This window comes from Hemicordylus capensis, chromosome 4, assembly GCF_027244095.1.
Source record: "Hemicordylus capensis ecotype Gifberg chromosome 4, rHemCap1.1.pri, whole genome shotgun sequence".
Classification (NCBI taxonomy): Eukaryota; Metazoa; Chordata; class Lepidosauria; order Squamata; family Cordylidae; genus Hemicordylus; species Hemicordylus capensis.
Window position 1 is genome coordinate 53170912 of NC_069660.1, and position 229228 is coordinate 53400139.

At 45.2% G+C, this 229228-nt stretch overlaps 1 protein-coding gene across 7 annotated transcripts; it reads left to right on the forward strand.

Moving 5' to 3' along the window:
- Positions 1-1733: 1733 nt before the first annotated feature.
- SYT2 (synaptotagmin 2) lies at positions 1734-223100 on the forward strand. Of its 7 annotated transcripts, none has more exons than XM_053247071.1 (11): positions 1734-1850; positions 95526-95562; positions 150512-150579; positions 188860-189075; positions 192187-192350; positions 200728-200850; positions 205950-206117; positions 207907-208074; positions 211241-211358; positions 212302-212435; positions 213962-223100. In XM_053247071.1, the coding sequence occupies exons 4-11, from the start codon at positions 188883-188885 to the stop codon at positions 214166-214168; spliced, it is 1275 nt and encodes a 424-aa protein (XP_053103046.1). In that variant the 5' UTR covers positions 1734-1850; positions 95526-95562; positions 150512-150579; positions 188860-188882; the 3' UTR covers positions 214169-223100. The 7 variants fall into 7 exon arrangements, with proteins under 7 accessions (XP_053103046.1, XP_053103053.1, XP_053103047.1 ...); XM_053247078.1 differs by having other exon boundaries at positions 1737-1850; positions 200737-200850; XM_053247075.1 differs by lacking the exon at positions 1734-1850 and adding an exon at positions 84256-84366.
- The last annotated feature ends 6128 nt before the right edge of the window (positions 223101-229228 follow it).

The following is a 229228-nucleotide window of genomic DNA, read 5'->3' on the forward strand; positions in this document are numbered from 1 at the left end:
CACCCATTGTTGCCGGCAGCATGCGCATGACGTATGTGGCACGCCCGTGTGACGTATGTGGCGTGCGCACACTGGCGGCAACAACGGGCACATGCACACCGTGCTGGGCGCATGTGTAGCGCCAGCTTCTACTTACTTTAGAGCTTTGCAGCCAATGATGGGGGCAGGGGCGGCAGGGAGGAACCCTGCCGCCCCAAAACATTTGTTTAAAGATAAGCGCCGGAGGGGGAAGAGTGGAGGGGGAAGAGCGGCAGGAGGGGTAAGTACTACCCCCCGCCCTTAAAGTGACACTCCCCCCCACTGCCGGACTGGCCAAATTCCAGACTGGTCCGGAGGTCTTTTCCATGACTCCGGACCGGTCCGGTCACACCACTATTGATGGGGGAGGGCATACACATGGACACACACAGAGAATGACGGGTGATCTCATAAGCCTACTAGAAAGTAGGCTAGAAAAGCAGGCACATGGGGAGAGATGGCATTTGGCACCCTGCCTGAGGTTCACTGAAGTCTTGGGCCCAGCAAGACAGACTGAGCAATGAACTGAATCAGTACTATAAAGCAACTTCATATGTTTATATAGCTGAAGCAGAGCTAGTAGTAGCCCAAAGGAATCGGCCCACTATTCAGAATGGCTGGGTTTCATCATCACATTTTCAAAAGTGAAAAGGGGTTGGCTCATAGCAGTTACAGGAAAGAGGGGGGCAGCTTAGGTTCCTGTATGCCAGTGGAATGGCAGCCCTCCCCCCTGTCCGTCCTTTTATCTCCACCAGTCCCATGTGGATGACTTGTCCCTGGAATGGCAACAGTTATGAACCACTGCCCTAGGCAGCGTGGAGGGACCCATCATGTCCCACCAAATGATATCAAGAGCTCAGGACAGTGCAGAGGGAGATTTGCTGCTGGTGCTTGGGAGAGGAAGGTTATGGATTCATTGTCTGGTCTCAGAACACAAGATTTACTAAGAGACAGCTTGACTCTATTATGCCAAGAAGTGCAGGGTTCAGCCCATGTACAATATGATGGACTGTTTCAATGTGAAGCATGATAGGCCTATTAATAATCACAGTCTCCCAGTCTGACCTTGAACGGAGCCTGGGCAGAATCCTTGTTAAGTTTCCTTCCCCAGTATTTACAGGAGGCAGCACACAGAAAGAAGTCTCTATTTGCTATGGCTCTCTCTGTAGTCTGAGCTGCATTGCGAGCCCCCTGGCGTATCTGTGCAGGATCACTAAAAATCCTGTTTCCCCTTCTCAGGGCATTGATGTCTTTGACTCTTGCTGTGGAGCAGTCAAAATCTCTCTCTCTCTCTCTCTCTCTCTCTCTCTCTCTCTCTCTCTCTCTCTCTCTCTCTCTCTCTCACACACACACACACACACACACACACACTTTCCCCTCCAAGAACGCACCCTGCAACCCGCTGCCACTGCAGCGGACTTAGCAGCCTTTTCCTCCACGGATGAGGCAGGTTTCCCCCTGCTCGCTTGTCTCCTTGCCTGACTCAGACTGCAAACCTCAGCAAGTCTGTCTGCGGGCACATGGAAAGGAGTTGGGATAAAGGGGAGGGGCCAAAGCCACCCTATGGGGTTGGATAATGAACTGCACCAGAGAGAGGAGGGAGGGCGGAAAGAAAGCGCCCCCTTCTCAATTAATGCAGAAGCTTTATTCTATTGAGCAACATCCCAGCCAATGAGCTTGGAGCTCCGCAGAACACAGCGACGTACGGGAGCCCTGGAGGGGCGGGTGGGGAAGAGCAACTGCAGCATTTGGAGGAACTGACCTGCCAGCCTGAAGTCTCCAGCCAGCCCTCCTTGGATAGCGTGTGCGCGGGTCACTGCATCAGCGAGCTAGTAAGTTGCATGTCCCTTCTTGTTCTTTTCTTGCATCTCTTTCTCAATTGTACTTTTGGGGGTGGCTCAGCATCCATCCAAGCCTTCCCTTTTTCTCTCTCTCCTCCGCTTCTCCGCTTGTGCCTTTCCAAAGTAGTAGCGGGGCTTTGGGACAAAATGGAAGGGGAGAGGGCGAAAGGAAACAACAATAGTCAAAGGAACTCGCGCCTCGCTTTAAGCCCCCTGCAGCAAATGCATTTATTCCAGAGGCTAGAATAGGGGTCAGGGTCACCAACCTGTACCGAGAACTCGGGTTTCTTTCTGCGGCGAAGCGGAGAATTCGCTGTCCGAGGTGCTGACCGGACGGTCAACTAGGGCTTGTTTTGCCAGGAGTGCTGAATGGACAGCTCCTTAGGCGTGGAGGTTCTTGGAGTGAGGCACACGGAGAAGATAGTTCCTCGGTGCTTGATGTACTCGGGGAAGCAGAGAGAGAAAACTGGACAGTTCACTTCTGATTGGTGCAGAAAATAAGACAGCGGTTTGTATTGAAGAACGCGAATATGTGTGGAAAAAGAGGCTCCATCTGGACTTGTTATAGTCCTGACAGCAAAGAGTCCCAAGCTCCCTACCTGGTGTGCCACTTGAAGCAAAATATGTGACTGATGTGTACCCCCACCCAAGGTTATAGTCCAGACAGTTACAGGAGAAGGGGGTCAGGCAAGTGGACATGCCAGGGTGTACACACACACACACACACACACACACACACACACACACACACTTATTTTCAGAGCCATGCAAATGCTGCAGATTGGATATAAAGCACACAATGGGTCTCTGCTCACCTCATCTGCAGCACTTCAGCCTCAGAGCCCGCTGCTAGTGCATTCAGATACTGGTGCAATGTGTCCCTGCTGAATGCAAAGCTGAGTTCTCTGGAGAGAGTGCTCCATTAACTTTCCTGATGTGGAACTGCAGGTTTCATTGATCCAAAATCTAAATTTCAAACCCAACAAAACTGAGGCTTAACCAGAAACTACCTTTGCAGTGGGTTGGATCATAGCGATTCCTTTTAAGAATACCTATTTGGATATTGTGCCTTTGCATTTCAGATTTGTGCTTTTCTGCAAGAGTTGAGGCAGGGAATCACAAACTCCCTGTTATTGCACTCAGAAGGAATGCTGACTCAGCCATCTGTGCCACGGCCTCAGCAGGGCATGATGGTTCTCAAAAGGGAAAACTAGGCTGTATTGGGCACAGAACAATCCACTGCACCAAAACCCAGATGCGTCAGTGTTCAAATATAACTGATCCTATGGAGTCTGAGAAAAAAGGAACTAAGGAGGGAAAGGTAGAATGGATGAGAAAGTCCCTGCATGTGTGTGACATCATCTTAGTCAAGTAATGTAAGATTGCTGTTTCATCTAAGTGGAATTTGCTGCAAGTTACCTCCTCAGATAAGCATTGCTTCTATTGTTGTCTTAAGTAGATGCAACTCATTGTTACACAGGAAAGTTTGTGGGTTTGCACAGGAAAGTGTATGGGCTGCCCTTTTGAATTTATCCATGTGATCGTGTATACAATGCCTGGCTATGTAAGGAAAGGTTCATGTGAACTAGGCAGTACACATACAGTAGTAAGCCAGCAGCTATCTCCATAATCACAGCTGCTGGGAAAGGTGCAGTTGTGGAGCTGGCTGCCAACTCACTGTGTGTACCACCCAGTTTACACTGAACCTCTGTATCTTTCATTTGTGCTCTCAGTTCATGGAAGCCTTGGCTAAGACTTGAGGCACACTGCAAGATGAGAACTCTGGGGGATGAGTCTGCTGATTCTTTGCTGGCCAGCTGACACAGAGCAAGTCACTTACTTCCCAAGCCCCCAGTCTATTATACCTCTGGAGCACTTACAAGATGAGATGGGAGATAACAATTTCTCAGCTCCTGAGTCATTAGCTCCGTCTCTTCCTGATAAGGCCGAGCACACCTTTCTTGCTGCAGTCTCCTTTTGGAACACACATACAGGCTCAGACAACTGACTGTCATTTCCTCCAGACCTAGATGGCCTGAGATTACTTGGGTGTCAGGCTGCTGTGCACTCTGAGCGTACGGATCTGGACAGCAGCAGGTTCTGACCAGGGCTCTTGGGTAACTTTGCTAATGTTGCCATTGGCTCAGTGTGTGTCTGCCTCTATTTGCTGCACATTGCACTGCTGTCTGTAATGGGGATGCAATGAATCTGGATACTGTGATAGTCAGGGACTCTTTGTAAAGTGTCCAGGGACTGGTGGCACACACGCACACACAAAGCCCTACACTCCTCTCAATAAAGTAGGAAAGCAGGGGCTTTATAGGGCTGTCTCTTGGAAGCTTTAGTGCAGCTTCGTTCCTGAGATCTTGCCTAGATAGAAATAATTTCAGTGAAGAATATCTTTCACTTTTGAAGTGTGCTGTCCATGACTGTTTAATCAGTGGTGAATATACAGAGCATGAAAATGTCATTGTGAAGCATCCCTAAGTTGTTTATGAGAGAAAGTTCTGCTGCTGACCCTGTGTGGTAGGGGAACAGGGGTGGAGGAGTGAGATATGGGCCTGCATGTCCTAATGCTCAGTGCCAATTTTATTTACAGTGTTGTAGCTGTATGAATCTGTACAGAGCAATGAACCCTGTGATCTGGGTACATTGTAGGTGGTACAATGAATACTTGATGTGGCATATGTTTGTTTGTGTACATATGTGTATAGAGGGAGGAGCTCTAGGTCTTCAGAATGGCTTGTCTATATTTATGCTGGTCTCAGTAAATGCACTTGGGAGGCTGTGGAAACTGTGCTGGGAATACAGTCTAGTGTGAACATGAGTGCAGTAATGCACCCAGGGCTTTCTGTGTCCTGTTGTGATTGTAGGTTTTCATGTATATGGGAAGGCCCAATGCTGAGGGTGTGTATATGTGCTCTGAAGGACTCAGGGTAGGTCTGAGAGTGGAAATCATGGAAGGATCCCAGTACTGGAGAAGAACGGATGCAAAAACATGCAATGGGGAAATGACAGCATCACCCTAGTGGAGTGTGTGATTGCTACCTAGGGGAGCTTCCAGAAAGACTCTAATTTCTCCTAGAAGATGCTATGGTATCACAGTCCAAATAGAATGGTCCTAGTATGTGATTGTTGGAACTTCTTTCTTCAGTGGCCTCAGCTGGCCTTTTCAACCCTGGTGTTCCTACCACAGCAGGGGAGCAGGAAAGTGTTCTAGGCTTCTCCGCAGCTTGAATCTGCTGTCCATGGTTGTTGCAATCAGACTGAATAAACAAATGTTTACAAAAGGCTATGCCTAGCTTGTCCTTTTAATTTAAATGGGACTACTTTGTGTGCTTTTCCTCATCATGTCAGCCATTGGAGGGATTGGCTGACATAAGCCAGCCAATAGGTGCATCCTGTTGGTAGCAAACTAACATGTGGCAGTGCAGCTGGATCACTTTGGAATCTCACTTTGAAATATGGCTATTACTATTTCAATTGCAAACAGGGGAAATCAAACATGGGAGTCAAGGGTCATTTCCCAAAGGCTGCTTAACAGTGCGGTTTCTGGGAGACTGAATGCCAAGTGCTTCTTCCAATTAGCTTATGCCACTTCCTTGCATGAGATGAGACTGAATCCAATGATGCCTCCCAGGGAAAAGCTAATATCTGGCTGTCTGGAGTGCATGGTGGTGTTATGTCACTGGAGAGAGGAGAATGGATCCTATGAGGAATGAGAAAAATCCTCCTTTCTTATGAGACAAGGCATTGCTGCAATATACTTGCTTGGAATATGTCTGAATTTCCTTGTAATTAAAAGCAGCATGTGATATCACATCAGGATAAGGGAGATCTCACAGAGCTAGCCCACACACTGAGCAGGTTCATTGCAAGAACTGGGATGAGCACATTGGAAAGGGGGAAGGAGAGCTTGGCTAGGGGGTTTTGTTGTTGTTGTTTTGCCACACCCATGAAGAGGTCACAGAAAGTTGAGCACTTACAGAAAGATGAACACACTTACACCCATCACTTTCAAAGCTCCTTTAATTCTCCGTTAGACTTGCTCATGGAGCCAGATCTGAATGTTGCAGGAGGAGCACAACTCGGACCCTTGCTCTAGATAATGCACCTACAAGCCTGGAGTCTTGAGCTTCCCATTCAACCACTTGAGAGGAAATGGGGATGAAAATTGATTCTGTGTGAGAGAAGGGCTGATTCACACATGGCAACATTTGGATCTGCCTTCAAACCATGACAAAGGCAATCCCATTGGTCTCAACCAGATGAGACAATTAATCAATTAATCAAGTGGCAGGACCAACCTATCTAAGGTGATGGGTTAAGGAGTTTGGGGATGAAGCTTCAAGTGACCTTTTCCAAATTTAATAATGCAAACAGAAGCATCTAATTCTCTCGCAGCTCATGACAAACACTTGCCATTTGCTTATGGTTTAGTTTCTCCATATTGGCAGGAATGGCATGAGAAACAACACAAAATAGAAGAGCACAGGAATAGGCTATGGAGCAGGCATGGCAGCAAACAGACAGCTCCTTGCTCTTATATGTTGCATTTTAAACCTGGTTGCAATCTCTGCCCAAAGGATCTGGGAACCTGAAAGGACAGATCTATTGATAACTAACTATCAGCTGGGCTAGTTAAACGTATTTAGCTGGGCTAGTTAAACATATTTAGAAATGGTATATCTCTAAATACTGAGTACTGGGGACAAACCACAAGGGAGGACTATTATGCCCTGCTTGCAAGTATCTCAGAGGCATCTGGCTGGCCAGCATTGGAAACAGGATGCTAGACTAGAGAAACCCTTCTTCTGAACCAACAGGGCTCTTGTCATGGGCTTCTGAACCTGTGTACCTGACAGATTTCTTCTGCGGCTTGTTTTGATGCAAGGGGATGTCTATATAGCATGGTGCATCGTGTCACTTTGTGTGATGACCGAGCACCTCCTGCATTATCCTGCCCTTGCTCAGCTGGACATTGGATTAGATTGTATGAACCAGTTCGAATCTCCCAAATCTAGAAGCCATTTTCCCTCACACTCCACAAAAATCATTTCCCCACTGGCCAAAAGTTCCTAATAGCATCCATGGTGGCTACACATCTGTGCCCAGTTATTGCAGGCACTTCCTAAGGGCAACAGTGAGCTCACATAGTGGTCTGAGTGGGTTCAAAGAGGGCAGTCTCATATTGCCTGTTAAGTGGTGTCTTATTAGACACAGATAACTCTTTTGCTTCCAAAGCAAGGGATCTTTCCCGGCAATGTGTGTCTCTGCTGCAGGTTTTTGTCTTGCACGAGAAATGGTTCATATGGCAGGGGGTACGCTGCCATCTGCTGCATCATGGCTCACCAGCCTACAGCCTTTGCTGCAATTGCTGCAGTCTTTGTACTGCAATAAGAACTAGTAGGGGTTTTCTGTTTCTGGTTTGTTTTTTTTGAATTACTGTATGTAATGTATTCTAGCTAGGTGTATGCATGTACTGTTCAGCCCCGAACCGGTTTGACCAGTTCAACTGCAAATGGCCTCCACGCATCTGCTTAGGCCAGAACCAGGCTGCTGCATGGGTGGGTTGCTGGAGGGGGTGCCCTGCGCTTGAGCTGTGCCGGGGGGGTGGGTTGAGGAGTGGCAGCACTGGCTGCCAGGCCAGTAAGATCCTTAATCTACTTGTGTAGGTGCCCTCTCGGTTGCCATTTCAAATACCTTTCAAGGATTCCCCCCCCTTGCTTGTAAAGGAGAATCCTCACCAGATCCCCCTTTACAGACTTAGCCCCTTGAACTGCCAGAGCAGTTCAGTCAAGCAGACTGGACTAGCTGGTCGGTTCAACCGAACCGGTTCACGGACCAGTGGTTTGGTTTGAATTCAGTCCAAATCTGAACCGAACCACAAATTCAGCTTGTGCACACCCCTAATTCTAACTTCAAATGAAAAAGCACTTGTTTTTTTACAGTTGGAAAAGATTAAAGTAGAGAAAGTCACTCACTCCAAGGTCACACAGCAAAGAACTAGGACAGCTAGGGAGGTGAGCTCTTATTGCCTTCATTTTCTAACGACAATTAAGAACAAGAACAGTTCTCCTTCAGATCCTTTTGTTTTATACCCACTTAAGTGGCCTTCATGGATGATGTTCAAAGTACCTTGGAAGGGTCACTCAGGAGCATGGTCCCCACATAGGGCAACCATGTCTTCATTGTGTTGTATCCTTCTCTCTGACCTCAAACGCTGCTCTTGTTACTCCAGTTTGCTGACTGAAGATCACATATTATGAACATGTTTTAAAAATCATTCCATCCATCCTTTCCTTTGTAGACAGTCACCTAGTCTGCCTGTATTGAGACCAGCAATGTCCCCAGGTTTAGTAGGGGGAAGTTGAGGTGTAGAAGATTGGATGTGTGCCTTAGGAATGCTCAGTCCAGAAGATGTGTGCATCTGTGATGGAGCAGAGTGGGTTGCTCTGAAGCAGCTACATCAATATCCTGTGAAAGGCAAGGGGAGCAGGAAGTCCACCCTCCAGCTATGTTATCTATGCAAATATTATAGGTTGTGTTATGATGGGTGAACCCCCTTCAGCTTGATTTGGAATAGGCTCAATAATTTCACTTTTCTCCAAGAACTCTTGGAAAGATTGTTTCCAAGAGTTCTCTTGCCATTGGTAATGTTGGCACATATACATTGATGATGCCATGCACACATGTGCCTGATTGTATTGTCCCCTAGGAATTGCAGTTCCAGCACTGTTGGAACAGCTTTAATTGCTAGGAAATTGTTCCTAATGTCTAGCCTGAACCTGCTTCTCTGTATTTTCAGCCCATTGGCTGACATTGTACATAGTCTAATGGAGTCCTAAGGCTCTGCACAGGTCTGTAGTGAAACCTCAAGGTAAGCCCTGGTGCTTTAAAAACCTGGTGGTGCAGAAGCATCATTACTGTATTCATACCCATAGGCATGAATGAGGATAAATGCAGTAAAGTTGCTTCCACAGCCACCAGGTTTCAAAAGCTTTGGGGCTTATCTTGCCACTTCACTGCAGCCCCACACAGAACCTTAGGATTCTGTTAGACTATGTGTCATGTTAACCAGTGCATTGTTACAGAGAAGCAGATTTAGGCTAGACATTAGGAACAATTTCCTAGCTGTAAAAGTGGTGCATCATGTTAGCTATTGGTTCTAGTCCTGCCCTCAGAAGCATCAGAGAACAAACCCACTGCTTCTTCTATGTGGCAGCCCTTCAGATATCTGAAGATGGCTATAATATCCTCCTTTAGTCTTTCTTCCCCAGGCTAAACATGCCCAGATCTTTTCATTGTTCCTCATAGGTCTTGGTTTCCAAAGGAGATTTTCAAACCAAGGTTGGACAGCCATCTGTTAAGAAGGCTGTAGTAGTTCCCTGCACTGAGCAGTGAGTTGACTCTCACTCAATTCTATGGCTCTAGCCACTTGGATATTTTATGAACCCCTTCCCAAAATAAACTTGCCTAGGAACAAAAGAGGATTTTAAACCGGGATGGGGACAGCCACATATTGGCAAGTACAATCACATGGAGTTCAACACACCTGGATGGGGACAGCCACATGTTGACCCCTGCTAACTGAGCAAAGAGACCCCTTTTAAAAGTGATTCTCTCATATTTAGCGGGGGGGGGGTAGCAACTGGCCCTATCCAGCCCCAGCACAGCATCCCTCCAGTGGCTGTTGCTAGTATCTGCCTTATGTTTCTTTTTAGATTGTGCGTCCTTTGGGGACGCCAACTTATATATGTATTATTTATTTTTCTGTGTAAAGCACTTTGAAAACTTTGGTTGAAGAGCAGTATATAAATATTTGTAGCAGCAGTAGCAGCAGTAGCAGCAGCAGCAACAGCAAGAAACATTCAAAATAATTAATCTAAATAGATATTCACCAAACAAAAGGCTGCTGTTGGGTGATGCGATCATGTGGTCTGCAGCAATCAATTAGGGTTTGATTTAACTCATTGTGTGTTTGTGCTTAAGAATAATCTCTCCCTGACCAGGATCCCTGTCGAAGTGTCTGACCATATTGAATGTGTGTACCTAAGTTTGGGGACCAGGGGTAGACTTCTCTTGGTGTACCGATCGCCCCGCTGCCCCATGGAGTCCCTAACTGAGCTGACAGACTTGGTCTCGGGTTTGGCATTGGAGTCTCCCAGGCTTGTGGTGCTGGGGGACTTCAATGTTCACTTTGGGACCGATTTGTCCGGGGCGGCTCAGGAGTTCATAGCGGTCATGACGACTATGGGCCTATCCCAAAGGGTCTTGGGACCAACACATATTGCAGGTCACATGCTTGATCTGGTCTTTCACTCTGATCAGGGTGGTGTTCCGTGGGTGGAGACTCCTGTGATTTCCCCATTGTCATGGATAGATCGCCATCTGGTTAAGGTTGGACTCATAGCCACACCCCACCTTCGCAGGGGTGAGAAGCCCATTAGAATGGTCCACCCGAGAAGGATCCAATAGGGTTCCAAGAAGCCTTGGAGGGATTTAGTGTTGGCTCTGCCCATGATCCTGTTGATGCCCTGGTGGAGAACTGGAACAGCAAGCTCACCAGGGCAGTAGATATGATCACACCTAAGCGTCCTCACCGACCCGCTTCAAAATTGGCCCCTTGGTATACAGAAGAACTACGAGGGCTGAAGCGGTGAGGTAGACGACTGGACCGCAAGTGGAGGAAGACTCAACTCGAATCTGACAGATTACAGCATAGAGCACATTTGAAGATCTATGCTCTGGCAATACGGGCAGCAAAGAAGCAATTCTTTTCAGCCCGTATTGCGTCTGTAAGTTCACATCCAGTGGAGTTGTTCAGGGTTGTGAGAGGGTTAGTGAGTGCCCCTCTTCCCTCAAATCAGAATTTGGAACCATCTATTACCCGCTGTGACATGTTCAATGAATTTGTGTGTGAATAAGATCTCTCGTATTTGGGTCGACTTGGACTTAGATCCCACAATTACTGCAGTGTCTGAATTGGAGGTGTCCAGCAACTCCTTTTATGTGGTTAGGCTGGATCAGTTTCAGTCTGTGACTCATGAGGATGTGGACAAGCTGCTTGGAGCAATGCAGCCTACCACCTGTTCTCTTGACCCTTGCCTGACGTGGCTAATACTCTCTGGCAGGGAGGTTGTTGTAGAAGGCCTGGTAGAGATCATAAATGCTTCTCTGAGGGAGGGCAGGATGCTTTCTTGTCTTAAGCAGGCAATTATTAGACCATTTCTGAAGAAGCCTGGCCTGGATTCCTCAGGGTTGAGCAACTACAGGCCTGTCTCCAACCTTCCGTGGCTGGGCAAGGTAATTGAGAGGGTGGTGGCCTCTCAACTCTCTCTCTCTTAGGGAAGAGAGCTGGTCTTAGGGAAGAGAGCTGATCTTGTGGTAGCAAGCATGACCTGTCCCCTTAGGCTAAGCAGGGTCTGCCCTGGTTGCATATGAATGGGAGACTAGAAGTGTGAGCACTGTCAGATATTCCCCTCAGGGGATGCAGCCGCTCTGGGAAGAGCATCTAGGTTCCAAGTTCCTTCCCTTGCATCTCCAAGATAGGGCTGAGAGAGATTCCTGCCTGCAACCTTGGAGAAGCCGCTGCCAGTCTGTGTAAACAATACTGAGCGAGATGGACCTATGGTCTGACTCAGCATATGGCAGCTTCCTATGTTCCTAACTCCAGGTAGTCTTGGATGAAACTGATTACCTAGACCCGTTTCAGACCGGCTTTTGGGTGGGCTATGGGGTGGAGATTGCCTTGGTCGGCCTGATGGATGATCTCCAATTGGGAATTGACAGAGGGAGTGTGACTCTGTTGGTCCTTCTGGACCTCTCGGCGGCTTTCGATACTATTGACCATAGTACCCTTCTGGAGCGTCTGAGGGGGTTGGGGGTGCCTCCACTCTTACCTCTCAGGCAGATTCCAGATGGTGTCCCTGAAGGACGGAGTTACTTATTGTGTGGGATCGGAACTCAGGAGATGATTTTGATCTGCCTGTTCTGGATGGGGCCACACTTCCCCAGAAGGAACAGGTACACAGTCTGGGGGTGCTTCTGGACACAAAACTCTCCCTGGTGTCCCAGGTTGAGGCAGTGGACAGAAGTGCCTTTTATCACCTTTGGCTGATACACCAGCTGCGTCCATTTCTTGAGACAAATGACCTCAGAACAGTAGTACATCTGCTGGTCACCTCCAGACTTGACTAGTGCAATGCGCTCTATGTGGGGCTGCCTTTGTATGTAGTCTGGAAACTGCAGTTAGTCCAGAATGCGGCAGCCAGGTTGGTCTCTGGGTCATCTCAGAGAGATCATATTGTTCCTATCTTAAAAGATCTACACTAGCTGCCAATAAGTTTCTGGGCAAAGTACAAGGTTTTGGTTATAACTTATAAAGCCCTAAACAGCTTGGGCCCTGGGTATTGAAGAGAACGTCTTCTTTACTATGAACCATACCACCCATTGAGATCATCTGGAGAGGTGCGTCTGCAGTTGCCTCGTCTGGTGGCTACTCAGGGTCGGGCCTTCTCCATTGCTGCCCTGAGGCTTTGGAACACACTTCCTGCTGAAATAAGACCCTTCTTATCTCTTACAACTTTTAAAGGGCAGTCAAGATACATTTGTTCACCCAGGCTTTTAATTAAATGTTGTTTTAATTGTGTTTTAATAGTTTTAACATTTTAAATGTTAATTGTTGAAATGTGTTAATCTTTTTATTGCTTGGTTTTATTTTCTTGTAAACTGCCCAGAGAACTTGTGTTTTGGGCAGTATAAAAATGTGTTAAAATAACATTAATAACAATAATAATGGATTTTCTACATATGCGCTTATGAAGTTGCTTGCTTTGTAGCTCACATGCTTCCACAGCAATCAGCAACTTCCGAGTGCTGCATCACAGAAAAAGGGTCTAGCATTAAATAACTTTTGTACACACATCTGCAAAACAGTATGGCCAGCCTGGCCATGCTGATTACATATGTACAGAATCTTGTTTTACTTTCCAAGTCAGCAAAGATCTTTTTGTAGAACGGGTGTTTGATTATGCTTGATTTATAATATAGCTGGGCAGTACAAACCGAACAAAGTCATATTCTGAACCTGTTAATTATGAACTTGGCCACTCTCTAGTTTTTACCAATATCACAGGCTCTATTATGACAACCCACCATGCCCCAATCCATCAGTTTCTCAGAAATGTGATGGCTGTACACATCACTGCTGTACACATCACTGTGACGCTGGTGGCACAAGTAGTATCTCAAACCACAATGTTGTCCTGGCATGAGTCCTCCAAGCTGCTATACAACACTGGCATGCACAACCATACCTCCTGACCTCTGTCATTGCTACCAATTCATTTACTCTGCTCCCAAGAAGAACAATGAATGATGCATGAGAAAATCAGGCCAAAGAACAGAAGAGCCAAGAAATCATGGCTATATGAGAAAATGTGATGCTATAGGTAGCCTCTTCTGCCATCAGAGCTGATGGAAACAATCTCAGTTTTCCCCATTGCTAAGTAATTTTGAGCATGACCCAACCAAAGTTCAGTACTTTTAAATCATTTGGTTTTTCAATGTATCATTTATTCAAGCCTGCGCTTTAGTCCCCCACTGGAATCAGTTACCTGGCTGGACTTTGTCACTTATTGCAATAACAGAGTCACAAACTGCATCTGCTTCAGCTTTTGTTTTCAAGAAATCAAGTAAAACTTAGCTGAAGAAAAGCAGCATGGAAACATGAGCACAGTGCATTCTCTAATGTACAGTGCAAAGATCAGAAAACTAATAAACAAGCAAGCAAAGATTTCCAAGTTAGGACAATGAGTGAGCATCACTATAGGCTAGAGACCATCCCAATAACCCATACCTGAGCCTTAGCTCGTGAGACTGAATTTACAGCCACCTAATGGTGCAGTGGGGAAAATGACTTGATTAGCAAGCCAGAGGTTGCCGGTTTGAATCCCCACTGGTATGTTTCCCAGACTATGGGAAACACCTATACCAGGCAGCAGCAATATAGGAAGATGCTGAAAGGCATCATCTCATACTGCATGGGGGGAGGCAATGGTAAAGCCCTCCTGACATCTTCCAAAGACAACCACAGGGCTCTGTGGTTGCCAGGAGTCAACACCGACTCGATGGCACACTTTACCTTTACCTTACAGCTGGGAGTGAAGGTGAAACAGTTTTTTGCTGTTTCCTAGTACAACCAACAAGTTTCATCCTTAACACCAAATCTTTTCTTGGTATATGCCTGAAGCCCAGATCCCATATGCCCTAAACTTGGCTATTGTGGACCACTCCACCATTTCCCATTTCAACATATTTGATACATGTTCCTACATTATACAAAGAAGTTTCCCCATAAAGAGACTTCAACACATTATTAAAGAACATTAAGATTTTCAGATCAAATTCTAGACTGATCAGGCTTTAAGGCAAAACTATCGTGGCAGACCTATTCATAATAATCAAGCAGCAAACCATAAGCATACAAAATGATCCTCCTGTGTTGGGAACATCTCTCTAGTGTTGGAAACTAGAGTTCCCAACTGTGTTGGGAACTTCTCCCTAACCCTGCTAACTTGGCAAAGAGGCAGCTTTTAACGTGGTGATTCTCTTTATTTAGCAGGGTGAGAGTAACTGGCCCTATCCATCCCCAGCACAGTACCTCCAGTGACTGTTGCTGTTGTATGTCTTATGTTTCTTTTTAGAATGTGAGCCCTTTGGGGACAGGGAGCCATCTTATTTGTTATTTCTCTGTGTAAACTGCCCTGAGCCATTTTTGGAAGGGCGGTATAGAAATCGAATAAATAATAATAAAATAATAGTCACAGTATGTTTTCCTTACGGTCCTCTGCTGAATTTTCAGCTAAGGTGAAATCTGAACCAGGGATTTCTGGCTCACAGCTTACATCTTTTGCTGTTATGTTACACATGCTCTCAAAATGTCACTTGATTATTAGGTCCTAATAATTGAGCTATCACAGATACTAACTGCCATGTCTCAGATGCAGTGGCTAATTTCTCTTCATGGCTTCTTTCATTTATAATGGGATTTTGATAACATCAAGTATCCTAAAATATTGGACAAACGGAACTTATCATAATTACCAGTTTATTAATCAAATCTTGGAGGATAATTTAGATCTCGCTCAACTTAAATCACCCGTGTTGCTGTCCTCAGCCGTCAAAGCATCCACTCCAGAAGACATTGTTTCCCACAATGCTTTGGAGCACACACATCCATTCCCTTTCAATTAACCTACCAGTTGTTTTTGCATGCTAAGGTCCAGCTGGCATGGATCCAGTTTTCTTGAACTGCAAGCCAATTCGGCAGTTCCTCTAATCATTCTATCATGACTCAGCATTATAGACCCAATGCCTCAGCAAGTGGAAAGAGCAAGAGGTGGCCAGATCAACTTTCTGTATATGCATGATGTTCTGGGAGGTTTTTTTTAACAGTCATTACTGTTCTTTTTCTCCCTAACTTACATTGGTCCAAGTATCATTTTCAAGCCCTTTTAAATGTATCAGGGTTTGGGAGGGGTGCAGATGGCTGGCCACCATTGGCTTCAGGTACATGTTAGTCTCAGTATAAAGTAGCAAGAAAATCACAGGAGCTATTCTGACAATCAGTGGAAAGCAGGCTAAGGGTGCTTAGCCCACTTTCCACCACTCGTGAGATTCACCGGACTCGCAGCCGAGCCTGGTTGAGTCAAAGTGGGTCACCCGCTTTTGTAGCCCTCCCCTAAGCCCAGGTTAGTGGAGTAAGCGGTCCGCTAACCCGGGCTTCCTGATTGTGAGTAGACCTCCAGAGGGGAGGCAAAAAGCTGCCTCCCAGCTCCGGGGGTCTCTCCAGTATGCCCTGAGCACTCATGCAGGGCATACTGGAGCTGCCGGGGGCCGTGCAGCCCCCCAACTCCCCAGCCCCCGCTGGCTCCGTCACAGAGCCAGCATTCATGTGGGTGGCCAAACCAGCCATCCAGGGCTCCTGCCCTGATCGTCTGCGGGAAGAGCGGGCTTAGCCCACTCTCCCCACTGAGCTTCACAAACCTGAGCTTCACAAGGTCTTCAAATTATGACCTTTATTGTTGTTTTGTTACTAATTGGGAATATGTACTTTATTGGTACAATTTTTGGTTTTGTGTGGGCAGCAACAACAATCGTGTGGGCGGCAAAACAGAAGCTTACTTGATGGTTATTCTGTTCCAACTGGAAAAAGCATGCTTGAATTTTCTAGGCCTTACCTTTTAATGGAAGGCAGCAGTCTGATAGGGAGAAGGGAAATCAAACCTTTGAAACTGGGTGGATCTATTTCAGACATAGCTATGCCATGTCAGGCTTGTAGTAGCCAATCAGAGAACCTGATGTGAGGTTGTAGTCTTTGTTCTTCATGCAAAGGAAGGGAAATTTGAACTAGGCACTCTTAAGTGTTGCACGCTTAATTAGACAATTAATTAGACCGAGGAAAGATACAGGGATGCTTCACACACCTCACAATTCCTCTAAAGCACGGATTCTCAACGTTGGGTCTCCAGATGTTATTGGACTTCAACTCCCATAATCCCCAGACCCAGTGGCCTTTGGTTGGGGATTATGGAAGTTGATGTCCAATAACATCTGGGGAACCCAACGTCGAGAATCCCGGCTCTAAAGCACTCACAGGTCATTCAAATTTGCATTAGGATCACTTAACTAACAGGATAGGTGGGAAACAGAAGCTTCTGTTTCCAAAGGGAATTAAACACACATACAACACACACACACACACACACACACACACACACACACACACACCTGTACCAGAAAGCACATAGCTTGAAAATGGGGTTTAGGGAGCTTAAGGAAGCATGATGCTGGTCAGTATCCAGTCCAGTATAGGCCATTTCCATCACAACATTCTAAGTTTGAACTCTGCAAATTAGGGCCATATTTTGGTACTCTGTCAGTTGCTCCTCTATGCATGGTGAGGACAGGGGTGTAGCTATTACTGAGTGAATGGGTTCAAAGAAATGCCCCCCCCAGCTTCACGCCTCCCTATTTTCTTCATTATCTCCCTCAATCCAGGGGGCTGCTGGGGAGAGGAGCAAACACAGGCTTCCTCTTTCTTCATTATCTCCCTCAATCCAGGGGGCTGCTGGGGAGAGGAGCAAACACAGGCTTCCTCAGCCCTAGCTACACCGCTGTTTGAGGAGGAGGGACTGGAAACATGAGTATGCCTTTTCTCCCTGTCCACAGAGGGGCATAACTTGCTGAATGAGGCCTGTGCACAAGCAATTCAACACATGTCGATTCAGCTCATATGGCTGATTTCCTAAACAAAATCTGGCAATGGACAAATGTTCCAAGATGAAATCTAGAAACCAGCTTGAGCCATATTGGTTGTACATGAATAAGCTTCATTCAAAAACAAATGGATGGCAGTGCCAGAGATGGGACAGTCATGCCAAGTGGAAGTAAGGTGTGCTCTCACTACTGTGCCCCACTGTCTAAATGGGAGCAATTAGTATCAGCCCTATTCAGACATTGTGTTGTGCACATGTTGTACCTGTGTCTGTACATTCAAATATATGTTTCTGTGAATGACTGTACCTGTGTTCATGTTAAAAGCGAGTCTGCGTACAGGTCCTTCAAATGCAGGCTACAGATGGGAAATGTATTGCTCTACCCGTGTTCAACATGATGTGTGAATAATTGTATCTGTGTACAGATTTGTATCTGTACACATTGTACACTCATCTACAGTGCTCAGCATTCTGTCTGGATAGGATCCAGTCCATGATTGTCCCAAAGCAGCTTTGGGACTGAATGGCTTGAAGATGACAATGTGGACTTTACTATTTCTCAGCCGTCTCTAAAAGACAGTTTACGATTGCGTACCTCAGCTGGCTTCTTGCAAGGCTAGTGTGCACAATCCTTAAACTAAGACTCAAAGGACAGTCTCAAAGGAAATTGGGTTATGGGACGGTGTTAAGTATGCACTACCTATTTTATATTTGCAAATTCCTGTTACTTGCTCTCTCTTGAGTTCTGTGTATCTGTCTGCTTGGGTCTCTTGTAGAGTGTAGGCATCAACCTTTTATCTAAATCCAGCCTTGTAGCCAGGGTGCTTTCCAGATTACACTCTGCAAAGAGGTCACAGCGGATCTCTGAAGGGTGCTTCCACACTTCCTGTGTTGTGACGCCGCAGTCCCTATGCATGGTGCCGTCACAGTTCCGATGCCTTGTTTTGAATTAATCACTGCAATACAGTGCTATGATGTCGTGTATCCGGTGTGAAAAGGTTGCTCTTTTTTTGGTTGTAAGTTTCCACAAGACTGCTCCCCCTGCTGGTTTTAAATTTCATATGTGATTTGCATGAACGGAAGCATTTTGCTGCTTTTGAGAAGCTAACCTGGAAAGTGCCCAGGTGACCCTGAAAACACTGGGTTACATTCTGGTCTTCTTATTTACATGCGTCCCTGAAAGCTGTGCTGCACCATCTCATACTGCATGGGGGGAGGCAATGGTAGCAAAAAAGTGGTTCTTTCTGCAGCTGATGAGTCAGAAAGAGCAAATGAAGAGCTCTTGTATTTAAATCATTCTTGAAGTGTGCAATCTGACGTTGCTCAGTCTGATATTGCAGCCTTTTGCTGCAATGAATGCTGCAGTACTGAGCCTGCCAGATTAAATACTCACTGTTTTTCTATGCTGTTGAGTGTTATGCTGCAACAAACAGTTAAATCTGTCTGCTCCCATCTCCTTAGCTGAGAGCTACAAGGGAGCAGTTCAAAGATGACGGCTCTTTGCACAAATAGTTTGAAGATGCTTATCAGAACGACACAGTCAAGGAATGAGCCCTCCTGGAATTGAGAGAACTGTGAGCTAAGCTACAAGGACTGGAGAGAGCTCAAACTATGGATATGAGCTTACCCAGCAGATGAGGATGAACTTTTCTTTTCACTTTTTAAACTAATCGCATTATTATTATCTTGCTTTATTGGTGTCAACTTCCCCAATAATTGCAAGATAATAATTGCAAGATAATAAAGCAAGATAATAATTGTCCAAAGTAAGGACAATGTTAGTAAGAGAATGCCTTGATTTCAACTGCCTCCTCAGAGAGAGTGATCCAGTGTCCGATAAGAACCTCCAGTTCACCCATTGAGTGTATCCAGTGTTTACTATTAATTAATAGTGGCTGACTTCCAGTGCAGCGTTACATCTCTTTGATGTTGTGCTGTGGGGCTGCTGCACCCTTCAAAGGCATTCAAGACAATCGGGAAATCTGCAGACACACCACCTGCACAACTCTGATGCTGCCTTTGAAGGGCACAGCAGCCCCACACAGAGTGACAGAGACTTAACACTGCACTGGATGCTGGCCAATATTTATGCACCATTTTTCAACAATAAAAAGTTCACAAAGCTGTTTATATATGGTTCCCTATGAAACAGAAGAGAGATGCCAGCAACAGCCACTGGGAAGGATGCTGTTCTGGCTGACTAGGGACAGTTGTTCTCCTCCTGCTCAATAAAAGAGCCACCATTACTCCAGGTCTTATTGGGGTTTTGCCATGGACATTGTCTCAGTTCTATGTGTGGGGCATGCTTATATATCTTTGAATGTGTCAGTGCACTGGCCTGGGGGTGGAGTCACTGTGTTTGTTTGTCTCCTCCTTCACTTGCTGTCCTGAATTCAAACGGAGAGGTTCTCTCTCTCTCCTCTCTCTCTCTCTCTCTCTCTGCATAAGAGATGGTTAGCTTGTTTATTGTTTTCTTCACCTATGTTTTAGTTAAAAATAAATATCAAACTCTTGTTTCTCAAGTGAAGTTGCTTCCTGTACAATTAGTTATAGAGGATAAGTAATTTCACTGCAAAATTGGGTTATGGGCCCAGTTGTGAAGCAGTATGTTGTGAGATAATAAAAAGTTTGTAGGCAAGAAAGCTGGACCAGATTACTACTTTTGCATCTTTGGGGAGACATCCAACTGTTGAACTGCTCAATGAAACAAATTACAGAAAATGGTCCTTCAGAATAAAGATGTTGCTGATACACTTGGACTATCTTATGTTCTGGAAGAACAAAGAACAGAGAATGAAGAGAAACAGCAAGAATGGGGTACTGCGAACAAGCAAGGCATGGGATACATATCTCTGACTGTAACTGATCAGTTAATCTATCATATAGAAGACAAAAATATAGCAAAAGAGATGTAGGGAAGATTAAAGGAAGTCTTTCAACAAAGAACCATGAATAGTCAAGTTTCTCTTACGCTGCAGTTGTGTAACAAAAGATTCAAAGAGTTTGCAACAGCACATTTACTCATTTTGGGAAATACTGAGAGAGTTGGAACTGTGAGAGATAAATATGCCAGAACCAGCAAAAATTGGACCTTGCCTAAAGATTACAAGAATATTTTCATTTTTCTGCAAATTAAAGAAAATGTGACTTTGAGTTTTGTGCAGGAACATTTGCAAGATTTTAATTTGAAAAAGCAAACAGAAAGGGAGGAATTAGTTAAAAATCAAACCTATAAATAGCAATAGCAATAACATTGATATACCGCTCTATAGCCAGAGCTCTCTAAGCGGTTTACAATGATTTTAGCATATTGCCCCCAACATTCTGGGTACTCATTTTACCGACCTCGGAAGGATGGAAGGCTGAGTCAACCTTGAGCCCCTGGTCAGGATCGAACTTGTAACCTTCTGGTTACAGGGCGGCAGTTTTACCACTGCGCCACCAGGGGCTCATTGCTTATGGTAGGCAATGTTTAATATGTGTAAGCACCTTGCATTTAAGGAATGCTTGTCTTAGTAAAGAGTAAGGGAATTATTTTCAACAGAGAAAAGGAAATAAGACTAAATTCCAGAAAAATGGACTTTCTAACAAACAAACTTGCCTATGCAAAAGTGAAAGCAATGAAAATAATGCAGAGAAAGAACAAAAACTGTGCATTGCAAAAGAAATTTCGGCTACAAAACGTTTTGTTGTTTCAGACCTCCATTTTGTGGTGATCTCTGAGTCAGTCTCCATTTTGTGTTTGACATCTCTTTGAATTTCCCACCCTTCCAGCCTTCTGATCAGTGACCTAAATCATGGGCTGACCTGCTGACAATTCCCTCCTTGTTCCCCATTGGCTCTTTTGCTTCTTCCCACTCTTTACTGACCCCACACTGGCCAGGGTAAGGGTTGCTAACCTATGTGGTGCTGGGTTCTGCTGTTTCTGTGGTGTTCTGAGTGTAGATTCTCTGGTAGCATATGAGAGTGGATTCTTGTTTTTCACTGAAAATCTCATATGCTACCAGAGAATCTACAATGAACACCTCAGAAACAACGAAACCCAGTACCCCACAGGCTTGTGGGTATGGAAGTGGTTGGCACCCTATGTGCACTACACAACCCCTCGCTCTGGGCAACCCCAGTGCCCCCCAAGTGGAATTATGGGGCTGCTGAAACCTCCATTATTCCCCATGGGAGAAATCTTAAAGACACGTAAACTTCAACAAATCACAAAAGATCAGCCCTTTGCCCAGTTCCTTTGAAATAACTCTGGAAGTTTCCTTGCCCCCATTGGGCACTACCACCCACCACACACTGCTCTGGGTCATCCCTTTCCCTTTGATTTGAAGCGATACATTTGCTGGAATCCCCATTATTCCCTATGGGGAAATTCTTAAAGATGTGTAAACTTTTAAAAAATTCACCAAAAAAAAATCAGCCTTTTGCCTAATTCCTTTGAAACTTGGGTAGTAGCTTCCACCCATTGGACACTACCACCACCACCCACTCTTTTTGCCCTGGGACCCTTTTTAAAAATCCAAATCTATTCAGAATCGGATTCGGAAAATTTGGCTACAAAACAAAACAGAGCTGATTCGGATTCAGAAAATTTAGGTACAAAACAAAATGGGGATGTTTCGATTCGGATACAAATCAAAACAAGAAAATTCCAAAATGCACACCCCTACATTAAAGTCTTATATAACTTGCTAATGGGCAGCAAATTTTTGAAGAAGGAAAAGGGACACTTCATCTGAAGTGTAATCTTGGTGCAAATAGAGTGAATCAAGTGTGTATTCCAAGGCATACTATGTTCCAAGTTTGCAAAACAGTTTAATGAGTGTAAAAACAGCCACAAGGCATGGATGTAGAGTTCTTTTCATAAGGGATCATTGCTTTATTTTCAAAGGAGGAAAACTTCTGATGAAAGACATGTTGAAAAATGTTCAACTATATGAAACAGATTGCTAAAGAGAGCAAGATAATGCACATAAAGATTGCATTGAGTTTATGGCATCGCTGATTTGGGCATCCAAGCAAGGAATGCATTTCAAAATTAGTAAAAGAACAATTGGCAAGAAACCTACAAGTTAAACCATGCAAATCTGAAGTCAAATGCATTGAATGTGCTAAAGCAAAAGCAACAAGGGGCACATATTCATCAACCACAGAAAGGCAATCCAGTGAGGTTTTGGATTTGATTCACAGTGATATTTGTGGGCCCTTTCCAGTAAAGACACCAGGAAAGAATCTGATAGAGGATAAGTAATTTCTCTGGAACAGATCTGTTGCCTGTTATCAAATATAAGTGAAGTGAAGTGAAAAGTGAAGTGAAGTGAAGAGAAGGGAAGTGAAGGAGAGGCACCACTTTAAAAGCTGCCTCTGTCCAGTTAGCAGTTATAGTTCAAATTATAGGCCACAATCCAACACAGAATTAAGCACACTTGAGGCTGCTGGCTTCAATGGGCTAAATTATTTTATTCAAGTATTTTTAATTGTACTTAATAGATTTGTTTCCCCCACTGTATAACACATAGGTGGTCTCAAGGCAGTTCACAAGGTTTAAAAATTAAAGCCCTGAACCTTTATAAGAAAACCATAAAAGCTAAGCAACAATACAACACAGCAAGAGAGAACAGCAGATAATCCCAACCCCCAGCCTCATTAAGCAACCAAGCAGCTGCATTCTGAGCTGACTGCAGCTTCCAAACAGTCTTCTAAGGCAGCCCCATGGGCAACGCCTCGCAGTTGTCAAATGTGGAGGTAAATGGAGCAAGGGTAGCCATGGTCCGGCCAGTCTCAGCTGGCGAGAGGAGCTCTGGGTTACGGATGCCTCTTGGGCATCTGCAGAGATGGAACTGTGAGCACTTCCAGACTGTGAGCCTGATTCCTTAGAGGGAATACAGGCTGAACACAAGCCACTAATTAACAGCACCTTCATCATATCAGGGTCGAGCCTCAGGTTTTTGGCAGTCCGTTACTGAACTCCAAAACCAATTCAGCACCTTCACTGCCTAACCTGTATCAGCTGTAAAGGAGAGATAAAGCTGGGTGTCATCAGCATACTAATGACATACAACTCCAGATCCCTGGATAACTGTACTTAGCAGCTTCGTATAGATGTTAAAAAACATGGGAGACAAAATGGAACCCTATGGCACACTATAGAATAAATGCTATGGGACCATGTAATATTCTTCAGCACCCAATTCAGGAATCAGCCCTCTAGATAGGAAAGGAACTACCCAAATATTGTGCCACAATCCTCTATCCAGAAAGCCTTTCCAGAAGTATACCATGGTCAACAAACACCATTAAGAGCTCCAGAATCAGTAGGGCTGTTGCACTTCTCTCTTCTTTTTTTAATATATGGAGCAATCAAGGCAGTTGCTTATGCCAAAACCAGGCCTGCGGCCACACTGAAATGAGGATTCTATGAGAATGAGATTTTCAACGAAACACCATGAATCCACTCTAATTTGCTATCATAGAATCCACACTCAGAATACCTCTGAAACAAGAGAACCCTGTACCCCATGGGTTAGAAACCCATGGGGGTGGTTGGCACCCTATGTGCACTACACTACCACTCGCTCTGGGCCACCCCAGCACCCCCCAAGTGCAGTTATGGGGCTGCTGAAAGCTCCATGTATACCCTATGAGGAAAAACCTTAAAGACGCGTAAAACTTTAACAATTCCCCAAAAATCAGCCCTCTGCCCAAATCCTTTGAAAAAATTCAGGTAGCTTCCTTGACCCTACCTGGCACTACCACCAACCCCACACTGCTCTAGGCCACCCCTTTACCCCCCGCGTGAAGCTATACATTTGCTGACACCTCAATGCTTCTCTGTGGGGAAAAACCTTAAAGACGCGTAAACGTCAACAATTCCCCAAAAATCAGCCCTCTGCCCAATCACTCTGAAATTGGGGTGGTAGCCTCCACACATTAGGCACTACCACCCCACCCCACTCTTTTTGCCCAGATCCCACGCTATGCCTCCGAACTGCCCCAAAGACACTAAAACTTCAAAAATTCCCCAAAAATCAGCCCTTTGCCCAATTCCCCTGAAATTTGGGTGGTAGCCTCCATCCATTAGGCACTACCACCCCACCCCACTATTTTGCCCCTTGGACCTGAAATTCAATCTGACATCACATCAGACCTTTTTGCATTCAAATAAATGGAGGCAAAAAGGCGGGAAATTCAAAGAGACGTCATCCCGAATCACCCAAATTTTTCGGGCATGAATCAGGGGTGATTTGGCTCAGCCCTGAAAAATATCGGGGGACATCGGGGGTGATTCAGTTCAGACCCGAATCACCCGAAATTGCTCGTTTCGGGCACAGATCGATCTATGCCTGAAATTTTTTGCGCATCCCTACAGACAAGCAGTTTCATGCAAGAATATATAGAATTGCCCAGCAAGCAGCACCTGCTTGAGAAGCTTGCCTATGCTTGACTTTGGAATGTGGTCAGTATATAGTTGAAGGAACTCTTCTGGTGGACCTACTAACCAAGGCTATAAGGCATTTAAAGGTCTCTCTTTCAGCTTCTTTTCTCCATTAATGATGAGCCATTGAGTGGGTACAGACTTTCCATAAAGTCCTGTAGGAATTTCATAAAGCACAGTATGAGCACAAGAAAAGAATTTCCCACATCCACATAATGCAATGGCCTTTTATGCAGATTTAAAACAAAAAATCTAATCATGCCATGTGAACATGACCCCAAAACACATGTGCAAAAACATGCATTTTGGAGGGAAGTGAGAGTTGATTCTTGCGTACCACTCAGCACTGCAACATCTTGATGTCTCGTAGCTATCAGTGAATTGATCTTTGCAGGCCTTAATTTGCAGACAAGATAGCTAAGACACAGAACAGTTTAAAAAACAATTTAGAAGTGGGAGCCAGAAACAACCGACACTTATGAATCCCATTTGAGGAAATGTTTTCATCCCACAAATTGATTGCTAGAACCAAAAGCTCAAGGTGTGCAGAAACTAGGAATAAAAGTCTTTCAGAGATAGTGAGACAGCACAAAAACCTTTCCTTGGCTACAGCCCAAAATAGTGTATAGGGTGGGTTATCTTAGAAAACAGATGAATGCCCTTGCTGAGACTCTGCTTGTTCTGCAATAAGAGAGGTTTCTCAGTTCCATGAAACACTGGCATTTAGGATTAGAGGCTGGTAGTGGTTCTCGTTACCTTGTCTAGGTCTGTGTGGTCCAAGACAAAACTCATAGCTTTATTTTCTTTAAAGGATGCATGTCCAAATAGTAGCAGTGTTTTGTGCACTTAAAAATACTGCGGCCCTTTTTTAAAAAAAAAAGTTGGAAAAGACCGTATCCCCATCAGGAGAACAGGAAGTTCTCTTGCTTTGTGAGAAAGCAATTGGCTACTGGTCAGGTGCGTCTGTAAGACATCTCTTCATAGGATCTAGTGATTGACTTATTTCAGGGGCTGTCATTTGAATTAAAAATGGTTGCATTACGTGCCGCATTAAGTACCACAAGGGGTGTGTGTGTGTGTGTGTGTGTGTGTGTGTGTGTGTGTGTGTGTGTGAAGAGTAAGAGAAAAATATTATCTTGGGTCCCATTCATATGTTAGCAGAGCCATGTGGAAGTTACTAACCTAGGCCTGGCTCCAGGTTTCAAGCAGCCCGCAGCAAATTGCCCTCCAAAGCCCGCTTAGGCCCCCGAGAGAGTGGCTTCCTCATCACCACATGAAGCCTCTGGGCACAGAGATGGTCTCAGGAATCAGCAGTGGGTTAACTCCTGGTGTTATGGGATTGGGGCTGCTTTAGCTCAGAGGCAGAACATCTGCTTTGCATGCAGGAGGTCCCAGGTTCATTCCCTGACATCTCCAGGTAGGCTTGGGAGAGACTCCTGCCTGAAATCCTCAGAACTGGGAATCTGACTACACTATTGCAGAAGAGAGTTATATTAATTGTGCTGTGGCGAGTAGCAGTGGAGTCTGTGGGAAATGACAGCGAAATGGCTACATTGATTTGATCAGCCTCTGGTGGGTTCTAGAGGAGCCTGGACTCTCATTTTACTTTTCCCATTGGTATCAGATGCTCTGCACATAATTTTATATCTTCTTTTGAAAGAAATGTCCTTATGGACATATAACCAGAGTACCTGCACATATGTAGGAGGTATCAGCAGACTCAGGGTGACCCACTGATACACCGGTATTGAAGAAAAAAAACCTAAGAGGACTCAAAAACCCTACTCCTATGTAAGTCAATGGGACAGAATATCCATGGGTTCAGACTGTAGTTAACAAACAGATGGGCATTGCTCATGGAACTCAGTGGTGAGGAATTTGCAAGTGCATAAATTGCACAAATGGAGTTTCACAATAGTGCAGTCATTATATATAATGGGCATGCTGTTGCACAATTCTGTGTAGTTTTTGTGCTTGCGCAACAGTGCTTTTGTGCAATTGAACTCACATTACGTTCCATCATGTGCATAAGATTACACAGTCAAGCTAGAGAGAAGAAAGTGGGAGGCTCCAATGCACGTTCTCTCTCCAGGGCCCTCAGACTCTTAAAAAGGCTCAGAGCAGTAACCTTTCCCAGCAGCAGGCTCCCCACAGAGCTGAGAAGAAGCAGAGCGCAGGCTGCCCCCTGCAACGGCAGAATCCACAGCCCCTTGCTCTCTCCACACTCTTCTGCTGCGCAGTTTGTCATTCAGTCAGCAGGAGAGCTTCCCACTGCACTGGAGAGAAGGCAGAGAGAGAGAGAGAGTGAAGGGTGTGTGTGTGTGTGTAGGGAGTGGATCATGATTCAGCGATGCGGCATCTCCCGGGGAAATTAGCAACTGAGCTGCCTCTAATTAGAACGGTGCTTGGCACACTCACTGGACTGGATCAGGCATGCTGCTCCATGTCTTGCCTCTCCCTGCGAATGAAGGGGGGGGATGCCTCATCTACACAATGCCGCCGCATGAATGCAAATGGACAAGCCCGTGGCTTGGGTATGGTAATGGGCTCATAAGGCAGGAGCTGCGCTTGGCAGGATGGGTGAGGGGGTGGGGCGGGGGGGTGACTGACAGCTTCCCTCTTTAGCCTGCAAATGTCATCATCCTGACTCGGAGAATGTTTTGCCCAAAACTTTAGCCCATGTGGGTTGGGGAATGCATGCATTGATTGGATACAGGGGGGCACATTTTGCTATTACTTTATTTTGTTATTAATTTGGTTTATGTCTATCCTGCCTTTTCTCCAAGGAGCTCAGAGCTGCATCCTTGGTTCTTTTGTTTTATTTTCAGCAAGATCCCTGTGAAATAGGCTCGACTGAGAGAGCAAGAATGAGTGAGAAAGCCATGGGAGAAACTAGTCCCAGGCCACATAGTGAGTTTCCTGGCTGGTTGGAGATCTGATTCCCACTGTCACCACTCACTTCCTTCCTCTCCCGCCACCAACCAGTGATTTTGATTTATTACTGTGGTAGTTATTCATGTCCAGTATTGGACTTTAGCTGTAATACGATCCATCTACAAACCAGAGTAGGAATGCATAAGTAGAAAGATCTCCACAGCCTTTAGTGAAGATGTGAGTGACGGAGAAGCCAGGGAGCCCCTTCTTATCACAGAGTTGTCGGGTGGACCCCCACTTGAATCTTTCCTTAGATGGCATCTGTTTCATTCAATAAGCCATGGAGACATACTGGATTGTGGATGCGGCTTTGGCCCCTACCACATGTACCACCTTAAGTGGAGCAGTGGGGAAATGCTTGACTAACAAGCAGAAGGTTGTCAGTTCGAATCCCCACTGGTATGTTTCCCAGCCTATGGGAAGCACCTATATCAGGCAGCAGTGATACAGGAAGATGCTGAAAGGCATCGTCTCATACTGCACAGGAGGAGGCAATGGTAAACCCCTCCTGTATTCTGTCAAAGAAAACCAAAGGGCTCTGTGGGCGCCAGGAGTCAAAATTGACTCAATGGCACATTTTACCTTTACATGTTCATCGCACACTACCACAAGGCTCTATCAGGAATGTTTAGTAGCGACAGGGAGGCAAACCATGCAGCTGGAAGCTCATGAATGGTTCATTGCATTGAGAAGCCACCATGTGGAGGCAGTCCTCAACAGCCACCACATGGCAGCCATATTCTGATATGCAGCTCACATTTCTTTCATCGCTCTGTAAGGTACCAGGTATCTCAGAGGAAGAATTCTAGCAGCAGGATCCAGGAGTTTTATTCTCTGTGCTACTATGGTAACTTCCCAAAGGAGAGGAGAGCTGGTCTTGTGGTAGCAAGCATTACTTGTCCCCTTAGCTAAGCAGGGTCCACCCTGGTTGCATATGAAAGGGAGGCTAGAAGTGTGAGTACTGCAAGATATTTCCCTCAGGGGATGGAGCCGCTCTGGAAAGAGCAGGAGGTTCCAAGTTCCCTCCCTGGCATCTCCAAGAGAGGGCTGAGAGAGATTCCTGCCTGCAACCTTGGAGAAGCCACTGCCAGTCTGTAAAGACAATACTGAGCTACATTGGTCTACAATGGCCTGACTCTGTATGTGGCAGCTTCCTATGTTCCTATGAGCTGGTGTGTTTTTTTGTTCTACATTGCCACCACTGCAGATGGCCAGTGAGTGGTACTGCAGCTGCTAAACTTGGCAGGTGTTGGGAGACACAAGCTAATTGGATCATCCCACCTGGTTCTTAGTGTCACACTGGTGTTTCTGTATCTTCCCAATGGCTGTTGCAAAAGCACACACATGCACAAATGCTGAACTTGCATGAGGGAGTTGCATGATTGTGCAACTATTCTTTTCATTAGCTGTGTGAGCACTCAACTCCCTCTCACAAGTCCAGTGTTTGCACAAGTGTGTGCTTTCACAACAGCCATTAGGAAGATGCTGCTGCTCTCGCTTTGTGTTAAATGTGCACAGGAGGTGGCGCGGTATGTCAGCCACTAATTCTAGGCTAGCTTTTCTGTTGAGCAACGTATGGCTCAGGGGCAGGCTGCGCTCTGTTCCTATGTACTTGCCTGCCACCTGCACACAACTCAACCTGCCTGCTCCCCAGCTCACTTCTAAATCATCAGACAGTGACACTGTAAACTGAGCCACTTGATCGAAGCTAGATTAGAGGCGTGTTCTTGGCATGGGAGAATATGATAAGGAGTTTTCACACCACTAGTTGGAAACTGGGCAGTTTGGACTGAGCCTCTTAAGCCAAGAGAAGTTCATAGCCGCATAGCTAGTCATTAGCAAAACAAACAGATGGATGATGTCCAGGCTTCATCTCTGGACTCAAGTAGCATCCCAGAAGTCAGCACTCTTATAATCCATCCCGCTTTTCTCTGCAAGTCTTTTCAAAGGTCATTAGAGGACAAGACTACTATTCCACAGATGGATGGAAAGAATGCCTTTGCCACTTGGGACCCTCACTGTATGGTAACCAGATGAACTGATAACAAGGAATGATCTTTTCCTGCTTTCTAGTTAAATTAGAAATGACTCTTTATGAAGGGTCTATGAAATTTTCAGAACATTGCAATAGACTTAATAAAAAATTTAAAGCAAAGAGATTTAGTGAAAGGGGGAGAAGAGAGAACAGTGGAAAGTCCATTTGCTGATTGCTTTGAAAATGCTTGAAAATGCTGCTTGGGTCACAATGGAAAAGAAAATCTCCGCTTGACAATACGTCCCAACCGCCTTAGAAAGAATAATTTCAACAGCATAATCATAGATGTTTTAAAGACTATCTTTCAAGCTCATTGGTACTTTTATTGCCCTCACGGCAAGCCATTGCAGTGGGTAGAAAACAGCTTTGGAACGGTCTAAATCTCGGTATTCTATTTTACACAGGAGGGAAGTGGTGATTTGAAATAGCCGAGCATCTAATCAAGTGCTGCAACAACAAAAGTCATCTTGTTGAGAAGCATCAACAATGGAGACGTTGCAGAAACCCCGTCTCTCCATCACACATGCAAGGCCTCAGCTGGCTAGGGGTTTGCCTTTAGGGCCCATAGCAACAACAGTGTGTACAAAGAACGGGTGTGCATAGTAGTGTAGCAATGTTGGTGGCAATCCGTGTCCCCATTATTTTGGCAGGCTACCTGCTGCCTCCCTGCTGCCTCTGCGGGCTTCCGCAGCCCCACTAACTACTGCAGTCACCGTGGTTGGCAAAGAGAAGCAAGCTGGCCACGGCACAGTGTAATGATGTCAGTGCCTGGTTGTCCCTGGAAGAACAGGTGCTGGGTGGTGACATCATTTTACCATGCCATGACCAGCAAAGGAAGGAAGCTGACTGCAGTGACTGTGGCGCTTAGCAGGGCAGCAGAGACTAGTGGTGGGAGAGTGGATGGGGAGGGGGGGCAGGTGGCAAATGGTGGGGAAGGAAGGGGGCTGTGGCAGAGGCAGTTAATGGTAGAGCCTGTGGCAGCTGCTCCTAGCAACACCCTTCTCTGGCAAGACCCCCAGTGGCCTATGCTCTTAGTATACAGCTGCTCAGTGGAAGATTCGCCCCTGGGTGTGCCTCGAGGCCTTATGCTGTGAACCATGCGTTGCATGTGATCTCCATTTCATTCATTCATTCATTTTCTATTTTATTTATTTATTCACCATGTGGTGAATGTGGCCAGTTTTTGTCACTGCCATCCCACTTTGCAGGGGTGTCCCAAATAGGCTGCGCTTGTATACACAGTAGCTGGCATCCAGACTGACAACGCACTTGCACAGTGGACAAAGCTGTACAAGTGCACAAAGATCACATAGCTGTACCATTCATGGGGATGGTTGGAATTCTGCCCTTGCACAAGAGCTCCCTGCAAAACACATGAGGCGTGCCGCAGGCTGCATATCTTGTGTGGGCACAAGCATGTTTGCACTTGTCTAGTGCAAGTTCGTCTGAATGCAAGTTTCCACTTGATCTTTGCACTGGTGCAACGCTGGTCCGAATGCTAGTTTCCAACTGAATGCAGCACATTTGCAAAAGTAACAGCCTTTCATGAAGCGCATTTGCAGAAGCCATTCATTTGCATGGATTCCAGGCAGTGATTGTGCACAGGGTGAATGCACACAGCATGAGGTTAATTTTCACATGATCAGGAGGTCTTATTGCAGCCACAAGGAGGTCTTATTCGTCGTATTTCATTGCTGTTTTAATGTTCTTAATTGTAAGTTTATTTTACTGTTTATTGTTTTATTTTGTGACTCACCCAGAGAACAATTGTTATGGGTTGGCCATACAGATAAAGTTGTTATTAAAACGATGTTTATTGGGAGTAAGTCTAGACTGAGGGATATTATCAAACAAAGAGAAGACAGGAAACACATGCATGGAGAGCTAGACACTTTTTATTGTTAAATTAAGAATCTGAATAATCTCTTGTACGGCTCCCATTTTATAGAACCACATTTTAATTTTATTTTGTTATTATGGAGCTGTAAGAATGAAATAAAAAACTAATAAAAGTGAAATGAGGCTGCTACTTCAAGAGATGTCCTTTTTAACATAAGCACCGCCATGGACCCTTGAGCAGGAGACCAGTCTGGAAGAGATCTGGTCTTGTGGTAGCAAGCATGAACTGTCCCCTTTGTAAGCAGGGTCTACCCTGATTTGCATTTGAATGGGAGACTACATGTGAGCACTGCAAGATAATCCCCTCAGGCCACTCTGGGAAGAGCAGAAGGTCCCAAGATCCCTCCCTGGCATCTCCAAGATAAGGCTCAGAGAGACTTCTGCTTGTAACCTGGGAGAAGCCAATGCTAGTCTGTGTAGATACAATACTGAGCTAGATGGACCAATGGTCTGACTCATTATAAGGCAGCTTCCTCTGTTCCTATGTCCTAGAGGAATGGCCCCGGGCTGTTATTGCTAAAGAGGTATTTCTCCTATAATGCCTGAGCTGGCTGGAAGCATACAGTCTGGAATTGGAATTGCCCAGCCAGCAAGGGCTGTGAGGATGCATACTTAAATTTGATGGGAGTGAGGTGCCCTTGAACAGAATGCCTCCTGCTTACTGTGGGGAACACATGCACCTCTGAACCATGGAGGAAGCTGGAGAAATTCCTGGGGGAAAGCTGAGCAGCTGGCCATAGTTACGATGATGGATGACTGTGCAACAAATATTCAGGTCTTATCTGCTCTATCAATCAGAGCCCATTGTTGGGCACAATTACAGTGATGGTGATGCCTGCCCAGTGCTACTGCTGAAAAAGGGACTTCTCAGACTGCACTGTTTCAGTGTTCTTTCCAGACCATTTGGATCCATTAAGGAACTACTTATCAAAAGCAAAGTCAAATAATTTACCCATTGGCAGACTAAGCATGTGGCTTCAAAATCTTGGAAGAAAAAGAAAGGTCCTATGTAAAACTCTGCAAAGGCAGTTCCCCCTCAATAAAAAAGGAGGCCGGGAGTTATTTACATGTCCTCAGCCCTCCTGTGGATGCATCTTTCTGCTGATTGTATGTAGGGATGCAACCCTTATGTAGGCATGGAGCTCAATGGCAGGAAATTCCTGCACGATGCAGAGTGGTGCATAATGAAGGGGATGGGGTGAATGCCACAGATGACTTGATAATAGAGATGGGGAGGACCCTTTGCTAGGGCATTTCAGCCTACAACATTATAATGCTGTCAAAATAATCCAAGTTAAATTGGGAAGGAGGACAGCCCTGACATTCTGGCTGACATCAGAGCAAGGCTACACCAGTGCAGCAAGAGAGCAGCCTAGCAGAGATTCCCCACTAACTGTACCTGTGCAGCAGGGAAGCAGCCATTTTTGACACCCTCCCCTTCCCCAGGAGGCTCTCTGTGCTACCCAAAACCATGTTCCCGAGGGCTGCACAACCCTCAGGGACATATTTTCAGGTATCACAGAAGGCTTCCTGGGGAAGGGGAAGGTGTTGAAATTGTCACTTCCCAGCTGCACAGGTGCAGTTAGTGGGAAACCTCTGTTAGGCTGCTCTCTCTCTGCACTGGTGCGTCTTTGCTTTGTATGTCAGCCAGCCACTGCTTCAGGAATGCTACACACGAGGCTTAAACTTCTTTAAAGTACACAGGAGGAAATCTGGTGATTACATCTTTAATCATATTGGACAGATAAATAGCTATGGTAAGAGTTCGGGTTTGAAACAATGGCCTCAATTTGTAAAGTGACTCAGGCCCTGATCAAGGGCTTTAGCCCCTCCATTTGTGTCATTTAAACAGATTGGGGGAAAGGAGGGTTGTCTTAAAAATGCTGCTGTTACTTTGCAGTAGTTGTCAGGGGTGGCCAAAGGTACTGAAGTACCTGAGGTGAGGGACCAGATGCAGCCTTGCCCCATATCCTTGGTGGGGACCAGCCCCCTTTCAAAACCAACCCTTAAAAGCTTTGAAAGTGCATGGGGGGGGCAAGGAGGAGGGAAGGTTGCTACCAGCCTGCCCTTCTTTCTGGGTGCTGCTTGCAAGCTTTTCAAGGAGCGCAAGGCACTCCTTGCAGAGGCGTAACTATAGGGGGGGCAGGGGGGGCACGTGCCCCGGGCGCCATCTTTTCTGGTCACATGGGGGGCGCTGCCATGACCAAATTTTTTAATTTTTTTAAAAATTTTTTTGTTAATACAAATGTTTCCTGCTCAGTGCAGCAGCGCTGCAGCAGTCAAGGGAGCGCGTCGGTGCCCCCTTCCCCACGAGTGGTCCCTTCCGCGCCGCCTGCGCCCCCCCATTGCTTTGCTGGCGCCTGGCGGCCAGTCAGTGGCCTGGCTTGGCGGCGGCGGCGGGCGCTTGTGAGGAAAAACCTAAGTATAATGTAGTATGTTGGGGGGGCAGGGGGGCGCAATTTCAGTGCTTGCCCCGGGCGCCGTTTTCCCTAGTTATGCCTCTGACTCCTTGCAACGTCTGAGAGGGTCAGATTGGTCCCAAAGAGCAGCTCCGGTGGCGGCGTCTGAGGGTGTCCTGCTGCCCTACCCCAGTAATTTGCTGCCTGAGGCAACTGCCTCACCTTGGCTCATGAAAGAGACGCCCCTGGTATTTGTACCACTCTTGCCAGTTCTGTAGTATGTTGCTGTACTGGAAACAAATGTGGCATGTAGACAGCAGTTAAGGTGAACCCTGCTAGATCAGAGCAAAGATCTTTCTAGTCCAGCATCCTGTTTCCAACAGTGGCCAACCAGATGCCTCCAAGAAGACCACAAGCAAGGCCATGAAGACAACACTATTAGCCCTCTTCTCCAATCCTAGTGTATGGTATTCAGAAATATACGGTAGCAAACAGCTGCTCCAGGGGGGATTTTTGGTGAGAAAACAGGGCAGAGGGAAGTGCTAATTAATTAATGCATTAAAAATATTTATATCCCACCCCTCCAGCATACAAAGGGTATTTACATTAAAACAATAGAAAATGATAAAACACATTTAAAAGACAATCCAGCAATAAAGCACAATAAGACACACTAAAAGACTGCAAGATAAAATAGTGAAAAGATAAACTAAACTAAAACAGCAGTCCGGACTAAAACTGATTAAAGCAAGAACTACAGCAGGTTTTTAAAAGCTTCTTTTAAAAAGAGGGGTTTTAAGTTATTTTAAAAACTAAGCTGGTTTCACACAATCACAAGGATCCTGGTTTTATTTATTTGTTTGTTTATTACATTTGTACACCGCCCCAAACTTTCGTCTCTGGGCGGTTAACAAAAGTATAAAACAAGTTAAAATATATACAAAAACTTAAAACAATTTAACAATTTTAAAACCATGAATTAAAACTTTAAAATTTAAAGAACAGAAAAAGCTTGGGTGAAGAGGTGGGTTTTCAAATGCTTTCTAAAAGTTATCAGAGATGGGGAGGATCGTATCTCAGTAGGGAGCGCATTCCACAGTCTTGAGGCAGCAACCGAGAAAGCCCGTCCCCGTGTGGCCACCAGCCAAGCTGGCGGCAACTGGAGACGGATCTCTCCAGACGACCTCAATGGGCGGTGGGGATCATAATGAAGAAGATGTTCTCTTAGATACCCAGGGCCTAAGCCATTTAGGGCTTGGTTAAAAGGCCCATGGAGCTGATTGTGACAACCCAGAATTTCAGGGAAATCCTGGTCAAGCCGCCTCAGTTAACCAGCATTTAAGCAGGATTCAGTTAACTTTTTAACCAGAATCTCAACCCATAGTCAAAGAGGGAGACTGGTGAAGCCCCTCTGGGTGGGTATTCCAAAAGCAGCGGGCACTACTGAAAAAGCCCTATTCCTGGTCCCCACCAACCAAATCTGTGTCAATGGCATGACCAAGAGAAGGGCTCCATTCGATCATCTGAGGGCCCTGATTAACCCCTATTCCCATGCACCATGGTCCCAATACATATCATACACACACACACACCCTCCACAGCTGCATTGGGGCGGGGGGGGGGAGTGTTCACTTTTAAGGCAGTCTCTTAATGACATGCTTAGCGCAACATCTTATTTTGGTCCTCAGAAGCAGCAATAGAGGATATAGCTGTATTTACCAACCTGAAATTGCATCCCTTGAATCTGTCTTCTCTTGGTATCAGTTTAGATGACAGAGGACTCTTTGCAAGTCATAACTTAGGAGAATATCACTCTTGCAACCTTTCTCAGTGCTGTCATTTGCAAAAGCACAGTTCACACAGAGCACTAGGCAAACAGCCCAAGGTGGCAGAAGAACCTTGTAACAGTTTAACACACGCACACGCGCGCAGGGGCGTATCTATGGTAGGGCAGGCAGGGCACGTGCCCCGGGCGCCACTTGAAGGGGGGGCGCCATTTTCTAAAATTTAAAAAATCAAAAAAATGGCCACCAAAAACAAAATGGCACATGCTCAAATGGACTCTGTGAGGCCCTAGGCCAGGCCAGGCCTCACAGAGGCCATTTGAGCATGCACAGTGACCATTTTGTTTTGAGCAGCCATTTATTTTATTTTTAAAATATATATATTTTAAAAAATGGCCATGACACATGCTCAAATGGTCCCTGTGAAGCCCTAGAGGCCAGCGCGGGAAGGGGGAACCTTTGCAGACCCCTCCACAGCCTTTAGAAAACCTCCTGAAGGGGCTACAGGTTAAAAAATAATAATATAATATAAGTCACTGTACACATATTTAGTTTGGAACTATGTACAGATAATCAGGGCTTGTGAATACTGAGCTGAAGCTTATGAGCTAGGATTGTATTCATTTGCTCTTACTTTGCTTCTTGTGATAAGTGAGTTAAATGTGATGTCTTAATAACATGGCTATTAATGATGAGTTTGTCTTTGAATCAGTGTGAAATCCTTAGTATTAAGACCCACTGGGAGTTTCTTGCTCTCTTTCTCTCATTTCAACTGTCTTTATGAAATACTAGAATATATTCCAAGCAGTGACACAGTTTACTCTGAATATCCTTTAATTATTTTCAGAGTATCTTGGAAAAGTCAAATTCTCCATTTATTTTTAAAACTTATGTAATTGTGATGCTACAATGCATAGTAGAGAATTAGACAGGCACTTCTGTTTAGTTTTCCAAGTACACCTCCACATAGAATTTGGGTATTTCATGAGCCCCAGCATATTGACATTTGTAGTTTTCCAGCATTTTTTGGTCTGGCTACGTCCACTGCTAAATAGTTTTTGAAATATTAAAAGATTAACGAGCTTGATTTGTATTTTTGAGCTGATATTATGGTAAAGTTATCTGAAAGATGGGTGTCAGATGTTTGGACGGGGCGCAATTTCCGTGCTTGCCCTAGGCGCTATTTTCCCTAGATACGCCTCTGCACACACGGCAGCACGCCCAGCCCACATAGGCAAAGTTATTGCAATGACTATTTTTTATTTCCGAACATCTGTTACCTAAGCCCAGCTTTTCAAGGTTTGGAAATAGATTTCCTACAAGAGAATATCCCACTCTGGGTAGTCCCTTGGGGAAAAAACCTAATAATGTGCAGCTCCACACTAGCAACATATGCAAAAATGAAACCAGAGAGCAACTCCACACCAACCAAAGGAATACCCCACTGTGCACAGGCAGGCACTCCAGAGTGCCCCTTTCCCCTCCCTTCTGTAAACTTTCATAGGAACACAGGTGCATAGGAAGCTGCTTTATACCGAATCAGGCCATTGGTCCATCTAGTTCAGTACTGACTACACTGACTGGCAGCAGCTCTCTAAAGTTTAAATCAGGAGTCTTTCTCGGTCCTACGGGGAATATAGGGAAATATATTACATGCAGTGACCCATCCAAATACCAACCAGGGCAGACCCTGCTTAGCAAAGGGGACAGTTCATATCCACTACTGCAAGACTTGGTCTCCTCCTCTCCTACTTAAAGGGCCATACGTCAAAGGTCATACCATTATGAATAAGATTATTTTAAGCATTCCATTAAAGCCAGGGTTGATTTGATTTTAAACAAATGGATTTAAATCACTATTTAATTTATAATTTAAATCACTTCACAGAAAGGCTTGATTTTAATGATTTAAATCACTAGTCAGGAAAATCATCATTTTCTAGTAAAAGTACATTCTTGTTGTCTAATATAACCTTAATGCATATTCAGAGATAGATGTGGGTTTCTTTTTAGAAAATAGGTACACACTATAATAGGTACACACTTGTCATAATGCTTTTTAATTCGGGCAACTGGACCTTGCATTTCTTTGTTGCACTGTTTGCATTTCACGCACATGCCTGTCTTACCTACAAAAACGTCATTAAAAGGTTCCCAAATGGGGTCTCTTTCACGGCCTGCAGCCATGTTAGGTGTTTCCCTTCTACTTGGAGGATACACTCCAAAATCATTTCCTCAGGATTGCATGACTAATTTGTTCACTTTTGTTTTCCCTTTCTATTCCCCACCCCCATCTCTTGCATTTATAATAATTTATAACTCCTCCTCACTCAGGTCTACTCCATCATCCCAAATCCTCAATTAATTTGTTGACCGTCTTTGCCACTGCACTTTGGGGGCGGCAGGGAAGGGCTTGACTGTCTGTGTGTGCTGCATGTACACCACCTGCAGAACAGGATTGATCAGGACTATTATCTTTTATCCTCATATACTGCTCTTAACATGTTCATATAATATAATGAGGTTATGATTATTATGCATGATGATATCTTTGACCTCGGTTCTTTTTTTAATGAATTAAAAAAATGAAATCAAATTTAAATTAAAAAATCAATTCAATTCTTTAAAAATCAGATTTAAATTTTAAAAATTAGACCTTAATTTTTTTTTAAATCCATTTTTCTCAACCCTGATTAAAACACAATGACAATGACAGTTCCAATGCAAAAGGACTTGGCACTCTGTGGCATTTAAGCATTTGAGTTTGGCAACTGAAAGGGTTCCTCTGTTGGAAATTGTGGTTTGCAGCATTTGTGTACAAAGCTAAGTCCCATTTCCCTAGACCCTGAAGGAACTAATGGAATTATCATTTGCCTGTTGCATAGCAGTAATCAAGGATCTTTTCTTTATTATTATAAACAGCCTTCTGGCGTTCTTATCACGGAGTCTGATGAATGCTATAAGTTGCGTGTATTATATTAGCCATTGCAAAACATGGCCATATATAAAAAGTTGTAAAAACCAAAACAAGTTCTGAGGAACTCTGAAATGATCTCTCCAAACTGGATGAATGGGCAATAAAATGCCAAATGTGATTCAAGATAAATAACTACAAAGTGGATATTGGGGCAAACCAACCCCCCCCCCCCCGCGCCCCCCAAATTTCACATATACACTGATGGGTTCTGATGTCAATAACTAATCAGGAAGCAGATCTTGCAGTTGAGGTGGATAGCTGAATGAAAACAATGATCCAATGTGTGGCAGCTGTAAAAAAAAAAAGGCAAATTCCATGCTCAGGGTCATTAGGAAAGGGATTGAAAATAAAGCTGCTAATATTATAAAGCCCTTATAAAAATCTATGGTGCAGCCACATTCAGAATATTGTGTGCAGTTCTGGTTGCTGCATCTCAAAAAGGATACTGTGGAGCTAGAAAAGGTGAGGAAGAAGGCAATAACTCAGGGGACTGGAGCATCTTCCTTATGAGGAAAAATAAGAGTCTGGGGCTTTTTAGTTTACCAAAAAAAATTGACTATGAATGATATGATTGAGGGTTATTATAACTTTATTCATGGTGTGAAGAGAGTGGATAAAGAGATGGTTTCCTCCCTTTCTCACAACACTAGAACTGGCAAGCCTGATTTGCAAGAGGCTTAGGCTGCACAAAAGGAAGTACTTCTTCACAAAGCACATAATTAATCTGTGGAATTCACTGGCTCATGGAATTCATAGAGAAGAAATCTATTTATGGCTGCTGGTCTTGAAGGCTATATGCTACCTCTGTGCAGGAGAGCATTGGAAGGAGAGGAGGCAGGGCTGGCCTGCCCTACCCGTTAAGTGAGCTTTCACAGTGAGTGGAGGCAACAGTGGTGGTGGGGTGGGTGGGTGAGCAAGCGGGGGATGTTTCCCATCACCCACCCTCCTCAGCACCACTGCAAAGAGACTAGTAGAGGTGGTGGAGAGAAGGGCAGGCACGTGCTCCCCATCACCCATCCACCCTCTTGCCTGTCTCCTCCATAGCGTTCAGCCATGGCAGAGGCCGTGGCCAGAAGGGCAGGCAATGGGGCCAGAGGGTGGCACCCAGGTGGGCTTTGCATGTGTGCCCCTGAGCCTTGGGCCAGCCGTGGGAGGAAGCATGCCCTCATCTCCAGCTTGTGGGCTTCCTGGAGTCTTTTGATTGGTCACTGTGGAAAACAGGATGCTGGACACCATGGGCTTGGATAAACCAGCAAGGTTATTGTTATCTTCTTATGATGCTAGTTAACAAAATTATTCAGTTGAAGGAAATTGGTAGCTGAGCCAAGACGTCTGTCAGCTGTCTGTCTGCTAACACTCAGCCCCCAGGATAACAGTCATATAGTTATTCTGATCATATGACTGCATACAATTGTGCATAGGCTGGTAACAGTACTATGTAAGATACTGAACCAGGGCACCAGTGCCAGATTTAAGCACAAACTATGTAAGTTACAGCTTAGGGCCTCACATTATGAGGGGCCTCTGAATTAAAAAAGAAAAAGACTCAATTTCACGTGTTCAAATTGGTTGAAAAATAAAGCAGAAAGGGTAAAAAGACTCTAAAACAGACATTATCATTCTGATAAGACAAAATATATATACTTACATGGCTAGGTAAAGGTAAAGTGTGCCATCAAGTCGATTTCGACTCCTGGCGCCCACAGAGCCCTGTGGTTGTCTTTGGTAGAATACAGGAGGAGTTCACCATTGCCTCCTCCCACACAGTATGAGATGATGCCTTTCAGCACCTTCCTATATCGCTGCTGCCTGATATAGTACCAGTGGGGATTTGAACCAGCACTTCTGCTTGTTAGTCAAGCATTTTTCCCCTGCACTATTAGGTGGCTGCACTTATATGGCTACACAGTTCATTATCATATTAAGTTGATAAATCTATGTAGAAATAACCATAAGTTATATTGAAATTTTGTTATACCAGGGCCTAGTTTTTAGAAAGCGTGATACTGGATCAGACCTTTGAACCAGATTCCGTTTTATTCTGGGATCCTGAGATCAGTTTTGGCTTGTTCTCCATTTTCCCACATGATTTTCTTACAGGATCCCGTGATGCTATGGGGCCCTTTAAGCTTGACATAAGTTTAGGGCCTGAGCATGTCATAATCCAGTGCTGCAGGCCACATGGTACTCCCTGTATTTAATACTGAAATTCTCTGGAAATCTGGCTGGGGTGGCCATAATTTTATTTATGCATTTAATGGTCTTTCTAAGCCACTTTCCCTCCTGAAGTCTGCAAAGCATCAAGCAAACAGAATTAACATTAGGATGAAAATAAAAATCAGTACACATCATGAAGATAATCCAACTAAAACCATAATGGAGTAGCAAAATTAAGAACTGCAAAGCCTCACCACACCCCAAAAGCAGCAGTCATATCATACCAGAAGCAACAACCACTGGGAGAAAACCTATTGCAATCTAGAGACCTGACCAAATGGACAGGTGCTGGAAAGTCTGCAAAGGGGGGGCAAATGGGTGTGTTGGGGAGGGCAGTTCCAAAGCCTAGGTGCTGCTTCCAAAAGGGCCTAGTCCCACATCGGTACCAACCACACATTCAGCGGTAGAAGAGGGGCCATGGAATAATTCTTCCACTTCTGATCTCAGTGGACAGGCAGGCTTGTGTGGCAGCAGATGGCCCTTCATACACTTGTCATCTGTTGACAAGTGGAAGCCGCCATAAATGTGTGCCTGATGAGGAAACTGTCACTTCTTATTCCACAGAAGTTTCTATATATAAAACATATTTCGGTAGTTACATCTTATAGTGACAGGTATTGCTAGTTGCAGAGGAGCTGCGCTTTGTCAAGCCGAGCTCATTTACGCCTTCACTTTTGTTTCTTGTTGCCATAATAATATCACCCTGGAAAGAGAATATGGATGTGTGGCAGGAAAAGTCTAAAGGCCACAACCAGTTGCATTTCAGCCTTTCTCTAACAGCTTTCTTGGTCCACATTCAAAAAGAATGGTCCAATATCCAGGGCACACATAAATAATGAATAAAAGAACATGGAGGAGATATTTGCTGTGTGGGAGAAAGCCAAAATGCTGCCCACAAAATGGCATGGCATTCCTGTACACAAAAACTTAGGAACATAAGAAGAGCCTTGCTGGATCAAGTCCAAGGCCTATCTAGTCCAGCATCCTCCTTCTCACCGTGGTCCACCAGATGCCTCTGGGAAGCTCACAGGCAAGAGCTGAGGGCATGCCCTCTCTTCTGCTGTTGCTCCCTTGAAACTAGTATTCAGAAGCATCCTGCCTCTGAACCTGGAGGTAGCCTATAGCCATCAAGACTAGTAGCCAGTAATAGATTTGTCCTCCACAAATTTTTCTAAGCTCTTTTTAAAGTTGGTGGCCATCACCACCAACTAATAAAGTTGGTGGCCATCACCACATCCCATGTCAGAAAAAGTTAAAGGCCACACCCAACTGTAGAGTTGGAGTTTGGCTTGCTTGTGTTTACTGCTTTTGAAGGCTGCTTGATGATCTCTATACTAAAAATGCGTCCCTAAAGTCCTTCAGTGGTACATCCTAAAGTACAGATGCATATACTCAGACATGAAACTACAAGTCACAAAATAGTATTAGAAGGGGTGTTGTGTTGGGCATCACCTTCCATATATCACAGGCAGTATCAAAGCTGATTGATAAGGAGTGATGACATTCATGCTTCCACATTCTCTGAATCCCTGATGGATCAATTCCAAGGCCTATCAGATCCAGCATCCTGATTCACACAGTGGCCCACCAGATGCTTCTGGAAAGCCCACAAGCAAGAGCTGTCATCATACCCTCTCTTTTGCTGTTGCTCACCTGCAACTGGTATTTAGAGGCATTGTGCCTCTGAGGCTGGAGGTGGCCTATAGCCACCAGACTAGTAGCCATAGACCTATCCTATCTATGCAGGGTCATGCTTTCAGGGGTTGTCCTCGACTGCAGGCTAGAATGGCATCAATGATTGCTGGCTGCAGTTCCCGCCAATGCTTGAAATTCAAGTTTACTTTTCTGAAATATGCAGAACAGGTAATGTGGTGAAGGGCAGGTTCTTGGAGTGTCAACTTTCAAACACAGTTTGGAAGCAGTTTTCATTTGCTATTAAAAAAAATCAGCCACAGTATCGGACTTCCTCTTCCACCTTGGGCATCATTATTAACAGCACTCATTTCCAAGAATGGGCTGCTGTGGCTGTTGTGTTTGGAAACAGCTTAAGAGTTTTGCAGGGTCCCAGCAGACACCATATGCCTCCTTTCCAACACGGCAGGAAATCCTTCCCTAAAGTCCTTTGCTATATGATATCCCATCATGGTTTCTGGGGCCATTAGGACTCTAGAAATATTAAAGCTTTCCATTCAGGGCTGTTGTTGCTATTAGGTCTATTATACAGGAAGACACATGTCATGCTTCTCCTTTTCACTGCATTTGATATTCCAGCTTCTCAGAGCACCATCAAATAAGTGCTGTTCTACTCTATCCACCAATATCTTGCCCTTGTCCTATACCAACAGTCTACTTTGCATGGGGTGGCCAGGGGCCTCCCCAGAAATCTCTAGGATAGGCAACTGGTGGAGTGACTCCAATGTTCTAGGCATATTGTTGGAGAGCGGGCAGGTAGGTCAGCAGGGGCCTGCTGCTGCTGAAAGTGGTGAGGTCATCCAAGGGTGATGTTTGGGGGACAGAGGAGCCATGACATCCATCGAATACAAGGTCAGCTGGGGCAGCACTGCAGAGTAGTGCTGAAGAAGAAGGATGATGATGAGATGAGCCAAGCCCTTTCCTAATCGTCATCAGAGGTGGTGACTGTAAGGCAGCCCTGAAGCTGGTGAGAATGGGTGGTAGTGCAAACAGCATCAATGGGGGAAACAATAGGGGGGGTGCTGCTTGTACTAGCACCCATTCTTACCAGTGTGAGAACTGACTTCTGACTCCCCATCAGTCCTGGGGCACAACATAACATTTCCGTAATGCTGCAGATAATGTTAGCCCATGGATGCATAGGCTCACCCACATTGTGACTGAGATCACTCCTCTGGCATCAGGGCTGTGGAGGGAACTAAGCGCTCTTATCTCTGAAAAGGAGGCATGTGCTTCTTCCTATACATGACTCAGTTGTGTCACATACAGAAGTGGATCACTTCTGGCACAATACTGAGCCAATGAGAAAGACACTGCACCCATGCTGGGGCTGGTGCCCGATAGGGGGGGAAATAGTTCCTCCTCCTCCTCCTCCTCCTCCTCCTCCTCCTGCTACTATTATTATTTATATACTGCTTTGGAACAAAAGTTCTCAAAGCATTTTACATAGAAAATACATGTTTTTCATGCTGTGCTGGGACATGCAAGCCTGGCCCCTTAAGCCTCTGATCAGTGTATCTCAGGCTTGGGCCATAAAATGGATGGGTTTGGTGGGTTTTTTGTGCAGATTCACAGTCTTCTGTAGGAAACCTCCACTGGATTTTGTGATAGTTGGTTCTCTGTACAATCCTTGCCACTGCCAGTTTCGTCCCATTACAAATGGTGCACAGCCTGTAGCTTTTTCACACTGCCATTGTCTGAACCTATTAATGCTCATGGCAGCACCCCATTTGCAGATTAAAGGGATAAGAAATGTGCTTTTGAAGTTCTACCAACATAAACCACTCATGCCACCAGCTGGATGCCTTGATGCAATTATTTCCTTGTAAACCTATCACAGCCCATCTGTTGATTCAGATGCCACCGAGACTGGAGGGTCCAGGGGAAAAAACCTGAACAGCAAACTAGAACCATCGGCAACCAAGAACCGAACCAATTGGCCACAGCATTTGAAAAAAATGTGTCTCTCCTTTTCCAAACCAGCATCACTTCCAGATAAGTGGAAAGGCATCGTATATAAAAGAATACACCAAAGACCTTGAGGCTCTGTTCTTTAACAGCAAGCAGCACTATGCTTTCCAATAATAGCACCAGCACAGGAACCAGGCATGGCACTCGTATCCCACCCCTCTTCCAAGGAGGTCTGCACAGCAGAATAGGGAAATGGATCGCCGTGACCTGCTCAAGGTCATTCAGACTAGAGCTTCACAGCTAAAGAGAGGTTGGGACCAAGATCCCCCACATTTAAGCCAACATTCTAATCATTGTATCCTTCATCACTGACTCACTACTGTAATGCTTCAAAGAGTTGAACACTTCTAAACTGCCATGGGCCCAACTGAAAAGTGATGCCGGCATATGTGAAAAAATTACCCATGCAGTGTTCCATACAACTAGTCTCTCATTTCAGAGGCACTCATAAGCATCTTTAGCATACCAGTGCAACGTGTGCCTGAGCAAGGATTCTTTGACTTGCACAGGTGTGGTGGCCCAATTTGAATTAGAGACCGGCCATATGGAAGACTACATGAGCAGTTGTTTTTTGTATTTTGTATTTGTTTTTTTTAACATCCCAGCATCATATTTAAATAGGGCCTTAGTAACTGTTCCTGAGAATTCTAGGTTATAATAATATTTAGCATCTATATAGCACACAGAGATTCACAAACATTGTATGTTTGCCATTTTTATAACAAATATGGAAGATAGGCCAGTGTTATTACCCCCATATTGCAGATGAACTACAGGAGCCGAGAGAGATGAGGCTTGCCAAAGACCTCCTAGTGAGTTCATGCAAGCAATGAAACTTGAAACAGGCTCTTCCTAACTCGCAGCTCAGCCAAAGTGCTACACTGTTCTCAGGCTGCAATCCACCAAATGAAGTGCATTTTGGCTGAATGTTGACTAACCCTGACCCTGACCCTAACTGGTCACATAAGTCATATAGCGATTTACATCCGCCACTCTGATTACTAGAATGAACAAACTTTCCAAAGGAGGACAATGCAGTCTATTGAGTTTGGGCTTTGGAAGCCACTTTCCTGAAGAGCAGATGATCCAACTATCCCAACAGAGCAAGAAAATCAAAGAGAAAATCTGTTGAGAAAAAGCATGTGATGTAGCCTTTCGTGGGGAAGGATGACTTTGGAATATGATACAGCCAGGAGATTGAACAATTTAATGTTCCTCCATGTCAAACATTTCGTGCTGCAGAAAGTTAAAAGTGGGAAGAGTTTGAGCCTAGCTATCTCCTCCATGCCCTAGTTCTCTATCAGTCAGGAGCTGTAATATTTTTGATTGCTTGTTTGTTAGTTAGTTACATGCTAAGGCTACAACATTGTGAACAGGGCGTGCCAGATGTATGGAAGGGAAAGGAGTTTCAGCCAAAGTAAACACCACCATCAATCTCTTTGGATGGAAAGAAGGTTGCACCAATACAAGTGAGAAGAAGGAAATTTACAGTTATGGGCTCACCCACCCCGAGTGAAATAGCTGTGAGATCCCAGTACTTGGGGATCTGCATCCATGTGGCTCTGAATCTGCCCTTTTTCAGTGCTTTCTAGAAGTTAAGCCATCTGGATAAATGAAGAGAAAAGCAACCGCAATGCCAGTACTCTCGCTAGCAGGACCGAGTGCGCTTTGTTGCAAGGGCTTGCTTCCGTTCTTAACAGGCAGGATCATTAACATTATATGATGTACAAGGCAGATTGTACAAAATTGCGTTTTCTGCCCCCTGTGTCATGTACTCTGTACAAGTAAGGCTAAGCAGAAGACGTTTAATCAACACAACAGGAATTATTCATTCAAAGTGCCAAAGGATAGTTCCTAGTGTCAATCCAGCCACAGGAAACCTGTGCTTGTAGTGCCATTCTTTCTACATAAAAGGTAGGATTGCCAGATCTGAATGTTAAGAGGTTGGACAGCGAGATAAAATGGATCTATGGTGCTTGATATAAGGGGCATCCATCATGAAGGTGTGGTACCCTGGAATAAAAGGAGAAACATTTAAATAAGGTATAACCTTTCAAATAAGGCAGCCCTTAGTTAAAGCAGCCTTTGAGCTTATCTCCTTTTATTCATCTCAGAAGCAGCCCAATGGGACTACAGTTAGGAATATAGGAAATAGGAACATAGGAAACTGCCTTATACCAAGTCAGACCATTAGTCCATCTAGCTCAGTATTGTCTACACCAGTGATTCTCAAACTTGGGTCCTCAGGTGTTATTGGACTTCAACTCCCATAATCCCCAACCAAAGGCCACTGAGGCTGGGGATTATGGGAGCTGAAGTGCAATAACACCTGAGGACCCAAGTTTGAGAATCCCTGGTCTACACTGACTGGCAGCGGCTTCTCCAAGGTGTCTTTCCCAGTTCTACCTGGAGATGCCAGCGACTGAACCTGGGACCTTCTGTGTGCAAAGCAGATGCTCTACCACTGAGCCCCACCCCAGGAGAATCAGTGGCTGACAAGATGAGGAAAATTACTCAAAGTTGTCTCATTGAAATTAAGAAGACAAGTTAGGCAATGCATTTTAATTTCAATGGGTCTACTTTGAGTAATTTTCCAGCCAGTGAAGGATGGAAGGCTGAGTCAACCTTGAGCCCCTGGTCAGGATTGAACTTGTAATCTTCTGGTTACAGGGCAGCAGTTTTACCACTGCGCCACCAGGGGCTCTTTTTTTTTTTTTTTTTTTTTTTTTTTGAGCAAAGCAGCACAGGACAGACAGCATTGCAGAAAATCAGTCAATCATGTTCTGCAGGACCTTGGACAGCTCCGAAACTGTCAACTTGCTCCAACAATGGTCAGAGCCAGGCCAAACTCATGAATGTGTTTGCACACACACAACCCTGCCTATAGGGCCAAATCTATACAATACAATGGATATTTATATACCACTTTTCAACAAAAGTTCCCAAGGCAGTTTACATAGAAATTAATTAATTAATTAAACAAAAAACAAATAAGTAATAAAGATAGATGGATCCCTGACCCCAAAAGGCTCACAGTCTAAAAAAGAAACATAAGACAGACACTAGCAACAGTCACTGGGGGGATGCTATGCTGGGGATGGTTAGGACCAGTTGCTCTCCCCCTGCTAAATAAAGAGAATCGCCACTTTTGAAAAGTGCCTCTTTGCTCAGTTAGCAGGGGACTAAGATTACAGTGAAAACATTGCAGACTACGCTCCCAGACAATCCACACTGCGCCAAGCAGCGCAGATCTCTGGAGGCCAGGACAATGAATCCTGGCTTCCACGAATCCCACAATGCACTGCACACTGAGTGTGGTGCATCAGGAATTCCCCCATCAGACAGGTGCTCTAAGCACTTGTCTCTGTGTCTCCTCTGGCCACATGCAGCCTAAGAAGACACATAATCCCAGCAGCCAGATTAAGGGGGTGCTCGTCCCCTTTAAGAGCCAGACTTAAAAGTAAGGGTTGGCTCCTGGTGCTACACATAGATCTCAGCACTCCACATGAGCAGCCTAGTCCAGGCTAGGCTGCTTGTGTGAACAACTTCAGTGTGTTGCAGTAAATAAACAAACTGCTGCTAATGTAATAGTTAAGTACATAATAATGTAGACTTTCAGAATGAGAGCCGTGGAACTGTCTGTCTCTCATCACTACACATACAGAGCATCTTCCCAGGGACATATTCTGCTAGCTTTATCTGGCTGCCACTCAGATGTGGAATCTATCAGATGAAACCTGATGTCAGGGTCAGAGCCTGTATGCCTGCTAAGTGGTACATTTGACAGTCATACATTGCTGTGCCTTAGAAGTCAGTCTGCACATTTATGACATTTGCGTTATTGATATCTCTGCTCTGAATATTTCATGGCAAGTGAGAGTTCATTCATTAGTGATTATTAAATATTCAGTTTTGGCAGTATGATAATTAATGGATAAAAATACGAGTAGATTTTTAATGTAGTTAAATGTAATGCTTGTAATGTTAACAGAGAAAATAAATTTTTTGTTGTTGTTGTTGTTGTCATTGTTGTTCACATCTTCTGTGATTGAAGTTCTAATCTAGCAGGAGAAGCATGTGTATCTCAGTATTTCATTTAAACCCAAATTTGATTTGCTCTGCATTTTTAGAACACCATCTTAACTCTGTTGTTTTACTGTAGCAGGGTCTATTTCCAATTTCCTATTTCACTAGGACGTCTCCTTCTATCGGTTACTGCCAGCCTTTAAACAAATGAAGCTGCCTGATATGATCCTTGCCCATGTGTTCATGTGGGTGGAAATAAAAGCATGGAGGGGGGATTAGGGAGGCACTCATTGGCTCCAAACCATGTGCGCAAGTCACCTGTTGGCCGGAACCAACAGTACATGTGATTCCTGTGTACAGTACATGTGATTCCTACCCTCAAGTAATGGAGAGTATGGATTGTTCGAGTTCAAGGTTTATTACAATCTATGACCAGCACAACAAGGAAATAGAATAGAACATATAACACAGTTTAAGATAAAAACATAATACCACTTATATCATAATACCCTAGGGTATATTACTGAAACCACCAAAAGCCTCCCAATCTTAAGGAGGGAATTAATTACTAAAACTCAAAAATTTATAAATAAGACAGAATGAATACACAATTGAAATAAAAACATAAATAACCATTAAAAAGATAACAGGTCAACAGTCTCAAAACCCACCAACTATACTATAACTAAAAAGCGATGGGGCAACAGTGGATTTAATCATTAGACGCCAACGCAGTCTTTGAGCTGCCGCACAGAAGCCTGCCACTTTCTGAGTAATGGCAGGAATACTCTCCTCAGGCAGGAAGGCCACTTGTTGGCGAGGCGAACTTCCTGGGGAAGTATGGATTGTGTGTACAGGGAGTTGATGCACATTGTATACAAATGGGATGCTTAAGCCTCTGGAGATCAAGTCTAAGGTCAGCAGCACAACCCCTCTGCCCCCTTGCAATTCATTTCTGCTTAAATGAATAGCAGTATAGGACTACTGAGTAAGGCTCTGCGCTCGTTGTCTATTCTGACTGGCAGCAGCTCTTTCCAATCTCGGGCAGAGGGCCTTCCCAGCCCTGCTGCCTTCCTGCACCTAATGCCTGGGCTCTCCTTCTTCTCAGCTATGGCCAGTCCCCTCTTCAGTGTTCATGCAGTGAAATGGTGGTGAAACTCCTCCCCCAGCTCCCAAACTCCGACTGTATTAAGAGTGAAAAATACCATGCCTTGAGAGGCATTCTACCATTTTTCAGGATATGGTTCCCACAAATAGGGTCCTTTTACAGCATCACCTTTATCACATAACTCCTTATGAGTCATCAGTACCTCAGTAATATTTTCATATGAGCATGGATCCACAAATGTAGGCTTAGCCTACTAGTGAGCCATTACCTGGGGTCAATCACTACCAATCCCTTATCTTCCCTCAGATCCTTTTCTGGCACACAGGCCAAGGGCCGCGGAGAGAAGCAGGTCTTCTGTACTTGGCACTGGGATATGGAGATGATAAGAAACAGGGGGAGCCCTTTCTTACTCTTTGGAAAGCATTTCTGCTGATTCTTACCTTCTCAGAAATGGCAGTGGAAATGAGACATCTGATGAGGAGTTCTTTGTGGTGTTGGTTGTCCTGCTCACCAGAGGGCTGGGGGGACTTGCCACTGGTGAGCTGGCAAGTGGATTTGTAGACACCTGTATATGAGTTAGCTTTCAGAGCAACTGCATTAGGGAAGGTGGCTGCACCATTGTGAGTGTTTAGACCATAGATAATTTCATTTCAGTTGTCTCTCTAAAACAGGAGTTCTCAAACTTTGGTCCCCAGATGTTGTTGGGCTACAACTCCCATCATCCCTTCATTGTGGCTGGGGATAATGGGATCTGTAGTCCAACAATATCTGGCAACCCAAGTTGGGAATTCCTGCCCTAAAACATACTCTAGACAAGAGCTCCAGGTGTTTGGCACACATTCCTGGATCAAGGAGCTGTCAGGGAAGCAGCGCTTCAAGACAGGATTGAAATGCAAGAGGCAAAGACGCCGTCACCTTGAGAATGGTGTAAGGAAGCAGCAGAAAAAATCATGTTCTGTCAGCCAAAACAAGGCTGCTGGAACACAGCTGAAGAAAACAATGGTTTATGTCCACCTGTAGATCAAATGCAAATATATGCCCAGGTGAATCCATTCACATTTGCAAACTAAGGTCTGAACTGAACATGATTTCCAAAAATAATTGATGACATTCACATATTATCCGTTTTTGCATCTATCATGTGTATTTCTAAAAAAAACTGCCAAACTGAAATGAGAAGAACTTTGAATTTGAAATCCCAGCGTCTCTTCAGCTCAACTTTTTTATTTAATATCAGACTTCATCTCTATTCAGGAACCAATGAGCCTGACATTTGTCAGAAGCTCTAAGGAGATTCACAGTGTCAGAGAACGTCTGGTGCCAAGACAGCTCTGTGTCTGATTTCTGGATGAAGGAGGAAGGAGTTGGTTGCAGAGTAGTTGAATTGCTGATCCAGCCGTCTTATCAGGGAGAGTTTTTGCATGTTTTTAAATTAGGGCTGTCACCTGAATAAATAGATCACATACATTTTTATCAATTAATCATTTAAATATACATATATTTACATATGGTTACAAACAAATTTTTCATGGAAAAAAGAAGCAGTTTCTTTGGTTGACATCCAGAGCAAGGAAGCACTGATCCAGTGAGAGGAGCAGATTAACTAATGGCCCCTGGTGCACCAAGGAAGGGGCAATATTGATGACCTCCCCTTCCCTTTGTTGCCACCTGAAAATATGTCCCCAAGGGCTGCACAACCTTCAGGAACATATTACTGGGTGGCACAGAGGGCTTCCTGGAGAAGGGGAAGTTGTCAAAAATTGTTCCTTCCCTGATGCACCAACGCAATTAGTCTGCTCTTCCTGCTGCATCAGCACTTCCTTGCTATGGATGTCGGACTTTGTTTTTTGATGGTGCATATATATGTTGCAGCAAGCACTTTCAGGAAGAGGCATACTCTCCTATGTGAGAGGCATAAGGGAATGCCTCTTCCAAGATGGTGCCTGCCATCTGCAGTTTTTATAAGCATTAACATTTTTTTAAAAGTGCTGCCTGATTACTGGGGTGCCTTTTATGCTGTAAAAAACTGTGTTCCGTCTAACAGATCAATCAATTCAAGGTTGCAGCCCCGTTTTTAATGCAGTACTAGTTAGTGCCATAGTTACTCCCATATGAACTTTTGCAGCAACAAGGTCAATTCTGTGTCCTCCATATACATTTCCTAGCTCCAAACTTAGGGCCTTGTATATTACTAGCCCTTGCACGCTTCCCCTGCAAACAGCAGCCATAGGGAGCCCAATCCAGATCAGGACTGTGATGAAGAAAAGATTAAATATTGTATCTGCTCATGCTGTGGTCTCAATCTGGGTCAGACCACCAGTGGTGGCTCGACGACTGTGCACCTGAGGCAGGGCACCAAATGCTCCCCCCCCCACACACACATCTTCCTCTCCTCTCCCCCCCTTTAAAAAAAAATAGAGGAGCAGGAGGGCATTTTACTGCCTTGATGGTGACCCAATGATCTTCTGCCTGAGACTACTGCCTTGCCTCATAGAAGAGCCACCTCTACAGACTTCCATGGCTGCTATTAAGGAAAAACAAACACGCTTGCAAAGGTCAGCAACATTCTTTTAACTTATTGAGCCTGCTCTCACAACCGGAGGTTCTTGGGTACAAGAGGGTGAACCCAGGAATCTGTGGTCATCTGGGGCACCGGGAGAGTCTGCCCAACCCAACAGCTTCAAACCTGAATAGCCCAGATCTGCTAGGTTAAAAGTGTGGTAGGATGAAAATGGAGCCTGCCCTGCCTTTTGTTTTGGTTGTCTGTGCTGCCACACTATTTTAAACTGTTCCCGGACAGCCAGTGGCCTTTAAAAAAAAAATCATATCCTGTGGCTTGTGGGACCAGGCAGAGTGGAGCTGCTGCAGGACTGAGAGCTGTCTTTCCACTGCATTGTGGGATAGCTGGAGGCCCCAGCTCCTGATTTCAGCAATGGGGATCACCATTGCCCTGTTTGTATGGGTGTGTGAGCTGCAGAGCCAAAAGGAGGCTTTGGTTGTCTGGGAGGGATGACTTAGGAGTAGGGGCGTAGCTAGGGAAGAGGGGGCCCTGGTTCACCCCTCTCTTTGGCAGCCGCTTAAAGTGAGGGAGATAGTGAAGAAAATAGGGAGGGGTGGAGCTTGGGGTCCCTCAGAAGCTGGCGGCCCTGGGTTCTTTGAACCCATTCGCTCAGTTATAGCAACACCCCTGGGTAGGAGCATCCTACCAGGTAGGAGCATCCTTCCAGACCACCCCCATATGTTCATGAGAGGAGGCTCAGTGTGTAATTTAGCCCCTAGCAAATGAGAAAAAGTTTTCCTGTAACCTAATTGGGTGTTAGTCAGGGCCGGATTATGGCTTTGGGGAGCCTGGGGCATTTCAGACAGGGGAGCCCTTGCAGTCTTGTCCACACGACCACATCACAGTTTGATTATAAAAATCATATTGATTGAAATGTGTTTTCAGGCATCTTCCCAGTCCTACCTAGAGATGCTAGGGATTGAACCTGGGACCTTCTGCATACAAACCTTCTTCCACTGAGCTATGGCTCCATCCAGAGTGACTGCTCTAAAGCTGCCCAGTATGTTCATCAAGATATGTAATCCCAGGCAGGGCTCCCAGATGAGGGATCAGCATTCCCACCTGGACACTACAGAACGCCATTGCGAAGGAAGTAATGGGGTTGGGGATGCCCATAGCTGCCCGCTTGGTGTTTTTGGTTTTTTTAAAATCTGGTTACATTTTCAGGTTCTCTCCCATTCCATTCTTCACTTATTTCAGCTGTGCCTCATCTTCCTTCAAGTATCTTCTAATGCTGCCGTAGGCTTGTTGCTATCCACCCCCTTGTGCCAGTTGCATGCCTAGAGCAGGATTTCTGAAACTTCAGTCCTACTTAGAAGACAGCTTGATCTCAGGGCACTTTAACATATAAAACTGATCTCACATTGGCCCAGATCAAAATGTTCTCACTGCCAATCTCATGCTAAGTGTGCAGAAGGTTAGCTTAGCCCTTGCTCCCTGAAATATCTGGACAGTAAAAAAAAAAAAAATGCTTTCCCCCTCTCATTTCACAGCTAGGGAAGCAGAAAACACCCCCATCAAAGAAGAAATAGCAGTAGTCTTGTCTAAATTAGGAACATAGGAAGCTGCCTTATATCGAGTTAGACCATTGGCCCATCTAGCTCAGTCTTGTCTACACAGACTGGCAGTGGCTTCTCCAAGGCAAGAGCCTCTGTCGATCCTATCTAGAGATGCCAGGGAGGGAACTCAGAACCTTCTTGCTCTTCCCATCCCCTAGGGGGAATATCTTGTGGTGCTCACATGTAGTCTCCCATTCAAATGGCATGCAAGCCTGGATGGACCTTGTTTAGCAAAGAGGACAATTCATGCTTGCTACCACAAGACCACCTCTCCTCCCTTTTTGCTGGTCTCAAAATTCCTTTTGCTGCTCTCAGAATTCCTCATTGGGTTCTTTCAACTAGGAACCTCCAGATCTGTGTTTGTAGTAGGGTGTGCCCAGGCAAGAAGAAAGACAGCAATACCAGTGGTTGGAAGTGAGAACAGGCCACTATTTGTTGCAGCTTCACAGAGATCAGGGACAGTTTAGGGCAAGGATCTTCACAGAGATCAGGGACAGCTTAGGGCAAAACCCCATCTGGTGGGGTTTAGTTTGACCGCTCCGTCTGCCCTCTGCAGGGGTGGTAGACTGATTAGGATGGTCCGCCCCCGAGGCTTATGGATCCGCTTGGATTCCAGATGGCCCTCGGGGAGTTTCCAGTGTCCAGAGCTGGTGACCCTGTCAAGGCCCTGGTTGATCTCTGGAATGGAGAGACGGCCCGGGCTGTTGACACGGTTGCTCCTAAATGCCCTCTCTGGCTTGGTAGAGCCCAATCTGCTCCTTGGTTTTCCTCGGAGCTTAGGGCGATGAAGCAACTCGGGCGACGGGTGGAATGACGCTGGAGGAAAAGTCGTCACGAATCCAACCGAACACGGGCTAGAGCCCATTTTAGGGACTACTCCGTGGCAGTGAGGGCAGCGAAGAAATGTTTTTTCTCCGTCTCCATTGCATCTGCTCAGTGCAGACAAACAGAGCTGTTTCGTGTGGCAAAAACATTGCTCCACACATCCCCCCAGGTAATGGGGGAGGAATCATCTACAGCCCATTGTGATCCATTTGCTTGCCACTTTGCAGATAAAATCGCTCGCATCCGTTATGACCTGGACTCTAGAGTTTTGGCAGTTCTGGCAAATGTTCCTCTGGTACCATCTGGTCCTGTTGTGTTGGATTATTTTCAGTTGGTGCAGCCTGAGGATGTGGACAAGATCCTGGGCAGTGTGTGAGCGACATCATGCGCTCTTGACCCTTGCCCTTCATGGCTAATAAAAGCTGCTAGGGAGGGTACACGCAGATGGTTGGAGGTGATCATTAATGCTTCATTAAGGGAGGGCAGGATGCCATCGTGCCTCAAGGAGGCGGTGGTAAGACCACTACTAAAAAAGCCCTCCCTTGATCCCTCCAATCTGGACAACTATAGACATGTATCTAACTTTCCATTTGGGGGCAAGGTGATAGAGCGTGTGGACCCTTTTCAATCTGACTTCTGCCCTGGATATAGGACTGAGACTGCCTTGGTCGCTCTAGTGGATGACCTACGCCGGGAACTAGACAGGGGGAGTGTGTCCCTGTTGGTTCTGCTGGACATCTCGGTGGCATTAGATACCATCGACCATGGTATCCTTCTGTGCCGCCCCTCGAGTATGGGAATCAGAGGTGGAATGGTTCTGGTCCTTTCTTAGGGGGAGGGTCCAGAAGGTGGTGCTGGGGAACTACTGCTCGGCCCTGTGGCCATTGGCCTATTGGGTCCCACAGGGTTTGGTCTTGTCCCCCATGCTGTTTAACATCTACATGAAACCGTGGGGAGAGGTCATCCGGGAACTTGGCCTGAGTTGTCAGCAATATGCAGATGACACTCAGCTCTATCTCTCCTTGTCACCTGATCCTAGGGAGGCAGTGGATGTCCTGAATTGGGGGCTGGAGGCCGTGATGTGTTAGATGTGGGCTAATAAACTGAAATTGAATCTGGACAAGACAGAAGTACTGTTGGTCAGTAGGAGAGCCAATCGGGATGAGGAGATTTTACCAGTTCTGGATGGGGTTGCACTCCCCTTGAAGGAGCAAGTACGCAGCTTGGGGGTACTACTGGACCCAGCTCTGCTTTTGGAAGCTCAGGTGGAGGCGGTGGCCAGGGGTGCCTTTGCATGGCTTCAGCTAGTGCACCAACTGCGTCCCTTTCTCGAGAAGGCAAATCTGTAATGTGCTCTATGTGGGGCTGCCCTTGAAGAATATCCGGAAACTGCAGCTAGTGCAAAACGCAGCAGCTAGGATTTTATCTGGAGCTGCCCGGTGAGAGCACATCACACCCATTTTGAAAGAGTTGCACTGGCTGCCAGTTCATTTCCGGGTCCAATTCAAGGTGCTGGTTTTGACCTTTAAAGCCCTTAACAGTTTGGGCCCAGGGTACTTGAGGGACCGCCTGCTCCCAAGGGTTGCTGCCTGCTTGAAAAAGTCATCTGAGGGGGCTGTGCTCCGGGTGCCGACAATGAGGGAGGCTCGGCTGTTGTGCACTCAGGACAAGGCCTTCTCTGTTGCTGCCCCCAGACTTTGGAATGCTCTCCCAGTGGCCATTCGCTCCTCGGACTCCATCACAGTTTTTAGAAAGCTTGTTAAATCTTGGCTTTTTATCCAGGCCTTTACATGATTGTTTTATTGCTTGGGAGCAGGCGGTCCCTCAAGTACCCTGGGCCCAAACTGTTAAGGGCTTTAAAGGTCAAAACCAGCACCTTGAATTGGACCTGGAAATGAACTGGCAGCCAGTGCAACTCTTTCAAAATGGGTGTGATGTGCTCTCACCGGGCAGCTCCAGATAAAACCCTAGCTGCTGCGTTTTGCACTAGCTGCAGTTTCCGGATATTCTTCAAGGGCAGCCCCACGTAGAGCACATTACAGATTTGCCTTCTCGAGAAAGGGACACAGCTTCTATGTGTTTTATTCACGTATAGTTTTTATGTCTGTATTTTATCAATTTTAAATTAGATTGGTTTTGTATTTTTAGCTTAATATTTTTATTGTCATTTTTATTGTATGTTTTTTAACTTTTGTAAACTGCCTTGGGATTGTTTTTAATGAAAGGCGGTATATCAATGTAACAATTAATAAAAATAAAAAATAAATGATCAATATGTCAATAATCCTTGGAAACCAAAGATAAGACAGAGAGAGAGAGACAGAGAGAGAGAGAGGATCTATGAAAAGTGGTTGACAGAGCATTGCTCTTAGATATACCTAACAAAAATCTTGCTTCCTTGCTTTAGTACTGGCAAAGGTTTGAATGATGGTTCAAAGAAGATTCCTTGCATCAGTTCACTCTCAATGCATAGCAGTACTCATGCTTTTAGCTACTCATCACCAGATCATGGTTTATTCTTTATAAGAGTTAATTTGCTGAATGAACACTCTCCTGAGCAGTTTGTGACCATTAAACAGAGGTACATTTTCAGAGAAATCAATACATTAGGAAAAACATCTTCAATTTCCTGCTCATAAAAAAGCTTAGCCTGTGATGATGGTGTATGGCAACATCTTCCTTTTGCAAAATGTACAAACCAAATCCTTTATTGAGGGTATACTTCTTTGTCTAGATCCTTTGGATAGTGTTCCAGTAATTTGGTAGCCTCTTCCTTTAATTCTTTGCCTGTCACTGTGCAAGGATTTATCACAACTTTGAAATGATTGTAAATATCTGTGTATGCAGCAATTCTATCATTAAGTGCCATTTTAACACAAGTAAGTCTCCACGTGGAATCTCTCTATTCCAGACAATATAGTTCCTTCTGACTCACAATCCACAATTCTTTCTTTCTTTCTTTCTTTCTTTCTTTCTTCCTTCCTTCCTTCCTTCCTTCCTTCCTTCCTTTCTTTCTTTCGCAAGTTGCTTTCTGCTCTGAGGTACCACAACTTGCTTGTGTTTTCCTCTCAAAGTTATTAAAACTTTCAGTCTACAAAGCAGACTAGGGATTCTAACAGTTCTACAACAACCTTGTGATCAATGGTTGTGGACTGCAGTGATTTATTTAAGGTATTAAATCTTGAAAGAATGGTGTTCCAGAGATGAGAGAGCAATGCTGTTTTCAGCAAATCTATTGTTTGAGATGATTCAGCCTCATGTCTTCTAGTAGCTGCAGTTCATCCTCAGCTATCTCATCAAATGTTTCCTGAATGTTTTTGTATCCTTTGAATAAGGCTGCAGTTGCATCTGCATGAGCACACCATCTTGTTGCTGAGAGAGACTTTACTGTGAGCCTTTTCCCCTTTGGATATTTCATTAACACAGACCAGCAATGGGTAGATGCCAGAAAAAATTGGGAAACATTTGCCAGGAAACCAAATAAGCTTCCAGCTTCTACCAAGCAATCAGCAGCATTTGATCCAACAATGTTCGAGGAATGTGCTGTGCATGTCATGAACACAGCTAGTGGGTTACGTTCTTTCACTCTTGCTTGCATCGTATTTTCCAGCCCTGTTGCTTGCATTGTCATAAGTCTGACTATGGCAATCCATAATATTAATGTTTTCTGACTTCCAATACTCTAGTAAGTCATGTGTGAGGTCTGCAGCTTTATTACTTTCAATCTGTAGAAATGTAGGAAGGTGCTCAATGGGTATGCTATTCGACACATATCACACAGTGACACTGAGCTGATCAACATGAGCAAAATCTGGTGTTGCATCAACTGAAACAGAAATACTTGGAATGTGAAATTTCCCTGACAATTTGATTATTTACCTCCTTTGCTATGTGTTCAATGAATTCTTTGACAATGGTTGAAGATAGATAACTGAGCAAAGAGGCACCTTTTAAAGTGGCGATTCTCTTTATTGAGCAGGGTAAGAGCAACTGGTCCTATCCATCCCCAGCACAGCATCCCTCCAGTAGCTGTTGATGGCGTCTATCTTATGAGATTGTGAGCCCTTTGGGGACAGGGAGTCTAGATTGACTGACAGATAGATAGATAGATAGATAGATAGATAGATAGATAGATAGATAGATAGATAGATAGATTTGGAAACTTTCGATGAAAAGTGGTATATAAATATCCGTCATTTGCAAGCATCCAGCCAGGCTCCAAGCCCCATGTAAGCTCACAAGAAATGGCCATGTGTTGGCAACAGTTGGGATACGAGGAGTGGGAAGTGATCGTGTGCTAGCCACAATCTGGGTAGGACAGTGGCAGCCAGCCCACATCATGTACCCAGCCCTGTATCAAGGGTGGTGGAAAAGCATGTCCCACCCCATCCTACTCAGATTGCGGCTAGCACATGCTCACTTCCCCCTCCTCCTACCTACCACACACGAACATTTCTCAGGAGCATCCATGGAGCTTGGAGCCTGACTGACACTCCTCTTACCCAACTTTTGGTCATGAGAACTAGCCCATTGTGTGACTATTAGCCACGATATATGCTTCTATTATGGAAGCACTTTGTGGGTGACTAATTAGCTGGATCTTTTATCAGTCATTCAGAAATAAATGTGTGCAACTCACCAGGATGAGAGGCATTTCTTGTTCAGCTTCCGTATATGAACATATGAAACTGCTTTCATTTTGAGTCCATTTTGCCCAGTACTGTGACGTTCTGCATGTGCTCCACAGCTAACCTATGGCCCCTTTGAAACAGACAATGATACTCAGATAATCTTCTATCACCAGCTCCAGGCAACTCTTAGCTTGAGGCAAGGATCAGGAGAGATCGGGATATGTCCATGTTTTCTTGGAATAATGTACTATGAAGACTCAGTTCCTGTTACAGGTCTCAGTAGAAGAAAAGAGATCTTTGTGGTACATGATTCCTAGAAAAAATGGGCAGAATCCTGTTGTCAGCATTGCAGAGCTTGGCTTGGTCTACAAGGGTTGAACCTGAAAAGTTTACAGCAGGCCAAGGCACCTACACTAATGAGGGTTTCACTTATTAGTTTTGTTTTGAGATCAGTAACAAAGCTGTGTACATGTCATAGAAGTGCACAATGTATTGATGCAGAGACCTGGAAATGTCAAGACCTGAATAATTTAATTTTATTGATCCCAGATATGGGTAATGGAATCTGTCCTGATATAAAGAAGATACTCTGCACGGAGATGCAAATTAAACAAAGGTTGTTGTAAGATTTAGCATATAGCTTGCAGCTCAACTGACTTGGAGGACCTCAGTGGATGAAATGCAATAGCACCCCTCTGTCACCTGTGTCTCTAGCCCCACTGTTAGAATGGAAGCAGCCCTTGGCAAAACTGTGCTGGAATTCTCCACCCACCCCTACAACCATAGCACAGTTCTTACATGACTTTAGCTGAAATAAGAAAGTCATGGTTAGAGTGCTAGACAAGGAGAGGACAGACTCAGGTTCAAATCACCACTCAATCATGAAACTCAGTGGAAGACTTTGAGGCCCATTTCAGATGTTAACATGGAAATGTGGGTCCAATGGACCTGAGGTTGCGCTCCCTCCCCCTGCTCTCCTGTCCATGTTCAGGAGAGCTGCTTCTCTTCAATCAGTGAAACTGCAAAGAGGCAGGGGAATTGGCTGTGCAGGCTTCCTCCTTTCCTGAAGGACAGCCCACACAGCCAATCGGGCCAGAGTGAGGGAGAAGCTTCCTCCCTCCACTCCGGTTCTGTGGGGCCCAAACTACAGCTCCAGCATTCAGATGAAACACTGGCAATGCAGAGATAAAGTGTGCGGTTGTGAAACTCCACTCTGAGAGTAAATCAGACAATACACCCTGATTCTACAAAAACTGCGGAGTCAAGCTTACTCATGAGTCTGCACATGTATGCGACCTGTGGATTGTTCTTGCCACGTACAAGAGCTGTACAAGAGCTCAGTCCGAACCACAATAAGAAGAACAGAAATAAAATATTTCTATTGCAACTAGAGCATATTAGGCTTCTTTGGGGGAATGCAGATAAGAAATAAAGCAATGGTTACTTTCTGCAGACAGATCAGGTCTGAACCTCCATGTGAGATTTTATCCATGGGCATAAGAACATAAGAACAGCACTGCTGAATCAGGCCCATGACCTATTTAGTCCAGTATCCTGTTTCCCACAGTAGCCCATCAAATGCCTCAGAGAAGGCACACTCTCTCTCCTGCTGTTGTTCCCCTATAACTGGTATCCAGAGGCATCTTGCCTCTGAGGCTGGAAGTGGCCTATATCCACCAAACTAGTAGCCATTGATATATGTCCTCCATGAATTTGTCCAAGTCCCTTGTAAATTTGTCCCTTGTAAAGCCATCCAAGCTAGTGGTCCTCACCATATCTCATGGCAAAGATATCCATAGATTAATTATGTGCTGTGTGAAAAAGTACTTCCTTTTGTTGGTCCTAAATTTCCTGAACTTCAGTTTCATGGGATGGCCCTTGGTTCTAGTGTTGTGTGTGTGAGAGAAAAATTTCTCTCTTTCAATTCTCTCTACTCCATGCATAATTTTATACACCTCTATCATCAACCCGTAGGTGCCTCTTTCCAAAATAAAACCCCCAGATGTTGTAGCCTTGCCTCATGAGGAAGCTGCTCCAAGCCCCTGATCATCTTGGTTGCCCTCTTCTGCACCTTTTCCTGTTCTACAATGTCTTTCTTAAGATACAGTGACCAGAACTGAACACAGTATTCCAAATGTGGCCACGCCATAGATTTGTATAAGGGCATTATTATACTAGAATTTTTATTTTCAATCCGTTTCCTAATGATCCCTAGCATGAAACTTGCCTTTTGCACAGCTGGTGCACATGGAGTTGACACTTGCAATGGGAGGTCCACCATAACCTCAAAATCTCTCTCCTGGTCAATCATTGGCAGCTCAGACCCCATTAGTGTATTTGTGAAGTTGGATGGATGTTTGCCCCTATATCCATTACTTTACACTTGCTTACATTGCCATTTTGTCACCCACTCCCCCAGTTTGGAGAGATCCTTTTGGAGCTCCTCACAATCTGTTTTGGAGTTCACTACCCTAAATAGTTTAGTGTCATCTACAAATTTGGCCACTTCACTGCTTACCCCAACTTCTAGGTCATTTATGTAGTGGCCTCTGGTGGGCCACTGTGTGAAGCAGGATGCTGGACTAGATAGGCCTTGGGCCTGATCCAGCAGGGCTGTTCTTATGTCCCAGTGCAGATCCTTGGGGGACGCCACTTCTTACTTACTTCCATTGTGAAAACTGTCCATTTATTCCTACCCTCTGCTTCCTGTCTGTCAACCAGTTATCAATCCATAAATGAACCTGTCCCCTTATCCCATGAGTGCTACATTTACTCAAGAGCCTTTGGTGGGGAACTTTATCAAAAGCTTTTTGGAAATCCAAGTCAATCCAATCACCTTTATTCACATGGCTGTTGACACTCTGAAAGAACTCCAAAAGGCTAGTGAGGCAAGATGTGCCCTTGCAGAAGCCCTGCTGGTTCTCCTTCAGCAAGGCCTGTTCTTCTATATGTTTAACAATTTTGTCCTTAGATATGTTTTCCATCAATTTACCTGGCACCAAAGATAAGCTTACTGGCCTGTAATTTCCTGGATCCCCCCCAGCCCTGGGTCCCTTTTTGAAAATTGGAGTTACATTAGCTACTTTCCAGTCCTCTAGTACAGAGCCTGATTGTAGGGACAAGTTTCATATTTTTGCTAGGAGATCAGCAATTTCACATTTGACTTCCTTCAGAACTCTTGGGTGGATGCCATCTGGCCCTGGTGATTTGCTAATTTTTTAGTTTTCCAAGACAGTTTAGAACATCCTCTCTTATCACCTCAAATTGTCCCAGTTCTTCAGCCTCCAAGTCTACACAGTAAGGCTATTCACACAACATGAGTCGCCCGGAGCAACCAAGACAGCTTGTGTCATCTGGAGTGCCAGGAGCCCTCTGCTCCCGGCTGCTCCAGAACATGGTATCTCTGGTTTTGTTTACCCAGGGTTTTACTCAGATAAAATGAACCTGTGGTTCATTTTACCTTGGTAGGCGATAATGTACACAATTGCCCCTGTTTAAATAGGATTCCCCCTGGCCCACTGCCATTTCTGGCAGCAACCCGAGGGGAAGGAGCCACCAAGCTCATGGCTTGGGGCACTATTGGATGTGGGAGGAGGAAGTCAAGTAGCATTGGGCTGGATATAAATATTTTAAATAAATGCATATATCTAGGACACAGGTAGACCTTGATAAAAAGATACAAGGAACTTCTCGCAGACATACAGCATAAAGATAGAACAAAATCCTGGGCAGTGCATGTTAAAGAACAACACCAAGGCAGAGTAGTGAATACAAAAATATTCACTATGGCTGTGGAGACAGATGTGAGGAAGTGGGAAATCAGGGAAGCTATGTATATATAGTAGCTGCATCCCAGCATAAACGTTAAAGAAGAAATTAGGGAAGTGATGAAATTCGTTGGCTACTGAGTACTTTCCCCCTCCAGTGTTCCCTCTAACAAGGAATCCCAGAAGTTGTTGATTACAACTCCCAGAATTCTCAGCTGCAATGGCTTTTGCTTGGGGATTATGGGAGTTGTAGTCAACAACATCTGGGATTCCCTGTTAGAGGAAACACTGTTTCCCTCCCATTATTACTCTACCTTCCTATTATGTGAGGATGGGAATGTTTACTCTCCACCTCTGCTTATGAGATATTGGGGGTTTCATAACAGGATTGGTTGACACTGTAACAGGATTGTCTAATTACTGTCAGTTTTGCTATGTCATGACATTGAGGTATTGTACTCAAGAGCATGTTTCAGTCACCACTGTATAGCACTGAAGCTGATGTGTAACGTCAAAACATTTGCTCTTTTAACATTTGTGGGGTGTTTTTTTTGTTTTGTTTTTTTTTATTTGTGCATTAAAGAAGTCCTGAAAAGCTTGAGCTCTTTTGGAAAGTGTGTATTTCTTCACTGTTATACCATCTTAACACCCTCACATGTAGAACTGGCCTTTTTGTTGAGATAAATCAGGGCTGGTGTGTGTATGTTAGTGTGTTTGCTAGGGACCTGATACAAGTGATGAAATTATGTTGTGCTCCTAACTGTCATGACAGATTTTATTAGAACAACTGTCCTAATTTGATCATGGCAGAGCAAATATACAGGAAGGAATGAGGGAACTTCATGTTAAAGGTGTCTGAATCCAAGCATCCATACCACCAGCCAATTTATTGTTTAAAACAACAGTATACAACCCTGGCTTAAAGGATATGGATAGTTGAGCAAAGATGGAGACACACATCAGTCTGAGAAGTTTGGGCACCCCCATAGTAACTTAAAACATGGTCCTTCCCATTTCTGTAGCTAAGGCCTGATTTAAATGTTACTGCTGCAGTGCAGCATGGGAACTTCTTCCAAGAATTCCAATCCCATGCTATAGTAGTAATGTCTAAAAGCAGGGACCATGTAGGTCTGGTGGCTGATATGGTTCCTTCAAAAAATGGTGGTGTGACCTTTTGTTACCTCCTGAGGTTTGTTTGTGATATATCACTGTATCAGAGCACATTCAGAAAAATTATGTCCATCACTCAAAAATGAGTGATGGACATAATGGGCCAAGTTAAAGTCACTTGGCCCATTTTTTCATGTCAAAAATAAACCAGATAATGCAGCAATGATCATTTTAATGTTTTCTGGCTGGTTTAGAAAAAGGCATAACTGCAATATGAAATTACAGTGCAGAACACACTTTTCAAATACAGCCCCACGTGGCATGTGCTACAGTAGTCCAGTCTGGGTAATATGAAAAATGTATTCAGGAACTCTAGATAGCTACAAAAGTTCTGGTGTAACTCTTCCCCAGAATATGAGTGATGTAGGGGGTAGTGTAGTGTAGAGACTGGTAGAATTTGGCAGCCAAAACAGTACTTAATTTAAAGAGTAATTTAAAGGGCCTGGAAGAAAAGGCCTTTGCTTGGTGCCAGAGAGGTGCCAGGCAATCTTAGATGGAGAAAGAATTCCACAAATATGGTGCCACCACCAAGAAAGCCCTTTCTGCAGCCATGATCCACCTCACCTTAGATGACATCTAAGATGGCTGGGGCTCATGAGGGAAGGCCACTGAAGATTACCACAGAGTAGAGGCAGGTTGATGTGGGAGCAGGCAATCCATGCAATCTCTAGCAGTGTCCCACTTAGTACAAGCCAGGCCATAATAAATGGTCCTACTAAAAGTAATGTAGCTGCTTCTGTCTGTGTCACTGGGTTATCAGCAGCTGACCATTTCAACTCCTTTCTCAATGGCTTTAGGACAGAAGGGGTTGCCTGATTTTGCATGCTGCCCAAACATGGTATATGTGAATATTATTAATGAGTATGTGCATGCTACTGTAACTACTTATCAAGGAGTCTAGTAATTAATTGCTGTTTGAACTTCATTAATCTTGATCTATTACAGACAGTGTGTTTCCTACTCTTTCTTATTCAACAGCTTGAGGGAAGGCAAGAGGCAACCAGCCATCACACTCAAGGATAAGCCCTGGAAACTCCTGTGGGGCTTCATTTACAAAAAGAATCATGTTTCTCCTTTCCACCGCAAACAGACTCTGTGATCTTATAGATATGCCCAGATCTGCTGTGGACAGAGAATGGCTTGTGGCATTGTAGTTAAAGCAGCACACTTTAGTCCCGTAGTTAATCCATGAAGCTCACTGACAGAGTCAGCCCTACCATGAAGCAGAGTGAAGTGGGCCGCTTCAGGCAGGAGATTGAAGAGGCAATTCTCAGGGGCAGCACAGCCCACCCCAACCCCATGGAAGAAGAAAGACAATATGGCACCACAAGGAAGGAAGGAAGGAAGGAAGGAAGGAAGGAAGGAAGGAAGGAAGGATTATAAAGAAGGGAGAGTTTGGGTTGTTACAGAAGAAACAGAGAGATTGGGGGTGTTATTTTGTTAGAAGAAAAATAAAGGCAAGGGAAGGGAAGGAGTCCTTATTTGGTGATCTGCTTTAGGCAGCAGAATGTCACAGAGTGAACTTGGGCCACCCACTGGCTGACATCCAGACTAATTCAGCATTGGCTGAAGGTGTGATTTTCTTCAATTTCCCCTTCTTCTGAAGCTGAAGTTTCTAAATGGCTCTTCAAAAGCAGCTCTTTGTAGAGTGTGCTATAGCAGTCCGATCTGGATTATATGAAAAATGTATCCAGGTGGTCTAGAAAGCAGCAACAGTTCTGGCCTAGTTCTTCCCCAGATGAGCATGTAGTGTTTGAGATGCTGCTGAAGGCTGCCCCGATGCCTTTGGTTGGCCAAAACACTGCTGGACCAGACCAGACACTTACCCAAATCTGACATGGTTCCAGCAGAGTTCCAGTGCCTCCAGGCTGTGTGAGACCCACCACATATGAAGCCCACAGTGTGTGTTCCAAGAAATGTAGTGTTGCATATAGACATCTTGGGGAAGTGGGTCTTGCTGTTCACACCTCAGGCCTCCAGGATGACACACAAGATGATTAGACCATTGATCACTGAACAGTGTAATGGCATGATGCTCTGGATACAGTTTACGCTCTGCTCTTGGGAAACTATTGCTGCAGAAAAGCCTTGTTCACTGAAGGGAATCTTGACTTTGATCCAAAAGGTCTTCAAAAAGCAAAAACATTTTGGAGCTAGATCCCATCCCCTTTGGTATGGCTAATTCCTTTGTACCTGCAGGCAGGCAGTTATGTGTGTGAGAAACGATCCGAGTGGTTTATAAATTAGATTATTTTCTAAAAAGCAAAATTTCCAGCTTCTAGCCACAGCAGGCACCTATCAGATTCTCAAGTGACTTGAGTAAAAATACATCACAGTCTGTCAGGGAGGGAGCACACACACTAACAATTTGCTGGGTCTTTTAATTATCTGAACTGCAGGAACTAGAATAGAATCAATTCCAAGCAGAGTAAAGAAAGAGTGCTTATTTATTTGAAGTGTAGGAATCAAATCAAAACACATGGGACCAGATCCTTTTCTTTTGCTGGTACAATCAGCTGCTTTGCAATCAGTACACTGATTTATAGTATTGGAGAATGTGACCTGGATTAGGAAGGAAATCTTGGGGCAATTGCAGACCTACACAGTATTTCAGCAGAAATTATGGAGACATAATGGATCATAAATTATAGCAAAGGGTATGTGGTGTTTGGTCTGAGTCAGGGATATAGGTAACGTTTATTTTCATTGTTTTCCACCTTAGATGTCACTTTGTCTTATATAAATGTACTTATATTCTTGCTGCCACCAATTATACAATGATGCTTCTGTAACTCTTCTGGTTTCTTTGCCCTGATAACATGACTTTGCAAACATGGGGGGGGTTGTTGTTACAGAAATCACTCAGTCAGGTGTACTTTAAAACAAAACAAGAAGAATATTTATTTAACAATGTTATCTGAGGTTGGTTTGTTTCACTATTGATTAGTAGGTCTGAAATCTTGCTTAGTTACAAAGTTGATGATTTGAACTTCTCACAGCACTTAGTTGCTTTATACACAACATACAGTATAAGGCTTTTAATCTTTGACCACAGTTCTTTTGCAGAACTGTACTTCACGACCCAGCCTTCATTAGAGAATGTCCTAATAACCCAGTCCTTCATTATTATTTTTACTGTCTCATCCTTTGAGTCTCAGAACAACGTCTCTTTGAGATTATTCCTACCCAAACCCAAACCCCCCACTTTAACTGAACTTCACTTCCAACTTCTGTCACTCTCTAACTGCCTCTTGTGGTTGACAGCGCCACAGAATTCTAAGCCAATTTGCATAAACATAGTCTTGCACCATTTCATCACGGGATATAACTTGTTTAACATGATACAGCATGACCTTATGAGTGTCGTATGAGTATAGTAACTCTGCAGGAGTCGCTAGTTGAAGACCAGATGCAGCTGGGGTGGGAGTGATGGAGATCAAGACCATCGCTCATTGAGAGGGTGGCTCACTTTCCCAGTGAAACTGTAGGCAACTGTGAGGCTTATAAGAGTGCCTGTAATCCTTGTGTACTGACAGTACATATCAGGGATTCTCAACCTTGGGTCCCCAGATGTTATTGGACTTCAGCTCCCATAATCCTCAGCCCCAATGGCCTTTGGTTGGGGATTATGAGAGTCAAAGTGCACCAACATCTGGGGACCCAAGGTTGAGAATCCCTGATATGTACTGTCAGTACACAAGGATTACAGGCACTCTTATAAGCCTCACAGTTGCCTACAGTTTCACTGGGAAAGTGAGCCTGGCTTACTTACTTACTTACTTATTTATTTATTACACTTTTATACTGCCCCAACTCATGTCTCTGGGCGGTTCACATATCATCATCATCATCATCATCATCATCATCATTAGGCAGCATCCTAACAAAGTTAAAGACAAAGACAAAGTTAGTCATAACTAAAGTAAAGTAAAGTGTGCCGTCGAGTTGGTGTCGACTTCTGGCGACCACAGAGCCCTGTGGTCGTCTTTGGTAGAATAAGCCCAATTGAAATTAAGGGGAGAAATGGAGGGGCAGTTCAGACAAATCTACACACACACACGGAGGAAGGGAGGGAACGGGAATGTGAACGGCATGAGCACACTCCAAATCACATGACCACAAGGCTGGCCATTCAATATTATCTGAACCAAAAATGGATTTAAAATGAATATTGATTTTTTTTAATGCACTCATAAAAGCCAAAATAAGAACAAAAACTCCACTGTCAGTAAGGATTAAAGAGAAGGGTTTTAGCCACTGCAAAGTGGTATGGTATTGCTGAATGAAATGCTACAGCCCCAGAAAAGCTGCACCAGGGTGCATTGCAAATCCCGTGCTTCATACAGCAGAAGCAATACACCTTTACAGCACCCATGGCTTTCCCAGTTAGTGACTTATAACATTCAGCTTTAACGGGGCAGCCCCAATACGGCTGGTACCCAGGATGATGGTTTTGCTTGCCTGTCTTAGTGCCAGCTTTTGCAACGGTCCCCTCCCCTACCAGAAAAGGAAGTGAGAAACGTATTGGGCTTTGAGGGTATTGGATGGCAGTGCTGGTGGCATTTGCGCAATGCTATGACATGCGGTAAAGAACTAGTGATCTGGCATTTGCAGTCTGCTGGGGTGAAAGCAGAGCATGATGTCAGATCATACATATAGCAGCAGGTCATTTATTTGTAATGGTCCCCAGTAGCCCAGCTGCTATAATGACACCATAGATTTCTGACTTTCCTCTCAAATTCATTTCATTTACCTCTTGTTGTGTTGTCCATGTCTTTATATTGGATTCAGGACAATAAAGGCTCTAAGTGAGGTGGTAATTCAAGCAGCCCCTGTAAGCTACATAAAGCACATGGAGGTGAAGAGTACAGTTAATTCATAGCTGCTCTGGGAAGCATTCATTTTCTCAGTGGCAGCTGGAAAGCCACAGATAAGTTTGATTAACAAAAGTACATGGGTTCAGTGCCGACATTTTCACATATTCATAGAGGGTAGCTGCACTTAGATTGTATGCTGAATCACGTCTAAAGAAGAAAGATCACTGAAGTGGGCTGTGAGTCCGTGTCGGTGTATAATTGTGGACTGGGCACAACTTTCCAGGTTGAATTTGATTTTGCAAGATTGGAATAATGTCTCCAGGCATAAATAAATAAGTTGTATCTGAAAGGTATTGCATGAGGAGTACAATTATTTGTACTATTCTGTCCTCCCTGCCTTCTCCATCTCCGTGGTATAAAGAAAGTTAGATCATTTTAATACCCAGAAGTTGCTCCTGGTGATGAATATAAAATGCCTACAATTTCCAGAACGAGCATTTGTGCAAAATGCAAGCCTCATAAGTCAGGGATAGAAATTCTCCCAACAGGTATATCAACATGCCTAGTCATATGTGGCTGGATAAATGGCATCATCACTCTTTGAGGCAATTTTGTCCTTTCTGTATTTGTTACAACATTCTCCCACTCTTTGAGGCGCTTCACACAAGCAGTGTGAAGAGCCGAGAGGAGGTTTGTGGGGAGAGCGGCTTTGACCCGTTCTCCCCGCAGATGATCACTTACCCATCGCTGGGCAGGCGGATCACCTGCCCAGATGAGAGGTGGCTCTCCTGCAGGCTGCCTGCACCTTGCTGTGCCCTGGCCGGCAGCTCTAGGGGTCAGGTGAAGGAAAGCACTGCTGTGTGGTGCCCTGCCCCTCAGAGCCCCAGTAATGCACCGTGCAATCCCCCCTGTGATCCCCCTTAGGATTAGGGGGATTAGGATCCCCCTAGGATTAGCAATCCTAGGCACCTGAGGCAACAACCTTGCTCAAGGTAACCTGGTCTGGGCCTGGTCAATAGGAAACCACCTGGCATTTGGTTTATACTTTGAAGGAGCTGACCTGGTTTGTAAAACCTGGTTATGACCTGGTTGTGGGCGGCTAGTAGTCCTGTGTGGGCCCAACTTCTTCCCCCAGGCTACTCTGTTGCTGAGCAGGTTAGGGGAAGTGGGGGGTGGAGTGGCTGTGGCCCATAAGAATAACATCTCTCTTACCAGGATCCCTATGAGAGGATTGACTTATCTTAAGTGTGTGTGCCTTACATTGGGGACCCGAGATAGACTGGGGATTCTGCTGGTGTTTTGTCCACCCCACTGACTAACAGACTCCCTGAGCTGATGGAGCTGGTCACTGAGTTGGTGTTGGAGTCACCCAGGCTTTTGGTGCTGGGTGATTTCAACGTTCACTTTGGAACTGGCTTGTCTGGTGCTGCTCAGGAGTTCATAGTGGCCATGACAACTATGGTCCTATTCCAATTAGTCCTAGGACCAGCGCATGTTGCTGGTCACATGCAGGATTTGATCATTTGCTTGGATCTGTGCGTTGTTCCATGGGTGGGGTCTCCTGTAGTTCCTTCATTGTCATGGATGAACCTTCCTGATTAAGGTTGGTCTCACAGGTACATCTGACCCCTGCAGGGGTGGTGGACCTAGCAGGCTGTTGGATCCAGTAGGATTCCAAAGGGTCTTGGAGAATTTTGGAATTGATTCTGCTGGTGATTCTGTCTATGCCCTGGCAGATACCTAGAACAGGGAACTTACTAGGGGAGTAGACACGGTTGCTCCTAATCCACTGTAAAATCAGCTCCATGGTATATAGAAGACCTACGGGAGCTGAAGCGGCAAGGCAGATTAGTGGAGCACAAATGGAGAAGGACTCATCTTGCATTCGAGAAGACACAGCATATAGCCCATTTGAGGGCCTATCCTGTGGCAATACATGCAGCAAGGAAGCTATTTTATTCTGCGCATATTGCGTCTGCAAGGTCTCATTCTGCAGAGCTGTTCCAGATTGTTAGGGGTTTAACTCAAGCCCCTTTCATGTCAAATCTGTTTCTGGAAACAAGGTCTCACTGTGATGCATTCAATGAGTTCTTTGCAGATAATATTTCTCCCATTCGGCGTGATCTGGACTCCACTATTTCTGCAGGGCCAGATAGGGAGGTGTCCAGCAATCCATCTTGTGAGATTACATTGGATCATTTTCAGATTGTGACTCCTGAGAAAGGATGTGGTCAAGCTGCATGGAGTGGACTACCACTTGTTCTCTGGATCCTTGCCCCAACATAGCTGATTTCATCTTGCAAGGAGGTTGTTAGAGCTGGCCTAGTTGATATCATTAATACCTCACTACGGGAGGGCAGGCTGTCACCTTATTTGAAGGAAGCAGTGATTAGACCCTTTCTTAAGAAGCTCACTTTGGATCCCCTGGTGATGGATAATTATAGTCTCCAACCTCCCATGGTTGGGTAAAATGATTGAGAGAGTGGTGGTTGACCAGCTCCGAGTGGTCTTGGAGAAAACTGATTAATTAGACCCATTTCAAAGTTTAGGGGTTGAGATGGTCTTGGTCGGCCTGATAGATTACCTTTGCCAGGGAACTGACAGAGGGAGTGAGACTCTGCTGGTTCTTTTGTATCTCTCAGTAGCTTTCAATACTATCGACCATGGCATCCTTCTGGATCGCCTGAGGGATTTGGGAGACTCCTACATCTTGGGTAGAATCCAGATCGTGGTGCTTGGTGACAGTTGCTCTTCTAAACATGAGCTACTATATCGAGTCCCTCAGGACTCCATTCTGTCACCAATTCTTTTAAACATCTACATGAAACAGCTGGGTGAGCTCATCAGGGGATTTGGTGCTAGGTGTTATCAATATGCTGATCTATTTCTCCCTGTCATCAATATCAGGAAATGACATTAACCATTTAAATGCCTGCCTACAGGCAGTAATGGGCTGGATGAGGGATAATAAACTGAAGGTGAATGCAAGCAAGAAGGAAGTGCTCATTGTTGGGGGTCATAATCTGCAAGATAAGATAGAACTTCCTGTTCTGGATGAGGTTACATTCCCCCAGAAATAACAGGTTCATAGCTTGGGGGTGCTCTTTGACCCAGGTCTCACCCTGGTGGCTCAGGCTGAGGCTGTGGCCAGGAGTGCTTTTTACTAACTGTGATTGTTCCTTGGGGAGAATGACCTGAAGACAGTGGTACACCAACTGGTAACCTCTAAGTTGGATTACTGCAATGCACTCTATGTAGGGCTGCCTTTGTATGTAGTTTGGAGAGTTACTTCAAAATGCAGCAACCAGATTGGTCTTTGGGGTATCCTGGAGAGACCATATTATGCCTGTTCTTAAACAGTGGCATTGGCTGCCAATATGTTTCCAGGCAAAGTACAAAGTGCTAGTTATTACCTTTCAAGCCCTGAATGACTTAGGTCCAGGTTACCTGAGAGAGCACCTTTCTTTACAAAATCCCCACCACTCATTAAAATAATCAGGAGGGGTCCATCTAGAGGTGCCATCAGTTCATCCGCTGGTGACCTGGGACTGGGCCTTCTCAGTTGTCCCCCCTGGGTTGTGGAACATGCTCCCTGTGGATAGAAGAGGATTATCTTCCTTGGAGGCCTTCAGGAAAGCCTTAAAGACCCATCTTTTTAGCCTGGCTTTTAATGATATCTTGTTTTAATTTTCATTGGATTGGATTTTTTAATATTTGTTTTATTATGTGTTTTTTATTTTAACTGTAAACCACCCTCAGCCACTTTAGGAAGGGTGGTACAGGTGGAACTCATAATCCGCAGATTCAGTATCCACAGATTCGTATATCCATGGTTGGGGAAAGACAGCATACATGGAAAACAAACAAACAAATATGCTGACCTCATATATCTGTGAGTCAGAGGTGGCCAGAAATGACCATGGAGGTCATTCTTGGCCACCATTTTATTTGTCAGAGCTGCAAAATGGCTCCTGTCTTTAAAAACAAAACAAAAAATGGCTGATTTGGGGCCAATTTTAGGGCATTCCAGGGGGACAGCATGACTTGGGTGGGGGGAGCAGCAACACATGGTAAGGAGCTCCTCCCATGTCCCCCCACCCCAAATCAGTCGATTTTAGATAAATTTGAAGCATTTCCGGCTAACCAGGAATCTAACCCCCGTGAATACATTGATTTAATGCCTCAATATTTGTGTTTTCCATATCCGCAGTAGAACTGCGGAACGGAACCCCCGCAAATATCAAGGCCCTCCTGTACATGAATTGGACGAATAAATAAATAAATAATGATGATGATAATAAATAATACTACCTTGGGATTTGTGGAAGAAAGGCAAGATAATAATTCAGGTAATTCAGATTCCTGGATACTTCCATGTCCAAGACTAACACTCTCACCCAGATATGACCACCAAAGGCTCTTGATGTGACCACCTTGACACTGATTTGCTCTATTGATTTGCATGGTATATGACTGTGCTGTGGCTGCACTTGTGGTCACCATGCATGTTATCTAGCAACGTGGACATAGTTAACTATTGGTTTTGCTCTATCAACTGCACCACACTGCCTGTCTTTAAAATGGGTGCAATCAGTGATAGCCAGAGCAGGCAGTGAGAATTAATTTATCAGCCTTTGCAGAATGAAAACTTCAGAGGATATTATTCTGTAGGGATTATGCTGGGTTAATATTTCAGAATGGGGGCCCTGCTGTGAGATTTTTGAGGGCATTTACTTTCAACCCTTTTATTCTAGAACTAGAATAACTGGAGCAGGAGCAGTGGAGATATGTTACAGATCACCAGTTCTCCCCTTGAAAAATTAAAAAATAATAATAGTTTTTTAAAAAGCACAACCCAAGAGAACAATCGCATTCTTAAAATACAGTTGGAAGTGATAAAATGCAAGGATGAACAGCCAGAGAGATGGCCCTCAGCCACAGCATGCTGGGTTGTGACCTTGCCTCTTATAACAATAAACTTAATAGGGGGCCACTGAATGATATTCAAAATAGATGACAGCACTGACACAAGAGATCCAAGGCTGTAAAGCTTATGCGACTTATGGATATGGAAATTGCACATGGTAAATTACCATAGGTCATTAGTGCTGCATCCCTCAATCCTTTAACTCTGTAATTTGAAAGGTGCTAACATGGTAGGCCCAATAGAAATAGGTAGGAAAGCACTTTTTAACCTAAGGGAGGGGAAACATGGCTCAACAGTTCCATACTCCTGTGCCTTTCAACCCCATATTCCCAAGGCAGCTAACAGCTTTTAGACTGAGAGTCCCTCTGAGATGGGAGTGATTCGCACATGGCTTCATGCTGCAGGGTAAGTGTTGAGTGAAGCCACTTCGAAGTAAACTCGTGGCATTGAGGGAAGCAGCCCTTTCCCTCTGCTCGTGGGGTTACTTTTGATGCAAGTTCAGATATTTTCCTTCGTGTTTTCCTTCTAGCCAATGGGGGCAGGGGAGAGGGAGACAGTACTGAAGAGCTACATCTGCATTTGTAAAAAGAGTATCCTTCTTATCATGCTAATGATTCTACGTCAGTGCCTCCCCCTATTTACTCTGTTTCCCTTCTAGCCAATGGTGGGGGGGAGAGTGATTACCAAAGAGCTACATCTGCATTTCAAAGACAGTATCCCTATTATCATGCTAATGATTCTACATCTGTACCTCTCCCTATTTGCTCCGCTGTTTTCAGAAAAAGTAGCTTAAAACCAGCATTTTAAAAACCCGTAAATACCTCAGGATAAGCTAGAATTTGCAAGACAAAGCTTGATGTGTGTGGAGTGGGTCCAAGGATCTCAAAGGGACCTCGGGGTAAGTTTGGCTGGTGTGTGAACACACACACTCTCTCCCGAAGGAGATTCGGGGTAGAAGCCCTGTGTGTAAAGCCTCATGCAGAACCATCTTCTTCTTGCTTTTCCTATGTAAACTGCTTTGGGAACTTTTTTTTTTTGGTTGAAAGGCAATATATAATATAGATATAATTGTCTAAATGAAATAACTACATAGCAATATAAAATTAAAACCATTAAAAAACAACACCCAGTAATGAGTAGAACAGCATATAAAGCATTATTAAAATTCCAGCAGGAAACAAAAACTGATCAAAGAGCCATGGGGAAGATGTTTTTAATCTCTTGCACAAAAAATATCAGATTAGTGCCAGCTGGGCAGATAAAGACATCAAAGTCAAGACAACTTCACACCAAAAACAACCACCAACAACAACTACTACAGGCCTTTCATTGGTAGCTGCAAACCTTACCTCATCTGTTAAGGCATCTAAAGACAGGCTTCTAATGAAGGTCTTAATAATCAGGCAAGTTCATACAGGAGTAATCAGCCCATGGTTAATGGCTGACATCCAGGCTAACGCTGTGCTAGAGCAGCAAAGTTGTGAATATGGACGAAGATCAGCAGGGTAGTGACACTGGCGGTGGCCTATGCCTAAATGTTTTGGTAACTCATCAGCACTCACCTGCTGCAGCCCACCACCATGACCTGCCACTAACCTCCATGGCCCCTCATTCATCACTGCTGTTGCCACCTGTTGCCCCACCAGCACCACTGGCCTCCATGGCCCTTGTTGGCTGCCTCCTCTTATACTGCCTTGACACGGTATAATGATGTCACTTCTATGCTGGGATGGGCTTGCAGTAGTGCAGTGACATCATTATACTGTGTCACGGCAGTACAATGAAAGGCAACCGGAGGTGGTGATGGCAGTGAACAGGGACCATGGAGGCTAGCAGTGGACAGGTAGGGGGCAACCAGTGCCAGTGATGGCAGTGGTGAACGGGCGGTTGCGGCGGTGAATGGTGGGTGAGAGCAGGCCCCCCCCTCCCCAAACAGGCGTGTACACAGCACACAGACACTCAATTATAGACCCACATCTGAAGCAGACTATAAATGTGCAGGGATGCCTGAGGTTGTGTAATCTCTTGTACTCCCATTGTGCTTATGCAACAAATATAGAGGAGCAACAAATATAAAGGAACAGGATACTCCTGTTCCTCTATATTTGTTGCATATGCACAATGGGATAGGAAAATCCCATTCAATCTAAAAATGTGATAGGAAAGTCCCATTCAATCTAAGATTCTGCATTTGTGAGATGAAAGGGTAGTGGAGAATTTACCATAAGATTTGTTCTCTTCTTCTGTTTGTAATCACATAGGAATTAAATATTTGAATGGTTTACTTTTAGAAAAGGCCCATGGATCAGTTCGACAAGGGGTTGACTCCCCCCGCCCCCACCTGTCCACTGCTAGCCTCCGTTGTCCCTGTTCACTGTTCCCTCCTCCAAGCTTCTTAAGATGCAGTTCCCATTTGCAGATGAACACAGTACAGGCCTCAACTATATAATCTCATAATGCAAATGGGAGGTTGATTGGTTGAAAATTCCCTCCTCCCACTGTGTCAAAAACTGTATCTGATTGTGAAAAGCTTACACATCAGGGTAAAGGAGCCTTTTCTAGTACTATGGCTGTGGTTACATTAATAATGTTTCTAATGATTAATGCCCAGCCAACTTTCTATACTGGATAGTCCTACAAAGAATCTTAATAATGCATATGGTTTAAAATTAAAGTGCCAAAACATATGCCCCTTTCTCTTTGATTTAGTGTTGCAATTATAGAATGTAAGACGTTATCCATGGCATGTTCTAAACCTATATATTTGTTTAAGAAATTATGTTGCTGGCCTAGCAAGTGAGGGAAACTGTGCATCAAATGTGCAACATACACAGTACACAAAAACCACAGCTTAGGAGGGCTTTAAAGCAGGATTCTAGAGAGGGATTTTGACTCTGATAAAGTTATAGAAATGCAATTGCATTGTATAGCAAAAGTGAGGGGCGGCCCTTTCATGAGGCAAGGTCAAGCAGTTATTTGAGGTGGCAGATTTAATAGGGTGCCAGCAGGGTGGCAAGATGTGGCCTGCTCTTTGGGACTGATCTGAACCTTGCAGCCTTTGGAAGGAGTGCCCCTCCTCACACTCCTTGTTAAGTTGCAAAGAACACAAGGAGAGAAGACTGCTAGCAAACCTCCCTCCTCACTTTGCCAGCTTCAAAGCTTGCAAGAGTTAGTTCTGAAAGGGACCTGGTTAATATCAGGACTATGGAGTAATGGTGCATTTTGCAGCTCACCTCAGGCACCACTATACCTTGGACCACCCCTGGCAAGGGTGAAGTCATATTGAATGTAAGGTATACATCTTGGTTGAAGACTTGCATCAGGTCAACAGAGTTATGCACCTTTCCAGGTTATGCTAATTTAAGGACCAAATTAGATGTGATTTTGGAAGATCTGTAAGTGGATCTTCCAATTGTCTTTTTCTTTGATTAAACGTTGCCATAGAGGGTCCAACTGATCTGGGAGGGTGTTCCAAAGCTGAGGAGCCACAACTGAAAAGGCCCTGTCTGTAGTGGAGAGCTAGTCTTGTGGTAGCAAGCATGACTTGTCCCCTTAGCTAAGCAGGGTCTACCCTGGTTGCATATGAATGGGAGACTTGATGTGTGAGCACTGTAAGTCATTCCCCCTTAGGGGAAGGAGCCACTCTGGGAAGAGCAGAAGGTTCCAAGTCCCTGCCCCCCACCCACCTGGCATCTCCAAAAGAGGGCTGAGAGAGATTCCTGCCTCCTGCAACCTTGGAGAAGCCGCTGCCAGTCTGGGTAGACAATACTGAGCTAGATGGACCTATGGTCTGACTCCGTATATGGCAGCTTCCTATGTTTCTAGTGTCCACCAACCAGATCTTAGTAAATTGTAGGGCTGCAAGCAGGGCCTGAAATGTAAAACCGAGGGCCCTGGTAAAATGATATGGACAAGTCAATTGGTTCCCAACCAATGGTACTCCAGATGTTGCTGAACTACAACTACCATCATCCCTAACTATTATTTATTATGGCTGGGGATGGTGGGAGTTGTAGTTCAGGCTGGGCACCTCTGGGCTAGTCTAAAGTGTCCCTGCCCCATGTCCAAGTATCCTATTATTTTGTCTCATGTTTTCTTTGATGTTGAGTCTGTGGGCACTGACCCATGTGTGTTATTTTTTCTACAGCAGCTAGTATATTTTAAGTGCTTTTATAAACAATACACAATGGTGCTGATGGTGGTGGCACACATTATTCAGAAAGAAAGATTTGCCATGACCCTTGGATTTGGTGCTGAATTGGGCCCTGGAGTTGGCAAAGACATCTGTGGCTTCCCATTACCACAGCCATCCCACATAGCTGTCATTTGCAAGGGCATTCCCAGAAGAGATGCTGTCCATAAGTAGCCGAAGAGAGAGGGATGAAAAAACACCAGCTCAGCAAGAGCAGCAGTCCCGGTGGGCCAGTTTGTTCACTCAGTGACAGGTGTATCTATCAAATGGTTTGCTCTTCAGTGACCATCACCCAGGGAAAAGAGCAGGGGTAGTGAGGAATAAGTGGGAAAGACAGAAGGAAGGAAGAAGGAAAATCAGAGGGGAGGAAGACGGATGGAGAGGAAGCGAAGGCTCTTGTTTCTTCTTTGCCCCATTTGTCATACTATTCCAACATTTGCCCAAAATAATTACAGTCTAAGGAGAACTGTCAAGAGCTACAAGTCTCTCCTTATTCTTGAATAAGCAATGGAACATAATACGTCCTTATTCTGGCAGACCATGAAAATCCCCAGCCGATGGGTAAACATCTAAAGACAAGTTACAAGCTCACAATTTGGGCACACAAAGTAAGTCATTAATATCTGATTGTATCATCAAACAAACACACAGCAGCTATGCAAGCATCAGGAGCCAACAATGATTCCAGCAGCCTGCACTGCATCTTAAACCACAGAGTTTCCTTTATGTCTGAGCTAATAACACCATTCTATTTTGGGTCAGGCATTATTCGACATAGGATAGTTTGACGTTACACTTCTGGGTGAAAATGGTTTTTGATCCTAAAAGTAGAATTGCTTGCATTTTTAAAGGTTCTAGCAATAAAGTATAACATGTTAACATCACATGAGTTCTAATGAAAGTCAGTTCCATTAGGCTTCCATTAGGCTGGATCTGCTAGATCCATACACAAACCAGTTTTTCATTCATTTTCATCCCATTGCACACATGCATGTGCACATGTACACACACAAAGCTAAAATTAAATGTGGGGGCATTTGAAGGATAGTTTGCGAGTTGGTTCAGTAGGACTGAAAAATTATAGCTCTACACTAGATATCTATTAGAAGAGAGGTCCACTATTATTTAAAAAGCAACATTTTAAATTCCATTAAACACTGAGCTGTTCATATAAAATAGTTTAAGAGATGCCAGCAATACCAACCAATTCAATAAGACACAGTACTAGGGTTGCCAGCATGCAGCTGGAGCTGTGCCTTTATATGTGCAGACATTAACAATAGATAACAATAGCATTTCTCTGTATGCTGTGAAAAGTTTAACCTGCTGATTTCTGCAAATGAAACCACTGTTAAAAGTACAAAAACAGGACACGTCATTGTGCCATTGTGGCAAATATGATCTTTAGGGGAAAATATTCTGCAGCTCAATTGTCTGCACCTGGGTCCAGTGGGGTGAGGCAGCAGCAAAAGTTAGAGCCAAGAAGAGCTTGAACTGGACATCTTTGTTTGGAGTAATGTTGTAGTAATGTTATCAGCTTGTAGCAATGTTATCAGCAAATAAAGCTTCTGGCCACTTTGAATAGTAATCCACCATCACTATAACAAAACTTTGCTCTGCGGGTTGGTTATCAAAAGGCCCCATTATATCCAGAGCAAGTTTTTCCCAGGGTGGCAAAAGTCTTCTGCGATTTGTCAGATACAGCACAAGCCATACAGTACCGGATTACATTTCCAATGGATTTGTCCATACCTGGACACCAAAAACTTTCTCTGATTCATCTTTTAGTCATGCTCATGCCCAGGTGACCTTTGTGGGCAATTTTGATAACTTTTGCTTGTAAGGAAGTTGACACCACCAAACGATCAGGCCTCAGCACCAACTCATTGAGAAGGGACAATTCACTGACTACGTGCATGTATGGTTGAAGATGTTTAGGTACATTGTTTTTGCATGGCCAGGCCATCCATTAGTTATGTAAGGTTTAAGTTCAGTAAGCACTTGATCAACACTGAGGGCCACTTTCCATTCAGAAGATGTGATCACTCCATGAGTGGATGAAGCTATTTGTGCAACTACTACTACTCCATCCGCATCATCTGCGATCTCCTCTTGGCCTGGAAGTGGAAGTTGAGATAGAGAATTCGCAGTTGTGTTCCGAAGACCTGGGAGATATTTCACCTAGAAATCAAAATCTATAAGCCTAGTTATGCTTGGGGTTGCTCAGCTTGATTCCCATGTAGAAAATAAAGCATATAGGGGTTGATGGTCTGACCATAAAGTGAATTTACTGCCCCACAAGTACATCCTGAAATGCCTAACCACCCAGAAACATGCTAGAGCTTCTTTTTCAATCACAGAATACATCTTCTCTGATGCAGTAAGCACTCTGGAAGCAAAAACAACTGCTTGTCCCCTTTTTGCTGGGTCAAGACAGCTCCCAAACCATATTCAGAAGCTTCAGTGGTTCTAACTTCCAATAGTGTTCCTGTTGGTGTCAAAAGAAGTGAGAACAGGGCTTTCAGCAATGGCTGATTTGATAGTCTGAAAGTCGCCTTGCAGGATGCATCCCAGTTAAATGCTACAGTATCTTTAAAAGGAAGACGCAATGGAGCAACTTTGGAGGCAAATTGTTTTAAAAATTTAGAGTAAGCACCAGTGTAGTATAGTGGTTAGAGTGCTGGACTACGACTGGGGAGACCTGAGTTCAAATCTCCATTCAGCCACGGAACTCACTACTAGGTGACTCTGGGCCAGTCATTTACCGCTCAGGTCTTTAAAGGAAGAGCAGGATATAAATGCTAAATAAATAATAAATAAATAATACTCACAGAGTCCTAAAAATGATCAAAGTGCATCCTTGTTGTGTGGCTCCAGTGCTTCCCAAATAGCTTTCACCAAGTCTGTTTTGGGATGTACGCCACTCTGAGACATTGTGTGTCCCAAGTACGTCACCGAGTGTGTGCAAAACTAACATTTATCTGCAGAGATAGTAAGTCCATGTTGTTGGAGTTTTCTGTCAGTTTAGCATCATGCTCCTCAATGGTTTTGCCATACAATAAAATGTCATCCTGAAAGTAAGTGATGCCAAAAATTGCATGTATCATTCATTAAGGTTCTACACATGATCTGTGTAGGGATTACACATGTGCGGGGAGAGGTTTTCACCCACTCTCCCCATAGACGATCAGGGAGGCTTTCCTGGGTGGCCAGATCGGCCACCCAGAAGATTTCCAGCTCCATCATGGAGCCAGTTGGGGCAGCAGGGTTCGGGGGGGGGGTCACCTGGCCCCCGGAAGTCCCATAAGGCAACACGTGAGTGTGCGGTGCCTTTTCAGGAGCCTCCCAATGCCAGGAGGCTTGTTGTAGCCTCTCAGTCAGGAAGCTACTCATGAGTCATTGTGGTACAGAGCAGTGCCATGCCATGGCAACACACAAACAGCTAACCTGCTTTTGGGGCACTCCTGTGCCTGAAACCAAGGTAAAGCAGTGGCTACCCAAGAGGGTTTGCCGCCATGCCATCACCGGGAGCCACATGGCTTCCAGCGGTTCTCTCATGCAGTGGAAACTGGGATGGGCTCCCTTAGCCCGGTTTCCACTGCATGTGCGAATAGCCTCATTGAAATTCCGAGCTTGTAGAGGCTAATCCAAAGGGCAGTCTTTTGTACTGAAAAATATACTCTGGGGTAATGAGGGCTGTGTATTTATGAGAACTCTTGAGCAGAGGAATTTGATGACAGGCTGAAGAAAAGTCCAAAGTTGGGAACACTGAGGCTTCTTTGAGAGCAAGCAACATTTAATTGATACTGGGTAATGGATGACAATCCACTACTGTGTTGGAGTTCACATCTCTTAAATCTATGCACATTCGAAGTGGACAATTTGATTTCCACACAAGAACAATGGCAGAGACCCATTCTTGGTTCTATGATGTCAGCATGCTGTAGACAAGTGCTCCTCTCTAAGTGGTTGGTGTAATGCTATGTACGCTCCTCACTTTGTGTTGTTCTGATGTCCAAGAATAGCAATAGCAATAGCACTTACATTTATATACCGCTCTATAGCCGGAGCTCTCTAAGCGGTTTACAATGATTTAGCATATTGCCCCCAACATTCTGGGTACTCATTTTACTGACCTTGGAAGGATGGAAGGCTGAGTCAACCTTGAGCCCCTGGTCAGGATCGAACTTGTAACCTTCTGGTTACAGGGCGGCAGTTTTACCACTGCGCCACCAGGGGCTCAAGAAGTCAGTAATCATATCAGCATATGGATGCTCTATCATCTGTAATACAAGTCCCATGCTATTTGGGTCTAACAAGATCCGTAGATCTGTCTGTTTCCAGCCCAATACCGAGACTCCTTTTTGTCACACATACACTTTCCCTCCTGCAGTATATCCTTTGTATTCCAGGAAAGCAGTGAAATATCCATTTTTGGCAATAGGGGAACCTCTATATCCCCATGAGTGGATGTCTGAAGGCTACAGATGCAGATCTGATGTAGTGAGGAGTTTCTTGTAAAGCGGATGGGAAATGATAGTGGATGGAGAACCAGAATCAGCCAGCTATTGCACTTCATTGCCATTAAGTTTAACTTGACAATGTGGAGAAGCAGGCTCTGAGTCTGTCACACATAAAACAGAGTCAGGAAATGGTTCATCTGCCTCATCGTCATCATATGGTGAATCAGCAATGGAGTGGACACCAGACTTTCAAAACTTAGCAAAATTCCTCCCCTTTTTGTACCTATTGCAAGTAACCTTCTGTACAGGACAGTGTCCAAAATTGGCTTTGTGGGCAGAGTCTCCACATCAGTTGCATTTGTAGCTCCTCCTTTCTTGTGCTGCCACTATCTGGGGAAGTGCCACATGAGAAGATTGAGTTTAGAAGGATTTAGGCTGAACAGCCTAGATTTCAGTAGGTGGGTTTTGGGGTACCAAAGAGAGTGATTTGTTACAGTGAAGATCATTTCCCACCTTCCTAGCCATCTCTATAACTTTATCCAAGGTACATTTCCGCTCCAATAGCAGTTTTTCATGCAATTTGGAGCAGCTTGTTTTCATAACAATCTGATCCCTGATCATTTCATCAGTAAAACTTGCAAACTTGCAACTAGCAAACTTGCAGTTTTACATTTACACTTAAGGCACACGCAGTGCTGTGATATATTGCTCGATAGGTTCACCATGCAGTTGGGGTCTAGAATAGAACCTGTAACGTTCAGCAAACACATTCAAAGTAGGGTTGAAATGGTCATCTAAAGCTTGAAGAGTAGCTTCCTAAGAATTGGCATCCCCTTCCAAGTTGGCAGGAAAAGGGAAATGATTATATATTCTCTGGCCTTGAGGGCCCAGACAGTCAAGCAACATAGCCTTCTGCTGTGCTGGAATAAAATCAGGGCTCTGTATAGTGCAGAAATAGGACCTCCATTGTTTCCAGGGACTTTTACAATGTCCCTGGCAGGCTTCACTGCAAGTTTACTGGGAGGCTTTACTGTGAACTCGGTTGTCCAAAAAACTCGACACAAATGGTGGATTTTTTAATCCCAGGTATAAATCTGGCTGTATTCTAACGCACAGTGAAAAACCCGAATAGTGTGCAAACTGCTCCTTGATAACTCACAGGGACTTCAGGGTAAATCTGGCAAACATGTGAACACACCCCCTCCATTCCGAAGGAGATGCGCATTAAAGGACTTTAAAAGCCCCGTGTGAAAAACTTCCAGGAAAGAGCAGGTTCTCCTGGGGTGGACAAGAAAAAATGGTGGTGGTGGGATCTGAGCCATGCTGCAGTAGGCACCCAGTGAACAACAATGTGTAGGACTGATAAGGAAAAAGTACCTTCAGGGATTGTGCAGGTCAGGAAGCAGGAGAAACTATCAGCAGCAGCAATAGTAGAAAGCAGTACAAGAATGTAGGCCCAGTGATGCAATGAAATGAGGTTGGAGGAACATTCACAAGCTTTGCAGGCTCACATACTTAGCTGATGTGTGATCACCAAATGTTTTATAGCTATTTCCTCGTCTACACAAGGAAATAATATGTGGATTTAACTAAAGGTTTATTCTGCAACAACTCCATTTTCTCTTCCTCCTTTCCCTCCCTTTTCCTTTCTGACACATCCCCCACACTCTCTACCGGATCCCACTTGGGCCAAATGTCCAAACAAATTCCAAAAGATAACTGGATAGTATACAACAGGGCTCTTGTCAGATCCAGGATCCTGGCTGGGATTTGTTGTTTGTGCTGCTGCTGTTCTTCCTTCTCCACCTCCAACAAGCCTCCTCTGGATCTGAGCCTAGGTGAGTCCTTAAGAGCTGTTCCAATTGTCGGATCCAGATGAGGACCATGGCCCAGAGGGAGGCACCTACCTACTTCCATGCCATTTCCACACTCAAACTTACCCCTCCTAAAATTGCTATGAGTTCCCAAAAGTGCCCTTGTAGGTACTTACACTTACATATATCTGGGGTGTGTGTGTGATTCCTGCAGAAATACAGCAAAGAAGTAAAGAGTTAAACACCCTGTACCACATCCGGCTCAACGGCACAACTCTACCTTCACCCTGCACTGTAGTCCCAATCCAGATCAAGGCTTCTCAAAGGTCAGTTCCTAATCAGATGATGACAAATTTAGTGTCTGGTCTAGTTTGGGCCCTGAGATTCAGGCATAGTCAGATGACTCGAGCAGCTAGCGTCATTCATTGGAATGCTGAGCATTCCTTGTTCTGAAACAGAGCACTAAAAGCCCAAGCATCCAAGGGACTCCATGACTGGATGTGCCAGAGTGATACTTCAATTGCATTTTCATCCCTGGATCCCACAGAGCTTTAGTTAAGATTCTGCCAAGCTATTAGCCACCAACATCATGGTGTGGGGCTACTCTAAAGTTATGCTGGACTGAGAGGAGGTTTTTTTTAGTCCTTTCCACTCCGTGAAGATGAAGAGGCAAAGGCACTAGCTTCTTACCTCAATTGCTTTCCTAAACCTCCTACAGCAGCTATAGTGATCCATCTTCTCCCTGTGATTAGCACATAAATTACCTCCAGTGGCCTGAAACACTTCAATTATTCAGAGTAGTTTTAGCAGCTGCAATAGTGAGTGCGGCAGGAGAAATGGGAGAGGAAGGTCGAGACAAGGATGGATCTGCCTACCAAAGGTGATGACCTCTTGGCCTGCTCAGTCTCATTCTACTCACGCTGCACAGCCATTCCGTTTTTGCATTTGTCCTCTGTGGTCATGTCGGTGGAGGAAACGATTTGAGTCTCAGTGCACACGGTTGTGGCAAACCATACAGCAGCTGTGCACAGTCTGCTGCAGGCATCCCAGCCCCCATAGATTATTATTGTTGTTGTTGTTGTTGTTGTTGTTTACACAGTCAGACAGGTGTCATTGACTGGTTTATTTTATCCAGACATCGGGTCCTTCCCAAGGACCTGGGATGGCTGAATTTTATTATCAATGTTGTTGCTGTTATTATTATTATAGATATCATCGCAGAATATAGGCTGTTCCCAGTAAAGTTGCTTTTTGTAATTGGCGGGTGGTGATTTCTGTGGCCCCTATGGTGTTGAGGTGCTCTTCAAGGTGTTTTGGAATTGCACCTAGGGCGCCAATTACCACTGGGATTATTTTGACCTTCTTCTGCCACAGCCTTTCAATTTCAATTTGTAGATCTTTGTATTTTGTTATTTTTTCTTTCATTTTCTTCTATTCTGCTATCAGCTGGTATTGCTGTGTCGATTATTTTAACTTGGTTTTCTTTCTTCTCGACTACAGTTATATCTGGTGTATTGTGTGGCAGATGTTTGTCTGTTTGTAGTCAGAAGTCCCATAATATTTTTGCATCTTCATTTTCTACAACTTTTTCAATTTTATGGTCCCACCAATTTTTGGCTACAAGTAGCTTGTATTTTTTGCAGATGTTCCAGTGTATCATCCCTGCTACCTTGTCATGCCTTTGTTTGTAGTCAGTCTGTGCAATCTTTTTACAACAGCTGATTAGGTGGTCCAGTGTTTCATCTGCTTCTTTACAAAGGCAGCACTTGCTGTTGTTGATTTTTTGACTTTTGCTCTTATTGCATTTGTTTTTAGTTCCTGTTCTTGTGCAGCCAATATTAAACCCTCTGTTTCTTTCTTCAAGTTGCCATTCTTAAGCCAATGCCAGGTCTTGGTGATGTTTGATTTTCTAGTTATATTGTGCAAATATTTACCATGCAGTGGCTTATTTTTCCATTTTTCTGCTCAGTTCTTGACTTGTTCTTTCTTGTAGGCTTGCTTTGTTTCATTGGTGTTGAATAGTTTCTCGTTATTGACCATTTTAAGAGCATCTTCTTCAATGTCCTTTATATATTCTTCAAGGCCTCTTTTCTCCTCCTCTACTGTTTGATGGACTTGCAGCATTCCTCTTCCACCTGAGCTGCGAGGGATGTATAGCCTTATCTACATCACCGCGGGGATGCAGTGATGTACATGTACAGCAGATGGGGTTTTTTTACTTGATGTTTTATCCAAGGCCTGTTTTGTTTAGTATTTGTGAAAGTGGAGTCATGGTGATTATAAACAACAGAGGGGATAGTGAGTCCCCTTGGAAAATATCTCTTCTAATGCTACCCTGTCCAAGTGTCTCACCATTGATTGTTAACTGTGTACTCCACATGCTCATTGCTTTTTAAAATAAATATCTGAATGTTTTTGCTGACACCAGTTGTTTCTAAACATTTTAGTATCCATGTATGAGGCAATGAGGCAAAGGTCTTCTTGTAGTCAATACATGCAACACTTAGATTTGTTTTTCTTCTCTTGCAATTTTCTAAAATCATTTTGTCAATCAGCAGCTAGGCTTTTGTGCCTCTGGTGTTCGGGCAATTTCCTTTCTGTTCAACTGGAAGCTGCTTATTAATTAATAAGTGTTGCATTACTTCATCTGCTATTATTCCAGTTAATAATTTGAACATGGTTGGCAGGCAGGTTATCAGTCTATAATTACTTGGAACTGCACCTTTTGCTGGGTCTTTCATGATGAGATGAGTTTTCCCAGTTGTTAGCCATTGTTCAATATCACCTCCTTGCAAAATGTGATTGAACTGTTTTGATAGTTGTTTATTAGGCTTGTTAGGTGTTTAAACCAAAAGCCATGCAGTTAATCGTCGCCTGGTGCAGTCCAATTTTTAATTTTCTTTGCTCTTTCGCTTATTAATTCTGGTGTTAGTATTAGATCTTGCATTTGTTGGTTACATTTTTCGACCTCTTTTACCCAGCCAGCTTTTTGATTATAATCTATTGGATTGTCCCATAATTCCCCCCAGAATTGCACTGTTTCTTCTTTATTTAGTGTTTCTATGTTTATCTCTATGTTTATGTCTATAATTTCATTTAGTTATTTGTTTGTTTGTTTGGTTTATATACTGTCCTTCCAAAAATGGCTCAGATGTAGATGTAGAGAAAGGGCGGCAAAATCCTTTTTGCCTATGGGCTGCAAAAGGCTTAATCCGCCCCTGCCCCATCAAACCTTGTGGCACCCTGTGCTGCTGTTCGCACACGTGGAATGTAAATATGCACAAAAAGCTGCAGAATGCTGCTGGACACAGCTACAGGGCTACAAGCGGGTCAGAAGTCCCACCCCCAGCCTGACACTCCCAATCATGGAAACCGGCACAATCACTCTTACAGCATCCATCTCTTCAGATGTGAAGAACAGCGCCAAGAGGGTGAGTGATGGCCAGGGGTGGGACCTCTGACCCACTTTTAGGTGTAGGCCCATGCCCACAGTAGAGCTCTCCTCACGATCAAGTGAGGAGGGTTCCAGCTCTGTCTGCAGGGAGAGTGCTCGCAGACAAGCAGCGGATCGCCCACCCAGCAGAGCATTAAGGAATGAGCACACACACTCCAGTTACAGAGTGGGTAGCAGAGGCTGGTATAGTTATTGCAGCTATTTAGAGAAAACACATGGAGGTCCTTGTATAACTGAATACTAAATGTTTATTGGTTAAATACACTTAGATAGGAAAGACCTATAGGTCTACATACATCTAAAGGTCTACATAACGGATAGGTAAGGAGAGAGAGAAAGAGAGAGAGAGAGAGAGAGAGAGAGAGAGAGAGAGAGAGAGAGATATGTTTCCATCTGCTCTCTAGGAGGAAAGGAAGGATTGTGACTCAGCACAGGAAGTGCTGCAGAGTCAGTCCAGGGGTCATAGAATACGGACAGATAGAGAGACCCTGACTCACTGTCTCTACTCCCAATGCCCCTAGTGGTCATTAGGACAGCTGGTGCAAAAGGTGGATGCACTGGAAGTCCATCTCCAACATGGCTGCAGTGCTCCCTTGCCCTGCCTGACAGCTCCAGGGGTTGGGCGCAGGGAAGCTCTGACATGCAGCGCCCCGCCTCCCTGGAGCCCCCGTAATGCACCACGCAAGTGTGTGGTGCATTTCTGGGGTCCCTCCCCCCAAGTTTGCCTGCCATGGCTGCTAGCAGCCACAGCAGACACATGACAAAAAAGATGATGTTGAAGGAGCGCTTGCTCCATTAACCTCGTTTAGGAGGGTGGCTACACAAGCGGGCTTGCTGTCATGGAGCCACCAGGCTCACCTTCGAGCCTGTTGGTTCTCACGAGCAGCAGAAACCAGGCTGGGCTCCCTTAGCCCCGTTTCTGCTGCTTGTGAGAATAGCTTCACTATGTTCAATGCTCCTGCAACCAGTGTACAGTGTACACGGGTAAAGATCACAGCCATTTACATGTTATGCTGAACACAGGTACAGAAGTATACTTCCTATCTGTACCATGTATTTGAAGGACCTGTACCCAGGTTCACTTTTAAATGAACACAGGTACAGTCATTCACACAAACACATGTATGAGTTTACAGACATCTGTAAAAACAGCATAATGTCTTAATCGGGCTTATGTTCAGAGATGTTCTACTGAACTCCTGAACAGGGCTAAAGTGGCATGTGGATGTACTGCGAAGCAGAGAAATAGTTTGCTCCTATGGAAGAGAGAACACTTGTGCAGATACAACCTTAATACTGGAAGCAGCATCTCCCCACATAGACCAAGGCCTAAATTATTTGATTGTTTTCAGTTCCACTAAATAATCAGGGAAGCAAATTATAAGGTGCGATTCAGGCTTCGCAATTTGATTTGATCCGTATCTACTTAGAAGTAAGTTTCAGGGGGTTCAGTGAGGCTGACCCATCAGTTTGCGTAGCATTGTAACCTTAGTCAGTTAGTTGCACTGATCAATCAATTAAAGTTTGTTGCATTGGGTAATAGTAGCTATGAATGCATAATATTTTGTTCCCACTGGACAGAGAGATGCTGGGGCAGTTTTCAGTACCATTTGTAGTTCCTGTGTATTTATTAACAATACTGCCTGATCTCTCTAGACCATTGCCTGAGTTACTGCTGTAATGTTTATGCTACCTCTTAAATATTCCAGTGATGAATGGGAAGGTATTGAGGTAGATGGAAGTTTATGGGTTGAAATTAATAATAAATGTTGAACAGGAGGCTGGTGAGACTGTCAGCCTGTGCATATGTGCACACATGTACGCGTGCTTGCACACACAAATTCAATTATAGGCTGTGCTGTGGCAGACTGGATACAGAAGAATCTGCCATGCCAACTAAGCCTATTTTGATTAGCCTCAGGCTTCTTGGCAGATAATAGTGGAAGGATACAGGACATTAAATCCTCAGCAAGTAACCAGAGGGTGCTGATGGGAAGAATGGCAGTATATGGGCACTCAGAGGACCATAGTGTGGCCTTTCTTCTCCCTTTTGGATTATTTTTCCTCTAGGTTACCTTCTACTGTGGAGGATGGGGCTCAGTGGCAGAACATCTGCTTTGCATGCAGAAGGTCCCAGGTTCACTCCCTGGCAGCATCTCCATTTAGGGCTGCAAAAGGCTCCTGCCTGAAACCTTGTTGGAGAGCCCCTGCCAGTCATTGTACACAATACTGAGCTAAATGGACCAATGGTCTGACAGCTCCCTGTGTCCCTACTGTATTGATCCCCCTTCTTGCTTCCTTGATTGTTTTTTGTGCCCACATCATGAAAATTCTGTGCCCTAACTTCACCCATTTCGATAACCTAGTCTAGTAATGCCTTTAAATTTTCTTTCTAGTGCTCCAGGCATGACTTTTCACATCCTGCAGAGGACAAATCCTTTCAAATGTCACTAAAGGTATTGAGTTGCCTTTGATAGGGACTGGGCTTTTTCAATCACAGCCATCCATCCTGCTGGGGAAAAAGTTTTGAAACCAACAAAGAAAGCAGAGGACAAATTAACTTCTTTCTGTTTGAGTTACTCTCTGCATATCCTTTCCCATTTCCTTGGTGTTTTGTTACCTCAATGAGATATTGAAGGCCGGCCATTTTATTCAACTTACTAGCACAGCCACTAGTGGACAGACTACTGAATTTGGATTGAGGACATCTGGGTTGAAAGGCCTGCTAAAACTTGCAATATATTGAGTGCTCATGGACAATAGCAATAGCAATAGCACTTACATTTATATACCGCTCTATAGCCGGAGCTCTCTAAGCGGTTTACAATGATTTAGCATATTGCCCCCAACATTCTGGGTACTCTGGGTACAAGCCATTACATTTCTGTTGAGTCTACCTTACAGGGTTCTTGTAGGGAGAAAACGAGATAACTTCACATAAGCCACCCTGACCTCCTCAGAGATAATACAAATGCAATTAAAAATATTAAGAAATAATCACTTTTATGCTGTTTCCAGTCCAATTAGCTCATTTAACAAGCACATTCTCTTGGTTCTCCCAAGATTCTTACATTAACTTGGATCCAGCTTATCTAAATTCTTGCCAGCACAATGGAAAACCATCAAAACAGCACACACACACACACACACACACCCCACCCGCCTTACTGCATTAGCTCATTTCTTTCTATAACTGACCCAGATTGCTTCCTGCAGTTGGGGAATCAGGTTGCCTCTGACTGACCTGGAAACAGTCAGAGTCAGCAACTTTACCTCTTCCCTCATGCTTCCGAAAACACTGACTCTTAATCTGATTCAGTCAAACTCACTGTGCATTTTCCTCCAAATCTTTTCAGATATGGTTTCAGGTGTGTGTGTGCGTGTGTGCCTGTCCCCTACAATAGCTTTGTACAGCTCTGCTAAGCTCAGTATACCAATTTGCACATGCTAGGGATGACTGTGGCCTTGTGGCTTCCAGTCTGGAAAGGGCCCACTGGGACTTATATCGATATTTCATGTGCCTGTCACAGGTACCTAACTAGACATCAAAGAAGCAGAGCCCAATTACTGGGGCTATGCAGCCGTTTTATCAGAGACTCCAAAGCAGTGCCCTGCTAAGCACACTTATTGGGTGAAATCAGTTAGCCTTCTTGGCAAGTAAATGTGCTTGGGCTAGAGACATATACACAGATTTGTTAGAGGACAAGTCTGCCTCTAAATTAATTGCCACATTCCTATGATGAACTATAATGTTCCAGAACATGATTAGTTTTAAGTACCAGAGGCCTGGTTTTCTCGATAGTATTGAAAAGCACAGATCATAATACTCAGGGAGTATCTGCAACTTGGAGCATCTTCTGAGTGCTCATTAGTACATGTGATACCTACAAACCACAGAGGCACTAGTCCAATTCAGACATTATGCTGTACGAGTGTATAGATGTCTGTATACTCACACATGTTTGTGTGAATGAATATACTTGTGTTCATTTTGAAAGTGAACCTGGTCCTTCAAATGAATGCTACAGATAGGAAGTGTACTTTTGTACCTGCATTCAATATAACACGTGAATGACTGTACCTGTGTACAGATCTGTACCAGTGTACACACTACACTTGTTGTATGAGGGTTGAACTTAACATGTGAATGAACCTCCTGAATGTGTGCTAATCATTGTAGGTCAAAAGTAGTTGTGCCAGGGCAAAGGTCATGGCCAATGACAGATATATGTTCAGAATTCCCTGTATGTATCCTGTGGCCCCTGCTTTTTAGGGAGGGGGCCTTGCTCCTGTATTTCTGCTTTGGCACAGCAATGACCGTAGAACAACTCATTTGGGAGAGCAAAAGGGTAGCAAAGAATATTATTAGGGGAGCAAGGATTTTTCTATACATTAAATACTTTTAGATAATTAATGTTAGTTTATTTATCTTATTAATGAATCTGGCTTGAAACAGAGGCCTTTCAAAATAATTAATTCAAGCTATGACTGTATGGTCTGACACTTTACTTATTTATTTTTAAATTTCTATACTGCCTTTCATTAATTTGTTATGGGGTGGCTAATAAAGCATTTTGGGCAGTATACAAATATGCTAAAATAAACAAACAAACAAACAAACAAACAAACAAATAAATAAAGTTTATTATTATAAAAACAATCTCAAGAAGGTTTACAAAACACTTAAAGCAATATCAAACTATAAAACAGTTACACAATACAATATTAAATTGCAATTTAAAAATACAAATTGAATTAAAAGTTTTTTAAACATACACAATAGGATCATAAAATACAGAGCAGCAGCAACAAAAACAACACTCATATCAAAGCCTGGGTAAAGAGTCACATTTTAACTTGCTTTCTAAAAACTATGATGGAAAATGAGCAACGGTCTTTTCTTTTCTTTTTCTTTTTCTTTTTTGCTAAAAAGTTCCAGTCTGGTGGATGTGGGAGCAAAAGGGAAAGTGGGAAATATATTGAGGAGAGCTGGTCTTGTGATAGCAAGCATGACTTGTCCCCTTAGCTAAGCAGGGTCTGCCCTGGTTGCATATGAAATGGAGACTAGAAGTGTGAGCACTGAAAGATATTCCCCTCAGGGAATGGAGTCGCTCTGGGAAGAGCAGAAGGTTTCAAGTTCCCTCCCTGGCATCAACAAGATAGGGCTGAGAGAGATTCCTGCCTGCAACCTTGGAGAAGCCACTGCCAGTCTGTGAAGACAACACTGAGCTAGATAGACCAATGGTCTGACTCAGTATATGGCAGCTTCTTGTGTTCCTATGTTCCTATTAGGGGGAGCACCAGCTGCTCCTTGCTACCCCTTGGAGTCATCCCTGAGTGGAAAGCCAGTATCAATGTGCATGCAGAGCACATTATTTCAAGATTACCAAAGCAGATGAGTCTGACTGTCACTACATGGTCAACACCACACTATTCATATGGTAGTGAATTTGCTATGAGGTTCCAGTCTGGTGGATGGGGGAATCAAAAGGAGGAATGGGAAATATTTGGGGGGAAGCACCCACTACTCCGTCCTTGCTACCCCTTGGAGTCATCCCTGGCACTAAAGCAGAAGCTATGCCTGTGCATATGGGATGGTACTATATTATTTATTCGATTTCTATACCGCCCTTCAAAAAATGGCTCAGGCAGGGGCGTAGCTATAATTGAACAAAAGGGTTCAAAGAACACAGGCCCCCAGCTCCTGAGGGCCCTCCAGCTCCATCCCACCCTATTTTCTTCATTGTCTCCCTCACTCTGGGGGGCTGCCCGAGAGAGGGATGAACACGGGCCCCCTCTCCCCTACCTACGCCCCTGGGCTCAGGGCAGTTTACAAAGAGAAACAACAAACAAATAAGATGGCTCCCTGTCCCCAAAGGGCTCGCGTTCTAAAAAGAAACATAAGACACATACCAGCAACAGCCACTGGAAGTACTGTGCTGGGGGTGGATAGGGCCTATAAACTCTCCTAAAGCAATGACAGTTTCCTGACATTCCATACAATCAGAATTATACTGCAGAAGTTCCTCAATCAAGGCAGGAACAGCAAAACAACCAGCATGTAGGAGAGAGGAAGCCATGGGAGAGCAATCAGGAAAGCTTCATTTGAACCATACAACTCAGCCGCTGATGAGTGCAACCAGGGAGGTAAGGGGGGCACAATTAAGGGTAGTTCACTGAGGAGCAGGGAAGAGAAGGTCGGATGAAGGAAGAGATTGCAAATGCCCAGCCTGTGAGTTCTTTCAGGTGGTGGAACAGTGCTTGAGGATAGCAGATGGCAGCTATCTGTGAGCTCGAAGCAGGCTCCCAAATACCTCCCCGCATTGTGTGCATGCTCCTCCCCCTTTTTAAAAAGTAGAGTGCAGAAGGGCATCTTTCGATCTGGCTGGTTCCCCAGTAATCTGCTGCCACCTCACCTCACGAATGGGCTGCCCCTGTCTAGAGCCGAGGCAAACGCTTCATGAAAGTGCCCCCTTGCCTTTTCTGATTGACATAAGAGAAATCACTTAAAGTAGTCTGATTGGCAACTTGTCCAAAGCAGTCTGATACTTTAGGCAACTTGTCCTTTTAATTCCAGTGGGACTACTTTGAGTAATTTCCCTCATCGTGTCAACCACTTTTGCCACTTATTTGCAAGTGGCAGCCATGATCGCTTATGAGCGCTGTTTTCATCCCCCCGCCCCCATCCACAAGGCTTAGTAGGAATAGGGGCAAGCAGCATTTCCCTCACTCTGAACTGGCTTCATGGTGATGCCATGTCATCAGTTTCCTGGGCAATGATTACACCATTTCAGAATACACCATGTTATGGCCCAATGGTATTACATCCATGGAAAGCAAATTTTTAAAAAGATGATGAGTTTGGCTTTGCGTTCAAAAAGTACCAGGGGTATTTGCTAGGTACTTAAAAGATCTGAGCCCCAGGCCCACAGCCCCACTTTCGATAATTAATCTTACCCCCACCCCCACGAATAATTATGTGTGATTCTAAAAGTCTCTTGATATTATAATACAGCACCTATGAAGGTGCAAGCAGCAGAAAGCTAGGTGAGGAGTCCTGTGCCTCCAATGCTACATTTCCCTTTTGGAAGAGGTCGCAGAGGCAGGGGCGGATTAATGCATAGGCAATATAGGCACTTGCTTATGGCAGCAAATTTTGAGGGACGGCAAATTTTGGGAGTGGTATGCAAGTAAAGGGCTTGGGTTGAGAGAAAGTTAAATCTTCCTTCTCTACCTTTTAAAAACCGCCACTGTGCATCGGGATGGTGGAAGGATGATGGTGGTGTGGCAGGGTGGTGGTGAGAACTTCTCTCACGGGCCTCTCAAATAACTGGTCGGGCCATATTTGGCCCATTTGAGTGCTCTCTTTGCATGGGGAAAAGATTTAACTCCCCCCCCCTCCTGAAAGCCTTTACATGTAAAGGGGAATCTTGCCGGATTCCCCTATGCAAGTATAGCCACCGAGCCCCTCGAGCCAGGGCGGCAAATCTTTGGTTGCCTACAGGCGGCAAAAAGCTTAATCTACTCCTGCAAAGAGGAGGGAGGTAACTGATGAGATTTGGGGCTCTGAGTTAGTCATTGGAGCCCATGCCCCACGAACCACCCTCTAAATGGTGCCTTTGCAAAGCACCCTTCTTAATTGCATGTATGTCTTTTACCCTCTTATTGGGAACTGAAATAGATTTATTCTTATCTCTTTTTTAAAAACCAAACTTTTGTTTTATTACAGCTCAAGTTGTGATCTAGGCACCGAGACCAGACTGCTGGTGAGTAGTACCCACCTTTTTCACACTGGCGCCTGCTCCTAAATGTTGGCTATTCCATTGCTGCATAATCACAACAAATATGGATGGAGATATCTGTGGGGAGAACACACCAATATGTCTATGCTCTTTGACTGAACCTGTGAGAGAGGCATTTTCATCTCCTCTGCCCCCAGCATAAGTATCTCATTATGCAAGTGAATACTCATTAAAATACCATCCATAATTGAAAGCATATTTTCCTACAACCTCCAGGCAGCACTGTTGCCATATTCTAAAACTTATTGGATTTAATTAAACAGAAATCCTGCCTCTAAACCTAGTTTGGGCTAGAAAATTATGAGGCAAGTTTCAAAACAGGTGGTCCCCATATACCATCCATTGAGTTGATTTACCAGACTGGTACTCCTGAAGAGACTCTATGGGCATATTTGTTCTAAAAATCCCCACCTTTCCCCAAAAGTGGCCTACAATCACAAATTAGCATAGAAACAAGCATAAGCACAGCCAATTTTAAAAAGGAATCAATATACAAAAGCATTTGCCTTAGAGAAAATGGAGGATAGTGTCTGGAAATGGAGGATAGTGTCTGAAAATGGAGGATAATGTCTCCTCAAAAAGCCTGGCAAAAATAAAAGTCTTCAGTTATTTAAAAAAGACAAAAGAGGGCATTCCACATACATGGCACCACCACCCAAAAGGTCCAGTCTTCAGTGCCCACCAGACATACTTAAATTAAAAATTGGCCAGTGGCTCCACTTTTTAGCATTACTGAAGCTGGGACATCAATCAGTGTCTCCAAAGCTGGTTGAAGGGCTCAGGTAGCTGTATATGGAGACACAGAGAGAGGCTGCATCCAATAGACCCACTGTTCCCTTCCCACCCCACCCTCGGTCTCCTGCCCGCATTCAGACAAAATGGACAGGAGGTTCTCTGCACTCAGGAAGACTGCAGAGAGGAGAGGAAAATGACTGCGCAGGCTTCCTTCTTGTACAAAAGACAGCTAGAAAGCCAGTCACAGCTGGGGAGAGGGAGGAGCTTCCTCCCTCAACTTCAGTTTCAACCAGCCCAGCCTGTTCAGATGTATTGCAGGTGGCAAAACTCACTACAACCCAAGGTTTCAAATTGGATTTTGGCAAGCAAAACCTCGAGCCCCTTTCCATGCAGGACCGGAGCTCCCAGCATTCATACGTTCAGGTCTGGCAACCTCTGGCCCCTTCAATTCCTGTTACATGCAAATGAGGCCAGAGACATATGAAGCTGCAGACTATTGCTCTATCTATTGACTGGCCATGGCTTTTCCAGGGTTTCAGTTGTGGGTTTTCCCCAGTTTCCTGGAGGCCAGGGAGAAAGTGGCCATGGGGGGTGGGGAGAGGAACTGGGGGAAGAGTTATATTTTCAGGAAATCCAGAGACTCCACACAAGTGGAGGCCACCCCACCCCCACCCCATGGGAATAACACTTCATAGCAATGTAGAGTCATGCAGAGGGGATTTCTGGGAGAAAAAATTGTGGTGACTTTGTGGCGTCCACCATGAAACGGAATGACAGAAGCAAAAGAAAAAGGATAAGTTGGGGGTTCAGCTTCAGTCCCTGTTAGTAAAGTAAAGTGTGCCTTCGGGTCAATTCCGACTCCTGGTGCCCACAGAGCCCTGTGGTTTTCTTTTGGTAGAATACAGGAGGGGTTTACCATTGCCTCCTCCCGTGCAGTATGAGATGATGTCTTTCAGCATCTTCCTATATTGCTGCTGCCTGATATAGGTGTTTCCCATAGTCTGGGAAACATACCAGTGAGGATTCGAATCGGCAACCTGCTGCTTGTTATATAGCCCCACAAATTTCAGCATAAAAGTTAGAGAACTTTCAACTTAGTATTATTAGTAGTATCCAAGAGCTCTCTGGTGCAAGTAGAGATGGCCTAGAAGACATATATATGTGCAACGAATGGGGGCTTTTGAATGCCACTAGTTAAAAATGTCCAAGATTTCTTTTTCCGCAGGTGTTTGTCTCGATAGTTATAATAATGTAGGCAATTCGCCCCACTGAGGTGATTACACAAGACAATGCTTTTTCACTGCTAAGTATTCTTTTTCTCCTGCAATCCTTAATGTCCCCCCACCCCCGGCCCGGATTCTGAGTGATATCCTAAAGAGTTCCTCCTCTTCTTCTTTATTGCTATCCTGTTAAATATTTGCAGATAACCATTTTACCGATTGTTTACTTGTATTGCACAGAATGACATTTCACCTCTTTCCTTCTGACTTAATTATCTGAAACAAGGCTGGATACAGAGCCTGAGACTTCTCGCTGCTGCTGTGCCTCCTTCATACTAGACTATGTTGCGGTTCGGCTCGTTAACTCTTGTTCCCTGTGGGTCATATAGCAAAGCTGGCACAAGCAGACTTGCTATCTCTGTCGGAGCTGGAGGAGCAGTCCCTGCTGTTGATACTTCTGCTGTTGATGCTCCTGGGGAGTAAGACAAAACTAAGGCTGAAATCCTAAACACATTTTAAGTTGTGCCCTCGAGTTGGTGTCGACTCCTGGCGACCACATCGCCCTGTGGTTGTCTTTGGTAGAATACAAGAGGAGTTTACCATTGCCTCCTCCCACACAGTATGAGATAATACCTTTCAGCACATTTTTTAGCACACTTCCTATGTCTTTGCTGCCCAGTATAGGTGTTTCCCATAGTCTGGGAAACATACCAGTGGGGATTTGAACTGACAACCTCTTGCTCCCTAGGCAAGTTACTTCCCTGCTGTGCCATTAGGTGGCATTAAAGTGTGCCGTCGAGTCAATGTCGACTCCTGGCACCCACAGAGCCCTGTGGTTGTCTTTGGTAGAATACAGGAGGGGTTTACCATTGCCATCTCCCATGCAGTAGGAGATGATGCCTTTCAGCATCTTCCTATAGCACTGCTGCCCGATAGAGGTGTTTCCCATAGTCTGGGAAACATACTAGCGGGGATTCGAACCAGCAGCCTCTGGCTTACTAGTCAAGTCATTTCTCCGGTGCACATTTACTAAGGAGTAAATCTGATTGAGTACAGTGGGATTTCCTTTCACCATGGTATCATTTTGGATCGGTTGGCCGAGCTGGTTGTGGGAGGCACTGCTTGGAGGTGGTTCCACTCCCTCCTTGAGGCCTGTTTCCAAAAGGTGGTGCTGGAGGATTATCAACACCTTGTTTATGTTTAACCTTTAAAGACCTAAATGGCTTGGGACTGGGTTACCTGAGAGAATGCCTTGCCCCATATGTCCCAACTCGGACTTTAAGATCTTCTTTGGAGGCTCTCCTCCGAGGGCCCCTGCCAATTGAACTGGTGGCTATTAGGGAGAAGGCCTTCTCAGTGGTTGCACGCTGTTTATGGAATAGCCTCCCCTGTGAGGTTTGCCTGGCTTCATCACTTTGTTCTTTTCAATACCGGGTAAAGAGCTTTTGGTTCACTCAGGCCTTTTCAGGGATGTATCCAGGGTAGGGCAGGCAGGGCACGTGCCCCAGGCGCCACTTGAAGGGGGCGCCATTTTGTAAAATTGATTTTTTTTAAATGGCTGCCAAAAACAAAATGGCCACTGTGCATATTCAAATGGCCTCTGTGAGGCCCTAGGTCATGCCAGGCCTTGCAGAGGCCATTTGAGCATGCGCGGTGGCCATTTTGTTTTCAGTGGCCTTTTTTTTTTAAAGGTTATTTTTAAAAATGGCCACTGCACATGCTCAAATGGTACCTGAAAGGCCCTAGAGGCCAGCAGGGTGAAGGGGAACCTTTGCAACCCCCCCTCAGCCTTTAGGAAGCCCCCCATAGGGGCTACAGGTATAAAAAATAAATAATAATAATATAAGACACTGTACACATATTCAGATTGGCACTATGTACAGAGAATCAGGGCTTGTGAATACTGAGCTGACACTTATGAGCTAGGATTGTATTCATTTGCTCTTACTTTGCTTCTTGTGATAAGTGTGTTAAATGTGATGTCTTAATAATATGGCTATTAATGGTGAGTTTGTCTTTGAATCAGTGTGAAATCCTTAGTATTAAGGCCACTGGGAATTTATTGCTCTCTTTCTCTCATTTTAACTGTCTTTCTGAAAGACTAGAATATATTCCAAGCAGTGACACAGTTTACTCTGCATATCCTTTCATTATTTACAGAGTATCTGGGAAAAGTCAAATTCTCCATTTATTTATAAAACTTATGTAATGGTGATGCTACAATGCATAGTAGAGAATTAGACAGGCACTTCTGTTTAGTTTTCCAAGTACACCTCCACATAGTGTTTGGGGATTTCATGAGCCCCAGCATACTTAAATTTGTAGTTTTCCAGCATTTTTTGGTCTGGCTAAGTCCACTGCTTAATAGTTTTTGAAATATTAAAAGATTAATGAGCTTGACTTGTATTTTTCAGCTGATATTATGGTATAGTTATCTGAAAGATGGGTGTCAGATGCTTGGACAGGGGGGGCGCAATTTCAGTGTTTGCCCTAGGCGCTGTTTTCCCTAGATACGCCTCTGGGCCTTTTACATTTTGATTTTCTTATTTGATTTTTAAAAGATTTTTAAAATTGCTTTTTAGTATTTTGTATACCCCACTCTCTCTTTTTGGTCTGTTATGATTTAAGGTGTTATATGTTTTTATTTAATGTTTTAATGCTGTGTTGTGAGCTGCCCAGAGATGTTAGTGGGGTGGCTAACAAATAAAGGTTTTATTTATTTGCTTATTTGTCATTATTATAAAATGTGCACAGACCTGGCTGCACAGGAAAAAAAAGACTTTTCTTCCGCAAGTTCTATTAATGCAGCCAAAAATTGCATTAACTTTTTTTGCTTCTGCAGCATACTGCCAACTCATGTTCAGCTTGTGATTAAGTTCAATACGGAGATCTTTTGTGTGTGTGTTCCTGCCAAGTCAGGTACCTCCCCCGCTCCGTTCCACATACCAGTGCACTTGAGCTCTAAGTGCACAACTTCGCATTTGACCCTACTGAATTTCGTTTTGTTAATTTCAGCCCAGATTTCCATTCCGTCATGTTCATTTCAAATTTTATTCCTGTCTGTTGACGTGTTAACTATCCCTCCCAGTTCTGTGCCATCTACACATCTGACAAGGATCACCTTCACCTCTCCATCTAAGTCAGCAGTTCCCAACCTTTTTTTAAACTAGTGTACTCCTTCCATCACAAACTTTCATCACAGGTACCCCATAGAGATTGTGTGTGTTCACACATACACACACATTTCAATGTGACAGTTGTGGGACAGGCTACGCCAGGCTACGGCTTACATCCAGTCTAAGTTATTCATGAGTACTCCCACTAAAATTAATAGGCAGAGGCACTCTAACCCCCGGACCTTGGGGCCCTGGTCTGTGGCCTCCAAGGTCCGGGGGCCCTCCAAATGGCTGGGGGGGGGCCCTCCTGCAGCCACCCCAAACCCACCAAACCTCTTTCATTTTTTAAAATGTCAGCCACTGCACAGCCGAGGGGTGGCTTCCGGGTGGGGTGGGGGGTCCGTTAAGCAGTCCTCCCCCCTCCCCCGGCAGCAGCCGGAGCAATGCTGGGTCTGTCCATTTGGTCCAGTGTCTCTTGATAATTGCGAGGTGCGCCTGCACAGTTGAGAGAGATCGTTGCAAGCCTGACGCTTAATCTGGATGTAAGCCTGTGATTAGAGTAGCCCATTTAATAACTGTAACATCTGAGTGTGTGTGTTTGTGTGTGTGTGTGTGTACTCACACACACAAATATAAAAACACAAATTTAAGTGTTATAGTAAGGAAGACAGGCTGCTCCAGTTACTCGTTCATTTCCACACTAATTTACTTATGAGCAGTCTTATTGAAATTAAATGGGACTCAGTGCTAATTTTCTGAAGGCTGCCAGGCACACTGAGCCTCAGCACATAGCCAGCCAATGGTAAGCAGAAATCTTCACCTTCTCCCCTCCCTTTCTGCAGTGCTGAAAACACACAGCTTCAAGCCACCGATCTATAGCATGGCTGCAGTCGGGAGAAACAGGAGGGCTCTGAGATCCCCCTGGGGTCGTTCAGGTACCCCTAGCAGTACTAGCACCCACTGTTGGGAACCCCTGATCCATGTTATTGCTAATGACATTAAAGCATACCAGGCCAAGGCAGAATCTTGCAGCACCTCACTTGAAACCTCCCCTTAGTTGGAGAAGAAGCAATTAGCATTTTTAGTACAGTTTTCCAAACTGCTTTGAATCCACCCAGTTATATTATCATCTAGCCCACATCTGACCAATTTGCTATCTGAAATATCATGGGGAACTTTAATAAATGCTTTGCTAAAATAAAGATAAACTGCATATACAGTATCCCCACAATTCACTAAGCTAGCATATGATTTTTAAAGAAATTTAAGACGATTTTGGTAGGATTTGTCAGCTGATATCCTAATGAAACACTTGTGGAAGGAAGTGGTTCTAGCACAAAGCTGTTGCACTAGCTACTTGTGCTGATTCTGGAGCTTGTGTTTCAGACAAGTGTTGTGCAACTGCAAGCATGCTTGCACTTCCACAACAGTTGTGCAACCTGTGGCAACCTCATTTATTTTAAAGGGAACTTTTAGAATGGCACAATTTTGCAAAGCCCTGTTTTTAGTGCAACTTTGTTCCTTATGCAAGCACATCATTGGGATGTCAGGCATTGTTGCCAAATGCATGTTCTCTACTTACTAATCACTGCATTGTTATCAAGGTGCTTACAGACTGACCGCTTTATCATCTGTTCTAGTTTCTTCCCTGGTAATAATTCAAGTTAGACTGACCAGTCTGTAGTTTCCTGGATCTTGCTCCCTTCCCCGCTTTTTGAAGATTGAGACAACATTACATAACTTCTGAGTGATACATTTGTTTATTTGTCTATCTATAATATAAAATGTATGAGTTGCCTTTCTACAGTAAATTAGAGGCAACTTTCAATATAAGAATAAAACTAACTAGTTACTAGAATTAAAACCATCTTAACAGAAATAAAACCATCAAAATGACAATTAAGCATAACATAATCAAACAGTAAAATCACATAAGCATTAAAAAAAAATCAAACAGTAAAATCACATAAGCATTTTTTTAAAAAAAGAAGCAGCAGCAGCAATTAAAACAACAGCTGCCAGAAGGTTTAAAATTTATACAACAAAATTGTTATCCAGAAGGAAACAGTCTTCTGAAATAAAAAATATCTTGACCTATCAGGAAAACAGGTGAAGGGGAAGGTGCAATGGAGATTTTTCCTAACTATCAGATTTCAATTTCAGTCCCATAAATGCTTGCAGTCACATATTCCGTAGGTACAGAAACAAGAATCACTGAGGATCATAGGAAAGGAGTCCCTTAATTTAAGTGGCTGACATACCTTTGCTTACTTAACTTTGCTTTTATCTTTATTCGGATACCATATTTAGCCAAATAGAAGACAACTCTGAATGTAAGACGGTCCCCTTAAAAATGTAGGTTAAAGCTAAGTTATATTTGTAATTACCCAAAAAAGAAGAGGACTCTGAATTTTAGACAACAACCCCCCATTTCTAACATCAAAGAACTGGGGGGGGGGGGACCTAGCCTTGGATTCAGGTAATTGAGATGGTAGCATGTGCCTCCGTTGCTGCAGGGGCTTAGAAAACACACCCTGCTGCTGTGGAGACAGGTCTGTTTTGCTCCTACTGACTCCTGCACAACTGCAGGTTGTGGTGATACTTCCACCAGGAATAATGGAAGCTTAGTTGCAACCTACGATTCAGGGGCGTAACGAAGCTGGAGTGGGCCCAGAGACAAAATTTTAAAACGGGCCCCTCACTGATACACACACACTCACTTCACATTTGACTTGCCTTTGGGGGCCCCCGCCTCCCCTTGCCTAATGGTAGTTACGCCCCTGCTATGATTGCACAGGACAGGAGTTAGTTTGAGCAAGACAGACCTGCCTCCACAGCAGCCCAGGTGGATTTTTTAAATCCCTGCAGCTACAGAAGCATGTTGGTTAGCATCTCAATTAAGTTGTGTGGTATGTGAGTCAGTGTTATCTACTGTACATCTGGAGACCGGGTGTCACTGAAAAGGAAATGTTAACAAGGCCAATTCGGAAGATTTAAAGGAGCAATGAGGTTCATGCAAGAACTGGCAGAGCCAATGCTGTATGAGACTTTGAAGGTGACCACCAACTCCTTGAACAGAGCTCAGATGCAATGGATGCCAGAACTGGGTGATGCCAGAACTGGATGGTGGGCTTTTAGTGCTCCTCATTAAACATGAGATGGGCCATGAAACTCTGCATCAGTTAGGATTCCATAGGTTAATTCTCTGAGATAGCCAACAGCCTGGATGGCTTTAAGAAGAGTTTAGACAAATTCATGGAGGACAGATCTATCAATTGGCTACTAGTCTGAGAGCTATAGGCCACCTCCAGCCTCAGAGGCAAGATGCCTCTAAATACCAGTTGCAGGGGAGAAACAGCAAGAGGGTGAGAAACAGCAAGAGAGAGAGAGAGAGAGAGAGGGCATGTCCTCAGCTGATGCCTATGGGCTTCCCCGCCCACAATTCTGCTGTGTGAAACAGGATGCTGGGCTAGATGGGCCCTGGGCCTGATCCAGAAGGATTGTTCTTAGTCGTAGTTTCTACATTCTTATTGAAAGCTGCTCCACATAGAGAGGTAACCATTATTTTTCAAGTGGGGATCACTTTAGCGCGCACACACACACACCAACCCCCCACCCCAAACCCTTCAATGTGAGAGCCAGTTCTTACTGTGCTGGCATCCGCAGAGGACTGCACTTTTCCCAGAGGTGGGAGGGTCCTTTAAGAGAGAGGGAGCTCTATGGGAAATGGGCTACACTTCCCAGCACTCTGTGAATGACTTCCAAGATGGTGCAGGCGCTCAAAAAGGCTCTGTTTTCCTTAAAGCTGTCCCTTCCACACGGGTGCTGGGCGAAGTACAACACTGTATGGTGAGAATGGTCATCTCCACATGGTGCTAAGGGAACTACTGTGCAGATATTCATTTTCACCAAAGCTTTGCACAGACCTGATATATTAGTCAGGCACACTTAGGGTTGATGGGAACTGTCACTGTGGCCTGAGCCTGACAATGAAGAACACTGACATAGAGCATATTGCACTAATCCAAATGAAAGGAGTGCTGGTCTTGTGGTAGCAAGCATGATTTGTCCCTCTATCTAAGCAGGGTCTGCCCTGGTTGCATATGAATGGGAGACATGATGTACAAGCACTGTAAGAAATTCCCCTCAGGATGGAGCTGCTCTGGGAAGAGCACAAGGTTCCAAGTTCCCTCTCTGGCATCTCCAAGATAGGGCTGAGAGAGATTCCTGCCTGCAACCTTGGAGAAGCCACTGCCAGTCTGTGTAGACAATACAGAGCAAAATGGACCAATGGTCTGGCAGTTCCTATGTTCCTAAATGGGAAGTTACAGCTACAAGTGCATATAACAATGGACTGGTTCAAAAGTAATGTGGAAACTCAGTCAAGCCTGGTTCTGTGTGATGCAGCTCAAGTCCACTCTCATGTCCACTCTCCTCCTATGCCCGTGTGAGCATCTACTTCTGATGTAGATTACAATAAACCAAGATCAGTTGTGACATCCAGACTTAACAATCTTGGTTTTATTCTAACCTACTTACTTTAAATAAGCTGTGATCTGAAGGCAAGGTTTGAATGAGCTACCAATCAGTTTATTTAAAGCAAGTAGGTTAGAATAAATCAAGATTGGTATGTTTGGACAACCCGACCAATCTTGGTTTATCCTAACCTAAACTGGAAGTGCATGCTCACATGAGCAGGGGAAGGATGAAGCATATGCTCCTGAGCCTTGGGAATGTCACACAGGATGAGGCTTAGCTGTGGTTGATCACATTAACCAGCCTAGTAGCAAGTCCTGAGTCGGAGAGGAAGGTCAGCAGATGATTTACTTCTGGAATGAAGGGGAGCATGTATGATTAGGGAGGTGATGAGTCACACAATGAGTATCTTATATTTGCCCCGATAAACCTGCATAACTGGTCCTAACCACCCTCATCACAGTACCTCCAGTGACTGTTGCTGGGGTCTATCTTATGTTTCTTTTTAGATTGTGAGCCCTTTGGGGGCAGGGATCCGTCTTATTTATTTATTATTTCTCTGTGTAAACTGCCCTGAGCCATTTTTGAAAGGGCGGTATAGAAATCAAATAAATAAATAAACAAATAAACAAATAAAAATAGTTATGCAGGGTGATATGTATATGGACTGACTCTCTCTCTCTCTCTCTCTCTCTCTCTCTCTCTCTCTCTCTCTCTCTCTCTCTCTCTCTCTCTCACCATGCCTGCCCCCCCCCAAAAAAAACACTCTTCGCAAGAAGCTTTGTTTCCTCTGTCTATAATTGCACTCTATCATCACGCACAATCTGGAGCACCATTTGGCTTCCTGGGAATCCCACCTTTTTAGCAGGCTGTGCTCAGATATAAACATGGTAGGCAGATGATCTTTTCCTACATAAACAAACTATAAATGATGAAGAAGGAGCATGTTCCCATGGCATACAGCAGCAAAATATTAGTCCCTAGGAGCATCTAGTTATATTTATTAGCTCATTCATTTCAGAATTAGCTAAAGCAGGGAGGCTTCCTTAAAGAGTATCTCAAAAAAAGGCACTCAGTCATTTGCAACAGTCTCACTCTAATTTCTCGTGTAAATGTCATCACAAGCATTTGGGACAGGGCAGGGCAGAGTATTATTAATTTCATGTATTATCTTGCTAGATGGTGGAAGAATCAAGATGAACATCAGCAAATTAGACGCTGAATTCAGACCTTATATTCTTCAGGACCCCAAATCCCTCTCAGTCAGGAGTTGTGGAAATGTCAAAGCAGCAGTTTCCTTCCAAATGATGAAATGTGGGGCTAACTTTGAAACAGCAGGAAACAGAGACGTCCTGGATCTAAGCACCACATTTTTCTTATTGTTTATAAACTTGTTACATGCTGAGGCTGCCACCCGGATCAGTGTCAATCATTGTGCTGACACTGTGCAGACTGTCCCCAGCTGAGAATCATAGGGATGTGGAAATGAAGGTTTCAGACTGTTTCCAAAAGCGATGCCTGCACAAATAGTCTTTTAAAGTCATATTGCAAATGCATGGTTGTAAATGCATGCAAGTGGAAAATTTATGTCCATCCCAGTGTTCCCTCTAAGAGAGAATCCCAGATGTTTTTGATTACAACACCCATAATTCCTGGCTGGCCATTCTTTTGTGAATTAATAACTGAGTCATGGGTGAAGAGCCCAGAGGATGTTTCCTGAATGGCTGCTAATGGTTGTGACGATTCTGGATGAGTGACAGCGTGAGGGGTTGGCAAAAAGCTTGTAGGACCCACCTGAAAGGAGGGGCTGAAGGTGAGACCAGTCCATCTCCCTTCTCCGTCCTCTGCAAGATGCATGTGTGTTTTTGTGTATAGCTAGAGTCACCTTAAGCAGCGCAGCAGGGAAATGCTTGACTAACAAGCGGAAGGTTGCTGGTTCGAATCCCTGCTGGTATTATATCGGGCAGCAGCGATATAGGAAGATGCTGAAAGGCATCGTATTCATACTGCGCAGGAGGAGGCTTTCAGGTAGAGATTTTAGGCTCAAATGGAAGTAGCTGGGCAGGAGCTGAAGCATCTTAGGATGCAAGGGCCACTCTGGGGAAATGATCCTATGACTTTGTAGAGGGTAGCTAGGGGTTTACAGAGTCTGGAATTCCACCGGAGCCCTGTGATGGGTAGTCATACCAGCCTAAAACCAATCAAATTCAAAAAGGTGGTTTCCCTCTCTTTTGGGGAGGAGGGGTCAATAGCTCAGTTTGGTTTAGAGTTACTTTCTGTTTTGGTGGTGCAGTTGGTGGAAGCTGAAGAGAGAGCAGCCAGAAAATGTTGGGGTCACACTCTCTCCCCCTGGTCCTCAGTGGGAGGCCTGGACTGACAAAGCTGAAGGAAAACCTACAGAAAAAGAAAACCTCTAAGGAAGAACTGCCATCTGAGGAAAAAACAGTGGTAGGAAAGGCTCTTAGTTAGACATTGAAGCTCTTCTCACGATCCATGAGAAAAGCGTCTGTTGGGTCTGTGGGGAAAGCAGGCTTAGCCTGCTCTCCCCACGGACGATGCTGCCCAGAACCCTGGGTGGCCAGATTGGCCATGGCAACACACAAGCAACAAAATGAGGTTAATGGTGCACTCGCTCTCGTAACCTCATTTAACGGGAGGGTGTTTTCAGTGTGCTAGCCGCCTTTGGAGCACCAGGCTCACCCCCAAGCCCGATGGTTCTCACGATCGACGGAAAGTGGGCTAAGCTCCCTTAGCCCACTTTTCCTGGGAATAGCCTCATTGTGTTAGATTGTTTCTTCTTTTGTTTTAGTGTGCCTGTGAATCCTGCTAACTGATTTGTTTTTCCTATTACCAACCCTTATATTTTCTCAACAATCAAGTGCTTCAGAGAATGAAAAAAACCAACTCCTCTCTCTTCTATAAGACTGCTTTGGAATGCTTTGTGGGAAGGGGGGAGGAAGTTCCCTAGCACCATGTTAATGAGCCTTGGAGCCACCAATTCAATTGTACCTGTCTTGGGAGGGTTCTTTATTGATTCCAATTGGGCGGCAAGTGCTTTGGGCCTACTCTACCCAGTCCAGGATACCCAAGGGGAGGGGGAGTAAGGACCTTACCCTAAAGGAAGGTAGATGGTAGCAGCAAGAGGGAGAGGAGAGCTAGTCTTGTGGTAGCAAGCATGACTTGTCCCCATAGCTAAGCAGGGTCTGCCCTGGTTGCATATGAATGGGAGACTTGATGTGTGAGCACTGCAAGATATTCCCCTCAGGGGATGGATTTACTCTGGGAAGAGCAGAAGGTTTCAAGTTCCCTCCCTGGCTTCTCCAAGACAGGGCTGAGAGAGACTCCTGCCTGCAACCTTGGAGAAGCCGCACTGAGCTAGATAGACCATTAGTCTGACTAAGTATATGGCAGCTTCCTATGTTCCAAGCCTTACCAGCCTGCAGGACTGTCAGAATAGAAAACAGGTACATTGCATTAGCAGAAACATTTCAATACACAACTTAACATATTCCCATCCACACATTTACAGACTAAAGAGGATTTGGGGGCCCCTATGGGATGTGGAGGCCCCGGACTTTGGCCCCGAAGTCCAGGGGTAAGAGCGCCTCTGTGGGAGGGCACCCTGCTACAACTTCTAAGAGCTATCTTTTGACTCCATCCAATGCTCAACCTGTACATTTGTGTAAATAAACCAAATACTGCAAAGGCACTGTCAGTCTGCAGTGGCTCTCCTTCCAAAGGAACCAGAATCCAAGGCATGCTGCAAACCCCTGGAACTTCTCACTGCTCTGGGAAGTGGGGTAACTGAGAGAGTCTAACTAATTTTTTAAATTTTAATTTTTCTTATCTTATCTTTTCTTATCCTATCTATCTATCTATCTATCTATCTATCTATCTATCTATCTATCTATCTATCTATCTATCCATCCACCGCCCCATCCAGAGGCTCTGGGTGGTACACAACTAGTTTAAAAAACATAAAAACAAACATTTAAAACGCACTACTATGAATGGCAGAAACTATAATGTTTCTGCCATTCATCATATGGCTTGGTTTTAAACCCGTTTTAGTGCTCATTAGGTCTCCTCTCTGAGGCTGGAGGCAGACAGTAACTTAAGGATTGCCTCTGTGCATGTGATCCTGCATTCAGTACCTGAGACCCTGTTGAGAGTGCCCTTACCATCTGAGGTACACAGGTGGCAATGAGAGGCAGGGTCTTTCTCACGGCTTTCACCTGTCACACCTAGGCCAGTGGTCTTCACTATTTTTGAAGTGTGTGTGTGGGGGGGGGGCACTTGGTAAAACGCCTTGAAGTGTGAGAGCCATTTCCCTCTGTGTTGATCTAAGTGCTATGCTTTCTCAGTGCCAGGAACAGAGCCCCTCGAAGCCCCAGCACCATTTTAGAAGGTGTGCATGGACTGCTGGGAAGTTATCCCTGCTAACTGGGCAAAGAGGCACCTTTTTAATGTGGTGATTCTCTTTATTAGCAGGGGGAGAGTAACTGCCCCTATCCACCCCCAGCACAGTGCCTGTTGCTGGTGCCTATAGCATGTCTGCGTGCGTGTTTAGATTGTGAGCCCTTTGGGGACGGGGAGCCATCTTATTTATTTATTATTTCTCTATGTAAACTGCTTTGGAAACTTTTGTTGAAAAGCGGTATATAAACATTTGGTTTTGTTGTTGTAGAACTTCCTGGCAGCACTATGGGGAAAGTACTGGGAAGAACGACACTTCCCAGTGCTCCGTGAGCACCTTCCAAGATGGTACGGGGCGAGAGAGTGTTCAGTTTCCCTTTAAGGGGACACATTTAGTCAAGGATCTACAGCGCAAGGTCAGTGGGAGCCACATGGACTCTCAGGCCTTTCATTGAGGAATGTTGGCCTAGGTTGTGGATTGTCAGTCTCTAGTGGCTGGGTCTTTCTTCTCCCACCCATGAGGGTGTGCCTCTTCTTTCCTCTCTCCTTAGACTGCTGCAGCAGCAGTCAGTCTAACTGCAATCTAATGCAGCAACCAGTTTTGCTGTGTAGCCAGCTGCTACAATGGCCGCAAGGGGAGAGGGAGATGGGAGTCTCAGAGGGGCGGCAGCAGGCTCCCTGCTATCTGTGGGCCCAGTACAGGAGGGTCACTTGTCCCCCTCTCTTGATGGCCTCAAATGACACCCCCAAAGAGGTTCACGTCCTCTTCTTTGTCGGCTTTCTGGACTTGTCTTTTTAGGAAAGGTTTTTAGGCTCACATAATATGGTTTCCCCCCCCCCCTTCTGATTTTTGGGTTATGGATGGGTTGATTAACATTTTGTCACTGTAAACTGCCTTCAGTGTTTTTCCATGGAAAGGAAATATACATATTTTAATAAACTGGATAAAAGTAATTTTTAGAGTGGAAGGTGCTGTGATTGCCTGTGGTGGATACATTTTCCCCTACCACCATAATTTTTGGTGGGTTTTTTTTTATTTTTTGGCATGTTTTTGAGACACTGTGAAATCTAGGCATGTGGGGTGTGGAGGGTCAGTTTGAGTTGGTGGGGCTGGCTCAGAGTGGGCAGGGGGTATTTTGGGAGGGCAGGAGTGGACACGGAGGGGCAGGGAATGACCAAGTTGTAAATCACATAATACCTTTCAATTAAAATTGTTAATAAAAACTTTGCAAAACTGGTTTGATCAGAGATGGTGGTGGGGCAAAAATAAATGAGTATATGCATCATGTGCAACTATGATTCTAATACTTCACTCTCTGAAAAAACTATAACCTTTCTCCAGTTTTAGTTTACCAGCACCCTTGTGACGCCAGAGGAGTCACTTTTCTATATACTTTCCTATAACTTAGAGATGATGTTAACCTCTGGAATTGGATCTCAAATTGACAGGCCTCAGGGGTTTGCCATCTGGCTAGGCTTAGTCTGTACTGTTTCTAAGGACTATGTTGAACAGTCCTGAACTGAGACTACAAAACGCTTAAATCCAGAGTTTTTATGATTCAGTCCCAAAGGGTGAATATATCATGGATGGACTCATTCCATTTCAGTATGGGATGAAGATGGTACCTCTGTATATTTGAAAATTCCTTGGCTAAAATGTTGAGAGCCCTGTGGGTGGAAAAAGGCTGCTTGCAAAACAGGATCAAATGTATCCTTCTACTCCTATTGTATGATAAAATGCCAGAGGAATTAATCCCTTTTAAACCTGTTTTCATACTTTTCTTTATAAGATAAAGTATGAAAACAGATTTTAAAGGGATTCACTCCTCTGGCATTGTGCATAATGCCTAACGGCATTTGTTATGTGGAATACCACACAAAGAAATGAGGCTTCCATTCTATTCTACTCCATGCTTTGCCTCATTGTTGCAGCAGGCTGTACCACCACCAGTGGGGACAGTGTACAGGGGCCCCCCAGGATGCAGGCATGCTCCATAGTTGGCTCTCTCAGTCTCTATAGCCAATGGCATGGTTTGGCCTTGAAGATACAAAAGCAGAAATGGAAGCAACCAGAAAGGAAGGAAAAGAATCAGCAGCAAAGAGATGGGAAGTAGCAAGACAGCAGGAATAATGGAGGATATCTGGGTGCTTTCCAGACTAGCTACTCAACAGCAGCAAAATGCCTCTATTCAGGCAAGTCACATTTTAAATGTAAACAGCAAGGGGAGCAGTCTCGTAGAAACAAACAACCCCAAAAAACAGCAACTTCTTTACACCGGATATACGGCGTCCTAGCTCTACATCACAATGATTAAATTCAAAACAAGGCATTGGAAATGTGAACGGCACCCTGCTGTCCGCATAGGGGCTGCAGTGTCACAACGCAGGAAATGTGGAAGCACATTTCCGAGATATGATGTGACCCCATTGCAGGGCCTAATCTGGAAAGCACCCAGGTATCCTCCATTATTCCTGCTGTCTTGCTACTTCCCATCTCTTTGCTGCCCTGATTCAAGAAGGAGTGGGAGATCCATTGATGGGAAGGCAGGACTTGTCTCTTTCTTGCATCATGGGAACAACAGAGTTGAGATAGGGTGGGTGTGGGGCAAGTATGACCCCATTGCAGTGCTTATAAAGAAAGGAACTTTCAGAACTGCACAATGGAATGTGAATGTGATTCATATATAGCATGTACTGCTACCTTTCACCCCTGTGCATTTCCCTTGTCTGTGCACATATACTTCATGGCTTGGAGTCACATTCTATGGCATCTGGACGCCTATACAGAGTGGGAGAAAATCCTCAGAAGTCAGAATTTGACAACACTGTTAAAATCAGAGTGTTCTGTTAATTGGTGCTGTGGGGAGTAGTAGCAATGGAGTCTCCAGGAAGCGTCTTTGGCAAGGGGAGGAGAAATAGTGGTCCTTGATCAGGGTCTGGATTCCAGAGGAGCCTGGACTATTCACATTACTATTATCCTTGTTATCAGTCACTCTTTACCTCATCCAACATTGTAAAAACCTTTGCATGCCTTGAATGTTTGAACAGAACCAATGTTCTTATAGAACCACAATTTCTGCGCCTGGTTCCGCATTAAAAATAGCCCTGATCCCTTGCATTCATTGCTATAACCCTTTGCCTTGCTGCTTTGATTTGCTATGGAATAAGGCCAAGGTTCTCAAACTTGGGTCCCCAGATATTGTTGGACTATAGCTTGCATCATCCCCAGCCCCAATGGCCAGAGGGGAGGATGATGGGAGTTGTAGTCTTACAACATCTGTGGATTCAAGTTTGAGAACTCCAGGAGTAAGGGGAAAAGCCAGGAGGGCTACTTATAGGTGGGAGAAGCACTTCTCTTGGTCACTGTGTATGTTCTGTGGCCCAGCTTGTTGGAGATTCACTGGCTTTGGGACACAACTAGGCACCTGTTGGCACTTCTGTCCCACCATGTGCCATTCAGATGATGCATCCTCAGCTGTGTGGGGAGTGGGAGGGAGCAGTCCTCTGGAAAAACTCTTTAAAGCACCCACCATTCTCCAGAATAAATTTGGGGCAAGCATTCCCTTTATCACACAAAAACAGACTGCAGTACACCATCCCAGGGTAACCTTACGATTCACATGAATGCACTATAGTTCTTATTCCTGCTCTGGACGTGGTTTGTATGAAAATTGAATTGACTGCACTGTAGCTTGGAAAATCCCGGCATCTGCGACAGATGGCAGTAATCCCAAGGATTCATAAGTGGCAACAATTAGGACTATTGATGCTTCTCTAGCTCATGGGGAGGCTACAAGCCTTTTCCCCAGTAATGTCCATCAAGCAATGTGACCTCTGAGGAGGAACTATGTTGAGAGAGGAAAGAGGATTATTAATGCCAGAATAAAGCTAGTGACAAATCTGTTTCTAGTGTTTTGCCTCAAAGTAATGCTTCTTTAAAAGAAAAGGTCTGTTTTCACAGGTGGTCCAGTGGATAGTGTACAAGGTTTGAACAGGAAGGCCACTTCAGCTAAGTTCTCATGGGGCGTTTTTGTGCCATTCTCGCAACTTTACTTTCACTCACCTGCCTTTCTGTCTGCAGTTCCTCATCTGTAAAATGGGGATCTTTGTGTTCTGTCTCACAGGGCACAGGATGAAATTGTAAAAGATTATGAACATTATATATACACGGAGTCAGACTATTTGTCAAGTGGGCTCGGTACTGACTGGCAGCAACTCTCCAGGGTTTCAGCCAGGAGTTTCCTCCCCAGCCTACCGGGAGGCTTTAAACACAGGGCTTCTACCCCGCCCAAATCTCCTTCAGAAGAGAGTGAGACTCTTCTCACGATCAGTGAGAAGAACCGTAAGGGGGTTTGCGGGGAGAGCGGGCTTAGCCTGCTCTCCCTGCAGATGATCAAGAAGCAGCCTTGGGCAGCCGGATCAGCCACCCACATGGCTGCTGGCTCCATCATGGAGCTTCATCATGGGCTGAGGGGATCTGGGGCCATGTGGCCCCCGGAAGTTCCAAGATGCCCCGTGCAAGCACGCGGGGCATCCTAGAGAGACCCCTGAGCCCAGGAGGCTGACACACGATCAAAAAGATGAGGTTAATGGAGCGCTCGCTCCGTTAACCTCGTCTATGGGGAGGGGTACTTTGGGAGGCTTAGCGAAGCTCCCGTTGCAGCACAGCTAGGCTCCCTTAGTTCACATTTGGCTGATCGTGAGAATAGCCTCATCATGTGTGTTCACACACCAGCCAAACTTACCCTGAAGTCTAGTGGTCCCTCTATTTTTTTCCATCTCTGTGTGGAATGAGTTTTGTTCTGGGCGGCAGTATCAAGGCAGTGTGAGCACACCTGCATTCAGAGTGGGGCCTTCCTGATTCAGTCTGAGCAGCATCTAAAAAGAACTGAGCGGACACCCAAAAACCTGTGCCCGTGCGCATGTGTGCATGCCTTAGAGGGAACAGTGCTGAAGTCCCTTTGAGATTCTCGGACCCACTCCACACACAAATCGGGCTTTGTCTTGTGAATTCTAGCGTATCTCAAGGTATTTCCGGGTTTTTTAAATGCTGGTAAGCTACTTTTTCTGAAAACGCAGGAACAAATAGGGAGAGGCACTGATGTAGAATCATTAGCATGATAAGAAGGATACTCTCTTTACAAATGCAGATGTAGCTCTTCAGTACTCTCCCCCCGCACAAACACTATTGGCTAGAAGGAAAACACAAAGGAAAACATGTGAACTTGCATCAAAAGCAAACCCGAGAGCAGAGGGGAGGGGCTGCTTCCCTCAATGCCACGAGTGTGATTCAAAGTGGCTTCTCTCAACATTTACCCCGCAGCATGAAGCCATGTGAGAATCACTCCCAGGTGATGCCAGGGATTGAACCTTGGGCATTCTGCATGCTAAGCAAATGCTCTATCACTGAGTTAAAACTGCATCTAAACAGATACTCTGCCACTGAGTTGTGGCTTGATCCCACTCTTTACCATATCATTTGCCAGCATTTTGCAGCAAACAATGAATCATCGACATGCTTATAAGGAGCTGTATAATCAAGGACAGTGTGTGCATAAAATACAATCCATATAGTTCCTTCTCCATATATACTTTATCAAAAAGGTGTGAGAACAGGCCACAGGGAAGCCTAGAACATAAGAACAGCCCTGCTGGATCAGGCCCAGGGCCCATCTAGTCCAGTATCCTGTTTTACACAGTGGCCAAAGAAACAATAAGATCCCCACAATACTATGCACAAACTATGCCATAAAGAGCATGCAATAACTTGGTCCACTATAATTTTATAATCAAAGATATTCTCAATTTTTGATAAAACAAAAGATAACAATTGGAAATCACATAAATAAAACAAAATAGTTTGCATTGGAGGAATGGTGAAGTCCACTGTGTGAAGCGTAATATGGTCTCTTACAAACAAGTCCACACATCCACAATGGTGACCTCTGTTTCTATATTAGTCTTTATCAAGTGGAGAACAGTCTTCAAAAAGTGACAACACTGGTCCAAATTCTCCAAAATCCAGTCTTAACATGTACAGCCACCTGTTACTTCTAGAAAATTCACTAAGAGAACCAAGTTATTGTAACATTCTAATAAGAATGTAATCCCTGCTAACCTGGCAAAGAAGCACCTTTTAACTGGGTGATTCTCATTTATTTAGCAGGGGGAGAGTAACTGGCCCTATCCACCCCCAGCACAGTACCTCCAGTGACTATTGCTGGTGTCCGTCTTATGTTTCTTTTTAGATTGTGAGCCCTTTGGGGACAGGGATCCATCTTGTTTATTTATTATTTCTCTGTTTAAACTGCCCTGAGCCATTTTTGGAAGGGCGGTATAGAAATCGAATGAATGAATGAATAAGGTACAAAGCTAGATCTGAGAACAGACCACAGGGAAGCCTAGAACATAAGAACAGCCCTGCTGGATCAAGGCCTATTTAGTCCAGAATCCTGTTTCACACAGTGGCCCATCAGATGCCTCTGAGATGTCCACAAGCAAGAGCTGAGGGCAGGCCCTCTCTCTTGCTGTTGCTCTCCTGCAACTGGTATTTAGAGGCATCTTACTTCTGAGGCTGGAGGTGGCCTATTGCCACCAGACTAGTAGCCATTGATAGACCTCCATTAATTTGTCTAAGCTGCTTTTAAAGCCATCCAAACTAGGGCCATCACCACATCCTGTGGCAGAGAATTCAATAGATTAATTATGTGCTATGTGAGAAAGTACTTCTTTTGTTGACCTTAATTTCCCAACCTTCAGTTTCATGGGATGACCCCTGGTTGTAATGCTGTGAGAGAGGGAGAAAAATTTCTCTCTGTCCACTCTCTCTACTCCATGCATAATTTTACACACCTCTATCATTGCCTTCCCATAGTTACCTCTTCACAATGTCACAGGGAGTGACTGATGGTTACAAGTTCAAATTCAAGGGGGAGGGGACAAATTCAAGGGGGATCTCCCTCACAACCCTAGACAACTCTTTTGTGTTTTTTAACCTTTATACTTTTTATTCAATTTTCACAACACAAAAGAACAAACACAAATAATACAAACACTCACAAACACACAGAATAAAGACTTCCATCTCATCAATGGAACAAGTGTTGTTAACAATAACCGGATCTTGCCTATAGAGTAAACATTCTCTCCCCAGTAGTTCATATAGAAAACAACTTTGGGGTGTTTTTGAAACATTTGTTGTTAGCCCTTGAAAGCCTGACAGAAATCCATTTTGTGATGCATTTTTAGATAGACAAGAAGAGGGTTCCATTCTTTTTTAAATTCTTCATATTTATTTCTTAGTAGTGATGTTAATTTCGCCATTTCTGCCAATTCTAGTACTTTTTCTAGCACAACCCTAGACAACTCTTTTGGACATGACTTTGTGGAAGCAATGTGAGCAGAAAAGAACCACTTCTTTGTTGCCTGCACTACTAGAGCCTAGAAGATCTTCAAATGTGCTCTGTGTTGTGATCTGTCAGATTCACACCAAATCTTCCTCCACTTGCACTGTAGTCGTCTACTTCACCACTTTAGCTCATGTAGTTCTTCCGAATACCACGGGTCTGACTTTGAAGCAGGTCGGAGAGGATGCTTAGGAGCGGTTGTGTCTACTGTTCTAGTGAGTTCATTATTCTGTGTTTGCACCAGAACATTGAAGCTGCCTTATTGCATCCACAGAAGCCCTGACATAGTTTGTGTTGCTGAGGCAGAGGCCCTGTGCATCATGTCCACTATCCTCAATCATCATCATCATCATCATCATCATCATCATCGCCTGAGTTTGCCCTTTCTGTTTGTTGCACTTTGATAACCATTTGGATGAAGAAAGAATTAATTCTTGTGTTACACTTATATACGCCAGTATTCCTCTGATTTAATTGTTATGCCTCTCTCCCAGCTCACAACCCCTAAGCATAGTACTTAGGGTGGCTGCCAAACATTCTCTTTGACAATTAATTATGTACCTGTTACAACACTAGGTACATGGTACAATTTTGGGCTTGCATCACTTCAGGCTGCAAGTGGAGATTTTTTTTAAAAAAATCCTCCCATGTTTAAAACAAAACAACCTCCCCACATGTAGTAAACTGGCACTTCAGAGAAGACAGACCGGAACATGAAGAGTGCATTTTTATGCAGGGAAGCATTTAGATAAGTTTCTCCCTCCCTGACTGCAGTTTGAAGTTCTACAGTCTAGACTGCTGCCAGTTCAGTTTTCCACTTCATTCTGCATAATAGGTAAATCAGCTCTTAGGATTTCCTAATAGTCCCTACAATTCCTTCAGTTCTTTGTAAGTAATGATGAAAGTTAAGCCAATTTAGGTTCATAAAGTAGCCATAGACTAGGTATGGAGTGCATTATATGAGCTCCACATGCCTTTTAGCCCACCTGAAAGGCATGTGCCTAAACACCATCTGGTAAAATGCCTATCAGTTCAGATAAAGAAATTGATCTCACGACATTATCCAATCCTTTACAGTAACTGTTTTAAAAACAACAACCAGGCAAATTCCCAAACCCCTTGAGACAGAAACCCATTTTCTAATTCTTTTTCTCATTCCTTTTGCTATATAAACTTCTTTGTGAATATTTTGGTTGAAAAACATACAAGTATTCTTAATGATAATAATCTAGATGTCCACTGTTGAAAACAGGATGCTGGATTAGATGCACTCTTGGTCTGATGCAGCAAGGCTCATACATTTATGCTAAATTAATATACTCCCCCTCCCCTAATTTCACTGAGAAAACATTTACACCACTTAGGCACATAAATTAAAAATGCTTGCATTTAAAAGAGAAGTCATTTCTTCTTAAAGTCATCTCAGAATGCCCAGATGGAAGTTGAATGTGGTTTAATGAAACCAGTTTAAATTTCTACTTCCAGTTAACTTGGCACAACACTCCCTTGCGGACAAACTTTAAAAGTAGTAAGAAAACCCAGCAGCTATTTAGCAATCAGCAAAGGGGGATGTGGGAACAGCTTGGAATGATGTTGCCTTAGCAAAAAGAGAAGTAGAAATACCCCTTCCAAGTGCAGCTTGTCAAGTATTGTCCCTGAGAGGCTGTTAGAGCTTCAGTGCAGCCCCCTCCATAATCAGAGCAAGAAATAAAAGAGTCTTCACAAGCCATTTAATCCATCTGCTCAGCAGGGAAAACAAAAAGACAATTCGACTGTTTTCTAATTAGGAAGTTAACCACCTCCACAGCCCAACAGGCCCAGTCCGGAGGCGCCCTGCATGTCCTCATCCCTAAGCAATCAGCTGTGTGATGAGTCTGGAAGATCCTGTCACACAGCTCGCTGCATGCCTTCTACTCTCCTTGCGGTTTTGTCTCTCCGCCTCTCCGTCCTATGTTAGCATTCATCATTCGCCTTCCTTGGAAAAATCAATCACCGATGCAGCAGCTGGTTTCCAGTGGATGTAGCCAATGCTGATGTGTATCACAGAGCAGAGCCCAGATCAGGGGAGTGTGTATCCATGAGAACTTGTGCAGTGAATTGTGAGCAGTGTGCTGAGAAGTCTGGGGTTCAATTTGCTTCCTCGCCATGAATTCTGCAGGTGGCTTTAGATAACCTGCCCTCTCCCACTGCGATGTGGGGTAGGGATGTGCATGGAACCAGTTCGGAGGCCCTTTATGGACCTTCAAACCGGTTTACCGACCAGCGGTTCTGCCGGTTCGATGGGGGGGGGGGTAAATTTAAGGGGAAGGGAGGGTACACACCCCTACACCATGTTTGCCCCACTGGCACTCAGTTTTCTAAAAGTCCATCGGGGTGGCAGTGTACTTCTCTGCTGCCTCATTTGCCCCGTTGTCCGGATGTACCCAGAAGCAGCTAATGCGCCTGCATGTGCCAGGTGCTCTTGTGTGCATGTTGCACTCGCAAGCAAGCACATCAGGCATGCTTGTGCAACATGCACACGCATGCAGGCACATCAGCTACTTCTGGGTACATCCAGACAATGGGGCAAATGGGGCGGCAGGGAGGTACACTGCCACCCCAATGGTCTTTTAGAAAACTGAATGCCGGTGGGGGAAACACAGTGGGGGGTGGTAAGTGCACCCGACCCCACCCTTAAAGTTATCCCCCCTCCAGTTTCGTGCACACCCCTAATGTGGGGATATGATACAAGCCTACCCTAAAGAGTTGTTGTAATGATCAAATATTGAAATAATGTATGTGAAGTGGAAAACTTGCACCATATTATACATGTTTTTAATAACAGGAGCATCAACAGATTCCAGCCCCTGTGGTCAGAAACGTAGACTATGCTCCTCTGAATAGGTAGAAAAGACAGAAACTCCTACATTCACTTTTCACCCCCCTGAGAGATATCTAGGCTGTTGATTAGCTCAGAAGCAACAGGGTTTCATTGATGGGCACATAGAGATTCAAAAACTGAGCCGTGCAAAACACTGGCTGCAAAAACCCTTCTTCCCTCAAGGCTAATTTCTACAGTGCTTTTCATGTATCACTGTGAACTGGGCCAGCTACGATGAAGCTTAAGACATAGATTTTGTGGACACAACTTGCCACATTGTCTAGTCTGTTTGTTTACACACACACACACACACACACACACACATACATCTTGGAGTTAGTAATAAAACAGGAAAGCCAAAATGTGATGATACAGGAAGGGCTTTAGGATGGCAATATAACTGGCCATGGTTCCTGATTAATTTTTCCAGGGAACAGGAGCACTGTGGGAATGTTATCAATACAACATGCAAATACTTGGTTTTATATTGCATCAATACTGAATATACGAAGCTGTCTTAGGGCTGCTTTTCACAATCAATCTAATATAGACTGTGCAAAAATCTGGAGTTCCCTATGGCACACGTGTTCTCATAGAGCAAATGCAAGAACTCGGAAATCCTCCCCGTTCCCATTTGCCAATGTACAAAACCAACATTGTCAAGCCAACTTCAGAACTAAGATTGCCAATGCAGGCTTCACATGGGTTTGGCACATTGCCAGTTGGGGATCAGGAAAGAGTTCTCATGATTCTTTATTTATTTATCTATCAAATTTGTACACTGCTCCAAACTTTAGTCTCTGGGCAGTTTACAGCAACATAAAACAGGTTAAAACACAGGAAATAAAAACCTTAACATAATTTAAAACTGGAGTCAGATTAAAAAGCTTGGGTGAAGAGGTAAGTTTTCAAGTGCTTTTTACAAGTTGTCTGAGATGGGGAAGCTTGTATTTCAGTAGGTAGCACATTCCACAGTCTCAGGGCAGCAATAGAGAAGGCCTGTCCCCATGTGCCCACCAGATGAGTCGGTGGCAACTGGAGATGAACATCTCTGGATGAACTCAATGAGTGATGTGGCTTATAATGAAAAAGATGTTTTCTGAAATACCCAGGTCCTAAGCCATTAAGGGCTTTATAGGTTATAACCAGCACTTTGTATTTTGCACAGAAACTTAGCAGCAGCCGGTATAGCTCTTTCAACACAGGAGTAATGTGTTCTCTCCAAGATGACCCAGTGACAAAAATGGCTGCTGTATTCTGTACCAACTGTAGTTTCCAGACTACGTACAAAGGCAGCCCCATGTAGGAAGGCACCCGGGCCATAGGCCTAAGCGTCCACTAAGTATTCAGTCTAATCCACTTGGAAGATCTGGCAAGTCTGCAGCCAAGATGGTTGGCACTGAAAAATTAGAGGGGCGGGGGGAAACTCCAGTGGCAACCAAATCTCTGCAACAGTAGCCAAATTGCTATGGCACATTACATTTGCTTCAGTGTTTGCAGTTAGGTTTGCTTCTACGTGAAAGATCTTCAGGTGTGTCCAGGTTACATTCTTCTCACATGTCATATCTGCTTCCTAACCTAGTACTAAGTTTTGACACTTTCCCATACATACATGGTTTCTTGTTCTGGAAATAAATGAAGATGAATAAATGCTGAATTTGCACAGTCTCATGCATGCATACCCCCGTCGACTGGTTGCAGAATGATGAAAGAAGAGAACAATCTAAGCAGACTTACACATCTATTCATGAGAACTCATTATGCATGCACATTATGATGTGGTATCAGAGGAGCATGCATCGTTTTTCGATGCTTCTTTTAATGCACAGGGTGAATACAGATGGGGTATATTCAAGGTTGCACAGATGACTGTAACATAGGTATTATTTATAATTGCTATCCTTTGGCACTCTGATGGCTTTCCCCATTTCAGACATTCCAGAGAGATTTCACATCCAGAAACCATCCCTAACTATTACATAGGAAGCTGTCTTATACTGAGTCAGACCATTGGTCCATCTAGCTCAGTATTATCTACACTGACTGGCAGCCGCTCTCCAAGGTTTCAGGTAGGGATGTGCCCGGAACTGACGGGGGTGGTTCGAAGGCAGGGGGGCACATCTTTAAGGGTGGGTGAGGGTGCCTTACCCCTCCATTCTTTTGTCAAATCTTATATCCTGATGAGGGGCAGCTTTAAGGCCAAGCAATAACTTATTCACTCTACAGTAATAATGCAGCCTACCTACAACACTATGAATGCAAGCGAGAAACTTTTCCCCATTTGGCAAGAAGCAAAAAGAAGTTAACCTCAAAAGACTTACGAACTAGAAGATTGTACTCCTATAATTTGCTTTTTGTTACATTTGTGGTATAGGCTCAGGTAAAATGAATGCCAGGCTTGATAAAGAAATCTGTGCCTTGGAGACGAGAGAGGCCTTGGCTAGAATCAATTAGCTGGTTATGATCAAATCAATGGCAATTTGGAATGGCTTCTATTGCTGCAGCTGTACGTCTCAAGCTCGGCAGTTTTACAGCCAGCCTCAGCTTCCTGATAGCATTAGCCACATTTCTTCCCTTTATTGCATTATCAATTATTTTCAAAAATCAATCAAAATCAATTTTTCTTGGTGGAGGAGGATTGGAACAAATGGTGCCATTTTCAGAAGGCACTCTGACTGACAGATAGATTCCATCTAGATCTTCCTGACTAGTCTTCAATTTCCAATATCATCTTTAGCAGTCCAGAACTGGGCAGGAATTTGAACCACTGGCTTGTGCAGAAAGGTTGACCTTGGTGCTCCTCTGCTATAATTGCAGCATGCAAGAGAATCCAGGGGGAAATCCTTTGCAAAAGTATATCCCACTGTATTCAGTGGGGCTTACTCCCAAGCGTGTGCAGGTGTACATTTAGCCTGAGCTCATACATGTTTTGAACCTTGAGCACTGAATTTCACCTTGCTTTCTCATGCATATGATTGCACTCCTAAAGTATCACTGCTTAGCAAAACTGATGGAAATGTGTTTCTGCTTTTCTTAGTCATATATTTCCCCAGTCTGTGAGGGGAAACAACCATCCAGGTGAAAGCAATACTGGAAATCCACCCCAACCTGCTTTCTGCACTCAGCACACACAATTCTCTTACAACTCAAAATCCAATGTACAAATCATGAATTTGGACATGTGAGATTTATTTATTTATTTATTTAACATTTTTATATCCCGCTCTTCCTCCAAGGAGCCCAGAGCGGTGTACTGCATACTTAAGTTTCTCCTCACAACAACCCTGTGAAGTAGGTTAGGCTAAGAGAGATGTGACTGGTTCAGAGTCACCCAGCAAGTATCATGGCTGGATGGGGATTTGAACTCGGTCCCCAGTCCTAGTCTAGCACTCTAACCACTACACCATGCTGGCTCTTTCAAATTCAGGTTCAAATTGCCTTTCAGCCATGACGGTCAGCTTGGTCAAACCATGATCTCCCAAGAGAGTTAATCTCATTGGAATGAAACTTCAAACATACCCATTTAGGACTGCACTGTTAATTCCACTTTCTAAACTAGCAGCTGTGTTTCTAGTCCCAGACATGAGGAGATATCCATTGGGAAGAGAGATCTGTATTCTGCACATGCTCAGAAGACTACTGGGGGAAAACATCAGAATACAAACAGTTTCCAGCAGATCTCGGATTGCATTGGAGAAAGCACAGCAATTCCAACTGAATGTAAATACAATATCATATTTACCCGAATAGAAGACGAATCTGAATTTAAGATGGCCCCCTTAACAAGTAGAGGTTAAATTCAGGAGGTATCTGCATTTACTCAAAAGGAACAGGACTCTGAATTTAATACACCCTCCCGATTTCTAATATCAAAAAAACTTGGGGGGGAACCTAGTCTTGGATTCAGATAAATACAGTAACTTGGATGTGCTAGGGGCTAATGAAGGATGTTCTGGACCATGCCGCTGCCTTTTACAAGCGCCTGAATGTCAGCCTTGCTTCCTTGGACGGCTCCCCAGTTCTCCTATTCCCAACTTGATTTCAGCCTAGGAGGAAGGGCTGCGGCTGGGCCGGGAGTGCGGCACGTCCTCTGGCTCAGCCAGGAGCTTTCCCCTTTTCAGGGATCACCCTGAGAGGTAGGGCCAGCAGGCGCGTTGTATGCAGCCGGATGTGAGAAGCATGACAATTGAGAGAGCGAGAGCGGGGCGCGCGGTGTATTTGTACTACTGCAGAGGGAAGGCGGGGGAGGAAGGGGAGAGGGAGGACCCGCCGCCGCATCTGCTGCCTGGATGGGAGCTTCCGAAGGACGGAGCCAAGTTCTGCGGCGTCCAAGCTGGCGGTGAGAGGCAGCGCCCACAGCTCCCGCCCACCTGGTAAGACTGCAGCGTCGGCTCCTCGTGGCTTGGGGTGGAGACCCCGAGAGGGGGAGGGAATCCCCCCCGCCCCGGCACGGCTTGCCAGCTCCAGCGCCGCCGATCGCAAGCGCGTCTCTCTGGCCGGCTGCTGCTGAGTGGCTTGGGGAACTCCCCGGGAGAGAGGCGCAGATTAACCAAACGGCGTGGCTAATGGGAGCACGGCTCGCCCGCCAGGGAAATCCGGCGGGAAGGGAAAGGGGCCGGCCTTGGCTTGGCGTTCCTGGGAGTGCGGCAGCCTCTGCGGCGAAAGTTTGCAGGAGGAGGCAGAGGGCGGCCCGCGTTGCAGAAGCGGACGGCTCCCTAGCGCCTCCCTGGGAGGGCGAGGCAGCTTCCTAAGCAGAGCGAGAGTTTTATTTGAGTGGTTGGATGGGTCGGGATGGGGGCTAGGTGAAGAGAGTGTCTCTGAGCATATGTAGAGTGCCAACACAAGCAATCGCCTATCTAGAACGAGGTGAGGGGTAGCGTGTGTTTCCCTAGGCAGGCGTGAGCGGCAGCGCGACTCTCCTTTCAGGAATGAAGGTGTGAAGCGGAGGATGGAAACTGCAGCAGCAGAGATCTAGGCGGGGAGGAGGGGTTGCTCCACCAGACAACTGTCTGTCTTTTAATTGTATTTACCATCTGTAGTGATTCATTTCTAAAAGTGGTGCCGGCGGCCGGTGTCGAATCTTGGCTGAAGTTCGTGTCAGAATGACCTTCTAGCTTTGAAGCCTTTGCCCTGTCTCCAGCTAGTTAGTGGTTACATAGGTGGTTTGACACTCTGCACATGCTCAGAAATGCTTCTCATGTTGCAGGGCTGAGCCTTGGCTCAAATTAAGCCCGGAAGCAGGAAGGGGCACCCAGTTCCCAGAGCCCAAGAGTCAAGGGAAGAAGGCTTGTTGCTAGCAAAATGCTGAACTGGAGCTTATGGACTATTCCGTTCCAGAGCTACAGGGAAGCAGCAATGCTAGATTGTCAAATGCTTGTTGTTGGGTGTTTTTGTTTTGTTTTTTTTAAAGTCTTGCATGTCCCATAACCCTTCGTTTGCTTTAAACAATATGTTTTAAAAGAACATTGTAGGGATCATAGAAGACTTGGACATTATAGAGTTGTTTTTCTCCACTGGGAGCCTGTCCAGATGACAGTAAAGAGCTACGTTTTCAGTTGCTACACTAGCCTTAGTCCTCAACTAGCTAGTACTACTAGCCTAATAGCCTACACCCCTCCCTAGCAATGAACTGAGAAGTAGTTTACTGCAGAAGGGAGGGGGGTTAGATGTGTTGCAGTGGTGTGTGTGTTAATAAAGCTAGAAGTCATGTGCTACAGAGTTCTACTGTCCAGTGCTTGGAAGCGGGAATAAACCATGTAGTACTTTTTTTTTTTTTTTTAAGGAGGGAAACAGTTTACAAACTGAGAATTTTTGCAGAGGAGAGGATAGCTTGGATATTTTATCATCATCACCACCTTTCTAAAGGTTATATGAATGTTCCCACTGAGTGGAATTTGTACACTGGGGAGTGCTCAGCATCAGCATTTTAAAAACATTTTTAAAAATGATCATAAAATGTCATGGATGTGAGGTTGAGGAGAAGTTGCATGCCACCAGTGATGTCACAGGTATTGGCCAGTCGGTACCACTGGCAGTTGGGCAGCCACATTCCACAGCACTTCATATGTTAAGAGAGAAGTACAGTAGTGGGGTGGGGGGGAGAAGATTGCATAATCGGAGCAACAAAATATTGCAGGTTGAGAAAATGCAGTTCCCACACATTAGGTGGGGTAGCTAGGAGGAAAATACATTTTGATTACTGTCGCGTTATGCAGAAGCTGCACATGTATTCAAGGTAGGGTCATGGTTCTGGAGTGTTTAAATACAAGTCCAAAACCACTCTGAAATTTCACGTGTGACTCTCGTCTGTCTGCTGCTGATTTTCTCTCTCAGCCCCTCTTCTAAAACGTGGATTATGTGTTGTTAAAGCATAAAGCATAATATTATGCATTGTTAAAGCATAATATCCACAAAGAACTGCAGGTTTCAAAGTGGAGAGTGGTGGCATCTGGTCAATAGTGGCTACTGCCATTCTTATATTCTTTACTTTCTCTTTTAACTCATTGATTTTTGTACAGAGAAGGGGAGAGAGATCTAGATAGATAAGGGTTAAATAAATAAATAAATGAAACTTGAAATGACTCTGTTTAGTAATACGGAACAAAACGTGACTCCTGAGTCTGCTCTAGATTACAGCCATTGCTCAGCTTGAATCTGTATCATTACTGTTTACACTGCAATAAAGCATCCTTCACTGGGCATGCTGGTTACCCTGAGGGATGCATATTCACCCCCAAATGCTCCGTCTCAGGTAATGATGAGTTAAAGCTGCAGCTGCCAGCCACAGACCTGTATATGCTCTCTACTACTACTCCAAAGCTCTTGGGGATAAAGTGCCCTAGAGGAATCTTGTTAGTGCGAACATGCCCTGAGTAGGAATTAGCTCACGCCTCCCCAGCAAACATTCTTTGCATAGAAATTTATTTCCATCCTTGCTCTCTGCACCAGTGGAAGTGCTGTCAATAGCATCTTTGCTCCAAGGCCCTAAAGATGCTGTGTAAATGTTAACCAGTTCAGCCTCACGGGTGACTTAACTTCCCAGGATCCGGAGAAAAGAGCACACACTGCCAGTTCAGTCTGTTCGGCTGTTTGGAACTGGAACCCGTCCTTGGCTTTTGTTGAAGTTGTGCCGTCGAGTCGGTGTCAACTCCTGGCAACCACAGAGCCCTGTGGTTGCCTTTGGTGGAATACAGGCGGGGTTTACCATTTCAGCATCTCCCTATATTGTTGCTGCCCGATATAGGTGTTTTCCATAGTCTCTGGGAAACATACCAGCGAGGATTCGAACCGGCAACCTCTTGCACCCTAGGCAAGTTACTTCCCCGCTGTGCCATTAGGTGGTTGTTGGCTTTTGAAATGGACCCCTAATTTTACGTTGGGCCTAGAAATCAGTCCTGATCTGAACCTTGTTGAAATGAATATGTGAGAACTTGAGAATTAGTGCAGCAGGATTAATTGTTGTTCTGCAAGGTTTGCTTGGTGCTGACTAGAATGGAAGGTACACTGGACTGACTCACTTTGGAAACAAACCAGCAAGTGGCCTAAGCAGAAGTTCCCAACCTGTGACCCTCCAGATGGCGCTGGACTACAACTCCCATCACCCCCAGCTACAATATATTATGCTGTGGATGATGGCAGTTGTAGTTCAGCAACATCTGGAGTCCCACGGGTTGGGAACCTCTGAGCTAAAGTGGTTACTTTCGTTAACATAAGAACAGCCCTGCTGGGTCAGGCACAAGGCCCATCTAGTCCAGCATCCTGTTTCACACAGTAACCCATCAGATGCCTCTAGGGAGCCCACAGGCAAGAGGTATGAGCATGCCCTTTCTCCTGCTGCTGTTCTCCTGCAATTGGTATTGAGAGACATCGTGTCTCTGAGGTTGGAGATGGCCCACATCCATCAAACTAGTAGCCATGGATAGTCTTGTCCTCCATGAATCTGTCTAAGCCTCTTTTAAAGCCATCCAAGCTGGTGGCCATCGCCACATCCTATGGCAAGGAATTCCATAGATTAATTATGAGCTGTGTGAAAAAGTACTTCCTCTTGTTGGTCCTAAATTTTTTCGACCTTCAGTTTCATGGGGTGACCCCTGGTTCTAGTGTGAGAGAGGGAGAAAAATTTCTCTCTGTCCACCCTCTCCACTCCATGCATAATTTTATACACTTCGATCATGTCTCCCCTTAGTCGCCTCTTTTCCAAGGTAAAGAGCCCCAGATGCTGCAGCCTAGCCTCATAAGGAAGGTGCTCCAGGCCCCTGATCATTTTGGTTGCCCTCTTCTGCACCTTTTCCAGTTCTACAATATCCTTCTTAAGAGACGGTGACCAAAGCTGTGTGCAGTACTCCAGATGTGGCCACACCATAGATTTGTATAAGTGCATTATAATATTAGCAGTTTTATTTTCAGTCCCCTTCCTAATGATTCCCAGCATGGAATTAGCTTTTTTCAAAGCTGCCGCACACTGAGACAACACTTTCAATGAGTTGTCCACCACGACCCCAAGATCTCTCTCCTGGTCAGTCACCGACAGCTCTGATCCCATCAGCGTATATGTGAAGTTGGTGTTTTTTTGCCCCAATGTGCATCACTTTACACTTGCTTATCTTGAACCGCATTTGCCATTTTGTTGCTCACTCAACCAGTTTGGAGAAATCTTTTTGGAGCGCCTCACAATCCATTGTGGATTTCACTACCCTAAATAGCTTAGTGTCATCTGCAAATTTGGCCTCTTCGCTGGTCAGCCCAACTTAGTTAATTAGGTTACTTGCAGCCAGATTCAATGCAGAGATAGTTGGTATGTTTTGACTTTGCTTGGCTTAGGTTTACCCGAGTCTGCATAAGATTAGATCTTAAATGGTTGATCTTGACTCCTCTCTAGGGTAGGATATTGGAATCAATGATCTTTAAGTACATTTTCCAGCCCGATTTTTGCATGATTATAGGAATGAGGCTGGGTGGTAAGATAAATATGCCTAAGACCACCTGCAACCATTTACCGAGTTACTTATGCATGAAAACCTGAGATTTCCATACACACAGCTAAATCATGACTGGCAGCTAATGCTTGCAATGGCATTTTAAAGCAAACATGAAGAGAGGATGGGCAGCAGTGCCAATAGCTGTGGATCAGGACGCAGTGTTCCCTCTAACAGGGATTCCCAGATGTTGTGGACGATAACTCCCAGAATCCCCAGCTGCAATGGCTTTTGCTTGTGGATTCTGGGAGTTATAGTCAGCAACATCTGGGCATCCCTGTTAGAGGGAACACACTGATCAGGAGCTCTGCAGGCAATGGTATGTGTTTATCTAAAAATATGTACTGTGAAGGGGGATTATGATCCAGGACCTGCAACAAAAGTGGAGGAAAGAAGCTTGGGGTAGCAGAGAGTTTGCAGGACTGAACGGGGTGGGAAGAGCCAAGGCTGGAATTGGCCAGATGCAGCAAAGAGCCCAATAGCAGGATAAGCCTCCAGAGGATTAGCAGAAGTACAAAGGCAGCAGGCAGAGCCTTTTTTGCAGATGGGCTTATTTGCCTAGAATAAACTGTCTTGAAGCGTTTTCACCAGTCAATTAGGCAGCCAAGAAATGAGCACAAAATGAATAAATGCAGGGCACAAATGCAGATTAAATAAGAGATCTGTTTTGGTTCTCTTTTTGGCGGCTACTTCTGTTAGCCAGTGTGGCTAACTTCATGAACATCTGCTCTGGCTCCCTGGAGTGCCATTTAGTCTCAGGCTGGCAGCAAGAAAGATGGGGAGGCCTTTTCAAACCAGCAGCCTCAGCAAACAGGAGTGGGGAAGTGTGGCTGAGGAAGGGAAAGGATTCCCTTCGTTGTCTCATGCTTGCTTGTGGAGAAGCTGAAGGTCGAGTCTACCCTCTGCTCAGTGTACATATAGGGACATAAGAGGCTGCCTTCTACCAAGGTCTTGGTATAATTGGAAATTGTCTACCCTGACTGGCAGCAGTTCTCCAAGGTTTCAGGAAGAAGGTTTTCCCAGCTTTGCCTGGAGATGCTAGGGATTGGACCTGGGACCTTCTGCATGCCACGCAGATGCTCTGACTCTGAGCTATGGCCCCGTTACAGCAGACAGTGCTTTCCACCCATCCAAGTGCAAACCAGGGCAGACTCTGCTTAACATGGGGTCATTACCACAAGACAGGCTCTCTTCTCCTAGAAATCTTCCCTGTGAGGCCATCTATGGCATCAGCCGATGTGGTTGTTAATGGGTGGGGTTGAGGGATGGTGAGCCCTGGTACCTTCCTATATGTACCTGGTGCCCCTTCCTGAAAAATAACATGACATGTATCCTGAGCTGGATATGTTAGGAAGCACTCAGATATTCTGGGGTGGGAACTCAACCTTTCTAAAGGCCAGAGATGGCCTCTCTTCACATTTGACATGAAAATGAAATGTAGCCTCTCAGGAAATGGGCATTCGTGCCAGTTGCGAGATATCCTTAGTTTTGAGACTTCCTTGGTTTGTGCGTTTATTCACTTGTCAAACCTTAACCAAGTTGTCTTCCTTAATAAGCACAGGATCTCTGAACCAAGAGTACAGCCCACATTTATTTTGATATCACACCTGTTCTCTGACCTTTCCAAACTGCCAAGAATTAATCGGTTCAGAGTAAAGTAATGTGGCCTCTCTTGAAGCTAGGAAGAAAAGTCCCAATTTCTTTAAGATGGGGTTACCCAGCTTTGGGTCCCCAGATGATGTTGGAATACAACTCCCATCATCCCCAGTCACAATGGAGGGCCACATCTTGGGACCTGAGCAGGGTGGATTTGATTTAAATCAAACTGATTTAAATCACGATTTAAATCACAATTTAAATCACTAGCAGGGTGGATAAAAATCAATGATTTTTTTTTAAAAAATCAAAAAAATCTGATTTTTTTTTAAATCATTGATTTTTATCCACCCTGCTAGTGATTTAAATCATGATTTAAATCGTGATTTAAATCAGTTTGATTTAAATCAAATCCACCCTGGAACTGAGGTTGGAAACATTTGCTTTAGGAGGGGTAAGAACAAGGAGACCCCTAAGAGATGCTGCAGAGGAGGATCAGTAACTCATGTGTGCCTGTAGAATAGGTGAAAGTGTCTTTTGTACACCACTAGGAACATAGGAAGCTGCCAGATATACCATTGGTCCCGCTAGCTCAGTATTGTCTACACAGACTGGCAGCAGCTTCTCCAAGGTTGCAGGCAGGAGTCTCTCCCAACCTTGTCTTGGAGATGCCGGGGTGGGGGGTGGGGAACTTGGAACCTTCTACATGCAGATGCTCTTCCCAGAGTGGCTACATCTCCTGAGGGGAATAGCTTACAGTGCTCACACATGTAGTCTCCCATTCATATGCAACCAGGGTGGACCCTGCTTAGCAAAGGAGACAAGTCATGTTTGTTACCACAAGACCAGCTCTCCTCCCCTAAGACCAGCTCTCCTTCCCCCCCCACTCAATACTAGAGGTTCCCAACCTTGGGCCCCTAGATGTTGTTGGACTATGATCTCCATCATCCCTTGTCACAGTGGACTAATGGGAGTTGCAGTCCAATAACATCCGGGAGATCCAGGGTTGGGAGCCCCTGCTCTATATGACCCGCCAGGTTGGGTTTTTTTGCTAACAGAGGCCTTCTGTGATCCAGGGTGGGGTGCCTCTATATACTAGTTGCAGGGGAGGAACAGCAGGAAAGAATGTATGAGGCTGTTCTCACGAGCAGCCAAGACCGGGCTAGAGCAGCTAAACCCAGGCTTGGCTGCCCGTGGGAACCTCCAGGTGCCGACCGGCTCCCGGCGGCGCCTCAGTGGCAAACCTGACTAAGAAGCTGGGCTATTAAATGAGGTTAAAGGAGTGAGCACTCTCTTAACCTCGTTTACCTGACAGCGCTGAAGCACTGACGGGCACCCGCCTGTCACTGGGGAGATCCCCACATAGCACTGAGCACTTGCTTGGTGCATTGTGGGATTTCTGAAGGGCTAGGACAACACGTCCCCACCCCTGCACCTCTGCACTTCCTGTGGCAGCCACGGACCATCTGGGCGCATGATCCACATCTGCGGGGAAGGTGAGCTTCTGCTGCCTTCCCCGCCACCCACCCTCAAGCGCTCTCCCATGATTGTGAGAAAGGGCTCTGTGCCTTCACCTCTTGCCTGTGGGCTTCCCAGAGGCATCTGGTGAGCCACTGTGGGAAACAGGATGCTGGACTAGATAGGCCTCGGGCCTGATCCAGCAGGGCTGTTCTTATGTTCTCTTGAACGCATAGAGTAAGGGGTTGAATCACTGTGCTTTGTACACAGAAGGTCCCAAATGCAATCCTTGACACTGCCAGTTAAGTCTTGGTCACAAGGCTGGGAAAGACTTGGAGAGAGCAGCTACCAGTCAGAATAGATAGTATTTTGAAAGAAGGACCAATAGTCTGATACAGCCTAAGCCAATTGCATATGTTTATCGCTAATTAAAGGATCTCATGTTGAGGACTGATCATAACCTTGTTGTCAGTTGGGGTAAACAGCACTGAGCTAAATGTGGCAGCCTCCTGACTGGCATAAGGCAACTCACTTAGCCTGTGTCTTGGAAATGAGTCAAAATGGAAAGGAAGTGCATGCATCTATGGGGCATTGCCAAGAGAAGGATGAGAGACATGAGACCAAACAATGCAGAATTGCTGAAGGCCGCTAATGAAGCATCCTGGTCTTCCATAATACCTCATCAGTGCCACAGGCTGATAGCATCCATGCCACGCCGCATTGAGGCAGTAATTTCTGCAAAAGGGGCCCAAACCAAGTACTGAATACATATGCATGCTTATACTTTTCAGAAGTCCGATATTGTTCTATTCTTCAATCCTTGTCTTCTTGGTTCCATGTAATATTCTAATTTTCTGAGATTGTGGATTTGGGGTTTTCATGAGCTGTACGCCATGATCAACACAATTATAACAAATTAAGGCTTGACTTATCTCGCTTTGCATGTAATGCGTCTGTCTCATATATCAGTTTCACCTTTTAATTTGCATTACTGAAATTAATGGACTTTTGCACGATATTCTAATTTTCCGAGTTTCACCTGTATGTGTTTCTATCATAGCTGGAAACGTTATGATCCTTGTTATGGATGCATAACTTGTGGGTGAGAGGGAGGTACTGGCAGACATGGGGTAACCTACAGATATGTTGGTTTCACAAAAATCTGAAGAAGAAAAACCTAAGTGGGCAACCCCCTTCTCAAATCTGTCTTAATATAACTCAATGGAGCAGAATGTTTGTGGACTCAGTGGGTTTTTAACAGCCAACTGGGTGGGTGGAGCTAATGGATGAGGAGTGATGAGGAGGGTTTGAACAAAAAGAGCATGAAATTTCTCAGCTTGAAGAATGATTCCTCAAGACCCCTTCTGAGGGGGAAAGGTGCCTAAAACATTCATGCTCAGGCATAGACTCAGGTAACACATGCACACCAGGGATGTATTGATTTGCAGCATTTTGATGCAGGTCCATACATGTAAAATTATAATTTTATAAAATTATAAATGGGGTGGGGGTCCATATGTAATACTTGAGGATCTGAGGGGTCTGTATGTGCAAAAAGGATAAGAACCCCTGGTCTAGATGTGCAACAAGCAGGAGTTACTTGTGCATGTGCTTGTTGCTGGTTCTGAGAACTTGCAAAGCAGCTCTCTCAGTTCTTACCCAGGGCAGAAAAAGACGCTTGCTAGCTAGCACATTTTGTCTTTATTTATGTGTGTGACTTTCCCTCCTTCCAGACTGGATCACTTGTTTAGAGATGAAAGGAAGATCTGTGACTTTCCCCCAGATATATAGCTTGCTAACTTGGGAGGGAAGGACCTTGTCTGGAGAGCCCCAAGGACTAGCAATGAATTTGTAATTTAGGAACTACATTATAGATGTACAGGCATGCAGCTAGAGTTTGGCCAAACTAGAATTGCTTGCTTTGTATCCTAACATCAGAGAACTGCATTGGAACATTCAAAGACAGCGTTAATCTTATTTTCTAACATTCGAAAGGATAAGGCTTTTCCGTGTGCTCTGCAGCTCTGGATTTAAGTTGAATGAGGCCTAGTCTGCATATGTAGTAGAATGAAAGGGTAGAACCCCAAGGTGGGAGGCTTGACTGTCGCCGAATCTCATGCTCCACATGGAAGACACCACTGGTGAATGCTGATTTGAGTAAACAGACTCCAGTGGGTAGAAAGCTAGTACATTGAGGGGAATGACATTTTCCTGCTGAGTTTGATTTTTTTTATTTTGACAGCTGCCACTTTCTTTTTTGTTTCATTATTCTTGAGTTTTTATTTTATTTTATTTTATTTTATTGTACACCACTTTGAGCACCCAGTGGAAAAATGGTATAGAAATCTAATAAATACACTATATTTAGCTCACTCTTTGCTGGGCTAGCTCCCTACTTGCCGGGAGTTGCCGACAGATGTTTACTGTTGTGTTGTAGGATACTGTGTTGTATTCATATTTGTACTTTATTGTTTTTGATGTTCTGCATGTAATGGCTGGTCATAGACTCTGTCTGTCTAGCAATCTATCTATCTTCTAGAAGAATGCAAGGGAACATTCAAAAATGGTATCTCCCACCTGCAGTCTCAAGTGGTATAGTCCAAGGTACCACCTCATTCTGCTGCATGTGTAACCCAGGCCTTAGGCTATGATCCTAACATCAGGCTGAGTTCCATTTAAATCAGTGGGCATTCAGGTAACTGTGTTCAGGAGTGGTGCTAACATTGACTGATCCAGCACTCCAAGAAAGGAAGAAGGATTAGAGTGCATCCCTTCACCCTAGTTAGATATACAGTGTGCCCTTTCCTCCTACTACAGTGATATATGCTGAAGTTCACAGCATAGTCCACCCCTGTCAACTGAGCAAAGTGGCATCAGGGGATTTTAGCAGGGGAATAGCAACTGTCTCGATTCAACCAAGCATAGGATCTCACCCAGTGGTTGTTGCTGGTGTCTCCTTTGTGTTTGGTTTCTGGCTTTGAGTCTCTTTGGGACAGGGAGTCATCTTCTCCTTCCTCTTCCAGTGTAAAACACATTGAGAATGCTTTGTTGAAATGTGGTACGTAAATATTCTGCATTAATACATAGTACATTGTATGATTATATTGGTGGTGGTGATGACCACAGATGGGGGCTTCTTGTCCCTCCAGGCCTAATGCTTGTGATGTAGCAAATGCAAAAGGGCATGCTTGTCTTGGGCTTTCCCATTGTCTGCTATCAAAAGTGAACATTCCCCATGGAGTCCTGTGTTGCAGTACCCTGCAAAGGGAACTTATGCACTTTGATTGCAGTCCCCCCTTTGGGCCAGGTGGTCATATTTATATTGGTAAGAGGTTGGTTAGGACAGTACTTTACTGGCCAACCCAATTAGGAAGGGAATGCCCTGAGAGTGTGCCCATTGTGAAATCCTCTCTGGGTGTTCTGATGCCTTCCTGGCATATCCTTTTTATCGTGTGGGGGAATATTCATATGAATGGGTTGTCTCTGATGGCCAGAGTTAAGCTGAGGCAGGGGTGGGGGTGTTCATTATTTGCCATTCGATGAGGTTTTACACAAACAACTAGTGTCTAAAGTTGATTTTATGTTTTTGCTTTTTAAATATTTCAAGGCCCATCTTGAGTATGTGTGAATAAGTGCGTTCATTCTCTATTTCAGTGCAATTTCAAAGATACATTTTAACCATCCTGTATCAATCTCTGCCTTTACTGTGAATATGTACTAGAATTGCTGCTTGTATCATTTCCTGGAAAAGTGGAACGAAAACCATTCTTCTTGTACTACTTGTGATTAATCAAGTGTGTTACCAATTTATCTGGGAGGACAAAAGTTGTGATTATTCTCAGGCGCTTTAAGGACACCTGGTGAAAAAACCATATATGTTTTTAGTGCCATGATTGTCAGGGCAGTCTACTGATTGATTGGACCTTTTGAGGGTGGCAACTCTGCATCCATATAGTTTTGTAGGTGCGAAGGAAGTACCTAGAGCCTGTTCTATCCTTATTCTAGTATCTCTTGACTAGGGAATTGGAGTCTGTAGGAAGCAGCTGCTTCTGTTTTTTGTGAGCAAGCTGTAGTTGGAGCGACTGAAAGGTCATTTTTCCACCTGGAGTACTGCACTGCAGAGAACAGGCTGGGGTTTCTAAGCAGACTGAGGTGGGTTTTTTTTTTTTTTTTAAAGCCAGCGTTCTTTTAAGATTAAATTAAAATGACTTAAGTGTTGAGCAGAGTGCTATAAATGCAACAGCATAGGGTTGACAGTGAGCAAATACTAGCGTGCTACTTGGGCAGAACAAAATTTAAATCTCTCTTCTGAGACAGGAAATCCAGATTGAAGGGAGGGGCAACTTTGCAGGATTGTTTCTGAAGGGGGAGACTGATCTGGATCAGATTTGAGCTGGAGTGGATCCAGGTAGTAGGTTTGGCAGCAGGGATGGCCAGTGCCACAGAAATGCCTTCCCTGCAGTTCAGCTACAAAATAGTTGCACCCGAAAGCAGAGTTAGAGAAGTCCCATCCCCAAGGAACTGTAACTGGGCCTGTCCATGTAGCAACTTCTCTGCCCTGCCACGCCTGTGCACCTAATTGACTTTGCGGGTTGGCCATAGGAAGCTGACATATACTGATTCAGACCATTGGCCTATCTAGCTCAGCATTGTCTTCACAGACTGGCAGCCAGTTTAGTAAGTGTCATTGTGGTTGGATGACAATGAGTGTGTCTGTGTTCTGTTGTTATAGTCTTCCCTTTTGCTATTTTTGCTTTGCTGCCTAAGCTACTGTCGTGCCTGAATGTCTAATAAATGTTACATCAAGGATGTGATTCTGCAGTTGGGTGTCCAATGCCTCTATCTCTCTTAAAGATCCCTGATTTGGGGAATTCCGCCCTCCCATAACTCCTTCAGACTAGAGCGCTGCTGGGATTATTTGGACACAACAGTTCAGTCCAGCTGCAGAAGGGCAGGGCTGAAAGTTCCAGCCCCAAGCAACAGCAAAGGAAAGTGGCAGCCAGTGGGCTGTCCACAGATGTGTCTGCAAAAAGCATCTCAGTAGAATTCTAGCTGTGTGTTTATCTGGAATGATAGGAACATGATAGCCAGATATGCTATAGCTAGCATTACTGTTATGATCTGTCCATTTTAGACACCTTGGTAGTGGAATGTAAATGGGCCATGATCTCTTTCCCCCTATTAATCTGTGTTTGTCAGATGGTTAATCTGTGTTTGTCAAATGTAAGATATTCCCCTCAGGGGATGGAGCCACTCTGGGAAGAGCATCAGAAGGTTCCAAGTTCCCTCCCTGGCTTCTGCAAGATAGGGCTGAGAGAGATTCCTGCCTCCAACCTTGGAGGACCCGCTGCCTGTCTGTGAAGACAATACTGAGCTAGATAGACCAATTGTCTGACCCAGTATATGGCAGCTTCCTATGTTCCTATGAAATGGTTCTTCCAGGCTCCCACTTCAGAGCCCTTCTTTGACATGGAAGAACCACTTCCTAAACTCCTGCCAGAGAAATGTGTGTGCACAGTGTACTTTTATATCTGTCTCTGGGTTAGGTCTCTCTTATCTGTGTGAATTTCTGTGGAAAATTCATGTTTTGCCTTACATCTTTGAAATGGAAATACTTAATTTACTTTAGGGACTCTCAGAAAGTGGGCTTTGTATTGGTTAGAATTGTCATCTGCTCTTCCTGCGGGGATTTTTGTCTTTCACATAGAGGTGTTTGGAACAAATTTGACTTTGACTTATCTTTAGGCTGGGTGGAAATATCATTGACCAAGTGCATTCATGCTGCATTCTTGGACTTAGGCAGAAGTTTGCTTTAATATGCTCAAAGCCCTGGCACTGCTTAACTACAGAGCTTTAACTCTTCTCAGTGAGCCCTAGCTAGCCTTGACATTGCGAAGCTGAATTTCATATTTTAGCTGACTTGCATTTGCTTTCTTCTTTATTTTCATGCTTAATACTCTGCCAATATTTAATAAAATATACAATTTGTTTGAAGTACTTCTGATGTTTTGCCTGGAGGTTCAACTGCATCCTACGTCTATTTGTTTTCTTTATTTGTCAAGTTTATTAATCTCCTTTCAACCCCAAGGTGCCCAAAGCAGTGTACAATTTCTGAAATCCCAACCAGCTAAAATCCAGTTAAAAATCCCTAGCAAACAAATAGCAGCATTAAGCAATTTAGAACACCTCCAAGGACAGTGGTCCCTCTAATTTTTTTCATCTGTGTGCAGAATGAGTTTTGTTCTGGGTGGCAGTATCAAGGCAGTGTGTGTGTACATGCATGCAGAGTGGGGCCTTCCTGATTCAACCTGAGCGGGATCTAAAATTAACTGAGCGGAGATCAGAAAACTTGTGAGCATGTGCACGCCTTAGAAGGAACAGTGTTCAAGGATAAAATGGTTTTCATGCTTTTTCTTTTTCTTTTAAACAATGATGGGCTTCTCTGGCCAGTGTGATGGCTGGTGCTGGCACTGAGAATCCTCTGCCCTAAGCTGCCCCATAAGATTTTACAGCATGAAATGAAGCAAGATCTCTGCAATAAATCTTACCAAGTGGAAGTTTTCCATGGCTTTAAAATGCTGCTGATCTTATGCTACTAAGGTGACCTTATAAAAGTTAAGAGGTGGTCTAAGGAACTAAATGGTCTTGGGTCCGAAGGAGCTGAAACAAAAATAGATCTTTCAGTCCAGGGTAATGTACCCCTGGTATGTAACTTCAGGTTGTACTTCCCTGCTGCACTGAAAAACAGGGAGCTAGTCATGGGGAAATATCCAGGAATTAGGATGCATTTATACCTGGTTCAGTTATTCTTGTTGCCTTGCAATTCAGCCCATGACTCCCAGGTCTAAATCTAGTAAGAAGGGGGCCTCTGTTACAGCTCTAGATGCATCACAAGCATAAGCTTGATTCTGACATTATACTGTACGAGTGTATAGATGACTGTACACTCGTACCCGTGTTTGTGTGAATGACTGTATCTGTGTTGATTTTAAAAGTAAACTTGGATAGCGGCCCTTCAAATGCATGGCACAGATAGGACGTGTACTTCTGTACCTGTGTTCAGCATAACGTGTGAATGACTGTACATGTGAAGGCTGTATACTTGTTGTACAAGTGTTGAACAGAACATGTTAATGAGTCTCCCAGGAGATGGTTCTGTAGCTCCAAGGTGGAGGATTGGGAAAGACTCCTGCTTGAAAACTTGGAGAAGCCGCTGCCAGTAAGCGTAGCTAGTACTGAGTGAGATGGACCAATGGTCTGACTTAGTATAAGGCACCTTCTTATGTTCCTATATATGTTCCTAGGAGTTTCCCATGACCTAGTACCTTGGCAAACAGTAGCAGAGCAGGAAGCACCCCCACCCCCATGCCCAGCAAGAACGTATACCATAAAGTGGGGTTTTATGTGTCCATACCTCTCCTCCTGTTATGTGAGCGACCTAGGCTGAAATTCTTCACAAGTGTGGAAGATCCATCTATTCAGGCTTAGCAGTGGTGTTAGCTGATTTGTAGAGATAGCATGCATTGAATTAGTTCTTCTTAGAGTCTCCCCCCAAAACAACACTATCTGAACATAACCAAAGAAGGAAGAAATATACCCTCCATGTGAGAATATTTCAGATTTTCCTAAGAAAAAAATATGACTAATAACTGAGCATGTGTGATTCGCACTTCAGAGCCCTAGGTGCTCATCAGTTTCATTGGATGTCTGCTTGCCACGTCTGAAAATAAAAGTGTGTGTGCTTTAATCTGGAGTTACAGTCCTGTCATTCAGTTCATTTGGCACCAAAATTGAACATTCCATCCTAGAGTTTTAAAAATGGGCCACACGTCTCTTTGGCAAGAGGACTTGTGCCTATTTACCAGTGAATGATTAAAGATGACAGACTTTGTTTTGTTCACTGCATTGCCAAGAGATACTACAGCATTGACGAGTAAACATAAACACTTGCATAAAATTACATATAAAACTCCTCTCTCCTGTTTTTGCCAGTATGGAGAGTTCTATAAAAGGTTTGTGGTCCTTCACAGCTCAAGGAGACCTCCAGTGTGATTTATGATCTAGAGACGACATATGGTGTATTCTCAAATGTATCTGAAGCTTTTTTGGGGCAAATATCTATATTCTAGTTCCACAAAATGGTTCAGTTTTTCAATCTGTTTAAGAATGTTGAATCCAAATACTAGACAGCACAAAATAATGCCATCGTGTGCATACTAACTCATCTAATCATTACTAGAAATTACTACAGAACTGGATTCGTGTGTTTATTACATTTTTCTTCTGCCCTTCTCAGGGTTGGCATTACCCCTTCCCCTTTTATCTTATAAAGATTGCTAAGATGTGTGGTCCTTTTGAACACTCAGCCTTAACATTTATATCTTGTTTAAATTATTATCATTCCATAAGGTCCAATTGGCTATCTAGCCACTCTAATGATTATATGGGAGGATTCGTAGGACTGAGATCCTAAGTGGGGGCAAAACCAAAACCAAACACCCACTTTTAAAACCTGCAGATGCTGATTTTTAGTTTTTCTTTGATAACTGAGTTCTTCCTCATGGCCAAATACCACCACTTGGTTCTGTGTTTACATTCTGCCAGGCCCAGCAGGTCCCCACCAGTCTTGATTTGGACTCCTGGTGCTTCTGCAGTGCAAATGCACACTGTTCATCATAATCAGTAAGAGCAATGAAAAGTCATTTGCTCCTCAAGGATATTGTTTGGGGAAAGGAGGGGTGAAGGGAGAGGCCCAAAATGTTCTGTGCCAATTCTTGCTAAATCCAATGGGAATCAGGTGTCTGTTTCTGAGAACTGAGAAAATCCCTTATGCAGTGTGTTTCTGTTTGCTTTTTCTATCGGATAGAGCCCCCTAGAGGCTGCAGTGGTAATTGTCCTTCTAAGCAGTACAGGATTTCTCCCTTCCCTCCTCCTGTCACGGCTCCTTTAATGAAGTTAATTCAGCATTATAACTGAACATGGATGTGATTTGGAAAGATGCCTCCCTGGCAGCTGAAAGCTGCTTGGAAGAGGAAAATACCTTGACAGGTGCGTGCTTGCATGGCTGTCCTCAACTGGTGGGCTAATGCAGCCAAGTGCGCTGCAGGAGAGCTCTCCAAACAGATTGTCCTTGCCTCCTGTTTATATAGGACAGTGCCTTGGATTATCACAGCTTGGTTGCCCTCTCTAGACTTCTTTATTTTCTTCTTCTTTTGTTAAATGGAGAGCCGTCTCTTCCTGAGGGAAGACGGGATGAATGGATCATTGCAGTACAAGGGATGCAACCCACATACAGTAAGGGCTGGGTTCAGATATAACGCCAGACTGTAGTTTGGTGCTGCATGAGTGAGCCTAGAATGAGTCTCAGGTGTGCATGTTTCCTCCACCCCGCAGGCACTGTGATTCCTTCCCTCCCTGGTTTGCATTGCATCTCAACAGGCAAGCCATAGTTTACTCTTGACCTGCAAACCAAGACTGTCAACCAGATTGATCCAGGTGTGCAGGGCAAACTCAAACCACAGTTTGCTGGTGGAGGTGGAGTGGCAAACCACAAGTTGCTGCAAACTAAGAAGGGGGAGGGAATTGCAGCACACAAGACAAAAAGGGTGAACATGGTCCTAAGGTTTGTCATAGGCTTGATCACATAATGTCAAGACATGATTCGGTGTGACCTCTGAACTAAGGCATTGGCTGACATGATGCGCAGCATACCGCAGGTGGCTCTGCACTGCCCATACTGTTGCGGGCATCTGAAACAGTATGTAGAGCCCAGCCCTCAGTCTTATACCAGAACTTTTAGAGACTTCCTAAAAGTTGTCAGAGATGGGGAGGCCCTTATTTAATTAGTGAGCGCATTCCAGAGTCTCGGGGTGGCAACAGATAAGGCCAGTCCCTGTGTAGCCCACCAGACGAGTGGGTGGCAACTGCTGGTGAACCTTTCTGGATGATCTCAATGGGTGGTGGTGCTCATGGTGAAGAAGCCAAATATGCTGGGCCTAAGCTGTTTAGGGCTTTATAGGTTATAACCAGCACCATGTATTTTGCCCGGAACCGTATTGGTAGCCAGTGTAGTTAGTTTAATATAGGAGTAATATTGTATCTTAGAGATGACCCGGAGACCAACCTGGCTGCCACATTCTGTACCAACTGCAGTTTCCAGACTATGTACAAAGGTAACCCCACATAGAGCACATTGCAGTAATCAAGTCTGGTGGTTACCAGCACATGTATTATTGTACTGAGGTTGTTTATCTCAAGAAACGGATGCAGCTGGCATATCAGCTGAAAATGATAGAAAGAACCTCTGGCTACTGCCTTAACCTGCCAGAACCAGGGGTCATCCTATGAAATTGATTGCCAGGAAATCTAGGACCAACAAATGGAAGTACTTTTTCACACAATGCATAATTCACTTGTGGCATTCTCTGCCACAAGATGTGGTGACAGCCAACGACCTGGATGGCTTTAAAAAGGGCTTGGATAACATCATGGAGGAGATTTCTATCAACGGCTACTAGTCGGAGGGCTGTGGGCCACCTCCAGCCTCAAAGGCAGGATGCCTCTGAGTACCAGTTGCTGGGGAGTAAAAGCAAGAGAGAGGGCATGCCCTGCCTGTGGCTTCCAGCAGCATCTGGTAGGACACTGTGTGAAACAGGATGCAGAACTAGATGGGCCTTCGGCCTGATCCAGCAGGGCTGTTCTAACCAAGGGGTGTCAAACTGTGGCTCTCCAGCTGTTGTTGGCCTACAACTCCCATCATCCCCAATCAGCATGGCCAGTAGCCAGGGATGATGGGAGTTGTAGGCCAGCAACATTTGGAGGGCCTCAGTTTGACACCCCTGTAAAATCTAACCTGAGACACCAGGGAGAGGTTTGGATCCAGAAGCACTCCCAGACTGCGTACCTGTTCCTTTTGGGGAAGCGTGATCCCATCCAGAACCGTCAGATCAAAATTGTCTCGTGAGTTCCGACCCCACACAATAATTAGCTCCATCTTATTTGGATTCAGTCTTGGTTTGTTATCCCTCATCCAGCCCATCACTGCCTCCAGGTAGTCATTTAAGAAGGTTATGCTTTCTCCCAATGAGGCTGACATGGAGAAGTAGATTTGAGAGTCATCTGCATACTGATAACACCCTGCATCATATCTCCTGATGATCTTTCCCTACAGTTTCATGTAGATGTTAAAGAGCATTGGAGGCAGTATCGAGCCCTGGGGGACATCATATAAAAGTTCAGGTTTTGAAGAACAGTAGTCTTCAAGCAACCCCATCTAAAATCTGCCCAAGAGGTAGGAGTGGAACCACTGCAAAACAGTTCCTCCCCCTCCCATCTCCTTGGATGCTTCTGAAGCATACTGTGGTTGATAGTATTGAAAACCACTGAGAAACCCAAAAGGACCAACAGAATTACATTCCCTCTGTCAGTTTCCCATTGGAGATCATCCATCAGGCTGACCAAGGCAGTCTTCACCCCATGGCCTGCCCCAAAGCCAGTCTGAAATGGGTCTAGATCAGGGCTGCTCAACTCAGGCCCTCCTGCAAGTGTTGGCCTACAACTCCCATAATCCCTGTTCGTTGGCTACTGTGTCTGGGAATTATGGGAGTTGTAGTCCAAAAGCAGCTGGGGGGCCTATGTTGAGCAGGCCTGGTCTAGATATCAGTTTCCTCCAAGACTGCCTGGAGCTGGGAGGCCACCACCATCTAAGTTACCTTGGCCAACCACGGAAGGTTGGAGACAGACCTATAGTTGCTTAACTCTGAGAGATCCAACACAGGCTTCTTCAGAAGAGGTCTAATAATTGCCTCTTTAAGGCAGAAAGGATCATGCCCTCCCTCAGAAAAGCATTTATAATCTCTTCCAGGCCTTCTATAACAACCCCCTTGCCAGATGGTATAAGCCATGGCAGACAAGGATCAAGAGAACAGGTAGTAGGCTGCACTGTTCCAAGTTGCTTGTCCACATCATCAGGAACCACAAACTGAAACTGATCAAACCTAACGACATAAGAGGAGTGGCTGGACACCTCTACATTAGACTCTGAAATAATTGTGGGGCCTGAATCTAAGTCAGCCTGAATACAAGATATTTTATCCACACAAAAAACTCATTAAAAACATCACAGCAGGTAACTGATGGTTCCAGATTCCGATTCAAGCTCGGAGGGGCATGTGCTAGCCCTCTTACAACCCTAAACAACTGTGCTGGATGTGAGCTTGCAGATGCAATATTGGCAGAAAAGAATTGCTTCTTTTCTGTACACATTGCCTGAGCATAGGTCTTCAAATGTGCTTTATGTTGTAATAGCCCTATCTATCCCCAGCATAGCATATCTCCAATGGCTATTGCTGGTGTCTATCTTGTGTTTCTTTTTTTAGACTGTGATCCCTTTAGGGACAGGGAGCCATTTTGTTTGTTTATTGGTTTGTTTATATCTGTGTAAACTGCTTTGGAAACTTCTGTTCAAATGTAGTATAAATATTCGTCGTATTTGTATAATCTGTCGGGTTCGAGTTGAGTCTTTCTCCTTTTGCACTCCAGTCATATACCTTGCTGCTTCAGCTCCCGTAGTTCTTTCATATACCAAGGAGACAATTTTGAAGTGGGTCAGAGAGGATGCTGAGAAATGATCTTGTCTACTGTCCTGATGAGTTGGTTGTTCCAGTTCTTCACCAGCACATCAACAGGATCATTGGCAGAGCCAACACTAAAGCCTTCCAAGGCTTCTTGACGTCCTATTGGATCCAATAGCCTTCTCAGGTGGACCATCCTAATAGACCCCTCACCCCTGCGGAGATGGGACATGATGGTGAGTCCAATCTTAACCAGATGGTCCCATCCATGACAATGGGTAAATCACAGGAGTCCCCACCACGGAACACCACCCTGATCAGAATAAATGATCAGATCAAGTGTGTGACCCTCAATGTGTGTTGGTCCTGAGACCTAGGTGGCCAGATTTGGCTTTAAAAAAGCCAAATTCTGGCTTATGGCCCATTTGACCCACGAGTATACCCCTTAGGTTCTGGCAACTCTGCCTGAGACCACTTGAGATAGACGCATAGTTGTCATGGCTGCTGAGAACTGAGCTGCCCCTGACAAATTGCTCTCAAAGTGAACATTGAAGTCCCCCACCACCATAAGCCTGGTAGATTCCAATGCCAAACCCAAGACCAAGTCTGTCAGCTCAGTTAGGGACTCTGTTGAGCAGCGTGGTGATCGGTACACTAACAGAAGTCCCAGTCTATTCCTGGTCCCCAAACCTAAGTGCAGACATTCAATATGGTCAGACACTTGGACAGCAATCCTCGTAAGGGAGATGTTATTCTTACAGACCACAGCTACTCCACCTCCCCGCCCACAACCTCTCACCTGCTCCCTCCCTGAAGGGAGAATCTGGGGCCAAATTGTGCCACCAGCCTCCTCCTAACTAATATCTGTGATACATACCAGGTTGTTCCACTCATCTATAATCAGATTTTGTGAATGTGGGCTCTTCTCCCCACATCTCTCTCAAAGTGAACCTCATTCTGGGACATCTTGGCTGATTTCCTTGATATATGAGGTCCTTCTCCCCTTGTTTCCCAAATTCCCCAAGTGAGCTTGGTTACAGACACACATGTATTTTGCAGACATTTACTGGATGTTGAAGAAGCACTATTTACAACTGTCAGTTCAATTAATGCTGCTGGAAACAGTAAAAGACAACTCAGCATAATGGGAGACTCTTCTGGGCGAATCTGTACATTGGTGTTGAACAGAAGTCTGGGAATGTAGCTTTGACCACAGTTTCTTCACTGTAAAGTGTGTGGGGTGGGGGTGATCTGCATGGTAGAACCAGCAGGTGTCTAGAGAGAGATGCTTAACTCTTCCCAGAGCAGTAGCCACTGGAAGGGATGCTGTGCTGAGTTGAACAGGGGCAATTGCTCTCCATCTTCTAATTTTAAGCGAGCCACCAGTGTAAATGGTGCTTCTTTGCCTGCTGCTTTCCCCCTGTTAATTATGCAGCTGCACCCTGTGCCTGCGTTCAGTAGCAGAGAAGGCCCATCTTTGTTACTGAAAGTATAGATTGTCCCTTTTGCCTCTATGCCAGTCAGGTTTGCCTCTGTCCTCCAATTCTGAAAGCACAGACAAGACTGATCTCTACATATTAGAATCACGTGCGATGAAGATGAATGCTCTGAAAATGCATCAGACTATAGAGCAGAAAAGCTTTGAATAAAAGACCTTCATGTCCACCAATGACATCTTTCTGACTCTCTGTCATCCCTGTCCATTCCTGACATGGTGACAACTTGTGCTGCCTTACAGGGTCACTCAGTGCTTCTCCTATCCACTTGTCAGTGCTTTTCATGACATTGGGTTATCTAAGGAAATGCTGCCTTTGTCGTCTTATGTTTAAGATGTAGGGGAAAATTGGCCATCTCTGTTTCACCTTCCTTAAGCTGCTCATTTCTAGGTTTGGAATGTACATCTAGTCTACAGCATGTAGACCAGATACCATGGCTGGTAGCTGGGCTTTGTGAGAAGGCAGATCTTTGTTCCTGGACATCTCCACAGCAAAAGTGAGGAGTCGTCATAAAAATAGTATAACACACATTGTAATTGTATAAAAATAGTATAACACACGTCATAAAAATAGTATAACACACACATATATAACCCATAAAGATTCCCATCAAGCTGTGGTAAAGGGCTGTGGCCATGATAATCAGATGCACTGCATTCAGATCTCTAGTCCCAAAGATAAGTAGCAAAGAGATGTGCTCCTAATCTGTAGTTGCAGAGGCACTCAGTTTCATAATGAGATCAACAGCAGGATTGTTGCCATTTGTTCGCTATTTGAAGTAATGAAACAAATTCTAAGAAATATCCATCACACTTAATTTTGCTCCTCATAACTGCAAATGATAGGCACTGATTTCCTTATTCCTTTTGCTTTGTAAACTGCTTTGTGAACTTTTGTTGTTGTTGAAAGTGGTATATAAATATAATAATAATGTACTTTTAAAAGCAGTGCTTCAAAAACCTACTTGTTTGACCAGACATGATAGCAGAACAAAAAATGTGTAAATCTAGTATAAGGCTGTTCTCATGAGCAGCCTAACCCAGGCTAGGGGAACCCATTCTGGGATAGATAGGCTGCTTGTGTGCAGCGCTGGGCTTGAGACCAATCCTGGTGCTGCTGCTGCCTCACCTTACCTTACTTTTTACTCAGCCTTTCACTAGGGTTAAGGGTGCAAGTGCGACCTTAACCCCGGCACTGGGGTCATGTCCGTGCTCGGGCTGCATTCAGTTGGGCACCCAGATCTTGTCGCATGGTACATTGAGGGATTTACAGAGTCTGGGAAAACGAGTCCTGGCCTCCAGCCATAGGAACATAGGAAGCTGCCATATACTGAGTCAGACCATTGGTCTATCTAGCTCAGTATTGTCTTCACAGACTGGCAATGGCTTCTCCAAGGTTGCAGGCAGGAATCTCTCTCAGCCCTATCTTGGAGATGCCAGGGAGGGAACTTGGGACTTTCTGCTCTTCCCAGAGTGGCTCCATCCCTTGAGGGGAATATCTTATAGTGCTTACACGTCTCCCATTCATATGCAACCAGGGTGGACCCTGCTTAGTGAAGAGGACAAGTCATGCTTGCCACCACAAGACCAGCTCTCCTCTCCTAAGGAGCGATCTGTGGGCACAATTTGATCGTGTGAGCACGCTGAAGGTGTAACAGGAGATGGTTTGCAGGGAAGGTAGGTGGGACCCTGCCTCCCCACTCCCTGCCTCTGGGGAGATTGTGCTACCAGCCTTAATGAGTAACAGTGGGTCTATTACATTAGTCTTGCTTTCTTTCTCTTAAGTTTTCAGACAGGATGAAGAATTTTAACACACATATATTAAGACAAAGAAACAATTACCGATAAAATTTTCATCCTCCACAAAAGAAAATATTTCCCTCTCTGCTTAATGACCTTAAAACTATTGTCTGTCTCTAGTCCTCGATACCATGTCGGAATTAACTGGACAGTAGAAACTCTCTCAATGACTGATCATGCCATTATGACTAAATTAAGATGTTGCCTTATAGGTAGGGCACATAAATGAGGATATTGCTGTATTATTTTTCGTCTCTTCACACAAGACACCCATGCTTCATTTTGCACATTTTAGTACCATGAGGTATGCTAGAATAACAATTCAGGGATCCAAAGCAATCCAGTTTATTGCTAGTTTAGATTGGGTCATCTTGGTGAGTCATATATTAGTGTGTGGCACTGCGGATCTAGCATTCGGTGTATCTTTCAGTTCTGATTGCTCCATTGTCCAGAGACAGCCAAAGCTATTGAACCAAGCCAAGTAGCCATGATATTTTTGAGTGGATCATATTTTCATTTGGAATTAGGTTGGGGTGTATGTGTGTGTCAAGCTTTTTCAGGTGGAGAGAGAGGTGCCTTGCCTGAGCTGGCAGCAGAAGTTGGATAGTCTCTTCTGAATGTTGATTAGCAAAGGGCATTGAAGTGGAGTCCCTGAGCAAGTAAAATATTAATGTGTCTGCACGTTGCCCTCCATGTTTGAAAGTGCTCCTGGCCTTTAATCACAGTTGTCATTGATCCATTAGAGATGGAGGCTTGGCTGTTGCATGGTTCTGTTGCAAACATTAAGGAAAGCCTAAGCAAATCTTTGCAGAACTCTCTTGCTTGACAGTGTATCTACTGGTTAATTGCTGTATAAACAACTGCAACCTTAATTTTCACGCAAAAAAGTTTGAAGAACTCTGAGATGCTAACTGGGCAATGAGGCACTTTTCATTGGTTTTCTCTTTCTGTTAAGCAGAGGAGAGCAACTGACCCTGTTCCGCCTCTCCTGTGGCTGTTGCTGCTGGTGTCAACCTTGTGGTTTGCTTGTTTATTATACTGTGAGCCCTTTGGAGATGGGAGTGGTGTGCACCTTATTATTCTTTTTCACTGAAAAGCAGTATATAAATAATAATAATAACTTGTAAAGTCAGCACAAAATACAAAACTTCAAAGTCTTTACTGCATACATGGTGCAGAGAGCTGGTCTTGTGGTAGCAAACATGACTTGTTCCCCTAGCTAAGCAGGGTCCACCCTGGTTGCATTTGAATGGGAGACTACATGTGAGCCCTGTAAGATATTCCCCTCAGGGGATGGAGCTGCTCTGGGAAGAGCAGGCAGTTTCGAGTTCTCTCCCTGGCTTCTCCAAGATAGGGCTGAGAGAGATTCCTGCCTGCAACCTTGCAGAAACTGCTGTCAGTCTGTGTAGACAATACTGAGCTAGATAGACCAATGGTCTGACTCAGTATACGGCAGCTTCCTATGTTCCTTAGCTAAGATGACCCAGCAAATTAACTTACAATTTTCACAGTCTTCAGAGCATGAGTGAAAACTGTAATCATTTTAACTCTCACCTTAAACCTGAAGGTTTTTGTGTGTGTTTTAAAAATATATCTATATATCCCTATTACACTGAATTGCATTGTACAAAATGTTAAGTACTGCAACCTAAGGCTATTCATATATTAGTTAGATTTTCAGCATGAAGTCAGAGATACCCATCTCTCCCCTCATTTGTGACACATTTCACCAGCAGCGGCCCTGCTGCAGGTGCCTTCTCTGAGCAAGATTTTTCACTCCACCAGGCGCAGGGACATCTCAGCAGTGCTGCTAGTTATGTGGAATGAATTTCCCCAGGAGGCCTGTCAGGTTCCAGCATCATATGCCTTTAGGTGTGGGACTGAAGACCAGCTTTTTAAATGTCTTCGAATTGATCTTATGCTGTTTTAGTCTTCTGTTCTGTTTTGGATTGCTTTGGTTTGTTTTATTTATTCTTAGCTGCTCTGTTAAATTTTGTTAATTTAGCTAGGTTTTAATTGTGGTGTTTCTTATACTGCTCTGTCACTGTGGTTTGTTTAGCTGGACTTCGTTTAAACCATTTTAATGAGGTTTTGTTGTTTTTAGTATGGTTATAGATTGCCTTTTGGGGGGTTTTGTTTTGTTTTTTGCTTGTTACCCCCTTGGGGTTTGTTTTTAACAAAGAAAAGTGAAATGTACATGTTTAACATAAAATAAATGAATTGGTTGTCTGGAAGCAGGGGAGTCTTAAATGGAAATCATAGAAGTGTTACTATGAAATATATCAAACATAAAGACATGAAAAGACTGCTTTAAATGGTTACAAATAAGTAGATATTTATTACTGTGATTGTTCTTCAACTATTTTTCTGATACTGCTATCTGATGTTTGGTTCGCCACCTAATTTTTAGTGGTGTGTTTTCCCTGTACTTGTACAACAATTCTAATTTGTTTATGACTCCTCCTAAGGTTGTTTCCCATTTTACAGATGCCAGTCACGGTATTATTGTTAATAGTTACTTTTCTGTCCCATCCTTCTTCCAAGAAGTTCAGGGTAGTGTACAAGGTTCGTCCTCACAACCACCCTGTGAGGTAGGTTAGTCTTAACCACTACACCACATTAGCTGCCAGTAGTATTCCTGCACATCATTCTCATGGCTAAAACTGTACCTTTCTTTGCTCAGTGATATGGGATGTGGCATGCAGTTGCCAATGGTCCTTGCGAGTGTGGACGCTCTCAGGTTGCAAAGACAAAGCAACTGATAATCTGTTTGTTTCCTTGTCTGCAGGTCATCTGTCTCTTAATCATCACAGGGTTCCCACAGTGCCTAACAACTAGACAATACAAGTGGTTGTGGTAAGTCATGTGTATTTTCTTCTGTTATCTTTGCACTCCTGAATAACCGTCCCCCTGGATAACTTCATGTAGGGCTCCCACGTTACAGAATTAAGGCTCGGGTGCTGGCCATGAGCTAAGGAGTTCAAAGCAGGACCAGTTGCTTGAAGCACCAAGTTTTCTCCACAGTCTCTTTATATGTGCTGGGCATTACACACTCATTCCAGGAATGGATACAGAGGGAGCCCTTGGGTCTCAGTGTGAATGTGATGATAAAACAAAAAGCAAAACCCCTGACAAGTACAGAATGACTAGACATTGCTGTCAGCAAAAAGACAGCCTAGTTACAATGCTGAAAGTTGTTAGCCAAGTCAGAGCTCTGGACCAACAGTGGGTTTTTGTAATAACTCAAATTGAGTGAAGAAAGACCTTGATTTAAATGGAGGTCAGTTGCCGCTGCTGCTGCTGTGATGATATTTAGCCAGTGTGTCTTGATCTGCAGCTTTCCAAATAACCTTTTAGCCTCTAAGAAACACACAAGCTGATGATGTTCAGGGTCTCCCAGCCTGGGGTCCGCAGAAGTTGTTGGACTACAACTCCCTTTGGCCATTGTGATTGGGAATGATAGGAATCCAACAAGATCCAGGGACTCAAGGTTGGGAACTCTTGTTATATCTGACCTTGAAAACATAAGAGCAGAAGGCTGTATCCAAGAGCAGCAATTTACACTACACTTAAGGTATCTGGTGAACCTCACTATTGCTTGATCACAGAATCCTATAGTATTTGCAAAAGACCACCCATTCACACTTTATTCTGCAGTGTGAGTGCTTTGTTTTGAACTACATGCACTTTGGAACATGGAAGGATGCCTCTGAATACCATTTGCAGGGGAGCAACAATGAGAGAGAGGGCATGCCCTCAGCTCCTGCCTGTAGGCTTCCAGCGGCATCTGGTGGGCCACTGTGTGAGTCAGGATGCTGGACTAGATGGGCCTTGGCCCTGATCCAGCAGGGCTGTTCTTATGTTCTTATGAAGGCCTCCTCCAAAGACAGAGTCTTTAGGACCAAATGAGATCAAGGCCAAGGGATTGTCATGATGACCAACTATGTGCATGGCCTTGAAGTAGCACACAGACAAGCAGCAGCTTCTTAAACAAAGGACTTACCTGGGCATGGCTGGGTGGGGCAGGGAGCGGGTGACTGGGATGGGTTGGAAAGGGGTTTGCTATGTTAACAAGGGCTGCTGCATGTGAAAGAAGAGAATAAAGAAAGGGCAACAGAAAGAGAGGAGGTTCATATAGGGACAAGGAGAGCAGAAGGAGCAGGAAGCCAGGTTGCGGTATATGAGGATAGCAGAGTCAATGATGAGTTTGCTGTAACCAGACTCTGGACTGAGCCTGGGAGGCAAAGACTGGCTGAGGGAAGGCAAGTAGCTTTGGCAGGTGAAGACTGAGGGTGCTGGAGCCCCTTCACTCCTGGCTCTGAGGCTCAGCTAGACCTAAGACCAAAGCAGTAGAGGCTAGCAGAGAGACTTTCCATTACACGTAGCAGCCTCGACACTGATGCAGAAGGAGATGAGCCCGTGGAGGTGGTTTGGGGTAGTGCTGAGGCACTACATTGGGGTTCTGACCGCTTTGGTTTGTGCCTGGAAATGATAGAGAAATGAAGCTGTTTCTCTATCTTACCAAAGGACCGAATGCTGTGTCTTCTAGAAACGATGAAAACAAATGTGATACAAATAGATGTTTGGCAGATATTAATGCATCCGTTTTCTGTGCATAGTTTGGCCAGATTGTTTCGTTTCTGAGGAGGAGGGAAGGGCATACGACAGAGAACCCCATGCATCAGGGAGGGTTTCCTCCATTTGAAAACTAGGGACAGCTTAGTCACAGCAAGTCACCTTTTGGCTGTTGGAGAACTTGCCCTGGTGGACAAATGGACTGGTAGCAGAGAGGAAGGCCACCCCAAAGGAGTTTGGGAGGGAAGGAGAGGAGAGAGAGAGAGAAAAGCTGGTCCCGAGAACTGGAGGCAAAGAGGAAGGAAGGGAGGACAGGGAAGAGGGGAAGGCAAAATGGCTTCCCTGACTGTGGAGGAGAGCAGCTGACAGATGGCCAGTGAAAGGCAAACCTAGGGGCTAAATTTATGCCAGTATTGAGAGAATGCTGGGAACCAGGATGTACGCTCACTCTATCTGGGCTTTGCAGTGGAGTGGATGGTCAAAGGAATGAAGGTTGACGTAGCCTCAGTCCCCAGGAACAGTTATGTAAATGGTGTGTGGATAGATCCATGAGCAACTTATTTGAAAGCTAGATAAAGTACTAGGTATGTGCACGGAACTGCTTCCGTGCACTCCTGGGAGGGCAGGGAAGGCGCTGCCTATCTCCCCGCCCCCACCCTACTTGCCTACCTGCCAGCCCCCACCCTGCCACTTCCCCCCAGCTAGCATGGCAGGGGGAAAGCTGCAGGGTGAGGGCCAGCCGGTAGGCAGCACCTTCTCTGCCCCTTAAAGCAACCCCTTCACCCCTATAAAGTACTAGATCAAGGCAGGGGTGATGGTTATACCCTAGAATTGAGCATATTTGACACAAGGATTGAGTGCCTTCCACCTTACTCCCATTCAGTGAGGAAGTGGGAATAAGGTTAGTTTTCTAAAGTGAGAATTCCTATCTGAATGTTGCTGAGCGGCAGTGGTAAGGTCTTGTTTCTGAGCCTATTGTTTGGGGAGATTCAGACTGGCTGAGTCAGCTGGGGGTAGAACTCACTAGGTGTGAGGTTGACTCGTCGAGATTTGATCTAATTATGAGATGCTAGTCCTCAGGGCTAGCATCTATGCTATGCTGATGACACCAATCTGATAGCTGAGAAAGCGGATGATCTGCAAGCTCTAGTAATGAAAGTCAAGGAGCACTGTAAAAAAAAAATGGGACTACGGCTAAATGTAAAGATGACAATAGGTACAGTAACCAGCCTCAGAATTGATAATGAAGACATTGAAGTAGTGGATAGCTTTTCCGCCTTTTAGGATCGACCATCAACAGTAAAGGATCCAGCAGTCAAGGAATATGGCACAGACTAGCACTTAGTAGGGCTGCAATGAAGGCCTTGGAAGGGATATTCAGATGCCGTGACATGTCTATACCGACAAAGATTAGAATCGTCCGGACAATGGTTTTTCCCGTGTTACTCTATGGATGCGAAAGCTGGACTTTGAAGAAGCAAGATAGAAAAAGCGTTGATGCTTTTGAACTTTGGTGCTGGAGAAGGCTTTTGAGGATATCATGGACAGTCAGGAAAACAAACAAATGGATCCTAAAACAACTCACTCCAGAATTTTCACTTGACCAGGCTCAAACTATCATACTTCACACATTATGAGAAAACCCAACTCCTTTGAGAAGTCCATAATGCTGGGAAAGGTTGAAGGAAAGAGAAGAAGAGGACGACCAGCAGCAAGGTGGATGGACTCGATCATGACAGCAATGAATGCACCACTGAGAGACCTTAAAGGCCGAGTTGAAGAGAGATAATCCTGGAGAGAATCTCATCTATGTGGTTGCTAAGGGTTGACACTGACTTGACAGCACTCAATCAATCAATCAATCAGTTCTCAGGGCTAATTCAATCAGTAGTAGGAAATAGTGCTCATGCTTGAAGGGAGGAAATTGCTTTCCGATTTTTCTGTGATTACCTTTAATTTTCTAGATAAGATATTTTAGCATATGCATACGAAACCTTGTTACTGTTACATCTAATTTCCTTTCCAGGGTCTTCCCAAGTATTTGATTGCTCCAAGACCTGTTCAGCCCTTTTGTTATCAGTATCAAGCAGAGGAGAAGGGCACTGATGCCAACCTTCTCTCAAATTCCATTTGGTCTTTGGTACTGCCAATGTGGTCCTGAAAAGTCCTGGTTCTGCCTGGGAGACCTATAAGCATATAGTTTGGGCTGAAAGGGAGGCTACTCCTAACAGATGTCAGATGCTTCAAATTTAGCACATGTTTTTGGAACTCTTCAGTATAGTAAAACCACTATTCAGTAGTTGTAGACCTCTCTCTCTTTCGCACATGTACACACCCTTATCTAAGCCCAGTTCAGTTGATGCCCTTAGTGTACTTCTCTACAGCTTCCCAGGATGCTGTAAGATCCAGAGAGGAAATAATATACTACAGAACTGGTAACTCGCAACTGCTTGTAGCACTGTACAAAGAATCAAAATTTTGTCTGAATCTCACAGTGTGCAATTAGCTGTGTAAGTAGTGTGCCATGTGGTGTGAACAGTATCCCACAGCTTACTAGGATTATGAGACTTAGATTTAGTAATGAGAGCTCCTACATTAAATATACAAGAATATCTGAATAGCGGAGCAGATCTTTGAGCCTTAGGTGCTTTGAGCCTTAGGAAGAATAAATGAGTTGTTTGTTGCTTACTGGGCTGGAACGACCAGATTGTTAGACTGTCTTGCAGGTGAATCTCAGTCCTCTTGGTATGTGTGTATCAAGATGCAGCCAAAAGAGTTGGTTCCGATAGGGCAGCTGAGCGGCTAGAAACTGGTGGGGACGCTACAGTTCTCCTGTTCTGGATCCTCCTATAATTCTGTTCCCTGAGCTACTCTGCATATGTATGCATAGAGTGCCCAATTTCAGAAATTCCCAGCACTCCATGTCTAGCACTGAAATTCCCAGGTCCACTTAGCTTTTGAGATTCCACAGTGTCTGGCATGTTTGGTCTGTGATGATTGCATTTATTTATATGTAAATGTTACTCTTCTTTTAGAACCTGTGTTTTTATCTGTTATGTTTATCTTCTCTGTGTTTTTATCTGTTATGTTGTCGTGTTTTTATGCTTGTTTATATGTTTTTAGCTTGATGTTTTTATTGCTTGATGTTTTTACTGTTTTTATTGTATGTTTTAATTTTTGTAAACCGCCTTGGGGTTTTCTTTTAACGAAAGGCGGTATAGAAATGTAAAATAAATAAAATAAACCTCAGAGCAGCTTGTATGGGGCTCACAGTGGTCTCCCATCCAGGCACTAGACAGCTCCACTCCTCCTTAGCTTCAGCAAGGCTTCAGCACTGGCTCCTCCCAGACTGGGCCCCTGTTGCATCCTACAAAGAGGACTGAGGATCCCCTGGAAAAGAGTCAATTGATCTAGTCTTTCCAGCTCAATAAGCAACACTCATCCGATATCTCCAGTGGTTGTGGCAATAATGGGCTTAAGTGCCACCCCTCTTGGAGATTTCATTCTTCCTCCTGCACAGGGGTAACAGTGCCAGGAAAGGAGCTCATTTATCTTCTCAGTGCCTAACAGCTGGTTTCATACTGGCATCGCCTCAATCTTTCCAGAATAATGGCATGCGCACAGTGGAACCAAAGGAATTATGGATGCTTATTGCCGCATTTCAATTCCTCCCATTGCTGCAAAATTCTGACGGGCACGCCCAGCACAATGAATCATCCTTTTCATGGATGGCAAGCAGGTTAGATCCTTTTGGTGTCATTTAGCCCTCCAACAAGCTAACGTCAGCCCATTTGTCACATCTGAAACAAAGAGTGCAGGGAAAAGCTCAGAAATAATAATTTTCAGCCCAACCTCTTTGTCATTGATAAGTAGCAAGGGTAAGGTTGGATACCAAGGATTTCTGAATGCTGCAGATGACTGAAGGACAACCCTGTGTCTGTAGTGATAAGGGGGGTCCCTGGCATCAACTTCTCTGACTTGTAATAGATGCTCACTTTGACTTTGGTCAGATGATGTAGACCAGGACTGCACAGCCTTCAGCCCTCTTACAGATGTTGGACCATGCCTCCCATCATTCTGGACTATTGCCCCCTGTGGCTGGGGATTATGGGAGCTGTAGTCCAACAGGGACTTCCAAAAGGGAGGAGAACTGGTCTTGTGGTAGCAAGCATGACTTGTCCCCTTAGCTAAGCTGGATCCGCCCTGGTTGCATATGAATGGAAGACTACATGTGTGAGCACTGCAAGATATTCCCATTAAGAGATGGAGCAGCTCTGAGAAGATCAGAAGATTTCGAGTTCCCTCCCTGGCATCTCCAAGATAGGGCTAGGAGAGACTCCTGCCTGCAACCTTGGAGAAGCTGCTGCCAGTCTGTAGACAATCCTGAGCTAGATAGACCAATGGTCTGACTCAGTATATAGCAGTTTCTGATGTTCCTATGCAACAGCACCTGGAGGGCTAAGGTTGTACAGCCCTAATTTAGACTTGTCATATGGCTTAGTTAGACTCGCTGTCTGTCGGTCAAGAGAAAAGTACTCAAATGGAAAGGCGGGCGCACTCCTCACTCTCTTAATTGTCACCCCTCCAGAAAAGGGACTGTTTGGAGTACTTGGCAGCTCACTGCAGATCTGCATTTTACTAGCTTGGGCCAGTCTTTTGAAGCTGGTTGGGAGTGGATTTGAGATGATTAGCAGACAGATCTGCTCCTTTCTCCAGTCCTTTCAAATAGATACTTCACAGCACCTGCATATATCAGTTTTGGAAGATAGCAGGAAATAACCTCAGACACAGTGTTGCCTCTAAGACATGCACACATGTGTGTGCTCACACGTTTTTGATATCTGCTCAGTTAATTTTAGATCCTGCTCAGGTTGAACCAGGAAGGCCCTACTCTGAATATACGTGTGCACACACTGCCTTGATACTGCTGCACAGAACAAAATTCATTCCACACACAGATGAAAAAAATTAGAGAGAATATACTGCCCAGACAGTATAAATGGTGTTGGCCTGTGTGGATGGCCTATGGGTTCTTGCAGGATGTTTTCTGGAGTGGGGGTGGGGGCAAAGACTGCAATCTTATAACCATGTATCTGGGAGTAAGCCCCATTGAATTCAATGGGACTTGCTCAATCAGGGGTTTGTAGGGTGCCGCCCTTGTGCCTCCTCCAGATAACTGTGGGAGGGCCTGCTAGTCTGTGGCTGACTAGACACATTGTCCCACATCAGTTTTTTTGGAACTTGGAACTTTTTTTTTTGAACCAAAATTTTGGAATGCATAAAAGCTCCTAAAAACTGCTGCTATGACTTCTCCTCCTCAACTGGCCTTAAGTGCCCAGAAATGTTTTCTGCCCCGAGTGTGTCTCCCTGTGCACCGCCCGGAAGAAATGCCCAAAGTCCTCTCAGTTTATGGAGCCAAATGGGCACCTCCCTAAGCCTGGTAAGTTTCCCCTTTGAGATTCAAAACTTTCTCAAACTGCTCTGGAACTTCCGTGCTGCTCATCCTTTCCCACATGATGGCCATTAGCTTAGGATGTAGCTGTGAAGAAGGCTTGGTTCCAGGGGCATAGCTTCTATTGGACAAGAGGGGACGATTGCACCTGGGCCCACAGGGTTTGAGAGGCCCCCAAGCATGGGCGTAGGGTCCATTGGACAAGGGTGCCCTGCGGCTGGGGCGTGCATGCTCTTTCCGAGTGTGATGGGCAGAGAAGAAGTGCACTGGGGCTGGGCTTTCTTTCTCCCCCCTCCCCCCCACTTCCTCCTCCCAGGTAGCAGACCACCCCTGCAGGCCACCCTCCAACTCTGTACAGAAGGTGAGCCAGTGGAGGGGGAGGCTTGTGGGGTGGGGTTAGGTTGCCCTACCCCTTGCATCTGATGTCATACAGAGGGAGCATGGCTTGGGCACTGGGGCATGTGTGCACTTTGCATGTGCGACGGAGGCTCCATAGCTCCGATTTGTCCCCTGGCCACCGGGAACCTCACTACACCCTTGCTTGGTTCTCTGTATGTAATTATAAGTTAACATGGTTCTTTTGCACAAAACTGGATATAAGTGGCGTGTTAGCTCCTCTAATTTTGGAACTTCTTTCTGTACCACAAGGGCCAAACAGTCTTGTTCAAAGTGTTGGTAATAAATGGATCTTGAATTGAAATCACTTCATAGTTCATAAATCACTTCATGGGGAGTTGCCTGATGTGGTTGGGTCTTGGGGGTCAGGGTCTACCGATGGCCGATGCCTCTTTGCCTGTATGTTGTGTATATCTGTGAATCTTTCTGCAGTACAAAATTCCTGCCCTTGTTTGTTAATCAAACCAGGGAGTAAGCACACCAAGGAGCAGGGAAGTGGGACGGTACACCAGCTGCTGCTGAAATTCTCCTTTAACAACCACCTCAGTGGTGAGAAGGAATACAATGAGGTTTGTCCCCAGTTTCCCTTTCTTGCATTAATTTCAGAGCAGTTCTTGTGGGTGCTCAGCCCCATTGCCAGTTCCTTGCTTTCATAAACAACTGTGTGGGCAATAAAAAGTACAGCAGCCCTGATCTGACCCAGTGTCTCCCTGGCAAGGCTCTAGCTAGGCCTTGAATCCCAAGGCTGATCCAAAAAGACCAACCAGCTAAAATCCCAAGCCCTGTGCAATTCTTTTCAGTCCTATTCCCTGTCCTTGCTCAGCGTCAATTCCCTGACGATCAAGTGGGGATAAAAATAGCTTCGTCCTCCTCTGTAGCAGGGTGTGTGTGTGTGTGTGTGTGTGTGTGTGTGTGTGTGTGTGTGTGTGTGTACATTAAGGAAGGGAAGATTTCCTTATGCAGCAAGTTTGCAGTTCTTTTTACACTCACATTGGTGGTAGGCCCTGTCCATGGTGTGGTCAGGTGTTTTAAGAATCTGACAGATTTCTTGGCTCCCAACCAGGCTGCCTTGAAACGTACCCCAAAGTAACATATTGCCAGGCCAAAGAGGAAGTAGTTTAAAAGCTATGGTTTGTGTGATCAAATTTTGGCAACAAAGCTAAGCTCTGCTGTGGGGCATCTTCACATGTAAGGCTTAAATGCGTCATTGCACTAATCAGGAGCAGAGCCAGGCTGGCGGCGGCCCATGTGCAGCCACTGCCATGGCCACCTGGCCCCGCCCCCCGTGTCTGATGTCAGACATGCCTGGCTAGCCATGCCCCCGCATCTCTCGTCAGATGTGGGGGCAGGTGTCTCCATGTGGCCCCGTTTGGAAAGGAGATTGGCCTGTGCTGCTTTTAGCAGCACGGGCCGGAACTACTCTCCCTGCCATGCTGCCAATGCAGCGTGGGCCAATCTTTCTCCTAAATGGGGCCATGCAGCCCCATTTGGGAGGGAGATCGATCGACCCCGCTGTGTTAGTCTTTAAGGCAGGGAGAGTCACTCCAACCACGCTGCCAACGCAGCACGGGCCGATTTCGGCTCCAAATGGGTGGAGGCCCCATTTGGGACAGAAATAACGCCCCTGTGTCTGACGTCAGACACGGGGGGCGTGTCTAGGGCCGTGCTCGCGGCACCTGATTGGATGTGGCCCGGGTTCTTTGAACCCGTTTGCCAAATGGTGGCTGCACCCCTGGCATTATTATGTGTGAATGTTATTGTGGGATAGAGAAGTGGCATCTTGTAGTGACCAACAGTCAACTACAATCTGATGCCTGTTTACTCAGAAGTAGTCCCACTATGTTCTGTGGGGCTCACTTCTGGGGCATTACGGCCTGCACACACTGAGCTATGGGTCATGAACTTTCTGAGCGCTGAAGAGATTGCTCTCTGGGTCAGGAGGCCCCTGCCTCATATCTCGCCTCTGCTATGAACTCATTAGGTTGTGTTAGGCAAGGCACCCTCTCAGCCTCAGTCCCCTGCTGTAATTTGAGAATAATGCGACTGGCTTGCCTTGAATGTACAAAAGCTGTCTATAGATTTAAAGTGTAGCATGCAAAAGAGATGTCAGCTCTACCTTGTAGCCAATATAGGCTTTATATTCTCATTACAGACTGGCTTAAGCTGAATATTATTGAACTCCCACATTTTATTTTATCTTATTTGACTAACATATTTGCTACCAAAGTGTCTAGGCAGTTTACAGCAATAAAACAAACCAAGACAATTGAAAACAAAACAAATAAAAAGTTCAAATTAAAATAGCTGCCCATTTAAAAAAAAAAAAACTTGCTTTAAAAGCTTGGCATGTGCAAAACCTCTCACTCAGCTCATTGGTGAAGTTGCCAGACAAGCGCCCTCGTATGTGCGGGCACATGGTTGATGCAAGGAGTGGCTTCCGAGGAGCTGTTCCCAAACAAGTTGGAAGCCGTGGGAGAATGGGCAGAGAGGCTGCTGTGGAATTTGCCATGAGTGGAGGGATGTGGGGGGCTCTGAAGCCAGCCCCTAATTCCACAAAGGCAGTGCTGTTGTGTTAGGCTGCAGCTGGGCTGTAAGCATGGAGGGGGAGTTGCTGCATCACAGCCTCTGCAGTCAGGTGGCTGCATTAACTGCAGAGAGCTCTGTGTACAGCGACATGTTTCCCCCCTCCCTGCTCTGTGCAGCAGTGGTGTCCTGGGAGAGTCACAGCAGCTCCGATGACCTAAGTCGGAGAGGATTGGCTCAGCGGCTCCTGCTCGGGGACTGCTTTAGGCATCTAGCGGGATGAAAGTGCTGCAGTGAAAGGTGGCTTAGTGACTCAGCACTTTTCTCTCTGCCTCTTCTCTGCTGCAGTATTTAACTCTCTCGGTGCATGACATGCAGGATACCTGCTTACTCCCAACTAGTGAGGGGCAGTTATAAACCCCAAGAGGGTGGGACCGAGCAGCGTTAAAGTCCAGGGTTGCACTGGGCGAGAGCTGATCAGAATATCTCTGCAGATGGTTGCTTTCCTTCCATGGGTTTCCATGGTCTTTCCCAGAACCAAATCAAACATTTTGTGGCCGTGGTATCCAGACATATTTCTCTCAGTTAGCACATCAGTATTTTCCCCAAGAGTGGGGAAACTCAGTACAGTCAAAATGTCCAGAATTAAGGGGGGGGGGGACATGCTTATCAGTCTTGCTCACTGGGCATGCATGAGATTTGCCAGAAAACTGTAACAATGTTTGCATCATGAGACTTTTTAAAAATATGACTAACAGCTTGCTATGATAAATGTAGTCTCTTGTTGTGAAATATTGTCCTGTTCCTAATGGCGCGGCAGGGAAATGACTTGATTGGCAAGCCAGAGGTTGTCGGTTCGAACCCCCTCTGGTATGTCAACCACAGGGCTCTGTGGTCACCACTGACTTGATGGCAAACTTTACCTTTACTAGTGAATGGTGGAAATGAGGACAAAATTTATTCATTAGCCAAAGGCATTTCGTTGCTTTGGATTGTACCTGTTAGAATAGTCTGACATTTACCACCAGCTTCTGATCCAAGTTACTTGCTAATGCCAGCATGCATAGAGTTTCTGACATTTATTACCATAACAGTGTAACTAGTCAGGAGCAAATTTTGTAAAGTTTAATTTTTTTAAAGATCTTTAGAGGTTAAATGCTGATGTATCACTCAGGCATGGGAGTGTTCACCTAACTTTTAAAGATGAAAGAGCATGGTGCAAACAAGCAAAGCAGTGGCAGCCATGCTCTATGTGAATGTTTTGCTTACATGGTGTTACCTTTTCAAAGTATCTGCTTTTAACCTTGGAAGTTGAGTGACTTGGGCCATAGTTCACATGGTAGAGTGCAGTGTTCTCTCTATTTTTTTCCTTCTGTGTGCAGAATGAGTTTTGTTCTGGATGGCAGTATCAAGGCAGTGTGCGTGCACATGCATTCAAAGTGGGGCCTTCCTGACTCAACTTGAGTGGGATCTAAAATGAACTTAGCAGACATCGAAAAAATGTGTGAGCATGCACACCTTAGAGGAAACTGGTAGAGTGCATGATTTTGTATGATGAAGGTTCCCAGGTTCAATCTCTGACAGCTCCAGCTTAAATGAATGGGTCTGGGGCAGGAGTGCTGGGCGGGGTCTGGGGTACCAGCGCTGGGTGGGGCCTCTGCTTTGGAGAGTTGAAGTAAGTGGTACTGGGGTAGGTGGGTAACTGCCCTGTTTCAATGAAAGCACTCTTTCCCCCTCAGCAAGGCTATCTGTTATGTGGGGACTGAATGCTGCTCTGTTGCATTTGGCATGAAACCTGCTAATGAGCATCAAAGGCATGTTTTGACTGACCATTCAGCTAAGCCCTTAGTAGGTCACTTCCATTTCTAGAACTGTAACCTGTGTTATGGAGGTATTTCTATTTTCAAAAAAGGTATGTTGAGGCTATGACCAAGAGCACTTTTTACCAGCTTCAGCAGATATGACGGCCTTGTTCCTTGGAGAGAATGGTCTCAAAATGGTGGTGTACCACCTGATAACCTCCAGGCTGAACTATTGCAATGCATTCTGTGTAGGGCTGCCTTTGTAGTTTGGAAACTTCAGTTAGTCCAAAATGTGGCAGCCAAGTTGGTCTCTGGGCTGCTAATTACAGTCCTGAATGGCTTAGGGCCAGGTTACCTGAGAGAGCACCTTTCTTTGCAAAATAGTCATTGCTCATTAAGATCATTGGGAGAAGTCTGTCTTCAGGTACCACCAGTTCATCTACTGGCGACTTGGGATTGGGCCTTCTTAGTTGCCACCCTTAGGTTGTGGAACACATTCCCCATGGGTATAAGACACTTATCATCTCTGGAGGCCTTCAAGAGAGCCATAAAGACCCATCTTATCAGCCTGGCTTTAAATAAATAAACAAACAAATAAATAAAAGGTTTTAAATAGTTTTAAAATGAGTTTTATGTTAATGTTTTAGCTGCTTTTATTTTGTTGTACTGCATGTTAATGTTTTAAATATTGAATTTTTAATGTAAACCACCCTGAGCTGCTTAAGAATGGGTAGTATATAAATAAAATGAATAATAATAATAATTAATAAATAATGTTTTGAAAATTTGTGTGGCTCAGTATACTCCTGTCTTGTTTACATATAAATCCTCCCTGTGCTACTACAGGAATGACTTGGGGAAACACAGTTAGCTGAAAATCATAAACGCTAAAAGCTGAGAATTTATTCCATCATAGGGATCATAGCAGGTCAGGAGTTAAGGTGGAATATGTTATGCTTCACTGAAGTTCTTATTTGGTGAAATTCAAGGTTTATGTCCCAGCAAGAGCAACTTAGAGCTTCTATTCTTGTCAAGTGCCTTTTGGTTTCAGAGCATGTTATGGCTAATGGATAATTTAAGATGTATTTCTTTCCCTCTTTCTTGTCCATCTCACTAGATCTTTGGGGAAGTTCAGGGTATCCCAGCACTTGTATTAATAATGCAGAATTACCCCCAGCTCTACCATACACATCTCAACATCCACCAAACAATGTACAATTGAAATACAAAAAGTGCAGATATTAAATATAAAAATAATATATTGCTATTTCAAAGTTAAAAAAAACCCCATATAAAGCAGTAATGCACAAAGCAGCAGCAGTAGTAAGAACCGTAAAGGTAAAGTGTGCCTTCAAGTCGGTGTGGACTCCTGGCACCCACAGAGTCCTGTGGTTGTCTTTGGTAGAATACAGGAGGGGGTTACCATTGCCTCCTCCCGCGCAGTATGAGATGATGCCTCTCAGGATCTTCCTAGATCGCTGCTGCCAGATATAGGTGCTTCCCATAGTCTGGGAAACATACCAGCGGGGAATCATAACTGTACTCTCATATAAAAGCCTGGGTGAAGAGCTTTTGTTTTCTAAAAATTTGTTTTCTAAAAACTGTGATGGAGGCTGCGGAGTGGATGCCAGCCAGGAGAGCATTCCAAAGCCTGGGGGCAATGACTGAGAAGGCCTTGTCCTATGTGCCTGACAGATAAGCCTCTTTCACTGTCAGCATGCAGAGCAGAGCCCTCTCTGATGATCTTGTCAAGTGGGCAGTAACCCTTGGGAGCAGGCGGTCCTTCAGATATCCAGGGCCCAAACTGTTAAGGGCTTTAAAAGTCAAAACCAACACCTTGAACTGAAAATGGAAACAAATTGGTAGCCAGAGCAGCTCTTTCAGAATGGGCGTAATATGATCCCAGCAGGCAGCTCCGGATTAAATCCTAGCTGCTGCATTTTGCACTAGCTGCAGTTTCCAAATATGCTTCAAGGGCAGCACCACATACAGTGTGTTACAGTAATCCACCCATGATGTGACTGACGCATGGGTAACTATGGTTGGGTCTGCCTTCTCGAGAAAGGAATGCAGCTAGTGCACCAGCTGAAGCTGTGCAGAAGCACCTCTGGCCACCGCCTCCACCTGAGCATCCAAAAGCAGATCCAGGTCCAGCAGTACTCCCAAGCCGCGTACTTGCTCTTTCAAAGGGATGCAACCTCATCCAGAACCGGTCGAATCCCTTCATCCTGATTGGCTCTCCTACTGACTACTTTGTACATAGTCCAAAAACTACGAACACAACGGCCAGATCGGTCTTGGGAACAAGTCGAAGGGACCACATAACACCGGTTTTGACAGAACTGCACTGGCTGCCAATATGTTTCCGGGTGAAATACAAAGTGCTGGTTATTAACTATAAAGCCCTTAATGGCTTGGGTTCATGGTATTTAGGAGAGCGCCTTCTTCGTCATTAACTCTGTCACCTGTTAAGATCATCTGGAGAGGTCTGGTTATGGTTGCCGACAGCTTGTTTGGTGGCAACACAGGTCTTCTTTGTGGCTGTCCCAGGGCTTTGGAGTATGCTCGCTGTTGAAATAAGAGCATCTCCTTCTCTGTTTGTTTTCAGGAAGACCCTCAGGACATATACCTGTTTTCTCAAGCTTCAAACTTAAAATTTTAAAATCTAATGTGTTTTTATCTGTGATTTTATCTGTGATCTTTAATTTAATGTAAACCGCCATGAGCCTTTTGGAAGGGCGGTATAAAAGTTTTAATAATAAATAAAAATAAATAATAAATCTTGTTTTATTAGTTTAGATTATTTTAACTGTTTTAATATTTGCTATTTTTAAATTTCTACACCACCTAGAGAAGTTTGTAGCAGGCAGTATAGAAATATGGCACAGTGGGGAAGTAACTTGCCTAGGGAGCAAGAGGTTGTTGTTTCGAATGCCCACTGGTATGTTTCCCAGACTATGAGAAACACCTATATTGGGCAGCAGTGATCTAGGAAGATGCTGAAAGGCATCCTAGGAACATAGGAAGCTGCCATATACTGAGTCAGATCATAGGTCCATCTAGCTCAGTATTGTCTACACAGACTAGCAGTGGCTTCTCCAAGGTTGCAGGCAGGAATCTCTCTCAGACCTATCTTGGAGAAGCCAGGGAGGGAACTTGAAACCTTCTGCTCTTCCCAGAGCAGCTCCATCCCCTGAGGGGAATATCTTGCAGTGCTCACACATCAAGTCTCCCATTCATATGCAACCAGGGCAGACCCTGCTTAGCTATGGGGACAAGTCATGATTGCTACCACCAGACCAGCTCTCCTCTCCTGATCTTGCAATCACTGCCAGTTGGAGTTGAGGGGCCAGCTTGGAATGCATTCACATGAATATGAAAATAGTAGTTTGGACTTCCACTGGATACACCTTTGTTCCTTTCCAAACAAACATGTGACTGTCCCCCAACAAACATTGCCCCACCGGTTCTAACTTAAGCACCACCAAACATGCTTCATTCACTGAGAAACCCCAGCTTGCTTTCTTGTGCTGTCCCACTGGGCTTTAAAGAAGGGACACATAATATTCAGAATAAAGGGGACACTCATGCCTCAGTGATTCTGTTTTACGGCCCAGAACTGGAAATGTGTCTAGACTTCGTGAATTCTAGCACCAGGTTTTGCAATGGCTATTTGTCTCCTCCCTTAAACAAAACTGAGCTCATAGGTATTGAGTTCTTGCCATAGCGGCTGAAAAGAATTGGGAGTTATTCACACATGGCTTCATGCTGCAGGGTAAATGTTGAGCGAAGCCATGTCGAATCACACTCTCGGCACTGAGGGAAGCATCCCCTCCCCTCTGCTCTTGGGTTTTGTTTTTACAAGTTCACATGGCATGCCTCCGTGTTTTCCTTCTAGCCAATGGCGGGGGTGGGGGGGGAGGGAGGAGATCGATTACCAAAGAGCCGCATCTGAATTTCAAAGACAGTATCCCTATTATCATGCTAAAGATTCTAGTCTGTGCCTCTCCCTATTTGCTCTGCATTTTCAGAAAAAGTAGCTTAAAACCAGCATTTAAAAAACCCAGATATACCTTGAGATAAGCTAGAATTCTCAAGACAAAGCCCGATTAGTGTGTGGAGTTGGTCCAAGGATCTTGAAGGGACTTTGGGGTAAGTTTGGCTGGTATGTGAACACATACACTCTCACCCGAAGGAGATTTGGGTAGTAGCCCTGTCTGTAAAGCCTTCTGGTGAATTCTTGGATTGCTTAGCAGTCTTGTTAACTCTCATATCAGGCATCCAGACCAAGAGGGAGATTGGTCTGCTGAAATAAAACTACCTTTGCACATTTGTTCCTACACTCTGTCTTAATCTGTTGATGTTGTCCATCTGGCCGATCACTTGTGTCTTATGTAAATGCATAAGGGAACCCTACCATATGGGTGGATGTTTTAATATATCCTTGTGGATGCCAGCTACTGTAGAGACAGTGGAACCACATTACTCCCGTGTGTGCGTCTAAAGGAGATCTTAGTCTGGAATGTTTTTCATCTTCTTAAGATGGTATATAGACTGTCATGTTTAATACAGCTCTCCAAGGTTTCAGGCAGGAGTCTCTCTCAGCCCTGCCTGGAGATGCCATAAAATGAAAGTGGTGGGACCTTCTGCAGGCAAGCATGCAGATGTTCTTCCACAGAGCTATGGCCCAATCCCCCATAAGAGGAAACTCTTACAGCTCTCGCATGTAGTCACTGATCCAAATGCAAACCAAGTTGGGTCCTGCTTAGCAAAGGGGACAATTCATGCTTACTGCAAGACCGGCTCTCCTTCCCAGACCAACTCAAATCAGTGGTGTGTGTGTGTGTGTGTGTGTGTGTGTGTGTGTGTGTGTGTGTGTGTAAAAATTGCACATGCAGTAGGAAATGCATGAACCTGGACTGCTCTTTTCATGTTTTTGTCATGCTCCAGTCAAAAGCCAACCCACATTAGTTCTCCATTATTTGTACAAAACTTGCTCAGATCTGGTTAGGGGAGTTCTTTTGGCCAGCTCCCCCCGGGTTCTTTGTGAGCCAAGTCACTGCTCTAATTGCCAAGTCTGTTCAGAGCAAAGAGGAAGCTAAGCCTGAAACTCCGAAGGATCAGTAATTTCCCTGTTTGCTTTTGTTCCCATGATTTATTCTATTTTCCGCTCACACACTATTGTGTATTGATTTGGAAACTCGGCAGAGAATGTCCACCAGCAAACTCCCCCCCCCGCCCATAAACGTGCAAGGAGGCTTTTCTGAAAGGAAGAATAAATCTGTTTTTAAATGCCTCTCATGATCTCTGTCCCCACCTCTGCTCTTCCCTCTCTCCTTCCTTTCCTCTCTCACACCTTAGGTGAACAAAGATCAAAATCATCTGCCAAGTGGCAAATTCTAGAAAGGTAGCCCTTAAAGGGTTAAGGATGCATCTTGATGTCCTGGAGTAGATCCATGTTGGCACTCTCAAAATAGCAATTCTTCCTTGTTTGTTTACCATGTTTCAAGAAGAAATTCTCAAAGCAGTTTGCATAGCAAAAAGAATGAGAAAATTGTTCCCTGCCCAAAAAAGCCTCATAACACAAAGAAGTCTCCACTAAAAAGATGCTGTGCTCAGCTGAATAGGGACACTGACTCTTTCTCTCATTTAATATAAGAGACACACCACTTTGGAAGATGCCTCTTTGCCCAGTTAGCAGGGAATTAGTCTAGTAGGCTAAGACTATGAACCTAAAGTAATTTTATGAAAATTTAAAGTTAAAGGAATATGGCCCCCACCAATAATGAAGGTGGGGACATAACATAGGAAGCTGCCATATACTGAGTCAGACCATTGGTCTATCTAGCTCAGTATTGTCTACACAGACTGGTAGCAGCTTCTCCAAGGTTGCAGGCAGGAATCTCTCTCAGCCGAGAATGCACTCGTATGGGCATCACTTAAGGACTTGCTGACATGTTCATGGCATGTCCTTCAGTTGCATATGAGGGGGTGTTCATCAGAATTGGTTTTGGAGCACATGTAGAGAGGCAATTTTGATGAATACCCCACACATTTTAAAGGATGTGCCAATAATGCATTCAATAATACCCTCATTCTTTCAGGGCTGTCCCTAGGGGTGTGTGGGGCTGAGGGCGAATCAGCTTGTGTGGGGCCTCCTTAACATTTCATATCATTACAGAATCATACTGATTGATGACTTACAGTGTAAATAGTGTGAGTGAAATTTTTGGACATGTTCAACCAGCTTGGACATATAGTGCATTTCTAAAGGATAAAAATAAAAAGCACAACACATGCTTCACAGTTCTCAGACCTTCTGGGTTGCAAATCAACTTGAGCATAGTGCAGTCATTCATTCATAAATAAAATAAAATAAAATATATTGTTTGTTCCAGAAGTTTTTCTAATTTTCTGCCATGAACCAAACCACTTATAGGACTTTTTGGATGGCTTTTGTAAATTAAAAATAAAAACCAACAATTTGTCCAATCCACTTCAATTTAAATATACATATTCCTCCCACCCTGCCCTACATCTCTGCTCAATACCAAAGCCCTATGCCAAGTCATTCCAGGACAGGTGATCTAAAGGCTGGGGCAGAAAGAGTGTGTGTGTGTGTGTGTGTGTGTGTGTGTGTTTTCCCCTTTTTAAAATGAAGGCAAAGGGTAGATTCTTCCATATGTGAGTGGAATGGTGGTCTAAGGTGGGGGGCTTCGGTTCCAGACATTTTTGTAATTTTCTGCCATGAAACAAGCTACTTATAGGACTTTTTGATGATTTTTTTTAAATTAAAAAAATGATAAAAACCAACAACTTGTCCAATCCACTTCAATTTAAATATACACATTCCTCCCACCCTGCCCTGCATCTCTGCTCAATACCAAAGCCCTATGGCAAGCCAATCCCTAAATATTCAAGGGTGGGATAACCACAAAAAGGAAATACATCGTATCTCCATTACTAAGCAGGCAAAGGCTGGGCTGAGCTGGGCTGGGCTGGGCAGAGGGTCTGCAGAGAGCTGTGGTGGGCAAGAGCAGTCAGTTGGGCACTCTGCCTGCCTGCCTCCTCCCTCCCCTCCCACAAAAGATCGGCTCCGGTTGGGCTGCGTGTGCGGAATGATAAGTGGCTGGGACTGGGGGAGAGAGGAGGGCAGGCTGCACTGCCGTGTGCCCAGAGTGGGGCCTGTGCTGGAGCAGAGCTCGGGGCAATCACCCTGGCCACCCCACCCTAAGGACAGCCCTGCATTCTTTAATGACACTGAGCTGGGCGTGTTCTCTGCATATCTCCACCCTTAATGGGTCAATGGGAGCCATGCTCATCTTTTGCTAATCTGTCATGTTTCAAGCCACTCAAAATGCAGGCAACATCCTTTAATGCTTGCATTGACAGACCGATACAAGCCATGTTGACAGCACATGAGTGGGGCTTCTAGGTAAGAGTCACCATGTTAAAAGACGGGAGAAGTAGGCTCCATTAGTTCTGCTGAAAGCTACTTCTTAGCTTACTTTCCACATAGAAGAGAGCCTTATGAGATTGCCTTGCTGTCCGTGTGTGTGTGTGTGTGTGTGTGTGTGTGTGTGTGTGTGTGTGTCCAAACAACTTTGCAGTGCCTGAACAAATTTGCACCAAATGTGGTATAAATGTACCACATAGGGACACCTGAAGGGCATGGTTTGTGATGATGTCATGCACCCCAGTCCAAGATGGCGGCCGCATGGAAAGCAGGCAGATTAGTTCTTACCTGAACTGCTTGTTTTAATTCGTCTTATCCCTTAAGGCAGGGGTAGGCAACCTTGGCTCTCCATCTGTTGTTGAACTACAACTCCCATCATCCCCAGCCACAATTTATTATCCCTGCCTTAAGATTTCTTGCAGGAGAGCATGACATACTTAGTGATGTGGCCGGCCTTCAAAGACCAAGTGCTAGGATGTGTCTGTGTGGGAGCTTCTCATGCTCCTAATTAGTATGTGTAACTGGCTTGATGCAATCCCTCCCTCCCACTTTTGGGGGTGGGTGGGGGACACATATCAGGCCAGCGCTGTGCTTTCCTGTGCATGGAGTGCGTCTTTCATACGCCTTCTGAGAATCCCCTACATCTTTCATACAAGCAAGTGATGCATTAGGACAGTCTCTTCACAAGCACTGTGTGGCTTGCAGGTTATCAAGTGTGGTGAATGAGACCCACAAAAACATCTGCAAAATATGCACAAACTGAGGTAATTGCCACAGTCTATGCCGCTTTTACTTCTTTCTCTGTTCTTTAATTTTTTTGCCAGTTTTAAGGCTGGGAACCTAAAATACAATTGCGAGTTTGCTGTCCTAAGTTGGAGTTCCTGACAAGAACTCTTTATCTTCCTTGTCCCACCACAACCATTTGGGATTCCACAGAATGTGCACAATGTACTGGGAGTGCCTTCTATGCAAGCCCCATTGAAATGAATAAGTTCAAAGTAAGGGCACTTTTGTGCAGTTCCTGTTTATTTCAATGCTGCTTGCTCAGAGTGCATTCAGAGTGAATTGCACACAGTAGGCATGTGCAAGCTGGGCTCGACATCAAACCGGCCCGGTTCAGGTGGTTCGAGTTTGAACCAGACTGGCCCCTGGTTCTAAGAATTGGTTCACGGACTAGTTTGGGTATACTTGTAAAGGGGAATCCAGCGACAATACTTGTAAAGGGGAATCCCCTGACATAAGGCGGGAAGGGGGGTGAGCAAAAGTAGCTTTAAATTAAAATCTGCAGTGGCAGAGAATCTTGGCAGGAGGCAGCAATCTGGGCTCCTCCAAGCCGCCCCACCGGCCTCCTGAATGACTGCCAGGCTGTCTGCAGCCCACTTTGAGCTTCTTCACATATGCAGAGGCCATATTCATTATTATTATTATTATTATTATTATTATATTATTATTTGATTTCTATACCGCCCTTCCAAAAATGGATCAGAGCGGTTTACACAGAAAATAACAAACAAATAAGATGGAACCCTGTCCCCAAAGGGCTCACATTCTAAAAAGAAACATCAGATAGACACCAGCAACAGTCACTGGAAGTACTGTGCTGGGGGTGGATAGGGCCAGTTCATGACCTCTGTGCATGCGCAGAGGCCATTTGCTTCACAAACAATTCAGAAGAAGAGAATTGCCCTTGGAAAATGAGATGCTGAAAGACTTCATGTGTAAGGATAATACTAGTTTTATAAACAAGAAGCAAATTGACCTTCTTACAAGAAAAAGAATTGCTTTCTAATTTAATTCACGCACAGGATTAGCTCTGTGGGTGTAATTGACAATGTTGTTGTTTGTAGTGCACCTGCCAATTACATTTCTAGCTTTGCCCAGATATACAGATTTTTATGTCAACATGAACTGCACGTTCAAGTGTGATCTCATGAGACACTGTAGCAGATACTCTACAGGAAGTCCACGAAATAATTTCTTCCTTGCCTTTCAATCTGTAATTTGGAAGCAAAGGGACTGAATATATTGAAGCATAATTTGTTTGCCTGCTTGCTTTTTTGCCAAGGGCTGTGTTTTCCTGTTGGGGTCTGTGATTATTGAGCAAAGCACCAAGGAAGCTACCACTCCAGTTAAAGAGTGCAGAGTTTAGTTGTTGCAGCTACTTAAGTAACACTCATGGAGATCACTGTAGAGTCTAAACTAAATAGGTTTATTAGTGAAATACATTTGGGATAGGAAAGTCCTACCCTATCTATCAGCTACATAATGAATAGGTAGGGAGAGAGAGAGAGATGTTTCCATCTTCTCTCTAGGAGGAAAGGAAGATGATTGACTCACTACAGGAAGAACCAGAGGAGTCAAAGCAGTGGTCATAGAGTAGAGGAAAGCAGGGACAGGTAAAGGAGACCCTCACTATCTACCTCAACTCCCAATGCCCCTTGTGGGCATTAGGATAATTGGTGCAAAAGGTCAATGCATTGGTACTCCATCTCCAACAATTCCTTATGTCTTTGATTTTCAACATGTGATTAGTTTCCCCTTGCTCAATAATCCGTGTTCTTTTTTGCTGCTAAAGTTTCTCATGTCAGTTGGTAACCAAGAAGGGTGACCAACATTCTGCACATTGGAACCTAGGCATTATAGACCCTCCAGGGCCACTGTGTAACATGAAAGGTGACCCTGACAGTGTGGTGTGACAGGGCAGCTACAGAATGACCAAAAATAGCTTCTAGGCCTGGCTACTTTCATTGGAAACACAACTGCTCAGAAGCCATTTTATATTATATATTATGCCTGTTCTTAAACAGCTGCACTGGCTGCCAGGGATGTGTGAACAGGTTTGATGTTCGATAAGTTTTACGTCGAACCTCTTTGGTTTGACAGTCCGGGGTCGAACCAGATCATCCCCTGTTGGGTCCAACCCCGGACCGAACACCCCCCGACACTTCGGGAGGGGCACACAGAGGCCAATCGCACAGGGGCATGGCCTCCAAAATGGCCACCGTGCCGAGCAGGAAGGCCGAACAGCCAGCTGAACCGGTTGGAGGGGGACATTAAGAAAGCCGGTGTGTGGGGGGGAAAACCTTTACGGACACCCCCCCCCAGCCAAAAATGTTCACGAACCCTCCAAAACCCAACTGGGGGTGGTTTGAGGGGGTGCCGGACTGAACCGAACCAGGCCAGCTGGTTCCATGCACACCCCTACTGGCTGCCGATATGTTCCTGGGCAAAATACATAGTGCTAGTTATTACCTTTAAAATCTTGAATGGCTCCGGTCCGGGTTAGCTGAGAGAGCTAACAGATAAAATCTCAATAAATAAAAACACATTAGAATTGAAACCACCACATCTCTGTGCCAAAACTGAGGAGATATGGGGAGGAGAGAGCATATGGGCTTGGCTCGCATTCCTGACCAAGCAACCCATGTCTTCTTCAGTCATGTAGGGGGCCACAATGGAGAAAACCCTCTCCCTGGATAGCAGGAGTGTTCCAATGCAGGACAAGGCAGTCCTTCAAACACCCAGATTCCCAGTGGTGTGGCACCTCAAAGAAACAGCAGTATGAATTGTGCTTTTAAATGAACTGTTCCAATATAAACAGTTTGTAAATCTTTGGTTTATCCAGGTGCTGTCAGACAGCCTTCCCCCCTCTCTGGGAAACTCTGGTTTCCTATAGAAGCAAGGGAAATAAAGTATGGACAAGCATTTGGTGGTAGGAGGGAAATTAGCCTCTGTGTGTCATGCAAATCCTCAAACAGTGCAAAAACTACCTAGCAAAAGCTCTTTCACACACCCCTGAATTATGTGCATTCTTACTGAAACCAAGATGCTGTTCGCATGACCAGCTTAACCCAGCTTGGGGCAGCCCAGCCGGGGTTAGGCTTGTCATGAGAAGCAGCGGGACCCTCGTGGGTCCCTCCACTCTCCACCCACCTAATCCTTTTAAGGAACCCGGCTGTTAGCCAAGGCTAAGGGTGCACTTACGCCCCATTGCCCCGGCTACCGGGTATTGTGTGTCTCCTTGGGCTGAGTTCAACCCAAGGAGACACAGAGATGGGTACATAGAGTGCCCGTCTGATGGGGAGATCCCCAACTCATCTTGCATGTTGTGCGTTGCATTGTGGGATATCTGGAGGCTGGAACAATAAGTTCCGTCCAGGGGCATAACTACAATTAGGCAGGGGGAGGCCGTTGTCTTGGGGCCCCCCGCCTTGGGGGGGCCCCTCAGAGGCTCTCCCCCACCCAGCACCACCCAGCGAGGCGTTTACGCGCAGCAGCAGCGGGACCCATCTCCTCCCAAGCCTGAAGGGGGTGGGGCCCCCAGATGCCTTCCCAGGCGTGGTGTGGTGGAACTCGGTGCCTAAGAGTGAGGGAGCAGAGCGGCGAAGGAAAAAGAGCCGCTGCGGTATGAATGGAAGGGTCCCGCGCTGCGCCCTCTTGTACCTACTCAGGGATAATTGGGGCAGAAGCGCCGCTAGGGCCAATACGCCCAAGAACCACCGAGCCCACAAAGACTCCCCCTGTAGCTCTCGCATGGCGCCAAGCTGAAGCAAGGTGGCAAAGAGAAAGTCACAACTGCGCATGCGAGGGAGAAGCCCCATTACGAAGAGTCAGGTGCCGAGTGCGCGCGTGGGAAATGCTGCTGCGCTGGTGATCTTCCCAGCAGGGCTGGTGGGGGAATGATTGCATAGCGGGTAACCAGCGGCGCTCCCCGCCACCCCCCTCGCAGGAATGCCAGGAAGGAAAACGGGTCAGTCTGCTTGGGTCGTGAGTGCGATTCCTTAGAAGTGATAGGAATTCGAGGTTATGAAGGTGGTGGAGGTGAAGAGACTTCCTTATTTTGCCACGTGCAGAAAGATGTTCGCCTTCTTTTAGCGACAAGAGCTGAGAAATCCAATAAGTGTTCTTGCCCAGCAGCCGGGACGCAAACGGAGAGGGTGACACTTACCTGTACTCTCCGGACTGGCTTGATTTGCAGGAAGGAGGGAGGCTGCTTAATTATTTGCTCGAGGAGTGCCAAGTAGCAGCCGCAACCCACAGTAACTTTATTCTGTAGTACTGTGCTGTGCCTCCATTTAGCCGCCTCACGTAGATGAGAGGGCAAGAGGATGACTGTAAACCCCCCAGCGGGTAAGAAATGGCCATGGGAGAATTTTAGGCAGGAATTAAGTGTATGTGTCAAAAGACCTTCAAAATACTGGGGCGCAGGCGGGACGGGGGGGAGAGAAAGAGAAGCAGCTCTCATTTCTTTGCCCTCTGAAGCTAGCTGACTCGCGTGCAGACCCCCCCCCCCCGTGGAGGAAGAAAAGTCCTGCAAAGAACAGCGCGCTGTGTGTCTTCTTCTTGTGTGGTAAGCGGTGACGGTGGAGGGGGCCCATTTAAGAATCTTGTCTCAGGGCCCACTCCAACCTAGTTACGCCCCTGGTTCCGTCCCTGGATCCCTCCACCCTGCTCCGTGCCTCATGGAACTGTGCCTCATGGAGCAGGCTGTCCACATGGGCGCACCCAGAACAGACGGTTTGGTTGTCTGAGGGGAAGGTGGGTTAAGAGCAGCTTCCCCCTGCCGTGCCCTACCAGCCCACCCTCTAGCTATTGTGAGAATCGCCTCTAGATTTCCTGATGTAGCAAAAAGGTCGGAAACGAAAGGCTACCTCTGAGAAACAGGGAAAATACTCCCAGAAGGTCCTCAGTCAATTCCCAAATCAGTTATGTAGATTTGACATAGTAGAGTCCTTGTGTTCCATCTGAATAGCCCCTAACCCAACCACCACACTACCAAGCCCACTACCTGGAAATCCCCTTTGTATTTTGAATTTCTCCACTTTGCAGAGGAACTTGCAGAGGGCAGAACCCTGTGAACATTCCCCTCTCCTAGACATGTGTGACTTGCTTCATTTCTGTGAGGTTTCTGTTGTGGGAGCATTTTTCCACAGTACCCTTGATACAGCATGGTTCTTGGGCGTCGTGGGAGAAAATGGCAGCTCTCTTTGGCCAACACGGTGTTCAGGGCATTGTGGGGGAGCACAGGGTGGTCTCCAGAAGGCAGCCGAAAGGATGAGCTCTGAGGCTTCTTTTACAGTTCTGGTGGTGGTGGGTGGGGGAGACCCTACAGTTTAGCTGCACTGCTATGTAAACTCCCTCCCCTGTTCTGAAAACTATTATTATTGTTTTGTTTATATGCCACTTTTCCACAGAAAAGTTCTCAAACAGGTTTACAAGGGGGGAAAAAACAACAGGAAGAAGATGGGCTTACATATGAGGATGAATGGCAAGAATAACACATCAGTCATGTGTTCTCATTCATACTCTTGGCATTTGTTTTATGAATTAATGAAAATGAATAGAATGGGCTACATTGGTTTGTTTTCCATTTCTTCTGAAAATGAATACAAATTCCTGTAAGACTGTACGCACAGCATTACCAGCTCTGTATCGCCAAGCCTGGTGTATTTGAGCCAGCACACTTTATAGCCAAACTGAAATTAGTTTAGACCAGGCCAGGCATCAGGTTAGAAGGCATTTCCTTATCAGATAGCTAACCTACCTCACAGGATTGTTGTGAGGAGAAACATAACCATGTACAACACTATGGACTCCTTGGAGAAAGAGCAGGCTAGAAATGTATGTATACATAAATAAATGCATCTTAACTTCCATGAGCAGATGGAAGTTCTTACCCAGGCAGGAACTTCCCCACTCGCTCCCTCTGATACTCCCTGTTCCTCCTGAAAATCCTCTCTTGAGAGCTGGGGAGGTTGGGAACAAATTGCCAAAAATCGGGAAGATGCATATTGCACAAACTTCCCCCTACTTGTGTAAGTTAGGGTTCAAAACACTGCATTTCTATATTTTTGGCACACTGTGGAAACTGAATGTATAGACAGGATTATTTCAAAGTTATAATACTTGCAAAATATTGTTAGGGTGAGTTTTAAAAAATATTTTCAACTTCCAGCTATTTGTGATTCCTTCTTCTACAGCTAACGGATCTGGACACTTGCTTTCAAAGTGAAATCAGCAGAAATAACAATATGTTTCATGTATCTCCCAGAGTTTGTGTTCTACAAAAACTAATGACAGTTGTCAATGCCATAAATTCTGTGTGCTTATCATTTCTTCCTTGTCCAAATGTATTTATTTCCTTTGAAGAAATTGTGTGGGTTGGGGGGCGGGGCGGGAAGAGTTCAGTATCTTGGCAATTTTTAAATGAACTATTTCATTTCTCTCCCAAGTTACTAATAGTGCTGCACTTTCTTTTTTCTTTCTTTCTTTCTTTTTTGCAACAAATATCTAAAACTGTTCTCATTTCTCCTTAGCCCCAATGGCAGGCACTATTAATTCATTTGCTATGCTTGCTGCCCATATCATTTCCTTGCAAGTCTCAAACTGATTCTGCACTTTTCTCTTGAGTGCCCTACATTTTTTTGCCATTTTGAGCGCAGACATTTGGAGCTTACTTGCAGAAATATGCTAAGAACTCAGTGCTGTTTCTGGGCAGACCAAGTGGATGCAGACCAAGAGGATAGTTCGAATATGCAGCTCTCGTTTCAGGTTGTTTTTTGTGATTTGGGGTAATTTGATCTGGGGTGGAGAGCTGGTCTTGTGGTAGCAAACATGAATTGTTCCCTTTACTAAGCAGGGTCTGCCTTTGTTTGCATTTGGATGGGAGTCTGCATGTGAGCACTGTAGTGCCATGGGGCCATAGTCTCTCAGTGGAAGAGCAGAAGGTCCCAGGTTCAGTTCCGGGCATCTCAATATAGGGCTGGGAGAGACTCCTGCATGTAACCTTGGAGAGCTGCTGCCGCCGCCAGTCAGTGGAGATGATATTGAGCTAGAGGGACCAATGGTCTGACTCTGTATAAGGCAGCTTCCTATGTCTCTAAACTCCCAACCAAATTGTTCCCAGTGGCTGCCTGAACTTACCAACTGTACAAGAATAGAGAATGCCCCCAGGGCATATCAAGAGGTGTAGCAAGGTTGAAGTGAACCCTGGGGTCAGGAGCACACCCGGCAATTTTGGTGCTCAGGCCAAAATTTGGGGGCCCCGCTACCCTGAAACCTGTTTTTGGGGAGGCCTCCTGCCATGCCGAACCTCTTTTTTTAATTTCAGCGGCCGGGAGGTGAGGCCAACAGTCCTTCTCCCCCTACCTGGCGGCAGCAGCGGCAGGAGTGATGCTGAGCCTCTCTGTTTGGCCCAGCGATTCTTTCTAACCATGAGGTGTGCCTGCGCAGTTGAGAGAGACCGTTGCAAGCCTGTGAAGCCTGTGGGTCATGCCAGGCCATGCAGACACTGATTGCACGGGCATGGCGGCCTCCAAAATGGCTGGCACACTGGAGGGGGAAGGCACAAATGGGCTGAAGAGCCGGCTGAACGGGACAGTTTGGGAGGCAAGGAGGCCTGCGGGGGGAGGGGGACCCCACCGGATCCCCCTGACACCTAGAGCAAGTCCCCCAGAGTGGGTAAGGTCTCAAAATATATATATGCTCAGTTCGACCCCGAGCATGTTCAACGTCAAACCTGTTTGCACATCACTACTCTGGGAGACAGAGAAGCAGAGCTTGGTGGCTAATAGCCAATCAAATTCTCAACCAGGAGCATAGAACTGGGGAAGCACAGTGGCTAAGATATTAAGCTATGAATCGGGAAGCTTTGCATTTTTTCTGTGCCATTAGTTACCAAGGCAAGTCATCCTCTGCCTTTCCTGTGCAATGTGGGGATTGATGATGGTCATTGCCTCCCTTGCAGCACCGTTGTGTCAATTACCATGTAATATGTGATGCACTCTGAACACTCCTAGAGGAACCTCAAGTTACCTTTAAAAATATCTAATGTTGGTTGGAATGGAAAACAATTATTAAAGGTGGTGACTGTTTCAAAGCCTTTAAAAGGCAGCATGCTATTTTTATTGCTTAGCCGTTAAAAACCAAAAAAGGATTTCATTGTTCTTTACTTTATTGCACTTCTATAAGACGTTAAATTAGTTTTGGTTTAGGCCAGTGTAGGTGATTTTAGAGCCATCTTTGTGTCACATGAAAAGCACTGTGAGTGTAGAGCAAGATGATAACTTTATGTTAAAAGGTGGCAAAAATTTCATGTGATTGTGTAGCAAATTGCGAAAATATTCTGGCATATTATTATTCTTGACACCATTGACAGAAAACACAAGAGCAGAAGCTGGAGCATGCATACAAGTGGTTTCCCACTGTAGTCCTCTTCGGGGGACAGGATTAATTTATCTCCCCAAAAGGTAATGTATCTCAGACTAGATATATTAGCACTTACATTTTTTTTCCCCTAGGTATAAAATAGGGTAAAAGGGAACTAGCTTGAATTAGTTGTTTCATGTAAAAAAAAAATTGGCTTGCAGATCAGAACATTTAGAAGTCATTCACACAATCAAAAACTGGTTCAACTGGGTTTGGGAATGGTGTCTGCTCCCAATTTTTGGTTGTGTGTAAGCAAGGTAGGAGGAAAACCTGGGTAGAAGTGATTGTGTGAAAGCAAGGTGGGAGGAAAAACTACCCAGGTTTTCCTCCTACCTTGCTTCCACACAATCACTTCTACCCAGGTTTTCCTCCTACCTTACTTCCACACAACCGAAAATTGGGAGCAGACACAGTTCCCAAACCTGGGTAGAACACAGTTTTTGATTGTGTGAATGACCTCTTAGTGTGATTCCTCTAGAGTCAACCTCCTTGAAACTGAATCCAAATCTCTGTCTTGCACTTTTCCAGTTTTGCACATGCTTTCTTTTCCAGCAGGGACGGGGGAGGAAAAGATACTTTCAGATCTTTAGTTACTTCTGTGACTAATGAAGCAATAAAAATAAAAATAAATAAATTGTATGAGGCCCTTTTTCTTTTGCTTTAGAGTAGGACATTAAATGGTTTGTATTTGGACAGCACATTATACCTACCCAGAAATGCCATGTGCACAATTACATCGGTAGTTTAAGCAACGTATGGGTCTTTTGTTTTGCCGTGTTCAGTTTGATGCCAGTCAGCAAATCTGCCATCGCCTTTGGCCATCTCCACGCTCTGCACGTTGCTGTTTACAGTTGTGTAATTTAAACAGTCAAAATGATGATTTGCCTGTTGCCGCTGCTTCCTAAACTGGAGTCCAATGGCTGCTGAAGAAAATCTGTTAGCATGTGTTGTTTTCCACCAACAGATTGGGCCTGATGGATAGGTGCTCACCTCCCTCTCTTCCTCCCCGCCCCCCTCCTCTTTTCTTTTATGGCCCTAAGAAGCTGTCATTTAGACTGAAGCATGATTGCTAAGTAGCTCCCCCTTTATGACTGATGGAGGCTTCAGATTTACAACAGGGAAGAAACGAAAGATTGACTTATTAGCCATGCAGCAGCCCAATTGGCTTTTGCAGAGATCTCTCCATATCCGTCTCTACCCACATCTCTAGTCCTTCCCCAGCCTCCCCAAACATCCCCCCCGCTCTGTTCTCAAGTGTTAAATTATTACATGGGGGAAAATAATCTATTACATTTGGACTATAGGGGCACTTCTGCACCAATCACTTGCTGGCTATCGTACTGGCATTAATCAGCTAGAGATGCCAAAGTGCAGGAATGAGATGTTGCCTACAGGCGCTCTCATTGTTTCCCCGTCAGCCATAAATATGGGCTCATAAATATGTAGATCTCCTCTTCTGTGAAAGAGTGAAGTGACAAGTTCAGGAGATGAAGGGAGCTGAGATCAGGGTAGAGTGGAGTTTTTCTGCCTGCCAGGGAGCAACGAGATATAATGCTGGCATTACAAGCAAGAGGCAAGCATATAATAAAGCTTAATATGGGTGGGTAAGAGGCAGTGCTGAACCCCTGGGGAGGAGCTATAGCTCAGTGATAGAGTCCATGCAGAAGGTCCCAGGTTCAGTCTTCTGAAGGCAGCAGGACTAAGAGGACCATTTCCTGATACCCTGGAGAACCTCTACCAGCCAGAGCAGATAATACAGGACTAGCTGGAACATAGGAGGGTGAATTGTTCCAGAGTCCATCAAGCTCTGAATTGCCTACAGGGGGAGTAGATGGGAAGGCAGGCACTTACCTGCCTCCTCCCCAATGACAAAAGCCTCCCCTGGGCTCTGCAGCTCACATGCCCACATGAGCAGCATGGTGGCAAGCTCCAGAAATCTGATGGGAGGGGGAAAACTCGGGCTGGGTCCTCCAGGATCCCACAGTGCAATGTGTGAGAAGTGGAATGACTACCCTCAGCATTGCAGCAGTTCTGCTCTGCCTGGCCCCTCCCTGCCATGCCCAGGAGCAGTGTTTGAAGCAGTGGTGGCACACATGACTAAGGAGGAGGAAAGGGGTTTGTTCTCTTCCTACCTTACTTTTAACCTGGTAGTCAATCTGTGACGGAGCTTCTGGCTCAGGAGGGCTCCTGCTGACACAGACTGTCAGAGCTATCTGGGTAGAAGAGGATTAACCCATGTAGCTCTGATCATGAGAACAGCCCCACTGACTGGCAGATGCTCTCCAAGGTTTCAGGCAGGAGACTTTCCCAGCCCTACCTGGAGATGCCAGGGATTGAACCTGGAACTTTCTGCACACAAAGCAGATGCTCTAACACTGAGGCAAGTCTCACGATCAGTGAGACTCGCTGGGAAGGGGTTTGCGGGGAGAGCGAGCTTAGCCCCTAATCCATCCGCTTTTGGTGGATCGTGAGACTCTCCTCTCTAAGTCCTTAGTTGCCTGATTCAGCATAAAGCAGCTTAATGTATTCATCTGTAATCCTACAAACACACACATACACACACACACACTTACTTTCGTACTGGAAATGCCATATTTTAGCTGCTTTTCTCCCAGTGAAAGTTACTTCCAGTCTCATAATCCCACCAGGAGAAAAACAAAATTCAAAAAGTAATAATTTGGGGGTGAACGAAAGCAAATGAGAGGCTGCAGCTTTCCCAATAACCAGAGGGGGCCCTTTCATGAGGCTGTAACCTAGGGCAGCCAGTTATTGAGGTGCCAACAAGGCCTTGCTGCTGCAGAACTTGGAAGTTTTTATAAGTCTTCATTTTTAGCTTTTAAAATAACTTAATTTCAAATTTTAAAAGCTAACTTTTAGCTTGGGATTTTTAATTTGCTTAATTTTATTCGTCTGGTTTTATAACTCTTTAATAAATGTTGTGAGCCACCCCAGCAGTAGTGTACCAGAGGGGCGGGGTATAAATGGTTTAAATAAATATATCAGCTCGAGGAGGCTATTGCCAACCTTCCTTTTGCTTCCAAAGCTTGCAAAAGTCTGTTTTGAAAAGGGCCTGGCCCCCAGCAGGGTTGTCTAGTAAGGCAGCATTTGGAGTATTGGGGCCACCGCTGCCTCTCTCCTCCACCCATGCTTAACTTTGAACTGCTCCCCACCCCACTGCTGTATAGAGATTCAGCATCAAGCCCAATTCTGCATGTCATGTTGAGTTTGGCCGTAGTTCAGCCTGATCAGTGACGTTCAAAAGTACTTGTCTTGCTAGATGATTAAAAGACTGCTGTGGTGGACTGAGGATGAATTCGCACACACGGATGCTTGTCCTTTAATGATTCCAGTAGCAACTAATGACTAGTATATGCAAAGCAGCCATCGCAGATCAAAGACCGAGTTTCCTTTTCCCCCTGCTGCACATCATCTCAGACTCAGTGATTTTCACTGGAAGTGGTTCATGCTTTCAGCTGTGGGTGACAAAGTGATCAGTCTTGGACTAATGAAATAGCAAGTGATGCACAAGCTTATGTGAATCAGCCGTTTCTCCTTTTAATACAGTTCATGCCTATGTTGCAAAAGCCTATCCTACACAAGACTATTAAGGTTAAATGCGAGCACTACTTTCATTTGTTGGTGTTTGTTTTTAAAGGAAAAACATGTTCTGCATCTGACCAGAATGTCACGCCATCCACATGCAAGTGTTAATGGGCTTGTGTTCTTCGAAATGCAGCATACACCATTGTTAGAAACTGACACATGTGGTTATTTCTAAGGTTGCAAAATAAAAGTGATGCCCACAAGCACAGAACAGTGAGAAAGGGCAAGAGGGCTAGCGGGGAGGAAACCTTAAAATGCTTACCTCCCCGCAGAAAATCCAGTCCTGTTCTTTAAGTGGGCGGATTGTCTGCCCGGATTATTACTGTCTGCTGCAAGTAGCTCCAAGGGTCAGAGTGCCGGACGCATTGCCCCATGTCTCCCCCCACCCACAGAGCTTGTGTGGTGCATTATGGGGATCCCCCTCCCCAAAGCCAGCCAGGAGCCCCACAGGCAGGGCAGGAAGACGATCAGTAAAATGGGGGTAGGGGAGCGCTCTCTCTCCTAACCTCGTTTTGGAGGGTGGCTCCATAGGCGGGTTTGCCATTGCGGTGCTGCCAAGACTCACCCAGAGTCACCCAGCTTAGTTTCATGGCTGAATGGGGATTTGAACTCAGGTCTCCCCAGTCCTAGTCCAGCACTCTAGCCACTACACCATGCTGGCTCTTTTTTGCCCAGAAATGTATCAGCATCCAGTGTAGTACTTTCAACACAGGAGTAATATGGTCTCTCCTAGATGACCCAGAGACCAGTCTGGCTGCCACTTTCTGAACCAACTGCAGTTTCCAGCACAAAGGCAACCCCACATAGAGTGTATTGCAGTAATCAAGCCTAGAGGTTACCAGCATATGTACCACTGTTCTGAGGTTGTTCATCTCAAGAAACGGGTGCAGCAGGTGTATCAGCCAAAGCTGATAGAAAGCACCTCTGGCCACCAGAGCCTCACCAACCTGGGACACCAGGGAGAGGTTTGGATCCAGAAGCACCCGCAGACTGTAAACCTGTTCCTTACAGGGGAGCATGACCGCATCCAGAATGGGAATATCAAAATCTTCTCCCAAGTTCCCACCCTGCACAATACGTACCTCCATCTTATCTGGATTCAGCCCAAGTTTGTTATCCCTCATCCAGCTCATCACCGCCTCCAGGTAGGTATTTAGGGAGGTTATGCCTTTTCCCAATAATGTTGACATGGAGAAATAGATTTGGGTGTCATCAACATATTGATCACGCTGCACCAAAACTCCCGATGATCTCTCACAGTGGTTTTATGTAGAGGTTAAACAACATTGGAGACAATATGGAGCCCTGAGGAACACTGTACAAAAGTTCAGATTTTGAAAAGCAGTCTCCAAGAGACACCATCTAGAATCTGCCTCTGAGGTAGGAGTAGAACCACTGCAAATCAGTGCCTCCCACCCTCAATCCCCTCAGACATTCCAGAAGGATATCATGGTCAATAGTATCGAAGGCTGCTGAGAGATCCAAAAGACCAACAGAATCACACTCCTTCTGTCAATTTCCAATTGGAGATCATCCATCAGGACAACCAAGGCTATCTCCACCCCATAGCCCGCCCAAAAGCCAATATGAAATGGGTCTAGATAATCAGTTTCCTCCAAGTCCATCTGGAGCTGGGAGGCCACCACCTTCTCAATCACCTTGCCCAGCCACGGAAGGTTGGAGACAGGCCTGAGGTTGCTTAGCTCTGAGGGATCCAGGCCAGGCTTCTTTAGAAGTGGTCTAATGATTGCCTCCTTAAGACGAGGAGGCATCCTGCCCTCCCTCAGGGAAGCATTTATAATATCTTCCAGGCCGTCTACAACAGTCTCCCTGCCAGATAGTATAAGCCCTGTCGGGCAAGGATGTCCCCACTTCACTTGAAAAACCAACTAGGCTCTAGTTTGCAGCTGGCAAACTGTTCATCTGGTGTTGCAAAACCCAGGCCCCGTGAGGTGAGTGAGGCATTGCTGTTGCCAGGTTTAACCAGGCCTGCTGTTGCTTTGTCTTGAAGCATCCACAATGAATTGTTCACCTCAGCAGGGTTCACCCTGGTTTGCATTTGGATAGGTGAATGTGAGCACAGTCTATTCCCCTTAGGGGATGGGGCTCAGTGGTAGACTCCTGTTTGAAACCATGGAGAGCCACTGCCAGTTAGTGTAGACAATAATCAGCTAGATGGACTAATGGTCTGTCATGGTATAAGGCAGCTTCCTATGTTCCTAGATAGACTTGGCGGGCTGGGGGGTGGGAAACATACTCTGATGAAACATAGAGGCAAGTCAGTAGGAATCGAACACAGAATCTGTGATTGACTGTGCTGTGGCCCCATTGGCTCTAGTGGGGCAGCTACAGTGTGTGATTTCATTTCCCTCTACAGGGAATGGCACAAGGAAGTCGCAAAGGTGATAATGTGGGCAGAGGGAGATGAGTGTAACATACGGTCCAGGATGAAAGATGCATTTGTCAGCTCTGCTGTATGTACACAGCATTCTGGAACTGAATTGGTAGGCTTCAGTATTATCTTGAATCTGTGACAGGCAAGAGTTGAAGGCTACAAACCTTGGATTTCTGACCTTGAGCAGCAGAAGCTGCAATGTTTCTTTCAGGTTTGTAAGAGCACAAGGAACGGATGGAGATGGCTGCTGGAAGATGGGAGGGCACAGGAAAGGAGTTTATTCTTCCTGCTGCAGTGCAGTCTGTTCCTGAAGCCCTGGGGGAAATGAAGAGCTTCCTTTTTCTTGCTACCTGCCAGAGCAGACACTTCATGCATGCTTGACAAAGAGTTCTGTGTGTGCTTGCCGTATCCCAGTTCCACAAATCTGGGCCGCTTAACTTGCATATTATGCAAATAGCTTGCCAGCTGTACAAATCAAAGAGATGAATGTGGGTGTTTTTTACCACTTGTTTTGTGTTTTGCTCCTGGCACACTGCACAATAGTTTGGGGGAAGGAGCTGTGAAAAGATAACCTGTTTGTTCCTGCCAGGAGAGAGTGGTCTTTCTCTGTCTGCCTTCTCTGGGCATGACAGTACCCTGGGAAGAGATGGGCAAGTTGCTGTTTCCTCCTCTCCCTGCTTCTGCTGCATCAGCAGCACATGGCTGTACAGTTCCTCCTTAATGATGTGAAGTTATTTATACCACCTAAACACTTGGTCTCCAGGCATACAAATTATGGTCTTGTGATATTGTCCCATTTGCTAAATGGGTTTGCCCCTGGTTTGCACTTGAATGAGAGATGGGAATGCTGTGAGATATTCCCCTTGGGGGATGGGGCCACTCTAGGAAAAGCAGCTGCATTCTTGCATGCAGAAGGTTCCAAGCCCTCCCTGGCACCTCCAAGATAGGGCTGCCTGCAACTTTGGAAAAGTTGCTGCCAGTTTGTGTAGACAATACTGAGCTAGATGGACCAGTGGTCTGACTTTGTAGAAAGCAGCTTCCTACGTTAGTTGGAAGCTACATTGATCAGTCCATATTTTCTCTCTGGCTTCATAGTCTGAAAACCTGGTGCCAAGGCCTCCTTAGAATTTGCTTATGGCAAGCCATAGGTGGAAAAGAGGGTTCAGTATCATCTGTGTGCCCCCTTTGTTCTTTAATGCAAACCTCCTCCCCCTTCTATTGGGCAGGCAGTTCCATTTCTTCCTAATCCCCAAAACTGAACACTATCATATCCCACCCCCACCCCCGAACTTCTACCAAGGTTTTGTGCACTCAAAACATCATCCAGAGTTTTTGGATAGTGTTGTGCTATTTTGTGTCCTTTGGAACCTCATCTAGAGGGTTCACAAAGCCTCTAGACACAGCTGGCACCATTGAACAATTGGAAAGAGAACACCAAGAACTCTTGCCTGAAGGGATTTTTGTGGAAGCCATGTGATTTACTCTGTCAGATCTCATCTGGAAGTACATGAATAGAAAAGACAAAATAGTAAACTGTTTTAGCAGTGGGGTACAAACTCATCTTGGTGTATTTACTATCTCCATTTTACTGGGTCTTAAGTTCTTTGGTGCATAATTGCACTGCCACTTGCAAATATTGTTCAAATTGCTTAAGTATGACATATGAGTTGCTCATAGAAGCCAGAGTATAACTGAACTACTTAATTCACCTGTTGTTTTTTAAACATGTACATGGAAATGTGTGTTTCAGGCTTCATGTGTACAGTGAGTATCACATGAGTATCACGTCTTGATATTAATAAAGGGGTGTATCTAACTAGGATTCTTAGATCAAGAATAGGCAGCCCTCCAGCTGTTCGTGAACTACAACTCCCATCATTCTCAAACAAAATTTATTGTGTCTGGGGATGATGGGAGTTGTAGTTCAACAACAGCCATTTGCACACCTCTGTCCTAGATGGTCTTGCACCTCATTTCACTAAGATATGCCTATTACTGGTTCAGCAACATAATGCAATGTTTCAAAACTTACTTGGCATCCCTCTGTGATTATTCAGGGCTGAAAATGGCCATTAAATCTGAGGGATCAGACTTTATCCTGTCTGGTGCAAATTCCAACTAGAGGCTAGAATTAGGAACCTCTTTGGAATGAGATGAAAGCAGAGGCACTCTTACCCCTGGACCTTGGGGGCAAAGCCCACGGCCTCCACACACACACCCTATCCTCTTTAGTCTCTTCTGGGTGGTATGGTTTGTGCCCTCAAGAATCTACGTGTTAAAACATGATGCTAAACTTGCAATGGGGTGGGGGGGGACCTGCAAAGCCATTTAGGTTCAGGCTCCAAAATTATCTAGGTGCACATCTGGATGAAAGTATTTTGAAGACCATCAGTGAACATTAAGTATTTTTAAAATCATAACAATACCGTAAACAAAATTTTAATGTTTGAAAATTAAATATTTTATCAGTGGAGAAAGAATAACAATCATCTTTATGCCACAGTGCATGGTAGAATCAAGTATTTAGGAAGCTGGCTTGTTTAGATTGTGTTTCTGGGTAAAACTAGCACAGCATCCTGGATGAGGTTTGGGGGAGACATCACAATTTTAATTTGGGGGGTGTTAATAGGAACCTCAATTCGAGATGTCTGTTTCATCTTTAAATGAGGTGTCACAAAACCTGAGGTTTGTGGCACAAAACAGAAAAACACAAAGCTCTAAATGAGGTTTTGAGTGGATCCCCTTGTGGTTAGGAGGGGATATAACAATACTCTTTTAAAAATAAAACCCCAGCATTTACTAGGAACCCTAATTTGAGATGTCTGCTACACTCTTAAGTGAGGCAGCACATAATGGGGGATTTGTAGTACAAATCTCTGGTTGATATTTTTTTGGGGGGGTAACTAGTCACCCCAACTTGAGGTGCCCATTATACCCTTAAATGAGATGGCACAAAACTTGGGAGCAGGTTTTTTTTTTTGGGGGGGATATGGCAATTTTAATTGTGGGGGTTAAATGGGAACCCAGGTTGAGATGTTCATTAACAGATGTTGAGATGTTTGGGGTTTGTGGCACAAAATGGTACAAAACCAGCACAAAACTTAGGTAGAAGTGTTGTGGGGCGGGATATGTCAATGTTCGTGGTTGGGTGGGTTAGGAGGAAATGGAACTGGGGCAGGCCATTTCAAATCCATAGACCTGCCACTGTCACATGTATTGGATAATGATATTATCCAAGATGAATCAGAGATTGGAAGGCGAAGTCAGATTCCTGAGGTCTGATTCTACCCCACTGCTTTTTCAGCATTAGATATGGATCCCATCAAAGAAGCAGCAGAATTATTCTTTATGGAGCATTCTGAGAGAGTGGCTCAGTTTTGAGTAACAGAATAATCTATTTGTGGGAATTAACTAGAAAAACAAATGCTTCCATGGTTGCTACATCCCACATAAAAAGCAATGTTCTCTCTAATTTTTTTCATCTGTGTGCGGGATGAGTTTTGTTCTGGGTGGCAGTATCAAGGCAGTGTGCGCACCTGCATTCAGAGTGGGGCCTTCCTGATTCAACCTGAGTGGGATCAAAAATTAACTGAGCGGACATCAAAAAATGTGTGAGTGTGCACACAGGTGCACGCCTTAGAGGGAACACTGCTTTCCTGTTGTTCTCAGCACAAAGTGAAATGTGTTAGGTCTGGGATGTAACTGGCAATCTTTCTGTGTGTTTCAGGGGGTCTGAAGGCACCAGCCAAGATGAAGTGGCATTTCCCCTTCTCAAAGTCGGAAGCCAGGCTAGCTGTTACCCCCCACCACAATGCTACCCCCACCACAACAGTGACACCAGTAGTGTCAATGGATAACTCAACAGAGTCCTCAGCGGGGAGCAAGGAGGATGTCTTTGTCAAGATTAAAGAAAAGTTCATGAATCAGATAAACAAGATTCCCTGTAAGTAGCTCACATCTCTTGGCCCTGCCTTGGAAACATCTAAAAATGTTGTAGTATATCTAGGAACTGCTTGTCCATTTTAAAGTGTGTCGTAGGTTGGTGCTGCCTTGAATGTCCTCTTTTCTTTGACTCTCAAGAATAAGGCTTTCAGTTATTTGTGGTGTGAACTGTAGAATCACGGACTGTTTAGACCTGCCAAAATCAGGAGTCTTGCTTCTCCACCGTGGCCCCTCATTTTTGGAATGCCCTCCCAGAAGGGCTTCATCAGTCTTGCTCTTTCCTTAGTTTTTAAAAGAACTTTAAAACCCTCCTTTTAAAAGAAGACTTTAAAGACTGGCTATGATTATCATCTCATTTTAATCCTGGCTCCTTTTATCTGTTCTGTCTTTTATTTTGTTTTACTCTCTTCTTTAAATCTTGGATTTTATAATTGTAAAATTATTGTAAGCCACCCCGAGCAACAGTGTGCTGGAATGGCAGGATCTAGATATTTTAAATGATAAATATTCTGTGCCATAAAACATGATGGGTAGCTGTGTTGGTCTGTTAGAAAAAATAAAACAACACCAGAATCACAAGCCCCCTTTATTAAGAATAAAGATATTACCCTCTTTGGGTCTTTTGGATTTGTCCAAACAATGTTGTTTAGAAAAGGTGATGGAGCGATACTTTCACCTGAGTGGTTTTCTACTAAAAGCAGATGGAGTTCATTCGAAAATATATAGAAGATACTGGTGATAATTTTCCAGACTGAAGCAATGGAGAATGATGTGAAAGTTTTATTTATTGTTAGCCTACTGTAGCGTTAGGATGGTGTTAGGATGCTGCTGTGCATGTCAAAGGCAATCTCAGGGCTGCTGTGGAGGCGGGCTGTTGTGAAATGCTTCAGAATGGTGCACAGGCACTTCCTTCGCCAATGGAAGTAGCACAGAGCAAGTGCCCATGCACTGTCTTAAGGAGATTCACAGCAGCCCGTCTCCGCAACAGCCCCAGGTCTGCCATTTACATGAGCAGCAGCCTTCCTAATGCCAAGGTTAGACTGTGCGGAATGTCAACCACGAAGAAGATGCCAGCGGAATAAATGAGAAAACACATCTATTGCAAGCCTCTCGTTATTAAGCTTTAAGAAACCACCCAGAGTGATGCAACTCATAGAAAAACCAAAGTCGTCTTTACTAGGAAAATGCTTTCTCAGTGGGGGTCAGGCACAGGGGACAGGTTTGGTTCCCACCCAAAAGGAAAGAGCTACAATTCACTTACCTATGAGAAAGTAAAGGTGTGTGCTCATTGTCAGGATGCTGCATTACCTGGTTGCTTGCGTGGCCCCATGGAGTCTGGCTGGGAGCACCTCCTTTGGGGCTTCTGTCTTCCCCTTAATGGAACAGGGATGAGATGGTTCCAGACCTGTCAGTTGAGCAGGCGAGGCAGGGAGAGCTGAAGGGAACAGCTCCAGTGGGGCCGCCATGTTGGGAGAGGCAGGAAGTGAGACCAGGAAGGGGGTGAAGCTTGGAGTAGGCCTTAAGCCCCGTCAGCTACGTACTGTATGTACATATGTACTACGGCATTTAAAGACAAGGCAGCTGGTAATGATGGCTGCCCTTGAACATGGGAGTCAGAGCTGGTGAACTCAGTTTCTTGGAGAGAGCTGGCTTTGTCCCCACCACACCTCACAACAGCCTTGCTGACTGCAGTCTACCTACTTTGTCCCATAGAACACAATGAGCTATTGATAACCAAGCCTGCTTCTGAGGCTATATAGCCTCAGCCTCAGCTCTGTGTCTTGGTCATGCAAGAACAGGATGCTGTGTGTGACTAAACCCAGGAACTGAGCTTGCTATGCATAGGAATGTCCTTACTACTCATGCCAACCTGTCCAGGTGTTCAGATTAACATCTGAAGTCCTGCTCTGTGTTGCTACACTGTCAGCAATGTGGCAGGTGGATAGGGCCTTTTTGTTTGTGGCCCCTAAATTACGGATACCTTCCTGAGGGAGACCCACTCTAACCCCCTTGGTTTTTTGCCTTGCAAACATTTAACCTTGTATAGTTTTGCTAACATTAGTCTACTTGTCTCTTTTGTTGGTGCTACTTCTAGTGCTGTTTTTAATTTTTGGTGCTGTTTTCAGTTTTTTTATGTAAGCTGCCTTGGGTATCCCCAGACCGAAAGAAAGAGTAGAAATATTCTTAACAAAGACATATACATTAAATTTCTCTGCCAAAATGCAAACATCCCCTGAGATATGTGTAATGTGAACTATATTTAGAGGCAATGCCATGCAGAGAAAGCTAACCCTTAACCTCGGTTCAAACCCCCACTCAGCCATGAAGCTCACTTGGTGACCTGTGCCACTCACTAAGGTATTTCAAACAATTATCTTGGGTTGTTTGGAGGAGGGAAGAACACCTGCCCTGATTCACACAGACAATCAGGGTCCCCTTTTGGCTCTGTGAACACACCACCCAGAAGGTCAGTGCAGCCATGGCAACCATTCTTTTTTAAAAAATGGACTGGATCCTCCAAGTATCCCAGCATGCATTGTGCTCGCAGCACTGAGGCAGCCCTCAGTATAATAATGGCTCTCATCCAACTGGCCCCTCTAGCTGCCGGGAAGAGATATAACAAAGCAGTTCCAATGCATGATCAAACTCCTATTTTTGTCCTACCTCGGTAAACGTCTAGGTAAAAAAGGTCAGGCCACTGAGTTGGAGGGCTTTCCGTGAGTTCTCATGGTCAGAAAAGCCTGGGTGTGTTGTCTCCTACCTTGATTTTGCTGATCATGAGAATGAGCCCACTCTCTCTCAGCCTAACCTACCTCACAGGGTTGCTGTGAGGATAAAAGGAGAGGGGACCTTGTACACCACCCAGAGCTCCCTGGAGAAAGAGCGTGATAAAAATTCAATCAATAAATGCAGTGAAGCAGAGGTTGCTAAGCTTAGGTCCCCAGAAGTTGTTGGACTACAACTCCCGTAATCCTTTGGCCATTACCCTTGGGTCCCCAACCTTGGGTCCCCCTGGAGCAAAGAAAACGCCCCCGCCCGCCCCGGTTAATTCCTTATGTTGGTCAGATGGTGGTGACTGTGCCCTGGGCATTTTTGTTTTTGTTTGTCCCAGTGCCACCCTGGGCGCTGATTGCCATTGCTGTAGTAGCTGGGCTGCTGATCCTCACCTGCTGCTTTTGTATCTGCAAGAAATGCTGCTGCAAGAAGAAGAAGAACAAGAAGGAGAAAGGCAAGGGGATGAAAAATGCCATGAACATGAAAGACATGAAAGGCCAGGTAAAAGCATCCCTCTTGGGAAAGATCGGTGGGGATGCTGCGTGCTCCCAGGAGCAGTTCTTTGTGTTCCCGACTGGTTGAAGATCAGGTATGCGAGGGCAGGCGAGTGGAGATCTCCGTGCTTTATCTGCAGGCCTCTCTCAGGGGTGTCCAGCAGTGAGATCTGAACTGAGGCGCTTCATGGATAGCAGCATCAGCCCTACTATCTGCACCACCAAGCAGGGGTCCTGAACAGGGCTTAGATTGTAGGGGAATATATAAAATCTCTTAAGTTCCACCCAGACCCTCCCCTTCCCTCGCTGGCCTTCAAAAAAAGTAGTTAAGGGGGCTGGCATAAAAGATATGGAGGCTGGGCCCCTTTGGGTCCCTCTGACATTCAAGCACTGGTGAGATTTGCCCTTTAGCCACGTACAACCAATTGTAAACCCATTTATTGAGAAGCAGTTTCACTGTGTTGCTCACTGGTAAGTATGTTCAGGTTCGTAGGTTTAGGGTGAAGGCAGACAATAGCTTTTAAGAGACTTGGGAGTGCTATGCTAGAGGTATCCTGTCCCATAGTTCCACATTCATGTCTTTTGGCTCACTTACATCTCTGGTCAAACAAGTTTCACCATTTTTAAAAACCAGACACAATTTTCACAAAACCTGTGTCTTATTCTACAATAGTGGGATAAGTGTGCACAACACAAGCAGGGTTAGGGTTAGCCTTAACTCCATTGATATGAATAGGACCAATGTAATTGGGTCACTTCTTTCTGTCACCTTGCAATACTATAGGGCTGAGCCAAAATATCCCCCGTTTCCAGGAGAGGGGGCTTGGTTGTTTTCCAGAGAGTAGGGTACAAAATCAGCAGGTGTGAAGTGGTGCCATTGCTGTCATTTTGCCAGCAAATGACAGCTACCTTTTCCTTCACAGTCTCTTCCTCACCCTGAGTGATGTTGCATCATCATCATAACAGTTCACTATTCATCAAGCGGAGGCCACTTTAGCAAATCACCTTCAATTTGAGAGCCATTTCCAACTGCTCTGACCTGCAGAGGGTTTTGTAGCACTTGCAGAGGGACAGTCTGGATTCATCCCTTATTCACGATTAAAGGTCATTTCGAGAATACATTGGCATTTTCTTCAATGGCATCAGGTGAACACCTTCTTGGCACACCTGCCCCTTCATTGCATGTAGGGGGCCATGTTTGTGCGAACTGGCCCAAAAGCCAGTTCCCCCCATTCATATTCTCTCTCTCTCTCTCTCTCTCTCTCTCTCTCTCTCTCTCTCTCTCTCTCACACACACACACACACACACACACACACACACACACACACTTGGAGCCGAGGTTCTGAGTTGAGAACTTTTGGTTCAGTCTTCCAGTTGGGCCTTATTTGCATATAATAGAAAGTCAGAAGCTGTTAGGAAGCACTCCAGATAGTTATCATAGCTTTCTGGCTCATGCAGTCATACACAGTGGCTTACTGGTAAGAAATATAAGGCTGGTTTGGACGATAAGTCTGACTGGCTGTGCCTACCATGCAATTAGGGACTTAAATTCCAATTAGGAATTCAAAAACCTTAGGGTTGTTTTTTTTAAAAAAAGATCTTAAAACTCATTTGTTTAGAGAGGCTTTTTAATGTTTTTAGTACAGTCTGATGGATTTTTAAGTTTTTAATTGGGTACATTTTAGAGAGGCTTTTTATTTATTTATTTATTACTACAGTCTGGGTTTAAACATTTTTTAATTGGGTCTGTTTTAACTGACTTATTTTACTAGCGTTTTATCTGCTTTTCTGTGTTGTTTTTAATTTGATACTGTTTTGTGGTTGTGAGTTGCTCCTAGCAGATGTAAATATTTTAAATAAATAAATGAGGAACTTGAATGTGCTCATCCCACTTACCCCTTCCTGTGTGCTGTCCCACTTTTCATGATCATATGGAAGGGTAGTTTGTCTGAATCTCCCCCTTCATGCATTTAGTATTTAAACCATGTGGGAGGGGACAGTTTGGACAAAACAACAAAAGAAAAGAAACCCATGTGTTTATGAAAAGTGTGAGAGTGGGATGTGTGTGCTCGTGGTCCTAGAGATGGACGTATCATCCAAACCAGCCTGCTAATGCTGGGTATATTTTTGATGGAGAGATACCACTAGGAGTCTCTCCAGCCTTTCTGTAATAAAGCCACATTAAAATCTTTTAATTCAGGCTGACCCCTGCTAACTGAGCAAAGAGGTACTTTTTAAAGGGGTGTCTCTCTTTCATCTAGTGAGGAGATCTACTGTCCCTATCTAACCCCAGCTCAGCATCCCTCCAGTGGCTGTTGCTAGTTTCTCCCTTATATTTCCTTTTAGGTTGTGAGCCCATCTGGGACAGGGAGACATATTTATTTATTATTTTCCTGTGTAATCTGCTTTGAGACCTTGGGTTGAAAAGCAATATATCAGTATTCCTAGTAGTAGTAGTAGTATAGTAAATGTAAACAGAAGTTACGTGCATGTGCCATTTCTGTTTTATGCTGGTGGGTTGCTTTATTGCAAACTCTGGGCCCAATCCACTAGTAGTCCCACTGAGATGAATAGGAGCTGCACAAGTAGAAAGTGATGCATAATATACTATTTAGTATAAGGGATGGAGGTTGAAGGGATTAGGGTTATGCCCACACAATGTTATCTGGTAGCCCTTCTTCTCTGCCTTACAGAAGGTAGGAAGGAACCTGTACTTTTTATCCCACCAGGGCGCTTTCCAGATTAGCCACTTAAAAGCGGCTAAATGCCTTGTTCAGCCAAATCACAGCCAAAATGTAAAACCTGCAGGGGGAGCAGTCTCGCGAAAACTAACAACCCGGAAAAACGACACCTTTTTTTATGCTGGATAAACGATTTCATAGCACTAAATTGCAGTAATTAAATTTGAAACAAGGCATCCGACATATGAACAGCACCCTGCGGTCAGCGTTGGGACTGTAGTGTTGCAACACAGGAAGTGTGGAAGTACACTTCCGAGATACGTCCTGTACCGTTTTAGGGTCAAATCTGGAAAGCGCCCAGTGACTGTGATTTTTGTATTCATCTGCTTCATGCAGATGGAACTTGAGGGGCTGTTTTGTGAAATGAAATGAAAGGCCACCCAAAGTGCTAGAGGAGCTGTCTGGGAGATGCTGCAAGGAACCAATGTGCACAGAAGAGTCTGCAGATCCCAACTCATAAAAGTGTCTGGTGCAGCTTCCCACCTGATGCCACCATCTCACCAATTTCATCTTTTCCTCCTTTTTTTCTGCTTAGGGTTTTTTTGTTTGCTTTGCTGGCATCAGTCAAATGAGCTCAGCAGCAAATCCCATTAGCAGTTATGGCAGGCAAGCATTCAAAACCTGGATGGTTTGATAGGCTCTAAATTCTCCCCTCCTATCAGGGCCCTTTGATTTGGTAACTCAGGCAGCAGCCTGAGAAATGAGATTTTTATAGCCCGTCTTGCTAGCCTAGGAGTATTCCTTTTTGTGAGTGTATTTAATGAGGTTATTTGCGTGAGGTGCTTTAATGAAGCACAGCCTAGGACTGTCTAGTCATCCAGAACCTCTGCAAAGAATCCACAGAGAATTGAGTCAGGAATGGGGGAAACTTCCTTATGAGCAGGGATCCACAAATGTAGGCTTAGCTCACTAGCCAGCCATGCAAGTCAAATTTATTGAATGGTCACAGACCTGTTATAACACTAGGCAGGCCACCCATGATTTTTGGTTGCCCCCAATCCCCTGTCTTCCCTTAGATCCTTTTTCTGGCACACCGGCAGATATCTTAGGAGGGAAATGGGTTTTCTGTCTTTGCACTGGGACATGGAGATGGCAAGAGAGAATGGGAGCCCTCTCCCACTGCTTGGAAAGGGTCCCTGCCATTTCTTGCCTTCTCCAAAATGCAGTGGAAATAAGACCTCTGACAAGGAGAGCAGCGTGGTGCTGGGTGTCCCGCTTGCCAGAGAGCTGGGGACACTTACCCCTGGCAAGTAGATTTGTAGGTGCCTGCTTATGATGCTCAGTCCTCACCTCCATGTTCCTGCCACAGGAACTCCACAACAGAAGGTGGACATTGTCACTAAATGTGTGTGTTGAGAGACACTGGAAAACAAAGAAGCCTAGACCGAGAGTAGACAGTTTACATCAGTCAGAAGAGTTGATGGCTCCTAACCTCCTAAATTACTTGGCTTTATATCACAGTGCCCAGTTCAAAGCTGGACAGTCTAATGTGTATGTTGGGAGTGGGGGCGGACACTCACATGTCCCCGGCACTATCAGTGTGTGTGTGTCTGTGTGTCTGTCTGTCTATCTATCTATCTATCTATCTATCTATCTATCTATCTACACACACACACACACACACACACACACACACACACACACACACACACGTGTGTGTGTGTGTTTATTTATTCTGACTTGGAACTGTATTAACATTTAGAAAAACTAATCTATGAAGCAGCCCTCAGATTTCTATTGAATCAGGGTTTCCCATTGCCTCCCTCTCAGTGCTGATTAGCTTGAGCAAATATTAATTGCAAGATCCAGGATTTTCAGACAAGGAACATATATTAGCTATTAACACGGGATGCCTAGAAGCACTGATAATTGAGACAGATAAACCATGCTTCTCCAGATATACAGACACATACATGCTTCTCCAGAAAACAGAAAAGCAGATATAAGAATAACCCAAAAGGAGCTGCCTGCCATAACAACTTGAGGCTGTTCTCACATGCAGATAAAACCAGGCTAAGGAAGCCCAGCCCAGTTTTGCCTGAGCGTGAGAACCGATGGGAGCCACTTGGCTCCTGGCGGCGGCACGGCAGCAAACCCGCCTCTGGAGCCCGCCTCGAAAATGAGGTTAAGAGTGCAAACGCTCCCTTCGTCCTGCTTTTCTGCTCATCTGCCAGCCCTGGCTGCTTGCAACCGTTTCCAGCCGTTGTCGGGGAAATCCCCATAATGCACTTCAAACTCAGGCAGTGGATTATGGGAGTTTCAGGGGGCAGGGCGGTGCTTCCCAGCCCCCAACCCCCTGCGCTGCCAGCTATTGTATGGGAGGGTGATCCACCCACTCAGCAAAGACAGAGGGATCGTCTGCGGGGAGGTCAGCGCTAGCAGCCTTCTTTCCCGCTCTCCCTGATTGTGAGAAAGGGCTCCTTGTTATGTTATCAAAGTAAATAGTTATAACACCTGGTTTTGCTGCCCAACCTTTAGCGGAGATCACCAATTGTCAGCGTGAACTGGGGGCCCAGAGCTCAGACTCCACTGCCCTCAGTGGCTGGGCATCTAGTGCTTCAGCCAGAGGGAGACTTCCAACCTTAAGATATGGTGTTCGCGCTTTTGTCCTTTCTGTACATCTTTGGAAGCACATGCTCATACCCAGTCAGCTAGAGCTTCACAACAACTACATGTCTTTTCTTTGCATTCATTTTCTGTTCCTTGTTGCTTCTCAACCCAGGAAAAAGCCCTTTCTAGTAGCAAAGAGAAATATGCTGTCCTTGAGTTGCACATATGTACTGTATAGACAATCATGTTTTCTCTTTCTGTCTTTCTCTTTCCCACTATGTATATCTGTGCTTTTGGACTTCCAGAGAAACACAGGTCTAGTAATTATTTCCAGCCATTTTGGGGAGACAATTTACCATTAGAGGGGGGAGATGCAGTTGCCTGTCTTAAAATGCACAGTGGCAAACCGTCATGCTTATTACACTCTCCTAGGAGTTGCCTGAGTAAAATGAAATATGAGTGCCATTATAGTTGCATCTCAACATTTCTGTTTTAATACTTGGAATCTTTCTCACCTGGCCCATTCTAGTTTTACTGCACCTTTGAAGGTGTGGAGTCTGCTGTTTCTCAGGAGCACTAGGTGTTGTTGATGACGTGTGCAGTTTTTTGTCTCTATAATGCCCTTCTCTTCCTTCTCTGTGCTCTCTGTCCTCTGTGTTGTTCTGTCTCCATCTTTTCTGACTAACCCGGATACCAACTCACGGTAGGTCCTGATATAAACATCACTTCCTTCTTAGGTGGTAAAGGGCCAAGGGAAGAGGGCTTCTCTAATGTGCACCCTGAACTCTGATACTTAGGCTTTGGTTATATCAGGCCTGCTCAGCTTAGATCCCCTGCCTGCTGTTTTTGAACTACAGCTCCCATAATCCCCAGCCACAGTGGCCAATAGCTAGAGATTATGGGAATTGTAGGCCAACATCTGCAGGAGGGCCAAAGTTGAACAGTCCTGGCTTAGATGATGGAGTTAAATCTAATATTGGACTTAAGTCATGGAAGGTAACCAGTGGGGGGGGAGCTTCAAATTCTGATTTAATGGGCATGGGGGGTGGGTGTTAAATTTTAGGTTAATTCCCATGAAGCTTGGAACTGGGGTTGGGTCCCAACCAGTATTCCCTGTAAGAGGGAATCCCAGATGTTGTTGACTGCAGCTCCCAGAATCCCTAGCTGCAGTGGGCTTCGGCTGAGGATGCTGGGAGTTGTAGTTAGCAACATCTGGGATTTTCTGTTAGAGGGAACACTGGTCCCAACCCAGAGTGATACTAGTCCAGCTGGATACAATCTTTGTTGGACAAGCTGTATCCCATCCAGTAACAAATCCTCTGTGAGTTTGTTAGCAGCTGAGCTTCTCTGTCAAGTGGACAAGGCCTAAGTATGGCAAACAAACCCTGAAAGAGTTACCACATATTTTTGTCCTGCACATCTTAGTCATATGTCCTTTGGGAAGGAGTTGTTTTAAGGGTATATGTTATAATTCTTTAAACAAGTTTGATAACCTGCGCCCATTTAAAAGTTAGGATGAGACTCTTGTGTATGTGCATATTTGGACAGAGTGTGTGTGTGTGTATGAGAGAGAGAGAGAGAGAGAGAGAGAGAGAGAGAGAGAGTTCCCACTTAAAACAGTCTTGGCCAATGATGTGCAATGTATCATTTATGTTGTCCATCAGCCAGCACTGCTATCCATGTGACAGGCAGCCCCAGCAGTGTTGTGGAAGCAGGCAGTTGTACAACAACTTGCACTGCTCCGTGTGCCGACACCTGTTGAGGCTCATTTGTCAAGCACATGGGACAGGGCCTTCTCAGTGATTGCCCCCTGAATGTGGAACTCACTTGCAGTTGAGATCCACATGGCTCCATCTCTCCCAGCCTTTCAGAGAATCTGAAGATCACCCTTTTTAAATAGACCCCCCACAAGTGGTCCCCAGCTCTCTTTTTAATGTAACTGTGCTTTTGTTTTAGCACTTTGTCTTTCTGAAGTTTTATTATTGTTTTTATCCTGTTAACCGCCTTGGGGTCTATAGACGAAGAGCGGTATAAAAATATAAATAATAAGTAAATACTTAAAACTGCACACCCGTGGTTGTGCAGTGCTACTTCCATTGGAAACAGAGGAAGAAGTGCTGTGCAACAGCAGCTGCACAATTGCAAGTAGCTGCTCAACTGTTTGCCTGCGCAACACTGCTGGGGCTGCCTGTCACGTGCACAGCAGCACCAGCTGATGGGCAGAGCCTGCATTGATTGTGTTGTGCGTCATGTCGGCCATTTATTTTTAGGAAGGCAGAACAAACAGTCTTGAGCTTCTGAGCTCTCACTTTCCTTTCCTATCCACCAGTTCCTTCAGTGCACCCCAGTTGCTGCCTTTTTGAGTACTCCAGTTCCTCCCTCAGCTCTGTGGCCACTCCTTCTCCTTTTCTTTCCTTGTCAAAGATTGGTGGGTGTTGTTTGCCCACCCATTACACCAATCCCAATGCTACACTAGTCTCTGAGAGTGCCCAAGGGTCACTGTTGCCAGTTAGATTACGACTCCATTCTTGGTACACCCAAGCACTTAGGCACAGACCATGTGTGTTGAAAAGATTTTTCATTTGTTAGTTGTAGCAGTGTATCCAGTTGGGGGGGGCATAGCAACTGCATTGCATGCTGGAGGTCCCGGGTACAATCCCTGGCATCTCCAGGTAGGGCTGGGAAAGACTCTTGGCTGAAACTTTGGAGAACTGCTGCCAGTCAGTGTAGACAATACTGAACTAGATGGATCAATGGTCTGGCTCAGTATAAGGCAACTTCCTATGTTCCTAAAGCTTTCACTAAGTTTGCCACCCAATAGATAGAGGGTACCTGTTTATCTACACCGGACTCTTATATGTGGAAAGAAAAACTGAGTCCACAATTTTCTGGGTCAGAGAGACCTTGGTGTCCTAAATCATATGGAAAATAAAGTTGAGGAACCTCAGGCTCCCCTCCCAAGGAAAGACTATGGAAGAAAAGAGGAGGGTTGTGTGTGTGTGTGTGTGTGTGTATGGAGAATGGGTGTGTATGTGAAGGCTCCCAGGATGTGGAGCCACTTTGCAGAACATCCTGGTCCTCCTTTCTTCCAGAACAAACAGGATGATGATGATGGAGATGAAGGAGAGGAGGAGGAAGAGGAGGAAGAGGAGAAGGAACCAGAGAACCTGGGCAAGCTGCAGTTCTCTCTAGACTATGATTTCCAGGCTAACCAGGTAATGTACACATGTGATGAAGTGGGGCAAGAGAAGGAAGGAGAGCTGGTCTTGTGGTGGCAAGCATGAATTGTTCCCTTTGCTAAGCAGGGTCTGCCCTGGTTTGCACTTGAATAGGAGAATATGCATTATACTACATGTGAGCACTGTAAGAAATTCCCGTTAGGAGATGGGGCCGCTCTGGGAAGAGCATCTGCATGCTTGCATGCAGAAGGTTCCAAGTTCTCTCCATGGCAACTCCAAGAAAGGGCTGAGAGAGACTCCTGCCTGCAACCTTGGAGAAGCCGCTGCCAGTCTGTGTAGACAATACTGAGCTAGATGGATTAGTGGTCTGACCCAGTATCTGGCAGCTTCCTATGTCCCTATGTAAGAGGGCAAACACCAAACAACAAAAGGGGGAATGTCTGCCTACAGCTTTCTGTATCAGGAATGGGAGTGACGGCAGTTCTGGGAAGCTAGACAGGCTTCTGTGGTGGCCACCAATATTTAGTCTGGCTAATGGCGCAGCGGGGAAGTAACTTGCCTAGGGAGCAAGAGGTAGCTGGTTCGAATCCCTGCTGGTATGTTTCCCAGACTATGAGAAACACCTCTACCAGGCAGCAGCGATACAGGAAGATGTTGGAAAGCATATCTTAAATCAGAACTGCACAATTTTGGCCCTCCAGCTGTTGTTGGACTACAACTTCCATCATCCCCAGACTCAGTGGCCAGTAGTCAGGGATGATGGGAGTTGTAGTCTAATAGCAGCTGGAGAACCAGAGTTGTGCATCCCTGTCATGTGAAAGACAGTCCCAATGCCATTTTGCTTTTTCTTTGGGAGCCTGTTTTCACTAAAGGGTTCCTCAGGCTTAGCCTATTCAGGTCCTACAATGGTTTGATTCACACAACTCAAATCTAGGTTTAATGTGGGTTACTGATATTAACGTAATTGAAATCACTGGGGGAGGGAGCTGGTCTTGTGGTGGTCACATGTGGACCACATGTGAGCATTGTAAGATATTCCCCTTAGGGTAGAGAACTTGCAGAGAACTTGTGCGTTTTGGGCGGTATAGAAATTTATTAAATAAATAAATAAATTAGGGAATGGGACCATAGCTCAGTGGAAGAGCATCTGCATGCTTTGCATGCAAAAGTCCCAGGTTCAGTGCCTGGAATCTCTAGGTAGGGCTCAGAAAGATGCCTGCCTGAAAGGTTGGAGAGCTGCTGCCAGGCAGTGCAGACTGTACTGAGCTAGATGGACCAATGGACTGACTCGGTATAAGGCATAGGAACATAGGGAGCTGCCATATACTGAGTCAGACCATTGGTCTATCTAGCTCAATATTGTCTTCACAGACTGGCAGTGGCTTCTCCAAGGCTGCAGGCAGGCATCTCTCTCAGCCCTATCTTGGAGAGGCCAGGGAGGGAACTTGAAACCTTCTGCTCTTCCCAGAGCAGCTCCATCCCCTGAGGGGAATATCTTGCAGTGCTCACACATCAAGTCTCCCATTCAGATGCAACCAGGGCAGACCCTGCTTAGCTATGGGGACAAGTCATGCTTGCTACCACAAGACCAGCTCTCCTCTGTGACAGCATGATTGTGTAAACTCATGCCAAGCCAGGACTCTCAGATTCATCTCAGACCACAAGTCACTTGGGCGTTGGTCCACACAATCATGCTAATGCCAGTAACACACATTAAACCTAGATTTGATCCATTGTGTGGACCAGGTCAATAACACTGTGTGGATCCTTTGTCATGCAGCAGCTCATGCCAACCTCGAGTTCAGTGTGGGTGGCATCGTCCTTACGAAGGAAACCTCTTTGCAAACCTCTGCACAAAGTGTGATCTCCTTTTTTTCCAAGGTCATCTGCCTCTCCTTGTAGCTTAGTGCTGATGTGCCACCCAGCAGCGTGGGAAGCTTCTGTGCAAATGTAATCCAAACCAAAATAGGGTCACTTAAAGGTTTACGTAACACACTATTAAATGAAATGAGTGGATTCAATTATAGTGGCTGTGCCCGCCGTGTTTACAGCAGTAGATAAAGACAATTATAGCGTGTAGGCAATATGGGTGCACATTAGATTTAGTATGTCTGTCTTTTCTTAAAACTCAGACATGGCAACATTTAGTAAGTAGCAAATATAGCAACTGCTTGAGACTCAGTGTCCAAACCTAGGGATTGTTTGCCCAGAAATGTCTGACAAATCTGGTAGCTCACAGTTCTCTTGTTTGGTTCAAATCCCTTCTGAGTTTGATCTTCTGCTGCTGTCTCCTCTTCTTTTATGGACTACAGTCTCCTAAAATAATGAGTTTGCAGACTTGTCAATAGGCTTTAAACCAGACTGCCTCTGAAGTCCTCCTAAAATGAAATGAGCCTTCTTCCTCAGGCAGGCTGAACCCTCTGGAGTAGTGATTCACAATATATTTCCATACAAGCAGAGTTAGATATCTAAAGGGCAGATCTGGCCACAGTTACTCATGCCCTAGTCACATTGCAGCTGGATTACTGTTACATGCTCTACATGGGGCTGCCCTTGAAGAATATTTGGAAACTTCAGCTAGTGCAAATGTGGCAGCTAGGATTTAATCCGGAGCTGCCTGCTGGGATCATATTATGCCCATTCTGAAAGAGCTGCACCGGCAACCAATTTGTTTCTGGGTCCAATTCAAAGTGCTGGTTTTGACCTTTAAAGCCCTTAACAGTTTGGGCCCTGGATATCTGAAGGACCGCCTGCTCCCAAGGGTTACTGCCCACTTGACAAGATCATCAGAGAGGGCTCTGCTCTGCATGCTGACAGTGAAAGAGGCTTGTCTGTTGGGCACATAGGACAGGGCCTTCTCAGTCATTGCCCCCAGGCTTTGGAATGCTCTCCTGGCTGGCATCCACTCCACAGCCTCCATCACAGTTTTTTAGAAAACAAATAAAAACGTGGCTCTTCATCCAGGCTTTTATATGAGAGCACAGCTTTTACTGCTCCTGCTTTGTGTTTTGTGTTTTACTGTTTTATATAGGTTTTTTAACTATTAAATAGAGATATATTGTTTTTATATTCAATATCTGCATTTTTTGTATTTTAATTGTGCATTGTTTTATATATATTGTAAACCACTTTGGGATTATTTTAATGAAAATTGGTATAGAATCAAACAATAAATACAATAAAATAAAATAAAGGCAAATAAGAACGTCATTGAAGTCCCACCTTCAGTAAAAATAGGGGTTTTTATGAGAGGAGTGGAGAGCTGGTCTTGTGGTAGCAAGCATGACTCGTCCCCTTAGCTAAGCAGGGTCTGCCCTGGTTTCATTTGAATGGGAGACTAAAAGTGTGAGCACTGTAAGATATGCCCCTCAGGGGATGGAGCCGCTCTGGGAAGAGCAGAAGGTTTCAGGTTCCCTCCCTGGCTTCTCCAAGATAGGGCTGAGAGAGGCTCCTGCCTGCAACCTTGGAGAAGCTGCTGCTAGTCTGTGTAGATGATACTGAGCTAGATGAACCTATGGTCTGACTCATTATATGGTAGCTTCCTATGTTCCTAGGGGTGGAAGCCCTTCTCTGAGATCTTTCTGAAATTAGCCTTCTACTTCACACACACTGAAGTTTCCAGAGAATTTGCCTTTGTTCCTTCCATGGTGGCTCCTACCCAGCTTTCTGGCTACTGGACAAACCCTAAAGTTCTTCTTAGGGTTCTCGCTGTTAAAAGAGTGGGAGTTACAGAAATATGCCCATATTTTACTTTACATGATTTGACTGAAAAGTTACATAAAGCTCTTAGTTTCTGAACTTGCGGTGGGAGAGAAAGGGCGGCAAAAGCATTCAGCCCTCAGGTTAGTGGCTGATATCCAGAGCAGGCTACCGGTTCCTCACCTCTTGGAGAGCTTCCCATTGAATTCAGTGGGGCTTAATCCCAGGTAAAGGCAGGATGGAAGCAAGTTTTTTCCCCTCCCCAACATGCCTCATGTTGACTGGGATATAGCATTGCAGAGTTCTTGGTTAACCCCTGCTAACTGGGCAAAGAGGCACCTTTTACTGTGGTGATTCTCCTTATTTAGCAGGGGGAGAGTAACTGGCCCTATCCACCCCCAGCACAGTACTTCCAGTGACTGTTGCTGGTGTCTATCTTATGTTTCATTTTAGAATGTGAGCCCTTTGGGGACAGGGAGCCATCTTATTTATATGTTATTTCTCTTTGTAAACCGACCTGAGCTATTTTTGGAAGGGCAGTATAGAAATCGAAATAACAACAACAACAACTCACCCCTTGTTGTTGGCCAGTCATGACGCAGCAGCTGTAGGGTAAGGCAAAACACTTTGGGATCATATATGGGGACTCTAGTAGGGAACAGCTCACCCAAAGAATGGTGTCAACCTGCATGTTTGGGAACCCACATTTGGATCCTAAACTCTGGTTAGTCCAAGCCATAATTTGGTGTAACATGAACTGAGCCACTAACTGGAAAGTGAACAATCCGTTTAGAGATGACATGGATAAGGTCAGTGAGAAATAGTAGACCAAAGTCCCGGGGGAGTTGGAGAGAAGGCAGGATTCTACCTGCCTCTTCCCAGACAACCAGAGCCTGCTTTGGGCTCTGCCACTTGCATGTGCACACACGAACAACGCAGCGGTGATCTCCAGCTATACCACAATGCATTGTGGAAGCAGCAGAAAGACGGCCCTGAGTATTGCAACAGCCCTGCTCTGCCCGACCCTTCTTTCTACCCTGCTCTATGATAAACATGGCTGCCAGCAACCCAGGAACAGTCTAAATTGCAATGGTCCTGTAGACGACACCAGCAAAAAGAAGTTAGGACAGGCTCTCTTCATGTCCTACATCACGTTTAGCCTGGGTAGTGAGTCTCGGCGACTTGGGGAAGGAACTGCTAGGTCAGGAGGGCTCCCACTGCCACAGACGTCCAGAGATTACTGGGTTAACCCTCTTCTACCCAGGCATCTCTGATCGTGAGAACACTTCCACTATGCCATCGCAGAAGGGAAGGGTGTCTTGCTGCAGCAGGGGATTGGCAGCAGGTGAAGGCAGGACCAAATCTAGTCATGGTATTACCTGGAATATGGCACTGCAGAGCTCTTTTGCCTACTGACCCTTCTCTTTCCCTTGTAGCTCACGGTGGGGATCCTCCAAGCAGCGGAGCTCCCAGCACTGGATATGGGTGGCACGTCAGACCCTTATGTCAAAGTCTTCCTGCTTCCCGACAAGAAGAAAAAGTATGAGACCAAAGTGCAAAAGAAGACCCTCAATCCCACCTACAATGAGACCTTTGTCTTCAAGGTGAGACATCCTCTCACCTAGGTATCCTTTGTGCAGTTATCAGGCCTGCTCAACTTAGGCCCCCCAGCTGTTTTTGGACTACAACTCCCATAATCCCCAGCCACAGTGGCTAATAGCCAGGGATTATGGGAGTTGTAGGCCAGCATCTGCAGAAGGGCCGAAGTTGAGCAGCCCTGAGTTAGATTATGGGATGACTGACAGCTAGAACATTGACAGCTGATTGCCCTCCCAAGTATTGGTGCTTCTGTGCCAAATAACCGGCATCAGTTAGAAGTGGCATTGTTAGTCGAGAGGTGTAATTCCTGGCACCTGAAAAGTCAATGGATGAGTCAGTTTTCAATAGGATGTCAACTCCAGCATCTCAAGTGATAATAAACAGTAAGGAGTTACTGTTAATGTAGAAACCTATCAGAAAACTAGCAGGGGTGGTAGTGCATTCAGAAGAGATGCATGCAGGTGTAATAAAAGATCTAATGAGATTTGAAGGTCCAATGTTAAAACAGGTTCAACCTTGAAAAGTGTGATGTGATGTAAACTGGCAAAACTTATGCCTAATTACATAAAAACAACATTGGACTTAGAATTAGCAACTCTCTCTCACACTTCTAAGTATGCTTACTCAAATGTAAGTGCCTCTAAATTCAATGGGACTTGCTCTCTAATAAAGTGTTTAGGATTGCAGTTGTAGCATCATTGTTGTAAAACATCTTTTCTAGACGTTGTGCTACCAAAATGTATTGCAGTTGTCTTACTTTATTTTGCCAAAATGCAGCCAATCAGAAATGCTGTTCAACTGACTAATTCTCAGAAATGCTGTTCAAATTACTAATTTGTGGCTTTGGATCTAAAGATGTGATAGAACTTCCTGTTCTGGAGGAGGTTACAGTCCCTCTGGAACAACAGGTTCATAGCTCGAGAGTGCTCTTGGACCTGGGTCTAACCCTGGTGCCTCAGGTTGAGGCTGTAGCCAAGAGTGCTTTTTACCGGGTGCAATTGATTTGACAACTCCGCTCATTCCTTGAGGAGAATGACGTGAAAACAGTGGAATACCAGCTGGTAACCTCCAGTTGGACTACTGCAATGCAATCTATATAGGACTCTCTTTGTATGTAGTTTGGAAACTTCAGTTAGTTCAAAATGCACCGGCCAAATTGGTCTCTGAGGTATCCCAAAGAGACCACATTATGTCTGTTCTTAAACAGTTGCACTGGCTGCCAGTATGTTTTCGGGCAAGGTACAAAGTGCTGGTTATTACCTTTAAAGCCCTGCAGGGCTTGGGTCTGGGTTACCTGAGAGAGCACCTTTCTCCACAAGATCCCCACCATTCATTAAGATAATCAGGAGGGTCCATCTGCAGGTGCCACCGGTTCATCTTGTGGCGACCTGGGATCAGGCCTTCTCAGTTGCCACCCCTGGGTTGTGGAACATGCTCCCTGTGGATATAAGAGGATTATCTTCCTTGGAGGCCTTCCTTGAAGGCCTTAGAGACCCATCTTTTTAGCCTGGCTTTTAATGATATCTAGTTTTAATTTTAATAAGTTTTAATCTGGTTTAAATGCTTTTTTATTTCAACTGTTTTATTATGTGTTCTTTATTTTAATGTAAGCCACCCTGAGCTGCTTTAGGAAGGGCAGCATATAAATTGAATGAATGAATGAATGAATAAAATAAAATAAGGCATTAATTGGACAAATAGAAATTGGAAGGAGGATGGTGGGGAGTGAGGGGAAACCTGGAGCACATTTCCGTGCCCTTCTGTGGTGCAGTGATTGTTGTTTCTCTCTGACAGATTCCATATCAGGAGCTGGGTGGGAAGACCTTAGTGATGGCCATCTATGACTTTGACCGCTTCTCCAAGCATGACATCATTGGAGAAGTTAAGGTGCCCATGAATACTGTGGACTTGGGACAGCCAATTGAAGAGTGGAGGGACCTTGAGAGTGCAGAAAAAGAGGAGGTATGTCAGGAAACGCAAGTGAAGACATGGTATTTTTCTTCTGTTGCCATTTGGTTCCTGCTTTGTACCTTTTTGGCTTCTGGGAAGCAAATGACTTTCCCTTCCATATCCAGGCTTGAACATGGAATTGGCTTTGTGGTGGGTGACTGGATGACACAGCCTGAGTGTTCTTCCTCAGTCAGAGCTAAAGACCCTTCTTCGCTGCAGAAGAAAATCTTTACGACTGAGAAGAAAACGAAATCTTCCAGTTGGAGCAGATCGCTAGGCATAAAACTGGAGATGGAGAATTTGGGCTTCTGTTCCTGACAATGCAAAAAATATTTTGCCTCATGTATGCCTGAATTATGCAGATGGGGTAGTGATACTCTGACTGTAGAAAGGAGCTAACGGTTAAATTTGTCAGAAGGTGATTTTGCTGAGTGAGTGCCCTGAGGCCAGAAGAAGAGCAATCATTGCAGATGTGCAAGGCAAGACAAAGGCAGGGCTGACCTATTAGTGAGATCGCTGCCTCCATGGGCAGATGCCCCACCTGCCACTGGTGCCCTACCAGCACCCTGCTCCTCCTCTTCCCTTCTGCTTCCCCTGCACCATGGCCCTATCTTTTCAAAATGCAGAGAGCGGGGAAGAGAGTTGCAAAAGGTACAGAATTGAATGGTGGTGCTCTTCAGCACTTGAACTCTGCTCTTCAGCACTTCCTGCCACTCCATTTACTGCCTTTTGCCTTCTTGAAAAAGGCAGGGCAAGACGAACTGCAGGCCTCATCATCTCAGGCCCTGCTCATGGCCCTGCCACTAACAGAGATCCAGTTGGCAGGGACTAGGGGTATGCACAAAACCAGCTGGTTCGGTTCTAAGTCCAAACCAGCCTCGAACTGGACTGGGCCAGTTTGGTTTTGCCCCCCGCCCGAACAGTTTGGTGAGGCTTGTGCGCGTGCGCACACGCACACACTCTGTGTGTGTCTGTATGTATACAGACAGACATACACAGAGATTGACATCAGACCGACCCCTCCCAGCCATTCGCGAATAGTGTGTGTGTGTGTGTGTACACACACACACACACACACACACACACACACACACACACACACTATTCGCGAATTGCCGGGGGGTGGGGGTCGGTCTGATGTCGATCTGAACTGGTGTGGGCGGGGGGTGAGTGGTTCGGCTTGACATCAAGCCGTCGTACTGAGCCTGATCATTTCTACCCCTGAGCCTTGTGCTGTTCAGCTGTCTTTGTGAGAGACCATCTGCCTCTGACAGCACCAAAAGTTTGGAGGCTGTTTGATCCTGTCTAAAAGCCCAGTTTTCTACTGCCTAGTTTGCAGGATTGGATTCAAAATTCAAGACTGATTTCTAAAGTGAAGCACACTGCTGAGAGAAACCCGCCAAGCCCTAACTTCACATAAACACCACCTGCCTCTACACTTTCTATTACTTTTCAGAAAATACTTCTCAGCATCATTAAGGGTTTCCTCACTTCAGTGGTTTCCTGAGAGCCTTATTCTCCCTCCTAGCAGAGGCTAGCCCGATTTTTGTTGACCGTCAGAACCACCGGGCTCACAGCCGAGCCCAGTGGTTCTGGAGCAGCAAACCCGCTTGAGAACCCCTCGGAAAAAGCAAGTTTCCAGAGCGAGCGCTCCTGCAAACCTGCTTTTTGTGATCGTGAGTAGCCGCGGCGTGCCTTCACGCCGCACCTACTCATGAGTAGACCCCCGGCCGGGAGGCTTAAAAGCAGCCTCCCGGCTCTCCCCAGTATGCCCTGCGCACTCCCGCAGGGCATACTGGGGCTTGCAGTGGTCACACGGCCCCCGCTCCCCGCACCGGCTCCATCTCCGATCCGGGCGCCCAGGGCTCCCTGCCCACTCATCTGCGGGGAGAGCAGGCTTAGCCCGCTTTCCCCACAGTTCTTACAAAAGCGGGTCTCACGGATCGTGAGACCCACCTCATTATCTAGAGATAACTCATTGTATTGAGAGCACTGTAAGCTCTCATTTTATATTCATTTCTACCTCTGACATACCAGCAGCAACTGAATGTTAATTGCTCATTCTTGCTGCCCCTTCCCTTTGCTCACCTGTCCAGTTGCTATCCCTGCTTCCTCTTCCTCCTCCTCCTCCTCCAGCTGGAAGGCAAAGTGCCCTATAGCCAAGAGCCTGAGATGGGAGAAGGTTTCACTGCTTCCATTCCAAGCACCCAGCAATGGGGCACATGGTCATCCCAGCTGGAGGAGATGGCAGCAGTAGAGGGAGGGAGGGAGACAAGCCTGAGCATTGCATGTAGAGGGTCTGGGGCTGAGTCCCTGGCATCTCAAGGCAGGGCTGGGAAAGACAAGCCCAGGAGAGCAACTGCTTCTCTTCCAGGCTAGTTGGAGGTGTAGTGTAGGTGTAGTAGGAGCCAGCGTGGTGTAGTGGTTAAGAGTGCTGGACTAGGACCAGGGAGATCCAAGTTCAAATCCCCATTCAGCCATGAAACTAGCTGGGTGACTCTGGGCCAGTCACTTCTCTATCAGCCTAACCTACTTCACAGGGTTGTTGTGAAAGAGAAACTCAAGTATGTAGTACACCGCTCTGGGCTCCTTGGAGGAAGAGCGGGATATAAATGTAAAAATAATTAATAAAATAATGATAGTGTGACTCAACAATGCAGCAGCTTCATACACTTATATGATTCTCAAAGTGGAAAAAGTGTATTGGAGAATACAGTATGGATATCATATTGTATACAATGCATGTCAGAGAGAAAGAGAGAGAAATTGTGTTTTGGATCACTTCTCACAATTAGTAGAATACACATTGCTTTGCCCCTTGTCCAGCCCTGCATGGACCATTCTTCACCTGAAGCGGGCGAAACAATCTGGGCATCTTGGACCATCCAATACATTGTTCCACATTGCTCACCTTTTTGAGCTTTCCTGCTGCTCCTGCCTCCCCTCTGGTCCCGGTAGCAACAGTAGCAACTAAGCAGGAAGGGCAAAATGGACTCAGCAGCATCCAATTCACCAGCATGCTAGAGACAGGCATCAATATACAGACAGAGCCAAGCGTGCACTTACGCCACAGTGAGCTCTCTCTCTCTCTCCATGTTACACATGTGGTTGGACTCAGAGCATTTGTGAAGCAGAGTAGAATGCCTGGTTTTATTGTCCTTCCATCTTTCCTCAACAGCCAGAGAAATTGGGAGACATCTGTATCTCATTACGATATGTGCCCACTGCTGGGAAACTTACTGTCTGCATCCTGGAAGCGAAGAACTTGAAAAAGATGGATGTTGGGGGACTTTCAGGTGAGTGCAATGAAACTGTGTACCCACCAGATGGCACCCCTGTGCCAGTACAGGAGGATGCCAATGGTATTTTCCGCACAGGAAGGGTAAAGCAGTAATCTGTGGCAGATCCCTTATATTTTTTGGTATGTTTTAATTATATGTACATATCATTTTTTGAACAAAATAAATAATTAAAGAATAATGAGGAGGAAATGCTCTCCAGAGCGGTGATTTGCCCCAGGAGCAAAGCAGTGGTGACTCCCCTCCTGGGACACATGGCAGCTTCTGGGGAGAGCGATTTTCAGTGCAGTCTCGGTGCAGGAAAAAGGTTTAACTGTCTTTCTCTATTTCTGGGCCCCTCTGTGGCTGCTGTTACAAAAAATTGCTGGGAACGCAAGGCCACTTTTAGTGTTAGGTGAAGTTTGACCTGGAACGAAAAGGTGTTTTGCTCAACTTCCCACTCAGTGCTGTGGCCCATAGTGGCTCACATTTTATTCTTATTTATTTATACATTTATAACCCGCTGTTCCTCCAAGGAGCCCAGAGCGGTTAATATACATGGCTATTTTTATCCTCTCAACAAGCCTGTGAGGTAGGTCAGGCTGAGAAGTCCCTTTTCTAAAGCGAACAAGTTCTTCTCTGAACTGCCCTCTATTTGGACCCAAGTTGCAAAAAGAGGAATGAGGTCTCTGGCTGTGTTCCCTATAACAGGGATTCCTAGATGATGTTTACTACAACTCCCATAATCCCCAACAAAAGTCCATTGCAGCTCTGGATGCTGGGAATTGTAGTCAACAACATCTGGAGATCTCTGTTACATAGAATAGTGGCTCTCTGCCCACTCCTTTTGTGCATTGCAGATCATTTCTAGTCTGTCTCTTCTTCCTTCGGGGTTTCCCTCCCTGTCAATGAATGTGTGTTCCTGGCTTCAAGCTCTGAATTCTTTGGGCTTCCTTTCCAGACCCCTATGTGAAGATTCACCTACTGCAGAACGGCAAGAGGCTGAAAAAGAAGAAGACCACCGTCAAGAAGAAGACCCTGAACCCCTACTTCAATGAGTCCTTCAGCTTTGAGATTCCCTTTGAGCAGATACAGGTTCACATGCTGAGATCCTCACCTGGGAGGGTTTGGCAGAGGGAGATGCAACTAGTTCTCAGCACTATTCCCTCTAACAGGGATTTCCAGATGTTGTTGTCTACAACTCTCAGCATCCCCAGCTGCAGTGGCCTTTGGCTGGGGATTCTGGGAGTTGTAGTCAACAAGATCTGGGAATCCCTGTTAGAGGGAAACTAGTTCCCAGGTCACATCACCATCTTGCCATGATGAGATCTTACATTAGGGGAATAGGAACCTGCCTGCCCCAAAGCCATTGGTAGGAACATAGGGAGATGGGCCTTTGGTTAGGAACATAGGAAGATAGGCAGCTGCCATAAACAGAGTCAAACCATTGGTCCATCTAGCTCAGTATACACAGACTGGCAGTAGCTTCTCCAAGGTTGCAGGCAGGAGTCTCTCTCAGCCCTATCTTGGGGATGCCAGGGAGGGAACTTGGAACCTTCTGCATGCAAGCATGCAGATGCTCTTCCCAGAGAATTCCCATCCCCTAAGGGGAATATAGTGCTCACATTAGTCTCCCATTCAAATGCAAGCCAGGGCAGATCCTGCTTAGCAATGGGGAAAATCATGCTTGCTACCACAAGACCAGCTGTTCATCTAGCCCAATACTGCCAAGACCAGTCACTTTCTTTCAAGCAGGAGCCACTCCGGCAACAAACCAACCAACCCCTCCTTCAGTGTGAGAACCACTTTCCCAACACACTGACTTCTGTGAGTGCTGCACTTTCCCCAGCACTGGGGTGGGGGGAGGGGACTTTCAAGAGAAATAGGTCCCTTTTGCACCCCTGCACCCTCTTGGGAGTCTCATATGCAGCCCTGGGAGGCATAGTCCCTCCTAGCATTCAGTGGTGTCTACTACACCCCTCCATGGCAGCCACTGTCCAGGCATGGCCTTCTCATCTCTACCAGCCGATCTCACGGCTTCTTAAGACATGGCCAAGAACAAGCCCATTGCCCTTAAAACCTGAGATGTGGACACAATCAAGGAACTGACTCTCCCCTCTTTGCAGAGCAGGCAACTAGTTTTCGTGTCTGTTTTAATGAGTTAGTAGTGCCAGAAGATAAAGGGTGGGAAATTTACAGCTCTGGTCAACAAGACCAGAAGGAAGGAAGTACTTTTTCACACCACACATAATTAACCTATGGAATTATCTGCCACGGGTTTGGGTGACGGCCACTAGCTTGGATGTCTTTAAAGGTCACTTAGACAAATTCAGGAAGGACAGGACTATCACTGGCTACTGGTCTGGTGGCTCTAGGCCACCTCCAGCCTCAGGCAAGAGGTCTCTGAACCAGTTGCAGGGGAGCAATAGCAGGAGAGAGGGCATGCCCTCACCTCTTGCCTGTGGCCTCCTCCGAGGCCTCTAGCGGGCGTCTATGGGAAACAGGATGCTGGACTAGATAGGCCCTGGGCCTGAATTTAAGATTAGCCCTGAAAAATTAAGAGGGACTGAGGGCAAGGGTGTCCTTGTGGTTAATTGCTTTCTTCTTCCTTCTGCCTCCAGAAAGTGCAGGTTGTGATCACTGTGCTGGATTATGACAAGCTGGGGAAGAATGAAGCCATCGGCAAGGTCTTTGTCGGCAACAATTCCACCGGCACGGAGTTGAGGCACTGGTCCGACATGCTGGCGAACCCGCGCCGCCCCATTGCCCAGTGGCATTCCCTGAAGCCCGAAGAGGAGGTAGACGCAGCACTCGGGAAAAACAAATAGGCAGCTCCATCCCCCAGCCTCACCTGCTGAACATTCAAAGTGATCCAGAGTTATCAATACCTCAGTTAGGCAACGTTTGGTTTCTGTTCTGCTCTCTTCTGTTCTCTAAGCTGCAATACCCTTTTGTTGATGGCTGTAGAGGGATTCCGGATGAACCTGAGCGCTTCCAGGGGGGCGGGAAGTGGTCTAAAGACCCAGACGTTCCTTTTGCATTCGTCAGAGTAGTTTGTCTGCTGCATGCTCCATCACCTCGCCGCGTTCTTCTCCAAGCGCAAAGCAAGCTCCTTTCCCGGGTTTTCCTCCAGACCACCGTGGACCGCAGCACCTGCTTTGCTTTTACTCTCTTTGAGTTGTTCTTCCTTAAACCAGACCTATGAACATTGTGCCAGGATGAGCCCGGAGCCTGACAATGTGAGTTGACCAGATACACTGTGCTTGCTTTGGAAAAGAGCAGAGGAGGAGGTGCCTGGAGTGGGGCTCTCGGGCTCTTCACACTTTACAGCTTGGAGGCCTTTGGCGGAGAGGACAAGGAGCAACTCTGGCACTGGGACGTCCCTGGCTATGTGAATTGCTGCGGGGTTGATTCTCTCTGGTGAGAGGAGGAACGAGAGTGGCAGCATCTGGATGGTGTACTGTTAATTGCTCTGTTGCGTCTAGGCCGTACGTTGGGTCATTGGTTCCCTCATAGTTCTCCATTCTTAATTCAGAGCAGTGGAGTTATACTAGGAGGTTATCGGCGCATGATAACTACACCTGTATACTTCCAGTCTCCTGTCCAAATGCAGGACAGAGCACAAAATATTCTTTCCTTTTGAAGAACAGCATCATGGGATATTTATGCAAATTGCCAGGCCTAGCATTTGTGTGGAAATTAGGCGGCCAGCTCTTTCCAGTCAATCAGATTCTAGGTAGCAGTGCCAAAATGGATGCTTTGTGCAAAGCTGGGAGGAGAAGCTTCACCAGGTCTTGCAGCTCTGAAAAACAGCAGCCCGGGGTTGATTTACATACACTTCCCATCATGCCTTGCTCTGCCACCTTCCTCTTGAGAATACAATAACCTAAACCTGTTGGCCTCCAGAGAAGTCTAGCAGGAAGGTTGAATGTGTCAAGGAATTTGGAACGGAAGGCATGTGGGAGAAATGGGTTAGGGGTATGGGGTCAGGTTTTTGCAGTGCTCCGAGATCTGCTGGATGGGAGGAGAAGAAAGGAGGAGCACAAAGTGCTATGTTAGATTAAGTGTGTAGCTTCTCACTTAGGGGAAGCTGAGGAATTCAGAGCTTTTCAATGGATTGTGTGTCATCCCCACTCCCTGCCCTTCCCCCCAATGTTACACTCAACAGAGAGGGAGCAGAGTGCACAAGGCTAGAGGGAGAGGGAATCCATTCCAACCAAAGGACCAAAGATGCACCCCAGGCAGCCCTCTCTCTGGCTCTCTGCAGCACTGTCTGGCTGCCAAACACACGTGTGGTCTCTTTGCTGACCCCAGAGATAAGCCATATTATCGTTGCTATCTAGTGTTTGCACTAATCCCTGAAGGGCCTCCTTGTCCTATACATTGTGCCAGCTGTCAATGTCTTGAATGTCTTGGCTCTCTGTTCAGATTGCTCTCAATGGCGGGAAGAAAGCAGGGTGGGTGGAGGGGAAGGAAGGCTAGAGAGGCTGCCACCTTCCTTGAACTCCTGCTTTCCTGCTGGGACATCTATCCTGCTCAACTCGAATCCATTGTCCTCAGCACACAGCAGTGAATGGGGGTCTGGTGTGTTTGCATTTGGTTTGGTTTCTTCCCTTTAGGCACTAGGTTGGAGTGAAAACACAGGGTCAGCTTCCTTATCATGGCTTCTTTTCTGCTTCTGCATTCACTGCAACTGCTGAGGCATTGTGGCTAACATCCTGCTGGGGCAGGGACTTTCCCACGAGAGGCTGGCCAGAGTTCAGCGTGAGCATTTTCCTCCAGTGGCAGCAGCCTCTCTCTGTTATTCTCAAGCCTCGGACTGGCCATACCGGGTTGCAGGAAGCCACCAGATGGGAGCCAGACTTGCCAGTCTGGGGCAGATGGAGAATCTTCTTCCAGCCGTGAGAATGGGTGACCAGGGCCCAGCTCCCACTTCAGTTGTTGGTTCTTGAAGGAGGGGGGAGGCGGGTGAAAACCCCAAACAGCTGTGCAGTGAGTGGCATATCCTTTGCTGGCCAGGGAAGGGTTTGCGTGGAGCCTCATTCATTGGCTTAGCTTGGACCACCTGATCAGGGGTGTAGCTAGGAGAGAGGAGGCCCGTGTCCATCCCTCTCTCTGGTGGCCCCCCAGAGTGAGGGAGATAATGAAGGAAATAGGGAGGGATGGAGCTGGAGGGCCCTCAGGAGCTGGGGGGCCCATGTTCTTTGAACCCTTTCGCACAATTATATCTACACCCCTGGACCTGATCTATCCTGCTGATAGTGACAAGTTTTATATCTTGGCTGCACAGCCAAATTGTGACGTATATTTTTGTGTTTGTAAGAATAGAATTAGATGAGACAGACATTTAAGCAGAGAGAGAATCCCAGCGTGTAGGGCAAGCGTTCAAGCCTGTGCTTCAGCCACCGCTCTGGCAATAAAGGCCTCCCCTTGTATTCCTGCCACAAATGTAACATCTCAGCCTTCAAGGAGGACTTCGTGTTGGCTCCTTGCCCCCATCAGGGATTCTGAGCCAGGCAGAGCAGTCTGACTAATACACATAATGCACGGGGTTCTTGGGCGGGGGGCTGCTTCTTTCTCAGCTAGCTAGGGCTCAAAGCAAGTAAGCTCAGGCCTAATTCTTGCAGAGGTGGTAAACCTGTGTCTAGGCCAGGGGCTGCCCAACTTTAGCCCTCTGGCAGATGTTGGACTACAGTTCCCCAAATCCCTGACTATTGGCTACTGTGGTTGGGATGATGGGAGTTGTAGTGCAAAGCTGTGCAGCCCTGGTCTAGGCGGTACCAATCAGAAGGCAGATTAAGGTTCTTATGATGAACCTTACATTCCTCCATACGTGAGAAAAGTGGGGGAGAATTTCCCCATATAGAAAACAAAACAAACATGTCCAAAGGCTAGGCAGAACCCTTCACCTTGACACCTGGTATTCTAAGTGGAAGCCCACTTTTGTATGAAGGAGCGCCAGTGATGTGAGTTTCCCAGCCTGATGTGGTGCAGCCCAGACACGGTTTGCCATCTCAGTGAAGACCAGTCCTTGAGGAAAGGCTTGTTCCTGTCAGAATCTGACAGGAACATCCTCCAGAAGCAGAGGCGGCCCAGGGTCGTTCACAGACAGGGTGGGTCTTTGTTCTGGATCAAAGCTGCACAAATTTGGTCCTCTAGCTCTTGTCAATTCACATCTTTCTCGGCCACAGTGGCCAATAGGGAGGATAGGAGCTGAAGTCCAACCTTTGCAGGAGCGTGGAAGCTGTGCAGTCCTGCTCTAGAAGGCAGTGCTTCTTGCTAATACTGTGCAGGCCTTGGCTCAGGCCCCTCCTCCCTTCAGGCCTCAGTGCTTTTCAAATTCCAAAATCTCTTGAAGGGGTCCAAGTGGGAAGGGATGGCTATTGAAAACCTTCATCGTGCTCCCTGCAAATCCCTTGCTTGGTGAATGAAATTTAAACACCGCTACTGCCGTTCTCTTCACCCTGCACACTGGGGGCATAGCATCACTATCTGTGGGGTGCAGCTGCAGGCCCACTACAAAGAGGGTACTGCAATCTCAGAGCCCTGGGGCTTATTTCTTAATTCCAGGCATGCGCGCAATAGCATCTCTTCTGAATCCAAAAGTCAGATTTGCTGCTTCCTCTCTTGAGAGATCGTTTTGGTGCTGGTTTGCTGTCCAAAATTCCCACCTAAAAGGTAGATTAAACGTGTTCCCAATTTCTTTACTGTGCCTCTATTAGCTTCTAATGCTGCCACTGGCAAGGATATAGGGTGGTGAGGCATCATTGCCAAAGGGTGTCCTTGTGGAGTTCTGAGTCTGTATGTGAGGTTTTTTTTAAAGCTCGCCACAGCACCATCACCAGTCTTACGCCATCACAACAGCACTACTGCAATGTCAGGCAGAGGGGAAAAGTGCAGGGATTTCTTTCCACAGGGACCAACAGCAGCTGCATCAGCTGAGCTGGAGTGCCCGCTGGCTGAAAGCAGAATGAGATGGTGAGTTCTGCAGCCCTTAGCTTCTCAATTAGGGGAGCCAGTCAGAAGTTCTCCAGCTGCCCTGAAACTACAACACCCATTATTGTGTTGCAGCTGGGAATGGTGGGAGCTGTTTAGTTCAACAGCAGCTGGGAAGCTTCAGGTTGGCCACCTCTGTTCCAAGTTAAAGCTGCAGTGTCTCCTGTCTTTAAATAGTGATGGGTGCTGGACTGTGTGTGTCTGCTTGTGTGGGAGCATGTGTGTATGGTTCATCGTTTGTGAGGCATCAATCATTTGGACAAAGACAGAGGAGATAAGTAGTATTACTTATTCATAGTAGTAGTACCTAACAGTGATGCACATTTTCAATAATTCAGGCAGGGGAATTTCTCTCTACAGGTTATGCTCTTTTTGCCCTCCCACCTCCCTGTCCCCCATAACGACTGCGTACTCCTCTCAGCAGCTACAGAACCTGGAATCAGTTCTGCCCAAGAATCACCTCCCCTTCTTGGGATACATTGCTTTGAGCTCTCAAACCATTCACAGTAGCAACTGGCATTTGAATTCTCACCGTTTGGAACATTCACAAACTTCACATAGTACTTTGGATTGGTTGGGGTGCCACACTAGCATAGCCACTCCTTATGCCACACTGAAGAACAGCAGAATCCCCGCTAACACAGGTGTGGTTAGCCACTGCTCCGAAATCCATACTTTAATTGTGTAAGTGTTTGCAGTGGGTTTGCATTTCTGCTCATATTGTTAGTCCACACTTGGCTCTAAGGTGAGGATCTACACAAACTCATGAAATCAAGAGAAAAGGGAATCCTGAAAGCAGTGGGCCTGATCCAGCAGTAGCCATGAGCAACTAATCATGGATCCTCCTCCTAGATGCAGATGTTCATCTTCTGTTAACATCCAAAGCTGTATCCAACCGATTTTGAGCATCACAGTGCAGGTCGTTTAATGGACTACAAGATTTGCAACAGTTAATGCATTGCAAAATGTGACAGAATAGTGCAACAGTTTCAAAACAAGAGTAAAGGGTTGTTTTATGGTTGGTTGTAAGCTGGTGGCCATTCATATTTTCCATCCGCTGCAATGTATTTTCCAGGCAGGAGTGTCCATATTCTCCTTGAAACGCATTTATCTGCCCCGCTTCTCACTCCATTTGAGCCAAGTCATGGAGTGTGCGTGACGTGACGACCTTTATATGTATTATATATAATTTCTCAGCTGCCTTGCGCTAATCCAACAGCAGGGGGAAGTGCCATTGCAAAACAAAACCTTTCATCATTGCCTGAGGGTGGCCGTAGCAGCAGCAATGGCCTCCGCCATGTCTCTTCAGTCGGCGCCCCAGGCAGAGCCTTGCTAGGGCCAAGGAGATTTGCGGCAGCGGTCAAGCACCTGTCTTCTCTCCGCCATCACCCTCGCTGCTTTTTTCCTGCTGGGCCTTCTCCTGAGGATGGGGGGGGGAGGGGTGATGGTGGCGGCAGAAGCAGCTATAACCCTCTGACCTTCTGGCATGTGCCACAGAACTGGTTTGCTTCGCAAGCCTTTAGAAATATGTTTGCATTTTTCAACAGTTGCACCAAGGGGAGGGAGCCAGGTTTTATTTAAAAATAAATGATGATTCAGTTCACTGGGCTTCCTTGCAGTAATCAGGGGCGGGGGGGGGGATCTGTAAATGAATGCAGTAAGCAAATGGGATTGAAGTAAAGGATTCAGTTCAATGGGCTTCCTCCTAAGTGACCAAATCGTCACACTGTGATTTGAACCATTAAAACACGTCATTGCAATGTACAAATGACGGGGCAAGTCTCCTACAATGGAAAAATACAGCTATTTTCCTGCAGCACATTTAGAATGTTGTAGGGCTAAAATGCATCAATAAATTCCAAAAGAGGGCATGGAAATATGAACGACACCTTGCTGACAGTGCAACAACTGCAATGTCGAAACACAGGCAATACAGAGGGGCACTTAGTGGACACGTTGCAAAACTGGCAGCACGTAATCTGGAAAACACCCAGATGGGGATATGTATGCACATAGAAGGCTCTTATGTGCACAGATTGCTCCCACTGGATCAGAGCAAATGGTTTTGAAAAGCTTTTGCAAAGGAAAAGAAAGGCTCACACTGCGCAACAGTAACTCCACTACACAAAGCTGATTCTGTTCCTGTGTCTGCTGGTTACAATCCAGGGAGTCCTCTTTGAGACCAATGATGTGGAAGTATTAGTACTGAGAATCTAGTCAGAACATACAGTCATTAATGAGTGGTATTTCCAACATGTACTATTTAAAATAAGGCAGTTGTAATTTTAATGTACAAAATGTATTTTGGTTTAGTTTGTTTTTCTATAAGGGGGTGGGGAGTGAACTAACTCAAGCCATCTGAGCCTCACCCAAAATCCCATCATTTGTGTGTACTTATATATAAAATGATATAGAGATCTATTAACATGAATAAAACCCTCTTGTAAACAATGCATGATGATTAGCCAGTATGTACGTAGCAGCATGCAACAAGCAGAACCTGTACACCGTGTTTATCATCATCCATTTTCTAGAGTACAGTCAGGCTACAGAGTTATTTTTAAAATGTGGTGTGAATGAATTTATTTTATCTAACAAGTTGCGGGGGAGGGGGGACTATAAAAATTGAGAGTGTGGCCGTAACAACATACATTTATTTTCAATAAAAAGTAATAATTTTTTAAATAAAAACAAAAGCATGCTTTAAGAACCATTTAAAAAACCAATACTCATTGAAAGGTGGGGGGGGCGGGGGAGGGAATACAACACCAACAATATGGCGGTGAAATCAGTGTCTTGTAATCTATATTTGCAAAATCGTATCTTGTTGCATTTTACCGTGCCCAGGTAGCAGCAACATTGCAGCTTCAATGTTCTGTGTTGTGTTGAAGCATTTCACTGTTGAAGCCAATTTAGAAGCCATATTAGATCACAGGCTGCCAGCATCCTGAAACTGGGGTTGGCTGACAGGTGATCCTCAGTCTCTCTCCTCTCCCTTGCTAATGTCTTCCCCAACTTTGTCTCTGTCTCTCACTGTTCATGTCTTTTGTTGTTCTTGGGGATATTTGTGAGTGACAGACAGCTGGCCTGAAACTGAGGCCCCACTGTGAGTTTGCCCTCTGAAGGGAGAACCTTCTGGAACAGCCCTCTCCAGTTGGGCGGTGAATGTCATTGTTCTGAAGCCCTTTCATACCCTGCAAGAAGCAAGTGGTGCTCTGGGGAAAATGGCGGGAGCACTGGCAACTGGCCTCCGTTTGGAGGATACATGTTGTCCACCACAGGGACATGTCCCTGTACTATCCACAGAAGTAGGGACCCAATTCTTCTCTGGCCACTGCTTCTGTGTATTTTTAGAAGTATCCACTGGCAAAGAGTCCACGCATGGGCCTTTCACAAGCCATGGGGCATGCATATATTCTGTACACTGACATCTCTGCCCAGGTACAAGACGTCACATGTCCAGATGCAACTCAAACTGAGGAAAAGTTAAGCTGGGGGTGGGGGCTGAGTTACTGCTTTTGGAAGGCAACTGAGTCATAATTTAGTTAAAGCTGAGGGTGGGTGGGAGGGAATTAAGGGCCCTCTATCTTTTCTTACCTTATGCAGGTGAGTGAGTGTGGTTGAAAGAGGTCTGCACTTCCTGCTGTATTATGATTAGCTCTCACATTTTTGTGGTGGAAGGAAGGGTCTCATCATGGCATCGGTCAGTCTCCTTTCGAGGAAGAGAGGAAGGGATTGGAGAGCTGGAGCTGTCAGCTTTCTTCTTTTTCTTTTTCAATGCCTTCCAGTTCTGAAATGACTTTTAGGGCCAGAGTAATGGCATCTGCTTAGAGGGTGTGCAGTTTCTTGGGGCACTTGGAGGACTGACTAGCCCAGCTTAGCATGCACTGCCAGCAGGAACAGAAAGTCAACCAGGGACTTCTCCCTCCCTCCATTGCATGCTACTTGCGGTATAGAGAATGAAGGAGTCTAGGGAGCAAAGGCAGCACCATTCCATAAGAAATGTGTGGTGAATTGACTCAGCAAGAAATATGGCATTTACTGGGGCTTTAAAAAGCAGGGGGGAGCTGAAGACAGGAGGAGGCAGCAGGCACTTTAGGGAGGGAGGGTTGCTATTATCATGATCCAAAGCTGTTCTCAGGTTTCAAATGGGACTGCACTGCCAGCCTCCCCATAAAGACAGACTAACTTGCTCTTGTGCCTTTAACCGTAACTTGATTTGCAGAAGTCAGCACATGAACCGTTGCACAGCCTAGATATAAGCAGACTACCTGCATATGTTATGGATAACATAACAGCTGCCATAACATAGCAGCTGCCCCATGCTCCAGTGCAGGGCTCGAATCCAAAGTTGGCAGTCCTACTCCGAAAGCAGCAGCTGCACAGGCCATGGCCTCAGGGAGAGCTGGCTAACATCTCACACATGCATACACTCAACTGCCAGTGGCTCTAAAAGGGTGTCGGAAGTTGACCTTCAGGGGCAATTCCAGCCGTGTGGGTTTAAAATCCCAGCCTGGTTCCTCTCCGTCACACACAGATTTCCCAAGCGATCCAGGTTTACTCCATTTTTGACCCCGCTCCATCTCCCCCACTTTTGCTGCAGAGCGTGAACTCTGCAGCACTGACCGTCAGCCCCCTCCCCTGCCCTGCAGGCAGCTGCTTTTCATGCCCCCTCCCCTCATGTGGACTCTGTTTCTGTCTCTATTGTTAAATTGTTATTTTGTAATGATATGCGTCTCCTTATTAAAGAAACTAGCTGAAAGACCCAGGCGTTGTGTGTGCTCTTGTAATTTAGCCAAGGGAACTTCCTTGCTTCAGACCAGCTTCTTAGATCTTAAAATTCAGAAGAAACAAAGGGGAGCTACATGGCAATGGAATTCAGGGGCCCAGGGAACTATGACATGGGCGAGGAGGGAGATGAATGAATGGATGCTGGTAGGTATAGCTTCTGATACTACCAAAGGTTAGCAAAGGGAGCCTGTGTACTGAAATGGTTTTCCCTAGACAACTTCCATAGGAGAAGGATCCCAGCCCTCTTTTGCCTCTGGTTAGCCAAGAAGCGATCCAGTAGGTGGGTCCATTTCAGTGGCCCCACTTCGAATCTCTCCTGGGTTAGGCCAAGGCCATCTATTTCAAGCGCCCCACTGAGAGCTGACTTCTTTCCTTGCTTGCAGATGCCCAGCAAAGAGAGTGTGCGCCTCAGTACACAGCATGCTGAGTGGTTTTGTTTGTTTGTTTGTTTTGGAACTACTTGTTGATCCAGGCTGATTCTACTGCAGCTAAAGGCAGTAGAGGCAACAGCTTCTGAGAGCTGGTGTAGGGTAGTGATGAAGAGCAAGAGCTGAGAAGTGAGAAGGCCCCACTTCAAATCGCTCAGAACTGCTAGGCAGCTTATGACTAAAGCTGTCCGTCATGAGTTATATGCACACACTTGTACAATTGTGTACAGTGTACACAGGTAGAGTTATTCACAGTATATTGAACCCAGGTACAGCAGTACACTTTCTGTCTTTACCATGCATTTCAGGGGGCCTGTAACCAGGTTCACTTATAACATCAAAACAAGTACTGTCTTTCAAACAACAACATGTACCTGCAGTCAGATGTCTGCACACGTAGACAACATAATATCTGAATTGGGCTATAGTCTGCTTGCAACACACTAGTTTACACTGAAGGGTTGATGCACATCTATTATCTCAGTAATTCTTAAATGAATTATTTTAAATACTCATGTAAAACACTCTCTGAAATAAAAGTTATTTGGGGTTCAGAGCTAATTTCCTGATTCATTTGCTACAATAGCAGTTTGCTACAATAGCAGTCTAGTTAATAGCAATTAAATAGCCAATTAGGGATTTGTTTTTGGCAGGAAACCAGTGTGGAGGTAAAATGCCAAAGACCTCCCACTTCCACACTGCAGCCCCAATCTAAATCATAGCCCCAGGTAGCCACTACTGGTGAGTAAAGTCAAGCCTCTAATTTCATGCAGACACATTCAACATTACGATAGTTTGGTGTTCTGCAAATTGCCCTCTTAAAGCCAAAGGACATCTTCACCACATCTTCAAAGTTTAGCTCACAGCTATGGATACTTGCATATAATTACACAAGCACACAATAGCTATGATGGATGGACTGATATATTAGGCACATTTTTTGCTTTAAAAAAAACAACATGAAAAGGACAGGCAGACTGTTTCCAATTATTTTGAAATTCACACATACCTAATAATTATGCTCAACAAAGGCCACAAAATACACAATCCATGTCAGTCAATGCAGACATTAACCAGCACTCACTAAAGCCAAAGTGGCTCCAAAGCACTGGAACAATCCCCTCTGCACTTCAAGCCCAAGTGGGCTGGTAATGGGAGACCCAGATGCATATTCCTGTTCAGCCATGGTGGTCACTGGAAAGCCTTGATATAGAGAGCCACCATATCTCAGCTTCACCTGCATTACAGAGTGATGGTGAACATAATTTGGCATTGCTCTGGGATCAGAAGAAGAAGAAAACAGGTTTTTTAATTACCTAAATTGATCAGTTCCAGACTTGAAGGAAAATGTTGCTTACTGGCACGTTTTTATCTTGCCCTTCTTCCAAGAAACACAAGTCAGCATACAAGGTGCTTTCCCGCCTTCCCTGTTATCCTAACAATCCTATGAGGCAGGTTAGGCTGAGAGTTTGTGGCTGGTCCAAGGTCATCGAGGAAGCTCCATGGTTGCTGAGGGTTTGAACCCAAGTGTCATCCCAGTTGAGGTTTGGCAATCTAACCACTACCCCTCACTGGCTCTAACATGTTGAAAAAGCCATAGAAACAGTCACAATAAGCAGAAGAAAGCTGCTGTTTGATCCCAAATGTATTTCAAATCTGCAGATTTCTGGAATATTCTGGAAAAAATGCTTTTGGTTTTCTAAAATTACATATAAGCAAAACAAGTTCTATAGTTTAAGAGGATGTTTCAATGCCCATTTCTGTGCCTTTCCTATTTTATTCCTCACTTGTTACTCAAAACAGAGAGAACTGTTTGCAGCATAGGCACATGCTTAGATCCAGGAGACTAGGGGGATTCTTGTTTTTGAGCTCTCCGATCAAGCTGCTGCCATTTTGAGAGTGATGTTGCACTAAATCAAGAGCTCTGGTATAGTCCAACGATGCATGCAGAGCTCTTACACAAGTGGGCCTGTCTAGGCACTTCAGTCCTTTCATGCACACAAACAGCTGTTGCTTGTGTTGCAATGAATGGAGAAACCTTGGCATATCAGCAACAGGGGAGGGGTGTGTGTATGTGAGTTTCCATGGTTTCAAAACATTGCTGGATTGGGAACTGGGCCACTATGTACCGAGATGGATAAGCAGCTTACGCCAACTCATAAGGGTTTGGACTATTTTCCAATACTTTACCACCACACACCAAAACCACACCCCAGAAAACAAGCTTCCCTTTCCTCCCAAGCCGACCCATTGGGAATGGACATATCACCGTCTCAAGTGCAATGTCACACTCTTTAGTAGGCAAGGAGTTTTCTCGCCTTTGGAAGCAGTACAGGTGAGGTGTTAAGTACCATGGAAGCAGCAAGTTAACCCTTAGCCTCCAAGTCCCCTGCTTTAAAGAATATTGGGCAGGGCAGCACTAGCACGTCTAGGGGGAAAGGCAGACCTCTCTCCCCTCTCCTGCACAACTGTAGTGCATCACAGGTTGAGAGACTCCAGTGGGCTTTGGGAAATGTAGTTTTCCTGAGGGCAACCTGCAAGGTCAGTAGCCCTTGGGAAAGCTAAATCCTGTGCATCACAGGGTGATTCATCCTGTGATGCATTCTGGAGAGGAGAAGGAAATCACATCCCGTCCCCTTCCCCATTGCTGGAGTGCCACTGGTCCCAGCTGGGCAAATCTTCTTTAAAAGAGAAGGGGAGGGAGGGAGTACACAGGGAGTTGTTTTCTGGCTCAAATTTTAATCAGAGACTTCAGGGACTTGTAATGCCAATATCTTTTTTGAGGTGAGCTTTAAGAGCCCTTGAACGCCATTTCTGAGTCAGAGCTTGACAAGCTTTGTAGGCATCTCCAATTTTGTACAGAAACCTGGACTCAAGAGCAGAAGTTGTTTGGTTTCTAGGTCCTAAGGGTAAGCACTTAAGATTCAAGTTAATGCCTCACAAAACAGCAACAGATAGAGAAGGAACTATTTTGCAGTCCCTGTTCTTTGCAGTCAATCACAGCATGAGAGGGCCTGGAATGAAACCTGTTTTCTTTATACCGTGCTAAGCATTTACAGCTGAAAGCAGGCTGTGTATGCACATCATTATTATTTGCCTTTATTGCACAACAACAACTTCACATCAGAGGCGCTAGACGTGCAGCATATGGTGGAACCACCTCCAAGACCCAGAAGCAGTTTCACTAAAACTACTCGCTCACATTTTGCACAGTCAGTCGTTGATCCGAGGAAGAGGCACACTCACAACTTCCACAGCACCCAGCCTGTGCTGCTTCTGATGGTGAGGAGACTCCTTGCCTAAGAGTGCACCATGGCACTTGAGATGGGACTCCTCCCACCATTCCTAATGGGAGTGCCATCTCAAGTCCAATGGTGCATTTCTTACAGGAACCTCCTCTCCCGTGGATCATTAGCTCACTGTGCAGAATGTAAACCACCATATAGTTGAACAGAAGGTGCAGGGTTCCTCCTGCTGGTCAACAGCAGCAACAGGAGGAAATTCCTGATGCCATTCTCTCTCCCCAGATTCCCCAATCAAACTGAGTTGCAGCAAATGCAGGCTGTACTTCCAAGGTTCTTATACAGAGCTGGTACCTATGGAAAGTTAAAGGTAAAGTGCCATCAAGTCAATGTCAACTCCTGGCACCCACTGAGCCCTGTGGTTTTCTTTGGTAGAATATAGGAGGGGTTTACCATTGCCTCCTCCCATGCAGTATGAGATGATGCCTTTCAGCATCTTCCTATATCGCTGCTGCCTGATAGAGGTGTTTACCATAGTCTGGGAAACATACCAGCGGGGATCTGAACTGGCAACCTTCTGCTTGTCAAGCATTTCCCTGCTGTGCCAGTTAAGATGAGGCACCCCCAAATTCAGGAAATGCCAGCTTTGGACACCCACCATTTAAGCTTCTCCCTCATGCCAAACCCCCTTGCCCATTGCAGCAATATTTTATCTTTTTTTTTTTTTTTAGGACCAGACCATCACCTCAATTCCCCACCTGCAGGATACCCAATTTATTTCTGATCTTATTGTGCCCTTCCTTGTATCTAATAGATAAACACAGAAACATCCTCTCATTTAACCTGCACTCTCTTGACACTCCAGTAACACCCAGCTTAGCACTGCTGACTGCTGTGTTCTGCAGGGCATGTTCAACAGGGACCACCTAACAAACTCATGGACTAGTTATTGAACACAGTTGCATGGGGTGTTCTGTGAGGCTGCCTCAGACACACTTGACATTGTTGGAGATGCAGCTCCAGCTGGCATTGACCTTTTGTACCAGTAATCTTAATGGCCATAGGGGCATTGGGAGTAGAAAGAGATAGTTAGGGTCTCCTCTTTCCTGCTTATCTCTGCCTCTATGACCCCTCCATTGATTGAGTGTACTCAAGAACTTCCTGGGAGTGACTTCCTCCTCCCCCTCCCCACCAGAATGCTTCTAGCTCTCTGAGCACCATGCTTCTATAGATCTCTCTCTGACCAACATGTAGCCTTCTGGCTACATGTTGGTCAGGGATATAGGTCTACATGTTGGTCAGGGATATAGGTCTTCTCCTGTCATCATGGACTTCTAAATAAAGTAGATTAGTTTAACCTTACATGAATCTCCATGCTTATCATTTACAAGCTATTGCCCCTGAGACCCTGTTAACTTCTGCTGTAATGTGTTAGCTCCTGAAATATTCTGCTATATAAGTAATTACCCCAACAGACAGAATCTCCACAAAGACACCCTCTGGGAAAAACAGATGTAGTTTATCCTGCACAAAAATAGATGTTTGTCTTCTTTCCTGAGTCCCTTTGAGGTTTTCCAAAGGGTATCATTTCCCTCCCTATATGAAACATACACTGCTGGTGGCAGCTTTCTCTCAGTGTTTCTCATTAAAAGCTTAATCCCTGTATATTTTACAAAGCTTAACCTCCTACTGAAGAAAATGCTGACTTGCCTGCAAGGAGTCACTAATTAAGGAAAAAGCAACCATAAAGAACATGAAGGAGTGACCCTCCCTTTTATTAGTCTAGGAGGAGAAATTGGCTAGGAATCCAAGTGTCAGACTGGGGCGTAGAAAGGTTGGAGTGGGCCCAGAGACAAGATTTTGCAACACCCCCCCCCCACTGAAGCTCAGCTCATGAAATGGTAACAAAAAGCATAGTACACACACACACACACACACACACACACACACACTACTAGATCATCATCCTAAATTATTTTTTTAAAGATTTTGTAAATTGTGGACGATGCAAGTCATTTAGTGGTACTAGAGAAAGACATGCAGTTGTGGTAGCTCCAGGTCTTAACACTCACATCAATTTCGGAGGATGAATACAACTGAATTTGGGCGGGTGCGTGGCTGGGGGAGTCAGTCATGTGACTTGCCTCTGGGGGCCCCCCAAGGTAGTGGGCCCTCAGACAACTGTCTCCCCTTGCCCTTTAATAGTTACGCCCCTGGTGTCAGACTACCCTTAGAGATTGTGTACATCTAATGGCATCTCAGCACAGGGCATTTATTTGTGCTTGTGGGGAGGCCAGGAGAGAAAGAGTTCATTCTGTAGATATAGGCTCATTTACGTTCAAATATAGGGTGGAATCCAAAAGACTGTATATGGAACTCCTTGCCACTGTGTTTTGTCCATTCCCTTCCCACTTCTGCAAGCAATTCTTTC

Excerpts from the sequence above, each read along its gene's own strand:
- SYT2 (XM_053247071.1), top strand. The coding sequence starts at position 188,883 with ATGAAGTGGCATTTCCCCTTCTCAAAGTCGGAAGCCAGGCTAGCTGTT. Across the intron at positions 200,851-205,949 it reads ATGATTTCCAGGCTAACCAG|CTCACGGTGGGGATCCTCCA; the intron begins GTAATGTACACA and ends TTTCCCTTGTAG. Across the intron at positions 212,436-213,961 it reads TTCCCTTTGAGCAGATACAG|AAAGTGCAGGTTGTGATCAC; the intron begins GTTCACATGCTG and ends TTCTGCCTCCAG.